The sequence below is a fragment of the Stomoxys calcitrans genome, chromosome 4 (genome assembly GCF_963082655.1).
Source record: "Stomoxys calcitrans chromosome 4, idStoCalc2.1, whole genome shotgun sequence".
In the NCBI taxonomy this organism is placed as follows: domain Eukaryota; kingdom Metazoa; phylum Arthropoda; class Insecta; order Diptera; family Muscidae; genus Stomoxys; species Stomoxys calcitrans.
In genome coordinates, this window is record NC_081555.1 from 148,732,779 (window position 1) to 149,021,136 (window position 288,358).

Here is a 288,358-nt window from a genome sequence, read left to right on the forward strand (position 1 = left end):
GGACGGATGGACGGATGGACGGACGGATGGACGGACGGATGGACGGACGGATGGACGGACGGACGGATGGACGGACGGATGGACGGACGGATGGACGGACGGATGGACGGACGGATGGACGGACGGATGGACGGACGGATGGACGGACGGATGGACGGACGGATGGACGGACGGATGGACGGACGGATGGACGGACGGATGGACGGACGGATGGACGGATGGACGGACGGATGGACGGACGGATGGACGGACGGATGGACGGACGGATGGACGGACGGATGGACGGACGGATGGACGGACGGATGGACGGACGGATGGACGGACGGATGGACGGACGGATGGACGGACGGATGGACGGACGGATGGACGGACGGATGGACGGACGGATGGACGGACGGATGGACGGATGGACGGACGGATGGACGGACGGATGGACGGACGGATGGACGGACGGACGGACGGATGGACGGACGGATGGACGGACGGATGGACGGACGGATGGACGGACGGATGGACGGACGGATGGACGGACGGATGGACGGACGGATGGACGGACGGATGGACGGACGGATGGACGGACGGATGGACGGACGGACGGATGGACGGACGGATGGACGGACGGACGGACGGATGGACGGACGGATGGACGGACGGATGGACGGACGGATGGACGGACGGACGGATGGACGGACGGATGGACGGACGGATGGACGGACGGATGGACGAACGGATGGACGGACGGATGGACGGATGGACGGACGGATGGACGGACGGATGGACGGACGGATGGACGGACGGATGGACGGACGGATGGACGGACGGATGGACGGACGGATGGACGGACGGATGGACGGACGGATGGACGGACGGATGGACGGACGGATGGACGGATGGACGGATGGACGGACGGATGGACGGACGGATGGACGGACGGATGGACGGACGGATGGACGGACGGATGGACGGACGGATGGACGGACGGATGGACGGACGGATGGACGGACGGATGGACGGACGGACGGACGGATGGACGGACGGATGGACGGACGGATGGACGGACGGATGGACGGACGGACGGACGGATGGACGGACGGATGGACGGACGGATGGACGGACGGATGGACGGACGGATGGACGGACGGATGGACGGACGGATGGACGGACGGATGGACGGACGGATGGACGGACGGATGGACGGACGGACGGATGGACGGACGGATGGACGGACGGATGGACGGACGGATGGACGGACGGATGGACGGACGGATGGACGGACGGATGGACGGACGGATGGACGGACGGATGGACGGACGGATGGACGGACGGATGGACGGACGGATGGACGGACGGATGGACGGACGGATGGACGGACGGATGGACGGACGGATGGACGGACGGATGGACGGACGGATGGACGGACGGATGGACGGACGGATGGACGGACGGATGGACGGACGGATGGACGGACGGATGGACGGACGGATGGACGGACGGATGGACGGACGGATGGACGGACGGATGGACGGACGGATGGACGGGCGGATGGACGGACGGATGGACGGGCGGATTGATGGACGGATGGACGGGCGGATTGATGGACGGACGAACGGATGGACGGACATGGCTAGATAGAATCAGCATATCGAGAATATATTTACTTTATGGGGTTCCAGATCAATATTTCGAGGTCTTACAAATGGAATGACTACATTAGTATACCCCCATCCTATGGTTGTGAGTATAAAAATGGAGAAAGTTGGGAACCACAACTTTGACGTAGTCAGCAACTTTATCTACCTCGGCTCCACCGTAATTGAAACGAATGACTCCAGTTTTGAAATAAAGCGAAGAATAATACTGGCAAACAGATACTTTGGATTAAGTAGGCAGTTTAGAAACTAGGCCATCTCTCGATAGACGAAAATTAGACTATACAAGACACTGTTATTACCCGTGTTGTTATATGGTTATGAGGCATGGGTACTTGTGAAAGCAGATGAGGCAGTGCTTAGAGATTGGTCTATATACCAATTTGGAGGGTTTTGAGAGGTCTCCAAGGCACCAGACTACAATAATAGAAACCATGTTTTGTTTTTGGTGACTGTAGGTTACGTTAGGTTAGGTTGAAAACAGGTGACGGTTTTGGTTAGGTAGGTTTCGTTAAGTTACGGTGAAAAGAGGGTGCATATATTATTCTGCCCCATGCCACTATAGACATACACCTTAGCCAATAATAGGCTTGTTGTGAGCTCCAAAAACTAAAAAGTATCCTCGAAGAAGAAAAATTTAATTTTCTAGAAAATTCTCCAACGTCTCATCATCTTTCCCACATGCTATCACTTGCTATCAGTCTTATGTGTCCCGTTATGACATCAAAAGCTATACTGACCTCCTTCTATCTTGCTTTCAGTAATAGCCTCGTCCTCTCACAATACGGATCACCCCCGAAGATGATCGCCGTCCTACCGACTGTTTCGCTGTGAGTTTGTCTCCCACGTGCTCAAATCGGACAGCAGTCCTCTGACCTTCACTGCCAAATCGTCTGCCCTTTCATTCATCAATCTCCGCGATTTTTAATAATTAGGGTAAAATGCTTTTTAGGGCTGCGATGGCAGCTCAGACATTTCGACTCAAATATTAATATCAAATTCGTGCAACACTCCCAAATTCCTTTAACCTGAGCCCCATACTGCCATGGTAGGGAAATACGAATCGTTAGGAGGGTGTTTTGGGGCTAGAGCGGCCACCGGTACTTCGGTACCCTGAAAATAGATATCAAGTTCGTTCTTTACGCCCAAATACCGTTGATTTGAGCTCCAATTTGCCATAGTCGGATATGAAGTTTAGTTAAGGGGGTGACGCCCTAAAGCACCCCCCAAACTGATCTTCATAACCCTCCAAACATTTGGCTTCAAAATTGGATATCAAATTTATTTTATACACTCAAATACCTTAGATTTGAGTGCCATATTGTCATAATGGGTCAATTAACCTATTTGAGGTATTTTTAGGAGAAAAGGCGCCACCTGGACTTGAACGCAAGTTTTAATGTCATATTCGTAATCTACTCTCAAATACCTTTCATTTGAGTCTCATATATCCATGGTCGACTAATATGCCCATTTGGGGGTATTTGGAGGTGGGGTGACCCCTTATACTTTAAATTCGTAATTTACTACCGAATACCATTCAATTGAGGCCCATATTGACATGAACGTCTAATATGTCTGTTTGAGGGGATTTCGGGATTGAGGCGGCCCGATGGGTACTTAGACCCAAATTTTAATACCATATTAGTATTCTTTTTCCCAATTCCTTTCATTTGATACCCATAGTGTCCCGATCGGTTCACTTTTGATGTTGGGTGGTGTTTTTGGGTTTTTGGAGAGGGTCCGCCCCCTTCCGAAATCAATAAATTATAAAGCCTATTTCTCCTTCCTGACCATAATCGCAATCTTCTCCCGAATACCTTTCATTTGAGTTCCATATTGTCATGATCGTCTAAAAAAACATATTTTAGGGAGATTTGGGGTTGGGGCGGCCCCCAGTTACTTGGACCCAATTTTTAATATGAAATTCGTACTCTACTCCAGAGTACCTTTCATTTGAGTCCCATATTGTCCCGATCGGTCCACTTTTATTTTTGGGTAGTACTTTTGGGGTAAAGGAGATGGTCCGCCCCCTTTCGATATCAAAAAATTACTAGACAATATGTGAAAATTTCAAGGTAATCGGTTCAGCCGTTTTTGAGTCTATACGGAAAAAAACGACAAACAAACACAAATTTAATTTTATATATAAAATATGCGTTGATGGAGAATATAGGCGTCGTACGAACCACGATCTGTATGACAACGATAGCATAGTTATACACTAGCATCCCGCACTAGCAGTGAGAAAAAGTTCCTCTTTAGGTTCTCATTTCTTTGAGAACCTGTCTGATTTAAGGTATGTGAATATTTGCAAGTTATTGGGCTTTTTAAAGCAATCTGGATGGTTCAACGGTAGGAACTAGAAGGCATCTTTCTTCTTCTGTTCCTGTGGTATCACAAGAGACGAAAACGTCTAAGTGTGTCTGATGGCCGTAAACACAGACCAATTTGGCCCATTACAATCCCAATTAACACACATCCATAAGAAGTATTTTTTCAAAACTTCGAGCGGATGGCTTAGCTTGTTTGAACGCTAGCGAGCTTTCGGCGGTCGGGCTAACATAGCTAGATCGACATAAATATCATAACGTTCAAGAATATATTCACTTTGTGGGGTCTTCCACTAATATTTCAAAATGTTACAAACAAAATGATGATGTTAGTACATACCCATCCTATGGTGAAGGGTATAACAACACATTTGTCTATTAGCCCAGTTATAAAAGTCAAAAGTTTACCCATTTGGAATAAACTTTTCAGTAGCTCTTGTTACATATGACCAAAATTAACAGTTAAACGAGCATTGAACTTAAACTTCAACAGAAATAAGCTCCGTCAAAAGGAATTTTAATGGGCTTTTGTTTTCGTTATCTTAGGTTAATCAAACGAAAAAAAACTTATTAGACGCTAAATGCCATTCAAGCCAATCTTTAACAAATTATTTATGTTGGTTGCAAAGGGTCATTAATACTAATCGACTCATTTTTATTGCAATTAAATATGTACCACCACAAAAGAAAAATTCTTATGAAGGGATTAACAGTGACTACGGACACTATGATAAATTGTATCGTTCTTATTACTTGTTTAAAATGTATTTAATATTAAATTTGTTTATATAATTTTTAAAAAGTTTTTTTTTTACATTTGCTTTTTCATAAATTTCTGCAACATTTTTGTATTTTGTATTCTAATTTCATTTTTATACCCTCCTCCATAGGTTGGGGGTATACTAATTTCGTCATTCTGTTTGTAACACCTCGAAATATGCGTCTTAGACCCCATAAAGTATATATATTCCTGTTCGTCGAGACATTTTATGTCGATCTAGCCATGTCCGTCCGTCTGTCCGTCCGTCCGTCTGTCTGTCGAAAGCACGCTAACTTTCGAAGGAGTAAAGCAAGCCGCTGGAAATTTTGCACCAATACTTTTTATTAGTGTAGGTCGGTTGGGATTGTAAATGGGCCAAATCGGTCCATGTTTTGATATAGCTGCCATATAAACCGATCTTGGGTCTTGAATTCTTGAGCCTCTAGAGGCCGCAATTCTTGTCCGATTTTACTGAAATTTTGCACGTAGTGTTTTGGTAGAACTTTCAACAACTACGCTAAGTATGGTTCTAATCGGTCCATGTTTTGATATAGCTGCCATATAAACCGATCTTGGGTCTTGATTTCATGAGCCTCTAGAGGGCGCATTTCTCATCCGATTTTATTGAAATTTTGCACGTAGTGTTTTGGTAGCACTTCCAACAACTACGCTAAGTATGGTTTAAATCGGTACATAACCTGATATAGCTGCCATATAAACCGATCTTGGGTCTTGACTTCTTGAGCCTCTAGAGGCCGCAATTCTCGTCCAATTTAACTGAAATTTTGCACGAAGTGTTTTGGTAGCACTTTCAACAACTGTGCTAAGTATGGTTCAAATCGGTTTATAATCTGGTATAGATGTCATATAAACCGATTTGGATCTTGACTTCTTGAGCCTCTAGAGCGCGCAATTCTCATCCAATTTGGCTGAAATTTTGCATGAGGTGTTCTGTTATGACTTCCAATAACTGTGCTAAGTATGACGTAAATCGGTATAGAACCCGATATAGCTGCCATATAAACCGTTCTGGCATCTTGATTTCTTGAACCTCTAGATGGCGCAATTCTCATCCGATTTAGCTGAAATTTTGCATGAGGTGTTTTGTTATGACTTTCAATAATTGTGCTAAGTATGGCGTAAATCGGTATAGAACCCAATATAGCTGCCATATAAACCAATCAGGGATCTTGACTTCTTGAACCTCTATTGGGCGCAATTCTCATCCGATTTGGCAGAAATTCTCTCATGACCTTCAACGGCTTCTCTCATGACCTTCAATATACGTGTCTAATATAGCTTGATACAGCTCCCATATAAACCTATCTCCCGATTTTGCTTCTTGAGCCCCTACAAGGCGCAATTCTTATCCGAATGAACTGAAATATTACACAATGACTTCTAAATACAATGTTCAGCATTCTTTTATGGTCCGAATCGGACTATAACTTGATATAGCTCCAGTAGCATAACACTTCTATAACACAATATTCTATATTTGTCCAAAAAGAGATACCGCTCATAGAACTCGACAAATGCGATCAATGGTGGAGGGTATATAAGATTCGGCCCGGCTGAACTTAGCACGCTCTTACTTGTTATTTGATGTTCTATTGTTGTTTATATCGTGGCTTTGATGTATTTGGGGTTTATATTTGCAGACCGCAATTTAAATGGGAATGAAACAAACTTTTGTAATTAGCCAACAAGCATTTCGTTTGCTATGTTTTGTTGTTCTAATTTGATTGTGTTAAATTAAATTTTAATTAAATAAAAAGTTTAAGTTAATTAGTCTATAGCAAAACAATGCAAAACCAGTAAGCAAGGGCAAAAGTCGGGCAGTGCAGACTGTATAATACCCTACACCTACCCTATGAGTACAATGTGGGAGCTATATCCAATTCAGAACCAATTTTGATGGACCACGGTGCTTGTTTTTAGATTGCTTATTAAAAACTCCCCATAAAAATTTCCAGAAAATATGTTCAAACCGACAAATTCCAACATTATTGTAAATTACCCCAAAACTAACGAACATATATAAGGGAGCTATACCTAAATCTGAACCGATTTAGAGCAAACTTCCCAGATATTGAGGTAGTCGCCGAGGAAAGCGTTTTCCAACATTTTGGCAAGATTGGTCAATAAATGCGCTTCCAGTGCTTATAAAAATTAAAATCGGACTATATACATACATGGCAGCTATATCTACATCTGAACCGATTTCTATAAAATTCACCAATAATGTCGAAAGTCATAAGAAAATCCCTCCTACCAATTTACGAGAGGATCGGTTAACAAATGATCAATTTATTGCAATATTTCTCAAAATCGGACGAACATGTATATGGGAGCTATATATAAATCTGAACCGATTCCGTGCAAACTTTATAGATATAGTGATAGTTATCTGGGAAGGCGTTGTGCAAAATTTTGGCAAGATTAGTCAATAAATGCGATTGCTGTGACTATAGAAGCTGAAATCGGGTGATTTACATATATATATATATATATATATATATATATATATATATATATATATATATATATATATATATATATATATATGAGAGCTATATATAAATCTTAACCGATTTTCATGAAATTCAACAGTAATGTCGAGAATCAAGAAAAAATCCTTCCTGCCAAATTTCGACAGAAACGGCTACCAAATGACCATTTTATTGCATTATTACTGCAAATCGGACGAACATATATATGAGAGCTATATCCAAATCTGAACCGATATTTTCCAAATTAAATAAGGTTCGTCCCTAGGCCGAAAAACATGCCTGAACCAAATTTGAAGATAATCGGATGAAAACTGCGACCCTTAGTTTTTACACAAATTCACGTGGACAGACAGACGGACGGACATAGCTCAATAGAATCCGAAAGTGATTCTGAGTCCATCGGTATACTTATCAATTGATCTTTCTCTCTTCCTTCCGGGTGTTACAAACAAATGCACTAAGTTATAATACCCTGCTCCACAGTAGTGGTGTAGGGTATAAAAATTTAAATTGGTGAATTAATTTGATAAAGGGTTTCAGCAAGTTCAAGTGAGGAAATGGGAACAGGTTAGAGATAGATTATGACAGACCAGATCGAATGACCTCAACCTTTAAATAGTTGCATGAATATTAAATGTAGATGATAGAGGCTTTAAGCAACTATCTTTCGGATTAAGGTCTTGGGTAATAATTGCAAATTTTATGGGCACAAGACTTTAAATCTTGAGATCTGGCTGTATGACAAACAGATTGGTGTATATGGAAATATGACCCTGTCTTATCATTAATTACAAACAGTACCTAGATATTAACATTTTGAGTCGATCTAGCCATGTCCGTCCGTCCGTTCGTCCGTCTGTCTGTCGAAAGCACGCTAATTTTGGAAGGAATAAAGCTAGCCGCTTGAAATTTTGCACAAATACTTTTTATTAGTGTAGGTCGGTTGGGATTGTAAATGGGCCAAATCGGTTCATGTTTTCATATAGCTGCCATATAAACCGATCTTGGGTCTTGACTTCTTGAGCCACTAGAGGGCGCAATTCTCGTCCGATTTGACGAAAATTTTGCGCGTAGTGTTTTAGTATCACTTCCACCAACTGTGTTAAGTATGGTTCATATATGTCATATAAACCGATCTTGGGTCTTGACTTCTTGAGCCACTATAGGGCGCAATTCTCGTCCGATTTGGCTGAAATTTTGCATGAGGATTTGTTCTGAGCCTTTCTCAGCTCGGCCTTATATTTCCTTAGCTCAGCCTTATAGATGTCCCAATCGTGTGGTGCTCTTATGACTTTCGCATTGTTGAAGAGTTTCCTGCAGTCCTTCCTTAGACCAAAAAGCTCTGGGATCCATCATGGCGGTCACTGTTTGTCCCCTGGCTTGACATTAGGACATGTTGACACAGGCGAGTCATTCAAGGCCTTCGTGATCCGCTTGACCATTCTGTCAATATTCTGCGCAGTTGCCACTTTCTTTTCTAGTCTAGAAGGCATAGACGGTCAAAATTTGTGCCGACATTTATCCAAATCCGCATTTCTTCTGTTTAGCCGAAGGAACACTTCTGCAATATTTTCTCAAAGGCTAAAACGTTGATGGGAGAATCTGTGGTCATCCAACACTTTCCAGTCGCATATTCTTGCTCTTATGTTTTCCGATAAAAAGGTAATTTCCTGCTAATAAAGGTCGGTTTATCCCCTTTATAACAAATCGCCATAATAGAACTTAAAATATATTCGATAAGCAGCTCACCCCCTCCGTTGGCATCCAAACTTCATATCTGGTTGTTGTTGTTGTAGCCACATATTCATGTGGAGGTCACGATTCACGTCCAGCTCCTGTAGCTTAGCAAGCTCTTTCCGGTCTAAAGAACCGATCGCCGTAGGAACGTGGCCATTGGCTATTTAAAGGCGCCAATAACTCGCCTTGTCATTATGAGCATCATAGGCACTCAGTACTAGCGTAAGTGCCGGTGCCACACGACGTCTCACTGAGACTCTCCGCTCGATACCGTTGATTGTCCGCGACAGCCGTTGCAGCTACTCCGTATTGAGCATTCCACAATCCATAACCTGTGGACGCGCCCGGTAGCTCGCAACTAAGCTTCTTGTGCTAGCAATGAACACCACAGATATCGGACATCAATGTTCCGGCCTATGTGGTGCTGTGGTAACTCGCCATGTCATAATGAGCATCATAGGCACTCAGTATTTGTTCAAGAGGCGGTACCACCCGACTTCTCACTGAGACTCTTAGCTGATTGTCCGCGACTGCCCTGCAGCTACTCCGTATGGAGCATTCCCCTATCCACAACCTGTGGACGCGCCCGGTAGCTCGCAGCTAAGCAATGAACACCACACATATTGGACCTCAATGTCCCGGCCTATGTGGTGCTGACAGCTATCTCGTGCCGGGTTCATATCTGGTGATATGCATTAGCAGCAGTTCCTACAATGAGGCTCTTCTTCTCTACAAAAGCGGCTTCAACCAGCAACTCAAGGTTTGAAGGCGGCATCTCTGAATCGTGTGTCATATATAGTGAAGCCAGCAAGTAATGAGACTTATTTATTTCAAGGCTGGCTACTACTGAATCTTCAGTGCTTAGCGATGGAAGAAGAAAAACATATAGACTGCTCTTTGGAAGAATACAGCCTCTGTGTCTTTCGTTCCCCGTACCCTTGAGGAGTTTAAATCCCGGAATGCTTAGTCCACGAACTATTCCTCACTCATCCAAGGTTCCTGGATAAGAACCACGTCAATTCCCCCTGCCATCAGGAGGACCTTTAGTGCCGCCGAAGCGGCCTTACAATGGTGGAGTTTTACCTGCAGAAACTGCACCATAGTCAGAATTCAGAATTTCCTCCACTGTTGTGTTAGTCTCGTCTTCTGATTCCACCAGGAGTTCTTCCTCACAAGATTCTATAGATCCCTACGAACTCTTTTTCAGGACACTGAACATTTGCGGTGTGGACGTTTCCGCATTAGTAGAGATGGGTTTCCACCGGGTAAATACCCAATGCTAGGGTATTTATCAGGTAAATACCCAATAAATACCTTTTTTGGGTATTTATGTTTTTGCAGATATCTTGATGAGTTCGTATTCTTTGTATATAAACCTGTCCCTCTGATCTCATAAAGTCGGATTTTAATTTTATATAACCGCTACATAGACCAGTATCCAGACTTAAAGTATTGAAGCAATAAATTGGTAATTTTTCATCCAATTTCGATGAAATTTTACACAGTGAGTTTTGGTAGACCCCTATTCATTTCTGTGAAGCGCGATTCTGATCGGACTATATTTGGATACAGCTGCCCTTAGACCGACCACCCGATCTCCCGATATAGGGTATTGAGGCCATAAAAAAATCCATTTATTTCCCGAATTCGATGAAATTTGGTACAGTGTGTTCTGGTAGACTCCTACCCATTCCTGTCAAATATTCCTGGAGTAAAGCTATCCGCTTAAAATTTTGCACAAATACTTTTTATCAGTGTACGTCGGCTGGGATTGTAAATGGGCCATATCGGTCCATTTTATGATATAGCTGCCATACAAACCGATCTGGGATCTTGACTTCTTGAGTCACTAGAGGGCGCAATTGTTATCCGATTTGGCTGAAATGTTGCATGATGTGTTTTGTTATGACCTCCAACAACTGGTTCAAATCGGTCAATAACCTGATATAGCTGCCATGTAAACCGATCTGGGATCTTGACTTCTTCAGCCTCAAGAAGACCTAATTATTATCCGATTTGGCTGAAATTTTGTACATCGGCTTCTTCCATGACCTCTAACATATGTGTCAAATATGGTCTGAATGGGTTTTTAGCCTGATACAGCTCCCCTATATACCGATCTCCCTATTTTACTTATTGAGCCCCTAAGAGGCCCAATTCTTATTCGATTTGGTTAAAATTTTACACATATACTTCTACTGTGGTCTCCAACATTCAATGCAATTAGCAAAGCAACTATTTTCTTTTATCCTTTGATTATCTATAAAGAGATACCGGGAAAGAACTCGACAAATGCGATCAAAGTTGGAGGGTATATAAGATTCGGCCCGGCCGAACTTATCACGCTTTTACTGGTTCATCCTATTTCAATGAAATTTGGCACAGCGAGTTCCGGTACATCTCTAAACCTTTTTGTTGAATATCGTCCGATCAGAACCGCTTTTTTACAGAAATGAATAGGGGTCTACCAGAACTTACTGTGCCAAATTTCATCGAAATCGGATGAGAAATTACCAATTTAATGCCTCGGTATATATTGCGGCTATATATAACTAAATCCGATTTTATGAGATCAGTGATCAGGTTTATATACAAAGATTACGAAATCATCAAAAATTTTTGGAAAAATGTTTTTACCCAAGATATCTGCAAAATTACAAATACCCAGCTTTTGGATATAAATGGGTAAATACCCGGGTATTTACCCAATTTACCGGGTAAATACCTTTTTGGTATTTACCCATCGCCCATCTCTACTCATTAGATGCTTCACTATCGAAAAACTTTTTGAGTATCGTCCTTCACCGCTGGCGCACACCTTTAGCCCAGTCCCACTGGATGACCCACCCACACAGGGCTTGTCGGGTCCCGTTTCGATGCTTTCCCCTCCTGTCTCGATTGTGGCAGGGGGATTTTCAGTCTCCTGCAATCCGCCAGACTTTAGCGATGTGGTCGATAGGTCCTAAGGCAAGTGTTAAGGAAACAACGTCTGAGTCGTCTCCTTCAATTTCAACTTGTTGAATCCAAAGGATACAACTCCTTCAGACTTGTTGAGGTCTGAGTTTAGAACAAAAGACAACGGAAGGGCACATTATCAGAGTACGATATGCAAAATATACCAAAATTAAATAATAAATGAAGAACTACAGTAATCGATAGTAGAACTTTCCATTATCCCACAAAACGTTCTCTCGCCTTACTCATCCCCTTTTACTCGTTACTATACTTTATAGAACATCCATTGAATGTCATCATGCACCCACTATCTCATTGAAATTAAATCAAATACTAAACACCAATTAATAAGAGCACGATTTGACGCAAGAAAATACCAAACAATTAAAATATAAAAATGCATTCTTATCAAAGACATCATGCTGGCTTTCGCCTTCGCAAATAAGGTGATTATGCAAATGATCATTTGCAACAGCAATAGAAATACCACTGCGATTTATTGCATAATGAGTCAATTAATTATTCAATTAACTCTTGTAGATGTTGCTGATTCTACATAGTCTCGCTCATGCTGGTTAAACAGCACAAAGTTCTATAATACAACAAAATAAAGTGACTTAGACAGCAACATTCTGCTGCTATTGCTGGTGCAACAGCAATTGCAATTGTTGTGGATGATGGCTGGCTGGTTTGTTTTCACTTTGAATTCAAGTTATGATGAATAATAGCATTTTCCGCAAGATTTGATTGACTCTTCTGATAATAAATCACACATTTACTTTGCCATGCACAATTAATAAGATGCCACAAGGGCATGGTTTTCAGTTCTCGCTTCGCTCTGGCGGTTAATGTAGTCTGCTGGCAGTTTCTAAATCATCAATTCATTCAGATATGAATATACATCAATGAATACATTAGCGAGTAAGTGCATTTAATGCTAGAGATCATTGAAGGTTCAATGTGATGAGTGAGAATTTCTAAGCATGATTGATTACTAAAGATAGTAGGTACCCTACACTGAATTGGTAATTTTATTTAGAGCATCAATAAAACACACCTTAATTTAAAAATGTTTCTTATTCCACATTATAGGCCCACAAGTGTCACTTTCTCGTATATTTAACTAATGCGAATCTGTGCAATACATCGTCAACGCTCCTTTTTTGTCGTAAGGAAACATCATATACATTCCCAACACATTTGGACAAATTTGAATTTGTCCCTTTAGTTTAAGTTTTTATCGTAGGATAAGTTTAAGCACATTGAAGTAAAATTGATAATTGTATATGAATTGAATAGCATGTAAGTAAATATTGTATACTTATTTGTAATATAGTTAAGCCATTGTGAATTCCAATCTTAAGTCAACTTTAGTAATGAGGCTCACTTGCACTTCATCTTACATTAAATTTGTCACTCTTTCTACAACCGCAGAAAGGTGATCAACATAGACATCTCCTCTCTTATAATGAATAAACACCTCTTCTCTGTTCAATCATAAACCGAAACTTAAAATTGTGTCTCTTTCTACAACCGCAGAAAGGTGATCAACATAGACATCTCCTCTCTTATATTCAATAAACACCTCTTCCCTGTTCAATCATAAACCGAAACTTAAAATTGTGTCTTTATTATTCTACTCTTCCCTTTTGGAATTACCTTCTGCTCATTTTACTTATTGTTCTTCGTTGCAAAAGGAATAATAAGATTAATAATACTGCATAAAATTACAGTCCACTCAACATCCATCAAGGGAATTACACTTGTGATGACATCGATTCTCTTTTCTCATATCCATACATCAAACGATCACTCAATCCCCACTCCACATCTAATAGGAATCCACCACTGTTGTGCATGAGGGTCAAGGGAGTTTTTCGCAACCGAAAAACTTCAAGTCGACTTATTATACTACTACGAGTGGCGCTAATTATACTACTATGGGCCGCGAAGGCCTTCCCCGCGGTTATCCCCGGTCAACTTCAATCCAGAAGATAATTGACGGCGAAAAAGAGAGGCGCATTTGTCGAGCTCTTTCCACAGTATCTCTTTTTAGGCAAACAAAGGATAAACGAAAAGAATTGCTATGTTATTGGATCAATATTAAGCTATGGTTCATTTCGGACCATAATCGAATTGAATATTGGAGACCATAGTAGAAGTCATTGTGTAAAATTTCAGCCAAATCTAGTAAGAATTGCGCACTTTATGGGCTGAAGAAATAAAATAGGGAGATCGGTTTATAGGGCCATGAACCGATTCATACTATATTCGACACATGTGTTAAAGATCATGAGAGAAGCCATTGTACAAAATTTCAGGCTTAAGATGTCAAGACCCCAGATAGGTTTATATGACAGCTATATCAGATTATGGACCGTTGTTAGAAGACATAAAAAACACCTCATGCAAAATTTCAGCCAAATCGGATAAGAATTGTGCCCTCTAGCGACTCAAGATGTCAAGATCCCAGATCGGTTTATATGGCAGCTATATCAAAACGTGGACCGATATAGCCCATTTGCAATCCCACCCGACCTACACTAATAAGAAGTATTTGTGCAAAATTTCAAGCGGCTAGCTTTACTCCTTCGAAAGTTAGCATGCTTTCGACAGACAGACGGACGGATATGGATAGAGGCTCAAGAAGTTAAGACCCAAGATCGGTTTATGTGGCAGCTATATCAAAACAGTCGGACAGTCGGACGGACATGGCTAGATCGACTTAAAATGTCATGAAGATCAAGAATATATATACTTTATGTGGTCTTAGACGAATATTTCGAGGGGTTACAAACCGAATGACGAAATTAGTATACCCCCATCCTATGGTGGAGGTTATAACAAGTAAGAGCGTACTAAGTTCGGCCGCGCCGAATCTTATATACCCTCCACCTTAGATCGCATTTGTCGAGTTCTTTGCGCGGTATCTCTTTTTAGACAAACAAAGAATAAGGGATAAGAATTGTTATGCCGATTCGGACCATAAGTGACTTGAATGTTGAAGACCATAGTCGAAGTCATTGGGTAAATGTTGGGATAAGAATTGCACCTTGTAGGGGCTCAAGAAGCATAATCGGGAGATCGGTTTAAATGGGAGCTGTATCAGGCTATAGATCGATTAAGACCATATAGGACATATGAGTTGAAGGTCATGGGAAAAGCCGTTGTACAAAATTTCAGCAAAATCGGATAAGAATTGCGGCCTCTAGAGGCTTAAGAATTCATTTCCAGATCGGTTTATATGGCAGCTATATCAGGTTGTGTACCGATTTCAACCATACTAATTGCTAATTTTACCCATGAACATTCCACTAAGGAACCGTGGCAAACTTCTCACAAATCAATGAGTGCAGTCTGATTCAAGTTTAAGCTCAATGATAAGGGGCCTCCTTTTTATAGCCGAGTACATGGCATAGTACCTCACCAATATTTCCAGCATTAGGAGGGGAAAACCATCGCTGAAAATTTTTGTTCTGATGGTGTGGCCAGGATTCGAACCCAGGCGTTCAGCGTCATAGGCGGACATGCTAACCTATGCGCTACGGGTAATAAATAAAGCTTTTATGGGCTACAGACCCTTAATCGGCAGATCGGTCTATACGAGAGCTAAAGGGTGATTTTTTTGAGGTTAGGATTTTCATGCATTAGTATTTGACAGATCACGTGGGATTTCAGACATGGTGTCAAAGAGAAAGATGCTCAGTATGCTTTGACATTTCATCATGAATAGACTTACTAACAAGCAACGCTTGCAAATCATTGAATTTTATTACCAAAATCAGTGTTCGGTTCGAAATGTGTTCATTCACCGTAACGTTGCGTCCAACAGCATCTTTGAAAAAATACGGTCCAATGATTCCACCAGCGTACAAACCACACCAAACAGTGCATTTTTCGGGATGCATGGGCAGTTCTTGAACGGCTTCTGGTTGCTCTTCACTCCAAATGCGGCAATTTTGCTTATTTACGTAGCCATTCAACCAGAAATGAGCCTCATCGCTGAACAAAATTTGTCAAAATTTTAACACATTTCGAACCGAACACTGATTTTGGTAATAAAATTCAATGATTTGCAAGCGTTGCTCGTTAGTAAGTCTATTCATGATGAAATGTCAAAGCATACTGAGCATCTTTCTCTTTGACACCATGTCTGAAATCCCACGTGATCTGTCAAATACTAATGCATGAAAATCCTAACCTCAAAAAAATCACCCTTTATATCTAAGTACAGTCCGATCTGAACCATATTTGAGTCCTATGTTAAGAGGCCTAAAGCTAATCACTGTTTCAAATTTCAACGAAATCGGGAAACAAATAAAGCTTTTGTGGGCTACAGACCCTTTGTCGGCAGATCGGTCTATATGACAGCTATATCCAAATATAGTCCGATCTGAACCATATTTAGGTCAGATGTCGAGAGGCTTAAAATAACCCACTGTTTCAAATTTCAGCGAAATCGGAAAACAAATAAAGCTTTTATGGGCTCCAGACACTTTATCGGCTTATAGGTCTGTATGGCAGCTATATCTAAATATGGTCCGATCTGAACCATATTTGGGTCGGGAAGCTACTCACTGTTTCAAATTTCAGTGAAATCGGATAAAAAAAAAGCTTTTATGGGCTCCAGACCCCTAATCGGCAGATCGGTCTATATAGCAGCTATATCCAAATATGGTTCGATTTGAACCATATTTTGGTCAGATATCGGGAAACCTTAAACAACTCACTGTTTCAAATTTCAGTACAATCGGATAAAAAATAAAGCATTTATGGGCATTATACCCTTAATCGGCAGATTGGTCTATATTGCAGCTATATCCAAATATGGTTCGATTTGGCCCGTGCATCAAAAAGACGTATCTGTGCCAAATTTGAGTTCAATATCTCAGTTTTTGAAGGCTGAAAAGTGATTATAACAGACGGACGGATAGACGGACAGACACACGGACATCGTTAAATCGTCTTAGAATTTAACGACGATCCGAAATATATATACTTTGTAGGGTCGGAAATTGATATTTCGATGTGTTGCAAACGGAATGACAAAATGAATATACCCCCTATCCTACGGTTGTGGGTATAAAAATAGATTTTCGGAGATTCTAAAGAGAAAAATTTTAAAATCAAGTTGTGTCTCTCAAATACAATGAGGAGAGCATTATTAAAACAATAAACATTTAAAACAATTATTTGTTTTCCTACACGTTCAAAACCTCCTTGAGGGTACGGCCTTCTGTAAGTCTTAATTTTGTGTGTCAATAGGGAAGGCCTTATATTTTTGGACACACCTTGTTAAATAACAAGGAGTAGGGAAGGTCTCTGGCATTGTGTCCTCAAAATAAGGCCTTTTAGAAGCAGCTTTTACTCAAGAGCTTTTTCGCTGGGTAAATTTCAACACACACAAAGAATCCCCCACAACAGAGCAGAGATATTTACAAATTCATAGAAGCTGCTGTCCAAATTCACATAGACACTGACAATAGTCAGTGTAAAAGTGGGTAACACCACATCATTCAAACTGACAGTATGCGGCAGTTAACATTGAATCTCTTCTAAAACGCAAAAGAGATTATCAAACAATAATTTCCCGAAGATCTATGATAATACCCAAATAATTGCCTTGCGTTTAGCGCTAGTCCTGAGGAGTAGAGTTTTACAAGGTTGTGAACATGTGAGAAACTTACGAGTACTAAGAGGCCCAATCCGGCTCGAAGAACCATGAAGAAAGTTGAATGGAAACTTTCTTTGTAAATAAAACCTTACCTGGCAGAAAGCGGGAGGGCTCTTTCATCAACGACCGCCGAGCAAACAACATCAAAGGAAGGTGACAATAAAATTACTCGTCTCAAAACCTTACATGGTCTGTCTGTTTATACCCACCACCATAGGATGGGGGTATACTAATCTAGTCAATCCGTTTGTAACACCTCGAAAATATATATATTCTTGATCGTCTCAACATTCTGAGTCGATCTATCCATGTCCGTCCGTCTGTTGAAATTACGATAGCGGACACAGACACTTATTATTTAAGTAGGTCGTTGGGGATTGCAAATGGGCCATATCGGTTCAGATTTGGATATAGCTTCCATATAAACCGATCTCCCTATTTGACCTCTTAAGCCCCTGGCAGCCGCAATTTTTGTCCGATTCGGCTAAAATTTCAGATAGTGTTCCTTTGCGACTTCCAACAGTTGTGCTAAGTATGGTACAAATCGATCTACAACCTAATATATAGCTCCCATATAAATCAAGCCTCCGACTTGAATTCTTGAGCCCCTGGGAGCCGCAATTTTTGTCCAATTTGGCTAAAATTTCGAAGATAGTGTTCTGTTGCTCCTTCCAACAACTGTGCCAAGTACGGTCCAACTCGATCTATAACCTAATATAGATCCCATATAAATCAATCCTCCGACTTGAATTCTTAAGCCCCTGGGAGCCGCAATTTTTGTACGATTTGGCTAAAATTTTGCAGATAGTGTTCTGTAATGACTTCCAACAACTGACCTATGTATGGTCTAACCTGATATAGCTGCCATATAAACCTATTCCCCGATTTGACTTCTTGAGCCCCTGGAAGCCACAATTTTTGTGCGATAGAGTTCTGTTACGACTCCCAACAACTGTATGGTCCAAATCGATCTATAACCTGTTTTGTTCTGTAATGACTTCCAACAATTATGCCAAGTATGGTCTAAATCAGTTTTTAACCTGATATTACTGCCATATACACCGATCCCCCGATTTGACTTCTTTAGCCCCTGGAAGCCGAAATTTTTGTCCGATTAGGCCGATTTGTCCGATAATGTGGTAGTCGTCGAGGAAATTGTTGTGCAAAATTTTGGCAATATGGGTCAATAAATGCGCTTGCAGTGACTCCAGAAGTTAAAATCGGGCGTTATATATATGTATGAGAGCTATATATAAATCGGAATCGATTTCCATGAAATTCACCAGTAATGTCGAGATTCAAGAGCAAATCTTTCCTGCCAAATTTCGAGAGAAACGGTTAACAAATGACCATTTTATTGCAAAATGACTGCAAATCGGACGAACATATATATAGGAGGTATATCTAAATCTGAACTGATTTCGAGCAAACCTTTTCACATACTGTGGCAGAGGTCGAGGAAAGCATTACACGTGAACATTGGTCAATAAATGCGCTTGCAGTGGCTCTAGGAGAGGAAATCGGGCGATATATATATATGAGAGCTATATCTAAATCTGAACCGATTTCCATGAAATTCTCCAGTAATGTCGACACTCAAGCAAAAATCTTTCCTGCCAAATTTCGAGAGAATCGGTCGATAAATGATCATTTTATTGCGTTATTACAGAAAATCGGACGAACATATATGTGGGAGCTATATCCAGATCTGAACCGATTTTTTTCAATTTCAATAGGCTTTGTCTCTAGGCCGTAAAACATGCCTGTACCAAAATTTAAAACGATCGGATGAAAACTGCGATCTCTATTTTGTATACAAATTAACATGGACAGATGGACAGACAGACAGACGGACATAGCTAAATCGAATCAGAAAGTGATTCTGAGTCGATCGGTATACTTATCAATGGGTTTATCCCTCTTCCTTTTGGGTGTTACAAACAAATTCACAAAGTTATAATACCCTTTACCACAGTTGTGGTGTAGGGTATACAAATTATTTCTATATCTTACTCTTATCAATTCTCTTAAGCCACTTACCTCGGTGTGGAACAAACTACCATCAATACTCTACCTTTCAACCTTATCATCAGCATCAAAATTAATGTTCCTTACTTGTTCAACATTCGCTCACCTTAATATGATTAACAACTTATACATTGTATGGTGTAAATCAATCGTTTCAAATGAAAATGAATTTAACTCCTTCCTTTAATTGCATGCAGCGTGAATAATTTTTAATTATATTGAGCTGCACATATTTTCCATTGACGACATTCTTTACATAAGTAATGTACACATATAATGTGTGTGTGTAAGTGTGAGTGTGTATGACTGTTCTGTCTGACTCTGTCTCAAACATTATTTGCAATTAAAATTAATTGATTGGCAATGAAAGGAATGCATCTTGACGGAACGGCATAACGACAACAGTGACGACATCAAAAATTCTTGCTACCATAGATAAGGATGAGACATATGATGACGATGTTGATATTGCTGAGCAGCTAAGCTTAACTCGCCATGCCATAGTGGCGATGGGGTCCATTGAATATGTACATGTGAATGAATGTGATAGCCTTGATCTTGGTGGAGGAATGAATTAAAACACAACACTGTTCTATTGACCATTTAATTATAATGCACAATGCAAATTCTATTTAAGGGGGCGACAGACACAGCAATAATCGATGGCAAAATTTTTGAATACTAAATAGGAACAGAAGAGAGCACAAGTTCGCACAAGAATAGAGCACAACTGGACTTGTGTTGGGAATTTCGGGTATTTATAAAAGGACATAAATATTCATAACCAGTAAGGAAGGGCAAAAGTCGGGAGGTGCCTACTGTATAATACCCTACACCTACCCTATAAATACAATGTGGGACCTATATCCAATTCTGAACCAATTTTGATGGACCTCGGCGAGCAAATATGTTCAAACTGTAATAACTACGGTTGACAAATGACAACATTATGTCAAATTACCCAAAATCTGACGGGAAGCCATCGTAGCGCAGAGTTTAGCATGTCCACCTATGACGCTAAAAGCCTGGGTTCGTATCCTGGCGAGACCATCAGAAAAAAATTTTCAGCGGTAGTTTTCCCCTCCTAATGCTGGCAACATTTGTGAGGTACAATGCCATGTAAAACTTCTCTCCAAAGAGGTGTCGCACTGCGGCACGCCGTTCGGACTCGGCTATGAAAAGTAGGCCCCTTATCATTGAGCTTAAAACTTGAATCGGACTGCACTCATTGATATGTGAGAAGTTTGCCCCTGTTCCTTAGTGGATTAATGTGGATGTTAATGGACAAAATTTGCAAATTTACCCAAAATCTGACGAGCATATATATGGGAGCTAAATCCACTTCTGAACCGATTTCGAGAAAAACTTATCAGATAATGTAGCAGTCGTCGAGGAAAGCGTTGTACAAAGTTTTGGCAAGATTGGTCAAACAATGCGCTTGCAGTGACTCTTGGAGTGAAAATCTGGCCATTTAGATATATGACAGCTATATCTAAATCTGGGCCGATTTCTATAAAATTCACCAGTTATATAGAGAGTCATAAGGTCCTGCAAAATTTCGATAGAATCGGTTAACAAATGAGCACTTTATTGCAATATTTCTCAAAATCGGACGAACATATATATGAGAGCTATACCTAAATCTGAAACGATTTCGAGCAAACTTCTCAGCAAGATGGGTCAATAAATGCGCTTGCTGTGACCCTAGAAGTTAAAATCGGGCGTAATATATATATGAAAGCTATATCTAAATCTGAACCGATTTTAAGGAAATTCACCAGTAATATTGAGAGTCAAGAGAAAAACCCTCCTGCCAAATTTCGAGAGAATCGGTTTACAAACGACCATTTTATTGCATTATTACTGCAAATCGGACGAACATATATATGGGAGCTATTACTAAATCTAAACCGTTTTTGACCACACTCTATGTATATTGTGGTAGTCGTCAAGGAAAGCGTTGTGCAATATTTTGGCAAGATTGGTCAATAAATGAGCTTGCAGTGGATCTAGGAGTGAAAATCGTCCGAGATATATATATATATATATATATATATATATATATATATATATATATATATATATATATATATATATATATATATATATATATATATATATATATATATATATATATATATATATATATATATATATATATATATATATATATATATATATATTAACGTATGTCCTGCCAAATTAACGTATGTCGGTTTGGATTGTAAATAGGCCAAATCGGTCCACGTTTTGATGTAGCTGCAATATAAACCGATTTTGGCTCTTGACTTCTTGAGCCTCTAGAGGGCGCAATTATTATCCGATTTGACATTTTGAACGTAGGGGTTTGGTATCATTTCCAACAATTGTGCGGAGTATGGTTTAAATCGGTCCATAACCTGATATAGCTGTCATATAAACCGATCTTGGGTCTTGACTTCTTGAGCCTCTAGAGGGCGCAATTCCTATCCGAGTTGGCTAAAATTTTGCACGACGTGTTTTGGTATTACTTTCAACAACTGTGCTAAGTATGGTTTAAATCAGTTCATAACCTGGTATAGCTGCCATATAAACCAATCTTGGGTCTTGACTTCTTGAGCTTCTAGAGGGCGCAATCCTCAAATCGGTTCAAATTGGTTCAAATCGTTCCATTTTAGGATATAGCTGCCATATAAACTGATCTTGGGTCTTGACTTCTTGAGCTTCTAGAGGGTGCAATTATTATCCGATTTGGCAGAAATTTTGCACGTGGTGTTTTGGTATCACTTCCAACAACTGTGCTTAGTATGGCGCAAATCGGTTCATAACCTGATATAGCAGCCATATAAAACGATCTTTGGTCTTAACTTCTTGAGCCTCTAGAGGGCGCAATTCTCATCCGATTTGACTGAAATTTTGCACGACGTGTTTTGTTACAACTTCCAACAACTGTGCTTAGTATGGAGCAAATCGGTTCATAACCTGATATAGCTGCCATATAAACCGATCTACGATTATAATTTCTTGAGCCGCTCTTATCCGATTTAGCTGACATTTTGCATGAGTTGTTTTGTTATGACTTCCAACAACTGTGCTAAGTATGGCGCAAATCGGTACATAACCTGATATAGCTGCCACATAAACCGATGTGGGATATTGACTTCTTGAGCCTCTAGAGGTCGATCTATAGCTTGATACAGCTCCCATATAACTCGATCTCCCGATTTTGCTTCTTGAGCCCCTACAAATTAAATTTATTTTCATTTGAATCCCATAATGTTGGGATTGGTCTATATACATATTTGGTACCTTATTTGAAATTTGGAGCGTCTGCCCCTATCCCAGCAGATATCAAAAAATTTTATTCCCTATTTTCACCACGGAATCATTATGTATCATCTGTGAAAATTTCAAAAAAATCGATTCAGCCGTTTTTGAGTCTATAAGGAACACACAAACCGACAAACAAACACAACCTAATTTGGAGCGTCTGCCCCTATCCCAGCAGATATCAAAAAATGTTATTCCCTATTTTCACCACGGAATCATTATGTATCATCTGTGAAAATTTCAAAAAAAATCGATTCAGCCGTTTTTGAGTCTATAAGGAACACACAAACCGACAAACAAACACAACCTAATTTTTATATATACGATTCGACTTGCACTTGGTAATGATGTTTGAAGTCAGATCAGAAATTCTTGTGCCAAAATTCAACCAAAGATTGAAATTGAAAGAAAACCCCTAAAACGATAGTGTCAATGTTGTTAAACGACACCTGTTGACCGCTACATGTAACAATTGCAACTGAACTATGGGACCAATTTATGCTTACGGCATCTGTCATAAAAAATCGCAATTGAAATCCAACTTCGATATTGTGTGTCTTGGATTGCAATTGCGATGTTTTATGACAGATGTCGCTGGTTACATCGTTCAATTGTATTTAAGTTATATGTAGCGGACAACGGGTGTCGTTTAAGAAAATAGATGCATTCATTTTAGGGATTTTCCTTAAATTGGATGGTTTAAATGTAATTTGGCATCAGTAAAGCCTTACAAATATACATACGTACATTTCATAGATTATGTGGTGGTATTTTCATCCTATTGAATACAATGCCATCTAAGTGTTCAAAATTATCTCTAATCGACTTTTCAAATGGCGATTGTCTTTGCTGAAGAGATGTACAATATAACACGTAACACAGTGGGATAGAAACGAAACAAATTGATAAAAAATATGCCATTTGAGAACAAATAGATATAAATGTTTCAAAGCCTTGCGCTTGCTGTGACTACAGTAGTTAAAATCAGGCGATATATATATATATGACAGCTATATCTAAATCTGATTTTTATGAAATTTGTCAGTTATGTTGAGAGTCAAAAGGAAATCCTTCCTACTAAATTGCGGGAGAATCGGTGAACAAATGAGCATTTAATATTACTATTGCTGCAAATCGGACGAACATAATCGGACGATCTTGGTAAATATCGACCCAAAAATGAGGACTTTACAGCCTTAAACTCTATATCGGATGAAATATGTATATTCGAACAACCGAATCTAAACCGAATTTTATGAAACTTTGCAAACGCATTGGGACGTCAAATAATACACCTCGTGCTAAAGCTTGATAAGATCGGACTAAAATTGGGGCTTCTACAGCCTTAAAAGTCCGTATCGGATGAAATGTATATAAGGGAATTATATCTAAATGTGAACTGACGAAATTTCGCACACATATGAAGACGTTATAGAAAACATCTGATGACAAATTTTATGAAGATCGGACCAAAATTGTGGCTTCCACAGCCCTAAAAGGCCCTATCGGATGAAATATATATATGGGAGCTATATGTAAATATGAACTGATTTTGACAAAATTTTGCACACACATGAGGACATCGAATAAAACAACTCATGCTTTAATTTCAAGTAATTTTGGTTTATTTTACGATTCGTCTTCGAATTTCGAACTGCGGAATGCACTAAAATTTTCAAAATTCGGAAAAATTAAGGAGTTGCAGTGTTTTAGACCTTAACATTGAGTATGAATTTTTGGGCCCGATAGCAATCCCCAGTGTCAACAACCCTGCAACTACCTTAATCACCATGAAATATCTGTGGAAAATTTCAAGTGTATTACTGCATTTGTTTGACGGCTATCGGGATTTCGACAGGCGGCCGGACGGAGATGGCGGTATCGACTTAACGCATTAACGCCTGACCTCGAATATCTTGTCCGATTTTAATTAAATTTTATATATTCAATAATTATTTTTTTTTTTTTTTAAATTTCGCGAAACTTAATTTCTAAGGAAAGAATATACAAATTTATTTTATCATAATTCAAAATTCATACATTAAAAAATTTTTAAAAAAAAAATTTAAAAGTCACTGTGTAAAATTTCAGCCAATTTAAGAATTGCGCCCTTAAGGGGCTCAAGAAGTAAAATAGAGAGAGCAGTTTATATGGGAGCTGTATCAGGCTATAGGCCGATTCAGACCATAATTGACATTTTGAAGGTCATGGGAGAAACCGTTGTACAAAATTTCAGCCAAATCGGATAATAATTACGCCCTCTGGAGGCTTAAGAAGCCAAGATCCAAGATCGGTTGATATGGAAGCTATATCAGGTTATGGATCGATTAGAACCATATTTGACGCAGTTGTTAGAAGCCATAACAAAACACCTCATGCAAATATCAGCCAAATCGGGTAAAAGTTGCGCCCTCTAGTGCCTCATGAAGTCAAGATTCAAGATCGGTTGATATGGCAGCTATATCAGGTTATGAACCGATTTAAAGCATACTTACCACGGTTATTGGAAATCATATCGAAACACGTTGTGCAAAATTTCAGCGAAATCGGATAGGACTTGCGCCCTCTAGACGCTCAAGAAATCAAGACCCCTGATAGGTTTATATGACAGCTATATAAGGTTATGGACCGATTTGAACCATACTTAGTAAAGTTATTGGAAGTCATAACAAAACACTTCATGCAAAATTTCAGCTAAATCGGATAATAATTGCGCTCTCTAGTGGCTCAACAAGTCAAAGCCCCAGATCGGTTTATATTGCAGCTATATCGAAACATGGACCGATTTGAACCAAACTTAGTAAAGTTATTGGAAGTCATAACAAAACACGTCATGCAAAATTTTAGCAAAATCGGATATGAACTACGCCCTGTAGAGGCTCAAGCAGTCAAGACCCCGGATCGGTTTATATGGCAGCTATACCAGGATATGGACTGATTTCAACCATATTTGGCACAGTTGTTGAAAAGAAGTTGAAAAGTCATAACAAGACACCTCATGGAAAGTTTAAGCTAAGTCGGATAATAATTGCGCCCTCTAGTGGCTCAAGAAATCAAGACCCCAGATCGGTTTATATGGCAGCTATATCAGGTTATGGACCAATTGAACTATTCTTAGCACAGTTGTTGGAAGTCACAATAATATAACTCATGCAAATTTTCAGCCAAATCGGATAAGAATTGTGCCCCCTAGTGGCTCAAGAAGTGAAGATCGGTTTATATGGCAGCTATATCAAAACATGAACCGATATAGCCTATTTACAATTCCAACCAACCTACACTAATATGAAGTATTTGTGCAAAATTCAAGTGGCTAGCTTTACTGCTTCCAAAGCTAGCGTGCTTTCGACAGACAGACGGAAGAACGGACTGACGGTCGGGCATGGCTAGATCGACTTAAAATGTCATGACGATCAAGAATATATATACTTTATTGGGTCTTAGACTAAGATTTCGAGGAGTTACAAACAGAATGTCGAAATTAGTATACCCCCATCCTTTGGTGGAGGGTATACAAATCCGAGCTTTTAAAATATTTTTGGTTATCAACACTTTTGTCCTACCTATCATTATACCATTCTCCATTCAACGCTTTCCTTGTTTCATTTATAAACACTTGTTAAAAAATGGACTTACTTAAATTTTCCTCCCCCACCTAAAAAAAAAGAAGTTTTTTCCCAAAGACCATCGATCTTGACCATTTCAAAACATACCCCAAACCCTTGTGATTCCATTGCTAGATTTAGCTAAAACACAATTGGATATGGAATGGTTTTTGTAGCAACGCCACCAGTTGATACCAACAGCGTCGATATCAACCCCTTATGCGGACATGGAACATGTTGCCAGGCAACCATGTCAAAAAAGTGGGGAAATAAGGGAAACTAAAGTAGCGTTGAAGCAAACATTCTTTTGGCATTGTAGTTTTATATCGTCCAAATACTCGAAGGAAGTGGTCAAAACTCAAAGGAAAAGAAAAAAATCAATTTTTATAAGCAATTCTGAAGAAAATGTCCTTCAAGGAGGTGAGAGGTATGGGTCCAACAGCTATTCCACAGAAAGATATAACATTACAAAAAGCATGGCAATTTCAGATTTAGCTGAACATTTAAAGCTGCTGGGTTATCCTCATACATTTCCCTTGCAAGCCTTATCCTCCAATTTTGGTTGCTTGGCCTCCTTCTATGTGGTGGCCGAGGTGCTGCAATGGTTGGCCGGCCTTTTGGAGCCGGGAGCCATATTACCAGGAGGTATAAACACACAGGAGGAACGAGTGCTGCTGATACGTTCGGCCACCGAATTCTTTGTCACAAAATCAGCCATTAAATTGAATCCCCGCAAGCTTTATGCAGCCTCTGCAGTAACGGCAGGGGAATTGCAGAAAATCACTCGCCTTTTGATAGCGCCCAGTGCCAATGAGGATAACCAGGAAGAAGAGGATAATTATCGCAGTTTAAATCAAGTGGACATTGGTGATAAAATCGAGGATTTGCGTAGAGCTCGAGAGCTATCATCGGATTTAACACAAAGGGGAGCCACCCTTCATGAGCTGTTACAAAAGGAAATGAACAACAAGGAGGCCAGATTGGCCCAGGCAAATCGACCCATGGAATTGGCGTCTGTGGAGAGGACGCTTAAAAATGCAGTGGCCTCTTCGCAGCTTAAACTGCAAGCGAATAAGGCACAACTGGAAAATGCGCGTGTCGAGCTCAATGCCTTGCAATCGAAGCTACAAAGAAAGAAGGCCGAATTGGAGAGAACCAAACAACGTTTGGAGGCTTTGCAGAAAATACGTCCCGCTCATATGCAGGAGTTCGAGGAGTATGAAAAAGAATTGAAAAATCTCTTTCAGCAATACTTTCTGCGTCTGCATATACGTGATGCCTTGAGGGCCCAGTTTGAGGCTCGCACTAAACGCTCCACACCTATTTCGTCGCCTTTGCTGCAAAAGACCAATGAGAATTCAATGCCTTTTATACCCGAAGGCCTGTTGGCCGATGACGATGACGATTTGGATGATGATGAGGCTCGTTTAGAGGGTAGTTCTGCCTTGGACAATGAAATACCTCAGGATCATCCCTCCATGAAGAATATGAAAAATGCTGCCTCTAACAAAAGACCGGGTACGGCAACTTCACGTATGCGTCCCACAACTGGGAGAGGGCGCAAAGGCACTGCTCTTATGAATGCTGCCGCTGCAGGAAGAAATGATAATTCCGGCACCTCAGAACAGCAGGATATGGAAAATGACAGCTCATTTGGGAGCACAGACAGTGACTTCGATATGGCTGAACTGTTGGGCATTAGCACCAATGCTACAGGCGGTGCAGTTTTGGGATCAAATGGTCCCCCAAATCTGGATGATGATGATTGTAAGTTGAGCTATTCCACCAGAATGGGGAAGAATTTATCGGATGTGTGTTTGTTTTCTCTTTTTAGTCGATTTGAATTCAATGGACAGCATAAGCATTTCAAAGATTACCGGTGAATTGCAAGTGCGTCCAAAGACTGCAATTAAACCTGAACATCACAGCGATGAAGATTTTTAAATAGAAGTGACATACATACAAATGACTTACAGCTACATACTTACGAACATATATTTTGAGATTTAAACTTTTGAATAAATATAAAGCTTTGGTTTTTTACCAAGCTTACAACACCAAAACTTACATACGCCTCAGTATTTCGGTGGACTGCTATGGAGAAAAAGTGCTACATAAGGACCATACAACAGGTTCAGAGAACATCGCGCTGTAATCGAGGCGACCATAGAAAACCTGGAAGGAAGGGAAGATGTTTCCGATCAGATACCTTAGACGACACTTGAGGTCTAATGCGAGGCACTGCTGCCAGTCTTGGAGTGACGAAACCCTAATATTGCCATCTGGACGATCATGTTATACGGATGGATGAAAGCTAGAGGACAGTGTGGGCCGGGGGGTCTACATTGAGAACCCAAGGACAGAGATCTGTTTTAGACTACCTGACCATAATACGGTCCTGCAGGCGGAGATCCGGTCGATTTGGCAGTGAAGGCCTGAGAACCGCCGTAAATAAACTTGGTTAACCCGAAGGCTTTCGGGTCGACGCAGTCCGAGTTAAGGACTTTGTCGACGAATGCTCATGCAACCCTGTGAAACAGCAAAACGGTCGGCAGAACCGCGAAAATCGTATGGGGAAATCCAGATCGTAAGAAGACGAGGCTATTACTGAAAGGAAGTAAAAAGGAGGTCAGTATAGCTCTCGGTATCATAGCGGGACACATAGGACTACGAGTTCAATTATGTCAAATGGTGCGGCAACTGATAGCATGTGCAGGGCAGATGATGAGACGTTGGAGCATTTCCTTTGTCTTTGCCCGGTATTCGCGTCTATCAGATACCGGCACTTAGGTTGGGACACAATACCAGACATTAACCAACTAAGGGGAGTGGCATGGAAAACAATTATAGATATTGTAAGAAGCACGGAATTCCTTACATAGGGTTTCTTTTTCGAGGTTACTTTTTTAGTATTTAGAGCGCACAACAAGCTGATTACTGGCTTAGGTGTATGTCCATAGTGGCATGGAGCGGATTAATATTCGCACCTAGAATTCTACAAAATTCCATGAATTTTCATAAATTCTGTGAATTTTCATAAAGTCTATGAATTTTCATAAATTCTGTGAATTTTCATAAATTCTATGAATTTTCATAAATTCTATGCATTTTCATAAATTCTATGAAATATCATATATTTTAAGAATTTTCATGAATTCTAGGAATTTTTATAAATTCTAAGAATTTTCATAAATTCTAAGAATTTTCATAAATTCTAAGAATTTTCATAAATTCTAAGAATTTTCATAAATTCTAAGAATTTTCATAAATTCTAAAAATTTTCATAAATTCTAAGAATTTTCATAAATTCTATGAGTTTTCATAAATTCTATGAATTTTTATAAATTCTTTGATGTTTTATCTATAGCTCAAATTTTTATAAATTCTATGAATTTTCATAAATTCTACGATTTTCGTAAATTCAATGAATTTTCATAAATTCTACGAATTTCATAAATTCTTTGAATTTTCATATATTCTATGAATTTTCATAAATTCTATGAATTGTTATAAATTCCATGAATTTTCATAAATTCTTTGAATTTTCATATATTTTATGAATTTTTCATAAATTCTATGAATTTTTTTTTTATAAATTCTATGAATTTTTGTTGTTTTTCGAACATCGTCCAGCTCAAGATCATATTCAATGTTTTTCGTGTTAGTATTCAAAAGTCTTTGACTGGTACGGTGGATCGCGATTTCAATTTATAAAAAATTCATTCAAAGAATTTTTTATAAATTCTATGCATTTTCATAAATTCAATGAATTTCCATAAATTCAATGAATTTCCATAAATTCAATGAATTTCCATAAATTCAATGAATTTTCATAAATTCAATGAATTTTCATAAATTCAATAAATTTTCATAAATTCAAAAAATTTTCATAAATGCAATGAGTTTTCATACATTCAATGAATTTTTTATAAATTCTATGAATTTTCATAAATTCTATGAATTTTCATAAATTCAATGAATTTTCAAAAATTCAATGAATTTTCATATATTCAATGAAATTTCACAAATTCAATGAACTTTTACCACCAGGATGGGGGTATACTAATCCAGTCATTCCATTTGTAACGCCTCGAAATATTGATCTGCGACCCAGATTATGGATCATTTCGACATTCTGAGTCTAACTAGTCATGCCCATCTGTCCGTCTGTCGAAATCACGATAACGGTCAAACGCGTAAAACTAAGCGCTTGAAATTTTGCATAGATACTTCTAATTGATGTAGGTTGTTCTGAATTGAAAATGGACCATTTCGGTCCAGATTTGGATATAGCCCCCATATAAACCCCGATTTGACTTCTTGAGCCCCTATGACCCTCAACTTTCGTCCAATTTGGTTGAAATTTGGAACAAGGATTTAAGTTATGAATTTTAACGTCCATACTATGTATGATCCGAATCGATCTATAAACAGATATGGCCCCAATATAAACCGATCTCCCGATTTTACTTCTTGAGCGCTTAGAAGCCTCCATTTTCATTCGATTTGGCTGACATTTTGAACAATGATTTGAGTTACGACTTTCAACATCCATGCCAATTATGATCGGAATCGGTCTTTCAAAGATATAGCCCCAAATAAGCCGATCTCCGGATTTGACTTCTTGAGTCCCTAGGAGCCTCAATTTTCATCCGATTTGGCTCACATTTTGAACAACGATTAAAGTTATGACTTATGATCCGAATCGGTCTATAAACAGATATAGCCCCCATATAAACCGATCTCCTGATTTGACTTCTTGAGCGCTTGCAAGCCTCAATTTCCATCTGATTTAGCCGACATTTTGAACAAAGATTTGAGTTATAACTGCCAACATCCATGCCAAGTATATTACGAATCGGCCTATAAAGAGATATAGCTCTCATAAACATCGATACCCGGATTTGACTTCTTCAACCTTTAGAAGCGTAAATTTTCACTTGATTTGTCTGAAAATTTGGCCCAATCCACTATTTAATGACTTCCAACCTCCATGCCAAGTTTTATCCGAATCGGTCAATATGGTGATATAGGCCACTAAGTACCGATAGCGCGATGTGACTTCTTGAGACCAAAATAATTCAAAGGCAAACTCAGTTAGTAAGAGTACATTTTTAGCGGAATCCATGGTGGTGGGTACCCAAGCTTCGGCCCGGCCGTACTTAACTCGCTTTTACTTTTTTTATATACAAAAATTTTCATAAGTCTATGGTTTTTTTTTAATTCCCTGCATTTATGTGAATAGAATGAAATTTTTATATGTTAGTAAGTTTTGTCAAAGTTCTTCTGTGGTATTGCAATTTTGAACACTTTATGGAACAGCACCCACATAATTATGTACTTAACATAACGCTTTAGCTTTTAAATAACAGTGAAATATATCGAAATATACGTTTAACAGACAGCATGTAGTTTAGGTTTGTAGATTTGCCGCTACATTGTGTTATATTATTTACACATAGATGGCGCCACTAAAATTATTATGAAGTATTGGGTTGCCCAAAAAGTAATTGCGGATTTTTCATATAGTCGGCTTTGACAAATTTTTTCAACGGCTTGTGACTCTGTAATTGCATTCTTTCTTCTGTCAGTTATCAGCTGTTACTTGCTTTAGAAAAAAAGTGTAAAAAAAGTATATTTGATTAAAGTTCATTCTAAGTTTTATTGAAAATGCAACCCGATATAATTTGCCAAAGCCACCTAATGATTTTAAATTATTCACTGCCACAGGATGAAAGGTATACTAATATTGAGATTCTGTTTTAACACGTCAAAATGCGCTAATCTTAAAAAATCTTATCAAATAATCTCTCTAAACCGCGATAAGGTTTAAACAAATAAAGCCAGCCGTTTGAAAATTTCTCAAATATTATGTACTGACTTAAAACCTTGCGGATGTATGTAACTTTTATATAAACCAATCAACCTGAATAAACATCTTTTCTTCTGTATATAAAAGAGTAGTGTCTGACTAACATCCCCCGGTTGAAAATTTTGAATGGTGGTCACAATTGGTACGAAAGTGCAAGATAAGGCTGAGTTTTTGGAAATTCTACTAAATTTCGTAACTTTGTAGTGGACAAATCTAAAACAATTAAAATTTGGACGATATTCAACGAAAGGTTTGGAGGGTACCAAAACACTCTGTTACAAATTTCATCAAAGTGATGAAAAAATGATCCATTTAAGGACGCAATACTCTATATCGGGAGATTGGTCTATATGGCAACTATATCCAAATATGGTCCGATCGGGACTGTATTCAACAAAAATGTTCAGAGGGGTACCAAAACTCGCTGTGCCAAATTTCATCGAAATAGGATGAAAAATGTTCCTTTTATAGGCTCATTACACGATATCGGGAGATCGGTCTATATGGCAGCTATATCTAAATATGGTCCGATCTGGACCACATTTGACCGAAATGGGAAGGGGTCTACCAGAATACACTATGCTAAATTTTATCGAATTCGGGTAATAAATGGATCTTTTATGGCCTTAATACCCTATATCGGGAGATCGGGCGGTCAGTCTATAGGGCGGCTATATCTAAAAATAGTCCGATCTGAAGCGCACTTCACAGAAATGGGCAGGGGTCTAGCAGAACTCACTGTGGCAAATTTCATCGAAATCGGATGAAAATGACCAATTCCTTGCCTCTAGACTTTAAGTCTGGATCGATCTATATAGCGGCTATATATAACTAAAATCCGATTTTATGAGATCAGAAGATCAGGTTTATTATATACAAAGAATACGAAATCATCAAAAATTGTTTGAAAAATAGTTTTGTACCCAAGATATCTGCAAAATTATAAATACCCAGCTCCTGGGTACCCAATTTACCGGGTAAATACCCAAAAGGTATCGCCCATCTCTACGCATTACTGGTAGCACAAAGTTTTACCAATTTAAATGACCATAGTTTTTGCAACACATCGAAATATCCATTTCCGACCCCATATAGAAAATATATTCTTGATCAGCGTAAAAATCTAAGACGATCTAGCCAAGTCCGTCCGTCTGTCTCCGTCTGAAATCAGGCTACATTCTTTAAAAATAGAGATATTGACCTGAAAATTTGCACAGATTCTTTTTTGTCTATAAACAGCTTAAGTTCGAAGATGGGCTATATCAGACTTTATCTTGATATAGCCCCCATATAGACCGATCCGCCGATTTGGGGTCTTAAGCCCACAAAAGCCACGTTTATTATACGACTTTGCTGAAATTTGGGACAGTGACTTGTGTTAGGCCCTTCGACATCCTTCTTCAATTTGGCCCAGATCGGTTCAGATTTGGATATAGCTGCCATATAGACCGATTTAAGGTTTTGGACCCATAAAAGGCGGATTTATCATCCGATTTCGCCGAAATTTGAGACAGTGAGTTGCGTTAGGCCCTTCGACATTCTTCTTAAATTTGGCTTAGATCGGTCCAGATTTAGATATAGCTGCCATATAGACCGATCTCTCGATTTAGGGTCTTCGGACGCATTTATTGTCCGATTTCGCCGAAATTTGGGACAGTCAGTTGCCTTAGGTCCTTCGATATCTTTCGTCAATTTGGCCCAGATTGATTAAGATTTGGATATAGCTGCCATATAGACCGATCTCTCGATTTAAGGTCTTGGACCCATAAAAGGCGCATTTATTGTCGGATTTCGCCGAAATTTGGGACAGTGAGTTGCGTTAGGTCCTTCGATATCCTTCTTCAATTTGGCCTAGATCGGTCTAGATTTGGATATAACTTCCATATAGACCGATCTCTCGATATTATATTTTGGGCCCATCAAAGGCGCATTTATTGTCCGATTTCGCCGAAATTTGGAACAGTGAGTCGTGTTAGGCCTTTCGACAACTTTCTTCAATTTATCCCATATCGGTCCAGATTTGGATATAGCTGCCATATACACCGATCTCTCGGTTTAAGGTCTTGGGCCCATAAGAGGCGCATTTATTGTCCGATTTCGCCGAAATTTGGGACAGTGAGTTGTGTTAGGCCCTTCGACATCCGTGTCATTTATAGTTCAAATCGGTCTGTATTTGGATATGGCTACCAAAAAGACAAATAATTTGTTCTACAAAATTCAGCAATGACTTGTGCTTATTAGATCACAATATCCGTGTCAAATGTGGTCCAAATCGGACCATATTTCGATTAAGCTGCTATGGAGGCGTAAATTATGCATTTTTTATCGGATTATGACGAAAGGTGTTTTACATACATACCCGAGGTGGTGGGTATCCAAAGTTCGGCCCGGGCGAACTTAACGCCTTTTTACTTGTTTTTATTAATTCATTAATCGCTAGAGCGCACAATAAGCCAATTAATGGCTTTGGTATGTGTTAATTGTGGAATGGGGCGGATTAATATCTGCACCCTCTTTTCAACCTAATCTAACCTAATTCATTAATTCCTGTGAAAACATTACTCGAAAGATTTGTAATCAAGATTTATAATCTACTTCCAGATACATTTCTCTTGAGCCCCATATTGCACCGATAACCAGAATGTCCATTAAGGTACCTTTGGGCGGGTTTTGAGGTAGGGTATTCCCCTCTGTAGGTTTATATTTAAAACCTAAATTAAATGTAGTTGTTGTTGTAGCAGTGTGTTGTACACTGAGGCGGCAGCCCTTGCCGCTGAAGGACTTCATCGGGTCAATCCAGTACGTACAACCGGCTGCCTTGGGATTGCTTTAAATGTAGTAGTCCAATCAAGCTTCATTGCAACTTCAATTTACACCCCAACACCCCATTAAGAAAGTCATGGTGTTCTGCTCCCTAGTTGGACATTGAAAGCTATATACCACATTGGCCTCCCTTATAATGAAATGAATAATCAAAAAACTTTCTAATTAAGTTTCTAATTCAAATTATTATTACACTTTGTCTTCTTTCTATCAAGAAGTTTAAGAAAATGGCAACACTTTTTCTCTAGGCTGTATACAACTCTCTTTTTCTGCTCTTTCTCTCACTCTCTCTGTCTCTCTCTCTTCATGTAACATTATTCAGTTACCTTTTCTTCTGTCACTGCATTTCAAAAAAAGTATGGCAATAATGGACTTCCTCAAATTAACTCTGTCAACAACGTGTCCTGTACATGCGCAGATGTTAAACAAACACTTCGTTTGTTACCAACAGAGCCATTAGGAATATATTCGTGTACTTCTTGATTTTTTTCACATATTCCACATTTCCCTTCAAGGTCCCCCGCAAAAACCGAATACTATGAGCTTCTAAGAAATAAGAATATAAACAATTACTACATAATAACTGCTAAGAAAATTTCCTCTAAACCATATTTCAATTTTATAGAAAATTTTCTTCTTTCCTTTTAGCATACAAATTAAATTTTTGAAAATATTGACATTTTCTAAAAATTAAATTGTTTATATGGCAATATGAATTTTGTTGTCCTTCTTTTGAGATTTGAGGGTTTTTTATGAGCATATAATAATTTTGCAATACATTGCAATTTTATACCAGTTGCTAGGCCGTAACTTTTTTTTGTGATTTTTTTTTCCTCTTTTATCTGTCACTTGTCACTCTTTGTGTCAGAAACAATAAAAGTCAGAGAACATTTAACGACAGTGACAGTAGATGGACGTCAGTGATTACTCACTTTAGTTGCCATACTTTGAAAAGGGAACAGTTTCGGTTGGTTTCATGCGATAAAGATTTTACTTTGTCATATTAAGTGGTGCCGAAACAACTAAAATTAAATTCAAATTTTCAAAAAAAAAAAGCGAAATAAAACAAAAATTTCGGAGTAAGCGGCGGTATGCACCTCAAACGAAAAATGTATTGACATACCTAAACGAAATTGTCGGCTTGCTTTGTGTTACAGGATGACATTGAAAACATTGGATATATTTTTTATACCCACCACCATAGGATGTGGGTATACTAATCTAGTCATTCCGTTTGTAACACCTGGAAATATTCGTCTAAGACCCCATAAAGTACATACATTCTTGATCGTCTCGACGGCCTGAGTTGATCTGGCCATCCATCTGTACATCACGAAAGGGGTCGTGCAGCTAGCCGCTTGAAATTTTACACATACATACTTACTATTGATGTAGGTCAATGGGATTTGCAAATGGGCCATATCCGTTGAGATTTAGATATAGCTCCCATATAAACCGATCTCCCATTTTGACTTCTTAAGCTCTTAAAAGCCCCAATTTATGTCCGATTTGGCTGAAATTTTGCATGCAGTGTTCTGCTGTGACTTCCAACACCTGTGCTAAGTACGGTCTAAATCGGTCTGTAACCTGATGTACCTCCCATATAAACCGATCTCCCGTTGTGACTTATTGAGCCCATAAAAGCCCCAATTTATTTCCGATTTGGCTGAAACTTTGCATGTACTATTCTGTTATGACTTTCAACAACTATGCTAATTACGGTCCAAATCGGTTCATAATCTGATATAGCTCCCATATAAACCGGTCTCCTGATTTGACTTCTTGAGCCCTTACAAGCCGCAATTTTTGTCCAATTTAGCTGAAATTGAGCATATGACGTTTTGTTATGGCTTCCAACAACTATGCCAAGTACGGTCCCAATCGGTCTATAACCTGATAAAGCTCCCATAAAAACCGATCTCCCGATTTGACTTCTTGAACCCTTAGAAGCCGCAATTTTTGTCCAAATTGGCTGAAATTTAGCATGCAGTGTTCGGTTACGACTTCCAACAACTGTGCAAAATACAATCCAAATCAGTGTATAACCTGATATAGCTCCCATGTATAACTTTCCGGAACCTTTTTCGGTTCGTAAAAGCTTTGATTTTTGCTGGTTTGACAACAGATTGGTATGTTGAATAAAATTATGCCCTTCAACTTAATTTATTATACCCTTCACCATAGGATGGGGGTATACTAATTTCGTCATTCTGTTTGTAACTCCTCGAAATATTCGTCTAAGACCCCATAAAGTATATATATTCTTGATCGTCATGACATTTTAAGTCGATCTAGCCATGTCCGTCCGTCTGTCTGTTGAAAGCGCGCTAACTTTCTAAGGAAATTTTGATCAAATACTTCTTATTAGTGTAGGTAGGTTGGGATTGTAAATGGGCCATATCGGTCCATGTTTTGATATAGCTGCCATATAAACCGATCTGGGGTCTTGACTTCCTGAGCCTCTAGAGGGCGCAGTTCCTATCCGATTTGGGTGAAATTTTGCATGACGTGTTTCGTTATGACTTCCAATAACTGTGCCAAGTATTATTTAAATCGGTTCATAACCAGATATAGCTGCCATATAAACCGATCTTGAATTTGGATTTCTTTACTCACTAGCAATTCTTATCCGATTTGGCTGAAATGTTGCATGAGGTGTTTCGTTATGACTTCCAACAACTGTGCCAAATATGGTTCAAATCTGTCAATAACCTGATATAGCTGCCATATAAACCGATCTAGGCCTCAAGAAGGCCTAATAATTATCCGATTTGACTGAAATTTTGTACATCGACTTCTTCCATGACCTCAAACATACGTGTCAAATATGGTCTGAATCGGTTTTTAGCCTGATGCAGCTCCCCTATAAACCGATCTCCCTATTTTACTTCTTGAGCCCCTAAAAGGCCCAATTCTTTTTCGATTGAGCTAAAATTTTACACATATACTTCTACTGTGGTCTCCAACATTCAATTCAATAAGCAAAACAATTTTTTTCTTTTATCCTTTGATTATCTAAAAAGAGATACCGGGAAAGAACTCGACAAATGCAATCAAAGGTGGAGGGTATATAAAATTCGGCCCGGCCGAACTTAGCACTCTTTCATGTATAAATTTTTAGCAGAATTCATGGTGGTGGGTTGCCAAGATTCGGCCAAGCCGAACTTAGCACACTTTTCTACTACTGTTTCTACTAACATCGCCTTCATAATTAATCTGCTGTAATTTTCAGCAAACAACAGACTTTTCAGCAGTCATCATGCTGCTCTCAAATTGCAGAATAAATTGAGAGCAGACAGCAGACAGTGTTTGCAATTTTTATACCCACCACCGAAGGATGGAGATATATTCATTTTGTCTTCCGTTTGCAACACATCGAATTCCATCCATTTCTGACCCTATAAAGTATATATATTCTTGATCAGCGTAAAAATCTAAGACGATCTAGCCATGTCCGTCCGTCTGTCTGTTGAAATCACGCTACAGTCTTTAAAAATAGAGATATTGAGCTGAAATTTTGCACAGATTTATTTTTTTGTCCTTAAATAGGTTAAGTTTGAAGATGTGCTATATCGGACTATATCTTCATATAGCCCCCATATAGACCGATTCGCCGATTTAGGGTCTTAGGCCCACAAAAGCCACATTTATTATCCGATTTTGCTGAAATTTGGGACAATAACTTGTGTTAGTCCCTTCGATATCCTTCATCAATTCGGCCCAGATCGGTTAAGATTTGGATATAGCTGCCATATAGACCGATCTCTCGATTTAAGGTCTTGGCACCATAAAAGGCACATTTATAATCCGATTTCGCCGAAATTTGGGACAGTAAGTTGTGTTAGGCCCTTCAACATCCTTCTTCAATTTGGCCCTGATCGGTCCAGATTTGGATATAGCTGCCATATACACCGATCTCTAGATTTAAGGTCTTGGGCAAAAAAATGCGCATTTATTGTCAGATTTCGCCGAAATTTGGGACAGTGAGTTGTGTTAGTCCCTTCAAAATTCTTCTTCAATTTGGCTCAGATCGGTCCAGATTTGGATATAGCTATCATATAGAGCGATCTTTCGATTTAAGGTTTTGGGCCCATAAAAGCCACATTTACTCCCCGATTTTACTGAAATTTGGGACAGTGAGTTGTGTTAGGCCACTCCACATCCTTTTTCAATTTGGCCCAGATCGGTTCAGATTTGGATATAGCGGCCATATAGACCGATCCTCCGATTTAAGGTTTTGGGCCCATAAAGGACATATTTATTGGCCGATGTCGCCGAAATTTGTGGACAGTGAGTTAAGATAGGCCCCTCGATATATTTTTGCAATATAACACAAATCGATCCAGATTTGAATATAGCTGCCATATAGACCAATATTTCGATTTAAGGTTTTAGGGTCATTAAAGGCGCATTTAATATCAGATTTCGCCGAGATTTGGGACAGTAAGTTGTTTTAGGCCTTTCAACGTCCTTCTTCAATTTTTGCTTCAATTTTGCTCTGATCGATTCAGATTTGGATATATCTGCCATATAGACCGATCTCTCGATTTAAGGTCTTGGAACTATAAAAGGCGCATTTATTGTCAGATTTCGCCGAAATTTTGTACAGTGAGTTGCGTTAGGCCCTCCAAAATTCTTCTTCAATTCGGCTCAGATCGGTCCAGATTTGGATATAGCTGTCATATAGACCGATCTCTCGTTTTAAGGTCTTGGGCCCATTAAAGGCGCTTTTAATATCCGATTTCTCCGAAATTTGGAACAGTGAGTTGTGTTAGGCCCTTCGACAGCCTTCTTAATTTGGCCCTAATCGGTTCAGTTTTGGATATAGCTGCCATATAGATCGATCTCTCGATTGATAGTCTTGGCCCCAAAAAGGCACATTTATCCGATTTCGCTCAAATTTGACACATTGACTTATGTTAGGCTTTTCGACATCCGTGTCGTATATGGTTCAGATCAGTCTACATTTGGATATGGCTACTAAAAAGACCAATATTTTGCCCTACAAAATTGAACAATGTGATTTGTACTTCTTAGACCACTCAATATCCGTGTCGAATTTGGCCCAAATCCAACCCTATTTCGTTAAAGCTGCTTTGTTGGCATAAATTATGCATTTTTCACCGGATTATGACGAAAGGTGGTTTACATATATACCCGAGGTGTTGGGTATCTAAGGTTCGGCCGGGCTAACTTGACGCCTTTTTACTTGTTTGTTTTGTTCCACAAATATTGATTGATTTTTACCTATTTTTTAGAAAATATTGTTTTTAAAGAAGTCTTATAGCTATCTTCCACCTAAAAAATAACCCTCAAATAACCCTTTTACTCTAAAAGTAACGGTAGACCAGCCGAATACCAACTGCATGTATATCCACAAAATCCCATATGCCATGGTATTCGGACCACCCCCATCAAAATGACAAGTGTCACATTCGGCCAAACTGAGTATAGAGCAGAGTAAACTTCAAATGAAAAATGGGGGTTGTCTTTTTTTTCGCCAATATTGTTATTGTGTTCTCTTCGCTCTAAGTGAGTGAGTGTGTGTGTGTGTGTGTCGATTGCTGTGAGATATTCGTGCTTAGGTCGTTACATCTGTAGTGGTGGCAAAAGGACGATGAGCAAAACATTACACAGCACAAACAAAAGAACATTTATTCAAAATTTTACCATAAATAGTTAACTAATAAATAACAAATGTATATAATTGTAATAAATAACAAGTCTAGCATTAGAATTCAATAAAATTAAGATGATTTTGTGACAAAAACCAAACGAAAAAACCAATGCAAAAATTCAACTCCTCAAAATTGGATGTCGCGAAAACTGTTTTCCCAACTCGAACGTGAACGTGAGCGAGCAGTAGCAGTAGCAGCAGCACCAGCACCAGCAGTACCAGTGAGAAATCGATACGACGATGGTATACACATAAACAACATTCCAAAAGAGGAAGCAAAAAATAAAATAACAGTCAAAAGGATTGTCATTCCACACACATACAACAAACAAAAATCTATAGAAGATTTAATTCGGATTTAATTTTTAAAAAAATACAACTCTTACATAGCCATATATATATATACAGATCTATATATATACATACATACATACATACATAATATATATACACTCACACACACACTGCAACACACTCTCGTACATACATCTACCTTCTATATACATATATAGTATATATCATAGTTTAAACAACAAAAAAAAAAGATCGGAAAAAACGAAAAAAATAAACCAACCAAATGGAATCTAGAAGTTAAGGTGAGTCCTGTGAGTTCCTGTGCGAGTCGATACACTTCCTCACACAGCATCATCGAATGAACGATTCGCAAAGCCAAAGAAGAAGAAAAAAAAACCCACATTAACAAATTACCCCGAAACTCAAGATGTACATATATCAAGTTTTTCCTCGTCCATAGAAAGTGAAGTTGAGATAGTTTCAGTTTTTTTTTTTTAGAACGGTTTGTTGGTTGGATGGTTGATTATTCCTTCCTTACTTCACCACCTCCACCACCACCACCACGAAATGAAGGATATAAATTTGTTGTGCGTGTGGCAGAAGTGAAAAGAAAAAAATTTTTCCCCGAAAACTGAAGGTCGCCCTAAAGTGTAAAGTTTTTTGCCTACACGGAACGGACTATGGACATTTTTTGCAAAAAGAAAAGAACATAAGTGAAGATATTGTGAAAAACATAACTCAATCAAGCCAAAAAAAGAAAACATAAATAAGCAATAAGGACATTTTGCAATGTGGACAATTTCTCTACAAATGGGTTAGTACTCCTCCTCGTCGTCAACATTATCACCATCATCCTCATCATCATCATCGTCGTCGTCGTCGTCTCGGTCGTCGTTGTCGTCGAGCAATACGGTATACGGACGGTCTTTCTGTGGTGTATCATTGGCGTTGTCGCCATCGCCGCCGTCGTCGCCGTTGTCGTAGTCGCCCACCGTCGTCGTCGTCTGCCTGTCACACAAACGTTGCCAGGCAGCCAGGCAACAATTACATTTTGCCGTTTCGTGCAAGTACCACCACCCATTTATTTTGCATTTTATAGCAAATCCTTTCAAAAAGGATCACATCAACTCTTTCTTTCCCCCCCCCCCCCCCCCCCGCCCTACTTGTTTTCTGTCCACTTTTCAATTGATGGTGTGCGTGTTATTTTTTCTTTTTATTATTTGCATTAAATCAAAAGTGGTCCAAAAGAAGTCTCAAAGACACAAAAACCTAGCCTAGGTTGTGGCATAGTGTGTGAGATATGGCCAAAGTATGGCCTATGAGCTTAAAGCGTATCAAGAAGGCAAAATAAGAGATTCATTGCAAAAAAGGGTGGTTGTTGTGAATGTTGAGCATGGTTGGTTTATGTTGGCGAATGCTTTGTGGCTCTGACTGTGACTGTCAACGGTTTTTCTGCTGTTTCGCAGTGTCATAATGTTGGTATAATATGGACAAATCATTTTTAGAAGAAAAAAAAAAACAGAACAGAACAGAACAGAATTTATCCTCCGTTTTTCCTTTTGTTTTTAAATAGCACTTGAAAATGGCAAAGACAAACTACGCCTACTCACAATTACCTTGACATGGTGGCAAAAGGACAAATTGCTCGTGCATTAAATCTTTGGGATCAACACCACATATTTTTTTTAATAACATAATAATTTGCCACATATCTTTGCTGTGGTATATAAGGAAATCCCCCCTATGTCATTCGAACTAACAGCTGAAGTGGAATTTCCATTTCCTTTATTCGAAATTTTCTTTTGAGTCATTCTGTTTGTTTTACAAAAGTCTGTGTAGATATCTTCATAACATGGGCAAAAGGACAACAAGAGTTTCGTTTAGTCGAAGCCAAACCGCACACACACACACACTCACACGTAGAGTAATCGTGTTTTGATTATATATTTTAAAATTTATAAAACCAAAAAGAAGCAAGGAAAACGGTGTTGCATATCTGTCTGAAGGGCACCAATTGACAAAAAATACCACATTGAAATACCATTGGTGAGAAAAAAGAAAACAATTTAATTTTTATCAAACAAATTCATTTACTTCGGAATAAAAAAAAATTGTTTTTTGAAAAATTTAATGCGAAACTCCTTCTAAGTACCGTGGGAAACATATTACCGAAACATTTCGTGTTGAAAATGCCTGTTGGGGTTCGAAGACACGCCTGCAAGCACCATGAAACCCCTAGCTGATTCAAGTGCCTTAAATATTGGGTTGCCCAAAAAGTAATTGCGGATTTTTTAAAAGAAAGTAAATGCATTTTTAATAAAACTTAGATTGAACTTTAATCAAATATAATTTTTTTACACTTTTTTTCTAAAGCAAGCTAAAAGTAACAGCTGATAACTGACAGAAGAAAGAATGCAATTACAGAGTCACAAGCTGTGAAAAAATTTGTCAACGCCGACTATATGAAAAATCCGCAATTACTTTTTGGGCAACCCAATATTTAAAAGCAAAATGGTGCAGAGCTACCAAGGTACTGCAAGAAATGGACACAAATCGCCTTAAAACACTCATCATGATAAGATCAAAGAAATCTTGTGAGTATGAACTCCTGTTGCACACAGATGATGAGCCTGATGCAACACTGCTGCTAAATCTAAACATTAGCAGAGTTTGGTTTCTGCAGATAAATCTCCAAAAATGCAAATCTGCACATGAACACTCCATTAAGGAACCGGGAGCAAATTTCTCACATATCAATAGTTTAAGCTCAATGATAATAGGGCCTCCTTTTTATAGCCGAAGTCAAACTGCGTGCCGCAGTGCGACCCCTCTTTGGAAAGAAGTTTTTGCATGACATAGTACCTCACAAATGTCGCCAGCATTAGGAGGGGAAAACTACCGCTGAAAATTTTTCTGATGGTCTTGCCAGGATTCGAAACAAGGCGTTCAGCATCATAGGTGGACATGCTAACCTCTGTGCTACGGTTGCCTTCAAGGTACTGCAATAAATGGACACAAATCGCCTTAGAACACTCATCATGATAAGATCAAATGAACTCCTGTTGTACACAGATGATGAGTCTGATGCAACACTGCTGCAAAATCTAAACTTTAGCAGACTTTGGTTTCTGCAGATGAATCTCCAAAAATGCAAATTTGCACATGAACACTCCATTAAGAAACAAGGGAAAACTTCTCACATATCAATAGTTTAAGCTCTATAATAATGGGGCCTCCTTTTTATGGATGAATCCGAACTGCGTGCCGCAGTGCGACCCCTCTTTGGGGAGAAGTTTTTGCACGACATAATACCTCACAAATGTCCCCAGTATAAGGAGGGGATAATCACCGCTGAAAATTTCCTCTGCTGTTCTCTACAGGATTCGAACCCAGATGCTCAGGGTCATAGGCAGACCTGTTAACCTCTGCGCCACGGTGGCTGCCTATTTAGAGCGCACAACAAGCCGATTACTGGCTTCGGCAGTCCTGCTAACCTCGGCGCTATGTTGGCTTCCTATTTAGAACGCACAACAAGCCGATTACTGGCTTCGATATATGTCCATAAAATGCTTGAACCTAAAAATTCATTTGATAGCTTGTACTAATTGGCCCGTAGTATTTGAACAGGGAGTGGTTGAGTTTCTCCGCTTTCGAGATGAAAACCAGCCCAACCTCCCGCTATACATTCGGCTTATAGTCCAAGCAAAAAATTGCTACTACAAATCACCTCAATGGATCTTGTCGCATACGGTCCTGCTATCGAACCCATATCTAACCGTAAGAAAGTTTATTAATAACTTACTTACTAAAAGATGCATTACGTGAAGTTTGGGATCCGTGGATCTAAAAACAAAGAGTCAGTAGAGGAACACCTCCTCTACTTTGGAATATAGGTGTACTGTCTCCTCTGGAATATAGGTGTACTGTCTCCTCAATATATTATTGTCTCTGGAGGAAAAAAGGTGTAAAAGTTGTCTCGTATGCTGATGACATGGCAATTGCGGTTAGGGGAAAGTTTCCCAGCACTCTAAGAGTTATACTTCAGGAAGCTCTACGAGCAACAGCAAAGTGGGCTACCGAAAGTGGTCTAGGAGTTAATCCGTGCAAGACAAAGTAGCTCTTATCAGCAGGAAACACAAGTTGCCTACAGTGGCGCCTGTCTCCTTGGGTGGAGAGAATGTTCCATTTACAGAAATACCTGAGTTTTTTGCTGGACAGGAAATTGAACTTTAAATTCAACATTTTGGAAAGGGCAAGAAAGGCAACTCTTGCCCCATACACCCTATAGACATAAGAGAAACATTGGCAAAAGTTGGGGATTAAGACCGCGTGTCATGTATTGGTTATAGACTACAGTTGTCAAACCTATAATGCTATATGGTGTTGTGGTCTGGTGGACGGTGTTTCAAAAGTCCACCTAATGCTCAATATTTAACCGTATACAAAGGATGACTTGTTTATGCATCACAACCGCAATGAGGAGGACACCTTCTAATGTACTGATTTTAATGCTACATCTTATGCCTCTGGATACTGTGGCCAGACAAATTGCAGCGACCACTGCCGTGAGGTTATTGGTCATGTGGCGGCTACGGACACTGTGTTATCCTTGATACAATACCTGATGTTCCAAGCAGTGTTGATTACACCTTACCTGAGCAGCTTTTTGATAAAAAGTACTGTACCACTATTTCTGATAGAACCGATTGGAACAATTATATCCCTGGTAACAGAAGTTACATAGACGGATGGTTCCAAACTAAACGACCAGGTGGGCTTTAAGGTGTACTCTAAAGATCTAGAACTGGTCATAAGTAAAAGGTTACCCGATTAATGCAGTGTGTATCAAGCGAAGATCCTTGCCATCAAGGAAGTGGTGGAATGGCTAATATATATATTGTCATTAATATGATAAATATCTTCTCAGACAGCCATTAAATCCCTGGAGAACGAATTTCTGAATGCAAAAACAGCCCTCGACTGTCGCAGATCTCTCAACGAGATGGCTGAACAGTTCAAAATTCACCTGTTCTGGTTGCCGTGCCACAGAGATATTCCTAGGAGTTCTAAAGCAAACGAGATTGCGAGACTAGGAACTACCTTACACACTGCAGGCACACTGGAATCTGTGGGTATGCTCTAAGTTTTCAGGATCAGGCCCAAAGGACAACGAATTATAGATAGACACAAAGAGAAGGCTGTAAGCATTCCAAAACTATGTGTCTAATCTAGACTTGAAGAGGTATACAGCTTTGCTGTCATTGTGTTCGTCATGACAGGTCACTGTCTAATCGACCTGAATCCGAAGATAGTTCACTGGACCTACAGAAGAGTTATTAGGACAATACTTACTTACGCCACAGTAGTTTGGTGCATTGTTATGGAGAAAAGTGCAACGTTATGACCATACAATAAGTTCAGAGAACATCTTGTCTTGGCATAGGCGGAGCGATGAGTACCACGCCCATTAGGGCACTGGATACTATTCTAGATGTCCGACCCATTGGCATACAGATGAAATGTGAGGCAGCCACTACGGCTATGAGACTTGAGGCGATGGGAGAATGGATTGAGGATGGGAGCAGCTCATACCATCGCGGTATAATCCAGGCAACCATAGGAAACCTGGAAGGAAGGGAAGAGATTTCCGATCGGATACCTGAGACGACATTTCAGGTCGTGTGCGAGGCACTGCTGCCAGCGGAGAAGTCTCGGACTGACGGAACTCTAGAACCCCAGTATTGGCGACGGATGGATCAAAGCAAGGGGACAGAGTGGGCCTGGGTGTCTACATAGAGAACCCAGGGACTGAGATCTGTTTTAGACTGCCTAACCATCGCGGAACACGTGAGGTGGTGCGGAAGTCGAGTGTGAACAACTTTACTAAATTTCCCATGAACGAACAGGGGATACTTCTCTTGTATCATCGTATCAAGATCGGAATGGTAGTCACTCCATGCATCGGTTACACCTCACCGACACCGACCGATGATGCAGGCAGATATGGCAAACCGACAACAACCAAGGTCCGGGGTTCTTTTCAATCTTGGCAAGGACCAGGAGCTTGCGGACAAAGCACTACGGGATGTGTCACTCCCATGACGAAAAGTGGACGGTCGCGTTCACTGAGACGATAGCCAATCCGGGTACAACAAGCCATTGCATACCACCGGCTTCCATGGCATTGGCGCTACGGTGGCCTCCATAAATAAAAAATTTCGAGAAATTTTTGTCTGAATCAAAAATTCTTCAAGCGATCAACTCATTTATATCGACCGCCAGATCCATGTAATGCATGACTAAATGAAATTAGAAAATACATCCAATATACTAACTTTCTGGCTTAGGGAGGCGGAAGGACACAAAGGTCGTTTTAGTTCCCAAAGAAGGAAAACCAATGACATGCCTATTAACTCAGATAGGCAGCCATATATTTCATCGCAGGAAAACCACAACGAAGTATGGCACCCATAATACTGAACCAGTCCTTTATTGAAAGAAAAACAAGTAAATCTAGTCTGCCAGAGATTTTCATTGCATACCATGAGAAATCAGATGACTTTAGATCAGTAGATGAGTACACATCCCATTCGCACATTAGTTCCAAGCCCATGTAAACCCAAAATTGCCCATGAACATTCCATTAAAGAACAGGAGCAAACTTCTCACATATCAATGATAAGGGACCTCCTTTTTATAGCCTAGTCCGAACGGCTTCTGTGCAGAACATAGTACGCCAGCAATAGGTGGGAAAACCAGCACTGACAAGTTTTATTCTGATGTTCTCGCCCGAATTCGAACCCAGGCGTTCAACGTCATGCTAACCTTTGCGCTACGATGGCCTCCGAGTTCCAAGCCCATGGACTGATGTTATTATACACATACACAAAAGTGTGCAATAGTGTGTGTGTGTGGTTGTCTATCGCCCCTACTTCCCAACCTTATGGTCGGCTGAAACAACAGATATTTGCGGATTTATGATTGGTTGCCTTTAGGAGCAACTATTATTAGCCCAAATCGTGTAAAGAATTTAAAATCGATGTGAAGTTCTGCAGTTAACAGAGTCCTGCTACTTATGGATTAGCAGTTATATTCGATTAGGTTTAGGTTAGGTTGAAGAAGTGTATTCAGGCACTGTGCAAGGACGGAAATAAACCTAAAATATTGGGTTGCCCAAAAAGTAATTGCGGATTTTTCATATAGTCGGCATTGACGAATTTTTTCACAGCTTGTGACTCTGTAATTGCATTCTTTCTTCTGTCAGTTATCAGCTGTTACTTTTAGCTTGCTTTGGGAAAAAAGTGTAAAAAAAGTATATTTGATTAAAGTTCATTCTAAGTTTTATTAAAAATGCATTTACTTTCTTTTAAAAAATCCGCAATTATTTTTTGGGCAACCCAATAGTATGTGTGTTTGTAGCTTTATTTGCCCAAAATATACGCCGAAGGTCATACCGAACTCCTTCCTACTCCCTCTCTTAGTATTTACCTGATACTGTCAAAGGCTTAAACTCCTCATAGAATCTTGGCAGTCGATCCCACGGATATTTGGATCGTTTCCATTTAAAAGCTGTATAACAACATCTGTGTAATTGATTAGTTCAAATGATCCACCGACTGGAGTGGTGTTAAAATACACAATGAAAAATTGTTTAGTAAGTTTGCCACGACACTGAATCCTGGCGAGAACATCGGAAAACCAGCCATGACGCAAATATAAGGAGGTCATTTATGATCACGCTATGGATCGAATCCGCTAGCACTCTTTTTTTAAAGAAAGTCGTCTTGCTCGTATCTAACGGAATTATAGTGAGGAATGTGCCCCGTCATACTCAGTCTCTTAATTTTATGGCATGAGAACCTTAGTAAGGGAGATAAAGTATAGGAGAATACATGAGAACCGGGGAATGAAGTTCACGGGTATCTACATCGTTGGCATAACCAGCCCATTTTCTGGGGCTAGTTACACTTTGAAAAGCCATAAAATAACAGAATCCTGACGAGAACATCAGAAACGATTTTCAGCCTTGGTTACCCCCTCCTAATCCTGGTGACATTTGTGAAGTACTCTGCCATGTTAAAACTTCTCTCTTAAGAGGTGTCGCACTGTGGCTATAAAAAGTTGAATAGGACAGCAATCATGTATATGTGGTCCTGTAAGCGTGGTGGAGAATTTTTTTAATGTTTGAATTCGCGTTGCCCTAACATAACCAAACTTGCCTCGTCCGCCCATCCGTCCATCCGTGTATATGTCCATTCGTCTGTCGAAAAAGAATTAATTTTCACAGACACTTTTAATTGATGAAGGTCGTCGGTTGTGGCAAATAGGCCATATTGGTTTATAATTGACAATAAAACGGATCCTGCGATTTGAGTTCTTAGGCTTCTAGAAATCTGTTTTATAACATCTTTGCCATGTAAAAACTTCTCTGCAAAGAAGCACGCCATTCGGACCCGGCCGTAAAAAGGAGGCCCCTAATACTTGAATCGGACTGCCCTCATTGTTATGTGTGAAGTTTTCCCCTGTTCCTTAGTGGAATGTTCATGGGCATAGTTTGCAATTTGCAATATTTCATAATTATGAAGGTTCAACATTTTAAGGACTCACAGGTTATTCCCTATAGTGTACACCGAGAAATTTTGTCAAAAATATTCATATAAGATCTGTTTCGAAATTGTACCAAAATGTTTTTGGGATGTAAGCTCCATATCCATAGGAGCCGGGACGTTTCTGCATTCCTTTTGTAACACATCAAAATATTGGTCCTCGACTCCATAAAGCATGTGTATTATTAATCTCCATGGCATTTTAAGTCGATCTAGTCATGTTCGTCAGTCGGTCCGTCTCACTGTCTGTGGAAAGCACGCAAATTTTCAAAGGCGTTAAAACTATTATTGTAGGTCGATTGGAATTGTAAATGGGTCATATCGGTCCATGTTTTTATTAAGCTGCAATAATAACCGATCTCGGTCTCGATCTTGACTTCTTGAGCCACTAGAGAGCGCAATTCGTATCCGCTTTGGCTGAAATTTTGTACTATGATGTTTTCTTTGCCATTCAACAGATGTGCCAGTTATGGCCCCAACGGTCTAAATCCTGATATAGCTTCCATATAAACCGATAGCGGATCTTGACTTTTCACCATTAGAGGGCGCTTTTTTATCCAATTTGGCTGAAATTTTTCACAAGTTGTTTTCAAATAAGTAAGTTTCTCTGGCGCACCCTGTAAATATGAGAGAAGTCACACTTGTGACTCTAATAGGGTTTTTGTGGCCAAATTTATATTTTTCGCTGTAAGAAGCTTCCAAATAGTGATCTGAATTAAGTATTCAATACCTGCATGTTTATAGTTTTGTTTGTGTACCTATAGCATTTTTGATTACAAAAGATAACAACTATGCTCTATTAAAACCATAAACTCATGCTTAACTTCAAGGTCATATAAGCAACTTTATCAGGTATAGTGTTATTAGTAAACTAATATGAAATATTGTGGCCTTTATTACATACAGCATCTAATTAAAACGCCAAAACAGTAGCCCACATAGGTGAAACAATATTGGGTGAGTTAGATATGAATGAGGTGTCATCAATTAAAAAGTTGAAATTGAAAACATAAAATATAAAAAATTTTTGAAAAAATTTAATCGTATCGAATAAAATTTCTTCTCGTATATAATGGATATTTGATCACTTTTATACTCATTTTAAAGTCAATTTTTATATCATCCACCACCACCCTGTAATACTTTGAAATATTCATCTAAGACCCCATAATGTTTATAAAGGGTGATTTTTTTGAGGTTAGGATTTTCATGCATTAGTATTTGACAGATCACGTGGGATTTCAGACATGGTGTCAAAGAGAAAGATGCTCAGTATGCTTTGACATTTCATCATGAATAGACTTACTAACGAGCAACGCTTGCAAATCATTGAATTTTATTACCAAAATCAGTGTTCGGTTCGAAATGTGTTCATTCACCGTAACGTTGCGTCCAACAGCATCTTTGAAAAAATACGGTCCAATGATTCCACCAGCGTACAAACCACACCAAACAGTGCATTTTTCGGGATGCATGGGCAGTTCTTGAACGGCTTCTGGTTGCTCTTCACTCCAAATGCGGCAATTTTGCTTATTTACGTAGCCATTCAACCAGAAATGAGCCTCATCGCTGAACAAAATTTGTCAAAATTTGAACACATTTCGAACCGAACACTGATTTTGGTAATAAAATTCAATGATTTGCAAGCGTTGCTCGTTAGTAAGTCTATTCATGATGAAATGTCAAAGCATACTGAGCATCTTTCTCTTTGACACCATGTCTGAAATCCCACGTGATCTGTCAAATACTAATGCATGAAAATCCTAACCTCAAAAAAATCACCCTTTATATGTATTCTTGATCGTCATGACATTTGAAGTTGATCTAGCATGTCCGCCCGTCTGTCCATCGGTCGAAAGCAAGCTAACTTTCGAAGGACTTAAGCTAGAAGCTTGAAATTTTGCACAAATAATTCTTATAAGTGTAGATCAGTTGGGATTATAAATGGGCCTAGTCGGTTCTTTTATTGATATAGTTGCCATATAAACCGAATCTTGGGTCTTGACTTCTTGACCCAATTCTAATCTGATTTGGTTGAAATTTTGCACGTGGTGTTTTGGTATCACTTTCAACGCAGATAAAATAAAATTTTGAAAAACAACCACTTTGGTCGAAAAATTTGTTGTTGCCAGGCACTCTTTAGAAGCCAACATATAACAACAACAATAAAATATTCATAAGCAAAACAAAAAACCATCCAACCAGCCACCGCATGAGCTCGGCTTCGGGTGGTGGTGCTTTTATTTTATTTTTTCGGCTCGCGCTGCTTTGTCTAATTCGTTTTAGTACTGCTCTTGGGTATTTATCAGTCACTCTCTCTACAATTACCCTTAAAAACAAAATTTAATAATTTTGGCGCGGCAGAGGATTGAACTCATGATCTCATGTTTGGTAGTCTTGCATGCATCTACCAGAGCCTACCGAAATCATCTTGATGAAATAACTCAATAAGTACTGCCGCACAGTAATAAGTATCTCAATTACCTGGGTTTCAACCTCGATCCTGGGTTTGCAAGTCATTAATGGCATGGGAGTTTTGTGCGCTACATGGTAGTACGCCAACTACCTCAACTAAAGAATTTGTTGAAAGTTCACAAAATTTCAATAATTTTGTCTGTCAAGTCTATTGTAGAGACTAACTTACGTAGTTCAACAAATAATGTATTCGATTCACTACCAAAATTCGTTGGGAATTTAAAGTTTCACATACAAATTTGGTAGTTGGTTTTTTCTAAGAGTTACTGCTTTCAGTTAATAATACGATAAGTATGGTTCAAATCGGTTTATAACCTGATATAGCTGACATATAACCCGAATCTTGGGTCTTGAGCTTCTAGAGGGAGCAATTCTTTTACTGCTCATACTGTTTTGGTATGATTTCCAACAACCAACCACCACATGAGCTTTGCTTCGGGTGGTGTTGATTTTATTTTATTTGTTCGGCTCGCGCTGCTTTGTCTAATTCGTTTTAGTACTGCTCTTGGGTATTTATCTGTCACTCTCTCTACAATTACCCTTAAAAACAAAATTTAATAATTTTGGCGCGGCAGAGGATTGAACTCATGATCTCATGTTTGGTAGTCTTGCACGCATCCACCATAGCCTACCGACATCATCTTCTTTATGATGAAATAACTCAATAAGTACGGCCGCACAGTAATAAATAACTCAATTACCTGGGTTTCAACCTCGAACCTGGGTTTCCAAGTATTGAGTCTTGAGCTTCTAGAAGGCGCAATTCTTATACTGCTCATACTGTTTTAGTATGATTTCCAACAACTGTGTCAAATATGGACCAAATCAGGCCATAACCTGGTATAGCTGCCATATAAACTGATCTCCCGATTAGATTTCTTGAGCTGGTGGAGGGCACAATTCTAATCCAATTTGGTTGAAATCTTGCACATGTAGTTTTAATACGACTACCAACAACTATGCCAAGTATGGTCTAAATCAGTTCATAACCTGATATAGCCGCCATATAAACCGATCCCAGGATTTGACTTCTTGAGCCTTTATAGGGTGCAATTCCTATTTTATTTGGCTGAAGTTTTAAAAATGCCATTCTGGTATGACTTCCAACAACTGTGCCCAGTAGGTTCTAAATCGTTTCATATCCTGATATAACTGCCATATAAACCGATCGCCCAATTTGACTTTCTGAACTTTTGGAAATTTGGGAGGTGGTATTCGATTTGTCTGAAATTTTGGAGGTGGTATTTTTTTATGATTTGTAACAGCCAAGACAAGTACGGTCCATATCGGTCACTAACTTGAAAAAATCATTCAAACAACTTGACAAATCCGATGCCTGGTGGATGGTGTATAAGATTCGTCCCGGCCAAACCCAGCATGCTTTTATTTGGCTTTTAAAATTATAATCACGTTAACCCTTTCCGCCATTTCGAATGATTTTACTTGTTTACATATTCGGTAATCCGGCCCTAGATCTTCCACTTAATGCGTATGAGCTATTTTATTAAATTTATTGCTTATACGCAACACTGTACACATATCTGCATGATGAATAGGAAACTGTTGAGCTCTATATGAAGAAGTCAAATCGGAAGATCGATTTATTTGGGAGCTATATCAAGTTCTAGACCGATGTGGACCGTACTTGGCACAGTTGTTGAGAGTCATAACAGAACACTTTATGCAAAATTTCAGCCTATTCAGATGAAAATGTACTCTTCCAGGAGTTCAAGAAGTCAAATCGGGAAATCGGTTCATATGGGAGCTATATCAGGTTATAGACCAATTTGGACCGTTCTAGGCACAGAACACTACATGCAAAATATCAGCCAAATTGAGGCTTCCATGGGCTCAAGAAGACTAATCGGGAGATCGGTTTATATGGGAGCTACATCAGGCTTCGACGGATTTGAACCGCACTTGGCACAGTTGTTGAAAGCCGTAACGCAATCCTATGAGCAAGATTTAAGCCAAATCGGATGAAAAATTGAGGCTTCCAGGGTTCAAGAAGAAGTTACAGACCGATTTAGACCGTACTAGACACAGTTGTTGAAAGTCTTAATAGAATAATAGTTATGACACAATACTATAAGCAAAATTTCAGCCAAATCGGAGATCGGTTTATATGAGAGCTATACCCAAATCTGTACCGATATGACCTTTTTACAATCCCCAATGACCTACATCAATATAAGGAATCTGTGCAAAATTTCAAGAGGCTAGCTTTACGCGTTCGACCGCTATCGTGATTTCGACAGACGGACATTTCTAGATCGACTCAGGATGTCGAGACGATCAAGAATATATATATATATTGGGTTGCCCAAAAAGTAATTGCGGATTTTTTAAAATAAAGTAAATGCATTTTTAATAAAACTTAGAATGAACTTTAATCAAATATACTTTTTTTATACTTTTTTTCTAAAGCAAGCTAAAAGCAACAGCTGATAACTCACAGAAGAAAGAATGCAATTACAGAGTCACAAGCCGTTGAAAAACTTTGTCAACGCCGAATATATGAAAAATCCGCAATTACTTTTTGGGCAACCCAATATATTGGTTCCCAGATCAACATTTCGAGGTGTTACAAACAGAATGACGAAATTAGTATACCCCCATCCTATGGTGGTGGGTAAAAAAAATTAAATTAATTAATTACAGCTTAATTCACAATACTTAATGTAGATTTAAAACAGGTTTATTCGACATATTTCCTTTATAGAACTGTCAAAAAAAATCCTATTTTAAGGCTTCACTAAGTTTTGTGAATAGGGCTGATAGACTATTATTCGAATATAATCTCATATTCACATTAACTCGAATGTGTTCCCGTGTCTGCTAAGAAGATACAAGGGAATTGTTTCCTTTGGTAATGCAAATAAACTTTAAATGGCTGAAAATGAACATAGAACAAATAAAGTAACAGTCAACACACAGTCACATTGAAGGGTGGTCATCATGACTAGCAGAATGTAACCAAAGACTGTTTTTAATTGCAACGCGGCAACAAAGATCAATGCGGGACAGGGACCTTGCCACAAAAAGGTTCAAAGGGAATCACAGAGCCCTTGTATTAGCAACAGTAAACAAGTAAGAGGCAGTGGATTAAAAATTTACTCTTGCGTTGTTTTAAACAGAATTTAGGCAGACATGCTTAATTCTGTACCAATTCAATACGAAGAAAATATGCTAAATGTCAAACTTGAACGCTATTATGATTTCAAAAAACGCTATTGTGGTTTCGAAAAACGGACGGACAAGCACACTGATGGACAGACAGACGACGGAAGTATATGGCTACATGGAGTATCTTAGATTAGGTTTAGACGTCGTTTTGGCCCATTGCGATACCACAGAAACAGAAGAAGGAAGATGCCTTCTAGTTCCTATCGTTGAACCATCCAGATCGCTTTAAAAATCCCAACAACTTGCGAATGTTCACAGACAGACAGGTTCCCAAAGAAATCAGACAGGTTCCAAAAGAAATGAGAACCTAAACTCCTTCTGACTGCCAGTGTGGGACACACAAACAGAAGGTGTTTTATAGTCTCTTCTTCTTCGATGTCCTCACAGCTTCTGTTGTTGTTGGCAACCACAGTTGTTGCTGGCAACCTTCAGACTGTCAGCATGTTTTCCTGTTAGACAGTGACCTGTGATGACGGACCCAATGACAGAGACATGTGTTCTAGCCAATGACAGCAAAGCAGTAGACCTCTTCAAGTCTAGATGAGGCCACATAGTTTTGGAATGCTCACAGCCCCCTCTTTACGACCATCTATCATTCGTTGCCCTTCGGACCTGATCCTGAAAACTTAGCTTACATGTCGCTAAAGGCATACCCACAGATTCCAGTGTCCCTGCAGTGGGTAAGGTAGTTCCTAGTCTCGCAAGCTCGTGTGCTTTGGAATTCCCAGGGATATCTCTGTGGCACGGCACCCAGACAGATCTCAAGCCTGCCGTAATGCATCTTTTAGTAAGTAAATTATTGATAAACTTTCTTGCGGTAGAGTTGATGCCTAGAAACTCCAACTCCTTTATGATTGACGTCGGTTTTACATTATTGAAAGCACCTTCAATGTCAAGAAATTCTACCATTGTTATTCCTTGACATCGGGCGATTAGGTCGTGAAGGGCAGTTTCAGTGGATTTGCCTTTACTATATGCATGCTGCTGCCGCGACAGGCGATCCCTTTGCCCTAAGATATGTTTCTACCAACCTCTCAAGAGTCTTCAGCATAAACGATGACAAACTAATAGGACGAAAATCTTTCGCCTTTGTGTGGTTGGGTTTTCCTGCTTTCGGAATGAAAATGACCTTCGTGTCCCTCCATCCCACAGGTATATATGACATTCCGATACAAGCAGAGTATATCTCCCTAAGCCAGGGAACCAGTCAGACACAGACACAGCTTGTAATTCAACCGGTGATACATCATCGGGGCCTGGCGACTTAAAGGAGTCGAAACTTCTTATCCCCAAAGGACTTTCGGTTCAGACACAATTTCCCTAATGGCCTCCGACGAATGCATATCAGTGACAACCTCCGTAATACCGTAATAGGTCTCGATGATACAATCTTCCTTAGCCTAGAGGCCTCAGATATATCCTCCACGGAGCTGCAGAATTCTACCCAGGATTTGTTCTGAGCCTTTCTAAGCTCACTCTTATTTTCTTAGCTCAGATGCCCCAATCGGGTGGAGCTCTTGTGGCTTTTGCTCTGTTGAAGAGTTTTCTGCAGTCCTTCCTTAAACCAACCAGCTCTGGGGTCTACCATGGCGGTCGTTGTTTGCCCCTTGGCTTGGCACTAGGGCATGCTGACACAAGCGAGTCATTCAGGGCCTTCGTGATCCGCTTGACCTATATCCTCCGTAGTTTGCGGAGGATATAGATATAGTACTTCCTATACAAATTAACACGAACAGACAAACAGAACAGATGGACGGACAGATAGACGGACAAACAGACGGACAAACAGCCGGACAGACAGACGGATAGACAGACGGATAGATAAACGGACAGACAGACGGACAAACAGACGGACAGACAGACGGATAGATAAACGGACAGACAGACGGACAGACAGACAGACGGATAGATAAACGGACAGACAGACGGACAGACGGACAGACAGACGGACAGTCAGACGGCAGACAGACGGACAGACAGACGGACAGACAGACGGACAGACAGACGGACAGACAGACGGACAGACAGACGGACAGACAGACGGACAGACAGACGGACAGACAGACGGACAGACAGACGGACAGACAGACGGACAGACAGACGGACAGACAGACGGACAGACAGACGGACAGACAGACGGACAGACAGACGGACAGACAGACGGACAGACAGACGGACAGACAGACGGACAGACAGACGAACAGACAGACGGACAGACAGACAGACGGACAGTCAGACGGCAGACAGACGGACAGACAGACGGACAGACGGACAGACAGACGGACAGACAGACGGACAGACAGACGAACAGACAGACGGACAGACAGACGGACAGACAGACGGATAGAGAGACGGACAGACAGACGGACAGACAGACGGACAGACAGACGGACGGACGGAAATCACGCTATAGTCTTTAAAAATAGAGATATTGAGCTGAAATTTTGCACAGATTCTTTTCTTGTCCATAAGCAGCTTTAGTTCGAATATGTCCATATCTATATCGGACCATATCTTGATATAGCCCCCTAAATAGACCGATCCTCCGATTTAGGGTCTTGGGCCCATAATAACCACATTTGTTATCCGATTTAGCTGAAATTTTAGACAGTGAGTTTTGATAGGTTCTTCGGCATTCTCCGTAAATTTGGTTCAGATCGGTCCAGATTTGGATATAGCTGCCATATTGACCGATCCTCCGATTTAGGGTCTTAGGCCCATAAAAGCCATATTTATTATCCGATTTTGCTGAAATTTGGGACTGTGAATTGTGTTGGGCCCTTCAATATCCTTCTTCAATTTGGCGAAGATCGGTACAGATTTGGATATAGCTGCCATATAGACCGATCCTCCGATTTAGGGTCTTAGGCCCATAAAGGCCACATTTATTAACCGATTTTTCTGAAATTTGGGACTGTGAGTTGTGTTAGGCTAGTCGATATCCTTTTCCCTTTAATTTGGCCAATATCGCTCCAGATTTGGATATAGCTGCCATATAGACCGATCTATCGATTTAAGGTTTTTGACCCATAAAAGGCGCATTTACTGTCCGATGTTTGGTACAGTGAGTTAAGTTAAGCCCCTTGACATACTTGTGCCATATGGCCCAAATCGGTGCAGGTTTGGATATAGCTGCCATATAGACCGATCCTCCGATTTAGGGTCTTAGGCCCATAAAAGCCCCATTTATAAACCGATTTTTCTGAAATTTGGGACAGTGAGTTGTGTTAGGCTAGTCGATATCCTTTTCCCTTTAATTTGGCCAATATCGCTCCAGATTTGGATATAGCTGCCATATAGACCGATCTATCGATTTAAGGTTTTTGACCCATAAAAGGCGCATTTATTGTCCGATGTCGCCGAAATTTGGTACAGTGAGTTAAGTTAAGCCCCTTGACATACTTGTGCAATATGGCACAGATCGGTTCAGATTTGGATATAGCTGCCATATAGACCGATCACTCGGTTTTAGGTCTTAGGCCCATAAAAGCCACATTTATTATCCGATTTTGCTGAAATTTGGAACAGTGCGTTGTGTTGGGCCCTTCAACATTCTTCTTCAATTTCACTCAGGTCGGTCCAGATTTGGATATAGCTGGCATATAGACCGATCTCTCGATTAAATGTTTGGGGCCCAAAAAAAGCGCATTTATTGCCCGATGTTGCGGAAAATTGGGACAGAGTGTTAAGTTAAGTCCCTCCACATATTTTTGCAATTTGGTCTTGATGGATCAAGATTTGCATATAGCTGTCATATAGCTCGATATCTCGATTTAAACTCTTGGCCCCAAAAAAGTCGCATTTATAATCCGATATAACTGAAATATGACACATTGACTTATGTTAGGCTTTTCGACATCCATGTTGTGTATGGTTCAAATCGGTTTATTTGTAGATATAGCTACCAATATTTTGTTATACACGTTTGAACAATAACTTGTACTCATTAGTATATGGTCCAAATCGGATCATATTTCGATATAACTGCTATGGGACATAAGGTATGCAACTTTCACCGGATTTTGATGAAAGGTGGTGGGTATCTAAAAGCCTTTTTACTTGTTTTTAATATTTTTAAAACCAATGACGATAAAATAATATGTGTACTCCACTCCTTCACCACTTTCATTTGAGACCAATACTGCCTTACACTGTTTTATCAAATTCGTATTTATACCCTACACCACTACTATGGCACGGGCTGAATTTGTGTTTAACACCCAGAAGGAAGGGTGCTAGACCCATTGATAAGTATACCGATCGACTCAGAATCATTTTCTTATTCGAGTTAGCTATGTCCGTCTGTCTGTCCGTCTGTCTGTCCGTCTGTCTGTCCGTCTGTCTGTCCGTCTGTCTGTCCGTCTGTCTGTCCGTCTGTCTGTCCGTCTGTCTGTCCGTCTGTCTGTCCGTCTGTCTGTCCGTCTGTCTGTCCGTCTGTCTGTCCGTCTGTCTGTCCGTCTGTCTGTCCGTCTGTCTGTCCGTCTGTCTGTCCGTTTGTCTGTCTGTCTGTCTGTCCGTCTGTCTGTCCGTCTGTCTGTCCGTCTGTCCTTCCGTCTGTCCGTGTTAATTTGTGTACAAAGTACAATTCGCCATTTCCATCCGGTCGTCTTCAAATTTCGAACGGGCTTCTTTTATGGTCTAGAGACGAAACCTATTGAAATTGGAAAAAATTGGTTCCGATTTGCATATAACTCCCAAATATATGTTCGTGCAATTTGGACTAATACTGCAATTGCATCGTCATTTGCTAACCGATTCTCACGAAATTTGATACAATAGAGTCTCTTATGAGTCTCAACCGTACTGGTGAATTTGATAGAAATCGGTTCAGATACAGATATAGCTCCCATACATATCTATTGCACGATTTAAACTTCTAGGGCCTTTGCAAGCGCATGTATCAACCGATCTTCTCAAAACTTTACACTACGCTTTCTCTTACGACTACCACCAAATATAGCTCTCGTATATATATTCGACCGATTTGGTCTAATATTGCTATAACGTGGTAATTTTTTAACCGATTTACATGAGGTTGGCACAAAGGTTTCCCTTTTCACTTCCCGATATTGTTGTTGAAATCTTACTTTGAGTTAGGTCGTCAATTTTGATTTCAATAAGAAATCGTAGCTTTGATCCCCATGCTTCATTTACTTCTTTTCTCATCTACTCATACTCATCTACTCAGATATGCTACTTCGATCATTCATTCTCCCTTAAAGCCCCAGATACAAGGACGAGGAAATTCATGTGTACATCTGCAAAATTGAGTAAAATTTTAGTCATACTTTTTTCTCGCATATGTAAAACCAAAGTATATCCTAACAAATTTTCTTCTCCCTGCACTCTCTTCATTTCAGAATATTTACGACCATACGAAGCATGCTTTCGCCAAAAGCCAATCAACTCTGCTCTAATATCGGTAGCTGTGAATCGGATCATCACCACAATCAAATGCATGCATCGCATGGCCATGCGCATGCCCACAATAATGGCCAACAACAGCAACAGATGCATCAGCATCAACACATGCATCAGCATCAACACCAGCATCAGCACCAACAGCAGCAGCACCAGCATCAACAGGCGCCACCGATGCAAATGTCAATGCAAATGCAGATGCAACAGCCACCACAACAACAGCAGCAGCCACAGCAACAGCATCAACATCAACACCCTCACCAACATTTGTCAACGGTTATAGGTAGACGTGGCAGCAGCAGCAATGTGCTGCCACCCCATATGGCCCAAATGTCAATCAGCAGCAGTAGCGGCAATGGTGGTGCTGCCTGCAGTATGGGCATGGGTGGTGGTGGTAACGGTGGCAGTGGCGGCGGGGGAAATTCCACCCTGAGGCGCAAATCATCCTTGAGCTACCAGCAGCAATTGATGGGCAACACATTGCAATGCAGTTCGGACATAACAACCGATTGTGGCACCGAAATCTCCCCCGGCCATTTCAGTCCACATCCCAATGAGCTGTATTTGCATCATCCACACCACCAATCACATGTGAAACTAAGTCTGCAACCCATGGAGAGATATGACGACTCATTGGCCTGCAGTTTGCCACCACCCTCGCCGGCGCCCAACAGCGATCGCTTTATCGATGGCAATTGTGTGGTCTCGCCACCCAATGGCCACAACGATGCAGACGATCATGTCATGTCTCATCACCAGCAACAAACACTGTCATCTTCCACCTCAAACTCCTCAATATCCACGGGATTGGGTAGCTGCTCCTCGTCCATGGCGGCGGCAGCCGGTTGCGGACCCATGAATGCTTCGCTGCAACGCGTCAGCGGCCATCATGCTCTGAAATATGGCCAAAATGCCATGAATGCCATGCAACGCTCCGCATCGCCCAATACGAGTCGTTATCGCCTCAACCCCGATCGCTATCGTGATATGAGTTCGGCTCAAGTTAGTTCGAATTCACCCTCGAATAATCCAAACTCAGCTGCCACAGTGGTGCCAAATTCGGGGCGTTATATCAACACGTCGAGTCACTTCCTGAAAAACTGTCCCACATCCCTGGTGCCGACAGACACATATTCATATTTGTCTTCGACGGCTCACACGCCGGTCAAACGCTATGTTCCCACCCCACCACCACCCCATGAACTGTATGTGGCCGACCACCACCATCATGGCTACAAGAGCCATAGCCATGGCCAAGCCACCACCACACAACCAGCTCAATATACCGGTCCCACGGCGACTGCGATCACAACGAAATGCGGACCCCAATCCTCCTCTTCACCCAGTACACTGCCATATCGCAATCGAAATCTCAAATGCTGTTCATCCGACCAAATGGCCGAACTGCAAGCGCCGTCGGGGATCACTGCTATGACGCAGCAACAAAGCAACAAAGACCATTACGCTTCATCGCCACGCATACGGAATAATAATTACAGTGGGAGTAATGGTGGTGGGGGCATGATGACAGGTAAAATCATCTCGGGCAAGGACTCGCCAGTGGTGCACCTCAGCGAGGTGCAGGGCAGTGTCATAGCCGCCACCGGCCATCCCTACAATAAAACGGTCAGCATGATGACCACCCAGTGCAGTGTGGTCACCCAACCGCATATGGTGGCCACCATCACTGCGGTGGGCTGTGTCAGTTCGCCCCAGTCCAGCCTGAACATCACCAGCACCGTAGCGCGTTCTCAACTGCCAACATACAACACTCGCAATGTCGCCAGCGGCAACGGCATGTGTTCCCTGATCAATGATATGCAAGAAATGTCTTCTATAAGTGCCACATCCAATGCCAGCGAGATGAGTCTCTCGACTGGCGCCTCCGGCTGTAATCCCAACAATGTCATGCGCAAAGAGGACGGCAGCAGCAGCAGCACAGCGGCCAACGGACTGGTGCTCAGTTCGGGGGCGAACTCGACCTCGGCCACTTGCTTGCATTGCAAGACTGTGCGACGTACCACGGGTGTTCACCAGACCACACAGACAACTGGACCCATTAGCCCAGTGCCTCAGATGATGCCGACACCGATGTCGGCAACGGCGGCCAGCAACATGATAAGCAGCTCCTCCAGTTCCAGCACCAGCACTAGCAATCAAAGGTATGTGGAGCAACAGCTAGCGGCGGCGAACATAACGATGACCTTGACACCCACCACCACGGAAGCGAACCACTTGACACCCCTGACGCCGCCTAGCAATGGGGTAGCAACGGCAATGCAGCCAGCCATTGTTAATCGCATGCTCAACAACAAAAAACAGGAAATGGTCAACGAACAAATGTACACTCAGCTGAAGGCGGCCAGCAATCAAATTGTGCAGCAGCAGCAACAGCAACAGGCCCAACAACAACAAATGCTAATGAGCGAGCAGCAAAGTCATCATCATCAACTGCATCAGCACCAGCAGCAGCAACAGCAACAACAGCTGCAGCAGCTACAACAGCAACAGTTGCAGCAATCGCCACAGCAAGCCCAGCAACCCCAGACCTCAGCTATGGAACAGCATTATATGGCGCCCTCATCGCTAAGACCCTACAGTCAGCCTCAGGTGGCTCAGGTGGTCAGCCAGAGTACACAACAAATGCCAGCGCAGCCACAGCAACAAACGCAGCAAACGGCTGCCAGCACCATGGGCCAGCAGCAACAGCAACCGCAGCAACAACAACAGCAGCAGCAACAACAACGCTACTCCTGCAAAAAACGCTTCACCGAGTACATGCGACGTGAGGTGATGCGCTTCTTTGGCGTCGAAATGTCTACAGAAGCTGAGGACTTCGCCTTGTGGCAGGGCCGGCAACGCCGTCTGGCCCTGCGACGCTTTGGCACCCTGAAAAACGAATCTTCCGATTTGCCCGAGGGCTGCAACATAGATGGCAGCAATGGCGGTGCGGGTGCCATGGCTCATCATAACATGCACTGCTCCGGTTTCAACAATGCGGGTCAACATCAGCATCACTATCACAATCATCATCACCACCACCACCACAACCATCACAATCACCATCATGCCACAGAGCGACCAGACATACTGCCCATACAGGACACCGAGGACGATGACGCACTGGCCCAGGAGGGCGGTGCCAATGGGGGTGCGGTGCGACGACGAGGCCTGCGTGATCATTATCATCATCCCTATTACAACATAGACTTCCGGGCCGGCGACTATGTGGAGCGCAAACCCTCGGTGATGTGTATGCTGGTTTCAGGCATTAGCTTCATAGTCAACACTCTCAACAAGCGTCAGATTCGTTTCAAGCGACGTCGCCAGTGGTCTCGCAGCTTTGCTCCCGCTCATGTTCAGAACACGGCCAGCACGAATGCCGATGGTTCTGCCTCGAATAATGAGATATACGAGGGAGCCTTGCCGGAGGATGAGGTCTTTTTCGATTCGCCACCCGGCATGGATGCCAATTCGGCGGCATCGGGTTCAGCGGGCACCCCAGCGGCTGGGGCCAACAGTGGATCAACGGTGCGCAGCGCCGCCAATGTCGATCGCCAAATGTTCATAACTGCCGAACGTAATCAACAGGGATGGCGTACCAGCAATATGATGGGCCACAATGGCTCAGGTAGCATACAGCAGGCTGTTGTCTTGCATGGGTCCTCGGACCAGGAAACCTCCCCCCAACAGCAGCAACAGCAACAGCAAATGCAACAGCTTCAACAACAGGTGCCCGGCATGCGGGCCAATCGCATTTCTTCGCAGATATTGGATGGCGTTCTGGAGAACTCACGCCGTCCCGTATCCCAGAAGATCAAACTTTTCTGTGTTAATGATCTCGACGATAGGACCGATCATCGGCCCTTCTTCACCTATTGGATCAATACGGTGCAAATAATTGTTTTATTTCTATCGTTGCTGTGCTATGGCATAGGGCCCATAGGCTTTGGTCTGGAACAGCGCACCGGCCAGGTGTTGGTCACCAGTCTCAGTCTGCAGACGGTGCAGCACACCGAGCAGAGGAACATCTGGATAGGGCCGCGCAATCAGGATCTGGTGCATATGGGGGCCAAATTTGCCACTTGTATGAGACGTGATGTAAAAATAATCGATGTGATGATGAAGACAAGGCGCCAGGAACGGGAGACGGCCTGTTGCATACGAAACGATGATTCCGGTTGTGTGCAGAGTTCGCAGGCCGATTGCTCAGTCAGAGGGCTATTTCCAACGGTAAATTTAACAACATTAAACTCCAACTATCACACCTCACATTTTCAACTCTCTTCACAGAAATCCATATCAACTTGGAAAAAATGGTCTCCCGGCGAATCGGGTCCTGGCGGCCGCATATCCGGTTCAGTTTGTGGCCTAGATCCCAAATACTGCGATGCCCCCGCATCCATAGCGCCCTACGAGTGGCCCGATGACATCACCAAATGGCCCATATGCCGCAAAACGAATTCATTCTCGCAACGTTTTCGTTTTAAGGATCACACCGCCGAGCATATGGTGTGCGAGGTCATAGGCCATCCCTGCTGTGCGGGCATCTATGGCGAGTGTCGCATTACAACTCGCGAATATTGTGATTTTGTAAATGGTTATTTCCATGAAGAGGCCTCTCTATGCTCACAGGTACAATTCGCAATGTTTTAAGCACACCTTTTGGGAGTTTATTTTGAATTTTGTTGTTGTTGTTGTTGTTTTGCCTTCCAGATCTCTTGTTTGAACAACGTATGCGGCATGTTCCCATTTGTAAATGTGGAAGTTCCCGATCAGTTCTATCGCCTCTTCACATCGCTGTGCATGCACGCTGGTATTTTGCATTTAATGATAACCGTGATATTTCAACATGTGTTCTTGGCCGATTTGGAGCGTTTAATTGGACCCATCCGAACGGCCATCTTGTATATAGGTTCGGGACTAGCTGGCAATTTGACAAGTGCCGTCTTAATGCCCTATAAACCAGAGGTAAGTCAAAATACAATCGGTGATAGGAATGGGAACTGTTTCGCATATAATCCTTTTTACCATAAATACCCTCCGCCATAGAATGGGCGTATACTAATGTCGTCATTTCGTTTGCAACACCTCGAAATATTCGTCTAAGACCCCATAAAGTATATATATTCCTGATCGTCATGGCAGTTTTAAGTCGATCTTGCCATGTCCGTCCATCTGTCCGTCTTTCTGTCTGTCGAAAGCACGCTAGCTTTCGAAATAATAAAGCTAGCCTCTTGAAAATTTGCACAAATACTTCTTATTAGTGAAGGTCAGTTGGAATTGTAAAGGGGCCATATCGGTCCATGTTTTGATATAGCTGCCATATTAACCGATCTTGGTTCTTGACTTCTTGAGCCAATAGATTGAGCAATTCATAACCGATTTGGCTGAAATTTTGCATGAGGTGTTTTGTTATGATTTCCAACAACTGTGCAAAGTTTGGTTGAAATCGGTCTATAATCTAAAGGGTGATTTTTTTGAGGTTAGGATTTTCATGCATTATTATTTGACAGATCACGTGGGATTTCAGACATGGTGTCAAAGAGAAAGATGCTCAGTATGCTTTGACATTTCATCATGAATAGACTTAGTAACGAGCAACGCTTGCAAATCATTGAATTTTATTACCAAAATCAGTGTTCGGTTCGAAATGTGTTCATTCACCGTTCAGCGATGAGGCTCACTGTACCAAGTATGGTTCAAATCGGTCTATAGCCTGATATAGCCGCCATATAAACCGATATTGAATCTTGACTTCTTGAGCCACTAGGGGTTACGAATTGCTATTCGTAACCGATTTGGCTGAAATGTTGCATGAGGTGTTTTGTTATGATTTCCAACAACTGTACATAGTTTGGTTGAAATCGGTCTATAATCTAATATAGCTGTCATGAAATCCGATCTGGGGTCTTGACTTCTTGAATCTCTAGAGTGCATAATTCCTATCAAATTTAGCTGAAATTTTGCAACAACTATTCTAAGTATGGTTAAAATCGGTATGCAACCTGATATAGCTATCATGCAAACCGATCTGGGGTCTTGACTTCTTGAGTCTCTAGAGAGCGCAATTATTATCCGATTTGGCATAAACTTTGCATGACGTGTTTTGTTACGACTTTCAATAACTGTGCTATGGTTCCAATTGGTCTATAACCTGATATAGCTGCCATATAAACGGATATGGGATCTTTACTTCTTGAGCCTTTGGAGGGTGCAATTATTATCCGATTTGGCTGAAATTTTGTACAACGGCTTTTCCCATGACCTTCAACATACGTGTCAAATATAGTCTAAATCGGTCTATAGCCTGTTACAGCTCCCCTATAAACCGGTCTCCCATTTTTACTTTTTGAGCCCCTAAAGGGCGCAATTCTTATTCGATTTGGTTAAAACTTTACACAATGAATTCTTCTATGGTCTCCAACATTAAATTCAATTATGGTTCGAATCGGACCATAACTTGATATAGCTCCAATGGCATAGCAATTGCAAATGCAAATTTTGCCCATGAACATTCCACTAAGGAACAGGGAGAAACTTTTCACATATCAATGAAAAGTCTAAGCTCAATGATAAAGGGCCTCCTTTTTATAGCCGAGTCCGAACGGCGTGCCGCAGTGCGACACCTCTTTGGAGAGAAGTTTTACATGGCATAGTACCTTACAAATGTTGCCAGCATTAGGAGGGGAAAACCACCGCTGAAATTTTTTTTCTGATGGTCTCGCCAGGATTCGAACCCAGGCGTTCAGCGTCATCGGCGGAAATGCTAACCTCTGCGCTAAGGTGGCCTCCATGGCCTCCAATGGCATAGCAATTATTTTCTTTTATCCTAGCCAACGCAGCCGTTGTATTTTGATGCGTGTAACGATGCTATCGTCGTCATACAGCTCGTGGTTCATACGTCGTCTATATTCTCCGCTAACGCAAACTGGTCCATATATTTTACGAAGAATCTTTCTCTCAAATACTCCAAGTACTGTCTCATCTGCTTTCAAAAATACCCACGCTTCAGAACCATATAACAGCACGGATAGTATCAGTGTCTTGTATAGTGTAGTCTTCGTCTGTCGAAAGGTGGCCTTGTTTCTAAACTGCTTACTTAGTCCAAAGTAGATCTAAAGTGCTTCTTTAGTCCAAAGTAGCATCTGTTTGCAAGTATTATTCTTCGCTTAATCTCAAAACTGGTGTTATTCGTTTCGGTTACGGCGGTGCCGAGGTAGATAAAGTTACAGACTGTCTTAAAGTTGTGGTTCCCTACTTTCTCCGTTTTCTTTATCTGCTCGGTTGTGCGAGGCTTTTTGGGAGCTGAAACCATCCATTTTGTCTTATCTCCATTTACTGCCAGACCCATTTTCACTGACTCTCTTTCGATTCTTTCAAAGGCTGAAGTTACTACTTCCGACCTATGATATCGATGTCGTCGGCATTATGCCGATACTACTTGTTAGAGAAGTTTTAACACTGCTGGATACCACCGCGGACAACAACCGTTTTTTCTGATGTTCACGCTATGATTTGAACCCACCTGTACGACATCAAAGGCGAACATGTTAACCTCTCTCCCCCGGTGGCCACCACTATGGTCATTGATTGTTAATGATTTCAAAAGTGCCAGGTTAGATTGGGTTAGGTTGGAAGGTTTAAAATATGTATCACCTTCCGTGTAGGCCATCATATCACCCATTGTCTTTTTAATTTTTCATCATTCTTAAGTCCATCGTTGTTCCCTTAGTCAAAGCTCACTGAGTTCGTAGCGAGCTCAGTTTCCACTTCGGAGGTCATAGGCTCAATTGAGTGCATCGAAACTAGAGTTCTTAGTCTGCATCTGATTTTTGAATGGCACTATGACCTAATCTGATCTAGGTTAAGTTGGCTGAAAGGAGGGTGACTCCAAGATCTGCGTCTTAACACCCGCATAGGGCAAGGTATGGTCCACTGTGATTCCTCATGTCTTCTTCTTCTCTTCGCCGCAGTAAGAGACTAAAAACAAGTAAAAAGGCATTAAGTTCGGCCGGGCCGAACTTTGGATACCCACCACCTCGGGTATATATGTAACACCATTTCGTCACAATCCGGTAAAATTGGATAACTTAAGCACCCAAATTCGGTACGGACATTTTTTGTAGAACAAAATATTGATCTTTTTGGCAGATATATCCAATTATAAACCGATCTGAACCATATTAAGGTCGGATGTTGGGCGGCCTAACCTACTCACTATTTAAAATTTCAGCGAAATCGACTAATAAATAAAGCTTTTATGGGTTTCAGTCCCCTTATCGGCAGATCGGTCTATATGACATCAATATCTAAATATAGTCCGATATGTACCATATTTGGGTAAGTTGTCGGGAGGTCTTAAGCTACGCACTGTTTCAAATTTCAGCAAAATCGGATATAAAATGAAGTTTTTATGGGCATTAGACCCTTTACTGATAGATCTATCTATATGGCAACTATATCTTCACATAGTCCGATCTAAACCCTATTTGAATCAGACGTCAAAAGGCTTAAAACAGCTCACTGTTTCAAATTTCAGCGAAATCGGGTAATGAATAAAGCTTTTATGGGCTTCAGACCGTTTCTCGGCAGATCGGTCTATATGGCAGCTTTATCTCCATATATAGTCCAATCGGAACCAAATTTGAGTCAGATATCAGGAGGCTTTAAACAACTCACTGATGCAAATTTCAGAGAAATCGGGTAATAAATGCGTCTTTTATGGGCTTCAGACCCTTAATCGGCAGATCGGTCTTTATACCAGCTATATCTAAATATAGTCCAATCTGAACCAAATTTGAGTCAGATATCAAGAGATAAACAACTCACTGATACAAATTTCAGCGAAATCAGGTGATAAATGCGGCTTTTATGGGCTTCAGACGCTTTATTGGCAGATCGGTCTATATGACAGCTATATCCAAATATGGTCCGATTCGACACGTTCAAGAACTTAACCTGTGTTTATCAAAAATACGTATCTGTGCCAAATTTCAGTTCAATATCTCAATTTTCGAAGTCTGTAGAGTGATTGCAACAGACGGACGGACAGACACACGGACATCGTTAAATCGGCTTAGAATTCCGAAATATATATACTTTGTAGGGTCGGAATTGGATATTTCGATGTGTTGCAAACAGCGCTACTATATGAATATGCCCCCTATCCTATGGTGGTGGGTATCAAAATACTTTTTCGCACCACTTTCCCGCTTTGACGAAAACTTGGTATTTGATTGGGTTTAAGCCTACGGGTTCTTGAAGGAAAAAAGGATAAAGCAGGCAGAGGAAATAAAAACTGTACATAGTACCATCCACAGCACCACACCAGCGGTATATTTCATAATTTCTAATGCATATGCGTGACATGTGTCTACCTAACTTATTGGGTCCCATTTGGATTCCAATGACTGATATTTCCAAGTCCATGGACTTATTCTTGTGTACGTACACAATATTGGGCAATAATGTGTGTTGATATGCCCATCGCTGCAATAGAACGTCTATGTTCCGTTTCAAACGTTCGCCCCACATCAACATCAGCCAACAGCCTTCGCATTCCAACGAATGAACCAAATTTCATTATAGTGCCCTTAGACAAGGGAAGGATGCACATGCATAACCTACCTAAAAAGAAGGCTTGTTTTAAACTTTGCTTGCACTCTCAGTCCTCTTAATGTTCTTGTGTACCGGTACCAATCATAGAATCAAGTTATGATACTTCTGTAGACCCATCAGTAACTTCAGACAGCAGCTCAGAATTTTGGATTTTATACATGTACCAATCCGATATGGAGTATTGAGCCTATAAAAGAAGCATTTTTCATCCGATTTTAATGAAATTTGAAACAGTGAGTTGTGATAGACTACTTCACCTTTCTATTGAATATCGTCTAGATCGGAATATATTTGACATATTTGGATATAGCTGCCATTAAACCGATCTCCTGATATAGATCATTGAGCCCATGAAAAGAAAATTTTTTGTCCGATTTTGTAGAAGTCTATCAAAAATCACTGTTCCAAATTTCATCAAAATCGGATGAAAAATACTCCTTTAATAGGCGCAATATCCTATATCGGGAAATCGGTCTATAAGGCAGATATATTCATATATGGTCCGATGTAGATGATATGCAAAAAAAAAAAGGTGTAGAGGGTTACCAAAACGCACTGTTTCAAATTTCATCGAAATCGGATGAAAAAATACTACTTTTATGGGCTCATACCCTATATCGGGAGATCGGTCTATATGGCAGCTATATCCAAACATGATCCGATCTGGACCACATTTAACAAGAATGGATAGGGGTCAACCAAAACTAACTGTGCCAAATTTCATCAAAATCGGATGAAAAATGCTCCTCATAGAACTCAATACTCTATATCGGAAGATCGGTCTATATGGCGGTCTATAGGGCAGCTATATCCAAATATTGTCCGATATGAACTACCCTTTAAAGAAATGGGAAGGGGTCTACCAGAACTCACTATGCCAAATTTCATCGAAATCGGATGAAAACTTACCAATTCATTGCCTCAAGACTTTATGCCTTGAGATCGGTCTGTATAGTGGCTATATAACGGGTGATTTTTTAGGAGCTATAGGAAAGTTTTACAAACAAAAACACATAAAATTCAGAAAAATTCACGAAATCTTTATTTAAATAGAAAGTACGGGTCCATACTATATAATGATTGAAGATTATCGCATGCAAATGTTGAAGATTATTATTGAAGATTATTTCATGCAAATGTTGACCGTGACTGCGCCTCAAATAGTCCCTCCGCTTAGTCCAATTTTGACATACTCTACCCGGTATCTCACGAATAAATGCTTCAATGCTGTTTTCCAATGCATCAATTGAAGCGGGCTTGTCTGTATAGACAAGAGCTTTGACATAGCCCCACAAAAAAAAAGTTTAAAGTCGTTAAATCGCACGATCTAGGCGGCCATTTAACCGGTCCCGAACGTGAAATGAAATGTTTAACAAATTCGTGTCTCAATCGTCGTCGTCTTGTTGTAACCACATGTCATGCATGTCAAGCTCTTGCATTTTGGGCAAAAAAAATTTGGATATTATCTCACGATAGCGCTCACCATTCGTAGTTACGTTACGATTTGAAGAAGTACGGTCCAATGATGCCACCTGCCCATCAACCGCACCAAACCAAACTCTTGCTATGCTCCTGCCTGATCTTCACTCCAAAATCGACACTTCTTATTTACGTACCCATTGAGGCAAAAATGAGGTTCGTGAGATTAGAAGTTCAGGTTTATACACAAAGAATACGAAATCATTAAAAATTGTTTGGAAAAGATTTTTATAGCCAAGATATCTGCAAAATTTTGGGTATATATGGGTAAATTACAGGGTAAATACCTTTGGATATTCACCCATCGCCCATCTCCATCAATTCTCATTAACAAAACTCTCCAAATGTTATTCGCTCTCTCTCTCTCTCTTTTACTGGCGAAAGAATTACCTTCAGTAAAAATTGGTGCAAATATTTGAGTACGCGAACACTCTGATTGATGCGTTACATTACGTTATGTTCTAAATTACCTTTAAAGTGCACGAGAAAACCAAATTAGCCCTCATTAAATTAAGGTATCGGTTAGTAAGACCTTTCACTGATTTCCACTATCATTTGAAGAGTGATCGGATTTTAAATTAGCCATGTACTCCCACCTTCCATATGCTATCTGGTTTTACTGAGACTTTGAACAAAATTTTTATGCGAGAATCTTGTAGTCTAACCAATACCTTTCTAAGTTTAATCTCTTTAATCTTGTTATAATTTTCAAAGAACTCAAAAACTCATGTTCTTATCTTCTTGCAGGTGGGTCCCCTCGCATCACTCTCGGGTGTTATAGCATCTCTAATGGTACTGTTAATACTATCACATTGGCAACACTTACACAAGCCACATGTGGCTCTATTTAAGCTGATGGTAATAGGTGCCATACTCCTCGCTATTGGAACGCTGCCATGGCAACTGAATTTTGCCGGTATTTTTGCGGGTATATTCAGCGGTATATTTCTAACAATAGCTTTAGTACCATTCGTTAGTGTCACCAAATATCGACGTAAATCAAAGGTAAGTTGGCAACTCAATAGTAGTGATCATTGGCAACAACATTCAAACCAAAATCTCATATTCTCTCTCTCTCTCCATGCTCTATGACTTCTCTCTTTCTTGCAGATAAATTTAATATGGTTTTGTATTATATTCCACATATTCGTTTATACCACAATGTTAATAATTTTCTATATGTTCCCCACTGAATTAACAAAGCTAAGTTTCGGAGAGGTGCTCACGAATAGTTTTAATACTGGTGTACCAGGGGGCAATGGCGCCACAGGCAGTGGTGGTGGCGGTAATGTGGGCACCGGTTCGCCGGGCATAAGCACAACTGATATTATGCGCACAGGCATTTCAAACAGCAACAATAACAATAATAACAACAATAATAATTATAATCGTCAGTCATTTATGCATCAACAGCCCCAATATCATTATCACCATCAATCGGATGATATAATAATAAATAATGTTGCCGCTGTGGCGACGGCAACCCTGGCACCCTACATACAGTAACGAACCCCCTAATGGTGAATTTGACAAAAAACAGACGCGCACTTTTTTCGGTTTATCTTAAGTTACTATGTACTTCTTACCAAGTAATAATAATTAATAATAATAATTATAATATAAAGAAAAACAACAACAAAAACAAACATTAAAACAACAAAACAAATGACAACAACAACAAAGACAACACACGTATAGGTAACGCGGGTGTGACAATTCACCATTTCTATCAAACAACAACAACAACAAGAACAAAAAAAAAACCAAAACAAACAACAACAGATTATTTGTCAAAAGAATTAAGAATAAATAAAATTATTATAAATAAATATAAAAAAAACATTACTTACGTTCCACTAATTAGCAAGAGTCGGGTAAGTTAAAATCAGTCTTATGGTGCCTTAACATTGAAAGATTGCAAGCTGAGAAAAGTACTCGAGAATGGAATTAAAGGGTGATTTTTTTGAGGTTAGGATTTTCATGCATTAGTATTTGACAGATCACGTGGGATTTCAGACATGGTGTCAAAGAGAAAGATGCTCAGTATGCTTTGACATTTCATCATGAATAGACTTACTAACGAGCAACGCTTGCAAATCATTTTCAGTGAATGGGCCCTATCGACAAATTTTATTTTATCGACAAATTTTGTTCAGCGATGAGGCTCATTTCTGGTTGAATGGCTACGTAAATAAGCAAAATTGCCGCATTTGGAGTGAAGAGCAACCAGAAGCCGTTCAAGAACTGCCCATGCATCCCGAAAAACGCACTGTTTGGTGTGGTTTGTACGCTGGTGGAATCATTGGACCGTATTTTTTCAAAGATGCTGTTGGACGCAACGTTACGGTGAATGAACACATTTCGAACCGAACACTGATTTTGGTAATAAAATTCAATGATTTGCAAGCGTTGCTCGTTAGTAAGTCTATTCATGATGAAATGTCAAAGCATACTGAGCATCTTTCTCTTTGACACCATGTCTGAAATCCCACGTGATCTGTCAAATACTAATGCATGAAAATCCTAACCTCAAAAAAATCACCCTTTAGAAAGTAGTAGACATCTTGTTATATACTCGCCAACCATGGTACAATTAAGAGGTAATGTCATTAGCACAACAACAAAAATCTACCCCCAATAAAACTACCTTGAGGGCCAAATACCATAAATTAAAATGTCAAAGTTGTTTTAGAAATAAACTTTGTTTTACAACTTATCTTCTTCAAATATGTTTTATAGTTGTATTTTCATCATTATAGCACTGTTTTGTTGCTTATGTGTGGAATATGGGACCAAAAAGAACATATTTTAAAGATTTTAGAAAAAAATCATAGCTGTGTTATCAAGCCTTTGGCATTTAGATTTACTGCAAAAACAAATCGAAAATAATATAAGTAAAACAGTGCTAAGTTCGGTCGGGCCGAATCTTGGGAACCCACAACCACGGATTCTGATAAAATATGGGAGCTTTAACCAGACATAGACCGATTTGGACCGTACTTGAAAATTGAAAAATTTAGTGAAAATTTTCCGCCAAAATCGGACAAAAATTGGAGCTCAAGAAATCAAATCGGGAGATCGGTTTATATGGAAGCTATATCAGGTTCTTGACCGATTTAGACAATACTTAGCACAGTTATTGAAAGTCATAACAGATAACTATGTGCAAAATTTCAGCCAAATCGGAAGAAAAGACAAATCGGGATGGTTTTTATGGGAGCTATATCAGATTCTTGACCGATTTGGACACCACATGCTAAATTTCAGCGAATCGTACAAAAATTGCGGCGTACAGGAGCGCAATACCACGAAGAACCACGCCGGAGCTTATGGCACCCCCTGTCGGAACATTCCTGTTCCTTCAACAAATCTCGGGAGACCTACCAGAGGTACGTTCGCAAGTTCACCCAGATCACAGAAGAAACGTCTCCCCAGAAAGGAGATCTGCAGACATGAACACAGCAACTGCTCAATAGTCTCCTCTTCATCCTCATACAGGCAACTCCAACAGAAGTCATTGTGCGGTATTCCCAAGAGGGCCGCCATGCCTAATGCACAGTGTCAGGTTATGACCCCTACTAAGATACTCATCGACCTCTTATGGAACGCCAGCAATTCTCTTGTCCCACTCCGGTCGATGACCGGCCAGAACGCTTTTGCAGTCCGGCAAGAATCCACCGAGTCCCACCTCACCACCGACGCCGCTTTGGCCATACCCTCTACTATGTCCAGTAGATCGATAAATGGCACGTAGGCAAGACCGGTGACTGGTCCACCCGGCACAAACAAACTCCTCCGAGCGCACTCGTCCGCCCTCTCATTTCCTGGAATCCCCTCATGCCCAGGAAACCATGTCAGCGTCACATCGTGGACCAGGAGCCTATCCAGGGACTCCAAAAAATCCGCCACGCTTCTCGATCACTCCATCCTCTACTAAGGCCTTGAGCGCTGCCATACTATCCCCATAAATTCTGAGTTTCGAGGGCGGTAAATCCCTTAATTTCCTTTGCGGCCACTGCAATGGCACAGACCTCTGCCTGAAAGACCGTACACTTGTCCGGCAGTCTAAGAGACATACGGATATTGAGTGCACCTCCAATCCAGTCACTGACTCCATCATGGAGCCATTGGTGTAGATCGTGGTCTCATCCTCCACGAGTACAGCATTCGCCCCCCATTCATCCCTCCCAGGAAAACGAATCGCGAATACCCTCACTCCAATAGCCACTAGTGTCAGGTAGTCGAAGATCCTCCTCAATCTACCTTCCGCATCTATAACACCCAGAATCGAACTGTTTCCGCAACCATCGTCCTTCAGCAAGCCGAGTTCCCTCAGCCTAAGTGCAACCATGGCGGCGCAATTCCGAAAAAAGGCCTCAATGGGCTGTGTTAGGTTCTTCGACGTTCGTGTTAAATATGCCCCTGATCGGTCGATATTTACGTATAGATGGGACATAGACCGATCTCCCGATTTAAAGTCTTACTTACATATAAAAGGCGATTGGGAGGTCCAATGTTCGACCCGACCGAACATAATGCTTTTTACTTTTTTACATTCCTATGGGTCACAGATTTTATAGAGACGGAGGGTAGACTGAGAAAAGTTTCAGATCCAGCGCAGTGACTGGTTTGAGATAGTATAAATAGAATTTTAGAGAGGATTGCGAGACGAAAGCAGTATTTGAGAACAGTGAGGCCTCAGTTATTACTGTTGGCTCCAAGATGGAAGCAGGTCATTACACGGGTTATCGGTAAAACGCTGAGATAGCCAACGTTTACGACAACGAGTGCGGTCTTTCAAACAGAGGTAAATCCCTGGGAAGAGATTTACCGACATCGAAACTCAATATGGAGGAAAAAAGCCGAAAGGCACTATGCATCTTCTACTTCTACAGGAGGATGTTCTATAAGAAGTTAACCTGAAAAGGATTTTCTGGTTATAAACGCTAATGTGAGACTATCCGGAAAGGGCAATATGGAGGAAAGAAGCCGAAAGGCACAATGCATCTTCGACTCGTACAGGAGGATGTTCTGTTAGAAGTTAAGCTGGTTATAAACGCCAATGTGAGACCAGTGCTTAAATATGGTGCGCTGGTATAGTAGAAGGCTTTAAATAGGAAGACTCTAACCACTTATTTGAATAAGGTGCAAAGATGTGTCAGAATAAGGGTAGACGCGCTTGGAAGCGACTCTGGATATGCAATCTATAAAAGTCTATATTCCGAACTGTGTCGCCAACGTCGCGTTCATGCTGAGGGAGCTGAGAATGCTGAAGGAGGGTGGGTACCATGGTTCTTTTCTAAGTATTATAGATGCAAAGGATTGACTGATCTCAGACTACCTGGCACCAAAAGAGATTCAGAATAGAACCTTCATGATTAATTTTCCGGGAATAGAGACTGCTGGATAGATAGAGAGGATGAGAACTCTGTCTTCGCTAATGTCCCTATTATGGAATCAGGAGTTAAATTGTTGTCCAATCCGAGGCACTCAATATCTGAAAGAACAGCGAAGGTCTTTCAAACTAAAACCTTTGCGGTCACGAAGCCCCAAGTGAAATCCTGGGAAGGGGTTTACCGTCCTCCTAACTCAGTATTTATATTGACTGCATAGTGGCAACTAAGGCCTTGAATTAAAGGAAAGTGAGATCGAAGTGCGTGGCAGAGTGTTAGAAGGCTCATACGGAATTCAGGGAAATAATAAGGTGCAAGATTTTGCTTCGGAGGGCTTCGCCCCAGCTAGCGCTTCGATCTTGCTCGTGTACAATTGGTACTAGTATTAAAGAAGTTATGGTGTTTGCGTTTTTTTAACTTTTCTCCACTCGGCTTTTCGGACTCAGTTATAAAAAGGAGGTCCCTTATCATTGAGCTTAAACTTGTATCGGACAGCACTCAGTGATATGTGAGAAGTTTGCTCCTGTTCCTTAATGGAATGTTCATGGGCAAATTTGCATTTGCATGGTCTTTGCGGAGTTGTTGGCAAGGTGCCAATCCGTGCATGGATGCCTGACTGCAAAAAGTTGTAGACTTTCGATAAGAAACTATAACCGGGCACACTCTCTCACCCCCTCATAATGATTAATGTCTCGATGAGGATAAGAAGGAGACGATCGAAAGTTGCTTTGTTCTTGTCCGAATTTTTTCAAGAGATATAACCTATACCTACATCTATTCCGAATAAGGTCCATTTCGCCCCATATTTTTACAAAGCTGTCATAAAGCCCAAACTCCCAACAGAGGCAGGCACTTCTCTCTACAGTACCAAAGAAGGAAATCTGTTAAAAGATACATATAATGTGCAGAGGGTATGAAAAGAAAATGTTTCCCAGTAGGAATCCCTAAAACCTGTCCTTGACAGTATAACAAGAACCTTCTAAATATAATTTAACACTGGAGATGATAAGCTGATAAGGCATCACCTTATGTGCCGGTGGAAGGAAGAAATTTCGTTTACATTCCTTACGACAACAAAAATGAAGCTGCTGCTGCGTACCAAACTCTATAATAAAATGTATGCTACACTGCATAATGCACTAATAAGGTGAGGTCGTGCGAACAGCTGAGTATTTTTTTTTTATTTTTGTTTTAATTTTGATTTAACTCTAAATGTCAAATGCTTTGCTTTTTTCTAAAATCTTAAAACGGTGTTGTATTTGATCCGATATTCCACACATGAGGAACAAAACAATGATGAAAATGGAAATATAAAACACATTTGAAGTCGATAAGTTGTTAAACATAGTTTATTTCTAAAACCACTTTGACATTTGAAGTTATGGTATATGCAAATCAAGGTAGTTTCGTTGGTGGTAGTTTTTTGTTGTTGTGCTAATGACACTACCTCTTAATTTTACCATGGCTACACTGAAATCTATAATAAAATTAAAACATTTTGCTTTATTTCATTCATTATACATCGTGGTTGCATTACATTCATATATGTAAGTATATATTAACAATTATTAGACAATATATGAAATATTTATATATTTATTAAATGACAACTTAATGAATAAGATATGGGTATAAGGTTATAAAAAATATATATCCTTGATAAATCTTGAATAGATTGGTTATGATTGTTTTTAATTTGTTGTAGAAATCTTAAAAAACTATATACAATAGATTATAGATTAGATTGAATACATTACAATTCATTAAAACTAATGGTAATTGGGGATACTTTTCACAAAGTTACAAAATTCTATCACTTTTTCGAAAAAATCACAAAAAATATTGTAGTGTGCCGATTATGAAGCTTTATGTCAACAGAACTTATCGGTTTGTCAGATCGTGAAAAGCCTCCCCATACAAAACAACTTTCTTTTCCCTTAGGTTGACAATTCTTGCCTACCTTACTCATAGCATTAGCTTCTACATTACCACATCACGACAAACAATTTTTGTTTTCGATGAGGCTCTCGAGGGTCCCATACCCGCCGCTTGGCCATATGTCTCGCTAGCACCTGACGATGATGAGTAGTCCACATGACTACTCACTTGTGTCTGTTCTTGTCTGGCCAAGAAATTATCTGCTATTGCCCGATCTAAGCCGGTGTATTGAAATGAGGGATTACCATCGATAACATCAGCATCGGATTTACGTCTTTGTCGACGATTAGCATCAGACTTGCCAGAACGTAAAATTTGTCCCGCAGCTCTACGCTTCTTGCGGGGATCCACCGACTTTGTACTTCTTTGTGTGCGATAGGTACCTGTTATGCTTCCGGGCATGCTGCCGGCCAGGGGATGTGGTGGTTGAAGGGGTCCATATATGACAGGCATAGAAGCGGTTCTCATATAGGGTAAGGTCATGCCACGATAGGCTCCCATTGGGGGACGATGTATTGGGGGTGGCAGCATGGGCTGAGGCATCATTGTCGGTGTAAGCTAAAGAAAATAAAGGGAAATTGTTACTTTTCAAATATGAAATCGATAATTCATTGATTTTGATCTCACATTTCCCGTAGCTGGAATTAACATCATAGGTCTGCCATTTGTTGCCATTTTTGGTTTGGTTTGTCCACCCATACTGGCAGTTTGAGCTGCATACATCCACAAAGCGGCAAGTTTTTCATTACCATCCTAGAAATTAATTTATGCAAAATTTGGTTAAATAGGCAGGAGTAACAATTTTTCGTACAATAGAACGGTGTTTAATAAAAGCTTATGCTTTTTAAAGTAACCTTATTTTGAGTATCAGAATTCCTCCGCCGGGGCATGTATTTATAATTTTAATTTACTTTGTTTTATTTCTTATGGATTTATGACCATCAGTCTTAAATGTAAACCCCCCATAATATTTTAATAAAATCACGTGTGAGACCACCTTTATGAATTTGCTCGTTTGAAAAACAAATGGTCCGGCCACACACTTAAATCAATTTAGTATATTTACCGTTATAATTTATTGTGGTGATATGTGTAGGTGTAAAGGTCTTTACGGTCATATTCACAAAACTTAATGAAGCCTTAAAATAGGTTTATGTGACTGTTCTATAAAGAAATTTGTCAAATAGACATATTTCCAATCTACATTAAGTTTTGTGAATACCGGTGTAGGACTTTATTCTAGGTTGCCTAAAAAGTAATTGCGGATTTTTCATATAGTCGGCGTTGACAAATTTTTTCAACGGCTTGTGACTCTGTAATTGCATTCTTTCTTCTGTCAGTTATCAGCTGTTACTTTTAGCTTGCTTTTGAAGAAAAGTGCGCGAAATTTTGTTTACATTTGTTTGTTTGGCGTCAATTTTAAAATGGAGCCCACAAAGGAGCATTTTCGTCATATTTTACTTTATTATTTCCGTAAAGGAAAAAACGCGGAGCAGGTTGCTAAAAAGTTACGAGATGTGTATGGTGAAAAAGACTTAAAAGGAAGACAGTGTCAAAATTGGTTTCGCAAATTCCGTTCTGGAGATTTTTCACTTAAAGATAAGCCACGTTCAGGTCGGCCAAATGAAGTTGATGATGACCAAATCAAAGCATTAATCGAATTGGATCATCATGTAACTGAGCGTGAGAAAGGAGAATAGTTAAATATACCAAAATCAACCGTTCATTATCACATAAAATGTCTTGGACTGGTGAAAAAGAACAAATTGAAAAATTTGTCAACGCCGACTATATGAAAAATCCGCAATTACTTTTGGGCAACCCAATAAAATTAGCTGACGACAGCCTTAAATCCGGATTTAATGCAGTGTAAACGGGGTTTTACACTGAGATTTTGGCATGACATAACTACCGCAAACAGATGAGTACAATTTTTCCCGCGGAGTGCAACGAGTTTTGGTTGTGTGCGTGTATTATAGTTAAGAACCATAACACACACAAACAACAAAAAATGACAGCAACTAGTAACATTCTCAAAATCAGAGTTGCACTAATCACTGATTTTGACAGATAGTGAATTCAATATCTTGTTGTTGGGCAACTGCCACTACCTGGAGTGGATATTGGGGATTTAAGGGACATACTCAAGCATACATGCGTATACATAAATATGCCGATCACACACAATTCTTGAAAACAGTTGCATATTTTGGTACATTTATCGATAATTCAGCCATGAAATCGGGGTTATTTGGCATTTAAAAATAAATTCTGCAAAAAGAGAACTCTGAGCTCTGACTTATGTGGTGTTCATCGTCTTTTCGAGAAGCTCAGCCATTAACATTACGCTCCACTATGATTTAGTACTGACCCCATTATTGCTATGATTTATTTTTCTCCTATCCATTTTGCAAGTTAGTTGTTCTGGATTAAATATCATTGCAAAGTTGTATGGATAAGTTATCGATAACATGCAATAACAATTAATAAGTACTATAATTAAAAACAGCAGATAATTTTGCACTATAATGTTAATATCACTTTTTATCGACTGTTATCGCTTGATATCGAAACACGGCCAATAGAGGAAAATCCTATAAATATTAAAAAAAACGAGTGGTATACTTTTTCACTTCCTGAAATTGACATAGCTTTGACATATTGATCCACTTTTTCAGGATCCAAGGCCAGTCCATTAGCATTTGATTTAATAAAGATGTCCTGTAATTCAGCAGTTTTAGATCTGAAAAGAAAATAATATGAAAAAATTTATTTAATAAAAATGAAGTTTTGAAATAAAAAAAAAATTAAACAAATATTTGGGAAAAACTAATAAAAACCTAAATCTTAACATAAAATTAATTTAAAATACATAACATTTTATTAAAACAGTTTTATTTTCTTTGTGGCGTTACTTTGCAAAGTTGGGGTGGTATTTAGTGAATCAAATGTTAAGATTTTTTATGGAAAAATCTCCATTAGGCGAAATTGTTTAATGATCAACTTTTATTATACAGTGCCCAAGCGCTATCTGCGTTACGTCACCCCCAACCATGTCTAGCAAAACGTAACGTATCGACACAACACTCCCGTGGCAGAGTTGCTAGTTTTATTTCTCAGCCAGAGTTGTTTATGTGTAGCAGTTGAGAAACAACAAAAACAAATTTCATTGTTATCGGTAATGAACACAACCAAAATGTCAACCAACTGAGTTCTCAGTTGTACATTGGGGATCCGAGCAAATGAGTTTTTAACATTAATTAAAACCAGAAAAAATCAGTTTATAGAACATATTTAAATCAAAACTAAACAAAATATCGTGTAACAAATACATCATTTACAGTTTTCCAAGACAATAGTACATGCATGGGTTAGATTAGCCTCAATGGTTGGATTTTTTTTGAGGAAATAATGTAGTAGTGCGAGCTAAGCCAAAACAGGGAAGACAAAAATTCTTTGCGGACTCCCAGTGGCGGTGATACACTTCACTTCTATGGCAAAACAATAAAGTAAATATTGAAAAAGTGTTTACGTGGCTTTCCTTTTGAGAAGGGAAAAAAGAAATAAAATAGATAAAAATCTTTTTTCGAGGTGGCTGACTAAAACCCGACAACAACAACAATAATAGCAGCAAGAACGAAGTGGCAATAGTGCAAAGGCTAATCCTCCCCCCCCGACGACAGGTCTTGTCTTTGTACATTGAGTGTTGTCTATGTCTATGTCGTAGTCAAGCAATAGCAAGCAAGCACTCACACTACGTCATCCCAACTCACACACATGCGTGTCATCCGATTGTAGCTTGAGTTTTTGGGAACACTGCAACTGCAGAGGAGCGGCTAACTACAACCAAAAATATGTTTGCCAATATTAAGAGCCGTTTCTTGGCCACTGTCATTGCCCCTGACCTACCAGCCCTGCCTTCGTCGAGCCATGAGCATTTGATTCGAGGCAGTGCAGCCTATCACCAACGTATGCTGCACCAACAACAACTTCAGGATAAATTTGCATATGCACGTCCCCCTTTTTTGCAATTGCTGACGGCTGATGAATTGAAAGCTTCGGCCGATCACAATGTGCGTCCCATTATTGTGCCCAGGGATATCAATATGCTGCCTTGGGGCACCGGCTATGCCGAATGTGTAAATTCGGGAAAATCCGAATGGAATGAAGATCAAGGGGCATTCTGTCGTCAGATTCTATCGGATCCCACTCATCAATATCCCGATTTGCCGTATACATATTTCGGTATATTCGATGGCCATGCTGGTTATGGTGCAGCCTTAGCGGCCTCACATCAGTTTCATCATATACTACATGAGAAATTGGTGGATTGTATTGAACTACTACTGCCCCGGGAGGGCATGGAAGATGCCAAGGTTAATGTTGCCACACAATCGGTTAATTCATTTCCACACCCCAGTCATTTTCAAAGAATTGTCTCCAAAGATGAGCTCATAATGGGCGCTTTAGAGAGTGCCTTTGTACACATGGACTCATTGATAGCCCAGGATCGTGATCGTTATCGTGACGCAGGTGGTTGCACAGCCTGTGTGTCGCTCTTCATCAATGGCAAGATGTATGTGGCCAATGCCGGTGATAGTAGGGCAGTTTTGTGCCAGCGCAAAGTTCTATCCAAAGAGGAATTGCCCGCCACCACGGATGGTTCAGAGGGTGCATTCCCAGTGCCCTTCTCATTCGATCACACACCGGAAACAGAGAGGACACGCTTGTTGGGTGTGGCTCAATATAAGCCCCATTTAATGGGTAAATTCTATACTGCCATGGAGTATGCCAAACGACCGCATGAACGTGATTTGGGTCAACGCATACTCTGCCGTCAGGGCACAATGAAAGGCTGGACGTATAAAACGTTGACGCGAGAAGATCTTAAAATGCCCGTTGTAACGGGTGAGGGTAAACGTTCAAGGCTATTGGGCACATTGGGTGTTACCCGAGGATTTGGTGATCATGATTTGTTGGCCATAGCCACGGGCACACTAATTAAACCATTCCTGACCGCTCAACCGGAAGTTATGTATAGAGATCTCACAAAAATTGTAACCATTCCAGGTAAGTTGGGCATTTATTTTGTTATTTAGAAAAAAAGTATTTTTTTTAGGGGGGAAACGGGATAGAGACAAAATTCAGAAATAGATATTTTTGGTATGGAAGTCGCTTTGTTAATCCACACAATGAGGATCCTGCGGATATTCTTTTAAGTTTTAGCTATACGAATATGTGGATTATGGGTCCACACCAAAGGAGTGGGTTCGAATCTACTGAATCCGGAGCTGGGTTATTCCAGTGGGAACTTAGTTTAGTAGAGAAGGCTTACTGGAAATTGGGTTAGAGAGAGCAGAATACAAGCGTCCGTAGATGTGGGCGATTTGCCATTGTTTTGGAAAATAGAAATTGTGGCCTCTCTTCAGCAAAAGGTTGAAATTCGCCAAGACAGAAGCTGTCATTGCCCTTTAAAAGTCTGCCTCTTTCGGTGGGCTGATATTGGAATCATCATGTGGGACTCCTACCAGCTGTCCTCATCTTCACCTTCATCCTATTCTTCTTGAAATGCCGGAAAATGTCATCAATAATCACGGGCCATAAAAAAGGGATAAATAAAACATCTCCCTGTGTGTTCCTCTAATCACAATGTTTCTAATAGAGCCATCCGCTGGTGACCCGGCACGGGATGGCTATGAGCACTACACGGATCGGAACTCTTAGCTCCGCTTTTGTGTCATTGTTTTGTTGTAGCTACATTTTCATGTGGATGTGGTAACCCTCGTAAAGCTCCTTTATGTGAGCAAGCTCGTTCTGGCGAGTTATTAAAGGCGCCAATAACTCGCCTTGTCATATCGAGCATCATTGGCACCCAGTATTTGTGGAAGGGCCGGAGCCGCCCGCCCTCTCAATGAGACTCTCTACTCGATACCTACTGTTTGTCCGTGACTGCCCTTGCAGCTACTCCATATGGCGCATTCCTATCTATCTGCAAACGGTAGCTTGCAGCTAAGCTTCTCGTGACAGCAATGAACACCACACAGATCGGACCTCAATATTCCAGCTTGTGTGGTGCTCACAGCTATCCCGTGCCGGGTGGTGTTCATCTTCATTACCGGAAGCTCAGCTGTAAGCTGCCAGCCACGTACACAGATAACGTATAGTGGAATGTTTCATACCGAATAGCTGAAACGGTGCTGTGTTCTTAATGTCCACCAGAGAGTTATGAACGAAACCCATATTCACCCTATTAAAAACTCCCTTTAACATCGTATCAACCCAATTCCCCAGGAAAGGGCCAAATCCAAAGCCAAAAATTTCAAGCTGGTCACCTTTTCGATTTTGCACGGCTTTTTGATTTTGCACGGCTTTTCGATTTTGCACGGCTTTTCGATTTTGCACGGCTTTTCGATTTTGCATAAGTGAACTCGTATCCCGTTATGGTACCGAAAGTTATACTGACCTCCTTCTTACTTTCTTTCAGTAATAGCCTTGTATTCTCACGATCCGGATATCCCCGTAAGATTTTCGCTGTCCTACCGACCGTTCCACAGTGTTAGGTGCATGTTCTTCGACCACGCTCGGACTGTGTCGACCCGAAAGGCTTCATGTTAACCAAGTTTATTGACAGCAGTCCTCTGACCTTCACCGCCAAATCTTCTACTCTTTCATTCCCCTTTATTCCGTTATGACCCGGGCACCCGGCGGGTTTTTCATTCCTCATAGAAGGCACTAATCTTCTTCTTACACTCCAAGAATGTTCGTGACCTTACAGTCCTGGTCGTTATTGCCCTGATGGCCCATTTACTCTCCATTGATTTGTTTACACTAGACGTGCTCGCGTTAACACCACACCACCTATGCTCAGACAGTCAAAAACAGATCTCAGTGCTTGGGTTCTCAATGTAGATCCTCAGGCCCACTCTGCCCTATAGCTTTGACCCATCTGTAAAGCACGATCTCCCAAATGGCAATAGCAGAGTTCCGTCAATCCATGACTGTGCCTCTGGCAGCAGTGTCTCGCACTCGACCTTACGTGTTATGTCAGGTATCCGATCGGAAACTTCTAATTCAACCGGGTTTCCTATCGTCTCCTCGATTATACCACGATGGTATGACTTGATCCTATCCTCCATCCATGCTCACATTGCTTCAAGCCGCAGTGGCTGCCTGACTCTTAATCTGTATGTATCCCATTGACATACACACATATCAAGAATAGTCTCTAGTGTCCTAGTGGCTCTGGTCCTCATCGCTCGTCCTATGCCAAGACAACATGTTCTCTAATCCTGTTGTTGTTGTTGTAGCAGTTTATTGTGTTCTATCTTTCGTCTGCTTGATTCTGTTGAGTGTCAAGACCCAGGAACTCTGCGACTAAGATGGGGTGCGTCCACAGGGATCTAGGTCTGAGTCGAGTGGGTCTGGCCGGGCAGTTAAACAGGTGACGTGTATCGTGCGGTCCCCGGTTACAATCGGGATATATACTTGCACGTCGGCATCAATCCTAGCTCTGTGGGAATTGAGGCGGCTCCATCTGCCGGAACGTAATTGAGCCAGAACTACTCTGGTTTGACGGGGGAGGTCGATTTCTTCGGGTGCAATGGGTGGCGGTCGTTCCCCAAGGACTACATTCACCCGGTAGCCAATTACCGCATCTGCTACCGTGTCTGCATGAATGTTGTTTAGACCCTCTTGATATGCCTGTTGTATGGTCCTTATGTTGCACTGTTTCTCTAAAGCAGTCCACCACACTACTAAGGCGTTAGTAAGTATTGGTCTTATCACGCTCCTGTAGAGCCAATGGACTATCCCCGAATTCAAGCCCCATTGCGATCCTACGGCCTGTCTACATAGTGTCATTTGTGAGCCTTCTCCGCACGGTCCTGAATGTAACACTTCCAATTAAATCCCATGGCAGCCGGTTGTACGTACCGGATTGACCCGATGGAGTTATCCATCGGCAAGGGCTGTCGCCTCAGTGTACAACACACTGCTACAACAACAACAACCAATTAAATTTCCTAAGTATTTAACTTTGCAGACATCAAATAGTTGAGGAAGCGTGGTGCGTCAAATTTGTCCACCTTCGTCTTCTTCGTGAACAGCCAGATTTCAGTTTTCTCTGGGTTAACATTGAGACGTGTGCCCTCTGCAAGACCCTTTCGGCCCTTCTGCATAGCTGGTTCGGATCCTTACCCCTAACAAGTATTACAACATCGTCTTCACAGCATAAGGGTTCAAATCCCTCCTTAGACAGCATCCGTAATAGGTCATTTATGATGGTCAACCATAAGAGTGGCGATAAAATGCCCCCTGTGGCGTGCTTTGTGCCACTTTCTCCCTTATATTTATGTCATGAGAACCACAGTTTATTCATCTGTTCCTTTGCATATGGTTTATCCAGTCTCTAAGGATTCACTTCACCCGGTACTGGTCTAAGAATTGGATCTATATGCAGGCCGGACATTGTTGAAAGCCCCCTCGATGTCAATGCATACCGTCAATGTGTACGTCTTAGCTTCGAAGGATTCTTCTATTTTATACACAACCTCATGCAGGGCAGTCTCCATCGACCTTCCCTTTACATAGGCATGTTGTTTGCATTTGAGCAGTTCGCTGGATGTCCTACTCTTTATCATGGTGTCCACAAAGAGTAGAAAGCACGTAAGGCATATGTCTGTAGACCTTTGGTGTCACATAACTTGCCTTGCGGGCTTGGGTGTAAATACCACCATTGCCTCTTGCCAGGCTTTCGGAGAATATGCAAGTGCTAGGCATGCTATGAAATTAGTGGCCAGATGTGCCTCAGCTCTAACTATTCAAGAGTTATCATTACCCTCTCTCAAACGTCATATTTTTTGTTTAGTTATTTTTCGATTCGCTCCCACTGTGAGTCTGTAGATAAAGTCAACCCTCTAGGGGCTAAATCAATGATTGATAATCGTGCAGTTTGCAGTTATCATTAATTCTTCAGATATCAGAAAGATGCATAACCATCCCCACTACAGTCGGGTATATGTACTGCGTTCGACCCAAGGTTATTCCTGCAGATTGCCAGTAGATCCACGCTTTCAGTCGGGTCTAGGGTAATTTCTAGATCAGAAATATCGTCAATCCTACAGGGGCTAGAGAAATAAAAATCGAAGGAATAGAAAGAGGAAAGTTGAGCCTTTTGAAGATTTTGTTGGGGCTTCAGTGTAAAGGAAGACAGTAAACAGTCTCGGCACGAAGAGACTATGAGTACCACACGGGTTGGAACATTGAGCCTCGATTTGTATGGTGTTTATCGTCATCACGAGAATGTTCAGTTGAAAGCTACGCCCGGTAGCTTTCAACTCCCCAGATTGAGTATAGTGGAATGCTTCTTAAACAAGGTAGCTGCAATTGCGAACAATCAACAAAATCGACTCGAGAATCTCAGTGACAGGCCGTGCAGCACCGGCTCTTGCTTAAATACTGAGTGCCTGTGATACTCGATATGGCAAGGCGAGTTATTGACGCCTCTAAATAACTACTGTCATAACGTTCCCGCGGCGATCAGACTCGTAAACCGGAAGTATCGCTACCTCCACATACCAATGTGGCTTAAACCCATGGCAGCTGGTTGTACGTACTGGATTGACCCGATGGAATCATCGGCAAGGGCTGCCGCCTATGTGTTCAACACCCTGCTACTACAACAACAATAATGAATGTGGTTCCCGGCACAGGATAGCTGTGAGCACCACACAGGGTGGAACATTGAGGTCCAATCTCTGTGGTGTTCATTGCTGTCACGAGAAGCTTAGCTGCGAGCTGCACAAGTTGCGGATAGTGGAATGCTCCATATGGAGTAGCTGCAATGGCAGTCGCAGACAATCAGCGGTATCGAGCGGAGAGTCTCAGTAAGAGGCCGGGCGGTACGGGCTTTTCACAAATACTAAGTGCCTGTGATGCTCGAAATGACTGGGCGAGTTATAGGCACCTTTAAATAACCTGCAAGAGCTTGACGAGGGCCTCCACCTCCACATGAAAATGTGGCAGCAGAAAACAGGAATTTTTCTCAAATGAACTGAATTCTACATTGATTTTGGGACAGATAGTATTATCTCCAGCCGCTAAATACAGACATCTCCAGCCGCTTCTAAACTTAAAGACGATATAAGGCCATTGCGTGCCAAACGGAACTAAAAAACTTTTGTTAATTATTTTCTTCTTCTTTTTTTTCTTCGATTATTTATAAAAATATATTCTCTCTCTCTTTCTTTCAGAGGAACAAAATGAAGATGGTGACTATGGTATTCTTGTTATGGCCACAGATGGTTTATGGGATGTTTCCGAAAATGAAGCAGTAGCACGTACCGTTTTCCAAACGCTACACAAATATCCCACAGAGAAACATCGCTACACTATGGTGGCTCAAGAGTTGGTGGCCAAGGCTAGGGGTAAAATCAATGAATATGGACACTGGAGATTGGCGGATAGTAAAGCGGCAGCCACTGTCGATGACATCTCAGTGATTGTGATACCAGTTCACCAGTATTATAAGGAACACATAGAATGGGAACAGAAATGTTTGCGTGAATATCGTGAACGCCTGGAGCGTGAGAGAGCAGCACAAGCGGTAGAAGCTAAAGAGGAAGTCACAAATGAGCTGCAGCAATACCAACAGCAATTAACCAAAAGTTTGGTCAATGGCATGCAAGAAATGGAAATGGCTCAAGTGGAAATCGAGCCTGTACTTAATGTGGACGATGACGAAGTAGAAGTTAAACCTGCAATAAAAGCCATGGGCGAAATGAAAATCGAAGAGAAATCTCCTTTGCAAGCCTTCATAGAAAATGAAAAGCAAAGCACCGAATCCAATGAGAAATCGAAAGATTCAGACTCTAGTTCTAAAGTTGACAAGGAGCTAGAAGATAAAGAAGAACAGTCTCAGGCGGAAGAGAAGAAGGACGATAAAAGTTCTTTGGAAACTACAACTACAGAACAAATAGGTAAATAATAATTTGTTAGCTTTATTAGTACTCTAATGTAAGAATGGTTTTCAAAGCAAATTGTTTTGTTTTGATGTGAATCACTTTGAACAAATATTGTATCATACCCCCCGAAAATGGCTTATCAAATCAAAACTTGAAAGTAAAACTTGCCAAAAATGTGGTGTTTTATCTAATCTTAATATCAAAGCAATTATTTGCAATGTTTAGGTTAGAATACATAAACAAAAAAAGGTTTGTTTCTTTTTTAACGAAAGAATCTGGTTTAAGTGTTTGTTTAAACTCTCCCTAAAAAATGTCTTAAACAAGTTATGACTAAGACTAATAGAAATCCAAAAAGTTTATTTACTTATCAAAATTCTTAAACATTTGAATTTGTCTTTTGTTAAAAGTAGGGAATTTCACACAACATTGCATTCAGGCCTTGCTTTAAATTAAATCGACTAAATGTTCATTTGAAGATATTTGAAAAGTAAATATTGGGTTGCCCAAAAAGTAATTGCGGATTTTTCATATAGTCGGCGTTGACAAATTTTTTCAACGGCTTGTGACTCTGTAATTGCATTCTTTCTTCTGTCAGTTATCAGCTGTTACTTTTAGCTTGCTTTAGAAAAAAAGTGTAAAAAAAGTATATTTGATTAAAGTTCATTCTAAGTTTTATTAAAAATGATTTTACTTTCTTTTAAAAAATCCGCAATTACTTTTTGGGCAACCCAATACATACTTGCCTTCATACTAAGTTATCATTAGATCTGCAAATTATTCACGCAAATATTACAATCTCACAAGATACTTAAGATTCTAATTGTTAAAAAACTAGTGATTGTGAAAAAGAGATAAGGTAGACATCATCATGGAAGATCCACACCCAATTTTTTTGTGATGACTAAAGGGTAACTTACACAAAGTGTTACCAATTGAATGAATTACATTATGTTCGGCCGGGCCGAACTTTGAATACCCACCACCTCGGGTATATATGGAAACCCCCTTTCGTCACAGTCCTGTTAAAATTGGATAACTTAAGCACTCAAATTCGGCAAGGACATTGAGTGATCTAATAAATATACATCACTGTCCAATTTTAAGGAACAAAATATTGGTCTTTTTGCCAGCTATATCCAAATATAAACCGATCTGAACCATATAGGACACGAATGTCGAGGAGGCTTAAACCAACACTCCAATAGGAAATTTTTCCCATGAACATTCCACTAAGGAACAGGGGCAAACTTCTCACATATCAATGAGTGCAGTCCGATTCAAGTTTAAGCTCAATGATAAGGGGCCTCCTTTTTATAGCCGAGTCCGAGCCACACCTCTTTGGAGAGAAGTTTTACATGGCATAGTATCTCACACATGTCGCCAGCATTAGAAGGGGAAAACCACCGCTGAAAATTTTTTCTGATTGTCTCGCCAGGATTTGAACCCTGGCGTTCAGCGTCATAGGCGGACATGCTAACCTCTGCGCTACGGTGGCCTCCAACCAACTCTCTATTTAAAATTTCGACGAAGTCGGGTAATAATGCTTTTATGAACTTCAGACCCTTAATCGGCAGATCGGGGTGTATGGCAGCTGTATCTAAATGTTTTTCGAACTGAAACATATTTAGGGCGGATGTCGGGAGGCTAAAAACAACTCACTATTTCAAATTTCAGCGAAATCGGTTAAAAAATAAAGCTTATATAGGCTGCAGACCCCTTATCCGGAGACCGGTCTATATGGCAGCTTTATCTAAATATAGTCCGACCAGAACCATATTAAGGTCGGATGTTAGGAGGTCTTAACCTGCTCACTGTTTCACATTTCAGCGAAATCGGTTAAAAAACAAAGCTTTTATGGGCCTCAAGGCCTTTATCGGGAGGTCGGTCTATATGGCAGCTATATCTAAATATAGTCCGATCAGAACCATATTTGGGTCCTATGTTGGAAGGCCTAAAACTACTCACTGTTTCAAATTTCAGCGAAATCTGTTAGAAAATAAAGCTTTTATGGGCTTCAGACCCTGTATCGGGAGATTGGTCTATATGGCAGCTATATCTAAATATAGTCCGATCAGAACCATATTTGGGTCCTATGTTGGAAGGCTTACTGTTTAAAATTTCAGCGAAATCGGACAAAAAATAAAGCTTTTATGGGCTTCATACCCTGTATCGGGAGATCGGTCTCTATGGCAGCTATATCTAAATATAGTCCGATCTGAATCATATTTGGATCAGATGTCGGGAAGATTAATATAACCCACTGTTTCAAATTTCAGCGAAATCGGATAAAAAATAAAGCCTTTATGGGCTTCAGACCCTTTATCGGGAGATCAGTCCATATGGCAGCTATATCTAAATATAGTCCGATCTTAACCATATTTAGATCCAACGTTGAGAGCCCTAAAACTACTCACTGTTTCAAATTTCAGCGATATCGGATAAAAAATAAAGCCTTTATGGGCTTCAGACCATTTATCGGGAGATCGGTCTATATGGCAACTATATCTGAATATAGTCCGATGAGAACTATATTTAAGTCAGATGTCGGGAGGCCTAATATAACCAACTGTTTCAAATTTCAGCGAAATCGGATAAAAAATAAAGCTTTTATGGTCTTCAGACCCTTTATCGGGAGATCGGTCTATATTTAACGGGAAGCCCTAAACTACTCACTGCTTAAAATTTCAGAAAAATCGGATGAAAAATAAAGCATTTATGGGCATTAGACCCTTTATCAGAAGATCGGTCTTTATAGCAGCTATATCAAAATATGGTCCGATTTGGCCTGTTCAAGAACTTAACCAGCGTGCATCGAAGAGACAGACGTATCTGTGCCAAATTTCTGCTCAATATCTCAATTTTAGAAGGCCGTAGAGTGATTACAATAGATGGGCGGACAGACACACGGACATCGTTAAATCGTCTAAGAATTTTACGACGATCCGAAATATATATACTTTGTAGGATCGGAAATTGATAATTCGATAATTCCTACGGTGGCGGGTATAAAAATTATTCAAAAATTTGTGGAGGTCATCTTAATTTTAGAATTCATTCCACTTTTGCTCAATATTACCAACTTTTGTCTTGACTATTGCTCTGATTCGGTCGAAAACCCTGTTGCAAGCTACATTGCATAAAGAAATGATTTTTAGTACAGGGTGGCTGATGAAAGCCGCTACCAAAAAAAAATGTAATAACTTTTTTTCTATTTAATAATAATAATTTAATAATTAATTTAATTAATTAATTAATTAATTTAATTAATAATAATTTAATAATTAATTTAATAATTTAATTTAACATGAATAAAAGAAAAATGTATTCCATACACCGAAAAATATTTCGATGTGTTGCAAACGCAATGACTAAATTAATATACCCCCTATCCCACGGTGGTGTGTATAAAAATTATTCAAAAATTTGTGGAGTTCATCTAAATTTCAGAATTCATTCCACTTTTGCTCAATATTACCAACTTTTGTCTTGACTATTGCTCTGATTCGGTCGAAAACCCTGTTGCAAGCTACATTGCATAAAGAAATGATTTTTAGTATGTCCCTTACAAATGTTCAGGAAGGTTGGAAGGTTCCGCTGTTATCAGTTATTGACAAATATCAATCAAATTTTATGCATAAACAAAATTCAGGGGCCTTATCATTTTGCTGATGAGTAATCACTGTGGCACAATCAATCAATTGATGTACAGGGGTTTTCAATAAGAGAGCTTCAAAAGTTTTTTTTTCTTTTCTTTTTTTTTATAAAAACAGAAGCGGTTTGTAGATATCAATGCAATTCTTTATTCCTGTGAAAATACGTTCGATGCCATTATGTATGCAACTCGATGTATTTTGCATGGCCAGCACGGGCACGCTTGCAGAAATCCAGACACTGAACCCAATTTTCTACGGTTTTCAAGCATAAACCGGCCGATACTGCTGCAATTTCGCGTTCGATATTCATACGAAGTTTATCAATCGTCTCTGGCTTCTTGGCATAGATCATAGACTTGACGTAGCCCCATAGTAAATAGTCTAACGGCGTCAAATCTTACGACCGAAGCGACCAATCGATTAGACCATTTCGTGAGATAACACGTTCTCAAAACTTGGTTTCCCATAAATTGATTGTGACATTCGCTGTGTGGCTTGTACCGCCGTCCTGTTGGAACCACATATCCTCCAAGTCCATATCATACAATTGGGTCCAAAAATATTCTATTATCATTTAACAGAAGTGATTTCCATTTACAGTAAGGTGCCGGATTTGATCATCAAGGAAGAAGTACGGCCCAATGACGCCGCCGGCTCATAAACCACACCAAACCGTATTTTTTTCGGGATGCAATGATGAATTATGGACTACGTGTGAATTACTGTCTAAACAATAACACATATTTTGCTGATTGACAAGGCCATTCAGCCGGCCTAGGACTAAACGTTGCAAATCTTACTGAAGAGAAATGTCAAAAGAACGGCAAAAAAATATGACGTCGTTTGCTGTCCCTTTCGGTCGTCGTCGTTGTCGTTGTAGCCACATTTTCATGTGGATGTGGCGTTCCTCGTCAAGCTCCTGAAAATGAGAAAGCTTGTTCCGGTCCAAAGGAACGATCGCCGTGGGAAAACGGTGGCTATTGGTTATTTAAAGGCGCCAATAACTTGTCATGGCGAGCATCATAGGCACTCAGTATTTGTGCTAGAACCGGTGCCGTCCGACCTCTCTCTGAGGCTCTCCGCTCGATACCGCTCATTGTCTGCGACTGCCGTTGCAGCTACTCTGTATGGAGCATTCCGCTATCTGCAACCTGTGGACGCGCCCGGTAGCTCGCAGCTAAGCTTCCCGTGAAAGCATTGAACACCACACAGATCGGACTTAAATGTTCCAGCCTGTGTCGCGCTTACAGTTATACCGTGCCGGGGTCCCTATCGGTCTACTTTTGTAGCGTCCCTTTTGAAAACCCCTATACAATGCTTGGATTTACCAGTTAAGTTATTCAAAATCGGTTTTTGGGGTTTTTAATTGGCTTCGGGACCCTTTTTGAAAAAAAGGGTGCTGATATTAATCTGCCCCATGCCACTATAGACATACACCTAAGCCAGTTATCGACTTGTTGTGCGCGATAAAAACTAAAAAGTAACCTCTAAATCAAAATCCATCTTAGGAATTCCGTGCTACTTACAAAATCCTTCATGGTTTTCCATGCCACGCCCCTAAGTTGGTTCATGTCTGGTATTGTGTCCCCAACCAAGTGGCGGTATCTGTTAGACGCGATAGCAGTATTCCATTATCTTCACCGCATGCCCTACACATGGTATCACCGATTCCGAGAGCTATACTAACCTCCTTCTTGCTTTCTTTCAGTAATAGCCTCGTCTTCTCACGATCTGGATCCCCCCATAGGATTTTCGCCGTCCTACCGACCGTTTCGCTGTTTCACAGGGTTAAATGCGCATTTATCGCCCATGCTCTTAACTTGGACTGCGTCGACCCGAAAGGCTTCGGATTAACCAAGTTTATTAACGGCAGTTCTCTGGGCGTCACCGCCAAATCGTCTGCCTTTTCATTCCCCCTTACTCCGTATGGCCCGGCACCCAAACGATGCGGATTTTGCCATCCTCAGAGAAGGCGTTAATCTCTTCTTCAATTTGGCTCAGATCGGTACAGATTTGTTAAGGTCTTGGGCCCATAAAAGGCGCATTTATAGTCCGATTTTGCCGAAATTTGGCACAGTGAGTTGTGTTAGGTCTTTCAAAGTTATTCTTCAATTTGATCAGATCGGTCCAGATTTGGATATAGCTGCCATATAGTCCGATCCCTCGATTTAAGGTCTTGGGCCCATAAAAGGTGCATTTATAGTCCGATTTAGCCGAAATTTGGCACAGTGAGTTATGTTAGGTCCTTCAAAATTCTTCTTTAATTTGGCTCAGATCGGTCCAGATTAGAATATAGCTGTCATATGGACCGATCTCTCGCTTTAAGGTTTTGGACCCATAAAAGCCACATTTACTACCCGAGTTTGCTGAAATTTGGGTCAGTGAGTTGTGTTAGGCCCTTCGACATCCTTCTTCAATTTGGCCCAGATCGGTCCAGATTTGGATATAGCTGCTATATAGACCCATCTCTCTATTTAAGGTTTTGGGCCCATAAAAGGCCCATTTATTGTCCGATTTCGCCGAAATTTGGGACAGTGAGTTGTGTTAAGCCTTTTAAAATTCTTCTTCAATTTGGCTCAGATCGGTCCAGATTTGGATATAGCTGCCATATAGTCCGATCCCTCGATTTAAGGTCTTGGGCCCATAAAAGGCGCATTTATAGTCCGATTTCGCCGAAATTTGGCACAATGAGTTGTGTTAGGTCCTTCAAAGTTATTCTTTAATTTGGCTCAGATCGGTCCAGATTTGGATATAGCTGCCATATAGACCGATGTTTCGATTTAAGGTTTTGACCTTATAAAAGGCGCATTTATTATCCGATTTCGCCGAAATTTGGGACAGTGAGTTGCATTAGGCTCAACAACTTTCTGCAATTTTGCCCAGATGGATTCAGATTTGGATATTGCAGTCATATAGACCGATCTCTCGATTTAAGGTTTTGGGCCCATAAAAGGCGCATTTATAATCCGATTTCGCTGAAATTTGACACATTGACTTATGTTAGGCTTTTCGATTGCCCTCTTTTATTTGGCCCAGATCGGTTCATATTTGGATATAGCTGCCATATAGACCGATCTCTCGATTTAAGGTTTTGGTCCCATAAAAAGCAGATTTATAATTCGATTTCGCTGAAATTTGACACATTGGCTTATGTTAGGCTTTTCGACGGCCCTCTTTTATTTGGCCCAGATCGGTTCATATTTGGATATAGCTGCCATATAGATCAATCTCTCGATTTAAGGTCTTGGTCCCATAAAAAGCTGATTTATTATCCTATTTCGCTGAAATTTGACACATTGACTTATGTTAGGCTTTTCGATTGCCCTCTTTTATTTGGCCCAAATCGGTTCATATTTGGATATAGCTGCCATATAGACCGATCTCTCGATTAAAGTCTTGGTCCCATAAAAAGCAGATTTATAATCCGATTTGCTGAAATTTGACACATTGACTTAAGTTATAGCTGCCATATAGATCAATCTCTCGATTTAAGGTTTTGGGCCCATAAAAGACACATTTATTGTCCGATTTCGCCGAAATTTGGGACAGTGAGTTGTGTTAGGCCCTTTAATTGCCCTCTTTTATTTAGCCCAGATCGGTTCATATTTGGATATAGCTGCCATATATACCAATCCGTCGATTAAAGTCTTGGCCCCATAAAAAGCACATTTATAATCCAATTTCGCTGAAATTTGACACATTGACTTATGTAAGGATCGAAGTTTGCCCCTGTTCCTTAGTGGAATGTTCATGGGCAAAATTTGCATTTTGACTTATGTAAGGCTTTTCGACTGCCCTCTTTTATTTAGCACAGATCGGTTCATATTTGGATATAGCTGCCATATATACCAATCCCTCGATTAATGTCTTGGCCCCATAAAAAGCACATTTATAATCCGATTTCGCTGAAATTAGACACAGTGACTTATGTCAGGCTTTTCGACATCCGTGTCGTATATGATTCAGATCGGTCTATATTTGGATATGGCTACCAAAAAGACTATCGGATAAGTTATGCATTTTTCACCGGATTATGACCAGCGGTGTTTTACATATATACCCGAGGTGGTGGATATGCAAAGTTCGGCCCAGCCGAATTTAACGCCTTATTACTTGTTTTTCTAATTCTTTCATTTTATTTCTTTGTAATCAAACGTTTTGTTATTCTTTTTTCAGATTCCACGTCCGAGAAGACATCGCCATCCAAATCGAAACAGCGTAAAAATCAACGTAAAGATAAGCGTTAAACAAGAGTAGAAGACATTATCAGTTTCTAATTAGAAATTATTCATAAATAATTAGCAGTAGAGAAAACAACAAAAACAAATAAAAGTGACGATAAAAAAAGTTTAAGCGCCCATAAAAAAAAGCCAAACAAAGTGGCAGGCATACAATCCATGAATTGTGAATGCTGTTTCATTTTCTATGTACATTTATTTTTCCTATATATTTTCTTAATTATTTTTAGTCATATAAAATTATTCTCGTATATATATTTTTTTAGCATACTTAGCATATTTATGACTTGACAGACTTCTTGACTTTCCATGATAAAAGCTAAAAAATAGAACAATTTCAATGCCTATTTATTTTTTTATTCTAATATAGTAAAGCGCCAAAACCCTCTCAACGACCACATTTTAAGAACTAATAGCAGAAATTGCCAAACACAAATTGTAAAACCCAGAGACTTTTAAGAGCTCTACGATGTTCTTTTTTAGATTTATTTCATTTATTTATTTGACTTGACATTCTGTAAAATATTTAACTATCTATCCATCTATCTAGCTATGCTTTTACCACCACACAAACATTTATTAAACAATTATTATCAAATCAATAAGAAGAAGAGAAACAAAAACAAAAATGTAGAGATAAAAAGTTAATGAATACAATATAATAAACAGATGATAATAAGAAACTTTTGAGTGAATATTTTTCGTCGTTATTTATCTCACACAACCAACCTACAACCCAAAAAAAAACACACACACACAACAATTCGAATTGTAACAAAAATCAATTAAAAATTTTGCAATAATTATAAAAAACCAACAAATTTTTGGAAATTAAAAAAAAATTGAAATAAAATTAAAATATAAAATGCATAAATATTTACAAATTCTAATATCTTATATTGTTTATACCATAAATAAACCCGAAGAACTTAGTTTTAATATAAATAAATAAAAACAAACGTATTTGCATAAAAACAAAACAAAAACCACAAAATAATTGCTTATAGTGTGTTTTATTTATTTTGCGCCGCTGCCCACAGATAAGTTTTAATACCTTTTGTTATTGACTTTTTATAGCACCTTCTTATCGGTACTTTGCCGTACTACAAATTGTCAACCCTTGGTAATTAGTTTTGCGCCTATCTCCTTGCAGTCATATTAATGTCGTTTGTCGTTTGTCTATTCTCTATTTATTAATTGCTGTGAACCAAAGCCCATTGGGATTAATATTTCCTGTATCTTTTCGCCGCCCATTGAATTTGGGGGAAAATGAGGCCGCGAAAGAATTTTATTAAAGATATCGAACTAATTATGTGAAATTACATTTTATGCATACAGACCGTAGGGTTCTCTGTTTTTATTAAAAACAGAAAATTAAAAAAAAAAATGGACGAATGAAAGGTATTCGGGAGTAGATTACGAATATGGTCCGGTAGGAGCAATAGGCTATATAAGTTTTTGATATCGCAAGGGGGGTGGACCCTTACTTACCTTACTTACCCCATAAGTACCACCCAAAACTAAAAGTGGACCGATTGGAGTAGAGTACGATTTTCATATTAAAAATTGAGTCCAAGTAATTGGGCGGCCGCCCCGACCCCAAAACCCCCCAAATTGGTTTATTGGACGATAATGACAATATGGGACTCGAATGAGAGGTATTCGCGAGTAGATTACGAATATGGTCAGGAAGGAGGTATAGGCTATGTAATTTGTTGATGTTGGAAGGGGGCGGACCCTCCCCCGTTACCACAAAAACACCACCCAAAATCAAAAGTTGACCGATAGGGACAATATGGGTATCAAATAAAAGTTATTGAAGAGTAGAAAGCTGTATATATATATCAATATAGGACTGAAATGAAAGGTATTCGGGAGTAGACCACAGATATGACATAAAAAACGAGGTCCAATTAATCCCGATAAGCACCCCAAATGGGAATACTACTCAATCATAGCTTGATGAAACTTAAATGATAGGCATTTGAGAGCAGATTACGAATATGACATTAAACTTTGGGTCCAAGAACCTAGGTGGTCTTTTACCTCCTAAAATCGCCTCCAATAGGTTATATGACCTATCAAAACAATGGGGAATCAAGTGATAGATTTTTTTGAGTTGAGTGCGTTATTCAACGTGGCAGTGTGGCGCACAACCCTCATATAGACGCCCTCCACCAAACGGCTGTATACACCAATCATGGGGTTAAATTAAAGGTATAAGGTTGTGTACTGCGAATTTGATATCATTATTCTGCTCATATATCTAGCGGACCACCTCACCCCAAAACAGTCGATCAACTATAATGACCTAACGGGACAGAGTGTGATTTAATTAATGTGTAGGCCGCCATAGCCCCGAAATTAAAACATTCAGCGGACAGCAGGAGCAGTGTTGCAACCTTGAACGATAAGGTTGCAATCATTTTTAGCTCACCGATAGGTCTATATATGGCAGTTATATCCAAATATGAACCGATCAAATTAACAAAGGATGTCGAAAGACCAAACACAATTCACTGTCCCAAATTTCAGCAAAATCGGATAATAAATGTGGCTTTTATGGGCCTAAGACCCTAAATCGGCTATATCCAAATCTGGACCGATCTGGGCCAAATTTAAGAAGGATGTCGAGGGACCTAACACAATTCACTATCCCAAATTTCGGCGAAATCGGACAACAAATGCGCCGTTTATGGGCCCAAAACCTTAAATCCCGAGATCAATCTATATGGCAGCTATATTCAAATCTGAACCGATCTGGGCTAAATTGAAGAAGGACGTCGAAGAGCCTAAATAAATTCACTGTCTCAAATTTCAGCGATATCGGACAAAAAATGCGCCTTTTATGGACCCAAAACCTAAAACCGAGATACCGGTCAATATGGCAGCTATATCCAAATCATGACCGATTGTGCCATTTTGCAGAAGTATGTCGAGCGGCTTAACTTAACTCACTGTCCCAAATTTCGACGACATCGGACAATAAATGCGCCTTTTATGGCCCAAAGCCTTACATCGAGAGATTGGTCTGTATGGCAGCTATATCCAAATCTGGACCGATTTGGACCAAATTGAAGAAAGATTTCGAGGGGCCCAAGACAACTCACAGTCCCAAATTTCAGCAAAATCGGATAATAAATGCGCCTTTTATGGGCCTCTGACCCTTAATCGGAGGATCGGTCTATATGGCAGCTATATCCAAATCTGGACCGATCTGGGCCAAATTGAAGAAGTATGTCGAGGGGTCTAACACAACTCACTGTCCCAAATTTCAGCAAAATCGGATAATAAATGTGGTTTTTATGGGCCTAAGACCTTAAATCGGAGGATTGGTCTATATGGCAGCTTTACCCAAATCTGGACCGATCTTGGTCAAATTGACGAAGGATGTCAATTTCAGCAAAATCGGATAATAAATGTGGCTTTTATGGGCCTAAGACCCTAAATCGGCGGATCGGTCTATATGGGGGCTATATGAAGATATAGTCCGTATAGCCCATCTTCGAATTTTACCTGCTTATGGACAAAAAAAGAATCTGTGCAAAATTTCAGCTCAATATTTCTATTTTTAAAGACTGTAGCGTGATTTCAACAGACAAACGGACGGACATGTCTAGATCGTCTTAGATTTTTACGCTGATCAAGTATGTATATACTTTATAGTGTCGGAAATGGATATTTCGATGTATTGCAAACGGAATGACAAAATGAATATACCACCATCCTTTGGTGGTGGGTATAAAAACGAATTTGATATTTAATTGAAGAGCCGTATGTTTGGGGAACTGCCCCACCAGAAAACACCTCCCTACTATATAAAAGCTTTTTGAAGTTTAAATTGATTGATTTTCGGGAAATTGTCCTTGGGGTCTATCCCACCTTAAAACAGAATATATTTTCCGATCATGCCATTATGGGGCTCATATAAAATATATTTGAAAGTAGAGCACGAAGCGTATATTTACATTAAGTGCCAAGTGTCTCCTCTAAACCGGAAATATTTACCAATACGATAATATATGACTCAAAAGAAAGGTATTTGGGAGTGGAGTACAAATTTACCCAGGAACCGAGAAGGGGCACACTTCTCACACATCAATGAAAGCTTTCCAATTCAAGTTTATATTCAATGATAAGGGACTATTTTTATTGACGAGATCGAATGGCGTGCCGCAGTGCGACATCTCTTTGGGGAGATTTTTTTACATGACCATGCATAGCAAATGTCGCCAGCATTAAGAGGGATCACCATCGCTGTAAATTTTGTCGGATGTTATCGGCAGGATTTGAACCCAGACGTTCAGCGAAATAGGCGGACATAGGCTGCGAATTCGATATACATATTCAGGGCGTAGTGCCCCAACCCTAAAAGGATCTAAGAGAGTTAAGGAAGGCGCAGCGGAGCGGGCACGGTTCGGCTAGTCCCAAATAAAAAAAGATTTCAATATAAATTCAGTTTAAAATGATTTTCTGTATTTATTTTAAATATAATACAATGCTTTTTATTACATTTCATTATAATAATTATAATCATTAAATATTTGTATATGCTATATTGAATTTTTCTTGTCAAATATTATATGTATATGTAGATATTTCAAATACGATCATATTATTCAAAAACAAAAGAAAAACTTAACAAACAAAATAGGAAGTTTGAAATTAGTTTCCGGGTTTCGTTTTAAATTACTCAATGGCTAATACTCAGATTTGATATCCATATGAAGATAAAATAAAAAAAAAAACAAAAAAAAAACAAGTAAGAGCGTGCTAAGTTCGGCCGGTCCGAATCTTATATACCCTCCACCATTGATCGCATTTGTCGAGTTCTATGCGCGGTATCTCTTTTTAGACAAACATAGAATATTGAATAAGAACTATTATGCTATTGGAGCTATATCAAGTTATAGTCCGATTCGGACCATAAATGAATGCTGAACATTGTAGAAGTCATTGTGTAATATTTCAGTTCATTCGGATAAGAATTGCGCCTTGTAGGGGCTCAAGAAGCAAAATCGAGAGATAGGTTTATATGGGAGCTGTATCAAGCTATTGATCGATTCAGACTATATTAGACACGCATATTGAGGGTCATGAGAGCAACAGTTGTACAAAATTTCAGCCAAATCGGATGAGAATTACGCCCTCTAGAGGTTCAAGAAGTCAAGATCCCAGATCAGTTTATATGGCAGCTATATCAGGTTCTATACCGATTTACGTTATACTTTGCATAGTTATTGGAAGTCATAACAAAACACCTCATGCAAAATTTCAGTCAAATCGGATGAGAATTGCGCGCTCTATTGCCTGAAGAAATTAAGATCCAAGATCGGTTTATATGACAGCTATACCAGATTATGAACCGATTTAAATCATACTTAGCGTAGTTGTTGGAAGGGCTACCAAAACACTTCGTGCAAAATTTCAGTTAAATCGGATGAGAATTGCGCCCTCTAGAGGTTCAAGAAGTCAAGACCCACGATGGGTTTATATGGCAGCCATATCAAAATATGGACCGATTTAAACCATACTTAGCGTAGTTGTTGGAAGGGCTACCAAAACACTACGCACAAAATTTCAGTTAGATCGGACGAGAATTGCGCCCTCTATAGGTTCAAGAAGTCAAGACCCAAAATCGGTTTATATGGCAGTTATATCAAAACATGGACCGATGTTAACCATACTAAGCGAAGTTATTGGAAGTGATACCAAAACACTACGTGCAAAATTTCAGTTAAATCGGAAGAGAATTGCGCCCTCTATAGGCTCAAGAAGTCAAGACCCAAGATCGGTTTATATGGCAGCTATATCCAAAAATAAACCGATTTTAACCGCACTTAGCACAGTTTTTGGATATCATAACAAAACACGTCGGGCAAAATTTTATTCCAATCGGATAAGAATTGCGCCCTCTAGAGGCTCAAGAAGTCAAGACCCAAGATCGGTTTATATGGCAGTTATATCAAAACATGAGCCGATTTAAACCATACTTAGCGTAGTTGTTGGAAGTGCTACCAAAACACTACATGCAAAATTTCAATAAAATTGGATAAGAATTGCGCCTTTTAGAGGCTCAAGAAGTCAAGACCCAAGATCGGTTTATATGGCAGCTATATCAAAACAGTCGGACGGACGGACGGACATGGCTAGATCGACTTAAAATGTCATATCAATCAAGAATATAAATACTTTATGGGGTCTTAGACGCATATTTCGAGTTGTTACAAACAGAATGACGAAATTAGTATACCCCCATCCTATGGTGGAGGGTATAAAAACATGGGATTATCTACATTTCTTGGTACGTATTTTATTAGATTTTTTTATAATTTGTGAAGGAAAATAATAAAATTTCGAAAAGCAAAGAAGAAACTAAACATTACATCTATTCTTTTGATTATAAGAAACACAACACATAGGGAGACCGCGGAAAGGCAAAGGGTAGGTTGTACTCATATAAGGAGCATTTAATTTTTGTTTTTACTAATATTTTTTTTTAAACAGTTTTACAGAATTGTTAAAAAAGCAATGTGTTGGTTTTATTTTAATTACTAGAAATATTACAAAAAAATTACATTAAATTTATTTTGGATGTTTACTAAATTATTATTATTAACAAGTTTTTTTTATTTAAATTTAATAAAAATGCAGTAAATTTTACTTTACATATAAAATGTATTTATTCACTTTTTTTTTGTTGCTAGTAAATATGTATATGTAAATATTAATCAATATCTATTTAGTGTGTTTTATTTTTGTATACTTTTTTTGTTTTATATATGGTTTAAGGGGTTTTCAGCTATTTTTTTCATTATGGATAAAACTCTGTGTCAGCAATAATTAACAATTTAATTTTTGGGGGTTGTGTTGGCTTTTGTTTTTTTCGTTTTTTTTTTTATTTAATTAAATTAACTAAATTCATTTAACTTTTTATTTAAGTATTCATATATGAATATTGTAGATTTGTTTGGTTTTTTAAATATTCTTTTGTTTGCTTTTTTATTTACCTTGATTTCCATTTTGCTTTTGGCTTTATTAAATTTTTCACTAATATTTTTCACAAAAATACTTTTCTATTATTTCTGTTTTGTATGCAGGTAATTTGTTATAATATTGTTGGTTTAGGTTTTTTGTCCATTATTGTTTTGGATTTCGGAAAGATTGGGAAGAGTATTTTTATTTATATGTATATAAAAAAAGGGTGGACATAAGCAATTAATGTTTTCAAATAGAAAAAAAAATAAAATAAAAACCAGTAAGGAAAGGCAAAAGTCGGGCGGTGGCGACTATATAATACCCTACACCACCTAGTGCATGTATTGGGTTGCCCAAAAAGTAATTGCGGATTTTTTATATAGTCGGCGTTGACAAATTTTTTCACAGCTTGTGACTCTGTAATTGCATTCTTTCTTCTGTCAGTTATCAGCTGCGACTTTTAGCTTGCTTTAGAAAAAAAGTGTAAAAAAGTATATTTGATTAAAGTTCATTCTAAGTTTTATTAAAAATGCATTTACTTTCTTTTAAAAAATCCGCAATTACTTTTTGGGCAACCCAAATTAATGTAAAGATCGGACTAAAACTGTGGCTTCTACATCCATGTCGGATGAAGGATATATATGGGAGCTATATCTAAATCTGAACCGATTTTTATGAAATTTTGCACACATATGTAGACGTCAAATAAAATACCTAATGCCAAATTTTGTGTAGATCGGACGAAAATTGTGGCTTCCACAACCATAAAAAAGCCATATCGGACATGGCTAAATCGAATCAGAAAGTGATTCTGAGTCGATCGATCCGTCGTATAAAATTTCAGGCAAATCGTATAATAATTGCGACGGTTTATATGACAGCTATAACAGGTTATAGACCGATTTGAACCATACTTGGTACAGTTGTTAGATATCATAACAAAATACTTTGTGTAAAATTTCATTCAAGATAAGAATTACGCCCTCTAGTGGCTCAAGAAGTCAAGATTCAAGATCGGTTTATATGGCAGCTATATCAGGTTATTAACCGATTTGAACCACACTTGGTACAGTTGTTGGATATCATAACAAAACACGTCGTCCAAAATTTTATTCCAATCGGATATGAATTGCTCCCATTAGAGGCTCAAGAAGTCAAGACCCCCGATCGGTTTATATGGCAGCTATGCCAGGATATGGACCGATTTCAACCATATTTAGCACAGTTCTTGAAAGTCATAACAAAACACCTCATGCAAAATTTCATTCCCATCGGATAAGAATTGCGCACTCTAGAGGCTCAAGAAGTCAAGACCCCAAATCGGTTTATATGGCAGCTATATCAGGTTATGAATCGATTTGAACCATACTTGGCACAGATGTTGGATATCATAACAAAACACGTCGTGCCAAAATTCATTCCAATCGGATAAGAATTGCGCACTCTAGAGGCTCAAGAATTCAAGACCCAAGATCGGCGATATATGGCAGCTTTATCAAAACGTGGACCGATTTAAACCACAAACACACCGCAGTTGTTGAAAGTGATACCAAAACACCACGTGCAAAATTTCAGCCAAATCGGATGAGAATTGCGCCCTCTATTGGCTCAAGAAGTCAAGACCCAAGATCGGTTTATAAGGTAGCTATAACTAAACATGGACCGATGTGGCCCATTAACAATCCCAACCGACCCACACTAATGAAAAGTATTTGTGCAAAATTTCAAGCGGCTAGCTTGACTACTTCGAAACTTGCTGAAATTTGAGATAGTGAGTTTTGTTGGGCCCTTAGACATCCTTTGTTACTTTGGCCCAGATCGGTTCAGATTTGGTTATAGCTGCCATATAGACCGATCCTCCGATTTAGAGTTTTAGGCCCATAAAAGTCACATTTATTATCAGATTTTGCTGAAATTTAGGACAGTGAGTTGTCTTAGACCCTTCGACTCTTCAATTTGTCCCTGATCGGTTCAGATTCGGAACCGATTTCTCGATTTAAGGTTTGGGCCCATAAAAGGCACATTTATTGTCCGATGTCGCCGAAATTTGGGGCAGTGAGTTAAGTTAAGCCCCTTGACATACTTCTGAAATATGGCTGAGATCGGTCCTGATTTGGATATAGCTGTCATATAGACCGATCTCTCGATTTTTGGGTTTTGGGGCCATAAAAGGCGCATTTATTGTCCGATGTCGCTGAAATTTGAGACAGTGAGTTTAGTTAGGCTCTTCGACGCCCTTCTTCAATTTGGTCCAAATCGGTCCAGATCTGGATATAGCTGCCATGTAGACCGATTTCTCGATTTAAAATCTTGGCCCCATAAAAGGCTCATTTTTAATCCGATTTCACTCAAATTTGACACATTGACTTAGATAAGATTTTTCGACATGTCGTTTATGGTTCAGATAGGTTTATTTTAAGATGTAGCTAATGTATTAGGTTGCCCAAAAAGTAATTGCGGATTTTTTAAAAGAAAGTAAATATTATTTTTTTACACTTTTTTTCTAAAGCAAGCTAAAAGTAACAGCTGATAACTGACAGAAGAAAGAATGCAATTACAGAGTCACAAGCTGTGAAAAAATTTGTCAACCCCGACTATATGAAAAATCCGCAATTACTTTTTGGGCAACCCAATACTTATTAATATTTGGTCCAAATCGAAACATATTTCGATATAACTGCTATGGGACATAAGGTATGCAATTTTCAGCGGATTTTGATGAATGGTGGTTTACATATATACCCGAGGTGGTGGGTATCCAAAGTTCGGCCCGGCCGAACATAACGCCTTTTTACTTGGTTGTTAGTACTCTGGGACTAGAAACATTTTTAATATATATTGGGTTGCCCAAAAAGTAATTGCGGATTTTTTAAAAGAAAGTAAATGCATTTTTAATAAAACTTAGAATGAACTTTAATCAAATATACTTTTTTTACACTTTTTTCTAAAGCAGGCTAAAGGTAACAGCTGATAACTGACAGAAGAAAGAATGCAATTACAGTGTCACAAGCCGTTGAAAAAACTTGTCAACGCCGACTATATGAAAAATCCGCAATTACTTTTTGGGCAACCATAATTATTTAAAATGGATCTTTTTATAGACCTGTTATAGTAAAAAAATACAACTGCAAGGTTTTATCTGCCAATGTGTGGTTACTTAGCGTAAAACAAAAAAAGAAACATTTAATTTTAATATAACAAACAATGCAGTATTTGTGGTTTTGGTCTTCCAATGGTGGATGATGATGACACATACGTTTGGCCAAGATTAAAATGTCATTAACATCATCCTCCAAAGACTATGTGGGAGTGGCGACAAAGAGCATTGTACGATGCAGAACATGTGCAAGGTGAAAAAGAAAATCTTAAATAATGTTCACTATTGTTTTTTTGTTTTTTTTTTATTATTAATTATTACAAGCAAAAAAAAAATAAAAAAAAACAATTATAATAGAAATACAACTATAACATATTTCCTAAAAAGTGTTTTTTTTTTCATAATTTTAAAATGGTTATGATGTGTTTTTTTACAAGAAATGAATTGTAAAATTTTTAAAATTAAAAAAAATCTATATAGCAGAAATATAGAAAATTAGAAATTAGAGAAAAATTTAGTTTAGAAATGCTTTAAATAGTAAGAGTTGTAGGTGTAGTTGGATAGGTGGGTGGTGAATATATATATAAAATAATATGATGATTAAAAAACATATACATATATAATTTGCTATATAAAATAAATAATTAACTTGTTTGCGATAAATATATAAATGGAAGATTGTTGAAAGAGGAGACTTCTTAAGAAAAAGGCCTCTTAAGAAGCTCTTCTTGGTAGCAATAGTTATTTTCATATACATACTATGTATTTATTCTTCATGTATATATATATATGTATATATATATAGATATAGTGTAGATTTATTTATTTTTGCGGTTTTGTTATTCTTCTTTATTTGTTTGTTTGTTTACTTTTACTTTAGTAAAAACTTTGTGCTCTTGGATTTGGATTCCTTTTTGTTGCTTTGCTTGTTTGTTCGTAAAATAGAAAAAAAGTAAGCCAGTGGTTCACAACTCGTGTTATGCGATTTTCTTAAATTTCTTTGTTTTTTTTTTAGTAAATTTTGTCTTAATGTGTTGGGAGTGTGTTTTTCAGTTTCAGTTGTTCTTAAAGCTTTACTAATCTCAAAATCTTCAACCCCAACACACTCCAAATTTCAAACTTTTATCTTAAAATTTTCAGCTTCAATTTGATGAGAAATGTAGTCCAGTTTTGAACTTTCGATTACGTCTGTACATTGGCCCGATCTTTGGCACGCCGTTTGGCCAGCATTGAATCAGCCACTGGTCCTACATTGGCAGCCTGTGGTATAGCTATGGCCCGGAAGGTAGCATCCACTGCACCACGCAAAGCCGCATTGGCCTCGCGTGCTGTATTGGCATTTTGTGTGAAACTTCCCGTGGTGTTGGCATTGTAACCACCCTGCTGTTGTCCTGTGACTGCCTGCTGTGCATTTTGGGGTGGCACATAATACTCGGTTAATCTTACCGTACCCGCCGATTGTTCCTTCAACCAGGTTTCCTGTAGTATCTTCTCTGCCGTTGGCCTATTTTCTGGCACAATATGTAACATCTGGCCCAATAACACCTTGACCGCACTCGAAATGTTGGACCATCGCGATGATGAGAAATCAATTTGTCCCGAACCAATACGTTTTAATATCACATCTGGTGAATCATTTGGCGTTGAGGCAAATGGTGTTCGACCCGAGAGCATTATGTATAATAGAACACCCAAAGACCATATATCACAGGCCAAATCATAGCCTTGTCTTTTTAATACTTCTGGGGCAACAAAATTCGCTGTATAGCATGGTGTCATCAGCAGACCATTATCGGCACGCAATTGTTTGGCAAAACCTATATAATGTGATGAGCAAAATTCAAATTTACAATAAGCAGAAAATATTGGGAATATTTTAATGGGCCGATCATTTCAGCATGTAGTCGAAAGTCTTACAAAATTTCGGTAAAAACGAATTGTTAATCTGAAGAACAATGCACAAAGGGGAGACTTCATTCTAAGAATGAGTACACCAGATTCATGTGTAAACTTAATAAAAAATATCTTCAGCAGCATGAGCTGTTATACAAACCTTGGCAAAATTAAAATAAATACACGTTTTGTGTGGCCAAGACCTTAAATCTAGAGATTGTTCTATGTGACAGCTATATGTTAACCGATTTGGACCATAGTCGTATTGAATGTGGAGGATTCGCTGTTATAAGCGTAAAACGTCAACGTTTAGACCATAAATTGGGATATTGGTCTCTATTAGGGTGGTCCAATTTGTAAAGGCTAAAAATGTTTTTGGTTTGCCCAAGAAATCAAAATTGAGCTTAAGGTATTAATTACAAGTCATTGTTCAATTTTGTAGAACAAAATATTGGTCTTTTTGGCAGCTATATCCAAATATAGACCAATCTGAACCATATACGACACGGATGTAAAAAAGCCTTACATAAATCACTATCCCAAATTTCGGCGACATCGGACAATAAATGTGCCTTTTAAAAGCCCAAAACCTTAAATCGAGAGGTCGGTCTATATGGCAGCTATATCCAGATCTGGCCCGACCTGGACCAAATTCAAGAAGGTTGTCGAAGGGCCTAACACAACTCACTGTTTCAAATTTTAACAAAATCGGGTACTAAATGCGCCTTTTATGGGCTAAATACCTTACATCAAGAGATCGGTCTATATGGCAGCTATATTCAAATCTGAACCGATCTAGGCTAAATTGAAGAAGGATGTCGAAGGCCCTAACACAACGCACTGTCCCTAAATTTCTGCGACATCGGACAATAAATGTGCCTTTTATGGGCCTAAGACCCTTAAAAGCAGCATCGGTCTATATGGCAGCTATATCCAAATATGGACCGATCTGAGCCAAATTGACAAAGGATATCGAAGGCCCCAACACAACTCACTGTACCAAATTTCTGCGACATCGGACAATAAATGTGGCTTTTATGGGCCTAAGACCCTTAATCGGAGGATCGGTCTATATGGCAGCTATATCCAAATCTGGACCGATCTAGGCTAAATTGAAGAAGGATGTCGAAGGCCCTAACACAACGCACTGTCCCTAAATTTCTGCGACATCGGACAATAAATGTGCCTTTTATGGGCCTAAGACCCTTAAAAGCAGCATCGGTCTATATGGCAGCTATATCCAAATATGGACCGATCTGAGCCAAATTGACAAAGGATATCGAAGGCCCTAACACAACGCACTGTCCCTAAATTTCTGCGACATCGGACAATAAATGTGGCTTTTATGGGCCTAAGACCCTTAATCGGAGGATCGGTCTATATGGCAGCTATATCCAAATCTAGACCGATCTAGGCTAAATTGAAGAAGGATGTCGAAGGCCCTAACACAACGCACTGTCCCAAATTTCTGCGACATTGGACAATAAATGTGCCTTTTATGGGCCCAAAAACTTAAATCGAGATATCGGTCTATATGGGGGCTATATCCAGATCTGGCACGATCTGGATCAAATACAGGAATCATGTCGAAGGGCCTAACATAACTCTCTATCCCAAATTAGGCAAAATTGGATAATACATCGCCTTTTATGGGCCCAAGACCATGAGAGATCGATCTATATGGCAGATATATCCAAATCTGGACCGATCTGGGCCAAATTGAAGAAGGATGTCGAAGGGCCTAACAAAACTCGCTGTCCCAAATTTCGGCGACATCGGACAATAAATGTGCCTTTTAAAAGCCCAAAACCTTAAATCGAGAGGTCGGTCTAAATGGCAGCTATATCCAAATATGGACCGATCTGTGCAAAATTGAAGAAGGATGTCGAAGGGCCTAACACAACGCACTGTCCAAATTTCTGCGACATCGGACCATTAAGGCGCCTTTTATGGTCCCAAAAAAATAAACCGAGAGATCGGTCTATCTGGGCCAAATACAGGAAGGATGTCGAAGGGCCAAATTAGGCAAAATCGGATAATACATCGCCTTTTATGGGCCCAAGACCTTGAGAGATCGATCTATATGGCAGATATATTCAAATCTGGACCGATCTGGACCAAATTGAAGAAGGATGTCGAAGGTCCTAGCACAACTCACTGGTTCAAATTTCGGCGACATCGGGCCTTTTACAGCCCAAAACCTTAAATCGAGAGATCGATCTATATGGCAGATTTATCCAAATCTGGATCGATCTGGCCCAAATTGAAGAAATATGTCGAAGATCCTAGCACAACTCACTGTTTCAAATTTCGGCGACATCGGACAATTAAGGCGCCTTTTACGATCCCAAAACCCTAAATCGAGAGATCGATCTATATGGCAACTATATCCAAATCTGAACCGATCGGGGCCAATTTGAAGAAGGATGTCAAGTGTCTTAACACAACTCATCCCAAATTTCAGCAAAATCCGATAATAAATGTGGCTTTTATGGGCCTAAAACCTTGAATCTGCGGATCGGTCTATATGGGCGCTATATCAAGATATAGTCCGATATAGCCCATCTTTGAACTCAATCTGCCCATGGGCAAAAAAAAAAAAAAGAATCTATGCTTAGTTTCAGCTCAATATCTCAATTTTCTGTTTGAATTCACGCTACAGTCTTCCTAGCGTGATTTCAACAGACAGACGGACGGACATGGCTAGATCGTCTTAGATTTTGACGACGATCAAGAATATATATACTTTATAGGGTCAAAAATGTAAATTTGCCCATGAACATTCCATTAAGGAACAGAGGCAAACTTCGCACATATCAATGAGTGCAGTCCGATTCAAGTCTTAAGCTTAATGATAAGGGACCTCCTTTTTATAGACGAGTCCGGACGGCGTGCCGCAGTGCGACACCTCTTTTGAGGAGAAGTTTTTACATGGCATAGTACCTCACAAATGTCGCCAGCATTAGGAGGGGATAACCACCGCTGAACATTTTTTGATGGTCTCGCCAGGATTTGAATCCAGGCGTTCAGCGTCATAGGCGGATAACCCCTGCACTACAGTGGCCTGCGAGTTCAGTAAGTATACGGTGGCCTCCGCGTTTTAAGTGTAATTATTACAAATTGTGTTAACTCTAATAGGAAATATGTTTAGAACAATATTGGCATTTAAAAAAGAAAAAAGGCATTAAGTTCGGCCGGGCCGAACTTTGGAAACTCATCACCTCGGGTATATATGTAAACACCATTTCGTAACAATCCGGTGAAAATTGGATAACTTAAGCACACAAATTCGACACGGACATGACATTGAGTGGTCTAATATATATGTCACTATTCAATTTAAGGGATCAAAATATTGGTCTTTTTGGCAGATATACCTAACTATAAACCAATCTCAACAATATTAAGGTCGGATATCGTGAAGCTCACAAAAATTCAGTTTCAAATTTCAGCGAAATCGGGTAATAATTAAAGCTTTTATTGGCTTCAGACCCTTTATCGGCAGATCGGTCTATATGGCACATATATCTAAATATAATCCGATCTGAGCCATATTTGATGTCGGGAGACTTAAAAAACCCCACTGTTTTAAATTTCAGCAAAATCGGGTAATAAATAAAGCTTTTATGGCTTTCAGACCCTTTATCGGGAGATCGGTCTATATGACAGCTATATCTAAATATGGTCCGATCTGTACCATATTAAAGTCGGTTGTTGGGAGGCTTAAAATGACAAACTGTTTTAAATATCAGCGAAATCGGGTAATAAATAAAGCCTTTATGGGCTTCAGACTCCTTATCGGGAGATCGGTCTATATGGCAGCAATATCTACATATAGTCCGATCTGAACCATATTTAGGTCAGATGTCGGGGAGTCTTTAACTACTCACTGTTTCAAATTTAAGCAAAATCGGATGAAAAATAAAGTTTTTATGGGCATTAGACCCTTTATCGGAAAATCGATCTATATAGCAGCTATATCCAAAATGTGGTCCGATTTGGCCCGTTCAAGAACTTAATCAGCGTGCATCAAAAAGACGTATCTGTGCCAAATTTCAGCTCAATATCTCAATTTTTGAAGGCTCTAAAGTGATCACAACAGACGGACGGACAGACACATGGACATCGTTAAATCGTCTTAGAATTTTACGACGATCCGAAATAAATGTACTTTGTAGGGTCGGAAATGTGCTGCAAACGGAATGACTAAATGAATATACCCCCTATCATACGGTGGTGGGTACAAAAAAAACTAGCAAACCCATTTTACTAAAAAATTACAATTTTGCAAACATGTTGTTGTTGTTGTTGTTGTAGCAGTGTGTTGTACACTGAGGCGGCAGCCCTTGCCGATGAAGGACTTCATCGGGTCAATTCGGTACGTACAACCGGCTGCCACGGGATTGAAACCTTGCAAACATCTTTCCCTAGTGTGGGGATTTGGGTGGTACGGTACAGGTTACCGTGGCAGTGCTCATCTCTGGGGTAAGGCGAAGTGCCCCGAGAGAGACGCTGAATGTCATTCTCGATCTTACAGGTTACCGTGGCAGTGCTCATCTCTGGGGTAAGGCGAAGTGCCCCGAGAAAGACGCTGAATGTCTTTCTCGATCTTATGCCTTTGCACTACATGTATGTAGTCTGTGACATCAGACTGAGGGGGAGTCAAGTACATGGAGCTCCTCTAACTCCAACCATCCTTCTGTTTTACGGGGGGGATGGTCTTGCCGCGTAGCATCATGCTATATGCGGCGCGACTGTCTATATACCATGGGAGACTTTGCTTGTGGATGATTTGGAAGTCGTTTTCCCAAAGAGGAAACAAACGGTCGTTCGACCAATTGTCGCCTATGGTTGCCTGGTGAGGCACAAAGTATTGGACAATTGTGCCATTTGCAGGATGATCGAAAAGGTACAGGGTACCGCGGCAGTGCTCATCTCTGGGGTAAGGCGAAGTGCCCTGAGAAAGACGCTGAATGTCTTTCCCGATCTTATGCCTTTGCACCTACATGTATGTTGTCTATGTGGCAACAAAGACCGCCATCAGACTGAGTGCTCCTCTCACTCGGGCCATCCTTCTGTTCTGCGTGGGGATGGTGTTGCCGCGTGGCACCGTGCTATATGCGGCGCGATTACTTAATAACATGGGAGTCCCTGCTAGTTGATGACTTGGAAGTCGTTTTCCCGACTCTCTGGAACTTCAAATTCTTTATCTGTATATAATTTACCTATGTAGTATTCACGCCCAGAGTTTCCAGCTTCTTCATGATTGAAGTTGGTGTTACCCTATTAAAGGCACCCTCAATGTCTACCATTGTATTTTCTTTGACAGCAAGAGAACCATATTGGTGTGCTGTTTTCGAGACTTTAGGACTTTAAATGCAACTTGATTTCCTTCCTTTTTGGAAACATCCTCTTGCCAAAGTGGCCGTTTCATAGCATTCAAGACAACATGAAAAAGACTTTCTCCCTAAGACAATAAAAAGAAAGATGATAAAAACTACTGTACCACTATTCCTGATAGAACCGATTGGAACTACGATATCTCTGGTAACAGAAGTTACATAGACTTCTATACGGATGGTTCCAAACTAAACGGCCAGTTGGGCGTTGGGGTGTACTCTAAAGATCTAGAAGTGGTTACCCGAACACTGCAGTGTGTATCAAGCACAGATCCTTGCAATTAAGGAAGTGGTGGAATGGCTAAGATATAACAGCATTACGACGATTGGCATAAATATCTTCTCAGACAGCCATTAAATCCCTGGAGAACGTATTTCTGAACATAAAAACCGCCCTCGACTGTCGCAGATCTCTCAACGAAATGGCTGAACAGTTCAAAATTCACCTGCTTTGGCTGCTCATTACGACGATTGGCATAAATATCTTCTCAGACAGCCAGGCAGCCATTAAATCCCTGGAGAACGTATTTCTGAACACAAAAACCGCCCTCGACTGTCGCAGATCTCTCAACGATATGGCTGAACAGTTCAAAATTCACCTGTTCTGGCTGCCGAGCCAGAGATATATCCCAGGGAATTGTTAAGCAGACGAGCTTGAGAGACTAGGAACCACCCTACATATTCCAGGGATACTGGAATCTGTGGGTACGCCTCTAGCGACATGTAAGCTAAGTTTTCAGGACCAGGCCCGAGGGACAACGAATGATAGATGGTCACATAGAGGGGGCTGTGAGCATTCCAAAACTATGTGGCCTCATCTAGACTTGAAGAGGTCTACTGCTTTGCTGTCATTGGCTAGAACAGACGTCTCAGTCATTGTGTCCGTCATGACAGGTCACTGTCTAATCGGAAAACATGATGACCGACTAAAGGTTGCCAGCAATGACTTTTGCAGAAGCTGTGGGGACATCGAAGCCACTGTAGCGCAGAGTTTAGCATGTCCGCCTATGACGCTGAACGCCTGGGTTAGAATACTGGCGAGACCATCAGAAAAACATTTTCAGCGGTGGTTTTCCCCTCCTAATGCTGGCAACATTTGTGAGGTACTATGCCATGTAAAACTTCTCTCCAAAGAGGTGTCGCATTGCGGCACGCCGTTCGGACTCGGCTATAAAAAGGAGGCCCCTTATCATTAAGCTTAAAACTTGAATCGGACTGCACTCATTGATATGTGAGAAGTTTGCCCCTGTTTCTTAGTGGAATGTTCATGGGCAAAATTTGCAATTTTGTGAGGACATCGAAGAAGAAGAGACACCTTCTGTGTCACTGTCTAATCGGAATACATGCTGACAGACTGAAGGTTGCCAGCAATGGCTTTTGCAGAAGCTATGAGGACATCGAAGAAGAAGAGACTATAGAACACCTTCTGTGTCACTGTCTTACGGAATACATGCTGACAGACTAAAGGTTGCCAGCAACGACTTTTGCTGTGAGGTCATCGAAGAAGAACAGACTATAGAACACCTTCTGTGTCACTGTCTTACGGAATACATGCTGACAGACTGAAGGTTGCCAGCAACGACTTTTGCAGAAGCTATGAGGACATCGAAGAAGAACAGACTAAAGAACACCTTCTGTGTCACTGTCTAATCGGAAAACATGCTGACAGACTGAAGGTTGCCAGCAATGACTTTTGCAGAAGCTGTGAGGACATCGAAGAAGAACAGACTATAGAAGAAGAATAGACTAGATAGAGCTAGTGTGTCCCGCACTAGCAGTTAGAAGGAGTTCCACTTTAGGTTCTCATTTCTTTGAGAACCTGTCTGATTTAGCGGAAGTGAACTTTCGCAAGTTATTGGGCTTTTTAAAGCGATCTGGATGGTTCAACGTTAGCAACTAGAAGGCATCTTTCTTCTTCTGTTCCTGTGGTATCACAAAGGACGAAAACGTCTAACTAAGTCTGATGGCAAACTGCCACTTAAACCTAAACTAACTTAAGACAATAATACATTTTGTTTGGCCATATTAAAAAGAATTGGAGACATCACTTACGCTCGTTGGGACAGTGTGGAAGAAACTGTTGTGCTCCTCTGCTACGTACCCCACTTGAGCTAATCAATATATTTGAGGACGAAAAATCTCACCTAAAGCCAATCAATAGGAAAGCAACAAATTTTTCGCGAAACCCCATGCTGGTTGAAAGAGGGGGATGAATATCACCCACCAACAACTTCCATAGAAGCCCCGGCAATTAATCGTGCATCCATATCACATGGTATAGGGTCTATTGGTGGAAATTATCTTCACTTACAAATCAAATGGAGAACAAAAAGCAAATAAGTGGTGTAAACGTGCCTCCACATTGCTCATATTTGCTAATAACAATTGACTTTTGTTGTAATGTTTATGTGACCTCATACCAGACGAAGGAGAATGAACATTAGCTAGAGTATGTGGGGCCTGGAAGACAGTTTGGTGGCAATGGTGGCGAAGTAGAATACATATGTGGGCTGTACAATTGTACATTCTTGCACATATGTATGTACGTTCGCCTCCTAAACCCCCTACTTTTCACAAAAATACAAAAACAGATGCCAATTGAAAGGAATGGATGTATGGAACAATATGAAATGGATGTATGAATGGTATGTATGGAACAATATGAAATGGTTGTTATGGTAGTAAATCGCATTTTACTACCACCACTACGACAACAAATTCTTTTTTACCCCCCCCTCCCCCCACCAAAGTTATCATCCACCCAGCCCGACCTACAGCCCAACTCAACTTGGGAGGGTTGTGTGCGTACTATGACAATATAGTGTCCATGTCAACTCAGCCAGCTAACGACCTGCAATACTTTTGCCATTCATGTGTCCGTCCATCCGTCTGTCCATCCAGCCAGAGTCATCTATTCCATTCTTTTTTGATTAAGGGTGGTTCTAATTATAGAAATGTTCTTACGTGTAATTGAGCGTGTGTATCTGTGTGTGTGTGTGTGTGTGTGTGTCTGAGTGTAAGCATTTGAAAGTGAGTGGGAGAGCATCCATGCAAGTGCGTAGGTTGACTTGTAACATGGAGCGAAGATGGTTGTGATTTAAATTGTTTGTTTATGTGATTTAAATTGTTTGTTTATTAAACAACAACATGTGGTTTAAAATTCCTTTGCGTTTGTTGTTGTTGTTTTGTTTGGAAAATTCGGAGTCGTTTACATTTTTCCAGATGGAGAATTCATTATGTGACGCGTATAGTATGCGCGGGTGTATGTTTGAACGTTCGTGGGAGTTTATTTAATTTGTGGCCTCTAACATATGTGTTGTCATGTTTACTACCGGCTTACCGGGCACTGTTTTCCACATAGATCGAGCAGCCAACCAACAGCCCAAGGCATTATTAAAAGACAAATAAACACTTCAAAGCATACCCCGACTTTGCATTTAGAATTCGTCTGAAGCGGACGCTTCGGGATTCGATGCTTAGTCATCGTTATACACAGTACAGTTATAACTGTACATTGGTTTTAATTCTGTATTTTTAATACACGTGTTTTAATTTACAGTTGGTGGGGACACCAACTTCGGAAGTACAACCTGGCATATAGAGTCGTACTCTGCCATTTCGATTAAAGTCCAAAAAAAAAAAAAGCATACCCCGAACTGTGTGACGACAGCAAATGGCATGAAATGCAATTTCATAGAAATTTGGTTTATTTCAACCATTTGAACAGGTAAAAATCTGCTATGGGATGGTAAAATATATTTTGAATTGAGTTATTTAGATGTGAATAAGAAAGGAATTTACCTAAGGCATGTGCTAATGTGTACAGTAGGGTGGATCAATTTTTATTTAATCAACAAAGCTGTTGTAAAAACGGATGCTGCGACGAAATCTAAGAAAATTAGAGCAAGAATCCATGGGGGGGATCAATTTTTTAATCGACAAAGCTGTTTTTAAAATCGGAGGCTGCGACGAATTCCAACAAAATTTGAAAAAGAATCCATGGGTATGTAATCAAAATCGGGCTTTCGGGTTTTAACGATAAAGTCCTTCCGTCGGGAAGTATTGGGTTGCCCAAAAATTAATTGCGGATTTTTTAAAAGAAAGTAAATGCATTTTTAATAAAACTTAGAATGAACTTTAATCAAATATACTTTTTTTACACTTTTTTCCCAAAGCAAGCTAAAAGTAACAGCTGATAACTGACAGAAGAAAGAATGCAATTACAGAGTCACAAGCCGTTGAAAAAATTTGTCAACGCCGACTATATGAAAAATCCGCAATTACTTTTTGGGCAATATCTCCATATGGGAGCTATATTCAAAACTAAATCGATTTTTGAAAATGGTGGTCACTTCGTCCTTATAAGTGTAAATCGGGCACGGCACGGGATAGTTGTGAGCACCAAACAGGCTGGAGCATTCAGGTACGATCTGTGTGTTGTTCATTGCTGTTACAAGAAGCTTAGCTTAGAGTTACCGGGCGCGTCCACAGGTTGCGGATAGTGGAATGCTCCACACGGAGTAGCTGCAACGGCAGTTGCGGACAATCAGCAGTATCGAGCGGAGAGTCTCAGTGAGAGGCCGGGCGGCACTGGTCGGGCGGTACCGACCATGTCCTCGCAGCGATCGGTCCTTTGGACCGGAACAAACTTGCTTACATACAGGAGCTTAGCTGTCGTGGATATGCTCCACACGGAGCAGTCGCAGACAATCAGTAGTATCGAGCGGAGAGTCTCAGTGAGAGGCCGCGGGCGGCACCGACTCTTGCACAAATACTGATTGCCTGTAATGGTCGATATGACAACGCGAGTTCTTGTCACCTTTAAATAACCAATGGCCACCTTGTTACCGCAGCGGTCGGTCCTTTGGACCGGAACGAACTTGCTCACATACAATGGCTTAGCTGCGAGCCACCGGGCGTGTCGTGGAAATGCTCCATACGGAGTAGCTGCAACGGCAGTCGCGGACAATCAGCAGTATCGAGCGGAGAGTCTTAGTGAGAGGATGGGCGGCACCGACTCTTGCACAAATACTGAGTGCCTGTGATGCTCGATATGATAATGCGAGTTATTGTCACCTTTAAAGAACCAATGGCCACCATGTCCTCGCAGCGATCGGTCCTTTGGACCGGAACGAACTTGCTCATATACAATAGCTTAGCTGCGAGCCACCGGCCGTGTCGTGGAAATGCTCCGCGTGGAGTAGCTGCAACGGCAGTCGCGGACAAATAGCAGTATCGAGCGAAGAATCTCAGTGAGAGGCCGCGGGCGGCACCGGCTCTTGCACAAATACTGAGTGCCTGTGATGCTCGATATGATAACGCTAGTTATTGTCACCTTTAAATAACCAATGGCCACCTTGTTACCGCAGCGATCGGTCCTTTGGACCGGCAGGAACTTTCTCACTTGCAAGAGCTTGGCGAGGATCGCCACCTCCACATGAAAATGTGACTACAACAACAACAACAAACATGTGTAAATCGGTCGATATGTATTGGGTTGCCCAAAAAGTAATTGCGGATTTTTCATATAGTCGGCGTTGACAAATTTTTTCACAGCTTGTGACTCTGTAATTGCATTCTTTCTTCTGTCAGTTATCAGCTGTTACTTTTAGCTTGCTTTAGAAAAAAAGTGTAAAAAAAGTATATTTGATTAAAGTTCATTCTAAGTTTTATTAAAAATGCATTTACTTTCTTTTAAAAAATCCGCAATTACTTTTTGGGCAACCCTAGACATAATTATGGGAGCCATATCTAAATAGGAGGCCACCGTAGCGAGGATTATAGCATGTCCGTCTATGACGCCGAACACCTGGGTGGTTATCCCCTCCTCCTAGGCGCCCCGGTAGCCGAGTTGGTAGCGTGCTTGGATTACCAGTGCAGTGGTCGTGGGTTCGATTCCCGCCAGAAGCCTTGGTCTGTCGCCACTGTGATATCACAATGGGCCTAAAATTGTCTAAATGAGTCTGTAAAGGACTGCCACTCTTACCTAACTTAACCTATCCCCTGCTAATGCTGGCGACATTTGTAAGATATTTTGCCATGTAAAAACTTTTCTCCAAAGAGATGCCGCTCTGCGGCACGCCTTCAAACTTTTCATTGAACACCTGGGTGGTTATCCCCTCCTCCTAGGCGCCCCGGTAGCCGAGTTGGTAGCGTGCTTGAATTACCAGTGCAGTGGTCGTGCGTTCGATTCCCGCCAGAAGCCTTGGTCTGTCGCTACTGTGGTATCACAATGGACTTAAAATTGTCTAAATGAGTCTGTAAAGGACTGCCACTCTTACCTAACCTAACCTATCCCCTGCTAATGCTGGCGACATTTGTAAGGTATTTTGCCATGTAAAAACTTCTCCCCAAAGAGATGCCGCTCTGCGGCACGCCTTGAAACTTTTCATTGAGCTTAAAATTGAATCGGACAGCACTCATTGATTTGTGAGAAGTTTGCCCCTGTTCCTTAATCGAATGTTCATGGGCAAATTTGCTTTGCATATCTAAATATGAATCGATTTTTACCAAAGTTCCTTTAGGCTAAAAACAGATATTTTTGTTGTTGTTGTTGTGTTGACACATGTCTATATGTGGAGGAGGCAATCTCCTAGCTCCTATAGATGAGTAAGCTCCGACCATTGGTTATTTAAAGTGGGTCAGGCAGGGGAGTTAAACAGGTGACGTGTGTCGTGAGGTCCCTGGTCACAATTGGAACCAAAAGATTGTTGTTGTTGTAGCCACATTTGCATGTGGAGCTGGCAATCATCGTCCAGCTCTTATAGGTGAGAAAACTCGTTTCGGTTCATACGACCAATTGCTGTGGGACCACGAGGACTGCGATAACTCGCCTTGTCATATTGAAGATCACAGGCCTCTCACTGGGACTCTCCACTGGATATTGCAGATTGTCAGCGACTGCAGTTGCAGCTACTCTGTGTGGAGAATTCCACTATCCGCAACCTGTCGAAGCACCCTGTAGCTCTCAGCTAAGTTTTTCGTTATAACGAGGAACACCACACAAATTGGAGCTCAAAGTTCGGAAATGTCGGAAAGCTCAATGATAACGGGTCTCATTTTTAAAGCGGCGAACGGCGTGCCGCAGTGCGAAAACTCTTTGGAGAGAAGTTTTTACATGGGATAGTTACTTACAAAGGCCGGTGCCGCCCGGCCTTTCACTGAGAGCCTCCTATCGCTGATTGTCCGCGACTGCAGTTGCAGCAACTCTGTATGGAGAATTTCACTATCCGAAACCTGTGGAAGCACCCTGTAGCTCCCAGCTAAGTTTCTCGTTATAACGAGGAACACCACACAAATTGGAGTTCAAAGTTCGGAAATGTCGGAATGCTCAATGATAACGGGTCTCATTTTTATAGCGGCGAATGGCCTGTGCGACAACTCTTTGGTGAGAAGTTTTTACATGGCATAGTAACTTACAAATGCCGCGGGTATTAGAAGGGGAAAACAACCATTGAAAAATTGGCTGGTGTTCCCGCCAGGACTGGAACCCAAGTGTTCAGCGTTATAGGCGGATAAGCTTACTTCTCCGATACGGTGACCTCCATTTTTCCATTTTTTTTAGTATTTGACGTAGATTTCGATTTTGATAACCGCTTGGTGGGTTATTTTTTGGGGGGCCACCGTAGCGGAATGTCCGCCTATGACGCTGAACGCCTGGGTGCTGTTCGAACACCACACAAATTAGAGCTCACGCTGAACGCCTGGGTTCGCATCCTGGCGAGAACATCAGAAAAAAATTTCAGCGGTGGTTTTCCCTTCCTAATGCTGGCAACATTTGTGAGGTAATATGCCATGTAAAAACTTCTCTCCAAAGAGGTGCCGCTCTACGGCACTCCGTTCGGACTCGGCTTTGAAAAGGAGGCCCCATATCATTGAGCTTAAACTTGAATCGGACTGCACTCATTGATATGTGAGATGATTGCCCCTGTTCCTTAGTGGAATGTTTATGGACAAAAATGTGCATTTGGTTGATCATCGCGTAAATGGATTCTAAATCTGCTTTTGGGCATGGTTAAAGAAGCTTAGCTGCGAGCTACCGGGCGCGTCAACAGGCCACCATGTTCCTGCTGCGATTGGTCTTTGGACCGTATCGAGCTTGCAGGAGCTTGACGAAAATCGTCACCTCCACATTCAAATGTGGAAGTGGTGGACCGTAGCGGGGAGATTAGCACGTCCGCCTATAACGCTGAACGCCTGTGTTCGAATCCTGGCGAGAACATCAAAAACAATTTTCAGTGGTGGTTATCCTCTCCTAATGTTGGCGACACTTGTGAGGTACTATGCCATGCATAGAAGCCATTTAAAAACTTCTCCCCAAAAAGGTGTCGCACTGACCACGCCTTTCGGACTCGGCTATAAAAAAGAAGGTCCGTTATCATTGAGCTTAAACATCAATCGGACAGCACTCATTGACTTATGAGAAGTTGGCCCCTGTCCCTTAATGGAATGTTGATGGATAAATTTGCAATTTGCAATCATATTCCCACATCGATCGTTCCTATGGATCGGAACGAACTTGCTTAACTATAGGAGCTTGACAAGTATCGTTACCTCCACATCCAAATGTGTCTACAAAAACAACAACCACTTAGAAGAGATGTTTTACATGATTAGGACCACACACATATCGCCAGCATTAGAAAGATGATCACATCACATATTTGATGTTCCCTCCATATTATTTTTTAGGCAAAAATGTTAACAGCTGCTCCGCGTTCGCGGTACCATGACAACCCATATAAGCCTTTGTGGATGCACAGAAGACATTCGATTCCATCGATTTATCTCCAAAAATCGATCTCTTCAACTCATTGAAGAGGTCTTATGTGAACTTCAAACCGGTCTACGGGTAGTTAACAAGGAGGATGTCCAATCAGTTTAGAGATTAACATGGAGTTCCCTAGGCTGGACGCCCATTGCTCAATGCGGATGGTGAGAGAAAGACTCTGACACAAAGGAAATCCAGAAGGTGTAGCAAAATAAATTCGCACCGATCGAGATAAGACGACGGCATCTCTTGTCTCTGCCCAACATGCGACATGGATCCCTATTATATCAATCATCCCGGCACGGGGTTACTATAAGCACCACACATGTTGGAAGATTGAGATCAGATATGGGTGTCATTGTTGTTGTTGTTGTAGCAGTGTGTTGTTCACTGAGGCGGCAGTCTTTGCCGATGAAGGACTCCATCGGGTCAATCCGGTACATTGTAGTCACATTTCCATGTAGAGGTGATGATCCTCGCCAAGCTCCTGTAGTTAGGCAAGCTCGTTCCGGTCCAAAGGCCCTATCGCAGCGGAACAGGTTGGCCATTGGTCGCCTCGTCATATCGAACATCACAGGCATTTGGTATTTATGAGAGTCGGTGCCGCCCGTCCTCTCACTGAGACTCTCTGTTCGATATCGTTGATTGTCCGAAAGGCCATTGGTCGCCTCGTCATATCGAACATCACAGGCACTCGGTATTTATGAGAGCCGGTGCCGCCCGTCCTCTCACTGAGACCCTCCGTTCGTTATCGTTTATTGCCCGAAAATTCCGTTGCTACTTCTCCGTATGGAGCATTTCAATATCCGCAACCTGTGGACGCGGCCGGTAGCTCGTAGTTAAGATTCTCGTGACAGCGATGATCACCTCAAAGTCCCGGCACAGGATAGCTGTAAGCACCACACATGCTAGAACATTGAGGACCGATCTGTGTGGTATTTATTGCTGTCACTAGAAGCTTAGCTGCAAGCTAGCGGGCGCGTCCAAAGGTTGCGCATAGTGGAATGCTCCATACGGAGTAACTGCAATGGCAGTCGTGGACAATCAGCGGTATCGAGCGGAGAGTCTCAAAGAGAGGCCGGACGGCTCCGCCTCTTGCACAAATACTGAGTGCTCGATATGACAAGGCGATTTATTGGCGCCTTTAAATTAGCACCTTGTTCCCCCGGCGATCGGTCCTTTGGACCGGAACGAGCATGTTCACTTAGCTGCGAGCCACCGGGCGTGTCCTGGAAATGCTCCGCACGGAGTAGCTACGACGGCAGTCGCGGACAATCAGCAGTATTGAGCGAATAGTCAAGGCGATTTATTGGCTTCTTTAAATTAGCAATGGCCACCTTGTTCCCCCGGCGATCGGTCCTTTGGACCGGAACGAGCATGTTCACGTAGAAGCTTGACGAGGATCGCCACCTCCACATGAAAAATGTGGCTACAACAATACCTCAAAGTTCCAGTCTATGTGATGCTCAGAGGAGCTCAGCTGAGAGCTATCGAGCGCGTCCACAGGGTGTGGATAGTGGAATGCTCCATACGGAGTAGCTGTAATTGCAGTTGCAGACAATCGGCGGTATCGAGAGGAGAATCTTAGTGGGGGCTGGGCGGCTCCGGCTCTTGCTTAAATACTGATTGCTTATGATGCTCGATATTACAAGGCGAGTTATTGGAACCTTTAAATACCCAATGGTCATCAGTTTTCCGCGGCGAGCGGTAGCGTAGACCGGAATAAGCTTGCTCATCTATGAGAACTTGACGAGGATCGCCACCTCCAAATGCAAATGTAGCTACAACAACAACAACCAATTGTTATCAGCAACTGCAAATCATCTATGGCACTGAAGCACGACGGAGTCTCTTCACTGATTCTGACAATGTTGAATTAACTGAGTTTAGAGTACCTAACTAAGTCTTTCCACTTATCTCTGAACCAGTTATAGAAAATGGGCAGAGTTATACCGCAATTTAGCTGGGAAAGGGCTCATGCAGGGGAGAGTCGTGCAGACCGATTTCTCTTCTTTGTCCTGTAGCTAAGACGATTCAGCGCTATTGCTGCCGCTGCATTTTAGAGAATTTTAATGTGCTAACCATCAGCTTGGATTTTGTAATCTGCAAAGCACGAAGAAAACTTTGACCGCCATATTAGCTCAGGCCCAAAGGAGTTCAAGCCGTGTTAAAGCGCCGTCTTCAATACTCTCACAGGCTTTTGATACGAACAGTCCTCAATCACATGGCAGCCTTTTGTACGTACCGGATTGACCGACAATAACAACAACAACAACGAACAGCCCTGCCAAGCTTTACATTGCCCACACATCCCTTAAGTCGCTGGTCTATGAATTATGTGGTTTTTTATGTTAGGGTCAAAGTCAACGTGTTAGATGTTTATCCGTACAGCCAACTTTACTCGATTCACTACTAGATCACTTTAGATCTTGATATTCAACTAAACGTAGCATGCACATAAGGATGGCGCCCCTAGCACCTGACAAAGTTAAGTTTTCTCGTCAAAAACAGTGTAGTTTTGGCTTAACTGATGCAGCCGCAAAAATTCTAATTGGAATGGGATTGACGCTAATGTGATGGATGTGTATCCTCTTGTAACCAGGGATCAAAGGATACACCTCACCTGTTTACCTGCCAACCACAATCCCATGGCAGCCGGTTGTAAGTACCGGATTGACCCGTTCAGCGAGTTCCCTACTCACATGACTCAGATCCCTCTGCAAGCACTCCATCTTAGTCGCGGAGTTCCTGGATCTGTATGCTCAACAGAATCAAACAAATTTAAGATATTCTAATCTTCGATAAAAAGATACCCCAAAGTTGAATGAATGGTAATTACCCCAGTCTAAGACATATTTCCAAATACTCTACATGCGCTGCTATCTTATTATACAAATTTTCTGCAACAGGTGTCGCGTAGCCCTTAACAAAATTATGTCACCGCAATGAGCGCTGTTACGGAAATTGCCTTTAAACAATTTCTGATTCAAAATCAATTCAAAACTCCAGAAAACAATTCGTTTTTTTTCCAAAATTATCTTCCTAAAAACTTGTCATAATTGTCCATTTTTCTGTCCTCGTCACTCACTCTCCATCCAAACTTACCTAAATCACATAGTTTCAAAGTTTCCGGGGTTTGTTTCATGCTAGCATAAATCATATTCGAAGGTTTCAGATCCCGATGTACCACACCATGTTCGTGTAGAAATGCAACAGCCGATACCATAGTCCTCAATACAGCACTAGCCTCACTTTCACACATTTGGCCAACGGCCAATATTCGATCTAAAAGTTCTCCACCCTTTAGTAGTTCCATAACCAAGTAGGCGGAAGATGCATCCTCATAGACAGAGAATAGGGTAACAATATTGGGATGATTTCCATAACGTAACATAATTTCCACTTCCTCCCAACAGTCGGACGAAGATGAGTTGGCCATGTAGGCGGCTTTTTCGATTATTTTCACAGCAAAATGTTTCTTCGAGGATTTGTGTTCACACAGGCGACACACTGAGAATGTGCCACGTCCCAATTCTTGCAGGACATTGTAATCGTTGTGGAAATTGCCGGGCAGCACACCGGGCAATGTACGGGCAGGTTCCTGACACGCTAGATAGGGTGAGGGTGGTGATTGAGTTTGATTGTTAAGGGTTTGTTCCAGCAACATAGGCGCCACAAAGCTAAAGCCTCTAAAGATTTCATGGGCCGACGCCGATATGGGACCGCCCGGTGAATCTCGAGGTGATTTTGAGGTATACTCCACATCAAAGTAAAAGGCATCGTCACGCGACACAGCCGGTATAAAAGGTGGCCTTACCTCTTTCTTTTCCAAATGCAGCCAGTCTATGGTGGAAAAGAAACAATGGGCCTTGATATCCAGTATGCCATTGGGGCCTGCACCCAGACGGTTTTGTGGATTCCGCTTAAACAGAGCTCTTAGCAAAGCTTGAGCTTCAGGTGAAAGATTTTCCGGCATGCCCAGCTTAGATCTAAGAATTTGTGTCATTGTTTCCTGACGCGTTTGGCCATGGAATGGTAAATTTCCCGTCAACATTTCATACATCAATACACCAAACGACCACCAATCGGCAGCAAAATCATGGCCTTTCCGATTAACAATTTCCGGGGCCATATACTCGACGGTACCACAAAAGCTGTAGGTCTTAGAGCCATCTAAGGGTTGTTTGGATAGACCAAAATCCGTCAACGCTATGTGACCATTCTCATCCAGCAGTATGTTTTCAGGCTTTAAATCACGATAAATAATTCCCAACGAATGCAGATGATTGAGGGCCAAAGCTAATTCGGCCAAATAAAATTTAACATCCTCCTCCGTGAACATGACTTCCTTGGAAAGGCGGGTGAACAGGTCGCCACCCCTTAGAAAATCTAATATTAAATAAAGTTTTCCCGGTGTCTGGAATGCATAGTGCAGTTTTACAATAAAAGCATGCCCAACGTCGGCCAGGATTTTACGTTCGTTTGTGCTGCGCACTCTGTCCTTGATCTTAAGGGTGGCTTTTTTCAAGACCTTCATGGCATACAAAGTTCCCGCATCTTTGCCAATAACCTTACGCACTAGAAACACTTTGCCGAAAGAACCTTCGCCCAACACACGAAGCAATTCAAATTGTGAAGGGTCTGCCTTGTCATGGCCTTCCTTGATGACCTCTCGTATATCAAATTCATTCTCGCAGTCATCGCCGTGAGTTGCTGTTGAATAACACTCGGAATCGCTCAAATCCATTAGGTCATTTGAGGAGGAAGCCTCCAAATTTTTTTGTTTCCCCAAAGCTGCCTGCAGCTCCGAAGAAGATTCAATACGAAGTCCCAATGGATCATTGGGCTGTGCAAGTTGCTGGTGATGATGATGATGATGTTGTCGCCTCTGACAAGTGGCGACCGTTGTAATGCCAGCACTCTCCTCATCCGTGGGAGTGTGCTCCATGGGGGTCACCGCCAGACTGCTGCAGCCGGAGGAAGTAATCTGCATGCGTGCCAGACCCACATGTTCATTGAGTTGGCAATTGGACGAGGAGGAGGGTAGATTGGAAGCTGTTACGCCCAGTTGTTGCTGTTGCCTTAGATCTTTATGCAGATCTGCCAACGGCATGGTGGCGTTGAAGGAAAACTGCTGGGAAGCTAACGTGATGGCGGCAGTTGTTGCAATACCCCAAATGCACAAAAACTCCACACGCACACACTAAGTGGTTTGCAATGTTTCAACAATATTTTCACGTCCGACAAACAATAGAAATCCGAGAGAACGACAACAACGGAAGAACAAAACACACGCACGCACACACAACGAACTAAATGATGACCTCCACCAAACCAGCAAGAAGGCGTAGGCGAGCGTGACTGCTGGCCTTCACTGGAAAAACATTAATTAACGCGTATTTTTGCGGAGAGGCACTAATGCTATGTGTAGGTTCTCGCGAAGTACTCCCGGTTTGTTATTTCGCACTCGCCAGCGTTAATTATTCACGAATTTTCAATAAAAAACATGTATTTTGTGTTTTTGCTCATTAGCGACTCTTTTTTTTTGTTGTGGCTACTTTCGATTTTACTTTATTGTCAAGTTGTAGCAATTCGATAGCATACATAGTTGTCGATTACAACTGGCTGTATGATTAATCGATAACTACTACTTAAATAAAGGCGCACAACGTTCACAGTTTGGGGCTACTTATTTTTCATGTCACGTTGACATTGGGTTGGGAATGTTACCAACTTAATAGCACGTTTACATTGAATGTTTTTGAATAATCTAAGTTCGGCCGGGCAGATCCTTATATACCCTCCACCATGGATCGATCGCATTTGCCGAGTTCTAAGCACGGTATATCTTTTTAGGCAAACAAAGAATATTGAATAAAAACTGTTATGCTATTGGAGCTTTATTAAGTTATAGTCCGATTCGGACCATAAATGAATGCTAAACATTGTAGAAGTTATTGTGGAATATTTCAGTCCATTCGGAAAAGTATTGCGCCTTGTGGGGGCCCAAGAAGCAATATCGGGAGATCGATTTTTATGGGAGCTGTATCAAGCTATTGATCGATTCAGACCATATCAGACACGTATGTTGAAGGTCATGAGAGAAGCTGTTGTATAAAATTTCTGCCAAATCGGATGAGAATTGGACCTTCTAGAGGCTCAAGAAGTTAAGATCCCAGATTATATGGCAGCTATATCAGGTTCTGTACCGATTTGCGCCATACTTATCACATTTATTGGAAGTCATAACAAAACAATTCTTTCAAAATTTCAGCCAAATCGGATAAGATTAGCGCCCTCTAGAGGCTCAAGAAGTCAAGATCCAAAATCGGTTTATATGGCAGCTATATCAAAACATGAACCGATTTGAACCATACTTAGCACAGTTGTTGGAAGTGATACCAAAACACCATGTGCAATTTTTCAGTCAAATCGGACAAGAAATGCGCGTCTAGAGGCTCAAGAAGTCAAGACCCCAGATCGGTTTATGTGGCAGCTATATCAAAACATGGACCGAATTGGCCCATTTACAATCCCAACCGACCTACACTAATAAAAAAAAATTTGTGCAAAATTTCAAGCGCCTAGCTTTACTCCTTCGAAAGTTAGCGTGCTTCCGACACACAAACGGACGGACATGGCTAGTTCGACTTAAAATGTCACGACAATCCAGAATATATATACTTCATGGGGTCTCAGACGCATATTTCGAGGTGTTACAAACAGAATGACCATCCTATGGTGGAGGGTAAAAAAATATGTCGGCTCATCACTTGGCATAACCTTATTCAGTGAATCCTGGAATTCCATGTTTCAGTTATTTTTTTTTTTTAATTTTTAATAATTTAAATATTTAATATTAATAAAGAGCGCAAAGGAGCATTTTAATAAATTTTTTGATTCCTGTTTTATAATATTTTTTGTTACTATATTTGTGTATATATTTTTAAACGATCAACGATTAACTATTTCCCGTGTTGATGTAATCGATATGTCTTAAAGTTAAATTTTATCGATTTCGATAACTTTTGTAATACTAAATTTAGCAACTGCGCAATAATAACGACCATTAACGTATTTGGTGTTGCCATTGCGCTAACTAAACAGCATACCAATTACTTCGTTATACGACCGTTAAAATTGTATCGTAATAAAACAACGTATGACTTCATTTGCATTCATAATACGTTAGTCGCTGAATAGATATATTTGAAGGGCAACAATTTACATGCACTTACCTTGAACACATTTGCAATGCACATCGATACACGGAGACAACGCTCACAACGAAATGAAGAAATAAAGTAAAAATTAAACCAGAGGCGGCCGAAATTTCATTATTGGAATTTAGTAAATCGAACTGAAAAGAAATGAAAGGAATTGAAAAAAAAATGGTTAGAAATATGGTGAAAACCTAAACTTATAATGTAAAATATTGAAAACCAGTGCTACGTGATGTCCGATTGGACTGTGAGAGCAGTTAAACAGCTGACGTGTATCGTGCGGTCCCTGGTTAGAATCGGAACATACGTCTTGCACGTCGGCATCAGCATGTAGTTATGTAGTCGCACAGGTAGGATCTTTGTCTCCTGATGCAGGTGGTCCACATAGGAGACAGCCTGTCGCAGTTCGGAGGGCGGTATTCTTACAGATCTGAATATTTTTCCACTGCGTGTCACCAAGTTGACGAGACCACACTGGCGCTGCATAACTTACCACCGGCCGGCCAATTGCTTTGTACGTGGTCAACAAGGTTTCTTTGTCTGCACCCCAAGTGCTGCCAGCAAGTGACTTGAGGGCCTTGTTTCTATTTTTGACTTTATCGCAAATTGCTTTGGCATGTGGGGAGAATGTGGAAGAGCTGTCACATATGACGCCAAGTATTTTGGGACACTTGATGGCCGGAATCATTTCTCCATCGACCATCACAGTCAGCTTAGTATTCACCTCACGCGTATTTGTAGTAAACAATGTGGCTGAAGATTTGGTGGCAGATATCTTCAACCTATCGCAGATGTCAACGTGCCTAATGCCATGAAAGTACAATTGTTCGCAAATGATACGATCTCTATGCCGTCTGGAGGGGGTGGAATGGAGGATAGGTAGAGGTTAAACAGTGCCGGAGATATCACCCCATCTTGGGGAACTCCCTGTTTCACTTTACGGTGCGTCGACCTCTTATCCCTAAATTCCACAAATGACTGGCGACCACACAGATAATTCGCGACCCAGAGTTTTAGGCCTGGCTGGAGGACGTGTTGGCAATGTCCTCAAATAGTTTGGCATGGCTGACCATGTCGTATGTCTTCCACAAATGACTGGCGACCACACAGATAATTCGCGACCCAGAGTTTTAGGCCTGGCTGGAGGACGTGTTGGCAATGTCCTGAAATAGTTTGGCATGGTTGACCATGTCGTATGCCTTTGATAGGCCATTGCCACGAGGGCTGTCCTATCACATGGCCTGGGCTGATTGAAGCCACAGCAAATGTGTGCGGTGATGACATGCAAAGCAGTTGTTGTGGTGTGCAGTCTTCGAAATCCATGTTGTTGCTCGGCGAATGGAAATTCTCCTACCTGACTCGGGAGGAGTAATGCCTCAAGCGTCTTTGCTACTGGTGAGAGAAGGGAGATCGGCCTGTATGACCCCCTCAAGTCCTATACAGGCTTCAGTAGCGGGATCACTCTGCCCATTTTCCAAACATCGAGAACTGTAAGAGTGTTCAAAGACAGGTTGAGGACAGTAGTGAGGTACTCAACTCCAGGTAAATACAGATTCTTCAACATTAAAGTAGAGATTCCGTAGGGGCCCTACGCCTTAGATGATTTGGCGCCACGGATGACATTCGTAACTTCGCTCACGGTTAACTGTGATGGCTGTTCATCGGCTCGGAGACCACGAACACGGCGAATGGCTCTCCTCCTTGCCCTGTCACTCTCGGGATGCACAACAAATTGACGGTTGAACAACCTGGCGCATCTCTTCGCATCAGTCACGGTTATTTCACCAAAAGTGACTGAGGTCCTGTCATCCCGTCTACCGGGGTTCGAGAATGACTTAACAGTAGACCACAGTTTGCCTACACCGGTGCCTAAGATACATTGCTCCCAGTGTTCCAGCCACAAGTTCCGTTTATGTTCGTTGACTACCCTGTTTATTTCCAGATTCAGCTCGCTGATTCTGGGGTTAGAGGAGTCCATACCACGAATCCCATCACGCTCGACTGCGAGTACCACTGCTTGCGCCGGGAAATTGGGCCGCACTTGGGGTATTCGAACGGCTGGTATAAAGCGAGCGGCTGCTGCGTTAATGATCTCTCAGAATTTCCTCTCGGCCACTAGCTCATCCAAGGGGGGTGGCAGTTCACTAAAGCGTCGATTGGTATACTCTCTGAAGTCAGCCTAATCGTCCTTCTTCTGATTGATAAACGTCCGGCGCTCAGAGGTTATGAAGTCGATGGTGAGAATTATTGGGAGGTGGTCTGGCCCCAAAGAGATGACGGCTTGCCAGGATACGTCACTCAGAAGATCAAGGGATGCAATGGAGATGTCTGGCGAGCTGCTGCACTTTCTCGTAATCCTAGTGGGATCATCCTCATTCAGCGTGCAAAACGTGTAGCCTTCAATCTGCTCTGCCAAAGCTATGCCACGCTGGTCGTTACCTAGGGGAGAATGCCATGAAGTGTGATGCACATTAAAGTTCCCCAGAACCAGACGATTATGGCCAGATAGTTACCCACTTATGTCGGCGTTATAGACTTGACCATTAATCGCGACACAGCTACCAACCGGCGGTATGTACACGTTGTATAGCTCTATCTCGGCAGTACCGGACCTGACTGACATGCACTCCATGTAGGGGTCACTAGCGTCAGGCGCAGGTGAGATAGGTCTATATTGCACGGAATGGTGTATCACGAAGGTCAATCCCCCACCTCCATTCCTTGAGCGATCCTTACGTAGCACATTGTATCCGTGACAACTGTGCAAGCTGCAGGTGTAGGTCAGCTTTGTCTCCTGGATTGCTGCGAACAATATGCTCTTCCGACTCATAAAATCCACAATCTCATCTGTCTTACCACGGAGTTCGTTACAGTTAAGCTACAAAAACGATACATTTTCCGGCACTGGCCTTGCAATATTTGGGCTGGGATGCGTATATTGCCGCACGGGAGAGGTCGGGGGGTCACATAGTCCGACGACAAGGACGTAGAAGACGACAACGACGCAACTTGTGAGCAACTGCTGGCTATGTTCGTATAGCACCTTGCGACATATCCAGTATGACTATACTCCCTTAGCGAAGTGAGGCCAGAGCAAGATCCGAAATGTACCCACTCTATGCACCGGTTACACCTCACCGACACCGTTCGATGATGGAGGCGGTTCTGGCCACCCGAACAGAATAAGGGTCCGGGGTTCTTTTCAATCCAGACAAGGACCAAAGGCGTGCGGTGAAGGCACTCCGGGATAAGCCTCTCCCATGGCGAAAAAAGACGAACACGTACACTGAGGCGGCAGCCCTTGCCGATGAGGGTTCCATCGGGTCAATCCGATGCGTACAACCGGATGCCATGAGATTTTTGCAGTGTGTTGTACACAGAGGCGGCAGCCCTTGCCGATGAAGGACTCCATAGGGATTGGGTATTGAATTGTTATCGATTTCATACGATTGCAGATAACAAAAAACCGATTAGTCGTGATTAAAACTTTTTAGGTAGTACTAAAATAAAGCACAGTTTGGGCATATTGTGAAAATGGGCCCTTCCTAGCCTATTCATCTGTCTTCTCATTTCCCGTAATATCACAGTGTCTTTGGCGGGAACTTAAAAATTAAAGTAATTTTGCAAAACTCTTTTAGTTACACTCACCTTCTTTTTCGATTGATTCACATCTCGCGATAAACCAACTCCCGTTATGGCCAAGGCCAGAGTACTGGAAGCTATGCACACCAAACTCAGTGCCAGAAACGATGTTTGGGTTTTGCGCAAACCCACAACTCCCAGTGATCCCGTCACTGCAGCAATCAAACCTGTCCATATGCCACAGCCTGCCGTGGACAGAGATGCCTCGCGCACAATCAGCAAAGAACCCAGGGCCACCAATGATATGGCCAAGACCAGTTGGAGAAGACCCAAAATAATCTGCACAGGGAAGGCTGAACAGCAGGCTGTACTACTTTTGTGTGAGGATGATGTAGAGGATTTCTTTTTCAGCGATTTGGAAGATTTAACAGAACTGCGATCATCTTTGATGAGTTCTGGGGGAAAACGTTGTTTCTTGCTTATTCTAGAATCCAAAGTGGCTGCCCTTGAGGCAATGGTTTCCTGCAGCTGTTGCTTGAACTCCTCGTGCGATATTAATTTGGGTTTCTTCAAATCATCACCACCCTGCTGGTTCTTGGCTGCCACAGTATCCACCAAAGCGGCGGCTGTTAGCTTCAAGGGCTGCACCGGAGGCTTCTCATCATACACCGGACTCGAGTAGATGTGACTCTGGGCATCCATGGGTTTGTTGATGCTGTTGTTGTTATGCAGTTGCTGTTTGTTGCCGTTCTGGCTGCCATGCTGTTGTTGCAGCATTAGTTCATCATCACTTCCGCCAGAGTTTTGCTGTTGCAACATGGCTATTTCGGAATTGGTCAAACTGTTGTGAAGGTGCTGTTGCATATTTGTGGTATTCGTACTTTGCTCTATGGTGGTCTGCATCATTTCCTCATGGCTATTCATGGTGCTGGGAATGATGGTGGTGGCAACCATACCACCATGACCACTGCTAACACCACCCATAGCCACAGCTATGTTGCCCATATTATTGTTGGCACTGCTGCTGCTGCCGTGGTTGCTCTGATGGGTTGTTCGATCCACTATGGTGTCCATGCTGCCCGTGGTTGAGTCATGTGAGTCAATCGTGCGTGCCGGCGATTCAGATTGCCTGTTTATATCACTCTGATTAGGGGCGATGCCATGATTACCAATTGCTGCATCGTTCATTGTGAATGGTGTAGAGTCTATGGAGGCCGCCACCAATTGCTGTCGTTTGGATGCAGGAAGAGAGTTTTGCGGTCAATGATATTTGACTATCGATCGTATCAAATGTTTACTCTATTTTCGTACTGTTTACTGTGTGTGTGGGGGGGTGGTTGAGAGATGCGGAGCTGTGGGCGGCAGGAAGAAAAGCTCTTTACACCATTGATACTTGTGCTGTAATCGAAGACATTTGGTTCCTGAAATGGCATGGAAGAGAAAATGGAGGAGAATTAATAAATTGCAGGTGATATTGCCATGCATTGGGAAAAAATTATCAAAGTGTTAAAGCGATATGAAATGGCAGTCATATTTTTTATTCATTATCTATGAATAGCGCATAATTGGATCATTTGTGTGAAGGTTGCGGTCAAAGTCGGCTTAGTTAAACTTATGAAAAGTAAAGGAAAGCACAAGAAAAGATTTTGGAATCAAATCTTGTTACAGTAGGGGTGTTTTATTTACCCATCGAGTGGATTTTCTCTCTTAGTTTGTATGCAGAAAAATGCTATCCTCGATTAGCTAAGCGGTGGTAACACGCTGCTTACTATCGCCGTTTATAACAAAACACATGGTGTCATCAAAATTTTAGATAAATCAGACAAAAATTGCGGCTCCAAGGGCTAAAGATATCTAAACGGGAGATCGGTTTTTATGGGAGCTATATCAGGTTATAGACCAATTTAGACCTAGATTGACAAAGTTGTTGGAAGTCTTAACAGAACACTGCATGCAAAATTTCAGCCAAATCGGACAAAAATTGCGGCTTAAGAAGTCAAATCGAGAGATCGGTTTATATGGGAGCTATATCAGGTTAAAGACCGATTTGCATCATATTTGGTACAGTTGTTGGAAGTCATAACTGAACACCACGTGTAAAATTTTAGCAAAATCGGACAAAAATTGCGGCTTCCAGGGGCTCAAGAAGTCAAATCGGGAGATTGGTTTATATGGGAGCCAGGGACGTAGCCAGGATTTTATTTTTTTTTTGGGGGGGGGTCTCCCCACATTTTTCAAAATGTGAAATTGCCAAAATTTTTCTGTTACTGTGAAATTGGTCAAATACCTCAAACTTTTTTTTGGTGGTCGTCGCTACTTGTGCCAGGAATTGGCCCACCCGCTATGACATGTGGTTTGCTCATTCTTATTTGATCTCAAACTATTGGGTTGCCCAAAAAGTAATTGCGGATTTTGCATATAGTCGGCGTTGACAAATTTTTTCACAGCTTGTGACTCTGTAATTGCATTCTTTCTTCTGTCAGTTATCAGCTGTTACTTTTAGCTTGCTTTAGAAAAAAAGTGTAAAAAAAGTATATTTGATTAAAATTCATTCTAAGTTTTATTAAAAATGCATTTACTTTCTTTTAAAAAATCTGCAATTACTTTTTGGGCAACCCAATACTTTCTTTTAAAAAATCCGCAATTACTTTTTGGGCAACCCAATAGTTTTATGATTTCACCTGTTATTGTTCGTCTCGGTCAATTGGTTTTAAATGACTTTTCATAAAATTTTATTCAAATTAATTAATAAACCAGCAAGGAAAGGCAAAAGTCGGGCGGTGCCGACTGTATAATTCCCTACACCTACCCTATAAATACAAAAGGGGGGCAGACGGACATAGCTAAATCGAATCAGAAAGTGATTCTAAGTCGATCGGTATACTTATCAATGGGTCCACCTCTCTTCTTTTTGGGTTACCACAGTAGTGGTGTAGGGTATAATTAAAGAACAATAAATGTTAAATATTTAAAAAAAAAAATAATTTTGACCTATTTTTAAGACGAGGCATCTACATTCTGCTTAAATGATGCCGCTTATTACTCCTCCCATGGGGAAACAATTAAAAGTGGTCTCATCTCGTCATCAAGATGTCATTTCAAGATTGGCATTGTTCTCAACACAACCAAAGAAACTTGCCATCGTTTGTGTACGTGTGCCAGTTAAATGAGAGAAAGAGAAACTCAAACAAGTTATGGTCCGGTCTGAACTGAAGGTTGGACACCATAGTAGAAGTGATTATGTAAAATTTCAGCCAATTCGAGTAAGAATTGTGCCCTTTAGGGGCATAAGAAGTTATATAGAGAGATCGGTTTATATGGGAGCTATATCAGGCTATGGATCGATTCGGACCATATGTGACACGTATGTTGAAGGTCTTGGGAGAAGCCGTTGTATTAAATTTCGGCCAAATCGCATAATAATTACGACCTCTGGAGGCTCAAGAAGTCAAGATCCCAGATCGGTTTAAATAGTAGCTATATCAGGATATAGACCGATTTGAAACATATTTGGCACAGGTTATTGGAAGTCATAATAAAACACCTCGTGCAAAATTTCAGACACATCGGATAAGAATTGTGCCCTCTAGTGGCTCAAGCAGTCAAGACCCGAGATCGATTTATATGGCAGCTCTACCAAATTATGGACCGATATAGCCCATTTACAATCCCAACCGACCTACACAAATAAGAAGTTTTCGGGCAAAATCTCAAGCGGTTAGCTTTCCTCCTTCGAAAGTTAGCGTGTTTTCGAAAGACAGACGGACGGACGGACATGGCTACATGGACTTTAAATATCATGGCGATCAAGAATATAAATGAGTAGGCGTTAAGTTCGGCCGGGCCGAACTTTGGATACCCACCACCTCGAGCATATATGTAAACCACCCTTCATCATAATCCGGCGAATAATGCATAATTTATGCCCCCATAGCAGCTTTACCGAAATATGGTCCGACTTGACCCAATTTCGACACGGACATTGAGTGGTCTAATAAGTACAAGTCATTGTTCAATTTTGTAAAACAAAATATTGGTCTTTTTGGTAGACAAATCCAAATATCTGAATCATATACGACACGGATGTCCAAAAGTCTAACGTAAGTAACTGTGTCAAATTTCGGCGAAATCGAATTATAAATGTGCCTTTTATGGGACCAAGACTTTAAATCGAGAGATCGGTCTATATGGCCGCTATGTTCAAATCTGAACCGATATGGGCCAAATTGCAGAAAGTTGTCGAAGAGCCTAACATAATTCACTACCCCGAATTTCGTCGAAATCGGACAATAAATGCTCCTTTTATGACCCCTGTAATGACCAACAATAAGCTAATACCGAAATATTCCTTTAGGAATATCCTTTCTATGGTCGTTAAAGGAGAGTTAGATAAGGATAACGGGAGCCATCAGTATGCTAGCTAATCAGTCTTGTAGGGGGGTTCGTATCCTTTCTAATATCTCCTCATATCAGCCTTACAATAAAAATTATAAAGACTCCCTTTAAAAATTTAACAAAATTTAAATAAATTACAATGGACCAAGGGTACTAGGAACACTTTAAACAAACAAGCCCCTAAGCAATATCCTAGTAACATTCGAATTAAAGAGCAAAATAATGGGATGGCTATATTGACAGACACAAAATAAAATGCAAATCGCGCTCCTAAGATGACAATGGAACACTCGCTCTTATCCCTACCCTACCTTTGTTTTAGACGTGAGCATCTTGACTCTAAAACCCCAAACACACACTTCTCAAGCTAAACTACAACCACATCATCATCGTAGAAAACCACAAGAAAATTCTCTAACCGATCATTATTTCAATCATAGTAGTTGTTTATTCAAAATAACTCATAATAAAAAAATCTTAAATTTCTAAAGTTATTTTTTTTTTTTTTTTCTGTTTTTTCTTATAACCTACATTATTATTATATTCTAATTTCTTTTTTCTTCGAGTGTACACTTGGTTTGGTAAGGCAAAACAAAATTAAAGGAACTGATATGTATCTGTTCTTGACTCTAAAGAGCAAAAGCAAATTAACAACACAAAAATAAAAATAAAAACCTATGTAAGTGATCTATAGGTATGAACGAATGTTTATGTGCTCCACCATAAAATATCCAAACAAGCAGAGAGCAAACAAAACAAAAAAAAATTGATCAGACTTAGCTATGTGCCTCTACAGCATGAATTTGGATTATAGCGAACGGGGAGAGAAAGTCTCCACACTGTGTAGGAGTACAACACTCTCAATTGTGGGGATAGAATCACAATTAATAAAATCTCTTTTCTTATTTCTCTTTATGGTAGGTATGGAAGTTATTAAATATGCTACTTATTTTTTTTCCCCCCCCCCCTTTTATGGGGAAGCACACAAAAAGAAAATAATCAGCAATAGTTTTAAAGCTGGTGGAACAGAGGTACAAATATGGGAGTTTCCACGCTAATTTAACTTTTTGTTTAAATGAAATTTTGAGGAAATTCAATAGTAGATTTTTTTAATTAATTCTGTTAATATATTAAGTAGTTTGTTTTTCTATAATTATGTAAATATGTTGGGTATATATATATATGTTATTTCACTATGATTGACTCACCATTTTCCGTCGAATCTGAAGAGGCCTCTGCAAATCGTTGGATGGAGTTGAATTTTTGATTACATAGATTGCTGAAGATTTTCGATGATTGCTTGTTGGGCTTAATTTATAAACTATGAATTATCTTATGACTATTTTATCTAAATTAGGACGGAAATTTTAATATTATAAAAAAAAAATTTCAGGAACAAACCTCTAGATTTAACTCCTCCCAAAAATTGCGTATTCCTTTACTACTTATTCCATATATTCTGCTTTCGCTGGATCAAATAGCATTATTATTTTTGTGCGATGGACGTAACGAGACAGCTATAAATGTACTTCTTTCTCAACAAAACAAATTTTTAAGCCAATGGTTGACACGATAAACCGTTGTGGGCTTCTTTCGAGTGTTGTTTTTTTCTGCTCTTTGGATTTCTTCTTCGTTGATATGATGGCACGTTGATTATGGGTGATCGATGATTGACCTCTTTGGCCGAATTTGCAATGTCGATCAAATAAGTGTGTATTCTATCAAAAAAAAAAAAAAAAAAATCCCAGCAAACAATAAAAAATGTTTGCCGTAAAACAATCGGTATGGAAAGATGTTTTGAGTCCCAAAAATCATGGAACCTCAGCTAAACCAAATACCATGGGTAGTCACGTGCTCCTAATGAAAACAGCAATATAGAGATAGGCTTGACAAGTCTGTTGGAAGTATCCTTACCAAATATTCTTAATAAGGACCAACTTAAAATTTTCTCCAGAAAATTGGAGGGGATTCAAATTAGGTTCCCAGTCCTAAGGAAATATTTAACTGGGACACTAATCACGTGGAACAAGATAATTCCTCTAAACCAAATACAATCACTTCTTTAGTCAGTTCACTGGGAATAAAATGGAAGTTTTAGGAAAGTTGTTTAAGAAACAAAAAAAATACACCAACAAATTACCGTTTATATAAATGTATATATAATATGTTCGACTTCAACGAAGTATACCTTACACAATGTATCCTTTTTTTTTTTTTTTTTCTTTTTATTGAAGGTAGTGACTTTATTACGTCGACGTGTGAATAAGAAAGAAAGATCCCAGAACATGAGTAGGGTTAGGAAGCCTTTCATCGTCGAGAAAAAAAACCCGGTGTGGTTCTTCTTGCCACCGATAACGCAGTTACTGTGCAATGTCTTATGCGATTACTAACTAAGTAATCGACGTTCCATTCCAATGCAATGAAATTAATTCACATGAGACCGTTAAAACAAATCAAAAATCTAACAAAAAAAATTAAATAAAAAAAAATATCGTACATACTGATTTGAGCCGACCAAATATCAAGACACCCCTTATGTCCAGTACAAACTAAATAATTCTTGCTCATTGAGCAGAAGAATTATTTTGAAAAAAAAAAGGACATCAATTCAGGACCTTATGTCCTTGGCGTGGTAGGTTCCCACCAGGTGACCGTTCAAGTCCTCCAAGACATAGTAATGGCTACCGAGCCGTTCTCGTATTCTGGACTTAAGGAACATCGGTGCCAGTTTCGAGTTAAAACTTTTCTCAAAATTACTTTGAGCAAAGTTACGACGATAAACCTCATCCCCAACTTTAAAATTCGGAACTCTTGTGCGAAGATTGTACCGCTGTCTGTTGTTCTCCTGTGCCTCTCGATGGTACCTTCTCATCTCCTGCCTCAAGTGCTGTAATTGGTCAGGGCGGTCGATCTTGCCCACTGGTTCATCCAACTGACGTAAGTTCCTCAACAAGGAATAAGACGAGCCATGCGTCACCATATTCAGGCCAAATAAGGCATAATATGGAGAGCATCCCAAGGACTGGTGGTAAGCATTTCGCAATGAACAACTTATAAAGCTAAGCCTTTCGTCCCACAGTCTATGGTCCTCCTTCAAATACGCTCGAATTCCAGCAATCAAGGACCGATTCACCCTTTCCGAGGCATTGCTCTGGGGCGAATACAATGCGGTGTAAGTGTGGGTCACCCCATATTCCGTAAGGAATGCGTTGAATTCGTGCGATTTGAATTGGCTCCCATTGTCACTTACGATGAATTCGGGCACGCCGTATGTATGAAAAATCTGTTGTTCTAAGAAAACCTCAATTGCAGCTGACGTAAACCTACGGAGAGGACATAACCAGTGATACCGAGTAAAATGGTCCAAAACAATTAGTAGACCTATGTATCCTGTCTTACTGCGTGGGTAGGGCCCCAAAAGGTCAATATACATCCTTTGGAATGGACGCACAGAAGTAAGTTGCCCAGTGATAGGTGGTTTTAACACAAAATTTGGAGCTTTCGTCATCTTACAGACGTCGCAGTCCTGTACATACTTCCTCACATCTCGCAACATACCTGGCCAATAAAACCTACGCCTAATAAGCTCCAATGTCTTATACGAGCCACCATGGGCGGAAACAGGACAATCGTGAGCCCTAGCAATGACTTCCCTTTGTAGTTGGTCCGGAATCCATAATTTCCAGGCCGATTCTTCTTGAAATTCATCTCCGTTATAGTGGTGCGTCCTCATATAAACGTATTTGTCAATAACCCTGACATCGGGATACTTAACCTGATTATCTTTTATCTTTTTCTTTAGCTCCCCATAAGAGTCACTATCAAAATGTGACGATTCAAGATCTACTTCGGGGCCAATTTCCTCCTGAATGCTACTGACATCACCTTCTGGGATCCGAGATAATGCGTCAGGGACAATGTGCTCCTTCCCTTTCCTGTGACTAACACTAAACTTATAACTCTGGAGCTGGAAAGCCCACCTGGCTAGTCTGCCACTTAAGTTCGTTTGACGCATCAGCCAAACTAAGCTTGAATGGTCCGTCACAATCTCGAATTCTTGCATCTCAATATAGCATCTAAATTTCCGTATCGCCTCTATGACGGCCAGACATTCGCGCTCCGTGACGCTATAGTTACGCTGTGCTGAGTTCAACTTTCGACTCATGTACGCTATCGGACGTTCCGCGTTATCGTCATCCAATTGAACCAGCACAGCGCCTATTCCAAAGTCACTGGCATCACAGTGCACATAAAACTTTTTGCAAAAGTCAGGATTTGCAAGAACTGGAGCTGTTGTGAGGAGAATTTTTATCCTCTCGAAAGCAGTCTGGGCTTCATCAGTCCAAACGAACTTGCGTTTTGAAGATAGAACCTCAGTAATGGCAAACACAATAGTGGAAAAATTTCCAATAAATCGTCGGTACCATCCCGCAAGCCCCAAGAACCCTCTAACCTGTTTGAGGTTCTTTGGTACCGGCCATTTCTGGATGGCACTGACCTTATCGGGGTCAGTCGTAATGCCACCTTCTCCAATGATGTAGCCAAGGTAATTGACGCGTGTAACGCAGAACTTACCCTTCGCTATATTGAGAGTAAGGTTGGCCTTACGAAACTCGGATGAGATCCTAACTAGCACTTCCAAGTGTGATGCAAAATCAGGTGAAACAATCACAAGGTCGTCCAGATAACCGAAGACGCAGTGGCGCAAATCACAGGGGATGATGTTGTCCATAAGCCTGCACATTGTCTGCGGTGCGTTGCATAAGCCAAAAGGCATAACAACAAACTGGTAGAGAGGCCTACCAGGCACCGTAAACGCAGTGAGGGCCTTGGACTCATCATCCAATGCGATTTGCCAATATGCATCCTTCAGATCAAGCTTCGTGATAATGTTGGCCTTGGGCAGCCTGGCGAAAATGCCCTCAATCGACGGTAAAGGGTATGCATCTTTCTTCGTCACTTGGTTTACCCTCCTCGCATCTAAGCAGAGTCTTACCTTATTAGGTTTGACCACTAGCCTAATCGGAGAGCTCCAAGGTGACGAAGACGGCTCAATAACACCAAGGGACAACATACGGTCTACCTCCTTAAACATAAGCTTTTCCACTGCCGGTGAAACGGGGTAAAACCTTTGTTTAATAGGGGTAGCCTCGCCCACATCTATCTTATGGCGAATCAAATCCGTCCGACCCAGACCTTGCCTAGCAAAATTCGGAAATAAGGACATGACTGTGTCCAGCTGTTGACGTTGATTGGGATCAAGCGGGTAGAAAGATTGACAGGAATCATTAGGTTCCTCCTTATCTTCAAGGTCATGGTTGTGCAACACAGAAAAATCTATCGAGTCACTATTAGAATTACTTGCAATTAAATCTATAGAATTCAAAACATCCGGAATCATTTGAAATGATCGAAAAAAATCAATCCCTAAAATAAGTCTCTGGGCTATGGAGGGGATAATTAAAAGCCGAAGTCCATGTGTTTGCAATTTAAACGAAATCTGAGTGTCTAGCCAACCTCTAACCAGTAAGGGACTTCCATCAGCTGTGTTCACAAATGACTTACATTTATGGAAACCCTCAAAGGTAGAAAAATCAGTCAAAGCCAACGAAGAACCAATGCAGCTTATGCTGGCCCCAGTATCTAACAGTCCTAGCTCGCTGAATCCAAGGAAAGACACCCTGGCGTAATATCTATTATCCTTCGTTTGACTTATAATCGCCGAAATCAATAACTTCTTACACTGTTTCCTCTGTTTCCAGTAACGACGAATTCTCAACGTAGACCGCTTCGGTCCACTACGTCTATTAAGAGAAGTTACCACACAAACATCTCCGTGAAAAATAGCCTTACGTCTCTCTTCATACAAAGCCAGACGCTTATGGTAGGGAATCAATGGTCGTAACAAAACCGGTGGCTCAAATCCGTCATGCAACCGATCGGGTCTCAAAATAGTCTTGTATTCATTATCTGTCTGTATATTTTTATCGGAGCTTGCCACCCCAGCATTCGCGGAAACACAGTCCGAATTAGGTGAGGAAGGAAAATCTAGTGTCGTAGAGGCATCTGTTCCCCTTGGGGAACAAAGTCCGTCAAGTTTTTTGAATTGTTCGTATTGTTGGAGCCACATTTTAGGCAACTCGGTTTGTACACCTTCTTTGCCCCACACCCATAGCAAAAAACTTGTCTCTCTGCCAGGCAGTCCTCCCATCTATGGCCGCGTCCGTCACAATTCCAGCACGTAAGACCAGAGGTCCTCGTTTGTAAAGAATTAATAGCCGGTGATTCTAAATCTGTCTCCATGAAACACGGATCCGTATTAGTGTCCAATTCAGATATCTGTCTGCGTTGACTAAGTGAATAACCTGGTACTTTCGATGCCAGGCTTCGACGCACATGCTCATCTTTCAAAAACTGTTCTCTTTTCTGCACTAACATGCGCAATTCGGATATAGATCGTATCGGAACATATAACAATTCCTGTCTAATGTCGGGCCTCAAATTACGAGTCAAAATTCCTATTAACTCATCTTCACTCAGGGGTCTTGGCAGCGTATCCATAATACTCGAAATGCCATCGTAGAACATATCAAATGTCTCTCCGTTCCTCTGCCTACGGTTACGGATCTCCTCCATGATATCAAAGGCGGTCCTAAAACTCCTATATTGATGACAAATTGCCTCACAAAAAGAACTCCACTCCACGGAGCAAACATTTTTTCGGTACCGCCAGTACCATTCTCGAGCCTTCCCACTCAAAAGCACTTGAAGGTTCTTACAGATGATGGAAAAATCCCCATTAAAGTTATCAACAGTCAGGGACCGCAGACGATATAAAAACTCATCTATTGTTAGTCCCGCTTCCGAACCGTCAAATCTCAGGCCCCACCCATTGATAATATGTGTGATCTTATCCGCAGTAAAAGTCGACCGAGATATTCCAGAACCATTCGAATCGTGGTTGGAGTTATTACCCGAAGGTATAGGAGAATTTGTCTGGTGAACATGTGGTTGAGCCAAATTCGAATTATTGCCATTTGAAGGAGCTGCGGTGTCAACTCGTCGGTGGATATACGAATCCGAAGAGATACCTTGGTTACTCCTAGCCCCGCGATTGAGGTCCAAAGCCCCCAGTATCCTAGCTACGTTATCCTCGATCATACGATTAATCAAAGTGTAATCGATTCCCACATCTCTCAAAGAACTCCCCGAATTGTCCTGGCCAGCCCTAGCATGTCCCCTATTACCATCATATCGATGATTGAAGGAACCATCCGTCTCACCTCGATGAGACAAACTCCATGTGGAAGTATTAGGATCACCTCCCGAAGCAGCCCCTGGATTCTGTCTGGTATAATAATTGTGTGCCCTTGCACCCCGCGGTTTTCCCCTGGATTTGGGCAAAGGTCTGTTAGCAGCGGGTGGTGTTTGAGGAACATCCATGCCGGCAGTTGCCATATCCGTCGCACCTCGCGGAAACGAAAAGTCATACTTCTGCAGGTCCGATAACTGACAGGTCTTCTTGCATATGGGGCATTCCGTGGAGGATGTAAGGTGTGCCTCAATGCAAACCCTGTGATATATATGTGAGCAATTTTTCAGGATTAAACATTCTTGATTAGCGACAAAGACCTCATCACAAATTGAACAGATCTCAACCGAATCGATAGGGTCTGGATCAGGTTGACTCTCATTCCTGTTAGGAGGCGATCGAGCCAACGCCATGATAACTCAATGTAATATTTCCAAAAACAGGATGCTCAAGTTTAACAAAAAAAATTAAACAAATGAATAGATATATATATATATATATATATATATATATATATATATATATGATATTGCTGGGTTTTCTACGAATGATGTATGTTTTGGGTTGTAGTTAGTTCTCAGGCATTACATAGAACATCTGTCAATATAGTTGCAAATAAATTTGGCTATGGTGTCTTACACAAAACACCCGAATACGTACAATCTGATCAAACCAGCTCACTCCAAAGTCTTAGAGCTTGTCATCAAGAAATGATCGGACAATGGGTTGCCCTCTGCAAACTCATTGTAATCCTTAACAAAACTTGGCACTGATACATAAGACCAAAATTAAACGTACGAGTTGTCTTACATATAACCCCACCTTAAATGTAACGTTCTAAAGAAAATGCTTGTAGTTCCAAGAAAAAGTATAATAATTTGGAAGCGGTAAGTCTTCTCGAACTATCAAGAGAGCAAAAATGTCCTGCAACGAATTATCATATATTTCAGAGAACTTTTACAAATCCTTCGAGCTAACACTTAGGATGGATGTTGAAATCTAATCATTTTTTTGAACGGAATTTTGGAACTGAAACTAATCTTTCAGCCCCACGTTGGGCGCCATTTATTGTAATGACCATCAATAAGCTAATACCGAAATATTCCTTTAGGAATATCCTTTCTATGGTCGTTAAAGGAGAGTTAGATAAGGATAACGGGAGCCATCAGTATGCTAGCTAATCAGTCTTGTAGGGGGGTTCGTATCCTTTCTAATATCTCCTCATATCAGCCTTACAATAAAAATTATAAAGACTCCCTTTAAAAATTTAACAAAATTTAAATAAATTACAATGGACCAAGGGTACTAGGAACACTTTAAACAAACAAGCCCCTAAGCAATATCCTAGTAACATTCGAATTAAAGAGCAAAATAATGGGATGGCTATATTGACAGACACAAAATAAAATGCAAATCGCGCTCCTAAGATGACAATGGAACACTCGCTCTTATCCCTACCCTACCTTTGTTTTAGACGTGAGCATCTTGACTCTAAAACCCCAAACACACACTTCTCAAGCTAAACTACAACCACATCATCATCGTAGAAAACCACAAGAAAATTCTCTAACCGATCATTATTTCAATCATAGTAGTTGTTTATTCAAAATAACTCATAATAAAAAAATCTTAAATTTCTAAAGTTATTTTTTTTTTTTTTTTCTGTTTTTTCTTATAACCTACATTATTATTATATTCTAATTTCTTTTTTCTTCGAGTGTACACTTGGTTTGGTAAGGCAAAACAAAATTAAAGGAACTGATATGTATCTGTTCTTGACTCTAAAGAGCAAAAGCAAATTAACAACACAAAAATAAAAATAAAAACCTATGTAAGTGATCTATAGGTATGAACGAATGTTTATGTGCTCCACCATAAAATATCCAAACAAGCAGAGAGCAAACAAAACAAAAAAAAATTGATCAGACTTAGCTATGTGCCTCTACAGCATGAATTTGGATTATAGCGAACGGGGAGAGAAAGTCTCCACACTGTGTAGGAGTACAACACTCTCAATTGTGGGGATAGAATCACAATTAATAAAATCTCTTTTCTTATTTCTCTTTATGGTAGGTATGGAAGTTATTAAATATGCTACTTATTTTTTTTCCCCCCCCCCTTTTATGGGGAAGCACACAAAAAGAAAATAATCAGCAATAGTTTTAAAGCTGGTGGAACAGAGGTACAAATATGGGAGTTTCCACGCTAATTTAACTTTTTGTTTAAATGAAATTTTGAGGAAATTCAATAGTAGATTTTTTTAATTAATTCTGTTAATATATTAAGTAGTTTGTTTTTCTATAATTATGTAAATATGTTGGGTATATATATATATGTTATTTCACTATGATTGACTCACCATTTTCCGTCGAATCTGAAGAGGCCTCTGCAAATCGTTGGATGGAGTTGAATTTTTGATTACATAGATTGCTGAAGATTTTCGATGATTGCTTGTTGGGCTTAATTTATAAACTATGAATTATCTTATGACTATTTTATCTAAATTAGGACGGAAATTTTAATATTATAAAAAAAAAATTTCAGGAACAAACCTCTAGATTTAACTCCTCCCAAAAATTGCGTATTCCTTTACTACTTATTCCATATATTCTGCTTTCGCTGGATCAAATAGCATTATTATTTTTGTGCGATGGACGTAACGAGACAGCTATAAATGTACTTCTTTCTCAACAAAACAAATTTTTAAGCCAATGGTTGACACGATAAACCGTTGTGGGCTTCTTTCGAGTGTTGTTTTTTTCTGCTCTTTGGATTTCTTCTTCGTTGATATGATGGCACGTTGATTATGGGTGATCGATGATTGACCTCTTTGGCCGAATTTGCAATGTCGATCAAATAAGTGTGTATTCTATCAAAAAAAAAAAAAAAAAAATCCCAGCAAACAATAAAAAATGTTTGCCGTAAAACAATCGGTATGGAAAGATGTTTTGAGTCCCAAAAATCATGGAACCTCAGCTAAACCAAATACCATGGGTAGTCACGTGCTCCTAATGAAAACAGCAATATAGAGATAGGCTTGACAAGTCTGTTGGAAGTATCCTTACCAAATATTCTTAATAAGGACCAACTTAAAATTTTCTCCAGAAAATTGGAGGGGATTCAAATTAGGTTCCCAGTCCTAAGGAAATATTTAACTGGGACACTAATCACGTGGAACAAGATAATTCCTCTAAACCAAATACAATCACTTCTTTAGTCAGTTCACTGGGAATAAAATGGAAGTTTTAGGAAAGTTGTTTAAGAAACAAAAAAAATACACCAACAAATTACCGTTTATATAAATGTATATATAATATGTTCGACTTCAACGAAGTATACCTTACACAATGTATCCTTTTTTTTTTTTTTTTTCTTTTTATTGAAGGTAGTGACTTTATTACGTCGACGTGTGAATAAGAAAGAAAGATCCCAGAACATGAGTAGGGTTAGGAAGCCTTTCATCGTCGAGAAAAAAAACCCGGTGTGGTTCTTCTTGCCACCGATAACGCAGTTACTGTGCAATGTCTTATGCGATTACTAACTAAGTAATCGACGTTCCATTCCAATGCAATGAAATTAATTCACATGAGACCGTTAAAACAAATCAAAAATCTAACAAAAAAAATTAAATAAAAAAAAATATCGTACATACTGATTTGAGCCGACCAAATATCAAGACACCCCTTATGTCCAGTACACCCCAAAACCTTAAATCGAGAGATCGGTCTATATTGCCGCTATATCCAAATCTGAACCGTTCTGAGCCAAATTGAAGAAGATTATCGAAGGGCCTAACACAGCTCATTGTCCCAAGTCTCGGCGACATCGGACAATAAATGCTCCTTTTATGACCCCAAAACCTTAAATCGAGAGATCGGTCTATATTGCCGCTATATCCAAATCTGAACCGTTCTGAGCCAAATTGAAGAAGATTATCGAAGGGCCTAACACAGCTCATTGTCCCTAGTTTCGGCAACATCGGACAATAAATGCCCTTTTATGGCCCCAAAACCTTAAATCGAGAGATCGGTCTATATGGCCGCTATATCCAAATCTGAACCGATCTGAGCCAAATTGAAGAAGAATATCGAAGGGCCTAATACAGCTCATTGTCCCAAGTTTCGGCGACATCGGATAATAAATGCGCCTTTTATGGGCCCAAAACCTTAAATCGAGAGATCGGTCTATATGGCAGCTATACCCAAATCTGGACCGATCTGAGCCAAATTGCAGAAAGTTGTCGAAAACTCTAACGCAACTCACTGTCCCAAATTTCAGCAAAATCGGATAATAAATATGGCTTTTATGGGCCTAAGACCTTAAATCAGCGGATCGGTCTAAATGGCAGCTATATCCAAATCTGAACCGATCTGACTCAAATTGACAAAGGATGTCGAAGGGCTTAACACAACTCACTGTCCCGAATTTCAGCAAATTCGGATAATAAATGTGGCTTTTGTGGGCCTGAGACCCTAAATCGGCGGATCGGTCTATCTTCAAATTTAACCTGCTTATGGACAAAAGAAATAATCTGTGAAAATCGAGAGATCGGTCTATATGAACCAAATTGAAGAAGGATGTCGAAGGATCTAACACAACGTACTGTCCCAAATTTTGGCAACATCGGACAATAAATGCTCCTTTTATGACCCCAAGACCTTAAATCGAGAGATCGGTCTATATGGCCGCTATATCCAAATCTGAACCGTTCTGAGCCAAATTGAAGAAGAATATCGAAGGGCCTAACACAGCTCATTGTCCCAAGTCTCGGCGACATCGGACAATAAATGCGCCTTTTATGGGCCCAAAACCTCAAATCGGGAGATCGGTCTATATGGCAGCTATATCCAAATTTGGACCGATCTGAGCCAAATTGAAGAAGAATATCGAAGCGCCTAACACAGCTCATTGTCCCAAGTTTCGGCGACATCGGACAATAAATGCGCCTTTTATGGGCCCATAACCTTAAATCGGGAGATCGGTCTATATGGCAGTTATATCCAAATCTGCACCGATCTGAGCCAAATTGAAGAAGAATGTTAAAGGGCCTAACACAACTCACTGTCCCTAATTTCAGCAAAATCGGATAATAAATATGGCTTTTATGGGCCTAAGACCTTAAATCACCGGATAGGTCTATATGGGGGCTATATCAAGATAAAGTCCGATATAGCCTATCTTCAAACTTAGCCTGCTTATGAACAAAAAAAGAATCTGTGCAAATCGAGACATCGGTCTATATGAACCAAATTGAAGAAGGATGTCGAAGGATCTAACACAACTTACTGTCTCAAATTTTGGCAAAATCGAACAATAAATGCGCCTTTTATGGGCCCAAAACCCTAAATCAAGATTTCGGTCTATATGGCAACTATATTCAAATCTGCACCGATCTGAGTCAAATTGAGGAAGGATGTCGAATGTCCTAACACAACTCACTGTCCAAAATTTCTGAGAAATCGCATAATAAATAATAAATGTGGCTTTTATGGGCCTAAGACCCTAAATCGGAGGATCCGTCTATATGGCGGCTATATCCAAACCCGGACCGATCTGGCCAAATTGACGAGGGATGTCAAAGGGCCTAACACAACTCACTGTCCCAAATTTCAACAAAATCGGATAATAAATGTGGCTCTTATGGGCCTGAGACCCTAAATCGGAGGATCGGTCTACATGGCAGCTATATCCAAATCTGAACCGATCTGAGCCAAATAACCAAAGGATGTTGAAGGGCCTAACACAACTCACTGTCTTAAATTTCAGCGAAATCAGATAATAAATGTGGCTTTTATGGGCCTGAGACCCTAAATCGGCCGATCGGTCTATATGGGGGCTATATGAAGATATAGTCCGCTATAGCCCATCTTCGAACTTAACCTACTTATGAACAAAAAAATATTGTGCCCAAAGTTTCAGTTCAATATCTCTATTTTTAAAGACTTTAACGTCCTCTTAGATTTTTACGCTGATCAAGAATATATTGGGTTGCCCAAAAAGTAATTGCGGATTTTTCATATAGTCGGCGTTGAAAAATTTTTTGTCAGTTAACAGCTGTTACTTTTAGCCTGCTTTAGAAAAAAAGTGAAAAAAAAGTATATATGATTAAAGTTTATTCTAAGTTTTATTAAAAATGCATTTACTTTCTTTTAAAAAATCCGCAATTACTTTTTGGGCAATTCAATATATACTTTATAGGCTCCGAAATGGATATTTCGATGTGTTGTAAGCGGAATGACAAAATGAATATACCCCCATCCTTCGGTGGTGGGTATAAAAATAATTAATCCAATTTAACCACAAATCGGATGTTAATCAAAGAACAAGATCCATAAGCCTATACCAATTGAAATGTTAGACAGATTGGTTAAAATTCGCAGAAATTGCCTGAAGGGAGATATGTTGATATGTTGATATTTTGGCATTCTGTGTTAAAATATTGAATAGATCGTTTACTTCTGGCATGTTTTCTTATGTGGCTGGTTATTGTCTATCAATGGTGATTAATGATCACAATTTTATAGGCAATTTATTGCTGAAAACTTTATTGTTTTGCTTTCAATTCAAGTTTGTTGGTGCAAAAATTTAAGGTCGCAGTGATACAGATTTTATGGAAAATAATTATCATTTATGGGTTTAATTGAATAATAGGCATTTGTTATGATTGTTTTAGCAAATTGATTTTGTAAAAAACAATAACAGAATTAATGATATGTGAAAAAGAACAAGTTTACTTCAATTAAGCTATAAATGGGAAAGGTTATATGCTGGTCTTAGATCAACTACACTTCAAATATGTTTGAAGGCATTAGTGCTGAACTAATTTTGATCCGTTTGCAGCACAGCTAATAATATTAGCACCTTGTAGTGCGTAGTTTTTGCGTAGCAAAAGCGTACTAATTATGAACTATTGGGTTGCCCAAAAAGTAATTGCGTATTTTTCATATAGTCGGCGTTGACAAATTTTTTCACAGCTTGTGACTCTGTTATTGCATTCTTTCTTCTGTCAGTTATGAGCTGTTACTTTTAGCTTGCTTGCTTCTCTAAAGACAAAATTTCCATGAAAATTTCTCTAAAGACAAATTTTCATGAAATTTTTTTCTAAAGACAAAATTTCCATGAAATTTTCTCTAAAGACAAAGTTTCCATGAAATTTTCTCTAAAGACAAAACTTCCATGAAATTTTTCTTAAGACAAAATTTCCATGAAATTTTCTCTAAAGACAAAATTTCCATAAAATTTTCTCTAAAGATTAAATTTCCATGAAATTTTCTCTAAAGACAAAATTTCCATGAAATTTTCTCTAAAGACAAAATTTCCATGAAATTTTCTCTAAAGACAAAATTTCCATGAAATTTTCTCTTAAGACAAAATTTCCAGGAAATTTTCTCTAGAGACAAAATTTCCATGAAATTTTCTCTTAAGACAAAATTTCCAGGAAATTTTCTCTAAAGACAAAATTTCCGTGAAATTTTCTCTAAAGACAAAATTTCCATGAAATTTTCTCTAAAGACAAAATTTCCATGAAATTTTCCCGAAAGACAAAATTTCCATGAAATTTTCTCTAAAGACAAAATTTCCATGAAATCTTCTCTAAAGACAAAATGGGGGTATACTAATCTAGTCATACCGTTTGTAACACCTTGAACTATTGATCTGGGACCCCATAAAGTGTATATATTCTGGATCCTCTCGACATTCTGATTCGATCTAGCTAGGTCCGTCCGTCCGTCTGTCACGATAGCGGTCGAACGCGTAAAGCTAGCCACTTGAAATTTTGCACAGATACTTAATTTTAATGTAGGTCATTGGGGATTGTAAATGGGTCATATCGGTTCAGATTTAGATATAGCTTCCATATAAACCGATCTCCCGATTTGAATTCTTGAGATCCTGGAAGCCGCAGTTTTTGTCCGATTTGGCTGAAATGTTGCATGCGGTATTCTGTTATGACTTCCAGCAACTGTGTTGAGTACGGTCAAAATCGGTCAAGAACCTGACATAGCTTCCATATAAACCGAGCAGGTGGTTTTCTGTTATGACTTCAAACAAATGCGCCAAGTACAGTCAAAATCGGTCTATAACCTGATATAGCTCCCATTTAAACCGATCTCCCGATTTGACACCTTGAGCCCCTGGAAGCCTAAATTTTTATTGGATTTAGCTGAAATTTTGCACATAGTGTTCCTTTTTTACTTCCAACAACTGTGCCAAGTACGATCCAAATCGGTCAAGAACCTAATTTAGCTCCCATATAAACCGATCTCCCGATTTGACTTCTTGAGCCCCTGGAAGCCTAAATTTTTATTCGATTTGGCTGAAATTTTGCACAAAGTATTCTGTTATGACTTCCAATAATCGAGCTAAGTGCGGTCCGAATCGGTATATAACCTGAAATAGCTTCCATATATAAACCGATCTCCCAATTTGACTTCTTGAGCCCCTGGAAACCGCAATTTTTATCCGATTTGGCTGAAATTTTGCACATAGTGTTTCGTTGTGATTTCCAATAACTGTGTTAAGTACGGTTTAAATCGGCCAAGAACCTGATATAGCTCCCATATAAACCGGTCTGCCGATTTGGCACCTTGAGCCCCTGGAAGCCTAAATTTTTATACGATTTGGCTGAAATTTTGCACATAGTGTTCCTCTGTTACTTCCAATAACTGAACTAAGCATGGTCCAAATCGGTCTATAACCTGATATTGCTTCCATATAAACCGATCTCACAATTTGACTTCATGAGTCCCTGGAAGCCGCAAATTTTGTCCGATTTGGCTGAAATTTAGCATGAAGTGTTCCTTTGTTATATCAAATATCTGTGCTAGGTACGGTCCAAATCGGTCAAGAACCTGATAAAGCTTCCATATAAACCAATCTCCCGATTTGACTTCTTGCGCCCGTGGAAATCGCAATTTTTATCCGATTTGGCTGAAACTTTCCACATAGTGTTCTGTTATGACTCTCAACAACTGTGCCAAGTACGGTCAAAATCGGTCTTTAACCAGATATAGCTACCATTTTTAAACTAATTACTCACTAATTAGTGAGTAGGTGGAATTATGTAACCTTTTGGTGGCATCGCAAGCTGATGAGACCCCTGGCGGAGGCCGAAATGGAAATCCTTGCAGCCCGCCCGAATAACTGAGACTCTTTAAAGGGTTTTTGTTGTTTTGCTTTTCTGTTTAAAATAGAAGCTAGAAATAAAAACACATTGGTCTAAGCTGGTTAATCCAACAACAAAATGAAGTAAAGTTTTTCTTTTTTATTCCTTGCCGTTGTTAATGTCTTAACCATTCGTATTCTTAAAAATCTTTGCAAAAATGTCAGCACCTAACAAGGTTCAGTTGAGTTGACATGTCTCCATTTCAATCAAATTCAACATAATTCTTGATTTTGCTTCCAGGCAATCACTAAAAATTTTAACAACTCTCGGCTTGGGTAATAAACAAAAAAAAAAAGACTTGAAAATGCGCAACTGACATAAAACAAACAAACGCGTATGTTACCACATCAGTTTAGAATGTAACCGTTTTTTATGACATTTTTGAACAATTGTTTTGTCATTTGCTGTTACTCATTGTCTGTAACTTATCCTCCAACTCGACACAACTCCATTCTGCAAATTTTAAGGCATTCTCATGAATGTTTTCGGTTTTTGGCCATAAGATTTTTTCTAAAGCCTTAAAACAATTGCAAGATCTAATCAGAAACAATTATGTTATGATTAATGGTGAAAAAGTCAAAAAAATTGGAATATTTATCTCAGAGGGCAATTTTTGAGAGACAGATTGAAAGACAAACAACAAGCGATGTTGTTTTGTTTTCGGTTTAAGAGTGGTGAACACGGGGTGGTGGGGGAGAGAGAAACGGTTAACAACACAATAGATCTTTGGTCCATAAGTTAATTGGATAACAAAGGACAAAGAGAACTCTGACAATTGTGAGATTTGTTAGATTTGTCCAAAGGGGGTCTTTTTAACAACAATAAAAGTCGATAATGATATCATAAATTATAATTAAACGAATGTGTGATTTTTCGTAGTTTTTGAAAGTGTTTCTAAATTAAATGGCAGCCTTTGATCACAGCCAGAGCTAAAAAAGGGAGATTATGCAAATTTTTTGGCTGATCTAAGATAAAAGTAAGCATTGAAAATTGTTATTGACAGTTTAGAATTCTTATAAAGAGATGATCGAAGCCAATTTATGGATGAAGGCCAATGACTTAATTCATAATTTCATACGAAATGAAGTAATTTTTACTGCTAACAAAAATCTATGGTTCATATTGGATCTTATATGGGGTCGTTTTATATTTTTCAGAACTGACACCTAGTGTTACCAAGTTAACATGGATATATCTTTGTAACTAGAAATGACACCACATGATATTTGTTTTATAGACAAATGCAAACATGCCCATGAATATTCCTATAAGGAACATATATCAATAATATCATATCGTATGTCAATGAGTGGTGTCTGATTAAGCTTAATGATAAGAGACCTTCCTATTATGGCCGAGTCCGAAAGGCATTCCACAGAGCGACACCTCACAAACGTCGCCAGCATTAGGAGGGGATAACTATCGTTGAAAATGTTTTCTGATGTTCTTGCCAAGATTCGAACCCAAGTGTTCAGGGTCATAGGCCGCTATGCTAACCGGGTTTTTATACCCACCACCGTAGGATAGGGGGTATATTCATTTAGTCAATCCGTTTGCAACACATCGAAATATCAATTTCCGATCCGATCCCATTTAACGATGTCCGTGTGTCTGCCCGTCCGTCTGTTGTAATGAGTCTAGAGCCTTCAAAAATTGAGATATTGAGCTAAAATTTGGCACAAATACGTCTTTTTGATGCACGCTGGTTAAGTTCTTGAACGGACCATATTTGGATATAGCTGCTATATAGACCGATCTGTCGATAAAGGGTCAAAAACCCATTAATGCTTTATTTTTCATCCGATTTCGCTGAAATCTGAAACAGTGAAAAGTTTAAGGCTTCCCGACATCTGCCTTTGATGTGGTTCAGATCGGACTATATTTGGATATAGCTGCCATAAAGACCGATCTGCCGGAAAAGGGTCTGAAGCCCATAAAAGCTTTACTTTTTATCCGATTTCGATGAAAATTAAGTCTGACTCAAATATGGTAAAGATCGGAATATATTAAGATATAGCAGCCATATAGCCCGATCTCCCGATAAAGGGTCTGAAACCTATACAGGCCTTACTTTTTATCAGATTTCGCTGAAATTTAAAACAGGGAGTAGTTTTAAGCCTCCCAACATAGGACGCAGGTGCACACTGGTTAAGTTCTTGAACGGGCTAAATCGGACCATATTTAGATATAGCTGCCATACAGACCGATCTCCCGATAAAGGGTCTGAAGTCCATAAATGCTTTATTTTTATCCGATTTCGCTGAAATTTAAAACAGTGAAAAGTTTAAGGCTTCCCCACATCTGACCCCAATATGGTTCAGATTGAACTATATTTAGATATAGCTGCCATATAGACCGATCTGCCGAAAAAAGGGTCTGAAGCCCATAAAAGCTTAATTTTTTATCCGATTTTGCTGAAATTTGAGTAGTTTGAGTAGTTTCCGGTCTCCGGCCATCTGATCCAAAAATGGTAAAGATCGGACTGTACTTAGATATAGCTGTCATATAGACCGATATGCCGATTAAAAGTCTGAAGCACTACAAAATTCAACAGTGACTTGTATTCATTAGACCACTCAATATCCGTGACGAATTTGTGTGCATAAGTTATCCAATTTTCACCGGATTGTGATGAAAGTGGGTTAACATATATATACCCGATGTGGTGGGTATACAAAGATCGGCCCGGCCGAACTTAATGCCTTTTTATACCCTCCACCATACAATGGTGGTATACTATTGAGTTGCCCAAAAAGTAATTGCGGATTTCTCGTCGGCGTTGACAAATTTTTTCACAGCTTGTGACTCTGTAATTGCATTCTTTCTTTTGTCAGTTATCAGCTGTTACTTTTAGCTTGCTTTAGAAAAAAGTGTAAAAAAAGTATATTTGATTAAAGTTCATTCTAATTTTTATTAAAAATGCATTTACTTTCTTTTAAAAAATCCGCAATTACTTTTTGGGCAACCCAATAATTTCGTCATTCTGTTTATAACTCCTCGAAATATTTAAGACCCCATTAAGTATTTATATTCTTGATCGATATGACATTTTAAGTCGATCTAGCCATGTCCGTCCGTCCGTCCGTCTGTCTGTCGAAAGCACGCTAACTTTCGGAAGAGTAAAGCTATCCGCTTGAAATTTAGCACAAATTCTTCTTATTAGTGTAGGTAGGTTGGGGTTGTAAATGGGCCATATCGGTCCATATTTTGATATAGATGCCATATAAACCGATCCTGGATCTTGACTTCTTGAGTCTCTAGAGGGCGCAATTCTTATCCGACTTGGCTGAAATTTATCATGACGTGTTTTGTTATGACTTCCTACAACTATGATGAGTATGGTGGAAATCAGTCCATTACCTGATATAACTGTCATATAAACTGATTTGGGGTCTTGATTTCTTGGGCCTCTGGAAGGCGCAATTCTTATCCGATTTAGCTGAAAGTTGTTATGACGTGTTTTATTATGGCTTCCAACAACTGTGCTAAGTAAGGTTCAAATCGGTCCATAACCTGATATAGCTGTCATATAAACCTTCTTCTTGAGACTCTAGAGGGCGTAGTTATTATCTGATTTGGCTGAAATTTTGTACAACGGCTTCTTCCATAACCTTCAACATACCGACTAAATATGGTCTGATTTGGTTTATAGCCTGATACAGCTCCCTTACAAACCGATCTCCCTATGTTACTTCTTGATCCTCTAGAGGACGCAATTCCTATCCGATTTAGCTGAAAGTTGGCATGACATGTTTCTTTATGACTTTCAATTACTGTACAAAGTATGGTTTTCTTTATGACTTTCAATTACTGTACAAAGTATGGTTTCATTCGGTCCATAACCTGATATAGCTGTGATTTAAACTGATCTGGGATCTTGACTTCTTGAGCCTTTAGAGGGCGTAATTATTATCCGATTTGACTGAAATTTTGTACAACGGCTTCTCACATAAAGTTCAACATACGCGTTATATATAGTCTGAATCGGTCTATAGCCTGATACAGTTCCCATATAAACTGATCTCCCTATTTTACTTCTTATTTCGAATTGGCTGAAATTTTACACAATGACTTCTACTATGGTCTACTATGGTATGAAAAAGATGATTTTTTTTATATCTTACGTCCCTGCCATTTGTCTGAGAGTGTAGCTATAAAAAGACTCATTTTTGTTAAGTTTTTCATTGTGTAAAGTTTAGTCTGCCAACAGTCAGTGTTGTAAGGTTCGCGATCGTTTGTGAATGTAAATTCGAAAAGTGAAAAATTTTCAAATATTATTTTAGTTGAAACAAATATTCGTATATACAATACCACCAAACGGCGCCAGGCTGAAGGCAACAAAAATGTGTACAGCGTATATATTGTTATACAAGTTTTTCGCCATAGAGAAATCTATCCTCCGTATTCCTCAAAAAGTCTGTTGAAAAGTTCGTTTACGACTTTTGAATTATTTTTTTTTGCGTCTGTGTATAAAAAGAAACTGTGCCAAGTTTTAGCTCAATATTTGAATTTTTAAACACTACAGCATGACATAAACCGACAGACGAACGATTATGGCTAGATTGTCTTAGATTTTTACCAGCATACGCATACGCTGTTGAAAGCAATTGTAGGGGAATGGACCAAAATACCGGAAGAATACATTTATGCAGCTTGCGGCTCATTTTTTGACCGACTTAGAGCAAAATGTGGTCATGTCAGCAATAAGTAAATGGAATCTGAAATTTAGATTGCTTCCACAAAAGTTTGCTATGTGAATCAATAACAAGTAAAAGCGTGCTTGGGAACCCACCACCATGGATTCTGCTAAAATGGTGGAGCTATTGGGTTGCCCAAAAAGTAATTGCGGATTTTTCATATAGTCGGCGTTGACAAATTTTTTCACAGCTTGTGATTCTGTAATTGCATTCTTTCTTCTGTCAGTTATCAGCTGTTACTTTTAGCTTGCTTTAGAAAAAAAGTGTAAAAAAAGTATATTTTCATTCTAAGTTTTATTAAAAATGCATTTACTTTCTTTTAAAAAATCCGCAATTACTTTTTGGGCAACCCAATATATCCGGTTATTGACCGATTTGGACCGTATTTCGCACAGATGTTGAGAGACATAACAGAATACTATATGCAAGTCGCAATAGAACACTATGTGCAAAATTTCATCCAAATCGGATGAAAATTGAAGCTTCCAGGGACTCAAGAAATCAAATCGGGAGATCGGTTAATATATATGAGGTTCTTGGCCGATTTAGACCATACTTGGCACAGTTGTTGAAGTCATAACAAAACACAACGTGCAAAATTTAAGCCATATCGGATAAAACTTGCGGCTTCTAAGGGCTCAAGAAGTCAAATCGGGAGATCGGTTTATATGGAAGCTGTATCAGGTTCTTGACCGATTTGAACCGTACTAGGTACAGTTGTTGGAAGTCATAACAGAACACCACGTGCAACATTTCAGCCAAATCGGACCAAAAATTTCGATTTCAATGGGCTCAAGAAGTCAAATCGGGAGATCGGTTTATATGGGAGCTATATCAAGTTTTTGACCGATTCGAACCGTACTGGGCACAGTTGTTGGAAGTCATAACAGAACACCACATGCAAAATTTCTGCCAAATCAGACCAAAAATTTCGATTTCCATGGGCTCAAGAAGTCAAATCGGGAGATTGGTTTATATGGGAGGTATATCCAAATCTGAATCGATATGGCCCATTTGCAATCCTCAATGACTTATTAAGTATTTGTCCAAAATTTCAAGCAGCCAGCCTTACGCGTTCGACCACTACCGTAAATTCGACAGACGGAGGGAAGGACGGACATGGTTATTTCGATTCAGAATGTCGAGAGGATGAAGAATATATATATTCGATTGCCCAAAAAGTAATTGCGGATTTTTTAAAAGAAAGTAAACGCATTTTTAATAAAACTTAGAATGAACTTTAATCAAATATACTTTTTTGACACTTTTTTTCTAAAGCAAGCTAAAAGTAACAGCTGATAACTGACAGAAGAAAGAATGCAATTACAGAGTCACAAGCTGTGAAAAAATTTGTCAACGCCGACTATATGAAAAATCCGCAATTACTTTTTCAATATTTCGTGCTGTTACAAACAGAATGACTAGATTAGTATATCCCCCTATGGTGGTGGGTATAAAAAATATTATCACCCAAAAATATGGTCGTTCGAGTTGGTAACACTTCTTTTAAGCTACCTTGTATACACTTTAGTTAAGACCCTATCTCAATATATCGACATATTTCACACGAAATGAAGATGTTAATACACCTCCTCGTTTGGTAGTGGATATTAAGAAAGCAGAAATGATAAAGAAGATAAAAATTTACCATTAAATATTAAAATTGAAACCAATATTTATAACCTCAGACGAGAATGACACATCTATGTCAAACTTATTTTAATTAAATTCCAAACGAACGAATTAAATATCAATCAAATAAATGCTGGTTCGAGATCAATTTAAACATCAGATCTACATTTTGTGTTATGGCAATATTTGCATTACCTTGACTTGAAATTAGCCATTTTTTGTCATGCTACCAAGTGCTGCAAAACTTCTTAGCCAAAAATAAATTTCAGTAGCTGGTTTTTATAAAAATAACAACAAAAAAAAATCTGTTACAATTACAACATCACCAAACAAGATAAACAACATTGTTTTTGTCAATCCATAAACCATAACTTTTAGTAGACATTTTTTTTATAAGCTGTCCCCAGCACCACAGCATCAGTTCAAAGACATACATACAAATTTGTCTTAATTCGATGGGGGCATTTTTTTTTATTTTTTTATATTCACTTCAATTTCATTTTCATCCTAAACTTGTTTAACAAGTGAAAGTAAGTAAGCCTGGTGTAAAAAACGAAAAAAAAAAAATAACAAACGAGAAAACACATGACCACCATAAAATTTCGATTCGTCAATTACCAACAGTTAGTTAGGCAGTTAGCCAGGCAGCCAGCCAGCCAGCTAGCCAACAAGCCATAATGCATTCGTTAAAAATTGCCTTTTGGTAGACAAACTGACGGTCCGGTTGCATGGACGGACAAAAAAAAAATACCAAATAAAACCATTTTCATGGTTCAATGCATGCAATGATAATTGAAAATTATAAAAAATGATGCAAAAATCACCAAACCAAGAGATGGAATTGAGGTAAAAAAATACAAAAAAAACCAAAACAAATATTTTCTTAACAGGAAGAAAATGAGAAATATCAACATAATGTGAGGCATACAATTCGGGCACGGGCACTTATCGTTGAGACAAATTAAAGAAATCTGATGGCGATTGGTTTTGATGATTTTTAACGGTGATGGAGTTGCCACCTGTTGCTGTAGTCACCTGATTTAGGTCAAGTAGCCAAATCTGGAGATAGACTAAAGAGGCTAAAAAGGCGAATATGAATCGATCAGGATCGGATTGCGAATGAAATATATATGGAATTCACTTTTCTAAATTTTAGGGACTTTCGTTTTTGTTTTGGTGAGATGGGTGTATGAGGCAGTATTATCCAAATATGGTTCAATCTGGATCGTACTCGGCGACGATATCGAGGTATATCATAAATCAGTTTTGCAAATTGTAATCACATTTGGGTGGAGGCCAACGCGGCGCAGAGGTTAGCTTGTCGGCTTATGACACTGAACACTTGGGTTTAAATTCCGGCGTGAACATCAGATAAAATTTTCAGCGGAGGTTATCCCCTTACCAGCATGCTGGTTACATTTGTGAGGTATAATGCCATGTTAAAACTTCTGCACCAAGTGGTGTTACTATAAAGCACGCGGTTCGAACTCGTCTAATAAAGGAGGCCCCTTATCATTGAGCTTAAACTTGAATTGGACTGCACTCATTGATATGTGAGAATTTTGCCCCGTTCCTTAGTGGAATGTTAATGGGCAAAATTTGCATGTACAACTTGTATTTATTAAGACTCCCGACATCTGACACGAATATGGTCTTGATCGGACCATATTTAGATATATCAACCATATAGACCCATCTGCCGATTTAGGATTTTTAGCTCTTAAAAACTAAATTTATTACTCGACTTCGCTGATATGTAGAACGGTGAGTTAAACTAGGCCTCCTGTTGTTGAGCCTACGATGGTCTAGATCGGACCTTATTTGCGATATAGGTGCTATATTGACCGATCTGCCGATTTAGGGAGTGATCACATACAATAAAATTATTTCCAGAATTCGCTGACATTTTGAACTATTACTTGTATAAATCTTCTCGGTACTTGAACCAAATAGGATTAAGATCGGCCTATATTTGGATATAAATATGGATATAGTAGAGTTGTAATAAAATAGGATCATAGATATATGGTGCTGGGTATCAAAAGTTCGGCGCGGCCGCATTTATTGTCCATGAACCCTTAGCGTCTATATACAAATATGGTCCGATTTCCACCATATTCAGGAAGGCCAAACACAACTCATTGTACCAAATTCCATCGAAAAAGATTAAAAAATTCACCTTTTATGGGCCTAAGAACTTAAGTCGGGAGATCGGTGTATGTATGTGACAACTATATCCAAATAAAGACCGATCTAAACTATACAGAGCACGGTTGGTCTTAAAAGGGCTCACTGGATCAAATTTCAGCAAAATCGGACAATAATTGCTAATTGTTTAGGTCCAAGACCTTAAATCAGGAGATCGGTATATATGACAGCTATATCTAAATATAGCCCGATCTTGACCATATATTAGGTTAGGTTTAAGTGGGGGTCTGCCATCAGACTCACCTAGACGTTTTTGTCCATTGTGATACCACAGGAACAGAAGAAGGAAGATGCCATCTAGTTCCTACTGCTGAACCATCCAGATCGCTTTAAGAAGCTCAATAACTTGCGAATTTTCACATCCGCTAAATCAGACAGGTTTTCAAAGAAATGAGAACCTAAAGTGGGACTCCTTCTGACTGCTTGTGCGGGACACACACACAGAAGGTGTTCTATAGTCTCTTCTCTTCGTTGTACTCACAGCTTCTGCAAAGTCGTTACTGGCAACCTTCAGTCTGTCAGCGAAAAGACAGTGACCTGTCATGACGGACACAATGACGGAGACATCTGTTCTAGACAGCAAAGCAGTATACCTCTTCAAGACTAGATTAGGCCACATAGTTTGGGAATGCTCACAGCCTCTTCTTTGTGACCATCTATCATTCGTTGTCATACATGTCGCTATAATGTGTCCCTGGAATGTGAAGGGTAGTTCCGAGTCCCGCAAGCTCGTCCGCTTTTCAATTCCCTGGGATATCTCTGTGGCTCGACACCCAGGACAGGTGAATTTTGGCTGTTGAGCCATCTCATTAAGAGATCTGCGACAGTCGAGGATGGTTTTTGTGTTTAGAAATACGTTCTCCAGAGATTTTATGGCCGTATAGAAGTGCATGTAACTACTGTTGCCAGGGATATCGTAGTACTTTTTTTTTATCAAAAAGAGGTTCAGGTAGGGAGTATCCTCACTGCCTAAACATCAAATATTGTATCAAGGATAACACAGTGCCCATAGCCGCCACATTACCAATGAGAAAGCTCCCTTAACCTCACGGCAGTGGTCGCTGCAATTTGGGTAGCCACAATGTCCAGAGGCATAAGATGCATCAGATGTTGTCGTCCTCAGTGCTACTGTGATGCACAAATAAGCCATCCTTTGGATCCGGTTAAGTATTGTGCAGTAGGTGGACTTTAGAAGCGCGGTCCCCCAGACCACAACACCATATAGCATTATAGGTCTGACAACTGCAGTATATACCCAATGCATGACACGCGGTCTAATCCCCCAACTTTTACCAATGGCTTTCTTGCAGGTGTATAGGGAAAGAGATGCCTTTCTTGCCCTTTCCAAATGGTTGGATTTGAATTTTCAACTCAATTTCCTGTCCAGCAAGACACCCAGGTATTTTGCGCTTTCTGTAAATGGAACATTTTTTCCAAGGAGACAGGTTCCACTGTAGGCAACTTGTATATCCTGCTGAAAAGAACTACTTCTGTCTTGCACGGATTTATATCTAGACTACTTTCGGTAGCCCGTAGAGCTTCCTGAAGTATATTTCTAAGAGTGCTGGGAAACTTTCCCCAAACCCCAATTGCCACATTATCAGCATACGCGACCACTTTTACGCCTTTTTCTTCAAGAGACAATAATATATAGTTAATGGCTATATTCCAAAGTAGAGGAGAAAGTACACCTCCTTGAGGTGTTCCTCTGCTGACCCATATTTTTAGATTCACATTTCCAAGCCTGCCGTATGGCATCTTTTAGTAGTAAGTTATTAAAAAACTTTCTTATGTTAGGTTTGATGCCTAGAAACTCCAACTCCTTCGTGATTGACGTAGGTTTTACATTATTGCAGGCACCTCAATGTCAAGAAATGCTACCATTGTATATTCCTTGACAGCGAGAGAATCCTCTATGTAGCCTACTGGGTCGTGAAGGGCAGTTTCAGTGAATTTGCCTTTACTTTATGATTGCTGCTGGCGCGACAGGCGATCTCCAGGGATATTTGCTCTAAGATATGTTTCTATCAACCTCTCAAGAGTCTTCAGCATAAAGGATGACAGACTATGAGGGCCGAAAATCTCACGTCTTCGTGTGGTAGGGGTTTCCTGCTTTCGGTATGAAAATGACCTTCGTGTCCCTCCATCCCACAATTATATATGACATTCTGACACAAGCAGATTATATCTCCCTAAGCCAGGGAACCAGTCTACGAGACACAGCTTGTAATTCAACCGTTGATACTTTATCGGGGCCTGGCGGGACTTAAAAGAATTGAAACTTTTTATCGCCCAAAGGATTTTGGGCTCAGACACAATTTCCCTCGGAAATCGGTTAATAAACTCACCTTTTATGGGACTAACACCTTAAATCGGGAGATCGTTGTATATGGCAGCTACATACAAATTTGGACCAATCTGGGAGGTATTGAACAGGGATGTGGAGAGGCCTTACACAACTCATTGTCCCAAATTTCAGCGAAATCGGATAATGAATGTGGCTTTAATGGACGTAAGATCTTAAATTGGCTGATCAGTATGTTTGGGGGCTATATCAAGATATAGTCCGATATAGCCCATCTCCGAACTTAACCCGCCTATGCACAAAAAAGCATTTGTACAAAGTTTCAGCTAAATATCTCTATTTTTAAAGACTTTAGCATGATTTCAACAGACAAATGGACGGACGGACGGACATGGCTATATCATCATAGATGTTTACGAAGATCAAGAATATACAATATAAACTATATAGGGTCGGAAATTGATATTTCTTTGGGCGGGAACTTTCGATATTTGCCAGACAAAGTTTTTCATATGAAAATGTCGTTTTGTAAAATGTACTTTTTTAGTGGGGTATGTAGACTTTTCTTCGCCACTGTTTGTTGGGTGTGTGGCAATTAAGATCACCATCAAACTGAGGGAGTCAGGAACATGGTACTCCCTCTAACTCAGGCCCTTCTTCCGTTCAGATGGGATGATTTTTCCGCGTGACGCCATGCTATATGCGGCGCGACTGATTATTTACCAGGGGAGACCTTTTTTGTTGATGGCTTGGCAGTCTTTTCCCGAGGAGGAATCTCTGGGTTGGGGGACCCTCTTTATACACTGATGGATCTTAATTAGATGGGGGCACTGGTGCAACAGTCTTCACTGAACTCCTTGGAAAGGAAGTCTTATAGACTTCTAGATGGGTGCGCCGTCTTTCTGGCGGAAGTCTTTACGATCCTGAAGGCACTGAGGACGATGTTGCTGCAGGAGCGATGGCCCGATCAGATTGTCACGATATACAAACGTGGACAGTCAGCCGGTGCTGTATGCGCTGGCGTCGGGCCACTTAAGTTCGAAACTGGTTAGAGGATACAAAGAGCTTCTTTGTACCATGGGCTTTGTTTGGTCCCAGGCCATCAAGGTGTGGCGGGGAACAAAGCGGCAGAAGAGATGGCCAGGAATGGATAGCTTATTGCCGCAGATCTTACTATGGAGTCAGTGAGACCTCGACTGTGCGAGCCGCTTGGCAATGCGGACGACTTCTACGATGACTGCGCGAATAAGGCCTGGGCTAGTGCTATAGGTTATAGGGTGTCAAAGGCAATGTGACCGAGTATTTCGCGAAACATGATGTCACTTATCTTGAGACTGAGAAAACATGACTTAGGACTGTTAATAGGAGTCCTGACTGGCCATTGCCACGTTAGGTCTTTGACTTTGCGGTGGGTGCCGGAAGAGGCAGACTTCTGGTAGAATGTGCAATGAGGAGTTGGAGACGGTCGAGAACCTGTTGTATAACTGCTTCGCAATTTCTTGGAAAAGACACATGATAATGAGCCTGGATTCCCTACAGGCTCTTAGCAAACTTGTTATTCTGCATGATCAAAAAAAAAAAAAAAAAAGCGTTGAATTTCGTTTTTCCGTCAACCTCGTTCCGAACCTGGATTCCCTAAAGGCTCCTAGCAGCCTTGTTATTCTGCATGATCCAAAAAATGCGTTGAATTTCGTTTTTCCGTCTTTATTTGCTGCCTTGTGTCGTTCTTTGGGGTATGTTTATCAATTTTTACTCCATATTCTTCTCTTCTACAATCTTCTAGGATGAACATGGGCACGCCACTAGCTACACCCTCCAACCTACCCCGAACCTAATGTGTTTTTACTTGTTTATATTATATTCTCTTAATTGAATAATTTATTCATTTTTCGAAAATGTGGCAACACTGCTCGAAATAGCTACGGTCGAAACTAGCAAATAGTATTTCCATAAATTATTCGTTTGTTAGCTTTGTTGATAAGCATTAAAAAAATTAATAAAGGCATAATGTGCAATATTGATATTTGTAATGTTCAATATTTGGACAAAGTGCAGTAACACTTGATTGTGGTATTTTCATTACATTTCAGCTATAATTTCCATAATAATAACCAAGCAATTGCTTTAATTTAGGCAGACCAGTCGCTGTGGCTTTTGGGGTGAGGAAATAATCATTGATTTGGCCTCATTTACAAAATTAACAAAAAAGGAAACACACACACACACAAATACAAATATGATGACGAAATACAAAAGTGTGGGTTTATTTTTGTTTAGCTCTAAGTTGAGTATGTTGTTTACTACTGACAAAAAAAAAAAACAACTACAAATGTCTTAATCTCCTATGCACTGGACTGTGTTAGACTTTCAACAAAAAAGAATGTTCAAAATTTAATTAAAATTTTGTTATTGCTAGGCATACAACTTGCCAGGCCTTTTACTTATAGGTGCATTTGCAATGTTTTTCTAAATTAAAACATATGACTAGGCATTAGATCAGTAATCAGATGTTTGCAAACAAAAGACTTAAGCAACGAACTCGTTTTTGCACTCCCATAAATCAATCAAAGCACAAAGAGGAAAAAAAACACAAATCATTTTTTAACTTCTTCGTTTTTTTTCTTTGTGTTTTGCCAGTGAGGGAGTTTGTAATCCTGCATTACAAATTTTTGCAGTAATTGTGGTTCTTCTTTCTGTTACAGACCTAAATTGCAGACAAAGATATTGACTAACAAACACAATCTCTTATTTGTGTGCTGCATGCAAGCTTTATGCATATCTCAACACTCAATAACTTCACACGTCACATTATAGGTACTTAGCTCTGTGGGAGCAGTCATTTGAAAAACAAAGAAACGAAATGAGATCTGTAATTGTGGAAAAATCAATGGCATAAAATGAAGGTGATTTTCTGTATTATGCCATTTACTATTAGATAGAAAAAAAAAAAATAGGAGGAGGTGCCAGTAATGTTATGGTTTAAACCGATGGTAAAGCTCAAACAGGGCTATATGTCAATCACTCAAAAATGTCAGGTTTGTCATGCCATAAATCATTTAAAAAAACCCAACAAATCCCACGCTGCGGCACAAAAAACATTTACTTAATTTTGAATTTTAACGGACTGTTTGATCTGTGTTTGTAATTAGTGGTAATTTACTTTACTTCAATTGGCTATGGCAGAACATTTGTTCCACTAGCCGAACGTAGAATAGCGACCCCAGCACCTCGATCTTCTGCGCTCATTTTATAATCTCTGACACCAAGTTTCGAGGTATCTCCCATCACTAAATCTTTCCATCGGGCTTTTGGTTGCCCCCCCCCCCGTTGCCTGTACCTCCGTGTTTGTCTTAAAAATACTTTTTTGCTGGAGCTTCATCCATTCTGACAACATTACCTAGCCAACGCAGCCATTGTATGCTATCGTCGTCATACAGCTCATGGTTCATACGACGCCTATATTCTCCAATAACGCAAACTGGTCTATATATTTTACAAAGTATTTTTCTCTCAAACACTCCAAAAACTACTTCGTCTGCTTTCACAAGTACCCATGCCTCAGAACCATATAACAACACGGGTAGCAACATTGTCTTGTTTCTAAACTGCTTTCTTAATCCAAAGTAGCATCTGTTTGCCAGTATTATTCTCTGCTTTATTTTAAAACTGGTGTCATTTGTTTCGGTTACGGCGGTGTCGAGGTCGATAAAGTTGCTGACTGTCTCAAAGTTGTAGTTCCCAACTTTCTCCATTTTCTTTATCTGCTCGGTTGTACAAGGCGTTTTGGGAGTTGAAACCATCCATTTCGTCTTATCTCCATTTACTGCCAGACCCATTTTCACTGACTCTCTTTCGATTCTTTCAAAGGCTGCAGTTACTACTTCCGGTGACCGACCTATGATATCGATATCGTCAGCATAGGCGAGTAGCATGTGTTCTCATGTGATTAGTGTGTCATATCTATTCACATCTGCATCTCGTAGAATCTTCTCCAGCAGGATATTAAAGAGACCACACGATAGGCTGTCTCCTTGTCTGAAACCTCGTTTGGTATTAAATGGTTCCGAGAGATTCTTTCCTATTCTTACAGAGGAACGTGTTTCAGCAAGTGTCATCCTGAAGAGTCTTACTAATTTTGCAGGGATACCAAACTCAGACATGACTTGAAATGCCTTTAAACGTATAGGGGTATTGAAAGCGGCTTTGTAGTCAACAAAGAGATGGTAGGTATTGATTTGTCCTTCTCGACTCTTTTCCAGGATTTGGCTCAGTGTGAATATTTGGTCTATGGTGGATTTACCAGGTCTAAAGCCGCATTGATAGGGCCCAATTATCTCATTGACTTTAGGTTTTAATCTTTCACACAGTACGCTCGAGAGTATCTTGTATGTGATGGGAAGGAGACTTATTCTTCATATTCTTCACATTCCGTCTTGTCTCCTTTCTTGTGTACAGGACATAGTATGCTGAGGTTCCAATCATCGGGTATGCGTTCTTCTAGCCAGATTGCTTAGACAAGCTAATGCATACGCCTTATTAGCTTGTCGCCTCCGATTTTAAATAGTTAAGCGGGTAACCCGTTGGCTCCTGCTGCCTTGTTGTTCTTCAGTCGGGTCACTGTTACCTGGACCTCATTCTGACTAAGAGGTAAACATTCTACACCATCATCATTGATTCGTTCTGCGTATCCTCTACGCCGCAATCATCGGACACTAGCAGTTCGACAAATGTTCTTTCCATATCCTCAGCATGTTATATGTGCCAGTAACCAGATTCCTGCTTTGTCTCTGCAGGAGGATGTGTCTGCACCAAAGCCATCGGTTTGATGTTTAATTCTTTGGTAGAATTTCTTGAATTCATTCTGACCCCTGTACATCGCAATTCGCTAGCACTCACGTCTTTCCATTTCCTTTTTCTTTCTGCGGAATAGACGTTTCTCCTCTCTCCTTTTCTCCCGATACCTCTCCTTCATCTGGCGCGTCGCAGGGTTGCTCTATATGCCGCATTTGTGGCTTCAGTAGCATCTCGACACTCTTGGTCGTATCATGGGTTTCTTGGGGGAGACTTCCTGTACCCGAGTACTGATTTCGCGGCATTTTCCAGGTAGTAGGCAAAGGATGCCGTAGGGTCGTTACATCATCGGAACAAGGAGTGCTTTCATCAAGCAGTTGGGTCAGTCAAGTGGCCGCTGTCATCTGGTTTGTTTTGCAGTTTCATTGTCCAGCTTCAGTTCAATGTCAGATCGTACTTTCCTCGCCATGTTCAAACGGGTGTGAACCTTTGCAACAAGGTAATGATCCGAATGATCCGCTCTACGGATCGATCGTACATCTAACAAGCTGGATGAATGCCTTCCATCTATCACAATGTGATCAATATGGTTCCTCGTGTTTCGATCTAGTGACAGCCATGTGGCTTTGTGAGTGTTTTTATGTTGAAATCTGGTGCTACTAACCACACCATGTTTTTTGTCGCGTCGAAATTTTCAGCCTCAACCCATTACTGGACGTTATCTCGTGGATGCTACATTTTCCGACTGTTGGGTCAAAGATGTCTTCCTTACCTATTTTCGCATTAAAATCTCCCAGAACGTTTTTAATATCATGGGTGGGGCAGCGGTCATATTCTGTCTCTAGGCGCTCGTAGAAAATATCCTTGGTCTGCTCGTCCTTGTCTACCGTCGGGGCAGGGGCACAAATAAGGCTGATGTTGAAGAATTTGGCTTTTATGCGGATTGTGGCTAGCCTCTCATCCACTGGAGTAAAGCTTGAGACAAAGTGTTTCAGTCTCCGACTAAGCACAAATCCACAGCCAAATTCATGCCTAGCGTTATGGCAGCTGTAGTATTATTCGTCACCGTTTGGGTTTGTAGTGACGCCATTCCCAGTACATCGCACTTCCTGTAAGGCGGTAATATCTGCCCTGTATTTTTCCAATACATCCGCCAGCGCGTATACTGCATCTTCTCTATAGAGGGTGTGGAAAATTCAGGTGCAGATCCGCAAATCATGGTCCTTTTTATACCCACCACCGAAGGATGGGGGTATATTCATTTTGATCAGCGGAAAAATCTAAGATGATCGAGCCATGTCCGTCGGTCTGTTGAAATCGCGCTACAGTCTTTAAAAATAGAGATATTGAGCTGAAACTTTGCACAGATTCTTTTTTTGTTTATAAACAGGTTAAGTTCAAAGATGGGAAATATCGGACTATATATTATCATATAGTCCCCATATAAACCGATCCGCCGATTTAGGGTCTTATGCCAATAAAAGCCACATTTATTATCCGATTTTGCTGAAATTTGGGACAGTGAGTTGTGTTAGACCCTTCGACATCCTTCGTCAATTTGGCTCAGATCGGTTAAGATTTTGATTTAGCTGCCATATAGACCGATCCGCCGATTTAGGGTCTTACGCCCATAAAATCCACATTTATTATCCGATTTTGCTGAAATTTGGGACAGTTAGTTGTGTTAGGCCCTTAGACATCATTCATGAATTTGGCTCTGATCGGTTCAGATTTGGATATAGCTGCCATATAGACCGATCTCTCGATTTACGGTTTTGGGCCCATAAAAGGCGTATTTATTGTCCGATTTTGCTGAAATTTGGAACAGTGAGTAAATTTAAGTCCCTCGACATACTGCAGCAATATGGCATAGTTCGGTCCAGATTTGAATATAGCTGCCATATAGACCGATCTCTCGGTTTTGGGGCAATAAAAGGCGCATTTATTGTCCTATGTCGCTGAAATTTGAGACAGTGAGTTTAGTTAGGCTCTTCGATGTCCTTCTTCAATTCGGCCTAAATCGGTCCAGATTTAAATATAGCTGCCATATAGACCGATCTCTCGATTTTAGGTTTTGGGGCCATAAAAGCCGCATTTATTGTCTGATTTCGCCGAAATTTTGGACAGTGCTTTGTGTAAGACTCTTCGTCATTTTTCTGCAACTTGGCCTAAATCGGTGCTGCTTTGGATATAGCTGCCATGTAGACCGATCTCCCGATTTAAGGTCTTGGCCCCATAAAAGGCGCATTTATAATCCGATTTCACTGAAATTTGACACAGTGACTTATGTTAGGCTTTTCGACATCTGTGTCGTATATGGTTCAGATCGGTCTAATTTTAGATATAGCTACTGTACTTATTAGTGTTTGGTCCAAATCGGAACATATTTCGATATAACTGCTATGGGACATAAGGTATGCAATTTTCACCGGATTTTGATGAAAGGTGGTTTACATGTATACCCGAGGTGGTGAGTATCCAAAGTACGGCCCGGCCGAATTTAACGCCTTTTTACTTGTTTCGTTTACGTGGGTCGTCAACGTTTGGGGGGTTCGTTTTTACCGTTTCCTTGTTTCTCATAGTTTTCCGGGGGCGGGTTACTGGTCCAGCGCCCCATCCCCATGGGTTTTGTGGGAGTGCACATGTATCCCTCGGTGTGGCGAGCCACATGCTCCAAGATCCGACGCTCGCCTCCAGCCGACCCCTAACCTGGGAACAGACGCTGATGTTGGCCATTGGTTATTTGAAGGAGCCATTAACTCGCTTTATCATCTCGAGTATCATTGACACTCAGTATTTAATGAAGAGCCAGTGCCACCTTAATCCTCACTAAGACTCTCCTCTCTAAAATCGCTGACTGCCGACTGTCACATTTGCAGCTACTCCTCATAAAAACGGAGCTTTCCACTATCCGCAAGTTGTGGACGCGCCCGGTAGTTTTTACCTAAGCTTCCCATGATAACGTTGGACACCACATAAGTCAGAGCTTAAAGTTCCAGCCTGTTTGGTGCTCATAGTCATCCCTTGTCGTTAGAGTTGTGGAACTGAAAATCTCTGCACCCTGTAGTGGATACTTATTTGTAAGGAATTTTTACAGTAACTGTTATCACTGCTGGTTCAAGGAACTTTGGAACTTAAAGGCGGCCACCAAAAAGCAGAGGTTAGCATGTCGCTGAAAGCCTGAGTTTGAATTCTGGTGAGTATGCCAGAGAAAATTGTCAGCGGTGGTTTTCCCCTCCTTATGCTGGCGACATTTGTGAGGTACTATGTCATCCATATAAATCAAGTAAAAACTTCTCGCCAAAGAGGTGTCGCAGTGCAGGAGGCCCCCTATCATTGAGCTTAAACTTGAATCGGACAGCACTCATTGATATTTGAGAAGTTTGCCCCTGTTCCTAAATGGAATGTTCATGGGCAAAGTTGCATTTACTTCTTTTGTATCCAATTGACTAAAATTTTTATCTCACATACAACGTGTTTTCCCTCTTCATCTTATTTGGGACAATCTTTAACCAACGGATTTCTTTATCATCACCAAGTTGTCGTTTGTCTTTAAGCAAAATTTAAAGAAGTTGATTTAAAAATATAATTTGGCTTAATGAATGCAACCGTTAATTTTAAGACGTCCCAATTACCCTCTTAACGCCTACAAAACCAAATTTGTCTATCTTTAGAATAAATCATCATCATTTAAGTTGTTGATGTAAAACCAAAACTGTTCATAAGTCATTAACTTTTAAAAGAATACCAAAAGAATAAAAAAAAAACTACTACTATATAAGAACAACTAAATTAACACTTAAACGTGCAAAAGAAAAAAAAAAACGTAGAAGCTTAACGACACAGTCTTTAAAATAAAACCACAGTGACATCAATACATTGCGCATGCGTAGTTAGTTTGGTGTGCAACAAAAAACGTCATCATGGGATCATCAGCACTTCTAGCAAAAAATGAGACAGCAAACAACCATATTCGCCTAATCCATTGCTAAGGTAGCGGTGTCACATTTCACAGTTACCTAATATGAGCTAATGAATCTAAGCCAAGCTATTTTTGTCTGCTGTCATCTTTTGTTTTTGCACTTTGCTGAGCATCGAAGCAACCCACAAATTCACATTGAAATTATTTAATTACACCAGCGACTACAGTAGTTGGTAACTGGCTGGCAAAGTGCAACCCCTTCTGCTTCTGGGCTATAATCCCCATTGCATGCTCACTAAATCGGATGGGAGAATAAACAATTGTTGGCAACTGCTGACAAATGCTGTCGTAGAACAACAAACAGTTCACACAACTCAAAAGTAAGACAATTTACTTACAAAAAATAAAAGATATATTACTGCAAAATTTTGTTTTATTTACACAAAAGACTAATAACGTCATTCTTGTTTGAGTTTTTTTTTTGTGAATTTTCTCAAAAATGTGACAAGTGCACATTAAAAGTTTAGAGTAGACTACATGCGATGCAGTGGTCCTACTGAGGCAATCCAAATTGTTATTAAGACATATTGGGTTGCCCAAAAAGTAATTGCGGATTTTTCATATAGTCAGCGTTGACAAATTTTTTCAACGGCTTGTGACTCTGTAATTGCATTCTTTCTTCTGTCAGTTATCAGCTGTTACTTTTAGCTTGCTTTAGAAAAAAAGTGTAAAAAAGTATATTTGATTAAAGTTCATTCTAAGATTTATTAAAAATGCATTTAATTTCTTTTAAAAAATCCGCAATTACTTTTTGGGCAACTCAATATTTGACACATAGCAAATGTCTCACCAATGACAAAATTTTATAAAAATAGTCTTAAAATATGGAAAACAAATTAAAATGGAAACAATTAAGGATGGGCTAAAATCGTGCAAAACCGATCTTTTGATACCGAACACTATATTGGGTACACAGGCTAAGTCATCGATATTAAAATTTGCTGAGATGTGAGACTTGTGTGGTGCTCATCGTTATCACGGGAAGCTTAGCAGAAACCTACCAGCAGCTTCCGCAGGTTATGGAAAGCTTCGTATTTATGCGGTATAGCTGCAAATGCGGCCGGATTGTACGGGGTCGGGTTGTACGGACTCTTATTAAAATACTGAGTACCAATGATACTCGAAATGCCAAAGCTCCTTAAAATAACCAATGACCAACATCAGCGTCTGTTCCAAGGTTAGAGGCAGCTGGAGACGAGCGTCGGACTTTGGAGCAAGCGGCTCCCAACATAACCCATGAGATTGGGGCGCTGAGCCACTGGCACGCTCCCGAAAACTATAAGGACTATTCTGAGAAACAAAAGAATAGTAACAACCTTACGGGAAATGGGACAGGTGTCAAACTTGTCACGGGATTGGTACTCTGGTGATAGGGAACGGTCCCAGTTCTCGTCTCCTTACATTGAAAAAACGATCGCTTTTGTAAGGGGTTGTCGCTCGAGGTGACGAATTGCCACCATTCTAACACCGTATGATAGGTCCTGGGACAGTTCGAAAAGGATGAGTATACTTCGACTTTTTAAAAAATAATTAAGAATCATAAGTTATGACCATTGAAACTTTTCATTTCCTGTGGGATATGTCCTGTAACAGGTAACTAGTTCTCCAGTTTAGGACCGGTAAGTTTTGGGCAATTAACTACACATTTCTCGTAGGGAAGTAAAAACGTTGTTTAGTTTGGCTGGGTCGAATCTTATATACCCTCCACCATGGATCGCATTTGCCAAGTTCTTTGCCCGATATCTCTTTCAAGGCATACAAAGGATAATGGATAAGAATTGCTGTGCTACTGGAGCTATTCCAAGTTATAAACCGATTGGCATTTGGAGACCAAAGTGGAAGTCATTGTGCAAAATTTCAGTAAAATGGGATAAGACTTGCACTCTCTATTGGCTCAAGAAGTATAATCGGGAGATCGGTTTATATGGAAGCTATATCAGGTTATGAACCGAATTTAATCATACTTGGCACAGTTATTGGAAGTCACAATAAAACACTTCACGCAAAATTTGGACCATATTGTTGTTGGAAATTAAACCAAAAGAGTTCATGCAGTATTTCAGGCCAATCATATAAGAAGTGTGCCCTCTAGCGGCTCAAGAAGTCAATATCCAAGATCGGTTTATATGGCAGCTATATCAGGTGATTGATCCATTTGTTGACAGTCAAACTAAAACTCAAAATTTCAGCCATACCGAATAATAATAGCGCCCTCTAGCGGTTCAAGTAGTCAAGATCTGAGATAGGCTTATATGACAGCTATATGAGGTTCTGGACGGATTTATATCATACTTAGCACAGTTGTCGAAAGTCATAACAAAACAAAGTCATAACCACATGTAAAATATCGGCCAAATCGGATAAGAATTGCGCCCCCCAGCGGTTCCAGAAGTCAAGATCCAAGATCGGTTTATAAGGCAGCTATATCAAAACATGGACCGATTTGGGCCATTTACAACCCCAATCAACCTACACTAATAGAAAGTATTTGTGCAAAATTTTAAGCGCCTAGCTTTATTCCTTAGAAAGTTAGTGTGTTTTCGATAGACAAAGGGACAGACGGACGGACATGGCTGGATCGACTTAAAATGTCATGACGATCAGGAATAAAAATAATTTATGGGATCTTAGAGGCATATCTTGAAGTGTTACAAACGAAATGATGAAATTAGTATACCCAATCCTATGGTGGAGGGTATAAAAACTGACGTCCTGAAGTTGACGACCCACGCAAAGGACTATGATCTGCGGTTCTGCACCTAGAGTTTTTATTGAGAAGGAGCATTATATGCACTGGCGGATGTATTGGAGAAGTACAAGGCAGATATAACTGGCTTAAAGGAAATGTGATGAACTGGAAATGGCGTCACAACAACACAAAACAGTGACCAACTATGCTATAGCTGCCATGACCCCAGGCATGAATTTGATTGTGGTTTTGTAGTTGTGGATTGTGTGAAATACCTTGTCCCCAGTTTTACTCCGATGGATGAGAAGCTTGCCACAATCCGAATAAAAGCCAAAATTTTCAACATCAGCCTTATATGTGCCCATGCAACGGCACCAGGTTTGAACATTAAAAAAAATTCACAAAGCCGCATGGTTGCCCGCAGATAAAGAAGTAAGTAACCAAATTGATCACGTTGTAGTAGATGGAAGACATTCATCCTGCGTGTAAGATGTAGGATCGATCGTTGATTGTTCGCATCCGTCTTAGTGTGATGAGAAACGTATAATCTGTTAAACACAACAGATAGTAACGGTCACTCAACTGCCCCAGCTGCTTGATGAAAGCACTTCTTGTACCGATGATATAGCGACGTAGTGGACCACTCCATGGAAAATGCCGCGAAATCCATACTTGGGTGCCAGAAGCCTCCCCCCCAAAAAAAAACCATGGTACGACCAATAGTGTCGAAATGTTATTGAAGTCAAGAACGCGACATACAGAGCAACATTGCAATCAGCAGCAATCAGATGAAGGAGAGGTATATTTGAAAAAAGAGAGAGAAGACTCATCTATATCGGAGAAAGAAAAGTGAAATGCATAGGCTAGCGTGTGTGCGAATTGAGATGTACGGGAGTCACATGAAGTCCGTAACTTAGACCAAAGAATCAAAAATTAAATCGATGGATTTGGGGCAGGCACATCCTCCTGCAGAGACAACAAGTAAAAAGGCGTTAAGTTCGGCCGGGCCGAACTTTAGATACCCACCACCTCGGGTATATATGTAAACCACCTTTCATCAAAATTCGGTGAAAATTTCATACCTTATACTCATATACCTCATACCAATCTGAACTATATACGACACGGATGTCGAAAAGCCGAACATAAGTCACTGTGTCAAATTTCAGTGAAATCGGATTATAAATGCGCCTTTTATGGGGCCAAGACTTTAAATCGAGATATCGGTCTACATAGCAGCTATATCCAAATCTGGATCGATTTGGGCCAAGTTGCATAAACATGTCGAAGAGCCTAACACTAAGCACTGTCCCAAATTTCGGCGAAATCGGACAATAAATGCCTCTTTTATGGGCCCTAAACCTTAAAACCAGAGATCGGTCTACATGGCAGCTATATTCAAATCTGGACTGATCTGGGCAAAATTGAAGAAATATGTCAAAGGGCCTAACACATCTCACTGTCCCAAATTTCAGCAAAATCGGATAATGAATGTGGCTATTATGGGCCTTACACCATAAATCGGAGGATCGATCTATATGGCAGCTATATCCAAATCTGAACCGATCTGAGCCAAATTAACGAAGGATGTCGATGGGCCTTACACAATTCACTGCCCCGAATTTCATCAGAATCGGACCATAAATGTGGCTGTTATGGGCCTTAGACCCTTAATCGGAGGATCGGTCTATATGGCAGCTATATCCAAATCTGGACCGATCTGAGCCAAATTGACAAAGGATGTCGAAAGGCCTAACACAACTCACTGTCCCAAATTTCAACAAAATCGGATAATAAATGTGGCTTTTATGGGCCTAAGACCCAAAATCGGCGGATCGGTCTATATGGGGGCTATATCATGATATAGTCCGATATAGCCCATCTTCTAACTTAACCTGCTTATGGACAAAAAAAAAAGAATCTGTGCAAAATTTCAGCTCAATATCTCTATTCTCTCTATTAAAGACTGTAGCGTGATTTCAACAGACAGACGGACGGACATGGCTAGATCGTCTTAGATTTTTACGCTGATCAAGAATATATATACTTTATAGGGTCGGAAATGGATATTTCGATGTGTTGCAAACGGAATGACAAAATGAATATACCCCCATCCTTCGGTGGTGGGTATAAAAAAGGAAATCTAGTAACTGATACAAATAGTATACTTGGTCCTCGTAGCGCAGAGGTTCGCATGTCCGCGTATGACGCTTTAAGCCTGGGTTCGAATTCTGGCGAGAACATCGAAAAAATTTTCAGCGGTTATAATCCCCTCCTAATGCTGGCGACATTTGGAAGATACCATGTCATTTGGTATGGCAACCATGTAAAAACTTCTCCACAAAGAGGCGTTGCATTGCTGGTCGCTGTTCGGACTCGGTTATAAAAAGGAGGCCACTTATTTTCAGCCTAAACTTGAATCGGACAGCACTCATTGATTTGTGAGAAGTTTGCCCCTTTTTTACTTAATGCAATGTTCATGGGCAAATTGCATTGTTAATTCGATAGATACACGGATAGGCGGACGGACGGACGGACATTTGCTAAATGGGCTTAGATTCTCTTTAAATTCAGAAATGTCTACTGTCTAAGGTCAATATTGCGAAGTGTTTTAAACGAACTGACGAAGTTGGTATAACCCCCATTTTAGGGTGCAACTTATGCACCTTGCAACTCTATTCAAACATAATGCCAAGAATGTGTTTTCTGCTCAAGTTTAATGGCAAAAACCACTTGCGGATAGCCTAAGAACGCCTATCATACGAATACCTGTTATTTGCATTTTAATGGCAAATGCGGTTTCTATGCTAAACATTTGGTTGTTTTAAAGGTCAATTATGATAGTTACTTGGATTTCACAAGAGATTATATCAATTACAACCAGTACCAGTATCAGCACCAGTTGGAGGTGCGGGGTAGATGATAGTCATAAACCTCAGAGCAAACAAACCAAGTGCGCCATTAGTATGTACCGATGTTATAGTTTTTAATTGATTTGTTTTTCCGTTTTTTTATTTGTTGTTTTAATTGTTTTAGAAATGTGTAACATTGAATACAAATCACTTTGCGGTGAGCTAGTGGTGATTGCATATTTGAGACATATCATATGGAAAGGTAACAAATTGCCAATGGAGGTACGTATTGTACAATGGAACACCATTCACTGCATTTTTTTTTTTTTTGTTTGTATGGCTATGAATTGGAGTAATTTATACAATGGCTGACAAGGGAATGATTGAGGTTTTACGATATTTTTTTATGATGGTAATAGAAGTGGATTAGCATTGAAAATGCTACCAAGGTCAGTTGTGACACTAAATAGGTGTGTGACAGAAATATAAAGGATGCTATGGAAGAAGTATAAAAATTCCATAACAAGGTCAGGATTTAAAATGGGCAAATATTTGACAAAAATTGGTAAATTTCGAAAATTAAAAAAAAATGTACATAAAAAAGTGTCAAAAAGCTGAAAAAACAGTAAAGATTATTTCTTAAAATTTTATAAAAATCCAAAAATTTATTTATAAGCAAGAACAACAATGTTATTTCCTAAAATTTAAAAAAAAAATTATAAAAAATCGCAAATTTTTTTTTTTAATTTTCCATGTAAACATTGACATGGTACCCAGTGTCTATTAACAATTCTAGATAGAAAAAAAAAAACATCTCAAGACATCAACCAGCTTTCAACATTCTTCATATTCTTGTGCAATTGCACAATGAACACACGTAAGAGAAAAAAACAAACTCCCATTAAATAAATGCACGTTTATGTAAGAATTTCCTATAGCCAAAGGGGCGACCTGGTCAACAACAAGAAGGCTATAAAAACTTCAAGAAATTTCAAAATCATGACTTGTTTTGAGTTTGTTGTTTATTTCTTGTTTTGCGTTCGAATTCAAGTGGCTATACGATAGATAAAATTTCTGAATTCTACAGTGAATGATAGACAAGTGCATACTTTTGAGATTATGAAATACTTTTCTATGTACTTCTATTGGGTTGCCCAAAAAGTAATTGCGGATTTTTCATACAGTCGGCGTTGACAAATTTTTTCACAACTTGTGACTCTGTAATTGCATTCTTTCTTCTGTCAGTTATCAGCTGTGACTTTTAGTTTGCTTTAGAAAAAAAGTGTAAAAAAAGTACATTTGATTAAAATTCATTCTAGTTTTATTAAAAATGCATTTATTCTTTCTTTTAAAAAATCCGCAATTACTTTTTGGGCAACCCAATATACATGTAGTGTAGAATTTTGTGATTGAGTTTTTGTCTTGAAGCGTAATTGGTAAAATTATTGTATCAGAAATTTTGTCAAGTGCCCCCACAAGAGTTGAATGATAAATGAGTTTTTAAAGAGCCATATTATGTGATATGTGTTAAATTTTGCATATGTACAATATTATGGTAATTTTTGTAATTAAGAAAAAACCGTGCAATGACTCTATATTGTGTTATTCATTGTTATTAGTTTATAAGTGGATTACTATCAACGGGATTTTGTGACAGAATAAATTATTCGATAGTAAAAAGTGAATAGAAACAAAAGACTTAAGACACAAACTTGAGAACATGAGGCATCCACAGTTGAGAGATTCAAATTTTTTATACTTTCCATATAAATTATATATATTATTCATGGTCTTAACATTCTGAGTCTGTCCGAATTACGAATAAAGATATACACTTGAAATTTTGCACATTTGATATTATCAATAGGATTTTGTGACTTATTCTATAGTAAAAAGTGAATAGAAACAAAAGACTTAAGACACAAACTTGAGAACATGAGGCATCCACAGTTGAGAGTTTCAAAATTGTTTATACTTCCCCTATAAATTATATATATATTATTGTTGGTCTTGACATTCTGAGTCTGTCCGAATTACGAATAAAGATATCTACCTGAAATTTTGCACAGATACTTCTTATCTATGTAGGTTGTTGTTGTTGTTTTAGCAGTGTGTTATACACTGAGACGGCAGCCCTTGCTGATGACAAACTCCATCGGGTCAATCCGGTACGAACAACCAACCGGCTGCCACAGGATTGATAGATGTAGGTAGATTGCAAATGGGTAGAAACGGGCGATCAGTAAATACCCAAAAGGTATTTACCCGGTAAATTGGGTAAATACCCGGGTATTTATCCATTTGTACTTAAAATCTGGGTATTTATAATTTTGCCGATATCTTGGGTAAAAAACATTTTCCAAACAATTGTTGATGATTTCGTATTCTTGGTATATAAAGCTGACCTTCTGATCTCATAAAATCAGATTTTAGTTATTTATAGCCGCTATATAGACCGATTTCCAGTCTTGAGACAATAAATTGGTAATTTTTCATCCAATTTCAATGAAAATTGGCAAAGTGAGTACTGGTAGACCCCTACCCATTTCTGTGAAGTGTGGTTCAGATCGGATTATATTTGGATATAGCTGCCATATAGACCGATCGCCCCGATCTCCCGATATAGGGTATTGAGGCCATAAAATATCCATTTGTTACCCGAATTCCATGAAATTTGGCACAATAAGTTCTGGTAAAACCCTAACCATTCCTGTCTAATGTGATCCAGATTGGAACATATTTGGATATAGCTGCCATATAGACCGATCTCCCGATATAGTGTAATGAGCCTATAAAAGGAGCATTTTTCATACTATTTTCATGAAATTTGGCACAGCGAGTTCTGGTACCCATCTTAACCTTTTTGTTGAATATCGTCTAACCAATGGGCTTTGTCTGTTCATCTTTGGATATAGCCCATATTTAAAAGGATCCCCAGTTTGGTTTTCTTAAGCCCCTAAAGACCTCAAATTTCATCTGATTTGGCACAAGGACTTTCATTCTTACTTCTAACACCACTTCTGAGTAAAATCCCAATCGGTCTTTAAACCCATACAAACCGATCCCGGGATTTGACTTCTTGAACTGCAACAAGTAAAAAAGGCATTAAGTTCGGCCGGGCCGAAATTTGGATACCCACCACCTCGGGTATATATTGGGTTGCCCAAAAAGTAATTGCGGATTTTTCATATAGTCGGCGTTGACAAATTTTTTCACAGCTTGTGACTCTGTAATTGCATTCTTTCTTCTGTCAGTTATCAGCTGTTACTTTTAGCTTGCTTTAGAAAAAAAGTATAAAAAAGTATATTTGATTAAAGTTCATTCTAAGTTTTATTAAAAATGCATTTACTTTCTTTTAAAAAATCCGCAATTACTTTTTGGGCAACCCAATATGTAAACCACCTTTCATCAAAATCCGCTGAAAATTCCACACCTTATGTCCATAGCAGTTATATTGAAATATGATCCGATTTGGACCAAATACTAATAGGTACAAGTCATTGTTCAATTGTGTATAACAAAAATATTGGTATTTTTAGTAGCAGTATCCAAAAATAAACCGATCTAAATCACATACAACATGGATGTCGATTATAAATGCGCCTTTTTTTGAGGCCAATACTTTAAATCGAGATATCGGTCTATATGGCAGCTATATGCAAATCTTGATCGATCTAGACTAAGACCCTAACTCGGAGGATCGATCTATAGACAGCTATATCCAAATCTGTACCGATCTGAGCCAAATTGACGAAAGATGTCGAAGGGCCTAACACAACTCACTGTCACAAATTTCAGCAAAATCGGATAATAAATGTGGCTTTTATTGGCCTAAGACCCTAAATTGGAGGATTGGTCTATATGGCAGCTATATCCAAATCTGGACTGATCTGGGCCAAATTTCGGCGAAATCGGATAATAAATGTGGCTTTTATGGGCGTAAGACCCTAAATCGGAGGATCGGTCTATATGGCAGCTATATCCAAATTTTGACCGATATGAGCCAAATTGATAAATGATGTCGAAGCGCCTAACGCAACTCACTGTCCCAAATTTCAGCAAAATCAGACAATAAATGTCGCTTTTATGGGCCTAAGACCCTAAATCGGCGGATCGGTCTATATGTGGGCTATATCAAGATATATTCCGATATAGCCCATCCTACCTGTTTATGGACAAAAAAGAATCTGTGCAAAGGACGGACATGTCTAGATCGTCTTAGATTTTTACGCTGATCAAGAGTATATATATTGGGTTGCCCAAAAAGTAATTGCGGATTTTTTAAAAGAAAGTAAATGCATTTTTAATAAAACTTAGAATGAACTTTAATCAAATACACTTTTTTTACACTTTTTTTCAAAAGCAAGCTAAAAGTAACAGCTGATAACTGACAGAAGAAAGAATGCAATTACCGAGTCACAAGCTGTGAAAAAATTTGTCAACGCCGACTATATGAAAAATCCGCAATTACTTTTTGGGCAACTATACTATATATGGTCGGAAATGGATATTTCGATGTGTTGCAAACGGAATGACAAAATGAATATACCCCCATCCTTTGGTGGTGGGTATAAAAAGTATTGCATACACTAGGTGGTGTAGGGAAAAATCCGCAGGGAAAAATCCGCAATTACTTTTTGGGCAACCATACTATATATGGTCGGAAATGGATATTTCGATGTGTTGCAAACGGAATGACAAAATGAATATACCCCATCCTTCGGTGGTGGGTATAAAAAGTATTGCATACACTAGGTGGTGTAGGGTATTATATAGTCGGCACCGTCCGACTTTTCCTTTCCTTACTGGTTTGTCATTCATTCAAATGTCATTCAAAGAACTTGACAAATGCGATTCATGGTGGACACACACTTTTACTTGTTATTGAAATAGGTTGTTTTGGTTGGTTCAGATTTGGATATAACTCACTTATAAAGTGGCCCTTCGATTTGGATGCTTGAGCTCCTATAATCCGCAGTTATGATCCGATTGATTCAACAATCTTGCCAATCTGTCTATAATATTGTGTGGTTCTCATATAAGCAGATTTTCCGATTTGATTTCTTAAGTTCCTAGGAGCTGCAATTTCTATCTGATCAGGCTGATATTTTGCAATTAGAGTTCGGATTAAATTTCCCATAATCCCATAATTCCCATAATAACTCCCATATAAACCGATCTATCGCAATTCTTATCCGCTTTGGCTGAAATTTTGCACAATAACTTCTACTATGACCTCAAGAATTTGTGCTAAGTATGGTCTGCATAGGCGTAAAACCTGATATAGCTCTTGAGCTGGTTATTTTGCACAGGTAGTAGGTTCATGTTTAACTTCTTGAGCTTCTAGAATACCAAAATGTTTTTGTAATCGCATATAACAAATTTCGGTAAACCATTTGTAATCGATTTCTGCATCTGTTGATTAAATTTATTGCTAAATATTCATCAATTAATGAATTACCTAAGATCTAAATAAAGATTTCTATAGAATTCAAAGAAGAAGGTCAACACCATGGCAATTACGCAATTAGTTGATGCTGTTGTATTCAATGTATCTACCCGCCACGTGAACGGGCTTCAACTTTGTATAAATAACTGCATCATTTCATTCTAAAATCTTGCTTGCATTGGAATATTTTGCTGCCAACACGCGATGCCGTGAAACCAAGACGGCGAATAAACGAACGGACGGACCCATGGACGGCTGCAGGCCCAGCATGTGATTATGCTCATATAAGACCGACCGGCTGTAAGTGGCATATACGCCAAGTGGCAAGGTCAACCAGATTCAAAAGTAACGAAACTGAATGAATGGATGGACATATGCTGGGAATTGAGAAGAGAAGAAGGAAAAAACTAAGGCATCATGTCGGCGGGCAAAACAGCTCTAAAGAATCAAATGATAAAGCCACAATTTTCTTAATAGAGGAATAGGAGCAGTCTCCATATCAGGGGTTTTGGTTGGTTCATTTGGTTTTGCTACATACACACATTAACAGCCATTTTTACAAACTTGGCTTGAGACAATGTTGTAAGAAGGAAAACAAAAACATGAATGCTCGCACCAGACATGTAAAACGCAATCACAGTTTAATGAATGGTTTTGTAGCAAATTAAATTAACCACCTATAAGTGAGGTGTTTTCTATGAAGCGTTGGTTGTATGGATCCAAAGCTCACCTATTGTGTGTTACACTATAGGAAGGTGAACAATCAATAATGGAGGATAGGTTTGAGTCGGGTTGGAAGCTGAAACCTTTGGATAAAGGTCAGTTAGGGTCATGGATAATTTGTTTTGTTATTATTAGGTTTTAGGCTTTGTTGTTTGAAAAGGGTTCGATTAATCAAAGCAAATTATTTCTTTTGAATGTCTATTGATGCCAATCAAAATATGTAATAACATTCTGAACATACTCTTTCGCCTTTTGTAGTGCACACAAACCAATTGTAATTAATTTCAAACTGTGATAACTCATAATTATATATCTACATTTGTAAAGGCAATGATCAAAGGCGTACGTATATTAACTGAATGGTATTAAACCAATGCTATGGGGTGCTTAATTATAGTCAATTTAAACTCAATATAAGTTGCGTTGATTAGAAATTAAGAAAATAAGCACCTTGGCAGCCAAACCCATTGAGATTTGGTACAGCTGCATATAAGACTTGGTAGGCGTTGAGATTGTAGAAAATTAAGAGGTGGATGCCAAATGAAGTGACAATAAAATACTCGCAAAACTATGCTGTTGCTGGGGGCTGGGTTTTGGGGTTGCTCTCGGCTATGGGTGGCGTTTTTGGGGTAAATCTACTCCCGAATACCTTTCATTTCAGGGGGAATAGCCCGATGGGTACTAAGACTCAAATTTTAATACCATATTCGTATTATACTCTCCAATATCTTTCATTTGATACCCATATTGTCTCTGTCCATTTTTGATTTTGGGTTGTGTTTTTGGCATAAGGGGGAGGGTCCGTCACCCCTCCGATACCGAAAAATTATATAGCCTATTTTTCCTTTCAGACCAACCTACACAATAAGCGAAAATTTCGAGAAAATCGTTTCTGCCGTTTTTCAGTCTATACGGAACGAACAAACCGAGTCCCATATATACGTGACTGGCTAATGTGCCAATTTTGGGCATTTTCGTTGGTGGTTGGGTGACCCCCTATACTTTGACATGAATTTGTATGCCAGATTCGTTATCTACTCCCGCATACTTTTCATTTGATACCCATATTGTCCTTATCGGTTCACTTTTGATTTTGGGTGGTGCTTTTAGGGTAACGATAGAGGGTCCGCCCCCTTCCGTTATCAAAAAATTATAAAGCTTATTCCTAATTCCTGACCATATTCGTAATCTACTCCCGAATACCTTTCATTTGAGTCCCATATTGTCATGATCGTCAAATAAACCTATTTTAAGGGGTTTTGGGGCGGGGACGGCCCCCCATGTACTTGGACCCAAATTTTTTTTATGAAATTCGTACTCTACTCTTGAATACCTTTAATTTGAATCCCATATTATCCCGATCGGTCCATTTTTATTTTTGGGTAGTACTTTTGGGGTAAGGGGGAGGGTCCGCCCCCCCTCTCGATATCAAAAAATTATATAGCCTATTTTTCTTTCCAGATCAACCTACACAATCTGTGAAAATTTCAAGAAAATCGGTTCAGCCGTTTTTGAGTCTATACGGAACAAACAAACAAACCCAAATTGAAATTTATATACAAGATAGCTGCCATATAGACCGATCTGTCGATTAGGGGCCTGAAGTCCAGAAAAAGCGGACTTATTCCCCCATTTCGCTGAAAATTGAATCAGTGAGTTGCTTTTAGTTTCCCCAACATCCGACCCAAACATGGTTCAGATCGGACTATATTTAGATATAGCTGCCATATAGACTGATCTGTCGATAGAGGGTCTGAAGTCCATAAAATCTGCATTTATTACCCGATTTTGTTGAAATTTGGAATAGGGAGTTTTTTTTAAGCCTTCCGCCATATGACCCAAATATGAATCAGATCCGACTTTAAATATATGGCTGTCATATAGACCGATCTTCTAATTTTGCGTCTTAATCCCATAGAAAACAGAATTGTTGCACGATTTCGCTGAAACTGTGACTTGAATAAGAGCTCTCGGGACCTAAATAAAATAGGATCCAGACCAGCTTCTATTTAGATATAACTATGGATATGGTAGTGGAGTTATAAGAAAATAGGATGATTAATATATCCATGGTGGTGGGTATCCAAAGTTCGGCACGGCCGAACTAAACAAGGTTTAATTTGTTATACCCTCCACCATAAGATGGAGGCATACTAATTTCGTCATTCATGATTGCTTGAGCCCCTAGAAGGCTCAATTCTTATCCTATTTATCTGAAATTTTAAATTAGGTGTTTTGCTTGAGCCTCTAGAAGGCTCAATTCTTATCCTGATTGTCTGAAAATTTACATTTGGTGTTTTGTTATGACTTCCAACGACTGTGTTTAATATGCTCAAAATCGGTTCATAACTTGACATAGCTCCCATATAAACCGATCTCGGAACTTGACTTCTTGAGCCTCTATAGGGCATAATTTATGTCCGATTTGGTTTAACTTTGTCTGAAGAGTTTTGTTCTCACTTCCAATAACTATGTTGAGTATGGTTTAGATCAGCCCATAACCTGATATAGCTGCCATATAAGCTGATCTCCCGATTTGATATCTTGAGCCTCTAGAGGGCGTAATTCCTATCAAATTTGGATGAAATATAACTTGATATAGCTCCCATATAAACCGATCTTGACTACTTGAGCCTCTAGAGGTCGCATTTCGATTTCCGATTTGGCTGAAATTTTGTATGAAGAGTTTTGTTTTGGCTTCGATCAACTATGTATGATCTAAATCGGTTCATAAACTCATATAGCTACCATAAAAACCGATCTCCCGAACCGATTATTCGATTTGGCTGAAACTGTGTACGAGATGATTTATTTTGACTTATGGTCAGGTCGGTTCATAACCTGATAGCTCCCTTGTAAACCGATCCCGTATCCGATACGGATGAGGATAAGATCCTCTGTGACCTCTGGAAAAAATCGGTTCAAATTTGGATATAGTTTCGTCCGATTTGGATATATATTCGTCCGATGTATAGTAATAATGCAATAAAATGATCATTTGATAACCGATCCGAAATTTCACAATCCTCTTGACCCTCGGCATTACTGGTAAATTTCATAGAAATCGGTTCTCATTTAGATATAGCTCCCATATATGTATATCGCCCTATTTTCACTCCTAGAGCCAAGCGCAATAATTGCCCACTCTTGCCAAAATTGTGAACAGCGCTTTCCTCGACAACAACCACAATATCTGGGAAGTTTGTTCGAAATCGGTTCAGATTTAGATATAGCTCTCATATATATGTTAATACGATTTTGAGAAATATTGCAGTAAAATGGTCATTTGCTAACCGATTCTCTCGAAATTTGGCTGGAAGGATATCCTTATGACTCTTAATATTACTGGTGAATTTCGTAGAAATCGGTTCAGATTTAGATATATGTGCCATATATGTATATCGCCCGATTTTCACTTCTAGAGTCACATGTTTGTTAGATTTTGGGTAATTTCCAGTAATGTTGTCATTTGTCAACCGCAGTTATTACAGTTTGAACATATTTGCCCGAAATATGATACGGATTGTTTAATAACCCATCTGAAAACATCGGCCGAGGTTCATCAAAATTGGTTCAGAGGTGTTCTTTAGGATTTACACCACTCTTATCGCATGTTTTGCGGAAAAGTGAGCCTCGTCACTGGAAAAAACTACAGCGTCTTCAGGCAGGTTGTCAATCAGCATTTCACATGTAGTTGGAACGGCAACAAAATCGCGTGTTCAGAAAATTCCTGCACAACAGTGAATTCAGAGGGATGAAATTTAAGGAATTGATGGAGAATTCTTTAAACAGTGGTGTTAAAATTCCCATAGCAGCTGCGTGTTTTCCAGCCAAACCTTGGTGAGAACGCACAACTGACTGCCATACTCTTTGGAGTTCTTATGGTCCGTTAAAGTGCATTTCTGGGCTTAGCGACAAAAAAAATCCCGAGCGGTGAGTTGGACAGGAGCGGAGATGTCTCCAAGTTTAGTCCTCTCCTCGGTCAATTGCCAGTGGGCCTCCGCCGTCGAGAGCTTCTTTTCTAACGGTCACTCACTTCTTGCTAAGCAACGTGTCTTCCGCACATTGTTAACTCGTGGGATAACTCATTTCAGGAGTATCTCACGAGTTAACAATGTGCGCAAGGCACGTTGCTTAGCAAGAAGTGAGTGACCGTTAGAAAAGAAGTTCTCGACGGCGAAGGCTCACTGGCGCACGCAATTGACCGAGGAGAGAACTAAACTTGGAGACAACTCCGCTCCTGTCCAACTCACCACTCGTGATTTTTATACCCTCCACCATAAGATGGGTGGTATACTAATTTCGTCATTCTGATTGTAACTACTCGAAATATTCGTCTGAGACCCCATAAAGTATATATATTCTTGATCGTCGTGAAATTTTATGCCGATCTAGCCATGTCCGTCCGTCTGTCCGTCCGTCCGTCCGCCTGTCTGTCGAAAGCACGCTAACTTCCGAAGGAGTAAAGCTAGCCGCTTGAAATTTTGCACAAATACTTCTTATTAGTGTAGGTCGGTTGGTATTGTAAATGGGCCATATCGGTCCATGTTTTGATATAGCTGCCATATAAACCGATCTAGGGTCTTGACTTCTTGAGCCTCTAGAGGTCGCAATTATTATCCGATTTGCCTGAAATTTTGTACGACGGATTCTTTCATGACCATCAACATACGTGTTTATTATGGTCTGAATCGGTCCATAGCCCGATACAGCTCACATATAAATCGATCTTTCTATTTTACTTTTTGAGCTCACAAAGAGCGCAATTCTTATTCGAATTGGCTGACATTTTACACAGGTCTCCAGGTCTAGCTCTAATAGCAGAGCAAATCTTTTCATATATCCTTTTTTTTGCCTAAGAAGAGATGCCGGGAAAAGAACTCGACAAATGCGATCCATAGTAGAGGGTATATAAGATTCGGCCCGGCCGAAATTAGCACGCTTTTACTTGTTTTTTTTTTTTGAAATAAGTAAGTTTCCGGAATATGGTGTAGATCAGACTTTATTTGGTTATAACTACCATATAGACTACTCACCTCGTTTTATAGTCTAAGACGGTGAACTGTGTTGAACTGGACCATGGCGTGTTTGTTCCAGATCGGACTATAATTTGTTATAACAGCTTAGGTTTCATAAGTGGTGTATTTTTCACCGTACTTGTTATGTCACAAGTTGTTTGTAATTGATTCAGTTTTGACCCATTGAACATAATGATATTTTGACAAAATTTCTCATACACTTAAACTGGTTGGTGTTCGCACAAAAATATGAGTGTCTATAATTGTTATTAGATAAGCGATAAAAACTTACCAACAGTAAGTTTCAAACAGGAAATATTGCAATTTATTCAGCTAAAACTGTTATTCAATTTTAAGCGAAATTGGTGGCATTTCGTTAGAAAGTAAATGGTACATTAAGATGAAATAAAAACTAATTATTTCTGTGTATACCGTAAGAAACGATGCAGGTTTTAGAAATATTTTGTAATTTATTTTGCGAGCATTTTAAAAATAGTCAATGAAATTGCAGCGTAAATTAAATTTTAATTAAGTTCTTTAATTAAGCTGTGAGAGAATTGTCTTTGTGTTCTGACTTATTTCAAATTCATTTGATGGAGCTTAAGAAGATGCCTCATTATTGGATTGCATTAATAACACTTACCTTTTTTAATTAAGAAATTTGAAATAAACCTGAAATGAAATATAGAAATGGATTAATTAGGTATGAAGATAATTATTTCAAAAATTCAAGAATAATAAAAAAAATATTTTAAGCATACCTTAAAATTCACACATAGACGCTAACACAGGTATTCACAAAAATTAATGCAGCTTTAAAGTCGATTTATGTGATAGATTTCCTTTATGTCGAATAACTGTCGATAAACTTACTTTAAAGCTGCATTAAGTTTTGTGAATACCAATGTTAGAGTTTATCGGGTTCAAATGCATTTGCCGAGGATCGCGTTTGTCAAGTAATACAGATAACTTATTGATGCATTAACCTATCAATTGCACTAAACATAGCTATTGGAAGAGAAGATAGAAGCTCTAAAGAAGATTCGATAATAGCTTCCCTTTGTAGGTGACAAGAAAGAACAAGTAAAAGCGTGCTAAGTTCGGCAGGACCGAATTTTTGCCCGATTTGGCTGAAATTTAGCATGTAGTGTTCTGTAAAGACTTACAATCCAAATCCAAATCGGTCTGTAATCTGGTATAGCTCCCATTTTAACCGATTTGACTTCTTAAGTCCTTACAAGACGCAATTTTCGCCCGATTTGGCTGAAATTATGAATTCGGTATTCTGTTACGACTTCCACCAACTGTGCCAAATACGGTCCGAATCAGTCTTTAACCCGATATAGGTTCCATATATGGCGGTCTCTCGAACATCCTTGTTTGTATAAATTTTTCGCAGAATCCATGGTGGTGGTTTTATAAAATTCGGCCCGGCCGAACTTAGAACCCTTTTAGTTGTTTATTTTTTATTTGAGAATATAATATCGCAATTTTTTTCCATGCAGTCTTGAAAATAACATCGGGTAAATGGAGACCCCCCATTGGGCATAGACTGATTGTGTCGATTTTGAAATTTATGTCCACTCTTTGCAGCTATGGTCCGTGATCCATCGACATAAACCAGGGATTTCCAATAACCCCATAAAGGTCTCGATGAAGATTTCGCCGAATACTGGTGCCAGTTATTCTCATAGACCGCACAACTGACGGCCTTGCTTTTTCGATATTTTCCGGAGTTCTGATGGTCTGTTGAATTCCATTTCTGAGTTTTGCGGCACTTCCACACTCCCGAAATGAGGCCAGGAACGAGTCTGTGAGGAGGAATTTCAAAGCGAGCATGGATAGCACGTTGTGTAGCAAAAGGTGAGCGACCGTTAAAAATTAAGCTCTCGATGGCAAATGCCCGAGGTTCCCTATACCAGAGTACGACGGAAAATGCGCCCTCTCTCAACCTCCTCACCGCCCAACTCATCGCCTAACTCACCGCCCAACTCATCGTCCAACTCATCGCCCAACTCATCGCCCAACTCACCGCCCAACTCACCGCCCAACTCATCGTCCAACTCATCGCCCAACTCATCGCCCAACTCATCGCCCAACTCACTGCTCGTTAGTTTTTATACCCACCACCATAGGATGGGGGTTTACTAATCTAGTCATTCCGTTTGCAAAACCTCGAAATATTGATGTGCGACCCCATATCGTCTCGACGTTCTGAGTCGGTATAGCTATATTCTGTGCGTCTGTCGAAATCATGATAGCGGTCGAACGCAAAGCTAGCCGCTTGAAATTTTGCACTTATACTTTATATTGACATTGGTCGTTGGAGATTGCAAATGGGCCATATCGGTTCAGATTTAAATATAGCTCTTATATAGAGTGATCTCCCGATTTGACTCCTTTAGCCCCTGGAAGCCGCAATTTTTGTCCGATTTGACTGAAATTTTGCACGTAGTGTTCTGTTATGATTACCAACAACTGTGTAATGTACGGTCTAAATCGGATAAAGCTTCCATATAACCCGATCTCCAGATTTGACTTTTTGAGCCCTGGCAAGCCGCAATTTTTGCCCGATTTGGCTGAAATTTTTCATGTAGTGTTCTGTTATTTCAATAACTGTACCTAGTACGGTCCAAATCGAACTATAAGATGATATAGCTCCCATTTTAACCGATCTCCCGATTTGACTTCTTAAGCCCTTTCATGCTGCAATTTTTGTCCGATTTGGCTGAAAATGCATGTAGCGTTTTGTTACGACTTCCAACAAGTTTGCCAAGTACGGTCCATTTGTTCGACTTCCAACAACTGTGTCAAGTATGGTCGCAATCGGTCTATAACCTTATATAACTCCCGTATAAAACGATCTCCCGATTTGACTTCCTGAACCCTTACAAGTCGCAATTTTTGTCCGATATGGCTGAGATTTTGCATATATTGCTTTGTTATAACTTCCAACAGCTATGCTAAGTGCGGTCCAAATCGGCCTATAACCTGTTATTGCTCCCATATAATCCGATCTCCCAATTTGACTTCTTAAGCTCTTTCAAGCCGCAATTTTTGTCCGATTTTGCTGGTTTGGCGGAAGGGTGGTATGTAGAATAAAATTATGCTCTTCAACAAAATTTTTTTTTGGTATAAATTTTTAGCAGAATCCAAGAGTTCAGTTCACTGTAGCGAAATTGGGCAATAAAAGTGCTTTTTATGGGCCTAAGAGATTAAAACTGGGAATTCGTCTTTATGAGGGCTATGTTAAGATATAGTCCGATCTAAACCATAGGAGGCACGAATATTGGGTCCCTTTGTGCAACTTAATGAACTCAATGCTCCATACCGATTGAGGAGAAATTCAGTTAAATCGGTTAATAAATGCGACTTTTGTGGACCTAAAAACTAAAATCAGGAGATGGGTCTATATGGGGGTTATGTTAAGATATAGTCCGATCCAGACCAAGACTGTGGGATGATTTCAACTGACAGACGGACGGGCATTGCTAGATCGTCTTAGATTTTTACGATTTTTATAGGATCAGAAATTAATATTCGATGTGTTGCAAGACCAATGATCAAATAAATAAACCTTTATCCTTCAGTGATGTGTATGAAAAATACTTAATTTATTCATAAATGTTCGTTCTGTGTTGCCAACCGAATGAATAGCATCCTTTGAAGCTGTTTTTAAAAATTTGTTATGAAACTTGTTTAAGAAATGTGTTTATTGAAATTGAAGATAAAGATTTGATTTGATACAACCATTAAGACAGAATTAAATAACAAAGTTTGTTGCTTAAGTCTTTTGTTTAAAGCTTTTGAAAAGTCACCCAATCTATAAATTTTATAAAAATTTTATGGCACTTCACTTGAAAAATGAAAGAAAACACTCTTACGCTCGTTTGAGTTGTACCCGCAGCTAAAAAATACCCAGTGGTGATTAAATCATTAAGACTTAATGATTCAAAAAAAGTTTGTTGCTTAAGTCTTTTGTTTTATGCTTAAGAAACATTCAAAAGAACCTATGTTTAAAAGCAAATTTTTTTAATCCAAATCCATCCAAACTCACTTGGAAACAAATGAAAATGCTTTAATACTTTATTTGGATGATGAATAGTCGACGCAGTTGCGTATTACACAATTGTTGAAATATACCCAACACTTCAGGCAATTGACTTAATTTGTAAAGCTCAGTTGTTGTGTAATCGCATATTGACTTTTTTAAAAAAAAATTAAATAATACTTAATTACAACTGTAATTGACCTGTGCCACATAATGAAAATAACCCCAGGTTATTTGCAAAAAAAAACAGAAAAACTCCCCAACAATGCTTTTGGGTCTTAAGAAGGCCCAACGAGTGTATGTGCCTTTTAAGTAAACATATAAAACAAGTCGACTTAATGAAAACCTAATAAAATTAATGATCTTCAATTCATACACATCATGGCTGTAACTTTAGCCAATTCATCATAAATCGGCTTAAAACATGGCTCGAGAAAAAAGCACCACCATTACCATGTTCATTGTAAAGGAGATCCAATCTTATCGTACATTCGGTGCAAAATGTGCGTTGCCAAATGGGGCTGCTGGAGTATGTTTTTTTACCTTTTTGAAAAATTAGTTACACAAACACATTCACACATACACACGTGAGTAGATGCTATACTAGCCACCATTGCTGCAGTTTTTCTGTGTGTGTGTGTTTTTTGTTTGCAATTGCAAAATTGTAAAATTGCGTTTAAAAAATTGATTTGTTTCTACTGCATGATTATTACAATGACTTTTGCGAGTTTTGAACTCGCACGTTTTTCGATTTCGTAATTATATTTGAGGTAGGCAGTTATTTTTATACCCACCACCGAAGGATGGGGGTATATTCATTTTGTCATTCCGTTTGCAACACATCGAAATGTCCATTTCCGACCCTATAAAGTATATATATTCTTGATCTGCGTGAAAATCTAAGACGATCTAGACATGTCCGTCCGTCTGTCTTTTGAAATCACGCTACAGTCTTTAAAAATTGAGATATTGAGCTGAAATTTTGCACAGATTCTTTTTTTTTGTCCATAAGCAGGTTAAGTTCGAAGATGGGCTATATCGGACTATATCTTGATATAGCCCCCATATAGACCGATCCGCCGATTTAGGGTCTAAGGCCCATAAAAGCCACATTTTATATCCGATTTGGATGGAATTTGGCACAGTGAGTTGTGTTAGGCCCTTCGACATCCTTCGTCAATTTGGCTCAGATCGGTCCAAATTTGGATATAGCTGCCATATAGACCGATCCTCAGATTTAGGGTCTTAGGCCCATAAAAGCCACATTTTATATCCGATTTGGATGGAATTTGGCACAGTGAGTTGTGTTAGGCCCTTTAACATTCTTCGTCAATTTGGCCCAGATCGGTCCAGATTTGGATATAGCTGCCGTATATACCGATCCTCCGATTTATGGTCTTAGGCCCATAAAAGCCACATTTATTATCCGATTTTGCTGAAATTTGGGACAGTGAGTTGCGTTGAGCCCTTCGACATCCTTCGTCAATTTGTTCCAAATCGGTCCAAATTTGGATATAGCTGCCATATAGACCGATCCCCCGATTTATGGTCTTAGGCCCATAAAAGCCACATTTATTATCCGATTTTGCTGAAATTTGGGACAGTGAGTTGCGTTGAGCCCTTCGAGATCCCTCGTCAATTTGGTTCAGATCGGTCCAAATTTGGATATAGCTGCCATATAGACCGATCCGCCGATTTAGGGTCTTAGGCCAATAAAAGCCACATTTATTATCCGATTTTGCCTAAATTTGGGACAGTGAATTTCGTTAGACCCCTAGATGTCTTTCTGAAATTTGGCCCAGATCGGTCCAGATTTGGATATAGCTGCCATATAGACCGATCCTCCGATTTAAGGTCTTAGGCCCATAAAAGCCACATTTATTATCCGATTTTGCTGACATTTGAGACAGTGAGTTGTCTTGGACCCTTTGACATCCTTCGCCAATTTGGTTCAGATCGGTTCAGATTTGGATATAGCTGCCATATAGACCGATCCTCCGATTTAGGGTCTTAGGCCCATAAAAGCCACATTTATTATCCGATTTTGCTGAAATTTGAGACAGTGAGTTGTCTTAGACCCTTCGACATCATTCGTCAATTTGGCTAAGATCGGTTCAGATTGGGATATAGCTGCCATATAGACCGATCCTCCGATTTAAGGTCTGAGGCCCATAAAAGCCATATTTATTATTCGATTTTGCTGATATTTGAGACAGTGAGTTGTCTTAGTCCCTTTGACATCCTTCGTCAATTTGTCTCAGATCGGTTCAGATTTGGATATAGCTGCCATATAGACCGATCCTCCGATTTAGGGTCTTAGGCCCATAAAAGCCACATTTATTATCCGATTTTGCTGAAATTTGAGACAGTGAGTTGTCTTGGACCCTTTGACATCCTTTGTCAATTTGTCTCAGATCGGTTCAGATTTGGATATAGCTGCCATATAGACCGATCCTCCGATTTAGAGTCTTAGGCCCATAAAAGCCACATTTATTATCCGATTTTGCTGAAATTTGGGTCAGTGCGTTGTCTTAGGCCCTTCGACATCCTTCTTCAATTTGGTCTAGATTGATCTAGATTTGGATATAGCTGCCATATAGACCGATATCTCGATTTTAGGTTTTGGGCCCATAAAAAGCGCATTTATTGTCCAATGTCGCCGAGATTGGGGACAGTGATCGGTTTAGATTTGGATATAGCTGCCATATAGACCAAGCTCTCGGTTTCAGGTTTTGGGGCCATAAAAAGGGCATTTATTGTCCGATGTCGCCGCAATTTGGAACAGCGAGTTGTGTTAGGCCCTTCGACATCTTTCTTCAATTTCACTCAGATCGGTCCAGATTTGGATATAGCTGCCATATAGACCAATCTTTCGATTTAATGCTTTTAGCCTATAAAAGGCGCATTTATTTTCCGATGTTGCCGAAATTTGGGACAGAGCGTTAGGTTAAGCCCATCCGCATATTTTTGCAATTTGGTCTAGATCGATCAAGATTTGGATACCATATAGACAGATATCTCGATTTAAAGTCTTGGCCCACACATTGACTTATGTTAGGCATTTCGACATCCATATTGTATATGGTTCAGATCGGTTTGTTTTTAGATATAGCTATTAAAAAGACAGACCAATATTATGTTATACACAATTGAACAATGACTTGTACTTATAAGTATTTGGTCCAAATCGGAACATATTTCGATATATATCTGCTATGGGAAATAAGGTATGCAATTTTCAACGAATTTTGATGAAAGGTGCTTTACATATATTCCCGAGGTGGTGGGTATCCAAAGTTCGGCCCGGCCGAACTTAACGCCTTTTTACTTGTTTGACCTAAAATTTTTTTTATCCCTTCCCTATATAACATTTGATTGCGGTACATGTCAAATATCTTATCTCAATTTATACTCCTATCTCTAACTGTGCATATTTGAGTTATTTATTTGAATACAAAATATTGTTGACGCCAAACTTTCTTTTACGTTTTCTCTAATCTGAATTTTATTAGCTCTTGGTTACCGTTCTTCATGCTTCATTAATATGCACTAAATATCATGGCCACTGTTCACAAATTCGTTTTATTTTAGTCTGCGTTTAAAAAGTGGGTCGTTTTTTAGGGTGTTATTGTGGTACATTTTTTCTTGGTAGACATTAGCATAGCATATGTGGGTTATATATGAATAATTTGCCATCAGAACGCAACATTTTTATTTCCTTTTATAAATATTTTCGTATATTGATGCTCTGAAGTTAAAATTGCTCGGCTTCGCTTCATAAATAATAAATTAATTTTTGATGCTTTAACAGGAAATTGGGCGCCTGTCTACTTTTGCTCATAAGTGAATATTAAAATCGGATTGCTATTGAAGAGGAAATTGATCATCTGCTGCATCTGGTTTTCAGAAAATGAAAAAAATTGTGAAAATTTACGAAGCTTTGGACTGCGGTTTAAGACATGCCATAGGCGTGCAAAACAATTTTGAGGCTAATGGGTTACTAACAAAAGAACAAACAATTGTATAGTCGACTCCACTTTAAAATGTTCAACATATTGTTGAACAAAATATCTCATTCGACCTTCAACATTCCCATAAAGAATCGTATTGCAGCCGCAAACGAGTCTGTGAGGAGAAATTTCAAAGCGAGCGTTGGAGGTACTTTACGCAGCAACAAGTGAGCGACTGTTAGAAAAGAAGCTCTCGACGGCAGGGGCACGCTGCTCATTAGGCCGGAGTGTGAAGGCAACTGACTGGAGAGAGAAACAATCTTGGGGACGTCCCGTTCTAGATGCGCCTCCTCCGATCCTCTCCCCGCCCAACCTACCGCTCGGGAGCAAAAAAGTTTTTCTGACGCAACCTGTAGTGTAGCTCGGTTGGGATTATAAATGGGCCAAATCGGACCATGTTTTGATATAGCTGACATATAAATTGATATCCCGTTTTGAATTCTTGAGCATCTAGAGGTAGCAATTCTTTTCCGATTTGGCAGAAAATTTGAATGTTGCATTTTGTTATGACTTCCAAAAACTGTGCCAGATTGGTCTGAGTTGATCGATCTATAACCTGCGTGAATGGATTTTGTTATGATTTTTCAATGAAATTCCATTTCATTATTTTTCATGTGCGAATAATGAAGAGATTCTTTTACAAAACCGCATTCATTAGATACAGATCGTGAATTATTCGTGCTAAATGTTAAAATGCATGGTACATTTGTTTTGGGACGAGCTACTTTCAAGGAGCCAAGGACCAATGTTGAACTATACTGTGTGGTGAATATGTTTAAAAAATTTAATTTTTTTGCAAGAGAGCAAGAAATTGATTGGGCATGGCATGAGACCATCTTTGACCATACAAGTTAAATTTTTGCCTTACTTCCTGATATAGTTGCCATATAAACCGATTTTCAGATTTGACTTCTTGAGCCTCTAGATGGCGCAATTGCCACCCGATTTGATAGAAATTTTGAACGTGGTCTTTTAGAACAACTTTCAATATTTGTGCCAAGTATGTTTAGATCGGTTCATAACATGATATAGCTGCCACATAAATGTATCTTCCGATTTTCTTGAAATTTTCACAGATGGTGCATAATGATCCCATGATGAAAATAGAGTACTACATTTTTTGATATCTGAAGGGGGGGCGGACCCTCCTCCTTACCCTAATTTTCAGAAACACCAGATCTCGGAGATGGGTGGTGCGATTAAAGCGAAATTTCCTGTGCTCTCATATAGTAAATAAAAATTTGGTATTCAAATTTCGGATGGGGTACCTAGGGGGGCCGCCCCGCCCAAAAACCTACCAAACATTTATTTAGATCAATCACGACAATATGGGACCATAGCAATATGGGGCTCAAATGAAAGGTCTTTGGGAGTAAAGCACGAATCAGATATCAATATTCGGGAAAAGTGTCTATGGGGCCACTCCACCCCCCCAACACCACCCAACTAGGAACTATTTTCTGACTATTGCAATATGAGGCTCAAATAAGAGGGTTTTTAGGGTAGAATATGAATCCGATATATACATATATTCAAGGCCAAATCACTGACTGGCCGCCCATACCCCAAAATATCCCTAAAGTCGGTCATGTTTGCCGACTATGGAAATATGTGGCTCAAATGAAAGGTATTTGGGAGTAGACCACGTATCTGATATCAACATTAGGAACCAACTGTCTAGGGGACGTCCCACCACCATAACAACCCCCAAATAGGACATATTTGCTCACCAAGACAATTTGGGTCTTAAAGAGAGTGGAACTAAATATTTATAGTTTTTAGGGCCAATACTCCAAACCGAACATATTTGCTGACTTTTGCAATAAGGAGTTTAAATGAGATTAGAAAACGAATTTGATATCCAATTTTGAGGACAATAGCAATATGGGGTTTAAATAAATGATATATAGATATATGAGAATAGAGCACGTTACTGACATATTTTCCGGGCTTAGTGTTTGGCGGACCACCCCTATCCCCAAAACTCCCCTAAATCGAACATATTTACCGACCATGTCAATGTGGAGCTTAAATGGAAGGTATTGTGCGGTACAGCAAAAATTGTTCCCTACTTTCGGGGCCAATTTTCTGGAGGTCAACCCCTTTCTCAAACTTCCCCACAAGCAGCAATTTTTTACTGACCATCGCAATATGGGGCTCAAATAAACGTATTTGGGAGTAGAATACGAATTTGATATCCAAATGTAGGACCATGTTTTTAGGGCATCACCTCTTCCCCAAAACACCCTCCAAGGGTAAACATTTTTCCACCATGGCAATATGTGGCTCAAATGAAAGGTATTTGAGATTAGAAAACGAATTTGATAACCTATTGGGTTGCCCAAAAAGTAATTGCGGTTTTTTTTAAAGAAAGTTAATGCATTTTTAATAAAACTTAGAATGAACTTTAATCAAATATACTTTTTTTACACTTTTTTTCTAAAGCAAGCTAAAATTAACAGCTTATAACTGACAGAAGAGAGAATGCAATTACAGAGTCACAAGCTGTGAAAAAATTTGTCAACGCCGACTATATGAAAAATCCGCAATTACTTTTTGGGCAATCATTATTTTGGGGCCATGTGTTTGGAGGACGCCTAATCCTGTAAACTCCCTTCAAAACCAATGGCAATATGGGGTTTAAATAAATGGTATTTGGGAGAAGAGCACGATGCTGATATTTTTTCAGGGTCAAGTGTCTGAGGGACCACCTCATCCCCGAAAACACCCCTAAATCATATATCATGTAAATATTGGGCTGAAATGAAGTATTCTAAGAATGGAGTACGCCTTACATCCAAACTTAAACTTGTAGACCAATAAAGATCATATGGGATTCAGACGGAGGCCACCGTAGCGTAGAGGTTAGTATGTCCGCCAATGACGATGAATGCCTGGGTTCGAATCCTGGCGTGACCAACAGAAATAAAAATTTCAGCGGTGGTTTTCCCCTCCTAATGCTGGCAACATTTGTGAGGTACTATGCCATGTAAAACTTCTCTCCAAAGAGGTGTCGCACTTTGGCACGCCGTTTGGACTCGGCTATAAAAAGGAGGCCCCTCATCGTTGATCTTAAACTTGAATCGGACTGCACTCATTGATATGTGAGAAGTTTGCCCCTGTTCCTTAGTGGAATGTACATGGGCAAAATTTGCATTTGCATTCGCAGATATCGAAATCGTCTTATTGAGGAAACGTGGTGGGTTAAATTAGCCCACCTTCGTCTTCCTCATGAACAGGCATATTTCAGTCTTTTCTGGGTTAACATTGAGACCTCTGGGTCTAGCCCAGTCATATGCCATATGCAAGACCCTTTAGCCCTTCTGCATAGATCGTTCGGATTCTTACCACTTAGAAGTATTTTAACATCGTCTGCGTAGCAGAAGGGTTCAAATCCCTTCTCAGTCAGCATCCGTAATAGGTCTTATATGGTGGTCACCCATAGGAGTGGCCATAAAATGCCCCCTGTGGCGTGCCCTGTGCCACTTTCTCCCTTATATTTATGCTATGGGACACACAATTTATCCACCTGTTCCTTAGCATATGGTTTATCCAGTCTCTAAGGACCAGGTCCGCCCGGTACTGGTCTAAGGATTGGATCAGTGTGATGGTCTGCACATTGTTAAAAGCCCCCTCGATGTCAATGCATACCGCCAGGGTGTACGTTTTGGCATCGAAGTATTCTTCTATTTTATGCATAACTTCGTGCAGGGCAATCATCACCGACCTTCCCTTGACATAGGCATGCTGTTTGTATTTGAGCAGTTCGTTGGATGTTATACTCTTTATCATAGTGTCCACAATACGTTCCATAGTTTTGAGTAGAAAGGACGTAAGGGTCTGTAGGCCTTAGGTGTCACATAACTTGCCTTGCCGGGCTTGGGTATAAACACCACCCTTGCCTCCTGCCAGGCTTTCGGAGTATATGAAAGGCACGCTGTGAAAATTTTGACCAGACGAGGCGCCAGATAGTCTGCCTCTTTCTGCAGTAACGCCTGAAATATTCCATCAGGTCCGGGTGACTTAAATGGTTTGAAGCTCCTCAAGGATTCCTTCACCACAAATACCGTTATTATAAACCTTCGATCAACGTCATTATTCCAAGATTCCGGTGTCTCCGCGAGTCCCTTCGTATCCTGTGGAAAATGGGTCTTCATCAAAAGCCTCAACATGTCCTTTGTTGTTTTTGCTCTCACTCCCGTGTTGTCTACTAAGCCTGTGGGTCTACTAAGGTGGTGGGTATTCAAAGTTCGTCACTGCCGAACTTCACACGTTTTTATTTGTTTTTATTTTTAATTATTGTAATAATGAAGGAAACTTTAATGCTCTGTACCACAGTGTGGAGTATAACTACCACAATCTATTTCCAAAGCTATTATCGCAACGTGCTGCAAAGTGTGTAAGCCATGAACGAATTACTTAACGATACTTTCGATTTTCTGCTTTGGTTTTTGTTGAAATGAAGTCGATTATTAACACAAATCCATATTTGGACTTTTAACAGTTGTTATAACAGTTGCCTGTAGTTTTTGTTTTTAACGAATTACAATCACTTTGAGATTTCTTTGGTTCCGATATGAAATTGGCACAGTTTCGTGGTTTGCTGGGCTAGGTTTTTTTTTTGGTAATATCAGACTGAGGTTATTTTAAAAAACTATTTTTGGCTTTTTAGGTTTCATAAAAACAAAAACTATTTGAAAAGTAATGCCAAATTATAGATTAGTTCAGACCATCTGTGGCCACAATTTAGTTTTATTTCTTACACTAATTGAAAGTTAGTTAAAACGTATGAATGGAATTGTTTACGAAACATTAGCCAGACTTGCTTTGGATAACCACTCCTTTAACTTTGAGTTTGGTTTTGAATCTAATGTTGTATGCAATTTTCTATTCTTAGTCCAAATGGGGGTATATTCATTTTGTCATTCCGTTTGCAACACATCGAAATATCCATTTCCGACCCTTTATAGGGTATATTCTTGATCCGTGTAAAAATCTAAGACGATCTAGCCATGTCCGTCCGTCTGTCTGTTGAAATCACGCTACAGTCTTCAAAAATTGAGATATTGAGCTGAACTTTGCACAGATTCTTTTTTTGTCCATTACCAGGTTAAGTTCGAAGATGGGCTATATCGGACTATATCTTAATATAGCCCCCATATAGACCGATCCTCCGATTTAGGGTTTTGGGCCATTAAAAGCTACATTTATTATCCGATTTTGCTGAAATTTGTGACAGTGAGTTGTGTTAGGGCCTTTGACATCCTTCGTCAATTTGGCTCAGATCGGTTCAGATTTGGACATAGCTGTCATATAGACCGATCCTCCGATTTAGGGTCTTAGGCCCATAAAAGCCTTATTTATTAGAAGATTTTGCTGAAATTTGGGAAAGTGAGTTGTGTAACGTAATTCAACATCCTTCGTCAATTTGGCCCAGATCGGTTCAGATTTGGGTATAGCTGCCATATAGACCGATCTTCCGATTTAGGGTCTTAGGTCCCTAAAAGCCACATTTATTATCCGACTTTGCCGAAATTTGGGACAGTGAGTTGTGTTAGGGCCTTTGCCATCCTTCGTCAATTTGGCCCAGATCGGTTCAGATTTGGATATAGCTGTCATATAGACCGATCCTCCGATTTAGAGCCTTAGGCCCATAAAAGCCTCATTTATTAAAAAATTTTGCTGAAATTTGGGACAGTGAGTTATGTAAGGTCCTTCAACATCCTTCGTCAATTTGGCCCAGATCGGTCCAGATTTGGGTATAGCTGCCATATAGACCGATCCTTCGATTTAGGGTCCTAGGCCCATAAAAGCCACATTTACTATCCGATTTTGCTGAAATTTGGGACAGTGAGTTGTGTTAGGGCCTTCGACATCCTTTGTCCATGTGGCTTAGATCGGTTCAGATTTGGATATAGCTGCCATATAGACCGATCCTCCGATTTAGGGTCTTAGGCCCATAAAAGCTGCATTTATTATCCGATTTTGCTGAAATTTGGGACAGTGAATTGTGTTAGGCAATTGGATATCCTTTGTTAATTTGGCCCAGATCGGTTCAGATTTGGGTATAGCTGCCATATAGACCGATCCTCCGATTTAGGGTCTTTGGCCCATAAAAGCCACATTTATTATCCGATTTTGCTGAAATTTGGAACAGTGAGTTGTGTTCGGCCTCTCAATATCCTTCGTTAGTTTGGCACAGATAGGTCCAGATTTGGGTATAGCTGCCATATAGACCGATCCTCCGATTTAGGGTTTTGGGCCCATAAAAGCTACATTTATTATCCGATTTTGCTGAAATTTGGGACAGTGAGTTGTGTTAGGGCCTTCGATATCCTTCGTCAATTTGGCCCAGATCGGTTCAGATTTGGATATAGCTGCCATATAGACCGATCTCTCGATTTAAGGTTTTGGACCCATAAAAGGCGCATTTATAATCCGCTTTCACTGAAAATCGGCACAGTGACTTATGTTGGTCTTTTCGACATCTGTGGCGTATATGGTTCAGATCTGTCTAATTTTAGATATAGCTACAAAAAAGGCCGATATTTTGTTATACACAATTGAACAATGAATTGTACCGATTAGTATTTGGTCCAAATCGGAACATATTTCGATATAACTGCTATGGGATATAAGGAATGCAATATACACCGGATTTTGATGAAAGGTGGTTTACATATATACCCAAGGATGGTGGGTATCCAAAGTACGGTCCGGCCGAACTTAATGCCTTTTTACTTGTTTTTTCTTACAAGTTTAAAGGTGTTTTGTATAAAATTGTTAACAGGTCGTATCTTTGTTGTTCTCTTTGTGTACAGTTTTATGAGACATTTTATTGCCACCTAATTGTTTTTCTTATTTGGAAGCCTTCAATCGACAATCGTTGCCGCATTTATTTCTTAGCATAGTATTTTAAATAGCGTGCGAACCCATTTATCATTCATTATTGCGTCTGTGTAACCGGCTCAAATTGTAATTTTTATTTTCGATTATTGCTATAACTTTAATTGTTTGGATTTATGTCCGTGGGTTTTGTTACCAGCGTTTTGCACTCCTTGGTTTTCTCCTACGGTTATTTATGTCATTTTTTTGGGTTGGTATTTTGATTTGCTTTTTGCCATTTTTACAATTGCAAATAAATATTTTTTGTTTATATAAATTTTTGTCTTTTAAGTTTGTGGTTTAAGTGAGTTTTTTTTGCTATGCCATGTATTTTTGCTTGATTTTATTCACACGTTATAGATTTGGTTTTTGTTCTGCTAGAGGTTTTGCTTGTCTTTGTTTTTCCTTCGTCTTGGGATTTGTGGCTTGTTTTGAACTTCTTGCAAAAGATGAATGATATTTATCTAAAAACCTCAACGGGCAAATACTAGTCTATGAATGACTGCGATTGCATGTGCATTGACTGATATGGAAATGGGGGTTGGGTTTGTTGGTTAAGCTTCTCATACAGGGTGCCTTTATTTGATTGTAGATGGAAAATGTATGAGTGATGCTTGTTTCTTAAGTCTTTCGTTTTTGATCGACTCATACCTTGTACATAGGGTGCACTGGTTTGTTGTTGTTAAAGCAGCGATGGTCAATTACATTCACGCATTATTGTATACGTGCACAATATAATAATCCCATGGAAAGATTTGAAAATGTGTTAGTGTGCTCGGCACTGTTTAGAGAGAATTTATGAATTTTCAAGATTGGGTTTAACTTGATGAATCACATTCATTCAAAATGTGCATTGTTTTGCATATACAACTAGTTCTAAGTGCTTCAATTTATTTTTTTCGTCATACATAAATGATAATTTTGTTTACATTGTTAAAACATAGGTTAGGCTTCCCAGCACAACTTGCAGATGTTAACTATTCTTTTTTTGTTGCATATATTTTTGAGAATATTGGGAATAATTTTATGCGCATAAGTCAGTTGATGGTATTCAAGGTACTAGATAATAAAGTAAAGGGTGATTTTTTTGAGGTTAGGATTTTCATGCATTAGTATTTGACAGATCACGTGGGATTTCAGACATGGTGTCAAAGAGAAAGATGCTCAGTATGCTTTGACATTTCATCATGAATAGACTTACTAACGAGCAACGCTTGCAAATCATTGAATTTTATTACCAAAATCAGTGTTCGGTTCGAAATGTGTTCATTCACCGTAACGTTGCGTCCAACAGCATCTTTGAAAAAATACGGTCCAATGATTCCACCAGCGTACAAACCACACCAAACAGTGCATTTTTCGGGATGCATGGGCAGTTCTTGAACGGCTTCTGGTTGCTCTTCACTCCAAACGCGGCAATTTTGCTTATTTACGTAGCCATTCAACCAGAAATGAGCCTCATCGCTGAACACATGAATGAACACATTTCGAACCGAACACTGATTTTGGTAATAAAATTCAATAATTTGCAAGCGTTGCTCGTTAGTAAGTCTATTCATGATGAAATGTCAAAGCATACTGAGCATCTTTCTCTTTGACACCATGTCTGAAATCCCACGTGATCTGTCAAATACTAATGCATGAAAATCCTAACCTCAAAAAAATCACCCTTTATAAGATGTTCCAATCTAAAGCCTGGTTATGGTGAATTGCCCACACTCCATAAAATATTACTACGAAGAGAACAGATCTGCGAAGACTGAATGAATAAAGAATCTATAACGAGGAAAAAAGTGAGAAAAAAATTTACTTGAGTGGTATCAATTAGTCATAAAGTGGGATCGGTTTGAACGAGGGCTGCTGTATAAGTTTATGACCCAGGCAACTACAAGTGTTGCCAGGTGCAATCTGACATTTCCATTAGAATTTTACATTTGGACTCAAATGAAAGGTATTCGGAATTAGAGTATAAATATGGTATTAAAAATTGAATCCAAGAACCCAGGGGGCTATTTCAGGCCCCAAACCACCCTCAAAGTAGTACCCAAAATCAAATGAATCTAAGGGGACAATATGGGACTAACGAGACAATATGGGTATTAAAATACAAAAATTGGATCCAAGTACCTAGTTGGCCGCCCAAGTCCAAAACCTCTCCAAAAGTACCGCCCAAAATCAAAAGTGGACCGATCGGGACTCTAATAAAAGGCATTCGAGAGTGGAGTATGAATATGATTATGTTAAGAACGGCCGGGCCGAACTTTGGAAATCCACCACATTGGGCATATATGTAAACCACTTTTCGTCATAATCCGGTGAAAAATGCTTAATTTAATTTTATTCATAGTAGCTATATCGAAAGAGGGTCCGATTTGGACCAAATTCGGCGCGGACATTAAGTTTATTTGTCCCACTGTCCCGAATTCCGGCGATATCGGACAATAAATGTTCCTTTTATGGGCCCAAAACCTTAAATCGAGAGATCGGTCTATATGGCAGCTATATCCAAATCCGGACCGATCGGGGCCAAATTGAAGAAGGATGTCGAAGGGCCTAACATAATTCACTTTCCCAAATTTCGGCGAAATCGGACAATAAGTGCGTCTTTTATGGGCCCAAGACCTTATATCGAGAGATCGGTCTTTATGGTAGCTATATACCAATCTGAACCGATCTGGGCCAAATTGAAGAGGGCTGACGAAGGGGCCCAACACAACTCAATGTCCCAAATGTCGGAAAATAAATGCGCCTTTTATGGGCCCAAAACCTTAAATCAAGCAATTGGTCTATATGGCAGCTATATACAAATCTAGACCAATCTGGGCCAAATTGAAGAAGAATATTAGACGGCCTAACCCAACTCACTGTCCGAAATTGGGGCGAGATCGCACAATAAATGGGCCTTTTATGGCCCCAAAACCTTAAATCAAGAGATGGGTCTATATGGTAGTTATATCCAAATCTGAACCCATATTTACCAAAATGCAGAAGGACGTTGAGGGGGCTAACACAATTCACTGTCCTAAATTTTGGCAAAACCGGACAATAAATGTACCTTTTATGACCTTAAATCGAGAGGTCGGTCTATATGGCAGCTATATGCAAATCTGGATCTATCTCAGCCAAATTGAAAATTGATGTCCAAGAGCCTTCCATAACTCAATGTCCCAAATTTTGGCAAAATTGGACAATAAATGCGCCTTTTATGGGCTTAAATAAGCGGATCGGTCTATATTGCAGCTATATCCAAATCTGGACCGATCTGGGCCAAATTGAAGAAAGTCGTCGACTGGCCTAACATAACTCACTGTCCCGAATTTCAGCAAAATGGGATAATAAATGTGGCTTTTATGGGCCTAAGACCCTAAATCGGCCGATAGGTCTATATGGGGGCTATATCAAAATATAGTCCGATATAGCCCATCTTCAAACTTAAACTGCTTATGGACAAAAAAAGAATCTATGCAAGGTTTCAGCTCAATATCTCTAGTTTTAAAGACTGTAGCATGATTTCAACAGACAGACGGACGGACATGGCTAGATCGTCTTAGATTTTTACGCTGATCAAGAATATATCCTATAAAGGGTCGGAAATGGATATTTTGATGTGATGCAAACTGAATGACAAAATGAATATACCCCCATCCTTCGGTGGTGGATGTTAGAATATCAAAATTGGTACACCTTTGTTCTCCTTAAGTCTCCACAATCAAAAAGTAAACAGCATTTTTCAAATTAAACAAATATAGCCAATGTCTTCACAGTTGTTTTTTCTCACACTTGCTAATCGAAGTTTAATTATCTTTGCTATTAGGAAATGATTATTGTATGATTTATGGTCACAGTGATGATTTCTATTCTATTTAATATTTGTTTCGACATCAAAATTCTATTAATGGTATTATCATAATTTCGAGGTCATGTTGGGTATTCATAATTGAATGAATGGAATGTGAATTAGGGAGCACAGCAGGAATATCTTCTTCATTGTGTGGTAGCTTTATATTTGGGCTGAAGGGTTTATCATTACAATAAAATTTATGGCTATAGCTAAAATTTATTGAAATTTTGGGGCGTGGAAGTGTCTGAGGAAGTTGGTTGCTTAGAATTATTATGTGAACTGACGAGTTGATATCTTAGGCATAAAATTTTGAATGTTTTAAATTCCACAATTTTATTTTAAAATAAGGGCCTGTTTATTTCATTTTGGTTGTCTGCTAAAGCGTTGAAACAATTTGGGAAGCTTTATTTTTAAATCCAATAACAAACGCGTTTGTTGGAAGTTTTATTGATTGGCCACCAGTTGAGCGTATAAAAAATTCTACCTACACAAATTTTGTTACCGGTTTCACTTTTCACCTGTTTTGGTTTCGGCATATAAACAAAATCATTAAAATGATAATCGTTATGAAAAAAAAATTGGCTTTTGAAATTAAAATATTTAAAGGTTGTTAGAGAATGGACGCTGAGAAAAAAATTTGTGTTATTTATATTTGAAAAAAAAAACATGCCATATTTGTATTAAAAACTTTCACAGGAAATTTGTATCAACTTTTTAAATCTTTGAATAACAACAAAGGAAAGACAAAAATGAAGTGAAGCCATTTATGTATAAAACCCTAAATCATCGAGATTTGGTAGGTTGTCCCCGAACACTCCAATAGGTTCCGTTGCCTGGAAAATAAACAGAATGATCTGGCTGCTGAAGCCGCGTATTATCAGAGTCAAAATTCTAAAATTGGTCTATACTACGATCAGTGGAACTCCTTTTGACTGCCAGTGCGGGACACACACACTGCCGATGTTCTATAATCTCTTCTTCCTTCCCCACAGCTTCAGCAAAAGTCTTTAACAGCAATCTCCTGTCTGACAGTATGTTTTCCGATCAGACAATGACCGGTCATGACGGACACAATGACTGCGACGTCTGTTCAAGCCAGCGATAGCAAAGCGGTAGACCTCTTCATGTCTAGATTTGGCCACATAATTTTGAAATGCCAACAACCATTCCATTGTGACCATCTATCATCCTTTTCCCTTCGGGCCTGATCCTAAAGAGTTAGCTTACTTCTTAATAGAGGCATACCTAAAGTTTTCAGTTCCCCTGGAATGTGTGAGGTTGTTCCTAGTCTTGCATACTCGTCCACTCTACAACTCCCTAGGGTATATCTGTGGCTTAGAACAGGTGAATTTTAAACTGTTCAGCCATCTCGTTGAGAGATCTGCGACAGTCGAGGGCGGTTTTTTTATACCCACATCCAAACAATGGGGGGTATAGTAACTTATTCAGTTCGTTTGTAACACCTCGAAATATTCGTCTAAGAACCCAAAAACGTATAAATATTCCGGATCTTCTTAATGTTATGAGTCGATCTAGCACACTCCGTCCGTCCTGCCGTCTGTCAAAATCACGATACCGGTCGATCGCATAAAGCTAGCCGCTTGAAATTTTGAACATATACATCTTATTGATATAGGTCGTTAGGAATTGCAAATGGGCCACATGGGTTTAGATTTGGATAGAGCTTCCATATAAACCGATCTTCCGATTTGACATTTTTAGCTCTAAGAAGCCGCTATTGTTATCCAATTGGGCGGACATTTTGCACTTCCAACAACTGTGGCAAGTATTGTTGATATCGGTCTATAACCTGATATAGGTTAGATTAGATTGAAAAGAGGGTGCAGATATTAATCTGCCCCATGCCACAATAGACATACACCTAAACCAGTAAGCGGCTTGTTGTGCGTTCTAAAAACTAAAAAGTAAACTCGAAAAAGAATATTTTAATCTAGGAATTCCGTGCTACTTACAAAATCTTTAAATGTGCTCCATACCACTCCCCTTAGTTGGTTCATGTCTGGTATCGTTTCCCCACCTAAGTACCGCTGTCCGTTAGCAGCGAAAGCCAGGCAATGACATAGGAAATGCTCCAAAGTCTCATCATCTCCATATGCCCTATCATTTGCCACACCGATTTCGCATAAGAGCGCTCGTAGTCCTATGTGTCCCGTTATATAACCTGTTATAGCTCCCACATAAACCGATCTCTTTATTTCACGTCTGGACCCCCTGGAAGCCACAAGTTTTGTCCGATCTGGCTAAAATTTTGCACGTGATATTCTGTTACGACTTCCAAGACGTCGTCCGTCTATTTGTCCGTCCGTCGTATGTCCGCCTGCCCATTGAAATCACACTGCAGTCTTTAAAAATAGAGATATTGAGCTGAACCTTTGCAGATGGGCTATATCAGACTATATCTTGACTTAGGCCCCATATAGACCGATTTGCCGATCTAAGTTCTTATTCCCATTAATGCCACATGTATTATCCGATGTCGCTGAAATTTGGGACAGTGAGCTGTAGTAGGACCCTCAACATTGTTGTTCAATACGGCCCAGATCCGTCAAGATTTGAATATTGCTGCCATATATGCCGATCTCTCGATGTAAGGCCTTGGGCCCATTAAGGGATATTTATTGCCCGATTTCGCTGAAATTTGGGACAGTGAGTTGTGGTATGGCACTCGACGTCATTGTTTAATTTGAGCCAGATCGGTTCAGATTTGGATATATCAGCCATATATACCGATCTGTCGATTTAAGGTCTTGGGCTCATAAAAGGCTCATTTATTGTATGATTTCGCTGAAATTTGGGACAGTAAGTTGTATTAGGCCCTCGACATCCAAGTTCAATATAGCCAAAATCGATATAGTTTTGGATTTAGATGCCATATATACCGATTTCCTGATTTAAGGTGTTAGGCCCATAAAAGGTAAATTAATTAAACAATTTGGCTGAAATTTAGAACAATGATATGTGTTAGGCCCTTCAAGATTCCTACTGAGTATATTTATAAATAGCTGTCATATATACTGATCTCCCCATTTAAGATCTTGGGACCATAAAACCACGTTTATTACTCGATTTCGTTAAAATTTTGCACAGTGGCTTATCTTGGGCTGTTCGACTTTCGTGTTCAATATGGCCCCGATCGGCCTATATTTAGATTTAGATGCAATATAGACTGATCTCCCGATTTAAGCCCTTGGACCTATAAAATGCCCATTTTTTGTCCGATTTCGTTAAAATTGGCACAGTGAGCCCATTTAAGCTTTTTGACATTACTGCCTCATATGGTTCCAATTTTGCAAGAGGTGTTTTGTTGTAGCTTCCAACAGCTGTTCTAAGTATAGTTCAAATCGGTACATAACCTGATATGATAACGGCTTCTCCTATGACCTTCACTATGAATCGATTTATAACCTGATACAGCTCCCGTTATTACTTCTTGATCCCCTATAGGGCACAATTCTTATCCGATTTGGATGAAATTTGGCACAATGACTTTTAGTATGGTTTTCAATTTATTTAAGATCCGAATCGGACTATAACTTAATATGACAATAGCATTAAAATTTTTATCGATTATTCTCTGATTGCCTAAAATGAGATACCGGGCAGAGAACTCGAAAAATGAGATATATGGTGGAAGGTATATAAGATTCGGCCCGGCCGAACTTAACATGTTCGGCTAAGGCCGAAAGATGGGTGTATATTCATTTTGTCATCCCGTTTGCCACACATCGAAATATCCATTTCCGACCCTTTAAAGTATATATATTCTTGATCAGCAGATCTAAATCTAAGACGATCTTTGCACAGGTTCTTTTTTTGTCCATAAGCAGGTTAAGTTCGAAGATGGGCTATAACGGACTATATCTTAATATAGTCCCCATATAGACCGATCTGCCGATTTAGGGTCTTAGGCCCATAAAAGCCACATTTATTAACCGATTTTGCTGAAATTTGGGACAGTGAGTTGTGTTAGACCACTCGACATCCGTTATCAACTTGGTTCAGATCGGTCTAGATTTGGATATAGCTGCCATGTAGACCGATCTCTCGATTTAAGGTTTTGGGGCCATAAAAGGCGCATTTATTGTCCGATTTCGCTGAAATTTGGGACAGTGCTTGGTTAGACTCCTCGATATTTTTCTGCAACTTGGCCCTAATCGGGGCGGATTTTTATATAGCTCCCATGTAGACCGATCTCTCGATTTAAAGTCTTGGCCCCATAAAAGACGCATTTATAATCCGATTATTTAATCGATTTATTAATCCGATAATTTGGCAAAGTGACTTATGTTGGGCTTTTCGACATCTGTGTCGTATATGGTTTAGATCAGATCGGTTTAATTTTAGATATAGCAACAAAAAAGACCAATATTTTGTTATACACAATTGAACAATGACTTATTAGCATTTGGTCCAAATCGGAACATATTTCGATATAACTGCTATGGAACATAAGGTATGCAATTTTAATCGGATTTTGTTGAAAGGTGGTTTACATATATACCCGAGGTGGTGGGTATCCAAAGTACGACCTGGCCGAATTTAATGCCTTTTTTCTTGTTATACCCACCACCGAAGGATGGGGGTATATTCATTTTGTCATTCCGTTTGCAACACATCGAAATATCCATTTCCGACCCTATAAACTATATATATTCTTGATCAGCGTGAAAATCTAAGACGATCTAGACATGTCCGTCCGTCTGTCCGTCTGTCTGTTGAAATCACGCTAAAGTCTTTAAAAATTGAGATATTGAGCTGAAATTTTGCACAGATTCTTTTTTTTGTCCATAAGCAGGTTAAGTTCGAAGATGGGCTATATCGGACTATATCTTGATATAGCCCCCATATAGACCGATCCGCCGATTTAGGGTCTTAAGCCCATAAAAGCCACATTTATTATCCGATTTTGCTGAAATTTGCGACAGTGAGTTGCGTTGGGCCTTTCGACATCCTTCGTCAATTTGGCTTAGATCGGTCCAAATTTGGATATAGCTGCCATATAGACCGATCCTCAGATTTAGGGTCTTAGGCCCATAAAAGCCACATTTTATATCCGATTTGGATGAAATTTGGCACAGTGAGTTGCGTTAGGCCCTTCAACATTCTTCGTCAATTTGGCTCAGATCAGTCCAGATTTGGATATAGCTGCCATATAGACCGATCCTCCGATTTATGGTCTTACGCCCACAAAAGCCACATTTATTATCCGATTTTGCTGAAATTTGGGACAGTGAGTTGCGTTGAGCCCTTCGACTACCCTCGTCAATTTGGCCCAGATCGGTCTAAATTTGGATATAGCTGCCATATAGACCGATCCTCCGATTTATGGTCTTACGCCCATAAAAGTCACATTTATTATCCGATTTTGCTGAAATTTGGGACAGTGAGTTGCGTTGAGCCCTTCGACATCCTTCGTCAATTTGGTCCAGATCGGCCCAGATTTGAATATAGCTGCCATATAGACTGATACTCCGATTTATGGTCTTAGGCCCATAAAAGCCACATTTATTATCCGATTTTGCTGAAATTTGGGACAGTGAGTTGCGTTGAGCCCTTCGACTACCCTCGTCGATTTCTTTCTTCTATTGGCCCTGATCGGTTCAGATTTGGATATAGCTGCCATATAGACCGATCTCTCGATTTAAAATTTTGGGCTAATAAAAAGCGCATTTATTGTCCGATGTCGCCGAAATTTGGGACAATGACTTGTGTTGGGCCCTTCGATATTTGTCTTCAATTTGGCTCAGATCGGTCCAGATTTGGATATAGCTGCCATATAGACCGATCTCTCGGTTGAACAATGACTTGTACTTATAAGCATTTGGTCTAAATCGGATGATATCTATAGAGCTGCTATGGGGCTTAAGGTATGCATTTTTCACTGGATTTTGACGAAATGTGGTTCACATATATACCCGAGGTGGTGGGTATCCAAAGTTCGGCCCGGCCGAACTTAACGCCTTCTTACTTGTTTTTTTTTTTTTATAGATTTTTCTATATTTTGTTTAAGGTTTTTTGTTATCTTCTATTTAGAGCCCTCGTCCTAATGTCGATTAGTGGGGACCTGATAATCATACCTCTCATATTCATTCACATTCTAAAATATCGAAATATTTTACGACAATGGTTTGTCATAAATTAACGACGGTGCAATAAAAACTTAAAAGATATTAAAACTGGTTCCAAAAATCCACATGTTAAAGTTAAAAAAAAGGTGTTTTTTGGTGTTTCTTTGTGGATTTGGTTTTTGATTTTTTCAAATTTAAAATACAAATTAGTGTGTAATTATTTCATTTATATTCACCCGAAAAATATCTGTGTTAATTGAGAAGCTATTTGGTGGCAATGGTGATGATGATGGTGATAAAGTTGAAGATGATGAGACTGCAGGTTTGGCTACGATTTGAAGATTTGGTATTTCGCTTTTATTAAAAATAATAATCCAATTAACTTCAAAGATATTTTCTGGAGATGAGATGAAACGTACAGAAAAAAAAACAATTCACATATGACACTAAACACTTTTGGCTGGATTTCAGTGTGTGTGATGTTGAACAATCTCCCAACAATCACTGGACGGACACAATAGAAATTTCACTTGAAAAGTAAACAATTATAAATACAACTATTGGAAATTTATTGAATGGTGATGATGACGACTGCGATGCCGGACAATGATGACGATTAGAAATCAAAAGGAGGAAAAGCAATGCATCGCACTATGGTTTTCTATTTTTTTTTTTCTTCTATGGCATTTTTCATTTCACTGAGATACTCTGGAAATAGAAACACATTCACACACACACACTTGCACATACCAGTTAGACAGGGGAGAGACAGCAAAGATTTTCTTCAAATGAATTTTTTTTCCTTAAAATATCTATTGTTAACAATTAATTCAAAAGAAATTTTTATAAACAATTCTTTTTCCAATACTTTCTTTGTAACGCTTTATAAATTATTTTTAATTTTTTTTATTTTTCAAATTTTTTGTTGTTCTTTAAACAATTCCCGCTTCTTTTTTATTTCAGGTTCTCTCACAAACAGTAGAAATCGAAAGTTAGAAATTCTTTCACAGAACAAGAAACAATTTTCTCAGCCACATACAAGAAGAATCAAACATGTATGAGACTCCGTTTGCCATGCGTTTCTTTGTGGACCGGCTTTATCTATCTCGGGCCTAAACTCCGTTTTACGTTATTGACGTTAAGAGGTTTTGTCGTACACTAAACTTTAAAATTATGGCCAAACAAAAATCTGGTACGGCTATAACGATGTTGACGGCTGCGACGTGCTTTGGATATTTTTCGTTTTGGCGGGTATGGTGGCTGGCTGGCTGGCATACCACCAACCAACCAACTTGAGCTTCGGTGGTGCTGATCGTAACAACAATATGAGCAACGTAAAGAGCAACCGGCAACAGCAGCAGCAGCAGTAGTAGGAGCAACATAAACAGCAACAGAAATATGCAACTGTTATCGTGGCTGAAGTCAGTCATTCAGTCTCTGGCCTATGTTGTCTGTTATGGTAGCACACAGCTTCGATTGTTTAGCGAGACAAGTTGAAATAGTTAAAAGATGTGCTGCAGCGAATGGTAGATACCCTGCTTGGAATCTAAGACGAAAATTTCTAAAAATAAAATGAAAAATAAATTTGACCAAAATCTGTTGCAATCAAAAAATCTGACCAAACAAATTTGTGATGATGATTGTGGCGCAAAAGTCAAAAAAGTAGATAACAAGTAAAAGCGTGCTGAGTTTGGCCGGGCCGAATCTTATTGGGTTGCCCAAAAAGTAAGTGCGGATTTTTTAAAAGAAAGTAAATGCATTTTTAATAAAACTTAGAATGAACTTTAATCAAATATACTTTTTTTACACTTTTCTTCTAAAGCAAGCTAAAAGTAACAGCTGATAACTGACAGAAGAAAGAATGCAATTACAGAGTCAGAAGCTGTGAAAAAATTTGTCAACGCCGACTATATGAAAAATCCGCAATTACTTTTTGGGCAACCATATATACCCTCCACCATAGATCGCATTTGTCGAGTCCTTTTCCCGATATCACTTTTTAGGCAAACAAAGGATAAAAGAAGAGAATTGCTACAACATTGGAGCTATATCAAGTTATGGGCCGATTCGGACCATAACTGAATTAAATGTTGGAGACCATAGTAAAAGTAATTGCGTGAGATTTCAAACAATATGAGTAAGAATTGCGCCCTTTAGGGGCCCAAGAAATGAAATAGAGAGATCGGTTTATATGGGAGCTGTGTCAGACTATAGACCGATTCGGACCATATTTCACATGTATGTTGAATGTCATGGGAGAAGCCGTTGAATTTCAGCCAAATCGGATAACAATTGCGCCCTCTAGAGGCTCAAAAAGTCAAGAACCCAGATCGGTTTATATGACAGCAATATCAGGTTATGGATCGATTTGAACCATATTTGACAAAGTTGTTACAAGTCATAACAAAACACGTCGTGCAAAATTTCATTCCAATCGGATAACAATTGCGCCCTCTAGAGGCTCAAAAAGTCAAGATCCCAGATCGGTTTATATGGCAACTATATCAGGTTATGGATCGATTTGAACCATATTTGACAAGTTAGAAGTCATAACAAAACACGTCATTCGAAAATTCAGCCAAATCGGGTTAGAATTGCGCCATCTAGTGGCTCACGAAGTCAAGATTCCAAATCGGTTTATATGGCAGCTATATCAGGTTATGGATCGATTTGAACCATATTTGACAAAGTTGTTACAAGTCATAACAAAACACGTCATACGAAAATGCAGCCAAATCGGATTAGAATTGCGCCCTCTAGTGGCTCAAGAAGTCAAGATTCAAGGGCGGTTTATATGGGCTGTATCAGATTATGGAGCGATTTAAACAATACTTAGCACAGTTGTTGGAAGACATAACTTAACCCGTCGTGCAAAATTTTAGACAAATCGGATAGGAATTGCGCCGTCTAGACGCTCAAGAAATCAAGAACCCAGATAGGTTTATATGGCAGCTATATCAGGTTATGGACCGATTGGAACCATACTACATAGCACAGTTATTGAAAGTCATAAGAAAACACCAATATCGCATAAGAATTGTGCCCTCTAGTGGCTCAAGAAGTCAAGATCCAAGATCGTTTTATATGGCAGCTATATCAAAACATGGACCGATATAGCCCATTTACAGTCCCAACTGACCTACACTAATAAGAAGTGTGCAAAATTTCAAGCGGCTGGCTTTATTAATTCGAAAGTAAGCGGACGGACGGACAGACGGACGGACAGACAGACAGACGGACAGACGGACGGAAAGACGAATTAAAATGTCATGACGATCAAGAATATATATTCTTTATGGGGTCTTAGACGAATATTTCGAGGAGTTACAAACAGAATGACGAAATTTATATACTCCCATCCTATGGTGGAAGGTATAAAAACATGTAAAAAGGCGTTAAGTTCGGCCGGGCCGAACTTTGGATACCCACCACCTCGGGTGTACATATACACCCGAGGTGGTGGGTATCCAAACCACCACCTCGGGTGTACAAACCACCACCACCTTTCGTCATGATCCGTTGAAAAATGCAGAATTTGTGCCCCCATAGCAGCTTTATCGAAATATGGTCCGATTTGGACACGGACATTGAGTGGTCTATAAAGTACGAGTCATTGTTCAATTTTGTAGAACCAAATATTGGTCTTTTAGGTAGCCATATCCAAATATTGACCGATCTGAACCATGCACAACATGGATGTCGAAAAGCCTAACATAAGTCACTGTGTCAAATTTCTGCGAAATCGGATTACAAATATGCGTTTTATGGAGCCAAGACTTTAAATCGAGAGATCGGTTTATATGGCAGCTATATATAAATCTGAACCGATCTAGGCCAAATTGAAGAGGGCTGATGAAGGGCCTAACACAACTCACTGTACTAAATTTCGGCGAAATCGGACAATAAATGTGGCTTTTATGGGCCTAAGACTCTAAATCGGAGGATCGGTCTATATGGCAGCTATATCCAAATCTGGACCGATCTGAGCTAATTTGCAGAATGTTGTTGAAGAACCTAACGTTCCTCACTGTCCCAAATTTCGGCGAAATCGGACAATAAATGCGCCTTTTATTGGCCCAAGACCTTAAATCGAGAGATCGGTCTATATGGCAGCTATATCCAAATTTGGACCGATCTAGGCCAAATTGTTGAAGGTTGTCGACTGGCCTAACTCAACTCACTGTCCCAAATTTCAGCAAAATCGGATAATAAACGTGGCTTTTCTGGGCCTAAGACCCTAAATCGGCGGATCGGTCTATATGGGGCTATATCAAGATATAGTCCGATATAACCCATCTTCAAACTTAACCTGCTTATGGACAAAAAAAAAAAAAAAAATCTGAGTAAAGTTTCAGCTCAATATCTCTATTTTTAAAAACTGTAGCGTGATTTCAACAGTCAGACGGACGGACATGTCTAGATCGTCTAAGATTTTTACGCTGATCAAGAGTAAATATACTTTATAGGGTCGGAAATGGATATTTCGATGTGTTGCAAACGGAATGACAAAATTAATATACCCCCATCCTTCGGCGGCGGGTATAAAAACGCCGGATCTCGGAGAAGGGTGTCCCGATTTAAGCTACATTATGTATGCTTACTTATGATACCACAAAAACTCGAAATTGGTATAAAATTTTGGGGTCAAATAACCTGGGGGGATGCCCCATCTCAAAACCCACCCGAACGGACATGTTTACCGATTGGGACAATATGGGTATCAAATGAAAGGTATTTAAGAGAAGAGTACAAATTTGGTATAAAAATTTTATTCTAAGTGTTCGGGGAGGTTCCCCGCCCTCAAAAAAACTCCCCATGCGGACACCTTCACCGCTTTGGGCAATATGGGTATCAAATGAAAGGTATTTAAAGTAGAGTGCAAATCTGACCTACAAATTTATTCCTCTGAGACGCCTCCCCACCCCCAAAACCCCCCGGCAGAGCATATTTACCAATTGGGACCATATGGAAATCAAATGGAAGGTAGTAAAGTAGAGTAAAAATCTGATATAAATATTTATTCCTTGGTGTCTGAGACGCCTCCCTGCCCCCTAAAAGACCGCAACAAGACATATTTACCGATTGGGAAAATATGGCAATCAAATGAAAGGTTTTTAGAAGATTAGTACACAAGTGATTTAAAAAATTTGGTCCAAGGTGTCTACGGGCCCTCCCCAACCTTAAAAATCTCAAAAAACGGGCATAAATGTCCAACGTCACAAAATGGGTATAAAATGGAAGTTATTTGAGAGTTGATTACGAATTTGGTATACACATTTGGCAGATTCTGGGATCTACCGACGTAATACCCTTCAATAGGACTTGTAGTTCGTTTGGGAAAATATAGCAGTTAAAAGAAAGGTCTATGATAGTAGAGTTCGAATATAAACAACACCAAACTGTCATATAGGACAAATTGTATACAAATGACGCGTCAAAGGGTAATCCCCTTCCCCCTATCCTACTCAAAACAAAAAGGTATTAAAAATAATACATGAAGGCCGATGAGGATCAAATAGGCCAAAAGGTCTTTGGTGGTAGAGTACACTTCTTGCCCTCAAAAAGGAATAGACAAAGGAGGGACCTGCGGATCTTTAAAAATGTGCTATCCTAAATGGTAGCTTTGAAATATGATATTGAAAGTAGTTAACTATTAGAAAAAAACAAGTAAGAGCGTGCTAAGTTCGGCCGGGCCGAATCTTATATACCCTCCACCATTAATCGCATTTGTCGAGTTCTATGCGCGGTATCTCTTATTAGACAAACATAGAATATTGAATAAGAACTGTTATCCTATTGGAGCTATATCAAGTTATAGTCCGATTCGGACCATAAATGAATGCTGATTGACATTGTAGAAGTCATTGTGTAATATTTCAGTTCATTCGGATAAGAATTGCGCCTTGTAGGGGCTCAAGAAGCAAAATCGGGAGATAGGTTTATATAAGAGCTATATCAAGCTATTGATCGATTCAGACCATACTAGACACGTATGTTGAAGGTCATGGGAGAAACCTTTGTACAAAATTTCTTCCACATCGGATGAGAATTGCGCCCTCTAGAGGCTCAAGAAGTCAATATCCTAGATCGGTTTATATGGCAGCTATATCAGGTTCTATATCGATTTATGCCATACTTAGCACAGTTATTGGAAGTCATAACAAAACACCTCATGCTAAATTTCAGCCAAATCGGATGAGAATTGCGCGCTCAATTGGCTCAAGAAGTCAAGATCCAAGATCGGTTTATATGACAGCTATACCAGATTATGAACCGATTGAAATCACACTTAGCACAGTTGTTGAAAGTAATGCCAAAACACTACGTGCAAAATTTCAGTTAAATCGGACGATAATTGCGCCCTCTAGAGGCTCAAGAAATCAAGACCCCAGATTGGTTTATATGACAGCTATACCAGATTATGAACCGATTTGAACCATTCTTGGCACAATTGTTGGATATCATAACGAAATACGTCGTGCAAAATTTCATTCCTGTCGGATAAGATTTGCGCCTTCTAGAGGTTCAAGAAGTCAAGATTCCAGATCGGTTTATATGGCAGCTATATCAGGTTATGAACCGATTTTAACCATACTTAGCGCAATTGTTGGATATCATACCAAAATACGTCGTGCAAAATTTTATTCAAATCGGATAAGAACTGCGCACTCTAGAGGCTCAAGAAGTCAAGACCCAAAATCGGTTTATATGGCAGCTATATTAGGTTATGAACAAATTTGAACCATACTTGGCACAATTGTTGGATATCATAACAAAATACGTCATGCAAAATTTCATCCCAATCGGATAAGAATTGCGCACTCTAGAGGCTCAAGAAGTCAAGACCCAAGATCGGTTTATATGGCAGCTATATCAAAACATGGACCGATATGGCCCATTTACAATACCAACCGACCTACACTAATAAGAAGTATTTGTGCAAAATTTCAAGCGGCTAGCTTTACTCCTTCGGAAGTTAGCGTGCTTTCGACAGACAGACGGACGGACGGACAGACGGACGGTCATGGCTAGATCGACATAAAATTTCCCGACGATCAAGAATATATATACTTTATGGGGTCTCAGATGAATATTTCGAGTAGTTACAATCAGAATGACGAAATTAGTATACCCCCCATCCTATGGTGGAGGGTATAAAAATATTTGTGTGGATCTGAACGGGACCCTTAGCCCTGAATGTTTTGAACACCAGCTTAAAAATGCTTTAAGAAAGTTCCATTTTATGGTGTAGCGAAGCGCACCATAGTAGAAATATTCCCCTCTGTTATTCTAACTCATCTCTGTTATTTACCTTCCTTGCTATACCCTACGATTGCCAACAGTGTAGTGAACAACGTAATCCAGCTTCCAAAGCCCAAACTAAAAACATACCAATCGACAACATTGTAATGCCAACCTGTTCGACACATTGAAAAAAAAAGAAAACAGAAAACAAATGAAGAGAAGCACAAACGAAAAATGCCGACCACTACGAGCACATGAAAACAACAGTAAAGCACACATTTGCTTGCACTCGCCACCACAAATAGCGGTTTCGATTTTCTTTACACTCTCGGCGGTACTCATTTCGTTGATTTCTACGTTTGTCGCTGTATGCTTGCACCAGCTTAACAGTTTTGTTGTTGTTTGCGACAACAACATTCATTCATATTGGCTGCTGTTGCTTGTGATGGTGGTGCTGTTGGTACTGCTGCTGTACATGGAAGTTTTGTTTATGCCCTGTTTGATGTTTATCGTTAAAAAAAACTTCAACAGCTTTTTAAATGTCTGCTAACATAAGCACATTATTCTTATGTTCCTCTTTTTTTTCTTTTGCTTAAGTTCAGTACGGCAAGTACCACTGTCAGTCAGCACTTACTCTGTCACTAAACTTTACAAAAGGGTAGGTTAGGACCATTGAATTTCACAGAAATTATTTATAATGGCTCTTGATGTTTGGTGACAAGTATTTTAAGGGAATTTGACTTTGTATGTTGTTTTGCAGGAGGGAGAAACAAAACAAAAGACTTAAGAAACGAACTTTAACAAGAAGGGAGAAAATTATGACAAGACATTTATGCAAAGGCTTTTTGAGCTCAAAAAATTTAAAAAAAAGGATTGAACTTTAAAATTAATAAAATGAAAATATTTTTGTGCATAAGTAGTCCAATCTCCCAATTAAATTTTTTTAGCTAATAAGAGGCGAATTTTTACCTGCTTTTAGTTAGTTTTAAAGAAATCATTCCATCACAAAAGTCGTCATCTAAGTTGGGCCATTTATGGTTGCATAAAAACCGATCTTCGAATTAAATTTCTTCTTGTAAGCAATCATAAATCTTTTGATAGCCCAACATATGAAATCTCTACATTTTCAAAAACATGTCATTGTTTACTGATACTAGATTACAATAATAAATGTGCTGCCATATACAATTTATTGCTGCAATTTCCAGTTTTGTTTTGTACACTTTGCTGCAACGAATCGTGACCTGGCCAATTATGACAAGGCGGGTGTACACACTTAACACCTCAACACAGTCTTACGTATGTGCCATATACTAAAGAGGAATGTAGAAGGTTGTGGATTGGAATTTATTTGAAATAACAAAATAATTATAGACAGAAAAAGATGAGGGAAAAAATGCAAAACAAAAATATATTTTAAACCTTAAAGAGTAGCTTGGTATGCACCGGATAGTGGAAGAACAAAGGATAAAAAATTTCAAAAACTCTGAATAAGACGCCAAACAAGTAAAGGCGTGCTGAGTTCGGCCGGGCCGAATCTGGTATACCCACTAAAAATGTTCCCGTATTAACTGAGTTTGTGTTTGAATTATTTTGGTCTCAAGAAGCCATATGGGGATATTGGTACTTAGGTGGGCCTATTGACCATTTCGCAGAAAACTGGGCACTGAGGTTGTAAGTCATAAGGTAGGGTTTGGCGCCAAATTTCAGCCAAATCAGGTGAAAGTTTAGGATTCTAAGGGCTAAAGAAGTCATATACGGATGGATTTATATGGGGGATATATTTGTGTATAAACCGATTCGTAACATAATTGGCATGGATGTTGGAAGGAAGAACTCAAGTCTTTATTCCAAATTTCAGCTAAATTGGATAAAAATTGATGCTTCTAAGGGCTCAAGAGGTCAAATCCGGGGATCGGTTGAGGGTTGTATCTGTCTATAGACTGATTCGGATCATACTTGGCACGTATGTTGGATAACTCGAGTTTTCATTCCAAATTTCAGCTAAATCGGATGAAAAATTGAGATTTCTAAGGGCTCAAGAAGTCAAATCCGGCGATCGGTTTATATGGGGGCTATATCTAAATCTGAACTTATATGGCCCTTTTGCAATCCCCAATGACCTACATCAATAGTAGGTATCTGTGCAAAATTTCAAGCAGCTAGCATTACGCCTTCGACCTCTATCGTGACTTCGACAGACAGTCGGCCTCTAGCTTTACTCCTTCGGAAGTTAGTGTGCTTTCGATAGACAGACGGACGGACGGACGGACAGACGGACGGACGGACATGGCTAGATCGACATAAAATGTCGCGACGATCAATAATATATATACTTTATGGGGTCTCAGACGAATATTTCGAGTAGTTACAAACAAAATGACGAAATTAGTATACCCCCCATCCTATGGTGGAGGGTATAATATTGGGTTGCCCAAAAAGTAATTGCGGATTTTTTAAAAGAAAGTAAATGCATTTTTAATAAAACTTAGAATGAACTTTAATCAAATATACTTTTTTTACACTTTTTTTCTAAAGCAAGCTAAAAGTAACAGCTGATAACTGACAGAAGAAAGAATGCAATTACAGAGTCACAAGCTGTGAAAAAATTTGTCAACGCCGACTATATGAAAAATTTGCCATTGACATCCAAATTGGATATCAAATTCGATTTCTAAACTCATACACCTTTCATTTAAACCCCTTATTGCAAAAGTCAGCAGTATGTCCGGTTCGGGGTTCGGGGCCCTAAAAACTATCAATATCGAGCTCCACTCTCTTTAAGACCCAAATTGTCATGGTGAGCAAATAAGTCCTATTTGGGTGTTGATGTGGGGGTGGGACGGTTCCCTAGACAGTTGGTCCCGAATGTTGATGCCAGATTCGTGGTCTACTCTCATATACCTTTCATTTGAGCCCTAGATTTCTATAGTCTTCAAACATGACCGATTTGGGGGATGGGGCGGATACTCAGTGACTTGGCCCTGAAAATATCACATTCGGGTTCTACACTAAAATACCACTTGTTTGAGCCCCGTATGACCGGTTTGGGGGTTGTTTTGGTTGATGGAACGGCTACTCAGTGACAAATGCCACTTATTTGAGCCCCGTATTGCAATTGTCAGCAAATAGGTCCTATATGGGTGGTGTAACGGGAGTGGGCTTGCCTCATAGACACTTTTTCCGAAAATTGATTTCAGATTCGTGCTTTACTCCCAAAGCTCTTTCATTTAAGACCCATATTGCTGTGGTCGCAAATTTGTCCTGTTTGGGGGTTATTTTGGAAGAGGGGCGCCCCCCAAACACTTGGTTCCACATTTGGATATCAGATTAGTATTCTACACTCAAATACCTTTTATTTGAGCCCAATATTGCCATGGTCAGTAAATAAGTCTTAATTGAGGGGTGTTTTGGGATAGGGGAGGACCCTCAGAAAATTGGTCCCACATTTGGATATCTGTTTCGTATTCTACTCGCAAATTCCTTTCATTTGAGTTCCATATTACCATGTTCGGTAAATATGTCCGATTTAGGGCTGATCCAACAATTGGATATCAGATATGTTTTTATACCCACCACCGACGGATGGGGGTATATTCATTTTGTCATTCCGTTTGCAACACATCGAAATATCCATTTCCGACCCTATAAACTATATATATTCTTCATCGGCGTAAAAATCTAAGACGATCTAGACATGTCCGTCCGTCTGTCTGTTGAAATCACGCTACAGTCTTCAAAAATAGAGATATTGAGCTGAAACTTTGCACAGATTATTTTTTGTCCATAAGCAGGTTAAGTTCGAAGATGGGCTATATCGGACTATATCTTCATATAGCCCCCATATAGACCAATCCGCCGACTTAGGGTTTTAGGGTAATAAAAGCCACATTTATTATCCGATTTTGCTGAAATTTGGGACACTGAGTTGCGTTGGGCCCTTCGACATCCTTCGTCAATTTGGCCCAGATTGGTCCAGATTTGGATATAGCTGCCATATATTGGGTTGCCCAAAAATTAATTGCGGATTTTTCATAAAATCGGCGTTGACAAATTTTTTCACAGCTTGTGACTCTGTAATTGCATTCTTTCTTCTGTCAATTATCAGCTGTTACTTTTAGCTTGCTTTGGAAAAAAAGTCTAAAAAAAGTATATTTGATTAAAGTTCATTCTAAGTTTTATTAAAAATGCATTTACTTTCTTTTAAAAAATCCGCAATTACTTTTTGGGCAACCCTATAGACCGATCCTCCGATTTATGGCCTTAAGCCCATAAAAGCCACATTTATTATCCGATTTTGCTGAAATTTTGTACAGTGAGTTGTGTTGAGCCCTTCGACATCCTTCGTCAATTTGGCTTAGATCGATCCAAATTTGGATATAGCTGCCATATAGACCGATCCTCCGCAAAATCTTATCCGATTTTGCTGAAATTTTGGACAGTGAGTTGCGTTAGGCCCTTCGACATTCTTCGTCAGTTTGGCCCAGATCGGTTCAGATTTGGATATAGCTGCCATATAGACCGATCCTCAGATTTAGGGTCTTAGTCCCATTAAAGCCGCATTTATTATCCGATTTTGCTGAAATTTTGAACAGTGAGTTACCTTAGGTCCTTCGACATATTTCTTCTATTTGGACCTGATCGGTTCAGATAGACCGATCTTTCGATTTAAGGTTTTGGGCCCATAAAAAGCGCATTAATTGTCCGATGTCGCCGAAATTTGAGACAGTGAGTTGTGTTGAGCCCTTGGATATTTGTCTGCAATTTGGCTCAGATCGGTCCAGATTTGGATAAAGCTGCCATATAGACCGATCTCTCGGTTGAACAATGTCTTGTACTTATAAGCATTTGGTCTAAATCGGATAATATGTCTATATAGCTGCTGTGGGGCATAAGGTATGCATTTTTCACTGGATTTCACATATATACCCGAGGTGGTGGGTATCCAAAGCTCGGCCCGGCCGAACTTAATGCCTTTTTACTTGTTAATCTTAAATACCTTTCATTTTTCCCCATTGTCGTGAATGGTTTTTATATATATTTGGTAGGTTTTGGGGGGTGGGGTGGCCTCCTAGGTACTCCATCCGAAATTTAAATACCAAATTTTTGTTTTTAGTTCACTATAAGGAGCATATAAAATTTCGCTTAAATCGCAGCTCCTATCTCCAAGATCTGGCGTTTTTGAAAATTTGGGCAAGGGGGAGGGTCCGTTCCCCTTCAGATATCAAAAAATGTAGCAACCTATTTTCACTTACTTTACTTTAATTGGCTATGACAGAATATTTGTTCCACTAGCCGAACGTAGAATAGCGTTCCAAGCGCCTCGATCTTCTGCGCTCATTCAAAAATCTCTGACACCAAGTTTCGAGGTGTCTCCCACAACATGATCTTTCCATCGGGCTTTTGGTCTTCCCGGTTTGTGTGTACCACCGTGTTTGCCTTCAAAATCCTTCTTTGCTGGAGCTTCTTCATCCATTCTGACAACATGACCTAGCCAACGCTGCCATTTTATTTTGATGCGTGTAACTATGCTATCGTCGTCATACAGCTCGTGGTTCATACGTCGCCTATATTCTCCGTTAATGCAAACTGGTCTATTTATTTTACGAAGAATCTTTCTCTTAAATACTATAATAATATACCCCATTTTCACCACGGGACCATTATACACCATCTGTGAAAATTTCAAGAAAATCAGTACAGCCGTCTCTGAGTCTTTACCGAACAGACAACCCAACAAACGCACATTCCTTTTTATACCCTCCACCATTGGATGGGGTTAATTTCGTCATTCTGTTTGTAAAACCTCTAAATATGCGTCGAAGACCCCAGAAAGTATATATATTCTTGATCGTCGTGACATTTAAAGTCAATCTAGCCATGTCCGTCCGTTTGTCTGTCGAAAGCACGATAACTTCCGAAGGAATAAAGCTAGCCGCTTGAAATTTTGCTCAAATACTTTTTATTTGAGCACAGATTCATTTTAATAATTAGATAGGCGGATAGATTTGAACAAAATTGTATTTCCATATAAAATTGGAGTGAGCTTTAAGTTCAATAGAAATTTCCAAGACATTTCGTGGGGTTGGATAGAGATTTGATTTTATTAAAAAAATTTCAAAATCTTTTTTCTTCAGTATCATATGTTTGAAAATTTTAATTATCATTAAAATTCTTTTCTATTCACATTAAGAATAGCCACTACTCCCTCACACACTCATATTTTGCCCTTTGTTTTCTTCAAATAAGACACCTTCTTTGTTTGAAACAAAACAAAGCCTTTCAAACTCAATAGAATTGATTTTCAATTTGTCAAAGAACAAGGTAGACATATTGTGAAACGCTATTTACACGATTCCATCACCATCTACTGTTTAGTGTTATAGAGTTTTTTTTTTGAATTCTGCTATTAGAAGTCAATCACATGAAAATGAAAAAATATTTAGAAACTTATTTGGCACTAATTTTTTATTTACTTACAATTCTCTGTGGTATTTAAACATCTCGCGCGTCTCTAAGAAGTCACGTTTGTGTGGAACAACAAGTAAAGAAGCCAATGTTAAATCAATAGATTTTTGTGGTGTTGTTCACTCAAAACGACCGACTGACTGACTACGATATGTGCCAAACAAAGTAAACGCTTAAAAATAACAAAACAAACAGATATAAATAGCTGTCTGTAAATATCATAGACAAGCAATGGCAGGCCAGTCAGAAAATCAACAAACGTTAAGGTCATCTTAACCGGATGGAAATTGAAGTACCCTACGCAAAGGGGATCAGAATTTTAAATAAAAAATTTTCTTAAAAAAAGTTCTGAAAAAATTTCTCAGAATTTGCTTGAATTTTGTTAACATCGGTTAATATTTAGATATAGCTGTCATATACATGCTCTTCCGTCTTTGAGAAAATTTCTTAGAAATTTAGACTTTAGAGAAAAATTTATAAAAATTTTGTCTCTCGAGAGGGTTTCATAGAATTTTTGTCTCTAGAGAAAATTTCATCGAAACTTTGTCTCTAGGGAAAATTTCTGGAAATGTTGTCTTTAGAGAAATTTCCATAGAAATTTTGTATTAAGACAGAGTATGTTGTCTGAACTTGTTACAATGTCCTTATGTTGCACTTCTTCGCAACATGTCCACCAACCTACTGAGAAGTAATTTAGGGTAGGTCACATCACGTTCCAGTAGAGCCAGTGGACACATCTCCGGAATTGAGCCTACGGTTCGGATTCAGGCGTTCTTTTGAGCCTACGGTACGTGAACATAGTGGCCGACATCTGCAGGTTTCTGAGTGCGCTCCTGGATGTGGTACTTCTAGTTGAGTTTCATATCACAAAGTTTACTCACAAGTGAGTAGGAGTAGGAAGCATGGCGCTTCAAACTGTCCCACATTAATCTTCCTCGTGAGCAGGCAGATTTCAGTCTCCTCTGGCATAACATTCAGATCCCAAGGTCTAGCCCAGTCGTATGCAATCTCCAAGAACTGCTTAGCCTTATTGCAAATGTGATTCGGTTCTTTACCCCTAGGTAGTATTGTAACAGTGTCTGCATTCGGATTTAAATCCCTACTCAGCGAGGATCAAAATGGCCGCCTCTCTCGTGCCATCTGCTTATGCTTATGTCATAAGACACAGAATTTATTCACCTGTTTCTTAGCAAATGGTTTATCTAAGAATCCTGTACACCCGGTACGGGTCCAAGGATTGGATCAGTGTGGGGTTCTCATATTTTTAAATGCTACTTCGATGTTAATGCATATCGGTAACGCACAGTTGGGAAAACAAAAAAAAAAACAAGTAAAAGCGAACTAAGTTCGGCCGGGCCGAATCTTATATACCCTCCACTATGGATCGCATTTGTCGAGTTCTTTTCCCGGCATCTCTCCTTAGGCAAAAAAGGATATAAGAAAAGATTTTCTCTACTATTAGAGCGATATCAAGATATGGTCCGGTTTGGACCACAATTAAATTATTACATGTTGGAGACCTGTGTAAAATGTCAGCTCAAAAAGTAAAATAGAGAGATCGATTTATATGGGAGCTGTATCGGGCTATAGGCCGATTCAGACCATAATAAACACGTATGTTGATGGTCAAGAGGGGATCCGTCGCACAAAATTTCAGGCAAATCGGATAATAATTGCGACCTCTAGAGGCTCAAGAATTCAAGATTCATTGCTCCCTACTCCGTAATGGCCCGACACCCAAACGATGCGGATTGTGCCATCCTCAAAGAAGGCGTTAATCTCTTTCTTACACTTCAAGACTGTTCTTGACCCTTCCATCCTGGTTGTTATTGCCATTATAGCCATTTTAATGTCCGTAAAGATGTTCACACTCGACGTCCTAGCGTTAGTATCACACAACCACACGCATTCCATGATCGCCAGGATCTCTGAATGTGATACTTCCAATTAAGTTTCCTATCCAATATCACTCTTAAGTATTTGACCTAGTCAGATATTGAAATCGTTTCATTGAGGAAACGTGATGCATCAAATTGGCCCACCTTCGTCTTCCTCATGACCAGACTTGTTTCTGTCTTCTCTGGGTTAACATTGAGACCCCTCGGTCTATTGCAGTCATATGCCATATGCAAAACCATTTTGGCCCTTCTGCATAGCTGGTTCGGATCCTTACCCCTAATAAGTATTATAACATCGTCTGCATTGCAGACGTCTTCAAATACCTCCACAGTCAGCATACGTAATAGGTTATTTATGGTGGTCACTCAAAGGACTGGCGATAAAATGCCCCCCTCTGTGGCGTGCCCTTTCTCCCTTATATTTATGTCATAGGACCCGCAATTTATCCACCTGTTCCTTGGCATATGGTTTATCCCGGTCTCTAAGGACCCGGTCCAAACGGTACTCGTCTAAGATTTGGATCAATGTGTCGGTCTGCGCATTATTAAACGCCCCCTCGATGTCAATGCAAACTGCCATTGTGTACGCCTTAGTATCGAAGGATTCTTCTATTTTAGGCACAACCCCGTGCAGGGCAGTCTCCACCATCCTTCCCATGATATAGCCATGCTGTTTGTATTTAAGCAGTTCGCTGGATGTCCTACTCTTTATTATGGTATCCACAATGTGTTCCATGGTTTTGAGTGGATAGGTAGACCTTTGGTGTTTAATAACTTGCCTAGCCGGGCTTGGGTATTTGTGCACAACCTCGTGCAGGGCAGTTCGCTGGATGTCCTACTCTTTATCATGGTATCCACAATGTGTTCCATGGTTTTGAGTGGAAAGGGCGTAAGGCTTATAGGCCTGTAGGCGTTTGGTGTCGCATAACTTGCCTTGATGGGCTTGGGTATAAACACCAATCTTGCATCCAGCCAGGTTTTTGAAGTATGTACAAGTCCTGAGGTGCCAGATAGTCGGCCTCCTTTTGTAGTAAGGCCGGATATATTTCATCAGGTCCGGATTACTTAAATGGTTCGAAGTCCCCAAGGCTCTCATATATACGTTGATGAGGTGTATCATAACCAGAGGCAAAGCCCACTAAACTGCTCAGAACTCAAATTACAACATTTACCTCCACCATAGAATGGGGGGTATACGAATTTCGTCATTCTGTTTGTAACTACTCGAAATATTCGTCTGAGACCCCATAAAGTATTTATATTCTTGATCGTCGTGACATTTTATGTCGATCTAGCCATGTCCGTCCGTCCGTCTGTCTGTCGAAAGCCCGCCAACTTCCGAAGGAGTAAAGCTAGCCACTTGAAATTTTGCACAAATACTTCTTATTAGTGTAGGTCGGTTGGTATTGTAAATGGGCCATATCGGTCCATGTTTTGATATAGCTGCTATATAAACCGATCTTGGGTCTTGACTTCTTGAGCCTCTATAGTGCGCAATTCTTATCCGATTGCAATGAAATTTTGCACGACGTGTTTTGTTATGATATCCAACAACTGTGCCAAGTATGGTTCAAATCGGTTCATAACCTGATATAGCTACCATATAAACCGATCTTGGGTCTTGACTTCTTGAGCCTCTAGAGCGCGCAATTCTTATCCGATTGGAATGAAATTTTGCACGACGTGTTTTGTTACGATATCCAACAACTGTGGTAAGTATGGTTCCAATCAGTCCATAACCTGATATAGCTGCCATATAAACCGATTTTGGGTCTTGACTTCTTGAGCCTCTAGAGTGCGCAATTCTTATCCGATTGGAATGAAATATTGCACGACATGTTTTGTTATGGTATCCAACAACTATGCCAAGTATAGTTCCAATCGGTTCATAACCTGATATAGCTGCCATATAAACCGATCTTGGGTCTTGACTTCTTAAGCCTCTAGAGTGCGCAATTCTTACCCGATTTGAATGAAATTTTGCACAACATGTTTTGTTACGATATCAAACAAGTGTGCCAAGTATGGTTCAAATCGGTCTATAACCTGATATAGCTGCCATGTAAACCGATCTTGGGTCTTGACTTCTTGAGCCTCTAGAGGGCGCAATTCTTATCCGATTTGAATGAATTTTTACACGAAGTATTTTATTATGATATCCAACAACTGTGCCAAGTATTGTTCAAATCGGTCCATAACCTGATATAGCTGCCATATAAACTGATCTTGGGTTTTGACTTCTTGAGCCTCTAGAGTGCGCAATTCTAATCCGATAGGAATGAAATTTTGCACAACGTGTTCTGTTATGATGTCCAACAACTGTGCCAAGCATGATTCTAATCGGTTCATAACCTGATATAGCTGACATATAAACCGATCTGGGATCTTGACTACTTGAGCCTCTAGAGGTCGCAATTATTACCCGATTTGCCTGAAATTTTGTACGACGGATCCTCTCATGACCGTCAACATACGTGTTTATTATGGTCTGAATCTGTCTATAGCCCGATACAGCTCCCATATAAATCGATCTCTCTATTTTACTTCTTGAGCCCCTAAAGGGCGCAATTCTTATTCGAATTGGCTGACATTTTACACAGGTCTCCAACATATAATTTAATTGTGGTCCAAACCGGACCATATCCTGATATCGCTCTAATAGCAGAGCAAATCTTTTCTTATATCCTGTTTTGCCTAAGAAGAGATGCCGGGAAAAGAACTCGACAAATGCGATCCATGGTGGAGGGTACATAAGATTCGGCCCGGCCGAAATTAGCACGCTTTTACTTTTTTTTTAAATTTTGCCATTTAAAAAAATTCGTTAAAATTTCTCTATATGGAAATAATTTCGTTGAAATTATTTACTTATTAAAATTTACTTAAATAACTTAATTTGCCTCTCAGCTCACCATAGAGGTCTTTTAGTTTAAGGCATGCCCATAAACACACAGCAACAAATGTCATTTAGTCGTTTATTTTCTAATTTGTGGTATGTGCCTTAAACATCATCCGATGGCTGAAAATGCAGACAAATAAACACCTTTTATTGCCAAATGTGTTGTCTTCTAGCATATTTGTTTTTATTATTATTTTTGGCTCCGGCTTGCCCATTAAACAGCAAATCAAAAAATTATAAAAAAAGAAAAAATCTCTAGAGCCAATGACTTCCAACTATGTCGCTATGATGAGGAGTTGCACTCGTACATTGTTCTTTTGGTTTGGAAAAACATGAGCGGTAATTGTACAAAATGCTATACATATTTGATGAGACCATAGATTGCCAGTATGGACCAATGGTACAAGAATGAGTTTTTACTTGTGACGAGTTCAAGGTGATCGCGTGCAATGAGAAAAATCACCAAAATAGTGACTTCGTCCACCAGTCCAAGGTGGTATATGCAGTAACTATTTATGTTTTAACATTAATTTTTTTCATTCAATCCTAGCGCTTGGTATGTTGTTGCGATTTAATTCAAAGTCAAAAAATTATGTATGTATATTCTTTGATAAATTGCTTTAAAATAAAAATTTTATCATCACAAATTTTTTTTAATAAAATTTTTTTTTATAAAATTTTTTTTTATAAAATACCGTCAGATCACCATGGGCTTTTGTTTCTCAAAACTGTGATGATCGACTTTTTGAGTATTGTCCAATTAACCAAGTTACGACGAATGGGTGAAAAAAACACAGCTGTCTTAGAGAAATTCTAGCTCGAGTTAGGAACAAGTAAGAGCTTGCTAAGTTCGGCCGGGCCGAATCTTATATACCCTCCACCATGGATCGCATCTGTCGAGTTTTTTGCGCAGTATCTCTTTTTAGACAAACAAAGAATAATGAATACGGACGGAGGAGGAGGTCAAGATATAGTCCGATTCGGGGCTCAAGAAGCAAAATCGGGAAATCGGTATATATGGGAGCTGTGTCAAGCTATAGTTCGATTCAGACCATATTGCACACGTATGTTGAAGGCCATGGGAGAAGCCGTTGTACAAAATCTGTGCCAAATCGGATAGGAATTGCGCTCTCTAGAGGCTGAAGAACTCAAGATCCCAGATCGGTTTATAAGGCAGCTATACTAGGTTATGGACCTTTTTGAACCATTCTTAGCACAGTTGTTGGAAGTGATATCAAAACACTATGTGCAAAGTTTCAGTTACATCTAGAGGCTCAAGAAGTCAAGACCCAAGATCGGTTCATATGGCAGCTATATCAAAACATGAACCAATTTGGCCCCTTTACAATCCCAACCGACCTACACCAATAAGAAGTACTTGTGCAAAATTTCAAGCGGATAGCTCTACTCCTTCAAAAAGTAGCGTGCTTTCGACAGACAGACGGACGGACATGGCTAGTTCGACTTAAAATGTCACGACGATCAAGAATATATATATTCTAGAGAGTGAGTTTTTCTGCGAACAGGTCGATAGCGTTAATGCCAAGATGAAAAAGTTTCTCTCAAAAACCCATGTCCAAACTGCAACGTTAGTAGACGACTTAGGAGTGAGAGCAGAGTAACGGAAGACATGTTAAGGTTTTGACAACAAGTAAAAGGGCGTTAAGTTCGGCCGGGCCGAACTTTGGATACTCACCACCTCGGGTATATATCTTTCGTTATAATCCGGTGAAAATGAATAATTAATGCCTTCATAGCAGCTTAACCGAAATAGGGTCCGATTTGGACCAAATTCGACAGATGTCTAATAAGTACAAGTCATTGTTCAATTTTGTAGAACAAAATATTGGTCTCTTTGGTAGCCATTTCCAAATATAAACCGATCTGAACCATATGCGACACGAATGTCGAAAAGTCTAAGTCACTATTTGAACTTTCAACGAAATCGGATTATAAATGTGATTTTTATGGGGCCAAGACTTTAAATCGAGAGTTCGGTCTATATGGCAGCTATATCCAAATCTGAACCGGTCTGGGCCAAATTGCAGAAAGTTTTCGAAGGGCCTAACACAAGTCACTGCTCCATATTTCGGCGAAATCGGACAATGAATGAGCCTTTTATGGGCCCAAAATCTTAAATCGAGAGATCGGTCTATATGGCAGCTATATCCATATCTGGAGCGATCTGAGCCAAATTGCAAATAGATGTCAAAGGGCCTAACACAACTCACTTTCCCAGATTTCGGCAAAATTGGGCAAAACATGTGCCTTTTATGGGCCCACAACCTTAAATCGAGAGATCAGTCTATATGCCAGCTATATCCAAATCTGGACCGATCTGAGCCAAATTTAAGAAAAATATTGAAGGGCCTAGCACAACTCACTGTCCCAAATTTCGGCGAAATCGGACAAGAAATGCGTCTTTTATGGGCCCAAAACCTTAAATTGAGAGATCGGTCTATATGGCAGCTAAATCCAAATCTGGACCGATCTGAGCCAAATTGAAGAAGGATGTCGAATGGACTAAAAAAACTTACTAATTTTGGCAAAATCGGACACTAAATGCGTCTTTTATGGGACAGTGAGTTGTGTAAGGCCCTTCGACATCCTTCGTCAATTTGGCCCAGAACGGTCCAGATTTGGATTTAACTGCCACGTAGACCGATCCTCCGATTTACGGTCTTTCGCCCATAAAAGGCGCATTTATTGTCCGATTTCGCCGAAATTTGGCACAGTGAGTTGTGTTAGGCCAGATTGGGATATAGCTGCCATATAGACCGATCTCTCAATATAAGGTTTTGGGCCCATAAAAGCCGCATTTATTGTCCGAAATCGCCAAAATTCGGGTCTAGATTTGGTCATAGCTGCCATATAGACCGATGTCTCGATTTAAGGTCTTGGTCCCATAAAAGGCGCATTTATAGTATGTTGTCGCCGAAATTTGGGACAGTGAGTTGTGTTAGGCCCTACGGCATCCCTCGCTAATTTGGTTCAGATCGGTCCAGATTTGGATATAGATGTCATATAGACCGATCTCTCGATTGAAGATCTTGGGCGAATAAAATGCATATTTATTGTGCGATATCGCCAAAATTTGGGTCCAGATCGGTACAGATTTGGACATAGCTGGCATATAGACAGATCTGTTGATTAAAGGTCTTCGACCCATAAAAGGCGCATTTATGTTCGGAAGTTGCTGAAATGTGGGTCAGTGAGTTGTGTTAGGCCTTTCAAAAACTTTCTACAAGTTGGCTCAGATCGGTCCAGATTGGGATATAGCTGCCATATAGACCTATCCGCCGATTTAGGGTTTTAGGGCTATAAACGCCACATTATTATCCGATTTTGCTGAAATTTGGAACAGTGAGTTGTGTTAGGCCACTCAACATCCTTCTTCAATTTGGCTCAGATCGGTCCAGATTTAGATATAGCTGCTATACAGACCGATCTATCGATTTTAGATTGTGGGCCCATAAAAGGCGCATTTAATGTCAGATGTTGCCGAAATTTTGGACAGTGGATTTTTTTTAGGCCCTTCGACATCCCTCGTCAATTTGCTCAGATCGGTCCAGATTTGGATATAGCTGCCATATAGACCGATCTTTCGCTATAAGGTTTTGGTCCCATAAAAGCCGCATTTATTGTCCGAAATCGCCGAAATTTGGGTCCAGATCGGTCCAGATTTAGACATAGCTGCCATATAGACCGATCTCTCGATTTAAGGTCATGGACCCATAAATGGCGCATTTATTGTCCGATTTCGCCCAAAATTTGGGACAGTGAGTTCTGCTAGGCCCTTCAACATCCCCCGTCAATTTGGCCTAGATCGGTTGACATTTGGATATTGCTGCCATATAGACCGATCTCTCGATTTAAGGTCTTGGGTCCATAAAAGGCGCATTTATTACCCGATATCGCCGAAACTTTGGACGGTGAGTTCTGCTAGGCCCTTCGACATTCCTCATCAATTTGGCCCAGATCGGTTCAGATTTGGACATATCTGCCATATAGACCGATTTGGGCCCCATAAAAAGCGCATTTATAATCCGATTTCACTTAAATTGGCCACAGCGACTTATGTTAGACTTCAAGACATCCATGTCGTATATGGTTCAGATCGGTCTATATTTGGATATAGCTACCAAAAAGACCGATATTTTGATCTACAAAGTTGAACATTGACTTGTACTTATTAGGCCGCTCAATGGCCGTGTTTGTCCGAATTTGGTGAAAATCGATCCATATTTCGAAATAGGTGCTATGGGGGCAAAAATTATGCATTTTTCACCGAACTATGACGAGAGGTGGATTACATATATGCCCTAGGTTGTGGGTATTCATATTTCGGCCCGGCCGAGACTTTTAACAGACATGACAAATACGCTCCATATCGGTCAATAAGTTGGTATAGCGCACTTAAATTTGAAAAAGTCATTCAAAGAACTTGACAAGTGCGATCCAGGGTGTTTAAGATTCGGCCCGGTCGAACTTAGCATGCTTTTACTTGTTGATGAAAAAATTTGCATTTTTATTATTAGACCCGGAATTTATATAGCAGCCCTCGTACTGATTTACCGCTATATATCAAGATGAAAATTCATATATTTTAGATGAATAGCTTATTAATTTTCCGACTCAATAAATTTAAACAATAATATTTATTACTTTGTATGTTTTTGTTTTGATATTTAGCTCAGGAAATTTCAATTTAATACCCCATTCATAAAGGGGAGGCCAAAATGGTTAAAGTGTTTTTGAATATTCTATTGCTTGCTTGCATGTTAAAAGAGGTAGGTAAATATATTATGGCTACCTTTAGATATTTTATTTACCTTCCCCTTCTCTTTGCGTTTCAGTTGCCTTGTATTGATATTCGTTTGCAAAAAACCATTTGTACAAATCATGATTTGAGCTTTTCCACAATCGATCTGTGTGAAGTCAAGCCCAACAAGCAGGGCCTTCCAGCTTTCGCAGGCACCATTAAACTTCTTAATGAATCGATATCGACGTTCGTCTTTAACACTGAGTTCTACCATACTCTTGGTAAAAACTATCTGTTGTTGACTAATAGAACTATGGACTTTTGCCAAATGATGAAATCTAAAAGGAAAAATGCTGTAGCAAAATTTGTTGTTGACATGATTGCGTCTTATAGCAATTTAAATCATAGTTGTCCTTTTAAGGTATGACAATTTTAGTAAGCTGATTCGAAGGAATAGAAGCATTTGTTTTTTTTTTATAGGATATAATTTATATGCGAAATTTTGCTCCCAAAAAATTCGCCATACCTGGTCCCAGAGGTAACTACGTATTTAAGGCCAAATTAATGGCAAATAATAAGAAGAGATTTGATTTTGATTTCTATATGAAAGTGATTGGATAGAATGATGTTTGGCTTTGAATGAAGTTTATCTACCAGTATGTCGGGCTTGTCTTTTATTCGAATTATTTTATGAATATCCATATTTTGTGAAAGGTGCTAAAAAAAAATAAATGTCTAAAATAAAATCTTGTTAAGCCTTGGATACAGGGTTTTGAAACGTTAATTTAAGTAACATTTTGAAAATTACGGTACCGGCTAAAACCCACCCTGTGCCACTCCGGAGGATATGTTTCACCACTTTCGCATTACTTCGATGTGGATCCAGTGTAATGTGATTATACATTTACCCGTTATTGTGTGTGCGATCCCAGACCGTCGCATTCATACCCCACGCCGCTGCTTCCGCTCCATCTGCTTCCTGCGTAGTTCATGTTCGGCTTATTTTAAGAACGCCTCCAAGTTTCTCTTATAATATTAGGTTGCCCAAAAAGTAATTGCGGATTTTTCATATAGTCGGCGTTGACAAATTTTTCACAGCTTGTGACTCTGTAATTGCATTCTTTCTTCTGTCAGTTATCAGCTGTTACTTTTAGCTTGCTTTAGAAAAAAAGTGTAAAAAAAGTATATTTGATTAAAGTTCATTCTAAGTTTTATTAAAAATGCATTTACATCCTTGTAAAAAATCCGCAATTACTTTTTGGGCAACCCAATAGTTGACAACGCCGCGTCTTCTGTCTCTCCACATCCGTTTTTTGGGGAAAAGTCCTTGAGTTCATCTGTCCAGTCTTTCATTCATAAACCACTGTTATGGCCTCTCGTATGGTCCATTTCAAGCTCCCTATCTTCCATACGCATAACGTTTGACTTTTAATCACTCCGATTGAGACACATATAAAATATGGTTATTGAACGCTTCAACAGCATTTTCTGGCAACGAAAATCATTGACCACGCGTTTTTATTTTAATTTGTGAGAATAAAAAGAAGTCATTGGATGCCAAGTCAGGGCTGTATGTTGACCCATCAATTCGACGTTTGGGCCGATCAAGAAGGCGCTGGTTTGAACCGTTGTGTGAGAGCTCGCATTGTCATGGTGAACAATGATTCGTCTTCTCTTATTAGTTTTTTGAATTTCTTACAAGACTTCAGCCAATCAAATTGTGGTGCATGCCCTCAGAATTGATCATCCTACGTAACTCAAATGGAACAGTGTCAAAGAAACAGACGTCCATTTGCTTCGAAAAGCTTCTTCCAGGAACAACTTTCGTAGATATGGGTCGTCTTCGAAGAACTACACGGTTGATTGTTGTTTTGAGTCGAGCTCATACGATTAGATCCACGATTCACCATCTGTGACGATCTTTTGAAGCACCACGATCGTATTTTTTCAACATTTCTTTGCACTAATGGTCATGAGCCTTTTTTTTGGCGATCGTCAAACTGTTCGGAATCCAACGAGAACAAACCCAATTTGCGGCAAGGTGTTTATGCAATATCGAATGTATGCTGGTGGAAGAAATGCCCAAGGATGCCTCAATCTCAAGGTATTGGAACATGACGATCATGAATTTATGGGCTTCAGACCCCTAATCGGGAGATCGGTCTATGTCACAGCTATATCTAATGAAAATCCGATTTGAATCATATTGAGGTCAGATATCGGAAGGATTAAAATAACCCACTGTTTAAAATTTCAGCGAAATCGGGTAATAAATAAAGCTTTTTTGGGCTTCAGACCCTTTATCGGCTGATCGGTTTATATGGCAGCTATACCTAAATATTGTCCGATCTGAAACATATTCGGATCTGATGTCGGGAGGCCTGAAACTACTCACTGTTTTAAATTTCAGCGAAATCGGATTAAATATAAAGCATTTATGAGCTTTAGACCCTTTATCGGCAGATCGGTCTATATGGCAGCTATACCTTAATATTGTCCGACTTGATCCTTATTTAGGCCAGACATCAGGAGTCTTAAACTTACCCTCTGTTTCAAATTTCAGCGAAATCGGGTAATAAATTAAGCTTTTATGGGCTCAGACCCTTTATTGGGAGATCGGTCTATATGACAGCTATATCTAAATATAGTCCGATCTGAACCATATTTAGGCCAGATGTCAGGTGGCTTAAAATAACCCTCCGTTTAAAATTTCAGTGAAGTCGGGTAATAAATAAAGCTTTTATAGGCTTCAGACCCTTAAACGGGAGATCGGTCTACATGGCAGCTATATCTAAATAAAGTCCGATCTAAACCATATTCGGATCAGATGTCGGGAGGCCTGAAACTACTCATTGTTTTAAATTACAGCAAAATCGGATTAAATATAAAGCATTTATATGCATTAAACCTTTCATCGGCAGATCGGTCAATATGGCAGCTATATCTAAATTTAGTCCGATCTGAACCATATTCGGATCAGATGTCGGGAGGCCTGAAACTACTCATTGTTTTAAATTTCAGCAAAATCGGATTAAATATAAAGTATTTATGGGCATTAGATCCTTTATCGGCAGATCGGTCTATATGGCAGTTATATCTAAATATAGTCCTATCTGAACCATATTCAAATCAGATGTCGGGAGGCCTGAAACTACTCACTGTTTCAAATTTCAGCGAAATCGGATGAAAAATAAAGCATTTATGGGCATTAAACCCTTTATCGGCAGATCGGTCTATATAGCAGCTATATCGAAATATGGTCCGATTTGGCCCGTTCAAGATCTTAACCAGCATGCATCAAAAAGACGTATCTGTGTCAAATTTCAGCTCAATATCTCAATTTTTGAGTGTTTACAACAGACGGACAGACATCGTTAAATCGGCTTAGAATTTTACGACGATCCGAAATTTATTTACTTTGTAGGGTCGGAAATTAATATTTCGATGTGTTGCAAACGGAAAGACTAAACGGCTATAACCCCTATCCTACGGTGGTGGGTATAAAAATCCGAAAAATATTTCTGGTGGATCTCGATTTCTGATACGCCATGTATCTTCATCAACACCTTTGTAAAATTTACTAAGGTGCTCTACATACTCAACGATTATTGAGTACGGTGTAGAGCACGCTTTTGCTCTGAAACAGAGCTTAATGAGTACCCTAGCTTTCCCGAGCGCAGTAAGAGAGCAGAAAAATTTATTTTCGACTATTCCGACACAACAATTCATTAATGCTTAGAACGACCAAAAACAACAACATTGCCACAATTTTGAAAAAAAAAAATCTGAAGACATAATTTTGTGAAACTAGCTTAAGACAAAATTTTAGTAAAAGATGATCTTTAAAGACAATTTTTCTATTTGAAAAAAGCATGCTGTTTGTATTAGACTAGTTCGCTGGATGTGTCACTCTTTATGACAGTATCCACAACGTTCCATGGTATAGAGTCAGCAATTAAGATCCATTTTCCTCTAGAAGTTATGGTTTAGGGAATATAACCTCGTTGTATTTAAGATTTTTTAAGGATTTTCCATGAAGTGATGAATTTTTTGATGGAGTCACAAATTTCCATTTTCCATTTACCTCTAGGACGCATAGTTAAGGAGATACAGCCATTTTAAGTTTACCACATGAAATTTCGTTATTTAATGGATTTTAGAGAAATTTTGAATTTATTGATGGCGCTGTTGTTGTAACCGTTTTTTGTGTTTAATCTTTCGTCTGTTTGATTCTGTTGAGCTTCAAGACCTAGGAACTCTGCGACTAAGATGGGATCTGGGGATTTGGGCCTGAGTCGAGTGGGTATGGCTGGGCAGTTAAACAGGTGACGTATATCGTGTGATCCCTGGTTACAATCGGGACATTCATCTTGCACGTCGGCATAAATCTTTGCTCTGTATGAGTTGAGGCGGCTGCATCTGCCGAAACGAAATTGAGCCAGGACAACTCTGCTTTGCCGGGGGAATTCAATTTCTTCAGGTGTAATGGGAAGCGGTAGCTCTCCTAGGACTACATTCACCCGGAACCTATTTACCGCATTTGCTACTGTGTCTGCATGAATGTTGTGTAGACCTGATTGATGTGCCGCTTGATCTAGAGGTTCTCTCTTGTAGCGCTGAACCTCACGCTCTGGATCATGTAGATCTACCTTAAGGCTTCTGGGCAGTGGATATCTATCCACAAGATGATGATTTGGATGGTTTCTGCGATAACAGCCCAAAAGGTATTGCTTAGATAGCATTTATTGGGTTGCCCAAAAAGTAAATGCGGATTTTTTAAAAGAAAGTAAATGCATTTTTAATAAAACTTAGAATCAACTTTAATCAAATATACTTTTTTTTACACTTTTTTCTAAAGCAAGCTAAAAGTAACATCTGATAACTGACAGAAGAAAGAATGCAATTACAGAGTCACAAGCTGTGAAAAAATTTGTCAATTTGTTTTGGGCAACCCAATAGTTATGTCTTGACACTGGTACGATTTTTGTCTCCTAATGGGAGTGTTCCACATGAGAATTGAGGAGACAGCCCGTCGCAGTTCGGAGAGCGGCATTCTGACAAATCTGAATATTATTCCGCTGCGTGGCTCAAAGCTGACGAGATCACACTGGCGCTGCATAACTTACCACAGATTGGTAAATTCAATCTCTATTGGATTTTCTTTGAAATTTTGAATAATTTGGTGGAGTCAGAAATTGAGTGCCCCTTTACTCTACGATGCAGAGTTAAGGAGATACAAGCAATTTAAAGCTTTTAACATTCGATTTTTGTTCAGATTTTGAATTTTTGGTGGAATCACAAATTTTTGATGGATTTTCGATGATAGATTTACGTATTGAAACTCAATTCTCTCTACGACGTATAGTTTAGAAAATACATTAATTTTAAGTTTGCTAATCCATGACAAATCTGGAGGCCATCGTAGCGCAGAGGTTAGCTTGTCCGCCTATGCCGCTGGGTTCGAATTCTGGCGAGAACATCAGAACAAAATGTTGAGCGGTGGTTATCCCCTACTGATGCTGGCGATATTTGTGAGATACTTTGCCATGCAAAAACTTCTCCCCAAAGAGGTATCGCACTGCGGCACGCCGTTTCGACTCGGCTATAAAAAGGACTTATGGTTCCACTCAAGACTAGAGAAGTGTCCTCCAGATAGAAACCGTGGTTCTCCCGGGATATTCGTTCGGCCATTCACGAGAGGAATATGTCGCATCGCAGGTGGAGACGTTTCAGGACGCCTGAGTTACATGATGCCTTTCGCTCAGCAAGAGTCGACGTCAATAAGTTGATTAAGGTAGCCAAGAAAGACTACTATTATAGACGCTTTACTTCTGCAATAGGCTCCAAGAGAACTTGGAAGGTTATTCGAAACATAGGAATTGGGAAAGATACTAATAGATGTTCAACAAACTTGGACATCAATGGGCTTAATGATGCCTTTGTTAATGTCCCACAGATCCCAGTTGATCCCAATTTCTATAGCTTTAATATCTCCCCCTCTCTCGATGACGACTCTGGTTTTGGCTTCAGCTGTATTGGTCCCGCCGATGTCCTTGAATGTGTCGCGACTATTAAGTCTAACGCTGTCGGATCCGACGGCATTGATCCTAGATTTGTAAAACTCTTGCTCCCCTTATTATTCCTCATGTAACCTATGGTTTCAATAGGATTTTGACCACGAGTTATTTTCCATTAGCGTGGAAACATGCCAAGGTCATCCCAATGCCTATGAATTCCAAGGAATATAGACCAATTGCGATTCTTTGTTACTTGTCAAAGGTCTTTCAGAAATTGCTGTATTTGCAAATGTTGTCTTTAGTAAACGAGAACTCTTTGTTATATGTGAGACAGTCCGGGTTTCGACCTAACCACAGCTGCTTAACTGCCTTGGCAGAGGTCACTGAGAGGATCAGGGTCAATTTGGAGAATGACAAGATAAATTTTCTTGTTCTTCTTGACCATTCTTAGGCATTTGACACAGTGGATCATTCCTTGCTATGTGATAAGATGAGACATCTGTACAATTTTTATACCCTCCACCATAAGATGGGGGGTATACTAATTTCGTCATTCTGTTTGTAACTACTCGAAATATTCGTCTGAGACCCCATAAAGTATATATATTATTGATCGTCGTGAAATTTTATGTCGATCTAGCCATGTCCGTCCGTCTGTCCGTCCGTCCGTCCGTCCGTCCGTCCGTCTGTCTGTCGAAAGCACGCTAACTTCCGAAGGAGTAGAGCTAGCCGCTTGAAATTTTGCACAAATACTTCTTATTAGTCCATGTTTTGATATAGCTGCCATATTAACCGATCTTGGGTCTTGACTTCTTGAGCCTCTAGAGTGCGCAATTCTTATCCGATTGGGATGAAATTTTGCACGACGTGTTTTGTTACGATATCCAACAACTGTGCCAAGTATGGTTCAAATCGGTATATAACCTGATATAGCTGCCATATAAACCGATCTTGGGTCTTGACTTCTTGAGCCTCTAGAGAGCGCAATTCTTATCCGATTGGAATGAAATTTTGCACGACGTGTTTTGTTATGATACCCAACAATTTTAGCAAGTATGGTTCATATCGGTCCATGTTTTGATATAGCTGCCATATAAACCGATCTTGGGTCTTGAATTCTTAAGCCTCTAGAGTGCGCAATTCTTATCCGATTGGAATGAAATTTTGCACGACGTGTTTTGTTATGATATCCAACAATTTTAGCAAGTATGGTTCATATCGGTCCATGTTTTGATATAGCTGCCATATAAACCGATCTTCGGTCTTGAATTCTTGAGCCTCTAGAGTGCGCAATTCTTATCCGATTTGAATGAAGTTTGGCACGTAGTATTTTGTTATGACATCCAACAACTGTGCCAAGTATGGTTCAAATCGGTCCATAACCTGATATAGCTGTCATATAAACAGATCTGTGGATTTTACTTCTTGAGCTTCTACAGGGCCCAATTCCTATCCGATTTGGCTGAAATTTTGCATGACGTATTTTATTCTTACTTTCAACAACTGTGTCAAATAACGTTCAAATCGGTCCATAACCTGACATAGCTGCCATATAAACCGATCTGGGATCTTGACTTCTTGATCCCTAGAGGTCGCAATTATTATCCGATATGCCTGAAATTTTTTACGACGGATCCTTTCATGACCATCAACAAACGTGTTTATTATGGTCTGAATCGGTCTATTGCCCGATACAGCTCCCATATAAATCGTTCTCTCTATTTAACTTCTTGAGCCCCCAATGAGCACAATTCTTATTCGAATTGGCTGAAATTTTACACAGGTCTCCAACATATAATTTAATTGTGGTCCGAAACGGACCATATCTTGATATCGCTCTAAAAGCAGAGCAAATCTTTTCTTATATCCTTTTTTGCCTAAGAAGAGATTCCGGGAAAAGAACTCGACAAATGCGATCCATGGTGGAGGGTATATAAGATTCGGCCCGGCCGAACTTAGCACGCTTTTACTTGTTTCTTCTACGCCCGTCCGTTTTATTTTGTCATACCTGTCACACCGCACTCAGTCCGTCAGTTATAAGTCTTCTGTGCTGTGCGTTGTTTTAAAAGGTGTTACTCATGGATCAATTCTGTCAATTGTCTTATTGTGAGGTATATATGTACGCTGACGATGTACAAATATATATCGGCAGTCCGAAGGATGGGATTGCTGAAAACATACGTCTGCTTAATCATGATTTGGTCAAGAGTCAGGACGTGGGCGAAAGCCAATGACCTGTGTCTCAATCCTGAAAGTCCAAGTGTGTTGTTATCAGAAACAAGCTGTCTCGTTTTTCATGTAATGTCGGTGTATTCATTAACGACGCTAGATTGGAAATCGTTCTTCATACAAAGAACTTGGGGCGTGGTCATTAATAGCACTCTGACTTGGAGTAATCATATCGACTCTGTCGTTGGTCAGGGATATTCAAAATTGCGTGCTCTCTGGGTCTCCGGATTAGGTCTCTCTTGGCAAAGACTTATCTTGTTCCTGGCATTCTCTACGGCTGTGAATTGTTTGCTAATTGCGACTCTGTAAGTAGACGTAAGCTAAACACAATTTTTAACAACGTTACTCGTTATGTATTTGGCTTGAGACGATGCGATTCCATCTCTGAATACTCATACAGGGGTATGGCGTCTCCTTACAGCACTTGTTGTACCTGAGATCGCTTACCTTCCTGCATAAACTGATCAACATGCAGGCACCACAATATCTGTATGGATTCATTGATTTTGCTAGATCTATTAGAGGTAAAAAAAATCATTCCCAAAATTCATCGGAGGCTTGTTTCTGAATGGCATATGCTCATATTCACTGTACGTCTCTGGAACTCATTTCCTAACGATCTGCAATTACTCAGTAACTCGGCAACATTTAAAACCAGACTTTGGAAACATTTTACTGCATTAATTTGATGAATGAGATAAAGCGAAGAATAATACTGGCAAACAGATGCTACTTTGGACTAAGTAAGCAGTTTAGAAACAAGGCCACCTCTCGACAGACGAAGATTACACTATACAAGACAGTGATACTACCCGTGTTGTTATATGGTTCTGAAGCATGGGTACTTGTAAAAGCAGATGAGGCAGTGCTTGAAGTATTTGAGAGAAAAATTCTTCGTAAATATGGACCAGTTTGCGTTAACGGAGAATATAGGCAACATATGAACCACGAGCTGTATGACGACGATAGCATAGTTACATGCATTGGCTAGGTCATATTGTCAGAATGGATGAAGAAGCTCCAGCAAAGAAGTCTTTTGAAGGCAAACGCGGTGGTACACGCAAACCGGGAAGACCGAAAGCCCGATGGAAAGATCAAGTGCTGGGAGACACCTCGAAACTTGGTGTCAGAGATTTTAGAATGAGCGCAGAATATCGAGGTGCTTGGAACGCTATTCTACATTCGGCTAGTGGAACAAATATTCTGTCGTAGCCAATTAAAGTAAAGTAAACAATAATTACGTTAGAGGCTCAAAATTTAATTGCTATTTAATTTATTGACTATAGTTGTATGTTTTACGTTGTTAGCGATTTATATTCATTTGATAAAGTCATATTGAAAAGATCAGAAGCTATTAATCAACTAAAGCGAAAATGTCAATGAGGGCATTTATTCTTGTTTGTTTTTATGTGCTATTTCTGAAAGAGGTGAGTCATTGTGAAATTTTGTAATAAAAGTGACGTTTCTGATTAAAGAAACAATATTGGATAAGGAATGCTCCTATCAGGATGAGCTTTTTAAATAATTTACAATCCAATATGAAAATTGCGAAAATTTAAGGTTTGGGACCAAAAGATCAGGCATCTGTAATTTCGATTATTGATTATTATTATTAATTATTCCCACTTATTATAAGTTCTCACATAAACAGGGTTCTGTTTCAAGTCGATTGTGCAGAATTTACTAACCTATAGGGCTGATATCGAATTCATACGTCTGAAGTCAGTTCAGTAGTGTATAACCTACAACTTCTCCGTTGAATGTAGATGGGTACAAAGGGCACTTCAAACATTTCAATAAGGTTTATGAGTTACTTATAGCATCACTACGGGAAATATATAGTGAATTGCCCCAAATAATCCGGCCTAAACTGGAGTATTAGTTACCTGTCACAAGACATATCCTACAGGGAATGAAAAGTTTCAATAGGCATAACATATAATTCTTAATTATTTTTTAAAAAGTCGCTAAATTGTTGAAAAAAGTGCTTATCTGTTAAATATATTTGCTAACTACTGTTATCTTCCTTAAAATCCCTGCAAAGTATGCCCATACTTTTCGAAGCGTCCCAGGACCTATCCTACCTTGTAAGAATGGTGGCAATTCGTCACCTCGAGCGACAAACTTTTATAACCGTGAAAGGTTTTTTCCATGTAAGGGGACGAGAACTGTGACCGATTCCTATCACCAGAGGATCTATCCTCTGGCAGGTGTGGGACCTGTCCCATTTTCCGTAGGGATATTCCAGATTTGACGTTTTGAAATTGAGCTCAAGGAGTGATCTGCATAAGTAAGGATTTCATCATGACCAGCATCCTCTAACTGCACCATAAGACTCATAGAACCTTTGATTAAATATAGCTACCGATCTTTAAATTTAGTTTAAAGAAACAAATTAATATGCAAATCGATTGATCCCACCTTTTCTCGTTTCGAACTTTGTGAAACAAAACAAGTAAAAAGGCGTTAAGTTCGGCCGGGCCGAACTTTGGATACCCACCACCTCGGGTATATATGTAAACCACCTTTCATCAAAATTCGGTGAAAATTTCATACCTTATACTCATATACCTCATACCGATCTGAACTATATACGACACGGATGTCGAAAAGCCGAACATAGGTCACTGTGTCAAATTTCAGTGAAATCGGATTATAAATGCGCCTTTTATGGGGCCAAGACTTTAAATCGAGATATCGGTCTACATGGCAGCTATATCCAAATCTGGACCGAATTGGGCCAAGTTGCATAAACATGTCGAAGAGCCTAACACTAAGCACTGTCCCAAATTTCGGCGAAATCGGACAATAAATGCCTCTTTTATGGGTCCTAAACCTTAAATCCAGAGATCGGTCTATATGGCAGCTATATTCAAATCTGGACTGATCTGGGCAAAATTGAAGAAGGACGTCGAAGAGCCTAACCAAACTCACTGTCTCAAATTTCAGCGACATCGGACAATAAATGCGTCTTTTATGGCCCCAAAACCTAAAACCTAGATATCGGTCTATATGGCAGCTATATCCAAATCTGGACCGATCTGTGCGATATTGCAGAAGTATGTCAAGGGGCTTAACCTAACTCACTGTTCCAAATTTCGGGGACATCGGGCAATAAATGAGCATTTTATGGGCCCAAAACCATAAATCAAGAAATCGGTCTATATGGCCGCTATATCCAAATTTGAACCGATCTGGACCAAATTGAAGAAATATGTCAAAGGGCCTAACACATCTCACTGTCCCAAATTTCAGTAAAATCGGATATTGAATGTGGCTTTTATGGACCTAACACCATAAATCGGAGGATCGGTCTATATGGCAGCTATATCCAAATCTGAACCGATCTGAGCCAAATTAACGTGGAATGTCGATGGGCTTTACACAATTCACTGTCCCGAATTTCATCAAAATCTGATGATAAATGTGGCTTTTGTGGGCCTAAGACCCTAAACCGGAGGATCGGTCTATATGGTAGCTATATCCAAATCTGAACCGATCTGGGCCAAATTAACAGAGGAAGTCGAAAGGCCTAACTCAACTCACTGTCCCAAATTTCAGCGAAATCGGATAATAAATGTGGCTTTTATGGGCCCAATACCCTAAATCGGAGGATCGGTCTATATGGCAGCTATATCCAAATCTGGACCGATCTGGGCCAAATTGATAAAGGATGTCGAAGGGCCTAACACAACTCACTGTCCCAAATTTCAACAAAATCGGATAATAAATGCGGCTTTTATGGGCCTAAGACCCTAAATCGGCGGATCGGTCTATATGGGGGCTATATCAAGATATAGTCCGATATAGCCCATCTTCGAACTTAACCTGCTTATGGACAAAAAAAGAATCTGTGCAAAATTTCAGCTCAATATCTCTATTTTTAAAGACTGTAGCGTGATTTCAACAGACAGACGGACAGACGGACGGACATGGCTAGATCGTCATAGATTTTTACGCTGATCAAGAATATATATACTTTATAGGGTCGGAAATGGATATTTCGATGTGTTGCAAACGGAATGACAAAATGAATATACCCCCATCCTTCGGTGGTGGGTATAACAAAATAAACAAAAGGTGTCAACCATTTCCCTGACCATTCGTCTACTGAAGGTTCCGGTTACCAGCTGTATTATCAACACCCAGTTCTATACAATGCAGAACAAGCAAAATCTACTTATAGCCAATAGAACATGGGATGGTTGTGCCGCTTTAAAAAGTGCCAAAAAGTTTTCACCTGCTGGATTTCTTTTAAATGTCGCCAAGCAATATACCAATCTGAATCATACATGCCCCTATAATGTAAGTTTATCGTGGAGGTTCAATTAATGAAAGGATTCTTGACTTGTAATCTTTTTCGTGTAATTTCAGCATACTTTAATTATACGTAATGCCCAATTTAATAGAATACCAATTCCTGTACCTCCGGGAAAGTATATCTACAAGGTGAACTTTATAGTGAATGGAGAAGTACGATTTACTGTAGAATGTTATCTATCACAACGTTAGAATGATGAGTCAATATTTTGGTTTAATGATTGAAGGATACATTTATATCAATACATAGTTATATCAATTTCAGTGTTATTGCTTCTCCACACAATTCAATGTTTGATATATTTGGTATTGATGTATAAAAATAAATGTATGAAATTTCAAATGTTTATGCCACCGTTTTTCTTGTATACCAGTAAAAACTCTCTCGCTGTGATTTAATACAACTTAAAGAACTTTTTAAATATAGGTCTGTCACTAAGTAATATGAAGCCTTTTGATTACCATAATATATTCAATAGTTTTTAAGTTTAATGGGTGTTTTCAACCTTGTAGCAAATTTTAATGTACGACTTGTTCTGTACTCCCAAATTGCAATATTGTTATGATTGGCTTATATGTCTTTATTGGTGTTTTAAGGCGGTACTCAGACACTTGGTAACTAATATAAATAATCAGACTCGTATTCTCCTTCCTAAGAACTTAGATTTTAGTAGAGTGTTACAGAGGCTTCAGAAATTTCACAGCCAATAAGACACTATAGTTAGACCAACATAGATACATATTACACAACAATGAAAGAACAATGAAAGAAGATGAACAATCTTCTCTATCAACTTCTGCAATAAACTACAGACGAAGCATAGGATCGGTGAAGAATATACTGCTACTAGCTGGATAGGGCCTGCTCCGCTCCGCAAAATTTCGCTTAAATCGCCCCACCCATCTCCGAGATCTGGCGTATTTAAAAGCAGGGTAAGGGGAGGGTGCTCCTATTAAAGTCTGCATGTTAGATCTACTTCATTTTCTTGAATTTGTTAGTGGATTGGATTAGCAAAACTCTTTGGCTCGAAAGTGGATATCAAATTCATACTCCACTCCCAAAAACCACATTGGAGCTACATATTGCTATAGTCGGTATATATGTGTGGTTTAGGGGGAGTTTATGAGCGGAGGCGTCCTGAAACACTTGGCCATGAAACAGATACAGATTTGTGTCCCTTTTTGCCATAATCCACAAATATATCTAGTTTGAGGGGTATGTATGGGTGGGGCGGCCGCCCACGTACTCACTTACTTACTTTCATTGGTTATGACAGAATATTTGTTCCACTAGCCAAACGTAGAATAGCATTCCAAGCGCCTCGATCTTTTGCGCTCATTCTAAAATCTCTGACACCAAGTTTCGAGGTGTCTTCGACAACTTGATCTTTCCATCGGGCTTTTGGTCTTCCCGGTTTGCGTGTACCACCGTGTTTGCCTTCAAAAGACTTCTTTCCTGGAGCTTCTTCATCCATTCCGACAACATTACCTAGCCAACGCAGCCGTTGTATTTTAACGCGTTTAACTATGCTATTGTCGTCATACAGCTCATACAGCTCGTGGTTCATACGTTGCCTAAATTCTCCGTTGACGCACGTACTTAGCCCTGAAAAAATACTGTCAAATTTCTTTTATTTGAGCCCTAATTGCTATTGGTTAAGGGAGAGTTTATGGGGTGACACGACCCCCAAATATTTGGCCTTAAAATTGGATATCAAATTCGTTTTCTACTATCAAATACCTATTGTTTATCGCCATAGTAGGTAATCATGACCAGTTTGAAGGGAGTTTAGAAGCGGACCCTGAACAAATATCAGGATCGTCAAGTATTTGCAGGAGGCTATTAAAGTATTCAGGGCTACGGGTCTCGTTCAGGTTAACACTAATTAATTTTTAAACCCTCCACCATAGGATGGAGGTATACTAATTTCGTTATTCTGTTTATAACACCTCGAAATATGCGTCTAAGACCCCATAAAATATATATATTTTAAATCGTCATGTCATTTTAAGTCGATCTAGCCATGTCCGTCCGTCCATCTGTCTGTTGAAAGCACGCTAACATTCGAAGAAGTAAAGCTAGCCGCTTGAAATTTTGCACAAATACTTTTTATTAGTGTAGGTCGGTTGGTACTGTAAATAGACCAAATCGGTCCATGTTTTGATATAGCTGCCATATAAACCGATCTTGGGTCTTGACTTCTTGAGCCTCTAGAGGGCGCTATTCTCATCCGATTTAACTGAAATTTAGCACGTGGTGTTTTGGTATCACTTCCAACAACAACGCTAAGTATGGCGTAGCTGCCATATAAACCGATCTGGGGTCTTGACTTCTTGAGCCTCTAGAGAGCGCACTTCTCGTCCGATGTAATTGAAATTTGGTACGTAGTGTTTTGGTATCACTTTCAACAACTGTGCTAAGTATGATTCAAATCGGTTCATAATCTGGTATAGCTGTTATATAAACCGATCTTGGAACTTGACTTCTTGAGCCAATAGAGCGGGCAATTCTCATCTGATTTGGCTGAAATTTTGCATGAGGTATTATCTTATAATTTCCAATTACTGTGCTAAGTACGGCGTAAATCGGTGTAGAACCTGATATAGCTGCCATATAAACCGATCTGGGATCTTGACGCAATTCTCATCCGATTTGGCTCAAATTTTGTACAACGGCTTCTCATGACCTTCAACGTAGGTGTCTAATATGGTCTGAATCGATAAGTAGCTTGGTACAGCTCCCATATAAACTTATCTCCCGATTTTGCTTCTTGAGCCCCTACAAGGCGCAATTCTTATCAGAATGAACTGAAATAAAGGGTGATTTTTTTGAGGTTAGGATTTTCATGCATTAGTATTTGACAGATCACGTGGGATTTCAGACATGGTGTCAAAGAGAAAGATGCTCAGTATGCTTTGACATTTCATCATGAATAGACTTAATAACGAGCAACGCTTGCAAATCATTGAATTTTATTACTAAAATCAGTGTTCGGTTCGAAATGTGTTATTACACAATGACTTCTACAATGTTCAGCATTCATTTATGGTACGAATCGGACTATAACTTGATATAGCTCCAATAGCACAACAGTTCTTATTAAATATTCTATGTTTGCCTCAAAAGAGATACCGCGCATAGAACTCGACAAATGCGATCAATGATGAAGGGTATATAAGATTTGGCCCAGCCGATCCATATAGACCGATCGGCCGACTTAGGGTTTCAGGCCCATAAAAGCCACATTTATTATCCGATTTTGCTGAAATTTGGGACAGTGAGTTGTGTTAGGCCCTTCGACATCCTTTGTCAACTTGGCTAAGATCGGTTCAGATTTGGATATAGCCGCCATATGGACCGATCCGCCGACTTAGGGTCTTAGGTCCATAAAAGGCACATTTATTATCCGATTTTGCTGAAATTTAAAACAGTGAGTTGTGTTGGGCCCTTAGACATCTTTTGTCAATTTGGCTCAGATCGGTTCAGATTTGCACATAGCTGTCATATAGAACGATCTCTCGGTTTTAGGTTTTAGGCCCATAAATGCACATTTATTATCCGATTTTGATGAAATTTGGGATAGTGAGTTGTGTTGAGCCTTTTGACATCCCTCGTTAATGTGGCCCAGATCGGTCCAGATTTGGATATAGCTGCTATATAGACCGATCTTCCAATTTATGGTCTTAGGCCCATATATCCCGATCCAACTACACGTCCTATTGAAGGGTTATTAGTGGGCGGGCCGGTCTCAGACTCTGTCCTAATTGTGCATACCAGATTCGTAGTCAAAGATACCCATTTTGTGACGTTAGACATTTATGCCCGTTTTGGGGCTTTATGGGGTAGGGGAGGCCTCGTAGACGCCTTGGACCAAATTCTTATAACAGATATGTACTCAGCTTCCAAATATCTTTCGTTTGATATCCATATTGTCCCAATCGGGAGGCGCCTCAAACACCAAGGAATAAATTTTTATATCAGCATTGGAATAAATTTTTATATCAGCATATTCTACTTCTAAATACCTTTTATTTGATACCCAAATTGCTCAAAGCGGTTAAAGTGTCCTGTTGGGTGTTGTTTTTGGGATGGTGGGATGGGGGCCCACCCTCACTTAGGGTAACATTTTAATGCCAAGTTCGTACTCTCTTACATACCTTTCATTTCATACCCATATTGCCCAAAGTGGTGAAAGAGTCCTGTTGGGGGGTTTTTTGGGGGTGGGGGACCACCCCGAACACTTTGGGCGAAATTTGTATACCAAGTTCGTTCTACTCTTAAGTTCTACTCTTAAATACCTTTCATTTGATTCCCATATTGTCCCAATTGGTAAATATGTCCGTTCGAGTGGGTTTTGGGATGGGGCGTCCCCCCAGGTTTTTTGACCCAAAAATTTTATGTCAATTTCGAGTTTTTGGGGTACCATAAGGTGGCATACAAAATTTTGCTTAAATCGATGCACCCTTCTTCGAGATCTGGCGATTTTGAAAATTGGGGTATGGGGGAGGGTCCGATCCCCCTTCGGATATCAAAAAATTTAGTAACCTATTTTCGCCGGGATCTCAAACACTATTTTCAAAGTGAAAAATCGATTTTTGATGTATTTTCAATGAAATTTGTATGTTATTGTTGGAGTTGCCAATTAAAACCCATTTCACTCTAGGAGGCGCAAGCTTGAAGCTATAGAAGGCAAGTCAAAGAACCATTTCATGTTGGCATTATATCCAATTTTGAATCCACTTATCAAACGTTCAGACCACGTCACTATCGAAAATTTATATATATTTTAATTTTGAACAATGATTAAATTGGAGGCTCAAAATTTAATTGCTATTTGATTAATTGACTATAGTTGGATGTTTTATGTCGTTACCATAGAAAGTTAGTAGTGATTCAAATCCATTTCATAAAGTTATATTGAAAAGATCAGAAACTATTAATCAACTAAAGCGAAAATGTCAATGAGGGCATTTATTGTTGTGTGTTTTTATGTGCTATATTTAAAAGAGGTGAGTCATGATGATATTTGCTATAGAACTTTCGTTTTTGGTTTAAGAAAAAATATTGGAATATTAAAAGTCCTTAACAAGCTTAACATTTCAAATATTTTCCGATCCAATGTGAAAATCGGGGGAAACGACTAAAGGTTACACTATGAGGAGGTGTACCAATAGTTCAGGCAACTTAAATTCCCAGTCAAATTCAAAGACACGTAGTGTTTATGACTCTTACTTGTAAAGTTTCATGTCAGTTGTAAAGAATTTACTATCCTATGGAGATAATATCAACTTTATATATATGTACGTCTGAAGTGATTGTATATATTACAACTTCTCTATAGAACGTAGTTGGGTACAAAGGGCACTTCAGACATTTCAAATAGTTATTTGAATTACTTGATTCCTTTTGGACAACTTCAGCTCTCTTTCAAAGAGGCCATTCATTCTGCTGTATCTGACCAAGTTGTCATCCGTAATGTTCCTTCTAAAAATGTTAAGGAGACAGTTCCGTTCCCTCTTCAAAACATTCAACTTCTCATTCCACCATGGTACACAACGATTCCCTTTAAGCCTTGGGTACTGATGGGTAGACTCATTGTCACTCTGTAAAATAATTCTCTGTATATTGGCCGCCTTCTGGTCTATATTATCACTATATACTCTCGCCGAGCATTAGGCATCTGAAGTAGTTCCAAAGAGAGACCAATTAGATTTCCTTAGATTAAACAGCGCTTTCATACAGAAAGAGGTATCTACATTTGTTTTTGGGAAACAAAGTCGTTACGATAGGGAAATGGTCACTTCCGTAAAGATCACTCTCAATAATCCAATCCGAATGTATTGACAACTCGGAGGATATCAAGGTAAGATCTATATGGGTGAATGTCCTATGGGTCGAAAAATGGGTAGGGTATTAGTTTTTTAAAATATTGGGTTGCCCAAAAAGTAATTGCGGATTTAGACACGGTTAGACCGTGTTATGAATCTGTATAAGATTTTACCCCTACGATTATTCGTACTGGAACCCCAAAGGGTATGCCAGCTATTCATATCCCCACAAATCAACATGAGGTTCGATAGTGCCGAAAAAGATGTTTCCAGACCTTTCTCATTAAAAGATTTCGAAGGGTTCAAATAGGTGGAAAACAGATAACATTTTAACAACGACTGTATCTAGGTTATTATAGGCTCCAATGTACTCATGTTCTATTGATTTATGTACCAGTACAGCAGAATTATTTGACTTATAGATAAAAAAATTTATTGGAACAATCTGTAAACAGATTATGTTGGGTTTATGCTTCCTTATTAAAATTAACAACTCATTGTAATTATTGCAATACCCTTTTATATTCCATTGAATTATCTTAATCATCGTAAGAAATTGAAGAGAGGAGGGAGAGTATTGTAGAAGAGCATAAATTAAGAGAAGGTTGTGAATGTTGTCTTTATAATTTGAATCGATCGCCTTTACTCAAACAAGAAACACTACTAAAAAGCAGTAGATTCAGATCCGACAGCGAACAATCGACTCAAATGACAGAGATGTTAATAATGAGTAAGTATTACTCATCAGTCATGCTGTCGTTAGCTTCACTTTTTATTGAGTTTTTGCACTTCTTTCGCACTTTCTGAGTAATTGCAGATCGTTAGGAAGTGAGTTCCAAAGACATACAGCAAATATGAACATATGCCATTCAGAAACAAACTTCCGATACATTTTGGAAACGATTTTTTTACCTCTAATAGACCTGGCGAAATCAATAAATCCATACAGATATTGTGGTGCATGCGTGTAGATCAGTTTATGCAGGAAAGTAAGCGATCTCAGGTACAACAAGTGATGTAAGGAGACGCCATACCATAAAAGATATAAAGAGTATTCAGAGTTGGAATCGCGCTGTCTCAAGCCGAATACATAACGAGTAACGCTATTATAAAAGGTGTTTAGCTTACGTCTACTTACCGAGTCGCAATTAGCAAACAATTCACAGTCGTAGAGAATGCCAAGGACAAGATAAGTCTTTGCCAAGAGAGACCTAACCCGCAGCGGAGTAACCGACTGAGTGGCCCAGAGAGCACATAATTTTGATTATCCCTGACCAACGGCAGAGTCGATATGATTACTCCAAGTCAGAGTGCTGTTAATAACCACGCCCAAGTTCTTTGCGTGAGGAACGATTTCCAATCTAGAGTCGTTAATGAATATACGGACATCACATGAAAAACGAGACAGCCTGTTTCTGATAACCATACAATTGGTCTTTACAGTGTTGAGACACAGGCCATTGGCTTTCGCCCACGTGCTGACTCTTGACAGATCATGATTAAGCAGACGTATGTTTTCAGCAATCAAATCCCTCGGACTGCCGATATACATCTGTACATCGTCAGCGTACATATGTACCTCACAATAAGACAATTGACTCGCCAAGTCGTTATTGTACAATGAAAAGAGAAGAGAACCCAGAATTGATCCCTGAGGGACACCTTTTAAAACAAGCAGAGGTGACGATATAGAAGACTTATAACTGACGGCTTGAGTGCGGTGTGACAGGTACGACAAAATGGACGTAGAAGAAGATGTCTCATCTTATCTCATAACAAGGAATGATCCACAGTGTCAAATGCCTTAGAATGGTCAAGAAGAACAAGGAAATTTATCTTGTCATTCTCCAAATTGACCCTGATCCTTTCAAAGACCTCTGCCAAGGCAGTTACGCAGCTGTGGTTAGGTCGAAACCCGGACTGTTTCACATATAACAAAGAGTTCTCGTTGACAAAAGACGACATTTGCAAATACAACAATTTCTCAAAGACCTTTGACAAGTAACAAAGAATCGCAATTGGTCTATATTCCTTTTTAGGCAGTGGGATGACTTTGGCATGTTTCCACCCTAATGGCAAGTAACTCGTGGTCAAAATCCTATTGAAAACATAGGTTACATGAGGAATAATAAGGGGGAGCAAGAGTCTTACAAATCTAGGATCAATGCCATCAGATCCGACAGCGTTAGACCTAACAGTCGCGACACATTCAAGGACATCGGCGGGACCAATACAGCTGAAGTCAAAACCAGAGTCGCCATCGAGCGAGGAGGAGATATTGAAGCCATAGAAGTTGGGATCAACTGGGATCTGTGGGACATTAACAAAGGCATTAATAAGCCCTTTGATGTCCAAGTTTGTTAAACATCTATTAGTATCTTTACCAATTCCTATGTCTCGAATAACCTTCCACGTTCTCTTGGAACCTATTGCAAAATTAAAGCGTCTGTAATAGTAGCCATTCTTCGCTATCTTGCTGAGCGAAAGGCATCCTGAAACGTCTCCACCTGCGATGCGACATATTCCTCTCGTGAATAGCCAAACGGAGAACGTTCTTTAAGAAATCTTCACTTTGCACTCGGGACATCAATAGGAACTTAGGTCCGATAGAGAGATTTTTAACAGTCGATATCAAACTTAAGATGTTTGGTAAAAGAACTCATTTCGTTACCAAAAGATTGAACAATGTGCACAACGTGTTATAAAGACCATCGTTTACTTTCACTGTCAGAATGCGACTGAATTTAAATTGTAAAACTGAGGTCAAGGTGTGATCTAAATACATAAAGGTTCCACCATATTCAACTTCCTCTTACTCCACCCTAAACTACTTAACTTATTTCTTACTGTTTTCTAGATACATGCTCTTTTTAACTTCAACAAATTGATATGCAAATCGGTTGATCCCACGTTCTCTCGCTTCGAAGTATGTGAAACTAAACAAAATCAGCAAAGGGTATCAACAGTTTCCCTAACCCTTAAACTGCTTAAGGTCCCGGTCACCAACTGCATTATAAACACACAGTTCTATACAATGGAGAGCAAGCAAAATCTTCTTATCGCCAATAGAACATGGGATGCCTGTGTGGCCTTAGAAAGTGCCAAAAAGTTTTCACCTCCTGGATTTTTCTTAAATATCGCCAAGCAATATACCAATATAAATCATACATGCCCCTTTAATGTGAGTTTAAAGATGCAAAGTTTCATTAAAAAAAAGGAATTATGACTTGTAATCTTTTTTTGTGTAATTTCAGCATTCTTTAATTATTCGTAATGCCCAATTCGATAGAGTACCAATTCCTGTACCTACGGGAAATTATATTTACAAGATGAACTTTATAGTGAATGGAGAAATACGCATTACTGTTGAATGTTATTTATCACGTTAGAAGTGATGAGTCAATATTTTGACTTAATGGTATATGGATATATTTGTGGAAAATTAATAAATGTTTGTCAATGTCGAAAAATAGTCTAAGGTGAACGAAAGGCAATCTTTTTGTTCTATATAGACATATTTTGGTATTTATCTTCAATGAGCCTTTTTGGCACTGACGAATCTATCTACACATCAAAATACTTCTTGTTATTGCCGAATTGCAGTTTAGACAAAAATTCGTTTCGATATGGACAAATAATTATAGAATTTAATAATTATAGAATTCTTCATACAACTGAGTGATTGATATAATTGATATTGATGTCTAAAACTGTATGTATGAAATTTAAAATGTTGATGTCACCGTGTTGTTGTATACCTCAATCTGTTTTTTAAAAATAAAATTTTCTATAAATATTTTGAAGCATTATAATTACCGCAATAGATGCAATCGTAAATAGTGTCACGAGTGTTTTCTGTATTAACCCTATATCAAATTCAAATGTATGACTCGTTCTCTTTTATCAAAGTCCAATATTGTGCTGATCGGCATACATGGCGTTTACAGGGATTTTGAGGCGGTCCTCAAACATTTGACCCCTAATATACTATGGGTTGCCCAAAAGGTAATTGCGGATTTTTTAAAAGAAAGTAAATGTATTTTTAATAAAACTTAGAATGAACTTTAATCAAATATACTTTTTTTAAAACTTTTTTTCTAAAGCAAGCTAAAAGTAACAGCTGATAACTGACAGAAGAAAAAATGCAATTACAGAGTCACAAGCTGTGAAAAAATTTGTCAACGCCGACTATATGAAAAATCCGCAATTATTTTTTGGGCAACCCAATAGTATTCTACCTCCAAATACATTGAATTTGTGTTCTATATAGAACCGGTCAACTAACATGTCCGTTTAGGCGGTTTTTTCTGGGTTATCCCAAGGATTATTGGGGTGAAGCAGCCTCCCACACTTGGTTCCTAATCAAGAAACCTAATTTGTATTCTACACCCGAATAATTATCAATTAAGTCTCATATTACGCCCATGGGTTTGCACTTCCATTTGGGGAACTATTCGGTTGGTAGGGATTTTTAGAGTAGCGTTCCATTTCCACAGCAAATTCAAAGTTTTCAAAGTCAAACATCCATTTTTCATAGATTTTCAATGAAATTGAAAATTTTATGATGGAGTCACGAATTAAAACTCATTTTCTTCTAGGTTTAAGAGTTTAAGAGATACAGCCAATTTAAAGAGATTCCATTAAAGCCTATTTTCTTTCAAACTTAAGGCCTATTTTCCTTCAAACTTCAAATAGTTTGGCTGATATAATCAATTCAAAGTTATTATTGGGTTGCCTAAAAAGTAATTGCGGATTTTTTAAAAGAAAGTAAATGCATTTTTAATAAAACTTAGAATGAACTTTAATCAAATATATAATTGCCATTTTGTTCGATAATCTTTTGCCATCTTCCTGGCAAATTTAGTATTCCACGCTCATGGAACTTCTGGCCTTTATCTGCAAAAAACTGAACCAAGTGCGATTTTATAGCCTCATCATTGCCGAAAGTTTTACCGTTTAAGAAGTTCTGCAAAGATCGAAATAAATGGTAGTCTGATGGTGCAAGGTCAGGGCTATATGGTGGATGCATCAAAAGTTCCCAGCCAAGCTCACTCAGTTTTTGGCGAGTGACCAAAGATGTGTGCGGTCTAGCGTTGTCCTGGTGGAATATGACACCTTTACGATTGACCAATTCTGGTCGCTTCTCCTTGATTTGTCCAATTATTGACAGTAAACATCCGAATTAATCGTTTGGTTCCTTGGAAGCAGCTCAAAATATACCACACCCTTCCAATCCCACCAAACAGACAGCATAACCTTCTTTTCGTGGATATCAGCCTTTGAAGTGGTTTGAGCTGATTCACCATGCTTGGACCATGATCGTTTTCGACTAACGTTGTTGTAAACAATCCATTTTTCATCTCCAGTTATGATTCGTTTTAAAAACGGATCGAATTCATTGCGTTTAGGGTGCATATCACAAGCGTTGATTCGGTTTGTTAAATGAATTTCTTTCAATACATGTGGTACCCATATTAAAATTGACGCCAAACAAACAAATGTAAACAAAATTTCGCGCACTTTTTTTCTAAAGCAAGCTAAAAGTAACAGCTGATAATTGACAGAAGAAAGAATGCAATTACAGAGTCACAAGCCGTTGAAAAAATTTGTCAACGCCGACTATATTACTACTATTTTTGGGCAACCCAATATTTATCACCGAAGTATGGGGTTAGACACAATGACGAATGCATTGTCCTTGCGGTTACAACACCTCGAAATATCCATTTCCAATTCTTTAAAGTATTGGGTTGCCCAAAAAGTAATTGCGGATTTTTCATATAGTCGGCGTTGACAATTTTTTTCACACCTTGTGACTCTGTAATTGCATTCTTTCTTCTGTCAGTTATCAGCTGTTACTTTTAGCTTGCTTTAGAAAAAAAGTGTAAAAAAGTATATTTGATTAAAGTTCATTCTAAGTTTTATTAACAATGCATTTACTTTCTTTTAAAAAATCCGCAAAAGTTCTATGCTAGCTTCCAATCGGTAAGGTTGCATGCACGCATTGACATCATATAATCGCAAATTTGTGTCGTTTAGTTATTTCGGCAAGAGCCCTAGCTCTTTCTCAATAAAAAAAAGACAATAACAACTCCCTGTAAAAACTCAGATATTTTTTTTTCTTGTATCGGCTTGGTGAACGGTACGATGGTGAAGCCCCCTGGGGGCCAACCTGCGGCACGCCGCGCCGCGAATCACGCATTTATTAGAGCCAAGGCAAAGAAGCGCTCCGTGCTCCTTCCCCTGGACACCAACTTTGGAAGACCCTCCAGTTCCAGATTTAACAGATACAGCTCGTTATCTGACCTAGAAGATATGGAAGAATCACCTTCAACTAACATCAACTTAAATGTAACCCCTGCTCCATTCAAGCCACCTCCTATAGTAGCTGATGTACGAGTTCCAATGAAAGAGATACAGCATATCACTGGTGCGGAATGTATGTATAAACGAACATCAATAGGAACCAAGATATTTCCTCAATCTAAGGAAAAATATGAATTTTGTGTCAAAGCCCTAAAGGAGGCAAAAATAGAATTTCATTCCTATAAATCTAAGGAAAACAAAACTTATACCACTTTTATTTATGGTCTTCCGAGACTAAATACTGATGACATCATTAATGATCTCAAAACCTACAACCTCTCACCTAGCTGTGTGAAAGAGGTCCATACTAAGTATAGCAGTAATGACGATGCTGTTTACAAAGTTGAGTTTGATAGAAAGTTTTTCAATCCAAGCCACCTAAGTAATATTAAAGCAATTTGCAACGTCATAGTTAATTGGAAAAAACATAGTCCACGTAAATCCGACAAACCAACCCAATGCTGGAAATGTCTGATGTTCGGACACGGAGGAGAAAACTGCAACAGATCACCAGCATGTATGGTTTGCGCGAATACTCATACTACAACTGATTGTCCCTACACGAAAAACAACAAACGTCCAGCAGCCTTTTCGTGTTTCAATTGCAAACAAGCTGGACAAGCCAGATCAGACCACGCAGCAAACGACATAAACTGCCCCCTTAGGCATCAATATCTTGAAATAAGACAAAAAGTTACATCCAGCAATCCCAGGAGGGCCCCGACTGCACACACCAGACATTCAATTGGACATTCGAATAGGAATGCATTTGCCTACACTCTTGGTAACATGAATACCCATGAGCACACACGAACTAACAACAACATTGTACCTATGCCAATAAACAACAACACTTACGCTGGTATGTTAAAGAATGAAGACTCAAATTTATTTGACATTGACGAGCTGTTTAGCATTTTTTCCACTGCCCTTGAAGATTTAAGCAAATGCACATCTAAAGTGCAACAAATAAAAGTAGTCATGTGTTTATTGAAATATGCTCATGATATTAAATAACAACAATGAGACACTAAATATTTTACATTGGAATGCCAACGGCATTACTTCTTACTCAAAAATTCGACAACTAGAAAATCTACTGTCCTCAAAGAATATTCACATTGCTGGATTAAATGAAACTTTTTTTAAGGAAATGCATAAACCTTTTTTCTACAACTATACGATTCATCGCAATGACAGATTGAATGGAAATGGTGGTGGAGTTGCGTTGCTTGTCCGTAAAGATATTAACCACCGTGTACTTCCAGCCTTAAATACTAGATATGTCGAGAATCTTTCCATTGAAATATTTATCAACAATAAAAGAGTCCAAATCACAACTGCATACTCTCCTAGGTTTCACCAGTCGTTCTCTAACGATATTAAAATGTTAGCTCCTAACAATAATGAATTTATTCTCCTTGGCGACCTTAATGCAAAACACCATTCATGGAACTGTTCCTACAACAACTCTGCTGGCAATGCCCTTTTTAATCTGCAGTTATTACAAAATTTTTTTGTTTACTTCCCAACTGATCCAACGCTCTATCCTCATCAACAAAACTGTATTCCGTCTACGGTTGACATTGCATTAAGTAATCTATCAAACCCTTTGAGGATAACAGCACTGGATTACGAAATGACATCGGACCACCGTCCAGTGTTATGCTCAATATCTGGCAGATTGCGACAGGATCATTCTCCAACTTTTGTACACAAATACACAAACTGGAATACCTTCCAAGACGTTGTTAATCGCGGTATAAATATTTCCATGAGAAATTATGGTTCTATATCTTTAATCGATAAAGAAATACAGAAGTTTACGCAACTTATACTCTTAGCCAGAAATATAGCTACACCGACGAATACAGAGACAAAATCTTTTACTCTACCTCAAAACATTTTAAGATTGATTGGTCAACGAAGAAAAGTGAAAAGAAAAGAGATTCGGTCCAATAATTTTTCCCAGCGATCGTTCTATAAGCAATGGTGCAAATTTTTGAGTCGGCGCATTGATGAAAAAATAAATGCTATAAGAAACAAGGAATGGTCAAACCTTTTGGAAAATATGCGGCCTGGTGATAAGCGTTTTTGGAAAGTAAGCCGATCCCTTAGATGTAAGGGCAAAAAAAATATACCACACCTTACAAATGGGAATATTAGGTTTATATCGGACTCAGAAAAAGCAGAGCAACTTGCACGGGTGTTTCATAATTCTCACGAGCTAACATTATCTTACTACCACTCGATTGACCAGGAAGTGAATCGAACAGTTACTGCTCTTAAAGCCGAGCCACCTTGTCAAGAGGACATAATTCCAATTTCATCTGAGGAAGTCTTGAGTATATTAATCCGACTAAAATCCTCCAAAGCTCCAGGATTTGATGGCATAACAAATAAAATCTTAAAAAAGCTCCCTACCAAAGCTGTAGAGCTCTTAGTTCTTTTATTTAACAGCTGTATGCGGTTGAACTATTTCCCAAAAGTCTTCAAAAAGGCAAAAGTGGTTGCTATTCCCAAACTTAACAAGCCACCAAACAATCCCTCCAGTTACCGCCCCATTAGCCTTCTGAGCTGCTTGGGTAAAGTCTTTGAAAAACTTATCCATGAACGGATCAACGATTTTGCAGAGGAAGCTAACGTTATTTCGGAAAATCAATTTGGTTTCAAGAGGGGGCATAGCACAATTCATCAAGTTGGTCGAATTAAAAACAAAATTATTAACCACAAACGCAATAGAAGATCAACCGGGTTAATTCTACTTGACATAGAAAAAGCATTTGACACTGTATGGCACAATGGTCTTTTGTACAAACTGTTATCTGCCAATACGCCAAAATACCTCTGTAAAATTGTTGCAGAATATTTGGAAAATAGAGAGTTTATTGTTGTCGTTAATAACAGCCCTTCTGACCCAAAGCCTATTCCAGCTGGATTACCACAAGGATCCATTCTGTCGCCAACACTGTACTCAATTTATACTTCAGATTTCAAACCACCCTCCATTGTGGATACTGCATACTACGCCGACGATACTGCCCTCATCACTTCAAGCAAACTTACAGGCGCCCTCCTGAAAAAAATGGAATTGAGCTTAAAATCATGCAACAAATATTTTCGGAAATGGAAAATCAAAATAAATAACAACAAAACCCAAGCCATAATTTTTCCGTTCAACAAATCACCAAAGAGGTTGCCACTTCGTCAAATACAATTTGATGCATCTGAAATCCGTATAGTTAACAAAGTAACTTACCTGGGAGTGACACTGGACAAGAAGCTGACCTTTGGAGACCACATATCTATATCATGTCAGAAAGCAATAAAGGCTTTCAGATCCCTGTGGCCTTTTCTAAATAGGCGCTCAACGCTTAGTCTCAAAAACAAAAACCTAATATATAAAGGAGTTCTTAGACCAATATTAACATATGCCAGCCCAGTATGGTCGTGCGCAGCTATATCCCATCTTAAAAAGCTCCAAATCGTCCAAAACAAATGTCTAAAAATGATATACAAGAAGCACTGGCGATTCCCTACTCGCGTACTACATGACGAATCTGGCTATGATTTAATTATAAATTTTATTAATAGAATTAATGAGAACTACACCAATAGGACTCTAGCATCCCACAATCGTAGATTGCAGGATAGTATAGTAATTAACTAAACTAGAATAAGACAAGCCATTAATCAAATACGAAATGATTGTGTTGCAGTAATTTATTTTCCTTTAAATAATCTACTGATAATCAATTTATTTCGTTTCATATTTGAACTATTGTAAGATAAACACATATAGGTTTTATTTCCTTTTTTTCCTATACACTTATAACATTGCAAAATCAACTACATATACCTCATTGAATTTATTTGTTGAAATATCTCTATGATAAAACTCATACCATTATACATATAAGAAAAAGATTTTTGGAACAATAAAAAAAATAATAATAAAAAAATTTTAAAAAATCCGCAATTACTTTTTGGGCAACCCAATATATATGTATGCATATTCTTTGTAAAAATCAAAGAAGATGTAGCCATGCCCTTTCGTCCGTCTGCCTGTTGAAATAACGCTACAGTCCCTAATATGCAAAAACGCATTTACTTCGGCTGGACCTAATCTTATATACCCTTCACCATGAAACGCTTGTGACAAGTTCTTTGAACGACTTTTTTCAAATATATAATAGCTATATCAAGAGGCGACGAAGAGGATACCGCAGAACCAATCTATGATGATGGTATAGAATGTTTAACTCCAAGTCAGAATGGGTCCAGGTAGCAGTGTCTCGACTAAAGAACAACAAGGCAGCAGGAGCCGATGGGTTACCCGCTGAACTATTTAAGACCGGAGGCGACACACTGATAAGGAGTACGCATCAGCTTATCTGCGCAATCTGACGAGAAGAACGCATACCCCAAGATTGGAACTTCAGCATACTATGTCCCGTACACGGAATGTGCCAATCACAGAGAAATAAGTCTTCTCCCCATCGCGTACAAGATACTCTCGAGCGTACTGTGTGAAAGATTCAAAACCTAAAGTCAATGTGATAATTGGGCCCTATCAATGCGGCTTTAGTCCAGGTAAATCCACCCTGGACCAGATATTCACACTGCAAAAAATCCTGAAAAAGACCCGAAAAGGACAAATCAACACCTACCATCTCTTTGTTGACTACAAAGCCTTTTACATTCAAAGGTATTTCAAGCCATGTCTGAGTTTGGTATCCCTGCAAAATTAATAAGACTTTGCAGTATGACACTTGCTGATACGCGTTCCTCAGTAAGAATAGGAAAGAATCTCTTCGAAACATTTAATACCAAAAAAGGTTTCAGACAACGAGACAACCTATCGTGTGATCTCTTTAATATTCTGCTGAAGAAGATTATACGAGATGCAGATGTGAATAGATATGGCATACTACTCACAAGATAACACATGGTACTCGCCTATGCCGACGACATAGACATCATTGGTCGGTCATCGGAAGTATTGTAGTAACTGCTTTGAAAGAATGGAAAGAGGGTCAGTGAAAATGCGTCAGGCAGTAAATGGAGATAAGACAAAATGGATGGTTTCAACTCCCAAAATACCGCGTACAACCGAGCAGATAAAGAAAATGGAGAAAGTTGGGAACCACAACATTGAGATGGTCAGTAACTTTATCTATGGGTTGCCCAAAAATTAATTGCGGATTTTTTAAAAGAAAGTAAATGCATTTTTAATTAAACTTAGAATTTTTAATAAAACTTCGAACTTTAATCAAATATAATTTTTTTACACTTTTTTTCTAAAGCAAGCTAAAAGTAACTGCTGATAACTGTCAGAAGAAAGAATGCAATTACAGAGTTACAAGCAGTGAAAAAATTTGTCAACGCCGACTATATGAAAAATCCGCAAGTACTTTTTGGACAACCCAATACCTCGGCACCGCCGTAACCGAAATGCATGACACCAGTTTTGAGATAAAGCGAAGAATAATCCTGGCAAACAGTTGCTACTTTGGACTATGTAAGCAGTTTAGAAACAAGGCCACCTCTCGACAGACGAAAATTACACTATACAAAACACTGATACTACCAGTGCTGTTATATGGTTCTGAAGCATGGGTACTTGTGAAAGCAGATGAGGCAGTGTTTGGAGTATTTGAGAGAAAGATTCTTCGTAGAATATATATGGACCAGTTTGCGTTAATGAAGAATGTAGGTGACGTATGAACCACGAACTGTATGACGACGATAGCATAGTTACATGCATCAAAATACAACGACTGCGTTGGCTAGGTCATGTCAAAATCTACTTTGTCGAAATCACGATGGCGGTCGAACGCGTAAATCTAGCAGCTTGAAATTTTCCACAGATACTTAATATTGATGTAGGTCGTTGGGCTAATGAGCTATATCGGTTGAGATTTAGATATAGCTCCCATATAAATCGATTTCCCCAATTGACTTCTTCAGCCCCTGGAAACCGCAATTTTTGTGCGATTTGGTTGACATTTTGCACATAGTGTTCTGATATATTGGGTTGCCCAATAAGTAATTGCGGATTTTTCATATAGTCGGCGTTGACAATTTTTTTCACAGCTTGTGACTCTGTAATTGCATTCTTTCTTCTTTCAGTTATCAGCTGTTACTTTTAGCTTGCTTTAGAAAAAAAGTGTAAAAAAAGTATATTTGATTAAAGTTCATTCTAAGTTTTATTAAAAATGCATTTGCTTTCTTTTAAAAAATCCGCAATTACTTTTTGGGCAACCCAATAGCTTCCTTGTTTTAGCAGTATTCATTGTGGTGGGTTCCCTAGATTCGGCCCGGCCGAACTTAGCACGCTTTTACTTGTTTTCATTCACTATGCTCACTTATTTGGCAATAATGTTGTCTGTTTGCATGTTCATTTAAAACGCAAAAGGAAAATTCGATAGTTCAAAGTCCAAATATATTGATTTGATATTTTCATTCTATCGATTATAATTCCGTATGAAATGGAGTTGAAAGAAATAGTCATTAGGTTTTCAAGCCCAGTTGACTTATTACTTCAGATCAGTAGTTAAAATTCCCCGCAAGCGAAAATAACAATGAAGGCAATTTTTCCTATTATTTATTTTTGCATAATAAGTTTTATACAGGTGAGTGATTGTGATATAAGCTTTTTACTTGAAATCATAAAATTTCGTCCTCAAAGTTAACAAGAACTAAGATCCTTGGAAGGTTTGATATAAATATTATATTATTTTAAATGGCAATGGCAGAACATTTTTTCCACTAGCCGAGCGTAGAATATCGTTCCAAGCGCCTCGATCTACTGCGCTTATTCTAAAATCTCCGACACCAAGTTTCGAGGTGTCTCCCAGCACTTGATCTTTCCATTGGGCTTATGGTCTTCCCGGTTTGCGTGTACCACCGTGTTTGCTTTCAAAAGACTTCTTTGCTGAAGCTTCTTCATCCATTCTGACAACATGACCTGGCCAACGCAGCCGTTGTATTCGATGCATGTAACTATGCTATTGTCGTCATACAGCTCGTGGTTCATATGTCGCCTATATTCTCCATTAACGCAAACTGGTCCATATATTTTAAGAAGAAATTTTCTCTCAAATACTCCAAGCACTGCTTCGTCTGCTTTCACAAGTACCCATGCCTTAGAACCATTTAACAACACGGGTAGTACCAGTGTCTTGTATAGTGTAATTTTCGTCTGCCGAGAGGTGGCCTTGTTTCTGAACTGCTTACTTAATCCAAAGTAGCATCTATTTGCCAGTATTATTCTTCCCTTTATCTCGAAACTGGTGTCATTCGTTTCGGTTACGGTGGTGCCGAGGCACATAAAGTTGCTGACTATCTCAAAGTTGTGGTTTCCAACTTTCTCCATATTTCTTATCTGCTCGGTTGAACAAGCGTTTTTGGAGTTGAAATCATCCATTTCGCCTTATCTCCATTTTCTGCCAGACCCATTTTCACAGACTCGCTTTCGATTCTTTCAATGGCTGCAGTTACTACTTCCGGTGACCGACCTATGATGTCGATGTCATCGGCATAGGTGAGTAGCATGTGTTCTCTTGTGATTAGTGTGCCAGCAGGATATTAAAGAGACCACACTATAGGCTGTCTCCTGGTTCAGAGAGATTCTTTCCTATTCATACTGAGTAAAGCGTATCAGAAGTGTGATCCTGCAGAGTCTTATTAATTTTGCAGGGATACCAAACTCAAACATGGCTTGAAATACCTTTAAACGTAAAGGGGTATCGAAAGCGGCTTTGTAGTCAACAAGGAGATGTTAGATGTTAATTTGTCCTTCTCGGGTCTTTTACAGGATTTGGCACAGTGTGAATATCTGTTCCAGGGTGGATTTACCAGGTCTAAAGCCGCATTGATAGCGTGTCGCATCCGGTCTTAAATAGTTCAGCGGGTAACCCGTCGGCTCTTGTTCCCTTGTTGTTCTTTAGTCGGGTCACTGCTACTTGGACCTCATTCTGACTAGGAGGTTAACATACTATACCATCATCATTGATTGGTTCTGCAGTATCCTCTTCGCCGCCAACGTCGGATACTAGCAGTTAGGTAAAATGTTCTTTCCATATCCTCAGCATGCTATTTGAGTCAGTTAACAGATTTCCTTCTATGTCTCTGCAGGAGGATGTGCCTGCCATAGGTTTGATGTTTAGTTCTTTGATGTTTAAATTTTCGGACTTCATTCTGACTCCTGTACATCTCAATTCACTCACACTCACGTCTTTTCATTTCCTTTTTCTTTCTGCGGCATAGACGTTTCTCCTCTCTCTTTTTCACCCGATACTTCTCCTTCATCTTACTCGTTGCTACTGATTGCAGTATTGGTCTATATGCCGCATTCTTGGCTTCAGTAGCATCTCGACATCATCGGAACAAGGAGTGCTTGTATCAAGCCATCCGTAATGTTTGCAGCTTTTCATTGCCCAGCTTCCGTGTAGTGTCAGATTGTACTTTCCTCGCCATGTTCAAACGGGTGCAAACATTTGCTGCAACAAGGTAATGATTCGAATCTATTTTCGCTCCACGGATTTATCGTACATATATCACGTTTGATGAATGCGTTTCATCTATCACAACGTGATCAATTTGATTCCTCGTGTTTTGATCGGGTGACCGCCATGTGGCTTTGTGAATATTTATGTTGAACATTTATTTTGAAATCTGGTGCTACTTACTACCATGTTTTTTGCCGAGGCGAAATCTATCAACCTCAACCCATTAATCGACGTTATCTCGTGGAGACTAAATTTTCTGACTGTTGGACCAAAGATGTCTTCCTTCCCTATCTTTGCATATTCTGTCTCTAGGCGCTCGTAAAAAATATCCTTGGTCTGCTCGTCCTTGTCTTCCGTCGGGTCATTTTCACAGATGGTGCATAATGATCCCGTGGTAAAAATAGGGTACTTAATTTTTTGATATCTGAAGGGGGGGTGGACCCTCCCACTTACCCTAATTTTCAGGAATTTTGTGTGCTCTCTTATAGTAAGCTAAAACCAAAAATTTGGTATTCAATTTTCGGATGGAGAACCCAGGGGGAGGCCTCCCCACACCCATAAAACCTACCAAATGTATATATAGACCCATCACGACAATATGGGACTCAAATGAAAGGTATTTAAGATTAGAAAACTTATCTGATATCCAATTGTCGGACCAAGTGTGTGGGGACCATCACAACCCCCAAAATACCCCTAAATCGGACATATTTACCGACCATGGCAATATGGGGTACAAATGAAAGGTATTTAGTAGAATACGAATCTGATATGGAAATTTGGACCCATGTTTTTAGGGATCCACCCCTCCCCAAAGAGGACTTATTTACAGACCGTGGCAATATGGGGCTCAAATAAAAGGTGTTTAAGTGTAGAATACGAATCTGATATCCAAATGTGGGACCAAATCTTTAGGGGCCGAAATATGGGGCTTTTGGGAGTAAGGCACCAATCTGATATCAATTTTTGGAAGAAAGTGTCTATGGGACCACTCTATCCCTATAATACCACCCAAATAGGACGTATTTGCTGGCAATTACAATATGGGGCTCAAATAAGAACTATTTTAGAGTAGAATACGAATATGATATTTATTTTCAGGGCCAAGTCATTGAGTGAGCAAACCCCCTCCCATTACCCGCAAAATTTTCCAATGCCTATTATGTCACCCTGTTACGCCAAGAAAATTTAATTTGATTTGCATACCTCCAACCGAAATTTTCGGTAACGGTATTGGTGACGAAAATTTCGCTTAGGATATGTCAATGCATTGCTTATGGCAACCAGAGGTGCATACTGCCCTTTAGACAGTTTTCAAAACCTATTTACACATCTTAATGCCTTGTTTCTTGCATTCTACCTTCTAGACACATGCTGATGGCCAGTTTAATAAAATCATATGCAAAGCTTTGGATCCAACATTTTCTCGTTTCGAATTATGTGAAGTCAAATGGAATAAGCAGAAGATATCAACACTATCGCTAACCATTCGTCTGTTAAAGGTTCCTGTTACCAATTTCAGCATCAACGCGCAGTTCTTTAATATGCAAAAGAAGCAAAATCTACTTATCTCCAATCGTACTTGGGATGCCTGTGAGGCTGTGAAAGGTGCCAAAAAGTTCTCACCTGCCAGATTTTTGTTGAATATCGCCAATCAGTTTACCAATATCAATCACACTTGCCCCTATAATGTAAGTTTTAAATTGTTCTTTAGTTTCAGTTTTTTGAACAATATAGGAATCATGAAATCACATATACTTTGTATGATTTCAGCATACTCTAATTGTTCGCAATGCTCATTTTGATAAAGTACCAATTCCTATACCAGCCGGAAATTATATTTACAAGATAATCTTTATAATGAATGGTGAACCACGTTCTATCATAGAGATTCATTTCTCACCACATTAGCATGAAGAGTACTGGGGTACTGTAGCTGAGTGGTTGGCGCTCTAAAATTGTCTGTGAGTCTAACTTAACTCTAGCCTAACTTAGCATGAAAAGTTTGAACATATTTTTGATTATTGTTGTAAATAATTGTGGAAATTCTGATGATTGATCCTAGTTTAATTTTTATTTTGTTTTTCACAATTGTATATTTTATCATAATGCCACCTAGTTTAACCGGGTCTGCTCTTCCGCTACTTGTTTGACATCATAAGGAACAAAATGTAACTTAAAATATTTCTATTATACTTTGTAATATAAATTCCGCAATTACTTTTTGGGCAACCCAATAGTTTTTGTGAATACTATGCTGCTTAAGTTATGTTTTTATCTGTTGAATAAAGTATTTAAAAACAATTTTCCTTAATTTTAATTCCATTTTATACTAGTTGGTCTAAATGCTAGTTCGGAGTGTGTTTTGGTTTTATTTTATACCAGCTGGATCGGGCCCGCTCCGCTGCGCCTTCTTTCACTCACTTATATTTTTTAACTGAGCCCTGTATTTCCATGGCCAATAAAATAGTTCTGGTTTTGGGACATTTCAGGGGTGGGACAGATCCCCAGATGAATCGCCTAAAATGTGCACATTAAATTCGTGCTGTACTTCATAATGCACTCAAAGAAACTTGTTTTTTGAAAAATGCACAAATGTTTGCTAAAAGACAACAGTTTTTGTCTGTTGAAGAATGGGAAAGCAAACGTTACTGCTGTTCCAGCACACGTAGGCCTGCTACTTTAGCAAACAATTTCGATCGCTATTTCAACTTTCAAAATCTGCTGTTTTAAAACAAGTAAAAAGGCGTTAAGTTCGGCCGGGCCGAACTTTGGATAGCCACCACCTCGGGTGGTTTCACCAAAATCCGGTGAAAATTGCACACCTTATGCCCCATAGCAGTTATATCGAAATATGATCCGATTTGAACCAAATACTAATAAGTACAAGACATTGTTCAATTGTGTATAACACAATATTGGTATTTTTAGTAGCTATACTTTAAAATAAACCGATCTGAACCATATGCAACATGGATGTCGAAAAGCCTAACATAAGTCAATGTGTCAAGTTTCAGTGAAATCGGATTATAAATGCGCCTTTTTTGGGGCCAAGACTTTAAATCGAGATATCGGTCTATATGGCAGCTATACGCAAATTTTGATCGATCTAGACCAAATTGCAGAAATATGTGGAGGGGCTTAACCTAACTTTCTGTCCCAAATTTCGGCAACATCGGACAATAAGTGCGCCTTTTATGGGCCCAAAATATTAAATCGAGAGATCGGTCTATATGGCAGCTATATTTAAATCTGGACCGATCTGATATGAAATTGAACAAGAATGTCGAAGAGCCTAACACAACTCACTGTCCCAAATCGATCCCTCGATTTAAGGTTTTAGGTCCATAAAAGCCGAATTAAGTTAAGCCCCTTGACATACTTCTGCATACAACGGCTTCTATCATGGTCTTTGAGATACGTGTCCAATATGGTCTGAACCGGTCCATAACCTGATACAGCTCTCATATGTACCCATCTCCCTATTTTACTTTTTGACCAATTCTTATTGGAATTGGCTGATATTTTACACAATGACTTCTACTATGGTCTCCAATATTCGATTCAATTATGGTCCGAATCGGACTATAACTTGATATAGCTCTAATAGCATAGCAATTCTTTTCTTTTATCATTCGAAGAACTCGACAAATGCGATCCGTGGTGGAGGGTATATAAGATTCAGCCCTGCCGAACTTATAGCCCTTTTGCTTGTTTTCCTTTACTGGACCACTATGGGGCGCGCATAAGCAAACATAATTTGGTTAATTACCAGAGTTGGGTTGGTATTCTTATCTACGCACCCAGATCTCTCTTTTTTCACAATTTCTTATAATGGGGTCATTAAAAATTTCAATATTCATATCAGTAACTTTCCAAAAGCAGCATTTGTTTTCTATTATATTTCAATAAGAAAACAACACGTGGCCAAAATTGAATTATTAAAAAAATATTAAAAAAATTTGTTGAGGTCAGTACCGGGTATAATTTATAACAAATTATGGGCATGCCACTTATTTGATAATAATTGTTTTGTTTTTGCCACTGAAAATTTTCATCATTTTTATTGTTAAACATTCGCGACAAGCATACAAAATGGAGAAACAATTTTGGATATTTTTTCTAATTTTTGGTTTCCTGAAGGAGGTGAGTATATCAGATAAACACTCAAATCTCATATGGAAAGTTTGCTCCCCATTTTATTCATTTCAGTTGCAGTGTATAAAAATTCGCTTGCACAAAACTGTTTGCAACTCCCTGGATGAAAGCGCCTGCAGATTCGATAGCTGTGAGGTTAAACCCAATAAACAGAACATTCCCTCATTCTCGGCCGATATAAAACTTCTGAATGGCTCCATTGATACTCTTGTCTTTCAATCGGAATTCTATCACGTCTTTGGCAAGAACCAATTACTCATGGCCAATAGATCGTTTGATTTCTGTGAGATGATAACGAATAAGCGAAAGAATTCTGTGGCCAAGTTCTTTATTGACATCATTGCGACCTATACCACCATAAATCATTCGTGCCCATTTAAGGTTCTTCTTCCTTCTTGATATGTAAGGTCTTTATAATGCATTTAATATGCTTTGACATCAATTTCAGGAAGATGAAATTTTTATACGCAATTTAGCTGTTAAAAAGTTTGCCTTGCCTGGCCCAGAAGGAAATTATCTATTCAAGATGAAAGCAGTCGCGAATAAGAAGAGTCTCTTTCGTTTGGATTTGTACATGAAGGTTATTAATTAGCTGAATCATATATGAATCAATGTCAAATTAAGCCTCTTCGATGAGTTGTTTGAACATTCAAATATCTTTCTATGTTTGAGGTAGATAAAGTGAAAACGTTTTGAATAAATCTTGATTAAAACAGCTACAAATATTTGGCAATCATCTGGAGAAGGAAACTTTTGAATGCGTTATTACAACAAATATTTCATTAAAGATGAGAGGAGGAAACTTCAAAATGCCAATTTTGCAAATTTTACCCATGAACATTCCACTAAGGAACAGGGGCAAACTTCTCACCTATCAATGAGTGCAGTCCGATTCAAGTTTAAGCTCAATGAAAAGAGGCCTCCTTTTTATAGTCGAGTCTGAACGGCGTGCCGCAGTGCGACACCTCTTTGGAGAGAAGTTCTACATGGCATTGTACCTCACAAATGTCGCTAGCATTAGGAGGGGAAAACCACCGCTGAAAATTTTTCTGATGGTCTCGCCAGGATTCGAACCCTGGTGTGTAGCGTCGTAGGCGGACATGCTAACCTCTGCGCTACGGTGGCCTCCAAGAGGAGGAAACTTCTCTTACCCCAAAAAAGTATTGTCTATTTCTAGTTTGGTAATAACGGAGATTTCGAGTTGTATGACGTTGTTACAATATATCCGAATTTAATTTTTCAGAGATTTAACCTTCAAGTTTTTATACCCACCATTATATTCCGTTTGCAACACATCGAAATATCAATTTCCGACCCAATTTCCGATCTTCGTCAAATTCTAAGACGATTTCATGATGTCCGTGTGTCTGTCCGTCTGCCCGTCCGTCTGCCCTTCCGTCTGCCCGTCCGTCTGTTTTTATCACTCTAGAGCCTTCAAAAATTGAGATATTGAGCTGAAATTTGGCACAGATATGTCTTTTTGATACACGCTGGTTAAGTTCTTAAATGGGCCAAATCGGACCATATTTGGGTATAGCTGCTATATAGACCGATTTTCCGATAAAGGGCGTAATGCCCATAAAAACTTTATTTTTCATCCGACTTTGCTGAAACTGAGAGTAGTTTAAAGCTTTCTGACAACTGAACCAAATATGTTTCAGATCGGACTATATTAAGATATCCTATATATATAAAAATCAGTTTATGTTTGTTTTTAGGTTTGTTTGTTTGTGTGTTCCTTATAGACTCTGAGAAAACGGCTGAACCGATTTTCTTGAAATTTTCACAGATGGTGCATAATGATCCCGTGATGAGAATTTGATATCTGAAGGGGGGGCGGACCCTCCCCCTTACTCTAATTTTCAGAAACGCCAGATCTTGAAGATGGGTGGAGTGATTTAAGCGAAATTTTGTGTGCTCTAATATAGAAACCTAAAAATAAACATTTGATGTCCAAATTTCGGATGGGGTACCTAGGGGGGCCGCCCCATCCTAAAACCTACCAAACAAACATTTAGACCAATCACGACAATATGGGACTCAAATGAAAGGTATTTAGGATAAGAAAACGTATCTGATATCCAATTGTCGGACCAAGTGCTAGGGGGAGCACCCCAACCCCCAAAACATCCCTAAATCGGACATATTTACCAACCATAGCAATATGGGACTCAAATGGAAGGTATTAACGAGTAGAATACGAATCTAATATCCAAATGTGGGACCACGTTTCTGGGGGTCCCAAATATGACTTATTAACTGACCATGGTAATATGGGGCTTAAATAAAATATATTTGAGTGTAGAATTCGAATCTGATATCCAAATATTGGACCAAGCGTTTGGGGGGCCGCCTCTTCCCAAAAACATCGCCAAAGGGGACAAATTTACGACCATAGCAATATGGGGCTCAAATGAAAGGTCTTTGGGAGTAAAGCACAAATCAGATATCAATATTCGGGAAAAGTGTCTATGGGGCCACCCCACCTCCACAACACCAACCAAATAGGAAGTTTTTGCTGACTATTACAATATGAGGCTCAAATAAGAGGATTTTTAGAGTAGAACACAACGCCAAGTCACTGAGGGGCCGCCCATCCCCCAAAACACCTCCCAAGTCGGTCATGTTTGCCGACTATGGAAATATGGGGCTCAAATTAAAGATATTTGCGAGTAGACCACGTATCTGATATCAACATTGAGGACCAAATGTCTGGGGGACGTCCCACCACCATAGCAACCCCCAAATAGGACGTATTTCACTAAAAGATCTTTAATTGTAGAAAATAAATATTCCAAGGAAACTTTTGTTCCAAATAAAGTAAAAGAGGTGCAGCAGAGCGGGCCCGGGTCAGCTAGTAGCTGTAGTATTATCCGATTTGGTAAATAGTGAGATGTCTTAAGCCTTCCGACATCCGACTCAAATATGGTTCAGATCGGTTGTTATTCAGATATATAGCTGCCATATTGACTAATCTGCCGATTAAGGGTCTTAAGCCCATAAAAGCTTCGTTTATTATCTGATTTCGCTGAAATTGGATATAGTAACTTGTATTAAGCCTACTGTCATCCGACCAGCATATGGTCCAGATGGGACTATATTTAGATATAGCTGCCATATAGACCGTTCTACCAATAAAGGGTCTTAATCGGATAAAAATTTGTTGAGTTGTTGAGTTCTCGGGACCTGAATCAAATTTATCCAGACCAGCCCCCATTTGCTTATTATACTATGGATATGGTAGAGGAGTTGTTATAAAGAGGATGGTTATCCTTAGTAATGAATATCAAAATATCGGACCGGCCAAACTTAAAGCGCTTTTAGTTTTTCGATTGTTTCTCTTTGAGCATTTATAACTTTACGAGAAGAGGATGCTGTAATAAATCTCAGGTATGTTGAGGTAAATCAGTGATTATGTTGAGGTAAATGCACTAAGAATATTCTACGCCACGACAATGTTACTCATCAAGCATGAAAGTAAAATAAATCATTGCCACAATGTTTCTCAAATGATTGCACACAGCTATGGTGTATGCTTCGCTGGTATTTGAATGTCATTTTAAAACCGGCTAAAATTATAGCATCTTCTTCATTGTCTCTAGTAAGAAATAAAAGCGAAATCATAACGGTTATAATTTCTTTGTCCTAGATAGAGTGCAAGTAATGTGGTGGACGATTGTGGAGGAAGAACGATGGCAGATACCATTTTATATGGACTTTTATTAAATGTTTTTCACAAAGACTTCTTTAACATATTTGGACAGATGGTTCGTAGATTCTTTACACATACACATTTCTATTAGAATCCAAATTAGGAAATTAAAAATTTTTTTTTTTAATTTTTTACAAAAGTCGATGTTAGAAAGTTTTTTTTAAACGCATCACCGAAGGGTATGGGTATATGCGTTTTGTTATTCAGTTTGTAACATGTCGACATATGTGTCTAGGACTCCATAAGGTGTATATATTCTAAATCTTCATGATATTTTAAGTCGATCTAGCCATGTCCGTCCGCACGTCGAAAGCACGCTAACTTTCGAAGGAGTAAAGCTAACCGCTTCAAATTTTGCACAAATACTTCCTATTAATGTAGGTCGGTTGGTAGGTAGCTGCCATATAAACCGATCTTGGGTCTTAGCTTCTTCAGACTGTAGAGGGCGCTTTTCTTATCCGATTTGGCTGAAGTTTTGCACATATCATTGAGGTATAACTTCTAACAACTGTACAAAGTATGGTTTAAATCGGTCCATAACCTGTATAAACTGCCTTATAAACCGGTCTTCAGATTAGATTTCTTTAGATTCTAGAGGACGCAATTCTTATCCAATTTGGTTGAAATTTTGCATACGTCGTTTGCGACTTCCAACAACTGTGTTTAGTATGGTCTAAATCGGTTGATAACCTGATATAGCTGCCATATAAACCGATCTCCCAATTTGACACTCTAAGCCACTGGAGTTGAAAACCAACTGGACAAAATTCGGAAGTATACTCATAAGAAGACTTGGGCAAGATAATTTACATTGTCCAAGCATAGAAGACATTGACAAAAATGTCAACAGGATTACGACTGCACTGGTGGGGTCCTTTGAAGATAGTTGTCCTCTTGGGAAATCAGCCCAAGAAAAACCCTGGATGACCAGGCAGATTCGCAATAGTGGGAAAAAGGTCCGCAGAAAAAAGGCGGAAGTCTATTGGGATGTGTATTACGCACGACTCAAGGAATACAATAAGATTACCAGAGTGGCAAAACGTACCTCCTGGAAGCTTTTCTACGAGCAAGTCGATAGCGTTAATGAAACTTTAATAGATGACATGGGAGTGAGAGTAGATACAGTGGAGGTCATGTTGAGGCTTTTGATAAAAACCCATTTGGATACGACGGCAGTCACGGAGAAACCAGAATCTTGGAATAATGACGTTGATCGAAGGTTTATAATTACGGAATTTATGGCGAAGGAATCCTGGAGGAGCTTCAAACCATTTAAGTCACCTGGACTTGATGGAATATTTCCGGAGTTACTACAGAAAGAGGCAGACTATTTGGCGCTTCATCTAGCCAATATTTTCACAGCGTGCCTAGGACTTGCATATACTCCGAAAGCCTGGCATAAGGCAAGGTGTCGCATTACTTGCCTTGCCTTGCCCGGCAAAGGCCTACAGACCCATAAGTCTTTCGTCCTTTCTGCTAAAAACCATGGAACGTATTGTGGACATCATGACAAAGAGTAGGATATCTAGCGAACTGCTCAAATACAAACAGCATGACTTTGTCAAGGAAAAGGTCGGTGGAGTCTGCCCTGCACGAGGTTGTGCATGGAATAGAAGATTCCTTCGATGTCAAAACATACAAGCACGGCGGTATGCCTTGACATCGAGGGGGCTTTTAACAATGTGCGGACCGACACACTGATCCAATCCTTAGATTAGTACCCGGGTGGACCCGGTCCTTAGAGACTGGATAAACCATATGCTAAGGAACAGGTGGATAAATTGTGTGTCCCATGGCATAAATATAAGGGAGAAAGTGACTCAGGGCACGCCACATGGTGGCATTTTATTGTTACTCCTATGGGTGACCACCATATATGACCTATTACGGATGCTGACGGAGGAGGGATTTGAACCCTTCTGCTACGCAGACGATGTTATAATACTTCTAAGGGGTAAGGATCCGAATGAGCTATGCAGAAGGGCCGAAAGAGTCTTGCATATGGCATATTACTGGGCTAGACCCAAAAGGTCTCAAAGTTAACCCAGAAAAGACTGAAATATGCCTGTTCACGAGAAAGACGAAGGTGGGCCAATTTAACGCATCACGTTTCCTCAATAGGACGATTTCGACATCTAACATTGTCAAATACTTAGGTGTGATCTTGGACAGGAAACTAAATTGGAAGTGTCACATTCAGGAGCGTTTTGAGAAGGCTCACATTACGTAGACGGGCTGTAGGCTCGACATTGGGCCTGAATCCGAGGATTGTCAGCTGGCTTTACAGAAGCGTGATTTGACCGATACTTACTTACTCCTCAGTAGTTTGGTGTACTGCTATAGAGAAAAAGTGCAACATAAGGACCATACAACAGGTTCAGAGAACATGTGTTCTTGGCATAGGCGGAGCAATGAGGATCATGCCCACGAGCGTATTGGGGACTACTCTAGATATACGACCCATTGACACACAGTTAAGTCAGCCACTGCAAGGAAAAGAATAGGTTTCCGATCTGACACCTGTGATGAACCTTGAAGCCGATTTCGCTGAAATTAGGCACAATGGGTTGCGTTATCGATACCCTCGCCATTCGTACCGAGTATAGTCAAGATCGGGATATATTTGGATAAAGCTGTCCAATATATATCCGTCTACCGATTTTAATGAGCCCTTAGAGGGCGTAATTCTTAACCGATTTGGTTTAAATTAGTAATTCTCTCTATAACATATGTCCTAAATACTATTGGATTGCCCAAAAAGTAATTGCGGATTTTTTAAAAGAAAGTAAATGCATTTTTGATAAAACTTAGAATGAACTTTAATCAAATATACTTTTTTAACACTTTTTTTCTAAAGCAAGCTAAAAGTAACAGCTGATAACTGACAGAAGAAAGAATGCAATTACAGAGTCACAAGCTGTGAAAAAATTTGTCAACGCCGACTATATAAAAAATCCGCAATTACTTTTTGGGCAACCCAATAGTAAGATCTTGTTACCCTTTGTTTGCCTATAAAGAGATACCGGGCAAAGAGCTTAACAAATGCCATCTATGTTGGAAGGCCTACAAGATTCGTCCCGGCCGAATTTAGCTCGTTTTAACTTCTTTTCAGGTAAGGTAAGGTTATGTTTGAGTGGCAGTCTACCATCATACCCACTTAGTCGTTTTCGTCCATTGTGATACAACAGGAACAGAAGAAGGAAGATCCTTTCTAGTTCCTATCGTTGAATTTCACCACTTCCTTAATTGCAAGGATATCCGCTTGATACACACTGCAGTGGTCGGGTAACCTTTTCGATATGACCAGTTCTATTGTAGATCTTTAGAGTACAACAAGGTCGTTTAGTTTGGAACCATCCGTATAAAAGTTAAATATTGAGTAGGTGGACTTTTGAAGCGCCGTCCACCAGACCACAACACCATATAGCGTTATAGGTCTGACAACTGCAGTATATACCCAATACATGACACGCGGACTAAGCCCCCAACTTTTGCCAATGGCTCTTTTGCAGGTGTATAGGGTAAAAATTGAAAAATTGTCTTTCTTGCCTTTCAAAAATGTTGGAATTGAAGTTCAATCTTCTGTCCAGCAAAACACCCAGGTATTTTAATATTTGCTTTTATTCCTCATAGCCTATGCTATGGCAAACTAAAAATTAAAAAAAAAAAAAACATTTTTCTGATAGTAAAATTTACTGCGAAGATAAATGTCATTCATAAAATCATTACGGATCAATCGTCGTCATCACAAAAGCAGACAATATGGCGAGAAATTACACCAACTCAACTAAACAGGTCATACAACGAAAAAAACAGACATTAAGACTAAAGAAATGTGAAACGTTACTACTATGACAATGGCTGGCAAAATGGAAGGAAAGAAAGATCATCCATCCGTCTTTGACATAGCAGCCCACTGAACCAGCAAGCCACACCAACCAACAGTGCATCACATCATCATCGTCGTCTGATAGAGGTGCGGCCACCTGTTCCAATGCCAAAACGTGTGATCAGCCAAACAACAAATAATTGATTCCCATTCTTTTGATAAAACAGATAAAAAAGAGGCGGCGGGGAACGCCGGACATAAAGGCCAAGAAATTTACAGACTGCTGCGATACTGTCACTTGGCATGCCCCTTGGCATTCTGGCATTCCCAACAACTACCAATAATGCGGCGGCGAGAGTGTAAACGACCGAGTGAGTGTATAAATCGACACAATTTCGATTTTTTGTTTGTTTTGAGTTTCAGTTCAATAACCACATTTCAGTGGTGCTTATAACTTGGCCAACAAGCCCCAAAACTGGGCACCATGCACCACGATGACAACAACAGCAACAACGTCCACGACAACGATACCCACAACATCGGGCAACATCAATACAAAGCAGCTTACGATGACGATGTTGATAAAGAAATTTATGAAAGAATTCCATGAAGAGTGAAAGCAGTGAGGTGAGGTATGTGGTTTTTCAGTTTTTTTCTTATTTCTTCTTCTACATTTTCAGTTTCTTTGCCCATTTCTTTATGTTCCTTTCTTCTCTGGCAATTGCCATAAAAATACACGCTAATATGCGCTGTGCGCCAGGAAACGTGGGCAAAAAAAGTGTTACGCCAACTTTATCCGCTAAGTGCGGTGAGAGATTAAAATAAGTTCAAATATTGGTCATGGTCGAACGACCATTGGCACAGATTAGGGCAATTATCGGGTTAAGATGGTTTGGAGGGCGAATATGGAAGAATTATGCCTATTAGTAATAATTGATAAAGTATTAAATTAAATAATAAAATTTAGCTTTCTCTATGGGGCTTCCATAAGGGTACGAACATCAGTAGATGTCTTCATACCCACCACCATATAATGGGGGTATATAAGGTTAATCATTCCGTTTGTATATATAGTTTTGATCCTTATAAAATTCTAGACGATTGGTTAATGTCGTTGTGTCTGATTTTCTATATACAGGGTAGCTGACACAGAGTGTTGCCCATTCAGACGATCACATTCTCGGTTTTTGTATGAGAATATATCTGATTGATTCAAAAGATTGATGCGAAATATCGTGGCGGTTGAAACGCTAATTTGACATATGTTCTGTCATAGGCAATTAAAGTAACAGCAAGTAAGTAAGATTCAAAAGACAAAAGCGTGCGGAAGCTAAATTTCAGAATCTATTCAATTTTGCTCAGAATATTACTAATTTTTTTTCCTTCACTATTGCCCCGAGTCAGTAAAAAACGAGTTACTAGATGCGCGAATGTAATCTGCCGTTACTTTGGTCCATTTCCGCATAACGTCTTTCTTCAACGCATCCACTTTGCAAAATGTTTCAATCCGTACCTTGCCCTCTAAAATAGCCCAAATAGGAAAGTCCATTGGATTGACATCTATCGAATTGGACAGCCACTTAGTGGACGAAATGAAGTGAGGAACATGATTTTTTTTTTGAAACCATTCTTCACCTACACGTGCCAGGCAGCAAAAGGCGGTCACAATTGACAATTCCATCACTTGAGATGGAAAAGGGACCGATCTCTCGATTTATGGTTTTGGACCCATAAAAGGCGCATTTATTGTCCGATGTCGCCGAAATTTGGGACAGTGAGTTGTGTTAAAATACTTCTGCAATGTCGCACAGATCGGTCCAGATTTGGATATAGCTGCCATATAAACCGATATCTCGGTTTTAGGCTATGGTGCCATAAAAGGCGCATTTATTGTCCGATGACGCTGAAATTTGAGACAGTCAGTTAAGTTAAACTCTTCGATGTCCTTCTTCAATTTGGCTCAGATCGGTCCAGATTTGAATAAAGCTGCCATATTGAACGATCTCTCGATTTAAGGTTTTGGACCCATTTCCGATGTCAACACATCGAAATATCCATTTCCGACCCTATAAAGTATATAATTTTCTTGATCAGCGTAAAAATCTAAGACGATCTAGCCATGTCCGTCCGTCTGTCCGTCTGTCTGTTGAAATCACGCTACAGTCTTCAAAAATAGAGATATTGAGCTGAAATTTTGCACAGATTCTTTTTTTGTTCATAACCAGGTTAAGTTCGAAGATGGGCTATATCGGACTATATCTTGATATAGCCCCCATATAGACCGATCCGCCGATTTAGGGTCTTAGGCCCATAAAAGCCACAATTTATTATCCGATTTTGTTGAAATTTGGGACAGTGAGTTGTGTTAGGCCCTTCGACATCATTTGTCAATTTGGCTCAGATCGGACCAGATTTGGATATAGCTGCCATATAGACCGATCCTCCGATTTAGGGTCTAAGGCCCATAAAAGCGACATTTATTATTCGATTTCGCTGAAATTTGGGACAGTGAGTTGTCTTAGACCCTTTGACATATTTCTTTAATTTGGTCTAGATCGGTTCAGATTTGGATATAGCTGCCATATAGACCGATCCTCCGGTTTAGGGTCTTAGGCCCACAAAAGCCACATTTATTATCCGATTTTGATGAAATTCGGGGCAGTGAATTGTGTAAGGCCCATCGACATCCTTCGTTAATTTGGCTCAGATCGGTCCAGATTTGGATATAGCTGCCATATAGATCGATCCTGCGGTTTATGGTGTAAGGCCATAATAGCCACATTCATTATCCGATTTTGCTGAAATTTGGGACAGTGAGATGTGTTAGGCCCTTTGACATATTTCTTCAATTTGGTCCAATTCGGTTCAAATTTGGATAT

The 288,358-nt window shown here is 39.6% G+C and overlaps 6 protein-coding genes across 11 annotated transcripts; 4 read left to right on the forward strand and 2 right to left on the reverse strand.

Moving 5' to 3' along the window:
• The first annotated feature begins 26,889 nt into the window (after window positions 1-26,889).
• On the forward strand, window positions 26,890-28,630 carry LOC106090290 (clusterin-associated protein 1). Its single transcript, XM_013256435.2, has 3 exons — window positions 26,890-26,990; window positions 27,053-28,330; window positions 28,398-28,630. Exons 1-3 carry the CDS (start codon window positions 26,969-26,971, stop codon window positions 28,505-28,507), a joined length of 1,410 nt encoding a protein of 469 aa, XP_013111889.1. The 5' UTR covers window positions 26,890-26,968; the 3' UTR covers window positions 28,508-28,630.
• A 12,232-nt stretch (window positions 28,631-40,862) lies between these two features.
• Window positions 40,863-73,862, forward strand: LOC106090289 (inactive rhomboid protein 1). Of its 3 annotated transcripts, none has more exons than XM_059367512.1 (6): window positions 40,863-41,531; window positions 60,857-65,150; window positions 65,211-65,552; window positions 65,634-65,888; window positions 72,765-73,022; window positions 73,128-73,862. In XM_059367512.1, exons 2-6 carry the CDS (start codon window positions 60,879-60,881, stop codon window positions 73,521-73,523), a joined length of 5,523 nt encoding a protein of 1,840 aa, XP_059223495.1. In that variant the 5' UTR covers window positions 40,863-41,531; window positions 60,857-60,878; the 3' UTR covers window positions 73,524-73,862. The 3 variants fall into 3 exon arrangements, with proteins under 3 accessions (XP_059223495.1, XP_059223497.1, XP_059223496.1); XM_059367514.1 differs by having other exon boundaries at window positions 40,863-41,178; XM_059367513.1 differs by lacking the exon at window positions 40,863-41,531 and adding an exon at window positions 41,788-42,043.
• Window positions 73,863-78,737: 4,875 nt separating this feature from the next.
• On the reverse strand, window positions 78,738-218,065 carry LOC106090293 (uncharacterized). Of its 2 annotated transcripts, none has more exons than XM_059368321.1 (7): window positions 217,988-218,065; window positions 193,005-193,033; window positions 135,209-136,563; window positions 131,576-131,697; window positions 81,974-82,091; window positions 79,976-80,101; window positions 78,738-79,906 (listed from the first exon to the last, which is right to left on the reverse strand). In XM_059368321.1, the coding sequence occupies exons 3-7, from the start codon at window positions 136,328-136,330 to the stop codon at window positions 79,391-79,393; spliced, it is 2,004 nt and encodes a 667-aa protein (XP_059224304.1). In that variant the 5' UTR covers window positions 136,331-136,563; window positions 193,005-193,033; window positions 217,988-218,065; the 3' UTR covers window positions 78,738-79,390. The 2 variants fall into 2 exon arrangements, with proteins under 2 accessions (XP_059224304.1, XP_059224305.1); XM_059368322.1 differs by having other exon boundaries at window positions 217,474-218,059.
• Window positions 82,544-99,141, forward strand: LOC106090292 (protein phosphatase 1H). Of its 3 annotated transcripts, none has more exons than XM_013256439.2 (4): window positions 82,544-82,857; window positions 82,921-84,418; window positions 89,599-90,324; window positions 98,139-99,141. In XM_013256439.2, the coding sequence occupies exons 2-4, from the start codon at window positions 83,203-83,205 to the stop codon at window positions 98,207-98,209; spliced, it is 2,013 nt and encodes a 670-aa protein (XP_013111893.2). In that variant the 5' UTR covers window positions 82,544-82,857; window positions 82,921-83,202; the 3' UTR covers window positions 98,210-99,141. The 3 variants fall into 3 exon arrangements, with proteins under 3 accessions (XP_013111893.2, XP_013111894.2, XP_013111891.2); XM_013256440.2 differs by having other exon boundaries at window positions 82,940-84,418; XM_013256437.2 differs by having other exon boundaries at window positions 82,544-84,418.
• LOC106090291 (ribosomal protein S6 kinase 2 beta) lies at window positions 108,257-129,909 on the reverse strand. The gene is made up of 2 exons (XM_013256436.2): window positions 127,443-129,909; window positions 108,257-110,092 (listed from the first exon to the last, which is right to left on the reverse strand). The coding sequence occupies exons 1-2, from the start codon at window positions 129,448-129,450 to the stop codon at window positions 109,458-109,460; spliced, it is 2,643 nt and encodes an 880-aa protein (XP_013111890.2). The 5' UTR covers window positions 129,451-129,909; the 3' UTR covers window positions 108,257-109,457.
• A 59,804-nt stretch (window positions 218,066-277,869) lies between the features above and the next one.
• Window positions 277,870-278,567, forward strand: LOC106094943 (uncharacterized). The gene is made up of 3 exons (XM_013262185.2): window positions 277,870-277,926; window positions 277,993-278,319; window positions 278,387-278,567. Exons 1-3 carry the CDS (start codon window positions 277,876-277,878, stop codon window positions 278,528-278,530), a joined length of 522 nt encoding a protein of 173 aa, XP_013117639.2. The 5' UTR covers window positions 277,870-277,875; the 3' UTR covers window positions 278,531-278,567.
• Window positions 278,568-288,358: the final 9,791 nt, after the last annotated feature.

Excerpts from the sequence above, each read along its gene's own strand:
- LOC106090290 (XM_013256435.2), top strand. The coding sequence starts at position 26,969 with ATGTCCTTCAAGGAGGTGAGAG. Across the intron at positions 26,991-27,052 it reads GTCCTTCAAGGAGGTGAGAG|ATTTAGCTGAACATTTAAAG; the intron begins GTATGGGTCCAA and ends TGGCAATTTCAG. Across the intron at positions 28,331-28,397 it reads AAATCTGGATGATGATGATT|TCGATTTGAATTCAATGGAC; the intron begins GTAAGTTGAGCT and ends TTCTCTTTTTAG.
- LOC106090289 (XM_059367512.1), top strand. The coding sequence starts at position 60,879 with ATGCTTTCGCCAAAAGCCAATCAACTCTGCTCTAATATCGGTAGCTGT. Across the intron at positions 65,553-65,633 it reads AGGCCTCTCTATGCTCACAG|ATCTCTTGTTTGAACAACGT; the intron begins GTACAATTCGCA and ends TTTGCCTTCCAG. Across the intron at positions 65,889-72,764 it reads TAATGCCCTATAAACCAGAG|GTGGGTCCCCTCGCATCACT; the intron begins GTAAGTCAAAAT and ends ATCTTCTTGCAG.
- LOC106090292 (XM_013256437.2), top strand. The coding sequence starts at position 83,203 with ATGTTTGCCAATATTAAGAGCCGTTTCTTGGCCACTGTCATTGCCCCT. Across the intron at positions 84,419-89,598 it reads AAAAATTGTAACCATTCCAG|AGGAACAAAATGAAGATGGT; the intron begins GTAAGTTGGGCA and ends TCTTTCTTTCAG. Across the intron at positions 90,325-98,138 it reads TACAACTACAGAACAAATAG|ATTCCACGTCCGAGAAGACA; the intron begins GTAAATAATAAT and ends TTCTTTTTTCAG.
- LOC106090291 (XM_013256436.2), bottom strand. The coding sequence starts at position 129,450 with ATGCCGTTGGCAGATCTGCATAAAGATCTAAGGCAACAGCAACAACTG. Across the intron at positions 110,093-127,442 it reads TTTGAAACTATGTGATTTAG|GTTTTGCCAAACAATTGCGT; the intron begins GTAAGTTTGGAT and ends CACATTATATAG.
- LOC106090293 (XM_059368321.1), bottom strand. The coding sequence starts at position 136,330 with ATGAACGATGCAGCAATTGGTAATCATGGCATCGCCCCTAATCAGAGT. Across the intron at positions 80,102-81,973 it reads CAATTTCAGGAAGTGAAAAA|GATGGTAATGAAAAACTTGC; the intron begins GTATACCACTCG and ends ATTAATTTCTAG. Across the intron at positions 79,907-79,975 it reads TAATTCCAGCTACGGGAAAT|CTTACACCGACAATGATGCC; the intron begins GTGAGATCAAAA and ends TATTTTCTTTAG.
- LOC106094943 (XM_013262185.2), top strand. The coding sequence starts at position 277,876 with ATGGAGAAACAATTTTGGATATTTTTTCTAATTTTTGGTTTCCTGAAG. Across the intron at positions 277,927-277,992 it reads TTTTTGGTTTCCTGAAGGAG|TTGCAGTGTATAAAAATTCG; the intron begins GTGAGTATATCA and ends TATTCATTTCAG. Across the intron at positions 278,320-278,386 it reads ATCATTCGTGCCCATTTAAG|GAAGATGAAATTTTTATACG; the intron begins GTTCTTCTTCCT and ends CATCAATTTCAG.